This window comes from Clupea harengus, chromosome 23, assembly GCF_900700415.2.
Source record: "Clupea harengus chromosome 23, Ch_v2.0.2, whole genome shotgun sequence".
NCBI classification, from domain to species: Eukaryota; Metazoa; Chordata; class Actinopteri; order Clupeiformes; family Clupeidae; genus Clupea; species Clupea harengus.
The window spans coordinates 6,120,899-6,398,398 of record NC_045174.1 but is presented as its reverse complement, the minus strand read 5'-3'; the positions used below and the strand labels follow the sequence as shown (position 1 = coordinate 6,398,398).

General features: G+C 40.9%; 3 protein-coding genes and 1 long non-coding RNA gene across 15 annotated transcripts in view; all 4 read right to left on the bottom strand.

Moving 5' to 3' along the window:
- Positions 1-12,776: 12,776 nt before the first annotated feature.
- On the bottom strand, positions 12,777-25,801 carry LOC105903312 (urotensin-2 receptor). Its single transcript, XM_012831043.3, has 3 exons — positions 25,261-25,801; positions 22,773-23,879; positions 12,777-17,508 (listed from the first exon to the last, which is right to left on the bottom strand). The coding sequence occupies exon 2, from the start codon at positions 23,863-23,865 to the stop codon at positions 22,774-22,776; it is 1,092 nt and encodes a 363-aa protein (XP_012686497.1). The 5' UTR covers positions 23,866-23,879; positions 25,261-25,801; the 3' UTR covers positions 12,777-17,508; position 22,773.
- Positions 25,802-45,896: 20,095 nt separating this feature from the next.
- Positions 45,897-214,539, bottom strand: cacna1g (calcium channel, voltage-dependent, T type, alpha 1G subunit). Of its 12 annotated transcripts, none has more exons than XM_031560748.2 (39): positions 213,839-214,539; positions 212,941-213,237; positions 151,806-151,917; positions 145,714-145,847; positions 133,337-133,434; positions 126,765-126,924; positions 125,332-125,623; positions 122,335-122,427; positions 121,021-121,780; positions 120,442-120,812; positions 111,208-111,359; positions 110,469-110,654; positions 109,914-110,028; positions 109,636-109,791; positions 106,693-106,740; positions 104,576-104,669; positions 103,999-104,180; positions 103,241-103,750; positions 102,808-102,908; positions 99,043-99,166; positions 96,627-96,695; positions 95,233-95,417; positions 87,268-87,394; positions 86,144-86,269; positions 85,844-85,933; positions 82,965-83,157; positions 80,809-80,850; positions 70,337-70,488; positions 68,539-68,648; positions 67,074-67,207; positions 66,684-66,754; positions 66,251-66,329; positions 64,522-64,643; positions 60,985-61,449; positions 58,990-59,133; positions 58,009-58,131; positions 56,541-56,733; positions 56,121-56,290; positions 45,897-49,963 (listed from the first exon to the last, which is right to left on the bottom strand). In XM_031560748.2, exons 2-39 carry the CDS (start codon positions 213,228-213,230, stop codon positions 49,013-49,015), a joined length of 7,524 nt encoding a protein of 2,507 aa, XP_031416608.1. In that variant the 5' UTR covers positions 213,231-213,237; positions 213,839-214,539; the 3' UTR covers positions 45,897-49,012. The 12 variants fall into 12 exon arrangements, with proteins under 12 accessions (XP_031416608.1, XP_042559139.1, XP_042559140.1 ...); XM_042703205.1 differs by having other exon boundaries at positions 56,541-56,730; XM_042703206.1 differs by having other exon boundaries at positions 58,990-59,094.
- Positions 214,540-248,822: 34,283 nt separating this feature from the next.
- The window catches only part of LOC105903330 (spermatogenesis-associated protein 20), a 29,982-nt gene continuing 1,304 nt past the window's right edge, over positions 248,823-277,500 (bottom strand). Inside the window, exons 2-8 of the mRNA XM_031561528.1 lie at positions 277,341-277,497; positions 276,822-277,014; positions 267,422-267,590; positions 264,118-264,326; positions 260,109-260,308; positions 259,470-259,550; positions 248,823-249,482 (exon numbers count right to left, since the gene is read on the bottom strand). Coding sequence (XP_031417388.1) covers positions 249,312-249,482; positions 259,470-259,550; positions 260,109-260,308; positions 264,118-264,326; positions 267,422-267,590; positions 276,822-277,014; positions 277,341-277,497 — 1,180 coding nt within the window. The 3' untranslated portion in view covers positions 248,823-249,311. The remainder of the gene's footprint in view (positions 249,483-259,469; positions 259,551-260,108; positions 260,309-264,117; positions 264,327-267,421; positions 267,591-276,821; positions 277,015-277,340; positions 277,498-277,500) is intronic.
- Positions 269,336-271,655, bottom strand: LOC122128685. The gene is made up of 2 exons (XR_006151563.1): positions 270,293-271,655; positions 269,336-269,886 (listed from the first exon to the last, which is right to left on the bottom strand). It is a non-coding gene; the product is annotated as an uncharacterized LOC122128685 (long non-coding RNA).

The following is a 277,500-nucleotide window of genomic DNA, read 5'->3' as shown; positions in this document are numbered from 1 at the left end:
TGTGTGTGAGGATACAGTACAAGGGCAAGCAGTGATATACCCTTGTGGTGACAGTGGATCTAATTAAGAAGCTGGAGAGTGAATAATAATACGTATAATTAGTATAATAAAAGTATAAATATAGCTGCAGGCAGCAATGGCGGGTTCCTCCTCAACATTCCAATCATTACAAAATTGACATGACACTGACATGTATTTCATACATGTACACAACATTGGACAGATAATTGGATCAATGGCTGATTTGAAGTCATTTTTTTTAAATTATTCACAAATTGTCACTGTCGAGAAATATCCATGCTGGTGACATTATGGGTTCTTGAGACTTTTTTGTTTCCCATGAGCAATAAGTCATGGGTACCAAGTTTTAGACATTTTGGACTGACAGGGTTAAAATGCCACCCTTTTGAAAGTGACAACTTTGAAGCGTGTTCTGTCAGGCCACCTGTGCTCTGGTCAGGCCCTTAATGCAGAGATCCATTCTTTAAAAGATTTGATTACAACAATAACTGTATGAAAGTGAGGATACACTTCACTAAAGGATGTTTGTAGGTTATGTACTACTACAGCTTGCTCTGCCCACACACTTTCCCCATCCATGCTGTTTCCCTCTTTCCCAGTGCAGGTCACACCAAGGGATAAATGCGGCGGCCGCATGAGGATTAGAAGTAGCCCAAAAATTAAGTCCCACACAATAACACTGTTTTCAAAATTTCCCAAAACTGGTTAAAAATCCATGGTTATAGGAACTCTCCCTGAATTGACATCTCTCTATTCTCAGTCATACACAACTGACAAGAGGCATGCAGTGAACTGGACCAAGGTACAGCTAATGTCCAGCTGTTTGCAAGTGTACCTTGTGATGGTACAGCAGCTTGACAATACTTTATCATGGTCAGACTCTCTCATCCCATTTAACTACACAACATGCACAATCAAGGTGACCAACAGTATTATTAACATGAAAGCTTGTCTCGGGGGTCATGCATCTCACTACAAGCTTTTGATTAAACGTGAGGACCCTGTTAGCAAGTTATTTCTATTCATGTTTTGTTTGTGATTGAATGGTAATGTCAGCTAGCTAAAAACAATGTTAGTTAGCTTGGCTAAAATGTTTTTTATAGCAACAGATAGCAACAAATCAGATCAATGGAACTTTATTCAGAAAGGGGGGGTGGATGGAACATATACAGTAAAGGTGAAATGGTAGGCATTGTTCTGCCTTGAAGCTGCATGCGCATCCTCATTGTTTGTAACCACCAACCCATCTAAATGTAAAGATAATATCCAAGCTAGCAATTTTGCCAAATTTGACTGCAACTTTTTAGCATTGTAGAGCAAACACACTCACTGCAAAGTGTACTAAAACGTGTCACCACAGAGCTGCCAACTTTTCAAAAAACCTTGGAGTGAGAAAATGTTGCCGCGCACGCAGCTACACACGTTGGGTGGCTCAGATATCAGGGAATTGGAATTAATTTGGCGTTGTACCCATGTTGTGCTCTGCATTCTGTTGGTTTTTGAGGCCCAAAGTCTGCCTACTGTGGGGCCTACTGGAGATGGACAACATTGGTTACATTCTGTGAAGCAAAGACATAGCTGAAGGTCCACCCCCAGGACATTTTGGTTTAAGTAGATGTTATTTCCTGCATTCTAGTGGATCTTTGGGTGGTATGCTAAAGATGTTCAATACCTGAACTTATTCTGATTCATGTTCATCTGATCATGACTTGTAGGGCCTTTTAGACTTGAGCTGAACATTCAACCAGAAAACTATTCTTGTGCCTCAATGACTGTCTATGTACCACAATATAGCCTAATTAATAGACCTGTGTTTAAGATTTTACCAAGGTAGGTTGATTGACATTTTGATTACAATGGTATTCAACTAATTCTTAACTGGAACCTAACCTATATTGTTAATAATTGTATTTAATGATTTATGAGCACTTCATTTAAGAGCACTTAACGATTTATGAACAGCAAAAAATGACACAAGATTAGTTAGGGAGAAATATTTTTCACTATTCAAAGCCTCCCACCACACGTTCCATCAAAACAAAAAAGTGCAGACCAAAAAATAAAAGTGCTTAAAACAGTAGCCTTTTAAGCATAAGAATAGATCACACATTGACAAAAATAACTAAAAATGAGGTATCAGGCTGCAGATCAGAACTGGTTAGTCGTTTCTAAGATCTGTGGGCAAGGTTGCTACTGGCCTGTGGCCTTCTTGGAGGCCTTGATGACCTCTGAGTGGGGCTCCCATCTGAAACAGGGCTCCAGGTCAGCCCTCTTTATGGCCATTATTGAAGACAGGGTGCCATCCAATGCCAGGCTATTTTCTGGTCTTAGTTTTGTTCAGTCCCACTGAACACTGAAAACACCCTCTCAGCATCTGCATTCGAATGGGGCAACACCAGGACCAGCTTGGCGACGGCAACAAGCCTCTCAAATTCTTTTGGTTCCTGCCACCTATTGAGAATGAACAAAGAACAAAATGGAAAAACATACCATATTTTGTTTTGATTAATACTGTAAGTACACTGTAACAAAGTTCAGATACAACATGCATAGTTTGCATCATGTATGACACGATATAGGCATGCATCAATAATAGCAACAGATGTAGCCAAGCCACACCTGCCAAAAAGAAAGCCAAAAAAAGTATACCTTATGTTTCCCGTGTTGCCATTCCAGCCCAGAAGCTTTCCATCTCAGTTTCGTCCTGAAGGTAGGTGGTTGGCATGGTCTGATAATTCAGAAACTCCTCACCAGGTGGTCATGCTCCTCTGGCCCATGGTATGGGAGGAGATGGGGAAAACCTATTTATGAAAGTAGAGTTACAGGTTGTTAAGTTATAGGTATATTGTCATCGACCAGCAGCAGTTCATACACATGTCTGAGGAAAAGCCATATAGAATAACTCAGGTGCAGTTTAGGAGTGAACATACCTCATCATTCCTGTCTTTATGTTAAATTCTTTGGAATACATCTTACCTGTTCAAAGTGTTGTTTGGAAAAGTCTTAGAGTGAGTCCTTTTCTTTGGCCTGTTAATAAAAAGATAAATGCTATGTGAGCAGCCTAAATAAACAATGCTATGATGATTTGAGCATGCAGTATACCACGAGGTTAACAAGGTGCTCTCATGCTGCTTGTAATGACAGCTGAGTTTACATTCACCACACAAAATCAAGTTCACACACACAAACACAAACGAATAATTTCTTTCAAGATTTAAAGTTTAAGAGAGTGAGTACTTAATTGAACCACATGTCATTAACATATCTAGTCTCTGCTCAGATTGGAGATGAAGATTTTCTTCAGCGATAGATTCTCTTCGCGAGTTTCTCTTCGAATGTTACGAGATGAGATTACTAAAATGTATTCTGTATGTCTGCTCAGTTTTACAGTGCTTCCTAAGTAAAGGTTTGAAAAGAAAGCTTCAGACTTTCTCTTGGAGAAACAGTTATCTATTTGCCAAGCCAATGTAGCAGGTTGTCATGTTAACCCATTATTAAAACTGAGCATATCGATTGTTACTGCATTTTTAAACTTATAATTTAGAGTGTTTAACAGAACAGCCGTTGTTTGACACTGTCCGGTAACTGACATAGCTATCTGCCACCACCTGCCCCCGCTCGTCAAGCGAAACGTGTCCGATAAAAGTCCACTTTCGTTGGACTGGCCAGCTAGCTTAGCATAACTGTCATGCAGATCCAATGGCATCTAATGCTACCTAGCCTGGTATGCTAATTGTTGGTATACATCGCTAACTCCACCAAATACTCATGTCGCTAGCTTTAATCTGAGAATGGCATGTTAGTAGTACATTTAATATCAGTAAATTATTTAATTACCGCTGATACTTACATTTACGGTCTGTAGCCTCGTGAGCTATTGCTAGCCACCGTAGCCATCTCGTCCGCCATTGTTTTAGAAATGAATTGAAAAACCTGTTAAAATGGCTCCTCCTCTTTCGCGACGTAGCCAAGATGGCGCCCGTATAGGGCGAGTAGTGTCCACATTTTTACACTGCAATATAAATGCTTATATCAATCATTTTTGAAGATATGAAGTTGCCTTTGCACATGGGAACATGTTGTAGTGTCTTCCACGTGCATACCAAGTTTTGGTGTTGATATCTGAAAGATTTGCTGAGATATTACTTCACTTCCTGTTTGATGGCTTTTCTGCCTGAAATTCAGTGGCTGTACCGGACAAACGGTTGTGAGGATCAAAATTCTGTTGGATAAATGTTGTGAGGCTTGGTCTGAAGATCATCTCTGGTGATTTTGAAGAAGATTTGACAAAAATTGTAGGAGTGGAGGCCTTTCAAAGGTTTTCGATAAAACCGGAAATTGCGGAAAATCTATATAACCGGAAATTGACGCCATAGGGTGTGTTGAATTCGTCTTGATCCAAGGAATCCAATGGTACCTCATTTTTGAAAATCGGTCAAACGGTTCAAAAGTTACAGTCTTAACAAAAGTCCAACTTTGACCTGTTGGTGGCGCTAGTGTGGTCTAGTGGGAGACATGAAACTTGGTGTGAGTGGAGAATTGACTGTCCTTAATGAGTGTGCCAAATTTCAGAAAAAGTTACCATACGGTTCTAGGGGCTGCCATTGACTTCAATGGCACAAGAATAATAATAATACCTACAATAACAATAGGTTTCCTCCTGACGGAGGAACCCTAATAATAATAATAATACCTACAATAACAATAGGTTTCCTCCTGACGGAGGAACCCTAATAATAATACCTACAATAACAATAGGTTTCCTCCTGACGGAGGAACCCTAATAATACCTACAATAACAATAGGTTTCCTCCTGACGGAGGAACCCTAATAATAATTCTAATACAACTAGGCAGAGCTTGACCTGTTTGTGTGTGTTTTTTCCCTCCAGCAGCAGTGGCTGGGACAGACCAGGAAGATGAGGATGTACTGGCGTGTGAAAACCGTCACAGTGGAGTGTTTCGTTATTTCATGCTTCAGAGTGATGTTGATTCTTTCCTCTACCCTGGAATCCCACTCGAAACATTCAAAGGCTTTCACTCTTTCAGTGGGCGTAGTAATAAAATTTAAATGAAACCGAGTCATGGGAGACTTAGGTTGGTTTATGTATCACAGAATGTCAAAAAGTAGAGGCATTTCATACTGGATTGCCATTGAAGAAGCCTTACGCCCTCTAATTCTCTGGCTTCCAAAAGAAACCATTAAAGCTACCATGCCGACTGCAAATACTTCCTGTGTCATTGACTGCAGTGAAAACTTTTTGCAGAAGCCCACAAATCTTGCTTCAAGAGGGGAGTCGTACAGTCATTATTACTCACACAACACCATTAATCAGTATCAAGTGGCTGTTGCCTCATGTGGTGTGATCATGTTCATTTTGATCAGGTGCCAGTGGACGTGCCAGTGATACGTGTATCACCATGGACTCAGGGGTCCTAGACTGCTTAATGCCTGGCGATGAAGTCTAGAGAGAGAAAGAAGATTGGCTTTGTGATTAGGGATTTACTTTCTGAGAGAAAGGCGAGAAAGTTGGTTCTACCTTCTTTTACCAGAGGAGGTGCTCAGTTAAAGATTATTTAGAAAAAGGGTATTTATCTATAAACACACTGGTAGAGGTTATTGATACTTGATATATTTATTACTATGTGTATCTTGTATTATCCTTTGTTGGTTTTGTATGCATACTTATTGAGAGATCCGCAGAAGAATTCCAATGCCCTTTTTCATCTGTACCTGAGCAAATGGCAAATAAAGTCTTGAATCTACTCGGTTGAAATACTTTCACTTTCCTTGATTTACAGTGTGGCTGTCCTCCGTCCTGTGCAAAACATCAGTTTTTCATGTAATATCCTCTGCCACCGGTTTTCTGCAGTCGTAGTTCTCCGTCTATTCATTTGAAGTCACTGCATTTTCGAGTAAGCTGGTCTGAGTAGAATGGGTCTTGGGTCTGAAGAACATAGGAGTCGATGACCCCATGCGGAGGGCTGATGGCTGATGGCTCTGTGACGTTCTCATCAGTGCCCAATGTATAAAACACTTTAATCAGAGCCCACAAAGATGTTATACCAATGTCTGCTCAGCCTACTAGTGCATGATGGGCAACTACCGTGCACCACAGTATGATACAGTATGACATGCAGTATGATACTGATGAACTCATAGTGCTAATAAATGAAGATTGTGACCCTTTGTGAAATCAAATGTAATGGTGTGTGCTAACACAGCTGTCTCATCCTTGCTCCTGGTGCCCCCCTCTACTTAAAGCCTTCCGTCTGCGTCTCCTCCAAGCACATGGTTTGAGTGGGTGTCAGGATTATTGTCATGATTGAGTCAAAATGTCCTTGATTGGTTCCATTAGTTGTGTTTAGCTAATCAACAGGCCCACTGATGAGGTGCGTCGGATGCAGAGCAGGGAACGATGGAAAACATGACTAGCAGCCTAACAGGGGGCCCAGGAGCAGGCTTGAAACCCCTGTTTTAATCAAACCACCATTACATCTGAACACAGTCATAGATGTAGTCAGGGTGCTTTTCTTGATTTCTGTGCACTATTACTATGGACCATCACTGAAACGGCTGAGGGAATGAAACCATAGCCTCAGCTCAGGTGGAACCATTTATTTTCTTGTACTACAATGGTATACTGTAGAAAGAGGAATACATTTGAGTTGATGATTAAATCATGATCACAGAAGTTAGTAATATGGTTAGACCCCAGTGAGTGTCATCAGATTGTCATGTGAAATACTCACAGAAATTCTAAGATGAAAGATGCATAGACAGACATAAATATGTACAGAGAAAGACACAAGCACATACGTTGCCCTTGACCATAGGTCTACAGTAATGCACATACAGTATGTGCACAGGAATTCACAATGCATAGCTACAGTTTGGGGTTTTCTTAGGTTGTTTTCTTAGTTTTTTCCTTTCCTTGTTGTGGTGGTTGTCAACACAAATTTCATCTCAATGAAGTACAGAACACAAAAAGGAAGTAATTCATCCCGTCCTCTTCTGAGCACAAATTGAACAGGTCTTTGGTGGCTCCCAGTTCTCCACTGTGTTCAGAGGAGATTACACATCTCTGTCAATGTTCTGGTATGTTATACTGCCAATCTAATCCAGCCCTGTGCTGGAGGTAATGATAGATGCAAGAGTAGCACACTGATCTCCTGCCATATCTGAAATATTTCAGATTCTCAAAAAAAGAAGCACTAGACCATTAGCAGAGCATGTGTCTTTTTCCATGCAGGTTGGCAGTACATGCACTGTGTATCAGTGGTTTCAAACATATACACAACAGGGTTGGGTTCTATGGAGATAGATAACGTTAGAATCTGCAGCAGACAAACTTTTGGACGATGGACCAGGGAGGCGAGTCAAAGGTTTCTCAGAGGGTGATTCAGCATCCAACACAGAAGCAAGAAAGTGACTAAAGTAACATAACAGCAGTGGTCACCAAACTTTTTTGGCCAAAGATCACGACCTCTGCCTTGGTGACAGGCAAGATCTACCTATTGAGGCGTTGAGAGAAAAAGACTGTCCAGACTGTACTTACAACTTAACTTTTTATTTAGCCTAATTGTAATTGAATGAAATGAAACACTTTGGTCCAGCTTTCCAATTGATGTGACCAAGAACACACTAAATCACTTAATTTCAGTGCAACATAAAAAGGAAAGTATTTGTTAACCACACACAATATGAACAAGAAAAAACACATTTGCAATGAGCAGGCTGGATATGAACTGCTTTATTTATCAACTGAAGTTACAACACAACACTGACAATCTTTGTTTTCAGATCATTTGACAGTTGTTTTGAGGCCCCCATGTTGCCACTCTTCAGAGGAGAATCAAGGAGAAGCACATCTTGCAATTGGCTACCTTAGATAGTTTTTCTAATGATTGAATGCACCTTTCTATGGAATTGAAGGTTTAACAAGCTAATCAGACTAATTATGTGTTGCAATTATTCAGTATTGAGTGGTTACAGGTATTCAAATCATGAACATGATTAGGGTGCCTAAATATTTGCACAGCCTATTTTTCACATTTGATTTAATTTCACACAATTAAATACTGCTACACTAAACATCTTTGTCTGGAAAACACCCCAGTACTCAGTGTTAACTAGAAAATGAATAATATACCACTGTGATCTTTTTTTGGTGAAGACAGAGTAAATTATCATGCAGCCTCAGAGGGCCAACACTTTTAATACGAAAGTATGCCTGCATATTAATATTTCGAAAACCAACACAGTAATTGGAATGAAGTGGGAGTGGCCGATAACTAACATAAGCGCAAACGTACTCATGTAACGTGTCACCTTTAATATTAATATTTAAAAACACGTTGCAGTGTTAAACGAGTCGTAGAAGTTAAAATAGACAAATATCTGTCTCGAAAAACGTTCATTTGGATAAGCTAATACATAACGTTAATCTATAAATAGACTTAGGATATCGGTTTATTTAACAAACTGGCCGATAACCAACATAACAACGACATCCAAGAGAGCTCGAGAATGTTATGCACGCGAGTTGAGCCTAGTTGCGAGCTGTCAGACGAACTGTCAGAATGTTGGAAATCTCTCTACATTGGGCAGACATTCTGCAACTTTACCCAATCTGACTGAACATGTTGAACTGTCCAACAGTACCCGACAATGACCAACAAACACCAACTGCTGGCACACACTGACCCAACTGTTGGTGTTTGTTGGAGAATGTTGGCGTTTGTCGGGGCAGTGTGCAAGCTGCTTTAGAAGGGGCATTTAGTGGGAAGGGCTGAATTTGTGAGAAATCGTTGGTGATTACGTTCACAACAACTCTACGGACATCCTCGGATTTATATAGCTGGCGTTCATGAATCAGGCGGAGATCTTTTCTGACGTTGGTCTTCCGAAGTCCGTAAGAAAACATTTCAGAAGACACTTCACTTCACTTCTGTTTTCTTTTTTTCTGTATTTAAAAAAAATTATAATTTGGAGACCGACAGGGAAGGTCTTCGAGATCGACACATCGATCGCGATCGACGGGTTGGCGACCTCTGCATTACAGTGTTCTAGTTGAAAAACCAGTCAGCCATGGAAGGATACAGTGGGGTGATGGGGCAGCCTTGGGTGTGTGTGTGTGTCATGGTGGGGTACAGTGGGGTGATGGGGCATCCTTGGGTGTGTGTGTGTGTCATGGGAGGGTACAGTGGGGGGATAGGGCAGCCTTGGGGGTGTGTTGCAGGTACAGGTGGGAAGAGGGGGACGATGGTGTGGGTTGGTATCTACCTACGGGAGAGCTAGGTCAGAGGGAGGGTTCCCCAAATGGTAGAAATACATGCTCTTTATTCTGCACAGCTGGGGCAGGAAGGGGATGTCTGCTAAGATGCAAGAGAGCATAGTTCCTCTAATCTATTAGCATAGGCCCTGGTGGGGGATTGGTACTAGAGCTGTAACCAGAAGGTCAATACACATGGCACGCACAGATACTCTCTGTCTCTTTCTCTCACACACACACACAGATACTCTCTGTCTCTCTCTCACACACACACAGGAGGACAAATCTTACATTACAGAAACATGAGTCATAATAATACAATAAAATAGTAATGTGTTTAGCTTCTATCACTAACGTATTACTGAATTATAAATGGATATGGATACAGATTGTAATGAGGTATACACTTCTGCACTGTGAATGTAATTAGTTGACTTTACTTGAAGAAAGCATTCAAACCGATAGCATAAGCATAATCCTTAGCATATGTAGCAAAGTTAACTTTGACATGCAATAATTGAACTAAACATTAACCTTACAAAATACTTTCAACACTAACATCTGCCATGTAAAAGTGAAAGTAAGGTTTTCTCTGCTGAAGTAATGAGAACTTTCTTTGCGCTTGTGAGAATGAGAAAACTTGGGCTCCTAATTAAGTCAACTACCTAATTTATTATTTATAAGTTGCAGTTACTATTCGTTTTTATGGCGTGCCAAGCATCAAAGAGTAGGAGTTCAGGTGCACAAATGGACTTGGCAAAAGGTAACAATTGTGTGAAACACTGAAGGCAGAGCGGAGATTGCATTCATAATAGTCTTCCTTTCCTAAGGATGCTATGTTGTTCTGAGGCACCATGAGTCTCTATTGGCCACTGAAGAATCAGGTCCACCACATATCCCTCTTTAGCATGGGATGGCAGCTTCACTTCTAACTTTGGCAGTCTGTCTCTCCTTCATCCCTGCAAAAAAACAACCATTTTTAACCACATTACCACATTTGACCACATTACAGTTTTAGACAGTCTGCCTTTACTGCTCTGAACTCACACACACATGCACACACACACACACACTTTCCACCCTGTTGGCTCTCATGTCTGAGAGAAAGGCATTTGTCTGAGGTGGACCTAGCCTCAGTGTGGTATGGAATTGATTAAGTCACAAACCCTGAGCCAAGAATGAGGTCGCTTTATCCTTCATACCTCCATCACATTGCCTATTACGGTAGTCCTCAACACCTATTGTATCATGCATTGGCAGTATGATAAAAGCCAAACTATTCATATCTTGTGGAAGTTACTATTACAGATGAAATTCAGTTTCTCCACACTTCGTGTAGACACTGTCAGCTTTTTATAAGTAATATTACATTCTAAACCTTAAAATAATTAGTTGTGGACAGTGCAACAGGAAATGCAGGTTCAGGTGTCTTGAAGGCATTATAACTGACTTATGTGCATCATTATTGTGTGGGATGGATAGAGGGTTAGTAAAAATCACACAATTGCAAATACAGTGTCAATTTTAGAACCAGCATAAGATGTGCCTTCCTCTGGGATGTGCCATTCTTGTCAGGTTTGACCACAAAACTGCCATGGCCTGTATCCACTTTCCAGTCTAACAGTATACTTAAATAGATATGTTTTATTACTTAATATGTCATATCAAATATATGTCAGTATGTTTGATACTTTAGATTTTTGTTCTACTTAATCAGCAGAATTATCACTGAATCATGCTGAAGTTTCTGGGCCTGTTGATTCACAGCATTCAGACACTCTAATGTGAAATAGCAAAACCTGTCTTACATATACCTTTTATCTCTGTCATCCCATAGGCCATACCAGTCTGATTACCTTGCAGTGTAAGGCTGCCCTGAACAGTGCTGTCATTGTATAACCTCACGTTGCAGCGCACTGAAAACCAAGCCCAGCCCTTAAACCCATCCAGACCTATGCAAAGATGCTATCTTAACCCTCTATGGGCCTGTGGAGATTATGTGTTTAGACCTAGAATAAATATTTTGAGCTCACTTTCCACATTTGACCTTTGACCTTTATTTTGGGGAACCGTCATTTTTAAATGACTACGGCCCATTAGGGGCCTAATGTAAAATACCATTGATAAAAAGACAGAGGTACAGTGTATATATATATTTTTAATACATTTTATTGAAAAACACTTTCAGAAACCCTCTCAAATCACATCTCAAAATCAGTTGTGAAATTCATAGACAGTTCTTTGGGGGAGTAAAGCAGAGGTGAACTTTGCATTTGCCGCATTTAACTCTGGTTTGACCTCTGCAGTTGTCATCTTTGTTGGTTCTGACTGTGCCAAGGCAGAAGATCTCTCTTTGCCATTTCTATCTCAAGGCCTGTGCTAGTGAACCAGTTGTCATGGTAAATGATTTAGGACAATATTGCTGCTTGCACCCAGGTCAGGCATCCCACTGACTGGCTGAATTTTGCCAACATGCATCTTAAAGTTATATGCAATGCCCTTAGAATCACATAGCACATATACTTTGTATCCCCACGTATGAGGCTTGCTTGGATTGGATTGTTTCAGATGACTCTTTCCTTTGTATTGAATTATCTGCTCACCAACACAGAGATGTTCACTTGGTGGGATGCTTTGCATTCTCTCAAGTGTATAGGTAAGAAAAGGCCTGACCTTAAAAAGTGGGTCATGGCCTGGATCACTAGTATTGTCATTGAAATGCACATTTCCCTTGACTTGTTCCCATCTTCTCATTGTCATCACATCTGCTATTTTGTCTATGCGATAGCGGGCCTGCCAGCTAATGCGTGTTGAGGGCACGCCGTAGATAGACATATGAAAGGCACAGCCGATGAACTGCTCTATTTCATTCTCTGTACACTTCAGAGAATTTCTATCCCCTTATAGGACTTTGTTAGTTTTACATGACATGAACTTTTTCAAGGTTTTACACAAAGATTTTAATATATCTCTACATGAAATTGCAAAAATAATAAGACAGTTTAGGCTACCTAGAAATATTTTTTTTTATATATTGCTTAAAAACTGAACTTACCATCGTGTTCTTTGGGTATGTGACTCACATGTGCTCTCCTCTGCTATACTTCCTTGTCACCAGGATATGTAACAACTTTTGATTTTATTGGTTGAAGGGGATGTCAAGTGACACATTTTTAGGTTAATATTATTGGGCAAAGGTTTAGGTGGTTTTTTTAAAGCAGTTTTTCTTAGCGTCATTTATAAATGACAAGTCCCATAGAGGGTTAAATAACATATAAGTCATTCTTGCATTTGCTAAACCAGTTAGCAAATGAATCATATTCAGTCAAATGCCAAAGTGGCTTTTGCCCCACCTGTCAACCCTTGTGTGTGCATTATATTATAAGAATCATTATTTATAACGTTCACAACATTCTCAATTTGCAGGGACCCTCTCATATACTGTATGTGCAGAATATAATGAAACGTTTGACTCTGAAAGTGGTATCAGATAATTTTTGGTCATTTTTATTTCAAGAACCACATGTAAGAAGCTTACAATAAAAGTAGACATACAGACCATTGGTAAGGATTCTTAAATACTTACACACAATAGTATTAAATACTAAATACAGCAGGATAATGCATTACCCAGAGTACAGGAACCGAACAGAATATGGATATTGAAGCATACTGAGAAGCATACAGAGCAGCCTATAATAGTATGTGTAGTTCTCAAGAGTGGGGATAAAACCCTTGATGATAAGGAGTGTGTGATAACCTTCTCAGTTATGGAAAACATTTAAACGTAATTATTCATACACAACATACCCATTTCACTGTTGTACAACTGATATTGTAATCATATGTAGGCTACCTAAGAATTCTGATCTGTGCGGTTACACAGCAGTGTATGAATGATCGTGACTGATCAGATATCCAAATCCCGTCTGATTTAGTACCCTATATGGATGTGGCACAGATCTGATATGATGATATCTCATTGCCCTTGCCCTGTTTGGACTGGCATTGCACTTATCAGATCTGTGCCACTTGGGAGGAAACAGATCTGAATTGGATCCCATTTATCATGCAGTGGAGACGTAGGCACGTATTTCTCTGCATCATTGTGTCTATCAATTACGAACAGTGAACCACATGTTCACAATCTCTGAGAAATAACATAGACACTCTATAAGCCCTAGATAAGGTCTAACTGGTAACCCTGTGCTATCCATCCATCTAGCTATAGCCTCTTGTGTTTGTTTTTCTTTTCACCTTTGTACTTCAGAACCTCGAGAGTGCATCTTATGTTGGGCTTTGATCAAAAGCCCTCCTTTGCCTGTATTTGGTAGTGCTCTCCTTCAGACGGCTTTGATGTCAGGGGAGGCAAAAAAGATGTATGAATCACTTTATTCCATTCTTATACCTAACTACAATTCTTACCCTGTAAGAGTATAGAGCAGTGTCTGCAATAATCTAACCAATGAGTTATTGCCTTTAGACAGAAAAATCTTGGTAGCACTTTTATCTTTGTCCTTTTAGTCACTTTTTGCACAGTCCTGGCTCTGTAAATTGGAAACAGACGTAGTAACTTGGACTAAGCCATAAACAATTTAAGCCAATCAGCACGTAGCTTCAGGAGCATGGAAGGGAGGGGTAAAATTTGATTGGATGAAATCAGAGCTGAAATATCAAAAACCTTTTTGCCAGAATCACAGGCTCTTTAAGCCTTTGCTTTAAGTCACTGCGGAGAAAGAAAAGGGTATTTTAAATGTCAAGTTCACCCTCCAAGCCCTGGAAGGTGGGTCTCTGGACTGGACCACCAAAGTTATTTGCAGTTACTGTTCATGTGAATTGAGTTACCACCAGAGTACATTCTGGGCCCTAATTTCATTGACGGGCAATGAGCAAAGCAATGAGCAAAGCAATGAGCCAAGTCCGTCACACATGAACTACAGCTACTGTGTGGCGTTTGGGAGCATTGGGCTGAACCACCCATTGCGCTTAGGATCTTGCTCATGGTATTAAATTAGCAAAACAATTTACGAAGTTTATAAATTAACTTGCGCGGCAGACTTTGCTAATTGCATGTTGCTTTGCTCCTTGGCAGTTGCCCGTGAATGAAATGAAGGCCCCTTGACTAAGCAGACAGCTAATGCAGATTGTCTTATTCCCCCCGAACCATCATGTTAAAGCACATATCTATCTATATCTGTACTGGAGACATTTTCTATACTCGGTCTATTGCTAAGTATTGACAATTTATTCGTTGTTGCCATGTGTTGCCTGTTGGGCTTGAGATTTGAGCAAGTAATGGTTTGTTATGATTTTAAAAGTATTTAAAAAGCTATCCAATGAGAGAATTTCTGTAACATACTTGTGACAGTTTCTGACAATCTTTGTCTTTGTCGTTGTTTCTTAATTTTTTGTATGTTATTTGTTAGTATTTCTAACATATAATGAGGAGAGGTAGAAGGGAGGTAGAGAAGAAACAAAGGAGTAAAGCCAAAAGGTTTTTTGTCTGGGCAGCTGCCAGATCTACAGTAATCAAATGTCCTATTAGAGCAGTTGTCGGCAGCTGTGCGACCTTCACCTCCAGAGGGCATACATTAAAGCTCAACATCTGTCTCCCATCTGTTGATAGAACAACTCCTGAGTTACCACTACCACTATGTCTGTAGAATCTCAGCTTCTACTCTTACTCCTTTGTTATAAGAAGCTGGAGGAGAAATGTTCCATCCCTCACAAGTTTGCTTGAAAAACAGATTTCAAATATTTGAAGAAATTCATTAGATTTATGTCTTTTAATCCTTAGATATATAAAAGATCATTTATTTTCTTTTAGATCATGGAACACCAGTAAGAAGAATGGAGAAATCTTTTAAACTGAATCCACAAAGAACAGAGTGGGTGTTTGAAGAGATGCTGTGTAATCCTTCGTTTGAGGTAAGCGATTCTACAACTGCTGTTGAGATATGTGTGTGAGATACAAAACAGTGAGCTGTCAATGTCATGGCTTTGATCTGAAGTCAGTGCCGTTAGACTTGATATTAGACTATTTGACAAGCTTTACCGTGAGGCAGAGCTAATGCCACACTTGGGAGAGACCTGGCACTGTAAATGGAAATGTGTTACAAATATTGTATAAGTGCAGCCGTATATTCTCTAGGCTATGAATAATATAGACGATCAATCATGTTTGCTGTCACATTCTTCTATTCTATACAACATAATATTAAAATGCTGTTTTCCACACATGATAATGACGAGATCCTGATCATGCCATCGCCAAATATCCAAAGCAATGTAGTAACAGATGATAACAGAGAGATGATAACTTTTCACTTTTCTTTCTCAGAATAGTTCATAAAAGGCCAGCTGTTAATACAGCGCGATTCATCAGAAAAGGAGACTCGAAATTCTCAGGGTTCTGTGGAGTGGATATGAGTCATATCTGTGGGTAAACATTTCTCAGGATCTGAAGCAATTTTAAAGGAAGTGGGATTTAGTGACCTTGTTGGAGCTATCAAGACAATCACATCAGCCAATCTGAAGCTAACCAAATCCCACAGGATTGCCATCTTCCCAGTGTTACTATGGGACTGGTCTCACACCATGTGTTATTACAAAACTCCTGTTGTGAAAATTGCAGTGGATTTTTTGAGGGTGATCTCACATTTCCTCCAGAAAGAACACATGCGCACACCCTCAGAATGCCATGCCATAATGATAATACAGGGCCCAGACTCACTTAGAGGATATGTGTAAAATAAATGTATGCTTTGGTCAGCAAAACAAATGAATATCCCAAGAATTTGTCCCATTGTCTATTCCCTCCAATTTGGCGCATGAAACTCAATATACTTAATAATTTAGACATGGCACATAATATTTATGGTACTGACATGCTCATGTCACTGGCAGAAGACTGGTGAAAACCCAAAAGATCTCTTGTTCGCATGTTTCCACAAATTCAGTGAAAACTGGAACTTGGGTGTGTTTACAATGTCACTGCTGAACCACTGTTCGACAAACACTCACATTTGTTCACAAAGTCTACATAGGATTACACAAAAAGCTGTTGATTCTGTGCTCCTGTCACGAAAAGTCTAGATTGTTCCAATGCCGTGTTATCTGGATTAAGTAATAATCGGTATAAGTGCCTTCATTAGATCCCAAATGTGGCTGCTTGTACACGTACTACAACTAGAAAATATGAACACGTCTCCCTACACGGGCCTCTCTACACTGACGCCCAGTGAAATTCATTGAAATTTCAAAGTCCTTACATGCATGCATCCTCACAAACAAGGCTCTAAATTGCTTGGCTCCAAGAATTTAATAGTCTCCTTATGTCCACAAAGAAATCCTTTACTAAAACAATATCTACTAGATGGATGATGATAATTTCCAGAAGTCTAAAAATGATTACTCATCCATTTGTCCATAAAAGAAGACAGCAACCATCATTGAGTATGACTGATGCCCACGTCTGCTCTGAGGGAGCAGGCAGGGGTTCTGCCACCCACTGTGCCCCATCCTGTGGATTGTGTGTTGTGTCCCCAGCCCTGCCCAAGCACACCATTTCCCTGTCTTCTGCTTACGGCATGCTTCAGAGCACTTTAATTACTTCCCCCGCTCCTCTGGGACACGCCATAGTGCTTTCCCAGCCCACCCTCTCCATTCACAATAGACTGTTTACTAGGATGGTGAAGAGACTAAGACTAATGAAGAGGCTTAGGCTATAGGATGAGCTGAGAGACTTGGAGGAAGTCACTGGAAAGAAAGAGGCCGTGCTGCTCTTGCATGAAAATGAAACAAGAAGTTGAAAATATAAGGAGAAAACCCACACCCCTCAGAAAAACGAATATTCCAGCTTCAGATGAAGTCCTCTTGAACATTTCTGGAACACTTATGTTGTAACATGGACATAATAACTTAACTAGAGCATAAGTAAAAAAAAAAAAAAAAAAAAAAATCATGTGCTCTTTAGCAGACGCTTCTATCCAAAGCAGCCACACGTGTAGGGTTACATGGACACTCATGAGAGGGAAGCAATGCATCTTTGTGTTGTCTAAACATCAGTGGTTATCTAAACATCATGAAAAGGCATAGGATGTCCTGGGTGTGTGGGCGTGTGCACAGAGATAAGCACATCCGACTAGGTCTTGCTAGCATGCCAGTTCAAAGGTAGGGTGGTTAGTCGGTTGAAGCATGAACTTGCAAGAGCCCTGGGAGAAGAAGAAAACATTAGTTAGAATAATTAAAAGCCTCTGATTTTTTATTTAAAAAAAATAACTGTCCTGCCAACCATGTCAAAAATGTTCCACATGTACGTGCCAGTTACAGAACCACACATGGATTCAGTCACAGCAAGATGTATCAGGTCAGAGATTGTAAATTATGTTTATCAGCTGCAACTCTTTTGAGGTTTGCCCCATGTCATTGAAAATGGGAGTAAGCACGAGCATGAGTAAGCAGAGTAAGGCGAGACACGCAGAGGAGATGCAGGAATGCAGTGGGAAACATTACATGTTCTTTCCAGGATCACTGGGAAACTATTTACAAGCATCCAACAAAGAAAGAAGCAAGGCTGTAAATGGAGTCCACTGTCTTGATTCAGTCAGGATGGGGTGGGTACTTTGGCCAACAAGCACCTCCAGCACATCTTATAGATACACCACAGACACAGACCTGGAAGCTGTTGGATACAATGCATCATGCATTATGACTGAATCATGGATTATGACTGGATCATGGATTATGTCTGTCTGGCTACAAGGCCATACAGTTGGCTGTCAGTGAGGAACTATGTACTATGATACATTGAATTAAAGTGGGTTGATTTGTACCACATTTGTGATCTGACTGAAAATGAGAAAATATACTAAACCCATGCCGACAACATTCACCTCCAGAAGTAATCCCAGCCATATAGGCATGGATTCTCTAGCCATGGGTTCTGAATGAGAATGAGAATGAGAATGTAATATATTACTGGAAATGTTTTCACAGTCACATGCAGGGGGATCGTGTGAGGTCAATGATGAACCTCAAGCCAGTTAAGGTACTTACTACTGTGTCAATGTAGTACATGTGCGGATATGTTATCATAAATATTGGTGTACCACAGTGTTCATGACTCTGCTGCATGCCAGGGTCTTGTTCGTCCTGTCGGGATTTATTTTCTTATACAGACTGGTGGACAATACATTATCCCGCTTATTATATGGCTACTTGCCAAAACGATAAAAGGCATTCCTCCAAAATACCTCTTTTTAATGATTTTGTGACAAAAAAATAGTTATTCACACAAATAGAACTTTAAAGTTCCAGGTGTTTTGCGTAGCAACATATTACTTTCGGACTTTTCTATTACGAAAGTGAACAGAGTACTTGCAGAATGTTATGAAAGATGTGAATTAGAAGCGCATCAGAAAGAAGCATCAGACCTCTGAACGTTGGGATAGCCCGTGCAATTCAATGGAACTTTTTGCAACATTCTGAGGAGTTGTATAATAATTGGTGATGTGGTGTGTAGTATAAATATTTGAGAAAAGGTGTCCATAGACATAATAGATTGGAACCCTACTTTTAGGTTTGAGTAAATTGTGATCACAAGTATCAAATGCTATTTTTGTTAAAGAGCATAGTCAGTTAGAAAATTGCATAGCCTGTTGAAGTCACTAAATACCTACTAAGTTTGGCATTGAAAGAAAAAAAGGATGTAAACAACTAAACATAGGCATTGAAACACCTGTTCCATACAATAACTATTTTATCATTATTAGTTTTTTTTTTTTCTCTTCTGTTTTCTACTTGTTAGTCTTCTGTTTTATATATATGTTAGTCTTTTTTCAATGACAGTGCTTTTGACCATTAACTTATTGTCTCTGTTTTGGTGGGGTGACCTGGAATACATGCACACAATATTTTCATGTTCTTAAGTTTTAGTCATGTAACTTCATTGACATTGATTATGTCCTGTAGAAAACTGATGGTGACAAATCATTTTTGAAAATGACTAACGGTTTATGAGATTTAAAGTATTTGATGACTTGACATTGACATAGAATGACCCAACAGGACGTAAGACATAGGCAGGAAAAGCATACACCAAAGTCAGTTCAAGTTTAGATACTGTATTTAGCAAATGATTTATCCAAAGCGACAAATAATAATACAATTACAACAAAAACCAATAATACAACAAAAACAAATAATGCATGATTTAATAATAGCGGATACTAATAGAACCAATGATCACAATAGCAACAACAAAAATAATAGCATGACGGTAAACAATAGTGATAATACTTTGGTGACAAACATGCTAAAAAGAGCTTGGCTATGTCAAAGGAAACCCTGTAACTACATAGGAAGATAGAAAGAAGCAGTGTGTCAAAATGAACAAGAACATAGTTGGACATACATTTTTGTGACCTTGAATATATGGAATCAGTGTCATTTTGAATATGATCAGCTGTTGTAAAAAAAAAAAATCAGCTCAACCAAGTATTGGACTATTTCAGCCCATGCCATTTTGTAAAACCAGGGAATTCAGAAAGCTATCACTTAAATGACAAGGATATAACTATAGATTATATATTCTCAATATTTTAGACAATATTCTAAAATTTCTATCAAGATATTCCTCCTGTCATTCCATATATTCAAGTTTCATTCCATATATTAAGACTTTCACTCCATATAATCAGAGTTTTCAGTCATTATATATATAATAATTTCCTAAATGGCATGCCATAATATACATATACACATACAGACACAAAGATTTGATAATGTTTAGTTTTTTGAAGATAGATATACATAAATAAATAAATAAGTTCCTGGGGGTGGCTAAGAAGGAGGCTGGAGTAATTAGTCCTGTTGCCCACATTTAGTTCTGATTCTCACCCTCAGAAGGACCTCACTTGCACAGCTGATTAATAGCATTCATGCGAAATGTTCTGGGTGTTGAAGAAACTGTGTGTGATTGGGATTTCTTCTTTTTGTTTTGTTCTTTGTGAGTATTTATTTTAGAAGCTTTGTCACAGCAACTGTATTAATGTATTTAGCTGAATCCTGTTCTCAAGAAATATGACCCTCTCCCTTATCCTCAGCCAGTCAAATGAGAGTCGTCTGTTTTTTCCCTTTTTTCAGATTTATGTAATGCAGGAAACATAATTCATATAAGACAACTTGGTGAAAAACATGTTGTGCGGGTTACAATCTTGTGTGTGTGTGGTGTGTGTGTGTGTGTGTGTGTGTGTGTGTGTGTGTGTGTGTGCTAGCTTGTGAAATGTGCTCTAAGTGTAATTCATTTTTAGAAATACAGGGACAAATGTGTCTTCCATTGGCATCACACAATAGACACACACTCTCTGACACACCCAGACACACACACACACTCTGACACACACACACACACACACACACATCATGCACGCATGTGTGCACACACAAACTCACGCGCACACACACACGGCGACACAAGCCTGGGAGGAGAGCACTGAATTCTGCTGACCTGTTTCCTCTGGAGCTTGCAGTGGAAAGGACAGGTGATAGGTTGTTTTTGAACACTAATAATAACTGTGGAAATGCTTGACTTTATTGTGTCTGATGGTGCTCTATGATATCAAAAGCTTTCAAATACAGCTTACAACAAAGCTTTTGCCTTTTCTTCAAAAATAGTATTCAAAATAACACTATGATCAACAATTTGTTTAGTCCTTGATAAACCCAAGGTACCTCAAAGGGAAGCAAAGATTCTAATGATCATTATAACAATAATCTGAGGACAATTTGATTTGTATGTAATCATATATTATTACCATTTTTATTATTATATATCCAGCTGAAGACCAAAATCATGTTACTACTATCTGAGAAATCTAGACACGTGGACCCTTTATGAGGAGCCGAGGACTGAACAGAACAATACCCGACCTTCGTCAAGTCGGCTGCTTTGTCATTTCTTTTCCCCAGTTAATTAGATCAGTTTGAAGCAAACAATGGAAAAGCAGGCGAGTCAGATTAACTCTTTAGCTTGTATAATTAAAACTCACTTTTTTCTAACCTTTTCAATATATTTAGTTTCCCATTGATTTCCCATGATTGTTGTACTTGTCTCTGTCAATCAGGCTTTTCTCTTTTTCTGAGTTATCAATTGCTTAAATCTTGCTCCAAAAACAAGCCATGAAAGCGAGCAGAAAGGGTGAAGAAAGAAGACTGGAAATACAACTACACATGTTGTGTGACATGTTGTGACATGGAGGTCTGATTGGCCTGTGTTCTCTGCCAACAGGAACAGAGAGGTGTTTTCAGTGGCTAGTGGCTAACACACTTACTAATCCACATTACAGTGGCTAATATACATTACCCTGACAGTCATATGCTAAATAGTGGACCAGGAAGATGGATGAGAGTGTGTGATACATAAAACATACATAAAATATTATGCCATTCTTGATTAATTAAATATTGATACTCAGTATTTCAGCTTTAATACTGATTTGTTGCTAGAAAGACACTGTAAACTGTAATGAAAATGCCATTTGATGATTGATTTTGGCAGTAACAGACTTCAGTTTGTTATCACAAAACCTAAAATGGGAACAGAAAAACAATCCTTGTAGGCTACTTATGATTTTGACCTGGGACCGATTAAAATAACAGCTTTCAGCATATTCATATCGTAATATATATTGCCGTGATTTGTCATCTTATTTGTGTAAAATGTTATGACAAATGGCTGTTGCAGGACTGTGTGAATCTGCTCTAGGTACAAAGAAGAAAAATATTCATTCACAAAACAATTAGGAAACAAAAGGCTTCAGGGCTCTCTCTCAGATGGGATCATGCACATAATCTATTGAATTCTTCCAAGCATAAGACATTTCTTCTGAAGTAGTTCAAGATTGGATGACATCAAACTATTTACCTTTTCCTCTTTGTTACGGACCTAGTGCTAAGCCACATATGGTAAATCTCAATGTAAATTACAAACATCACGGCCTGTGCATTCATTTATTTTTTAACGTGCACATCTCTCAGTATTGCTTATCATTTGGTTAAGAGGACTATGAATTTCTGAACTACTATTGTTACCTTGCTGAAACCCCTACAACCTCCATTTCCCAAAAGGATCAAAAGTAAATTGTTCTCAACAAACATACAACATAACAGGCCTTGGCAAGAACCTCTATCTCTTTGCCAGAAATGTGCAGGCATCGATGGTTCTGTTCATACTAAGAGGTAAAATCTAGAAAAGGGTTTTGTGGTCTCAAACCATCCAACTTTCAGCCTTATAATCATAATCATTTTAGATTGTGCTAATTATTTTAATTATCTCTTGAAGAAAAGAGGTTATAAAGGAATCGGTAAACATCCATAATGTTTGCTGTGATCACACAGGGTGGGTGCTGTGGGCATGACGGTGTGCCACATCGCTGCTGTCCTTATCTGTGCTGAAGACTCAAATGGTAGGACCTACCTTACAAACTGCTGTTGTTGGTGCTGCGTGAGGTGTGTGTTAGCACAAAGCTCTCTGTGCACTGGTGACTGCTGGAGGACAGGGAGTGGTGTGGGGAGCGCTGAAAGCGGTTGCGGCGGCTGAAGTAGCTACCTGTGGTCCAAGTCCTCTGGCGCTTGTGCAGATAGTCTTTATAGTTCTTCGTTAGCAATGTGTAAAGGAAAGGGTTGATACAGCTGTTGCTATATGTCAGGCAGGTGGTCAGGTAATTGATGATGCGTTTGATCTTTGTGGAAAGTCTCATGGCTGGGTAGAACTGGCCCAAGAGCTGCCAGATCCAGAAGGGAAGGAAGCAAGCCCAGAAGAGCAAGACAATAGTGAAGATTAGGTAGAGAACCTTCTGATTAGGGAGCTTTTTGGTCTGCTTGAAGGTCTCTGTCTGGGAGATCCAGTACGTGCGAGCGAGTCTAATGTACAGGTAGCCGATAATCATCCCAGGAGCCACTATGCTGGTGCAAAACAGAAAGGAGATGTAAATCTTGTAGGAGAGTGGGTCCAGTGTGGACTGACACATGAGCTTGTCACCTACTGCCATGAGCTTAATTCCAATGATCATTGGTAGGGTAAGTATGAGAGAGGCAGCCCACACAAGCATTGCAATAGCCTTGCGGTAGCTTTTGGAGCGCTTGACTGTATCAAGGGGCTTGAGCACAGCGAAGTAGCGCTCGGTGCTCATGACAGTCAAGGTGAAGATGCTTGCATGCATTGTGAGAAAATCCATACTTATGAGGATCTGACAGCCCACATCCCCAAAATACCATCCCTGCAGAAAGTGTGTACACACTACGAACGGGATGGTGAGCAGGTAGAGCAGATCTGCCAATGCAAGGTTGATGATGTAGATGTACATGGAGGCTGCTGTGCGCATCGTATGACACATGACCACCAGGGTGTAGATGTTACCTGACACGCCAACTAGACACATAAAGGAGAGGATGGTGCCGATGGTGAAGGTGGCGGCTGAGTCCTGGGATGAAGCGTTCAGCGGTTGCTCAGTGGTGTTAGGAGACGGCTCCGCCAGGCCCACCATGGGTTCCATGGAGACGGTGGACATCTCTGTGCAGGGATCTACACAACAGCCAAATGAGAACGCAACAGATTTACACAGCAAACCAAGAACAGGATTTGTAGTCTGCATTAGAGATTAGAAGAAACAAACTTAGTAATTATTTAATAATGCAATAATCAGTATTATTTGAAAACACACCACATACAAAGGATATGAGATGCAACAATGTAAAAAAGAATGAAAACAAATGGTCAGAAAAAGAGATGGGCACGATGTCTTGAACTTGTCTTGAACATTAGATATTACGTTCCTTTTTTTCTGAATAGTAACGCTGCCTAATGCACGTTAAGGGAGATGAAAGCAAAGATACTATGCCCACAATGGAAACTGTGACTGGACCTAGAGAGGTGGGGTATATTCAGAAAGGGTCTGACCATCAAATCTTGGAATTATTCAGTGGAATTAAACCTGACAATTTATCTGATGTTATTATCACAGTGATATACTCATCATTTATTTCAAACAACTAGGACAAAACATCATTTCCAGTAGATTAGTTGATGGTTCAAGGAACAGATAGCTCAACCCCTCTCTATTTAATACAGATGTTTCCTTGACAACTGTGAATATTTTTAACAAAGTGAACATATATTTAGTGACATGTCATTAATTAACCTACACTGTGCAGATAAATAAACAATTTGACTCTACACTGATAATGAGCCTCATAAAACACTACACTACTTACTTAATATCTGGTGACACAACTCTGATGCTGTGCATTTCTTTAAATTAATTCCATACTAAGGTAATACCATAGAAAACAATAGTATTATTTTAGTAAGTATCTTTATTCAGTATGGTCTGAAAAGAATACACACCATTTGACCTTATGTAGACATTTGGAATTGTGATACTTCTTAAACATAAAATTTGAAATTTGATACTACAGATAAGTGAGTCTCACAAAAGAGTTTACGACTCTGATCTTTCAAAGCGCATAGGCTCTGACAAAGGCAGCGTAAACAATACATCAATGTTAACAGTGAAAGATAAAAGAGAAAAGGCATTTCATTTAGGGATTATACACCCTGTAATTTGGGCTCTTGGGTACTGATTCCATGTTTGCCCAAAGTCCACATGGCAGAGGAAAAGAAAGAAGGGCAGGTAGAACTAATTCAAGAATGAATCACTGTGTTCAGGTCCATCTACTGTAAAGTGCCATTTTTAGTGTGAATGCAATTTTTTTTTATGACATAAGTCAAATAACAGTACACTTGTTGACATTACAACAATGCAAACAAACTGGATTTTTGAGACAATAATTTACTACCTGAATCTAATAATGTGTCCTCTGTTCTGTTCTCATCTGCACTGATAGAGAAGGGTAGGTTAAGAAGAAGGCAGCAGTGGCTTTTAAAAGAGAGCAAAATGTCCTACCTTGATTTTATATCCACAGACTGATGCGTTTACTGTATGAATGAGAATGAAATGCTCACTATCGTTTTCATAATCCCTCAGAAGTTCACTTATAGAGCAGGTATTAGGTATCCAGCACACTCAGTGATCAAAGGCATCTTGAGGTTGCGTTTAATAGTGTAGAACTCCAGAATTCCGAATGCTGCAAAAAGATCTCCCTTTGGAATTTGTGTTGTCTTCTATCTTCAACATGAATTCACCAGGAGAAAGGTAGACAGATCAGCCTTAGATATGATTCCTCAGTGTGGATGGCAAGTATTTTCCACACAGGATAAAAACCTTCCAATTAAGTCTTGATAAAAGAGTTATTGTTTGATCGAAACAATAAAACATGAACAATTGTTGAGGAAATCATTAACATTCTGCCAACTACAAGCCTCTCTCATTAACAGCTAGATTTGGAAAACTGTTCCACACGCAACAATCGCTGTTGTGTTGAGGAAGGGGTTTGACAGGCTGCAGCCCTTGCAAGTCTAAAGTGGGAGGAGAAAGGAGGGTGGGAAGAAACAAGAGAGGGACAAAAAGAAAGAGAGGCTTGGAGGAAAAGGGGGCAAGGATCAGTGAGAACTATGCAAGAATATTATAGAAGCCTATCTCTCTTGTTTTGAGCAGCTTGTAGTACCCTTTTCATGATGAAATGGATTGCAGCACTTGCTGAAATAGTTTAGCCACAAACCACAATGTGGGCAGAGGGGTTTCCAAAATTCCTATGATCATTTTATCAAACTGTATCTGACTGCATTTTCTTCTTATTAGGCAAAAGAACATAGGAGATTGATGTAACCAACACACTCCTATGTTCCAAAGAAGTATCGCATTACATACTGTACATATAGAGCCTTTAGGTGAATCATGGACAGACTTTTAGAGATTTTTAATGGTTTTTGATTCAGTATTCATTCAGTGTTGTATAATGTCAACATTTCAAGGGACTCTTCTTTAATCTATCTGATATGTAATTCACCCAAGGATAATTAATCCACACCCTTGGTTTTAAAGTATGAGAGACTAGAGCTGGCTAGAGCAGTGTTTTCTTTTGTCAATGACCATCCAATCACTCAAATGAGACATATTTAGCTGGAGCAGATTGTGCTGAGGGAGATCTCATGAGCTATCTAAAGGTCATGGGAGACTCTGAAATACTCACTTACAAATGTGAAATTCTTACTTCACAGAAGCCAATAGGTTCCAGTTCATCCTGCTATATTTCTCAATCCTTCACTCTAACCCCTTTTTAGAGAATGCCTGAGAAATATCTCTCTCTGGCTTATGAGTATACTTTATGTTGTTTATGTATGTTATCATAAACAAATGTTTGTTGGTTGTCTAAAGAATATGAATAATGGTTTTGGTATTGTGAAATATCTATGCAATCATATGTTGTGATATAGCTACAAGTGGTGATCCCTGGGGTCCAAGTAGTGGGTTCAAGTCATGACATACAGCAGAATTTGGAAAGCTTTCAATGATTTCAACAGGAGATAGAAAACAAATAGAATTTTAGGAAATGTTCCTAGCTGTGGCCAAGTAAATCCATACCGAATTTCAGCTTTGTAGGTTTGAGCATTACATTTACATTTACATTTAGTCATTTAGCAGACGCTTTTGTCCAAAGCGACGTACAAGGAAGAGAACAGTCAAGCTAAGAGCAATAAAAAACCTGGTGTAACAATAAATACTACTTTACATTTGATAGGTGAAAATTCACCCTAGTTACCTCAGGACTCCGGAGCTGCATATAAGTATATTTATTAGACAAACAACAATTGCAATCGGGCTCACTCCCAGCACAAGGCTGAAAGTGAAGCAATGATAAACACATCGCACAAGGTTTATATAGACAGAAGTTGAGCGTTCAGCAGGGATAATCACGTGGTGGATTTCTCACGTCCGAGGCAAGGATGGAAGTTTTGCAAGGTCGGAAGAAGCACAGTTCGACCCTTCTTATCACTTCTGGTCTAAACATGCTCTTGTACATATGCAGACTAAGTGGCACCTAATAATCTTAGTTACACACACGCAGAAAAGCCATGTTCCTGCTTTCATAAGCACATGATTCATACAAGGAATATATTAATACAAAGCACTTGATTATTATATTCTTAAGTCATTAACAGTGTTTGGAAATTATCTCCATCAGTCCCTCCTTTTATCCGTTTCAATGGATAATTCAAAATCACCATCAAAATCACAAATCATCTTTCTTAATTCGTCAATTATCAATTTCAATGGATAACCTCAAAATCATCACTCTGAGCTTCATCACATGGATTTTCGGAACAGAGATCATTACTGAGCATTATTTCATCTCATCATAAGTCAATCATCATATTTCACATCACACATTTGTATACTTTGCATTTGTAGGCCAACATAGTGGGTGTCGAGTGTGAGTGTGTGTGTGTGTGTGTGTGTGTGTGTGTGTGTGTCATTAGCTCGCCTAGGCTTCAGATAACATTCAAACAAGGCCTCTTTGCTCTGTCCTTGAAGGCCCTGTTCCCCATCAGGCATTCTGTTGGACAACTTTTTGCATCTTTTGTAGGATCAGATCTAAGTCTTTCCCATCTCGGGTGTTATCAGGGACATATGTGCAACATTGGTCAGTACCAAGCATGACACAAATGCCTCCATTCATGGCAGTGAGAATTTCAAGCACGGTTGTTTTTTGCCGCGTTAACCTGGAGTTGGCGTGTAGTTCTTCTCTGATCTTTTGTAGTCTGTCTGTGGTCAGGTTCTGGAACTTCATCTCAGCGTAGTAAAGGAAGTTAATCCAATCTGTGTGTGCTCCGATGACGCACCAGGGGCAGAGGGTAGATGCCAGGCCATTGGCTGCTGGGTTCAAGGCTTTGTAGTGGTCTGGAATGCCTCAGGGAATGCCCAGGCCATCGGACCAGATCCCGCTGTCATCCCCTGCTTCTCTCCTCCCTCGTACGGAATGCATTGGAACGTTCCTCAGGTACTGGTGAGTCTGGGACCTGGGGGAAATCTGAAAAGGTTGTACCAACATTGTTCTAGCACAAGGCCCAGACCAACCCACAGGTAGTGTAGCTCTTAATTCACCATCCCCACTTATTGAGGCATGTTTTCACCATGGCTCAATATTGCAGCATATCTTTTAATATTGTGAGATCTAATTCTTCAATTGTGTATGTGTCAGATGGTTGTTGTAGTGCGGCCTGGTTAGTGGCCTTGTCTGCTTTGTGGTTTCCCAATGAAACCGGGTCTTTGCATGTGTGCGCAATCAGTTCAATTAGTTCCGCTGCTTGCGCAGATTAGTGTGGAAGTAGTGGCTATGCGTTCAAGGTTTATTAGCTTGAACCATCAACAAACAATAGTTAAATCAGCTTCTGGAAAAGGCATATCTTGTAGGTCAGCTCTGGCTGCCATAGTTTTTATCTGTCCTCTGCCGTAAGTAAAAGTGTAACTGGGTTAAATGTCACGCAGCGCTCAATATTGATATGAGGCTGAGTGAACAAAAAAAAAGTAAGCATGTGGAACTTTCAGTGTAAGTGTCTGTTTAGTACAATAGGAGCAGAGGCCTGCACCGCCAAGGCTGCAACCACTACTGCTTGTAAACATTCAGACATTGCTTGGGCTACTGGATCTAGCCGTGTTGACTAGTATGCCACTGGTATCAACTTTAAGTCCCCACTTATGCATTAACACAGATGTTATATAACCTTTTTTTACAGTCTACAGTTTGTACGAATGGCTTTGTCATGTCATGGATGTGCTAGGACAGCAGAACTGACCAACAGTTGTTTTATCTGTTCAAATGCCTGCTTTCCATCTTCAGGCCTTTTAATAATATCTCCTGCTGACCTGGGCTGAGAATAAAGTAAACTCTGCAACATTTGTGTTTCTAACTCGTGGTTAGGAATCCATTATCGCAGAAGTTAGTCATTCTCAGAAAATACATAATTTATTTCTTTGTCTGTGGCTGAGGTGCTTTTTAAGATAGCTTTACTTTAGTGGACCATAGCTGCTAATGTTGTGGCCTTGTTTCTGCTAAAAATCCTAACAACGCCAGGGTATGTTGTTTACAGGTCTTCTTATCTGGAGGAACAGCACTAGATGTTCAACAACAATTGACTGTCCCTCGAACTGTAGCTAAGTTTGAGCTCATGGCTTGTGAGAATACAGTCTTTTGAGCCAGCACTCAGCCCCCACCCATCCTGTCTTAGTCCAATGTATCAGTCTAGGTTAATGTAGTTAGTGTGACAGGCTTACATTTCTCTTAAAATCTTTTTTGGGCTAAACAGTGTATATTATATACATAATAATATTTTGGGACATCATTGTTTAATTTATTCTAAAACCCATGTATTGTTGGAACAATTCTAATGCCCAACCCACATCACATCTCTTCCTAATAAGTTTGTAGGGCATGTTTTTGAAACATAATCTGTATTTTGAAATATCTCTCCTGTTTCAAACTCTGCTTTTAGATGTCTCTTTCTTCTTACAACCTTACTGTTCTGGGCATCTAATTCTCTGATTACTGCTCAGCAGGCACCAAAGTCACATAAAACAAAACAAAAAATCATTGGCTTTCTTGCCACCATTAACGTTAGCTTTGCTCTGTTTGGTGCAACCAATAATGTAAAAACATTTTCAAATCAGTGTTACAATTTTCTTCTTGTTGTAGACATTTTAAACCACCTCTTATTGCTATTATCATGTGCGTCTTCTGCTTTTGACGCACTTTTTCCCATTTGTAAGTTATTTTATGTATTTCTCTTAATACCTCTAATAATAACTGCTCTTGAAACCTTTTAAATTACCTTTATCTTATTCTTCACACTAGGGTTAGTTATGTTTCTATTTTCAGACTCTCATAGTTTGTTCTTGAGATCGCAATGCTGAGTCAACCCGAGCCCGACCAGAGGTCCTCCGTCTCTCTCGTTTTGTGAGGAGGTTGAGGCCAGGGGATTTCCCTGGGGTGATCAGTCCCCTACTGGTTCCGGGTCAAGGCATCTCAGTAATGCGAAATCAGTCCTTTAATTACATAAATTATGACTATAATTATCTGTGTTTTACCCATTGTAAAAAGTTTGTCTCAATCCCACAGAAAAATAACACAGGAGTATCTCTGACTCTTGCAAATTCTTTATCTCTTAAGCAGACTGGAGATAGCTCTTTTAATTCGTCTCCCTCAGGAATATATCTATTCGTAACGTACTATACCCCTCTAACTGAGCTATAACTGAGTTTCTCAATGTTTGTGTTTTGTCTCTTAAGGAGACCGGAATATACCTCAGCATCCAGGAGTATCTCTAACTCTAGCAAATTCTTTCAGGAATATATCTAAAACAGTTAGTATCAACCCCACAGCAAAACACCAGGTAAAGGGGAATGGATAGACCTCTAAAAGACTTCTCCGGAGTCGTCTAGAAATAGGTCTAGAGAGTTTGAACAGGCTTCCAGTGGCCAAGGGGATATATCTCTCATTTACCCCGAAGAGTTTGTACAGGCTTCCAGTGGCCAAGGGGATATATCTCTCATTTACCCCGAAGAGTTTGCGGAGGACCCCCTACCACGCAGGTTTATCTCTCATTTACAACCGAAGAGTTTGCGGAGGACCCCCTACCACGCAGGTTTATCTCTCATTTACAACCTTTTAACACAGCTAGCAAATTCGTTCAACACACGAGGCAAGCAGGAATATCTCTAACAACTTTGTAACCTTAAAGAATTCCTTCTCTACCCCGCGGAGAACAGGCAACACAGCCCCACTCGAAGACACGTGTACACAAAACCGAAACAAACAATAAACCAAAAATATACTACCGTGCACTTACAACAAACAAACAATATACTCACAAACAGCTCGGAGTCCACACTCTACAGTCCAATTCTTTTCCTTCACTCTCGGCTCTCCCCGCTGGCAGGCCCTGGCCTCCTTCCAATTCAAGTTGGAGGTCTTTAGAAAAACAGAGTCTCATACTCCTCCGTATGGTTGAGGTCCTGATGATTAGCCCAGCGTGGAGAGCCGTTGAGGTTGTTGGAATCCCGGACGAGCCCCCAAATATGATAGGTGAAAATTCACCCTAGTTACCTCAGGACTCCGGAGCTGCATATAAGTATATTTATTAGACAGACAACAATTGCAATCGGGCTCACTCCCAGCACAAGGCTGAAAGTGAAGCAATGATAAACACATCGCACAAGGTTTATATAGACAGAAGTTGAGCGTTCAGCAGGGATAATCACGTGGTGGATTTCTCACGTCCGAGGCAAGGATGGAAGTTTTGCAAGGTCGGAAGAAGCACAGTTCGACCCTTCTTATCACTTCTGGTCTAAACATGCTCTTGTACATATGCAGACTAAGTGGCACCTAATAATCTTAGTTACACACACGCAGAAAAGCCATGTTCCTGCTTTCATAAGCACATGATTCATACAAGGAATATATTAATACAAAGCACTTGATTATTATATTCTTAAGTCATTAACAGTGTTTGGAAATTATCTCCATCAACATTAGAAATAGAAAAATGACCTAGAAGGAAAAAGAAGTGCAGGAATGTAACTGCTGAAGTGCAAGTTAAGCACTAGTCAGGCAGTTTAAAGATATCACAATATGTAAGTTATAGGCCTACTAAGAATCTCATGAAATTTAGTCTAAAGCCTCTGCATGCCAACATGAGCATGCAACAGGTTTCATGATCATTGGTCCTACGCAATGGTACATTTGGGATGTTGAAATCTAATTGGCTGTTGGCAGCAATTTTGTTGAGCAGGGTTAATCGGTTCTTACAGTGCTGACACATGAACCTTCTTGGAAATAATAACATATCAAAGCATATTCAATGGAATAAGTAGACATAAAGCATCAAATACCTAGCCTAATAGCAATGGCAGCTTTAGCCTTATTAGGCCCAATTCCCACTTATACTAAAAAACCTTTTTTAAAAAAAAAAAAAGGTGTTTTGGCGTCAAGAGGCAATAGGGCATTATTAGGGCAAATCAGACTGTTAATCTATCCTCTGGTGACCTAGGATCAATAACCACAAGCCTCAGCCATGGCGAAGTGGGAACTTTGCTGTGATTGATGGCTAGGTGAGAATAGCAACTCGTTATCGGTTACGGGTTGTTTTTAATCTGACATTGCTGCGGATGTCAGATGTGAAAGAGGCTTTAGAGGGGAATGGGTATTTAGAGATTTGGTGCCTAAGGTTTGGGGGCTCTCTGGTTGAGGATCCAATGGGAGGGTGTCAGGTCTTGATAGGTGAGGTAAAGGAGAACTACAGAGGGGAGGGCCAGGTGTAATGGGTCTTTGTGTGGGAGGTACAGATGTCTTGGAGGTGCACAAACCACACACACCTCCCATACTTCAGGGCCCAGGATGGAAACAGCTCACTCTTCCTCTGGAGTGAGAGGAGGGGAGCTGGTGCTCCTGGTCTTCTGGTCTTCTGTCGCCCCCTCCTGAGAGCTGCAGTCTTCTTCTTCTGTCGCACTAGAGCAGTCCCTTGTCCACCTTCCTCTGTCCTCTGAATTAATTTTTGTGTTATTTCCAGGTATTTCTATCCTTCCAAATAAAACGAGCCACCACGTCTCATCTCATTCCGTAATATCAAGGCCATAAATCTTCACACCCTATCCTCCACCATCGCTTCTATGCCGGACCCGGACTACTCCTCCTCCCCTGATGAACTGGTTCTCCACTACAATACCTCGCTCACTTCCATTCTCAACTCCCTCGCTCCTGTTAAAACTCGGTCTGTCTCATTCGCCCATTCTGCCCCTTGGTTCACCCCTGAACTCCGTTCCATCAAGTCCAAAGGACGTCAACTTGAGCGTCTCCACAAAAAGACTGGTCTCACTGTCCACCATGACATGTACAAAAATCATATCTTACAGTATAAGGACTCTATCGCTTCTGCCAAATCCACTTATTATTCCAGTCTTATTTGTTCCAACCATGGCAACTCCAAGGCACTCTTTTCACTCCTCAACAAAATCCTTCAACCCCCAGATCTCCTACCCCCCCACCTGTACTCTTCGGACACATGTGACTCCCTTCTTCAGTTTTTTAATCAGAAAGTTAAAAAAATTCACCAGCACTTGAGCCCCACTCCCTCACTTGCCCCCTCCTCTGATCTCACTACTGGTTCATTTCCCGCACCCCTCAAAACGGCTGCTGTCTCCCCAATCCTCAAAAAACCTGGTTCAGATCCCAACAACTTTAATAACCTCCGCCCCATCTCCAACCTATCTTTCATCTCCAAAATACTTGAGAAAATCGTTGCTTCTCAACTCCATTCCCATCTATCTCAAAACAGTTTATATGAACAGTTCCAATCTGGTTTCCGTCCCCGCCATAGCACTGAAACGGCCCTTCTGAAAATCACTAACGACCTCCTTATTGCAGCTGATTCCGGTTTACTATCCATCCTCATCCTCCTTGACCTGAGTGCGGCCTTCGACACAATCTCCCACACCATCCTCCTCAACAGATTATCCTCCATCGGCATCACTGGCATCCCCCTTGACTGGTTCCACTCCTATCTCTCAGACCGCACTCAGTTCATCCAACTCAAATCCTTCCGTTCCCAACCGTCCCCTGTCTCCTCTGGTGTCCCCCAGGGCTCTGTCCTGGGTCCCCTCCTTTTCATTACTTACCTCCTTCCCCTTGGCCTTATTTTCCGTAAATTCAATATTCTTTTTCATTGCTATGCGGATGACACCCAGCTCTACCTCTCCACCAAGCCCAACTCCATTCTTCCTCCCTCATCCTTGACAGATTGCCTTTCTGCACTTCATACCTGGTTCACCTCAAACTTCCTCAAACTTAACAGTGATAAAACCGAAATCCTTTTAGTCGGTACTAAATCCACTCTACTCAAAGTTGACAGTTTTTCCCTCTCAATTGACAGCTCCATAGTTTCCCCCTCCCCCCAGGTAAAGAGTCTGGGTGTCATCGTCGACGGCTCACTCTCCTTCAAATCTCATATCAACATCACCACCCGCACCGCCTACTTCCATCTCCGTAACATAAATCGCCTCCGTCCCTCCCTCACCCCCCACACCACCTCTATTCTTGTACATAGCCTTGTCACCTCCCGTATCGACTACTGTAATTCTCTCCTCTTTGGTCTCCCCCAGAAATCCCTCCATAAGCTCCAACTGGTCCAGAACTCAGCTGCCCGTATCATCTCCCTCACCCCCTCTTTCCACCACATCACCCCCATCCTACAGCAACTCCACTGGCTTCCAATTCACTTCCGTATCAACTTTAAAATTCTTCTTCATACTTTTAAAGCCATCCACAACCTTGCCCCTCCTTACCTGTCTGACCTCCTTCACACTGCCACCTCCACCCGCTCCCTCAGATCCTCCTCTTCCATCCACCTAACTGTCCCCTCTGCCCGGCTAACCACCAAGGGGAGCAGAGCTTTCAGCCGCTCTGCTCCCAAACTCTGGAACTCACTCCCACCTGACATCCGAAACATTGACTCCCTCCCTCAGTTCAAATCCTCTCTCAAAACCCACCTTTTCAGGATTGCATTTTCACTGTAGTTGCCATGCTGTTTTTACTTGCACTTTTAATTTTAATTGTTTTGTTATTTGTTTGCTCCTGTTTTAAATTGTAAAGCGTCCTTGAGTGACATGAAAGGCGCTGTGAAATAAAATGTATTATTATTATTATTATTACCAACTGGCATGTGTACAGATAACCCCCAGGTGGTGCTCAAGCACCTGCCCTTATGCCCTGGGACTTGATGTGCCCTTTTCGCAGGACAATTTTGACAACTATTTCTAATTTCAGATTTTTTTATTTGGCTCATGGTATTAATTTTCACTTAAAAGAGTGTTGTTACTATGCCCGACAACTGCATTTGAGTTATAATTATAATTATAATTGAGAACTTGCCTAGGCACAGCAACCCCCAACGTGTCTGTGCACGGCCCTGGCCCCCAATGTGCTGTTAAAAGAGGGACCAACAAATAATCCCCCATTCCAAATATTGAGCTACAGTGTGAAGTTTGGAAGACTCTATATACAGTTATTTTTGCATTTAAATAGCTACTTCATTTAAAAAGGTAATAATTCATTAGCTTGTGGTGTTAGAATCATATTATTGTTATTATTATTATTCTAATTACTGGTGGTGGTTTGGGATCCAGCGGACACGTAGTAGGATGGCGACAGGTCAGGTATTGGCACTTCATTCTCAGTGAGAGGGGTGAATGAAGGAAATGATGTGCCATGCTAGGCACAGATTCACAGGTTCAGAAGGAACATCTTTACAGCACAGATTCAGAAGGAACATCTTTACAGCACAAGTTCAGAAGGAACATCTTTACAGCACAGGTTCAGAAGGAACACATCTAAAGCCCTAACAGTATCCACACAGCTAGACACTAAATCCACTTCACCTCACAGCAGGTAAGTGTTCTTAAACGCAAACGCCTTTCCCAGTCTCTCATGCCTTCTTGCAAAGTTCTCCCATGGCCATCTGAAGTGGTAAGAAAAAAGTCTCTCCTCATGCACATGACCGATGAAGAGACGTGATTCATGCTCAATCAACTGTTGTTGTTATTGGTAGTGGTGAAGAGGTCAAGCGGAAAGGGCTGTATCACCACTAGTTGTAATGAAAACAGCGCCACCTATCGTATCGGATATGACATGCTTTCGGCCAATGATTCGATTTATTCACTGCCATGTATATTGGGATAATAGCACCTACCCTCGAAAGAAAGCATAGTCCGACTAAGCAAAGATTCGAATTATACCATCATGTAAACACACTGAGTGAGAAGGGGAAGAAAATTTCACCATCTCACATACCTGTTAGGCTTTTGGTGCCTTGGCCTCAGCGAGGTTGCCCTTAACTTATTGTCTCTAAGACGTTCAGAGAATTGCCTACCGATGACCGACACCTTTTCAGTAAAGAAGGAGGCAAGAGGCAGAGAGGTCTGAGTGGTGTTTTGAAGTGTCTGTGGCACTGTTGATTTTATCATTGGAAAAGGCAGTTTGGGCAGCACTGATGCTGGATGAGCAGGAACATAGGAAGATGATTGATAACCCTTGATGTCAGCAGGGTAACTGGATTCACGCCATTTCCGCTCAGCGGCTCAAAGATCGGTATGCAGCTGCCAGATGATATCAGCCAGCCACGGGTAAGATACACATCTGGGTATCCAGACATGAACTCAGTGACCAGCAGAAATACTCTGTGGCATCACTGACCTCTAGTGAGTTCAGGTCCTTATTCCTTTGAGTTGCCTCTGTCACTCACCCAATATGACCCATTCATAAACTCAGGATTTGAGACCCATTCCCAGTCATTCTCAAATGTTCTAACCCAAACCAATTTTCTGAGACGTGATATTGATGATTGAATATGTGCTTCAAGCAACCTGCTTTAGCCTTATGGAAAAAACCGAAATGAAGTTGAAAATAGGTCTTAGATTCCTGGTGTAGTTCAAGGAGCCCTCTAATGGCTCAGCCCATTTCTACACCGATTCTTGTTAGGTGAATGTGATCACCAAGCCTGACCCTCTCCTGTCCCTCGTGAGGACCATATGCAATACAAAGTTTTACTTTTGGGAACGTTCCAAAGACTAAAGACTTCAGTTCTTTGTGTATATGCTATTATGAACATTTTGCTCTATATCTAGATGATGTGGTATTCTACACATCTACTAGAGTAGGCCATCTCAATGTATTATCCATTGTGTTCCTCTCACCCTCTCTGATTTCAATGACATGTGGCACATAGGTTAATTTTGGCCCAAAAAAGCCAAAATTTGATGTGTCCACTCAATTGGACAAATGAGCTGCAGCCCTGTCCCATTCTGACAAATAAGGTATCATTGGAAAGGAGAAATCAAGGGGAATATTCCATTATATTCTTAAGTTGCTTAGGGTGTGTTCACCTTTTTTGATGTTTTGACTCTGAAATTGACCTTGTGGGACATGTGACCTTTAATGAAAATGAAAGCCTGACATATTATCAACAACATATAAAAATTGGAGAGGTAATGTGTTTAGTTACCGTACTCTATGATATTTATGATTTGACTAATGCTGGGTGAGAATTGGGCCTACGTTGAAAAACCTTCATACACAAAACGTGTAAACAGTCAATACCCAAAGGAAGCAGCAATCTGGGGAAACAGCAAGGTAAAGGCAACAGGTATAAAACAAGAAAAAGCCAAATACACATAGCCTGGATGCCAGACGAACTTAGCCCCGCCCACAAGATTTTAGGTCGGGAAGTTCGGTCTGGTGTCGCTCCGTTGGGGAGAAAATCTGTGAGGAGAAAGATAGACCAATCAAATTGTCAGGGCGGGCTTTATACGATGATGGACAGATGATCAACCGTAACGTAATCAACCACGTCACCAAAGAGCTTTTGGGGTGAATTCGTTTTCAACAAACATGGCTGCCGTTGGAGAGCTGAAATGTGGAGATTCAAGTCTGTTTTAGAAGACATTGACAGCACATTCATTTTCAAAGAGGAACAGAGAAACGCGATCAAGGCATTTGTCGATCGAAAAGATGTTTTTGCCGTCTTTCCTACGGGATCCGGTAAAAGTTTAATGTATCAGCTGGCCCCATGGTCTACGTTATGGTCATACTACGTTGCTCTGATTGGTTCTAGATATATCCAATTGAGCGAAGAGGCATTTTTTTCCCTGGTTCGGTTGAAACACACCCCATAATCACAGCCCAATGGAGCGGTATCAGACTCATATTCTGACTAGAATTATGAGTATGACATCCTCAGGCTAATACATCCACTTATACTGCCTATAAACAAATTCAATATGATGCTGATGTAGACAGATAATAATGCATAGGACTAGCTTACAAGCTAAGTATGTAAGTATCACTTACCAAAAATCTGTGGTCATTGTTGTCTGTTGGTAAAGTTGTCATTGTGCCCAGCATTAGCACTGTTTTAATCAGCCGGGTTTGTGTTTTCTATGTGTGAGAGAGAGAGAGAGAGAGAGAGAGAGAGAGAGAGAGAGAGAGAGAGCGTGTGTGTGTGTGTGTGTGTGTGAGAGAGATAGCGTGTGTTTGTGTTTTCTATGTGTGCTTATTTCCACCTTTAGCATCACCTACTGTCTGCACCTGCCTTTCAGGTTCGGTGAAGCGCTAGTGACCTGGCTACACAGTTCAACACAAACACTCGATCCTCGTTCACCACTCAATAAGGAGTCAATAACATTCACTGTCGTGAGTCACCTCTACTGATGACTGTTGTATTAAAGGAAAAGAATTGCCAGGCACTCGTTCCTCCATGAGTCAATGATGTTGTCATCGCGAGAGGCACTTAAAGGTATGACACCACTGCTCTCATTCGATTGCCCCCTAAAGGCAAAAGAAGCCTGTTGTTCTATCCTCAGCCCAAGACGGAGCTGACTGGGAGTATACCCAGACAAATGCAGTGGAATGCAATTAAGTTGGTAATAAACTTGCAAGTTTATTGCAAATGCAAGTTGTTATTTCCAGACAAGTGATTGAACTCATGTTCGTAGCCTACAGAACATATCGAAACAAAATGAATTTGAGATTGCCCACCCTCAATACATAGAATCAAGCAGATAATCTCCACATACAGTACATCATATTGGCAGTCAATCATATTGGAAGAATATAAATATATATCCAAAAATGAAAAAAAAATAGACCAATAGAAACAATTCTAGTAAATACAAGAAGAGAATGACCCTATTGCTAACAAAAAACACACAAAACTAGACCGAAATCCCATATCACTCAAATACACAAATAGAATAACATGCTTACATAAAGATGAGAACCTAATTATTACACTATTGCACTTCAAACAAAAAATACACACACTAAATTGCACAACTGCTATCTTCACCTTGGTCGTGTGCACTGATTTTAATGATTGACGAGTTCGCACTAACCATAAAAAATGCAACAATATGTCTGTGAAACTATACATTCAAAGCATTCTGAGTGAATCGTGGTTTATTTGGTAGCATTTTTTAGTGTGACTGATTTTACTAATTAAATTTGTACTGTACAAAGAGGTGTGCCCTGTGTCTGCCTCTTGTGCTACCCATTTGCATTCTCACACTACGGGCCTAAGAGTTCCATAATTTTGACCAGTTGAAAAGAGCATATGCCATTTTTGTCATTTATTAAAAAACACATCTTCACATCAATAACTGAACACTGTCTGAAAGCAGAGATAACAGCTGGCGTGTTGAAGGCAGCACAGGTTTAATCCATTCTTCAGTGTGTTCCATTGTGAAGTATGAGCACATTCAGATTGATCAATTTATAGTCAGATTTAATTCATGAGCAACATTAAGCTTTTTAACGCAGCTCTTTGTAAAACCGTTTGTCAGCAGAGGAGCAGCCCAGAGGTCAAGGGAGGAGACTGACCTGGAGAAGTGTGATGCCTGTCAGAGTGGCATCTGGTTCCTGTGGGCTGTTTTGCTGGATGCAGGGAACAGCATGTCCCCAAAAGCGTCTGCTACATATTTATGTCATAATATATGCAGTGAGAGATCACACTGGTGTATTAATGATCTGATTAGTCAACTGATTTGGTTGAAGAACCAAAAAAAGAAGAGGAAAGGTTTTTTATATTATATTTTTTATACAATCTTCAGACACGCATACAATCTTCAGATTTTTTTGCATTATGCTCATAGTTTATCCAATTAAATTCAATTGTATTTATTTACATGGCAAACAGTTGAAGGTCAAGGCGATTTACCAAACCTGAGGCCTGAACCCCCCTAGAGCAGGGGTGTCAAACTCAAATACACAAGAGGGGACAAAATTTAAAACTGGGTCCAAGTCGAGGGCCGGACATATTCAATATTTATTGAAAAAAAAAAAGATATATTATATTATTTCATATTTAAACATGAACTTAAGTTTAACATAGGCCTATTGAATCTTGGACAAGCAGCCTAAAGCTTAGGCCTATTAGTTATTGCCTATAAACACAGAAATCAGATTTCAAAATAAAATAAACATCAGTGGCATTCATTTATTAAGCCTCTCTTTTCTGCACATCTGTGGTCAGTCCCACAAGTTTGTCCCAAGGCAGCCCCATTTCATTTACAGATTTGGATACCTCTTCAAAGAGATCTTCCCCCGTAGTTGTGCCATGCATTGATTTAATGAAGATTGACAGCTGGGCAGTATCAGATGCGTCACTGCTCTTATCCACAGCAAGGGAGTATGCGATGGAATCTTTTCTCTTTCCCATCAGCTGTTGTTGTAGATCGGTGGCAAGGTCACACAAGGTCTGCTTAGGCTCACGTTTAAAAATGCTTGCCTTTTATCAGGGCACACAATGTCGAAAACTTTTATCATGCAGTTCTTGACAAATTCTCCCTCACTAAAGGGTCAGGCTGCTTTAGCGATCTTCGCTACTACAATAAAGCTTGCCTTCACAGCAGCCTCACTTTGTGATTTGGCTTTTACGAGCACAGTCTGCTGTGAAACCAGCCTTCTTTTCAACTCCTCTACCTTCTGGAACTTCTGTTTCATGTCCAGATGTTTGTACTTGTCATGTCCAGGTGTTTCGTTGCATAGTGCCGTCTTAAATTATATTCTTTCATTACAGCCACATCGGCTCCGCATACAAGACAAACAGGTTTGCCCTTTACATCGGTAAACATATATTCTGCATCCCATCTCTCTTGAATACCCTTGTTTTCAATGTCCACCTTTCGTTTGGCCATTTTTTTGGGGGGGGGGGGGAGAAACTTTGACTTCAGGTGATGAGGCTGCAGACAGTGGGGCAAGGGCTCGCGCTTGCAGGCCTAAATTGACATAGGCTACCAACGCGGTGGCAGTGCATTGTGGGACTTGCAGTCATAGCGGTGCGAGCGACATACCGGTAGCCGCGGCAGGCCAGCATTGATAGACATTAGATATTATCTGGTGGGCCAAATAAAATGACACCGCGGGCCGGATCTGGCATGGCATACAAACACTCGCTAAAACATAGAAGACTGATAGTGAGTAAAATGGAGAGAGTAGCCAGCATTGGAAGTGTTGGTTCTCCTTCCCCTTTCCAATGAGTCACAAACCATACTTGTAGATGTGTAGTAACTGCAGATCTGTACATTTTACATTACATGACTATGGGGACTATAATTCTACAGATTGACACTGCAATACTTTTCATAGTCTTTCTGTTAAGAAGCCTTTCTCAACATCTCAATGGAGTTTTAAATGGGTGATTTGCGTTAAGGAAAGCATTCAAGTCTTTTGAGCTGCACAAAAAACATGTTAAATATAACTCATGCAAAAGTACTTCCTCTAACTCACCATCTAGCTCACCCACTAACTCTCACTAGCTCACCCACTAACTCACTCTCTAGCTCACTCACTAAATGGTTTGTTTGACCCTTCTTTAATCGACCAGTGGATTTGTACATGATGTGTTTTGTTCAAACATTTTCTCATTCTTGCAGCTACAAGAAGCACTTTATTTGTGTGATGTTTTTCTCCCCGTAGAGAGCATCTTGGCAGGATTCAAATGACTGCTAATGTCTTTCCACCTGTGTGCATCTCCCCCACAGGAGGGGGACTCTGGGGAGGGAGCAGGGAAGCAGGGGGCTGATTGGAGGAGCAGATGCCACAGAGACAGACTCCAAAAGTGTAAACAGGATTAAGAGATCCTGGTCAATGCAAATCAGGGGGAAATCATTATTCATTCCTAATATGAAATGATTAATCGCTTAAAATTCCCTCATATTTGTTTTTTAGGTTGATCGTTTTAGAGCTGTATGCGTTCCTTTTAGCAACTTTGTTATGCAGCTCACGGTGAGACGACAGATATGTTTAATTAATGCTTTCATACACTGGCAGATGGCAAGGCTGGTTATCTGTGACATGGGACCTTTTCCACAAGAGTGAATGCTATGCTATACCACAGCACGGTTGAATGAGGTTTCAGAGATATGGGTTACTGGGAAGTAAAATGACAGATAACAGAAATCCATAAAATCATACAATAAAAGAAACATCAGTTGACAAAGTGCAGTCTGCCTGAGAACCGTTGATATCTTTACATAAATAATGTTTTTATGAATACAAACTCAGTTTATATGTCTCCTTTTTATAAATTGAACGATGTTCTATGCAATAGGATAGGTTAGGAATATCCATCCAGGTGGCTGAAGTAATCATTTTGACCAGTATGTATGGAAAGATGAGCAGGCGAGCAACATTGCGGGCTTCTCAGTGTGTGGGTATTTATGTAGCGCTTCTTGGTGCTCGACTACTTCTTCATATCAGGTCGAATTCATCTTCAGACTTCAGTTCAGCTGCTCCTCCTGTGTTCATTCAGCATCAGATTTGGCTCCTTCCCATTGTGGTCATTTGGTTTGAATCTGCAGAAGCAGCCACTGGACTGTTTCCATATATGGCTAACAAGATCCCTTTTCATCTAGGCATTCCTATGTACCCAGGGATTATTTTTAAACCACCTTTATTCAACTCTATGCTTTACGGAGTACATGATATTTTGGATTCTAAGAACTCAATTCTAAACACTAGGTCATCTAGGCCTTCTCATTTGTGCATTCAGACATTTTTCTTGAGAGCCTCACCTACCAGCACTACCAGTAAGCATTTCTATGGGAATTTGTCATCTTCCTTGTCAGCAAATTCAGCCTTGCCTGAGACCTAGCTGTTAGCTTATAGCCATAACTTTGAATATTATAAAGGTTTTTGCAAGTGTTTCGGTATGAAATGATATACCTCGACTTGGTGTATGTGATGCACTACACCGCAGGAACTAGCTGCCTTTTTTTGATCTTTGTGCATTTTTCCACTGCAGGGACCACATCTGTAGGCCCAGGGCCATTTTTGGGGGAGAAATTAGTTCCTTCTTTGGCATAGGTACTTTAAGTCCATTGAGTTCTGAAGTGGCAATATAGAGTATTCATCTAGGAGAGTCACACGCTAATGTAGGAGGTTTTCAGTGCAACGTCATCACAGAGATGCATGTGCAACTTTCATGTCTGAGCTGACATCCGCTTAGTATTCTCGAGCAGAGTCTCGTAGTGTTCTGTTCCGCGCCTTTGCGCTTTAGTATTCTCAAACTGAATCTCGTAGCTTTCTGTCCCGCGCCGATGCGCTGAGTATTCTCGAGCTGAGTCTCGTAGCTGGTTAGTTTAGTTTCATCCATTGTTAAGTTTGGCTCCCATGCGCTCTGCCCTTGTCTGTGTTCCCCGCCTTGTTGATTGTCTGCCCCGCCTTAATTGTTTTCACCTGTCCCTCATCATCTTGTGTATATAGTCTGTGCGTTCCTGTTTTCTCGTTGCCAGTTTGTCCAAGTTTCTCCGTGTCTCTAGCGTTCCAGCAATTTCCCTATGTTTATTGATTTCCTAGTGTGGCCGACCTCTGCCTGTCCATCTGATTCCACCCTTGCCTCTTCCCTTCTGGATCATCTGCCTGATCACCGAACGCCTGCCCGTGTACCGAACTTCGACCTGACCCACACCGAACCCTGTCGTTTGCTTGCCTCTGGACTGCCTTCCTGTGTACCGAACTCTGATAGTAAAACGTTTTGGATTATTCTCTACTCCTGTCTATGAGTCTGCTCTTGAGTCCTGTACAAAACACAGTCCTTTACATAAATAAAGCTTACCCCAGAACATCCACCGTAGTCCTGATGTTCCATGACAACAACAATGGGGGGCAGAAAAAAGCACGTCTGAGAGACATTCGGTGATCACTGATCACTGTTTTGGAACATTAAGCCACATTACACTTTTTCACACTCAGCAGTTTAGAATGTCCCCTCCTCACGGCAGATCTATCAGAACCAAGCTCGAGAGCAGACATGACAAGAAGTTGCTGTGCAGTCAACTTAAAAAAAAGATGGAAAATGTTATATTCTGAGGGGATCACATGCATTTGCTAAAGACAGAAGAAGATTATGGATCCAGACTATTGAAAGGGCATATTGAGGTCCCGGTGGTTCTAAAGGCAGTGAGGGTCTGTTCAGCACTCACGTCTGTGTCTGGGGTGTGTCTGTAAGGCAAGTTAGAAAGTTAGTTAGTTAGCTATCAAGTAGTAGTAACTTAAGACTGTGTGTGATTCATACCAATGATGCCTAAATAGTAAATATTGGTTCGGTTCAATCAGCCTAACTAATTGGCCAACTAAATCAGAATGGCTGTCTACTAAACTAATGCTGGCTATTGCTGGTTTAAGTTTAGGTAGGTTTTTTGGTTCAGGCTGAAAATCAGTGTCAGCTGATGTTATATGGATTATACAATTGTCTTAAAATCAGAATTAATGTTAATGCTTGCTTTTGTGCTGTTGGTGTTGCTGTTTTGTCCCCCTAAATGCGTAATGTTTGTAAGCAAGAAACCCATCTATGGAACATGTTGACCTGAATTTCGTGGAAAATAACAATGAAAATTAAAATGAATGGTTTGTGAGTGGTATTACTACCACTTGTCACCAGGTCTGTATGAATACATTCCAGTGAGGAATTACTGCCATTAAACAATCATATACATTTACTTTATATAGATATAGACACTTTCAGGTGTTATTACAGACCACACATACTCAACATCACAAGAGATTGTTGTGTGCAGCAAGATTTAAGACCTGTTTTGTTGATGTCTGTTTGGCTGTTGATATCAGCCCAAATAGTTGGGAAATAGTCTGCAAACAGAAATTTTTTAAGTCAAGAAACAGCTGTCCAGACCTTCAGCGAATGAGTCACACAGCTAAAAAATACATGAGATGAAAATTATTGAACAGAAATTCAAGGCAGAGGAAAAATCAGGAAAGAACAATTTGCTTAATTATTAGTGGTGAAAATACCATAGAGAAGGAAAAAAGGCTTGGAGGAATGTTAATGTCATATTATAATGCACCACACCAATGGGTATGTCAGAGAAAACAGGAAGTAACTAGCGTGCTGACGTGACTGGGAGTAATTATGGACACTGGGGTGCCAGCTGGATTATTGTCCTAATTGTTTGGCTGCCTTCTTTTTTGGGATTGACCTTTCAGTAATTCTTTTCATTTACAGATCCTGACATATTTTTTCTCTCTGACCAGATGCAAGCTGTTACTTGCCGAATATTTGCTGGTTGAATGTAAGGAGAGTTTTGACAGAAACGTGTTCTAGATCATTGAGTAACCTTTCTTTCAGGCTGCTTGTCTCTTAAACTTTACCCAACATAATCTTGGATGGAGCATGCATTGTAGTCCCCATTTACGTACACACTCTCTCTCTTATGCACAAACAGCAGTGTGACAACTTACAGTAGATCCATTGGGTGTTGAACAAGTAGGTTTTTACCATACAGTTCCTTTGTCAGCCTTTGCAAGTCTCCTAGGTGGTAGGAGTGGAATGCCAGATGACATTGCTCTAAGGTTTCAGATTGAATTGATGAGTTGTCAAGTTGAGTTGATCTTTGAAGCCCACTTCTGTGTCCTTTCCCTGTGTATGGTACACAAGAGGAAAACTCTCGAGCTTTGTAGCCATCTTGTGTAAGACCTGATCACTGATCTGTGTTGCAGGTAGTCAGAGAACTTTAGTGTCCTTTCGGACAAAACTGGATGTGCTGTATCATGTGGGTACACTAGGCAGAGAATCACAAAAACATACAGTATATGAGTCAAAATATATACAGTATGAGAAGCATAATATACAACATACAAGATATAGAACAGATTTACCAGGGAAACAATTATACAATGCATAGAGATTCTGAAGTCAAAAAGACTAAGAGTTTTTAGCTTCCAATTGTCTTTACTTCCTGTTTTTTGAAAATAATTTCCATTTTTTTTATTTTTGAAGTATTTCTCAATATAGTTGGTAAATATACACACACTATTGACAGGATGCAATGCAGTTAGATGACTGCGAAAAATAAATGCTCCTTCCGTTGAAAGTTTACCAAAAAAAAAAAAAATCTGTACAGAAGGATGTGTCAACAGGTTAAGACAATTAACATTCAGTTACCGTTGGTCTCTGGTTAATGAACTACGATTAATTCAGTAATGTACAGATTGTATTTGTACAATTAAAAAGAATTGAGGATGACAGAAAGCCAATAATTGGAAAGGGAGAAACTGAAGCACGCTCCCTACAAATGAGTTGTCCAGGCTTTCATCAACGGACAGATGCTAGTGCAGAATCTCAAATGAATCATGTTCCCAATTATATATCCCTGAAAATTAACTTTTGTTTGGTCATACCATGGAATAACTAAACCTGTTCTACAATCAGCTCTTCCCTGGGTGCCACCTCACTCTCCCATAAAAGAAATAATCTGGATAGTTACCTACTTGGATGAATGAATGATCCTCAATCCACAGTATTCAGAAGAGTCCATATAAAGAGCAAGGTTAATTATCTCTTCCAAACATCAATCAAAAATTCACAATAAATGGCTGATTTCCAGTGTAATCTGGTCTTCCCACAGACCCATTGCACAGGTTTGGACAAATAGGAATGGTAAACAAGGGTTCATGTGTGATGGTTTCTGATCATTTGTTGTGTTTCTTCCCGGCTGAAAGAGAACAGAACCCTCTCCAGTTTCACTGGATGACCAAAAAGGGGTTCGTGAACTGGGAATCAGCATGGGTGATATTCTTCCACTTTCGACTTCATGAGTGGATGAGGAGGTCACAAATAACTACTTGTTAAAGGGATCAAGTTCTCATCAACTGTCACCTCACAAAGTGAACCCCAGCGGTGAATGGTCTCAGAGACATGCTGAGATAAGATGAATGTAATCGTCTCCTCTCCACCTTGTATTGATAAACTTGAGGCTTATCTCTCCTTCTAGCTCCAATGCTGTTTTTCCAAATTTGTTGGAAATTAGAGAACTGGAAAAGAGAGGGCCTGTGCTTTGTCCGTTGTTATTGAAAGGTTATTTTTGGTTCAAATGTCAATATCCAAGCGTAAGGACATTTCAAACTGTATTTAATGAAAAACAGGTGCTTGTCTCTGTGGGGGTTTTGACAGAAGACAACTGCTGATAACATGCAAAGCTGCATTGACTGTCAAACTGTATCAGGCACACATACAGCTAAGCCCTAGAAAGACTTAGCTCTGTATGTAGGTAACTTTCATCTAAAAACCCTAAATCCTTTAAGTGCCTTCATAAAGAGAATTAGAATTTAGAAAATTCCATATCCATTGCCAGGACATAATGAATGTATGCGGTATAAAGTTGAGAGATAAGAAAAACAATTTATTGTGCTAATCACAGTGGTTAGATACGGTTGTCATGGACCTCAAGACAAAACCTGCATAGACTCCTGATGAATAGTGATGAAGAAATGTGGAACCTGTCTTACATGTTGGCATCTGTGAATTTTGTGTTAAATGGAAACGTCTGGATTTTTTTAGCCTGGGCCCTATTTTACCATTTTTTTTAGGTCCAAATGTTTTACTAGGAACAAAAACAACCGAAATCAGTCCATCCTGTTTACCTGGATAATGCTAAAAAATGTGTCCCGAAGTTTCCCTTTAACAAGGCTGAAGTACCATAGTATACCATACCACCATAGTGCACCAAGAGATTCTTTTTTAGTTTGTTTTGCTGCTAAAGTTCTCTGAATTATTGCATGTCACAATCACAGCATTAAGTCTATTCACAAAATCAGACTCGTCAAACCAGCATCAATGTAATGTTAGCTGACTTTACCTCAACCTTTTACTCCTGTTTGTTGAGGCTGCTCAGTGTGAATAAAAGGTAGTAGTTTAACTTACCTAATTAGCAAAATCGTAGCTTCACAACCTTACATGACTGTGAGAATGTGTGAAGTCTTTAACTTCTGAGCTTAATTTTTTCAACCAATAACCTAGATACCTTCTGAAAGCCTGGTTATTTAAAAGGTTCAAAGTACTGATTTCCACTGCATATATTTAAAAATCGCAGAGCAGTTTAATGGGCTGTTTTGTATTATATATATATATATATACACACACACACACACATATATATATATATATATATAGATTTTTTTTTAATTCCTACAAATACATGGGTCCCGGCACTTTGAAAAAAGTTTCTTCCTTTTTTGTCCAAACAAGCTAAAAATATCCTATGGTGAAAAAATAAAATAAAATGACAAACCATTTAAACATTTAAAGCAAAATCACAAAACAGTCACAAATAAATTTGAAATGAAATGAAAAATTCTACATCCTGTACAAACACTATGACCAATAATTTAAGAAAATAGTGTCTCTGAAACGTTCATATTGCTTTGTAACTTCACTACTTCCCACAAGAAAAAAGTTCCACAGTTCTTTTCTGTGCATTTTCCAAAACAGCCACAATGGCCTCACCCTTGGCATCAGGTGCTGACATGCTGGGGATGACCTACAAAAAGCAGTAGGTATCTTGGAAGAGAACCATTTTGAATTGTACAGATTTTATATTGTCTTTTCTGTGTGTGTGTGTGTGTGTGTGTGTGTGTGTGTGTGTGTGTGTGTGTGTGTGTGTGTGTGTGTGTGTGTGTATGTACTTGAGTGTCTGATGTATTTGTGTGTTTGCTGGAGTTGGCAGTACAAAACAAAGAGATGGTCACTATCTGAACACTTTATAAAGTTTGTTTTCTCTTTATCATAATTGTAGTTGGTATTATTACTCACTACAGTATTATTACTATGACTATCACCATCACAGATACACAAAGTGCATCATATATTCTTATGAGTGTGATTTCTCAGTTTATGTGTGAGTTGTCTTTGCTCTCTTATGTTCAGTGCTCAGAACTTGACTTCTCAATGGAAAAACTAGGCAGAGTCAGCAGGTTGGTGTTGTGGGCCCCCTCCTGGGGGAGCGCCTCCCCTCCTCCCCCCAGGTCAAAGGAGTCCTTGGAGTCACTGGATGGGGCTCGTCTGCGGAGACAGCTGGTGTCACGGCTGGTCAAAGGGGAGGGCACCATGCCAAGGCCCAGTGCGGGGTGAAATCCCACCCCAGGAGGCTCCTGCAGGCCCTCAGGGGGGTCAACCGAAATACAGGGGGGGCTCATCTTCTTCTTGCGTGGGTGAGGAGAGGTGGGTGTCATGTGCATCTGCTGCTGCAGGCTGTCTGCACGTGACACAAAGCCAGAGGAGATGGAGCTGAGCTGGGGGCTGCTCTCCCCTGAAGAAAACGCCTCCATGGATCGGTGGCGCGGGTCGTCCAGCCAGGAGGAGGGCCGCGGGCGCAGCGGTCCCTGGCAACACTGTGTGTCGGCGCTGTGGTACTTCTTCAGCTGCCGCAGGTAAGGACTGCGGCCCTCACCAAGCTTGATCTGACTGATCCCACTCTGCTCTCCTTGTCCATCTGAGCTGCTACTGGCAGCCAAGCCTTCCTGGATGATATATGACACCTCTTGGTCCACAAAGTCCTCCTGTTGGGCACTGGGGGGCTGGGTGCGTGGTGGGGGCAGGGGAGGTGGGGAGGGTGTGTGTGCAAGGGAAGACCTAGGAGAAAACACTTTGTACTGGTCATGTTGGATGTGCTGTGTGTGGACACTGGAGGGGGATGCTTTAGGCGAGGCTCCAGGAGTAGCGGGAACCAGACAGAGGGAAGGGTGGTGCTGGAGAGGCAGCTGAGGAGAAGAGCTCATTGGGGGGCTTGCCAGTTCATTGAGCCCCATGGCCCCTTCCACAACCTCTTCATGCTCGGGGGACACAGCCTCCTGTGAGTCTGTCCTCACAGCCACCTGTTGGGAGTTAGAGAGGTGGGGTAGAGTGGAGGAGAAGGAGAAGGGAACACCCAGGGGATTAAGACATGAGGTGAGAGGGACACTAGTTAGTATGAAATGTTAAGAGCAATGACACAGCCGGTAAGAAGAGTGAGGAGTCCAAGGTTAGAATAGTGAGAGGGGTTTTCAGTGAGAGGGGGTTCACCAACTCTGTTCTTAGGTGAAACACCAACTGCTAAGTAGAAATGTATTTCAGCAAGAAAATGCAAGTGTGATTGCGCCGCAACAAGCAGACGGCTGTGGTTTCTGTTACTGTATGCAAGTTATGCAGACGTGAACGCTTCAAGCTACGCAATAATGGTCACTGCTACCCTGTGTTGGACGAGGCGCATTGTACTAAAAATGCTTTTACTGTGTTTACAAATGTGTCACAAAATACAAGTGGACCTTGAACTCATCCTATAATTAACATAGATAATAATTATTTTAAAGCATAGCTCTCTGCATACGGCAGAGGGCTATGTCAGAGCCATATAGAAAGAGAGTTGTGTCACTCCTGCTGACATCAATGGAACGATTCTTTACCAGTATGGCAGCCGGTGTTCCAGTTTAACTGTTTTTTATGTTAGCTACTTTGGTCTGTTTACTTTTTGGGTGGTGTTACCTGACTGTTTTTCAATAAAGGCAAACTTGTGTCGTGTCAGTGTTTGAATAGTCAGATTGACTGTTCATGAATGATGCTCTGCAATATAATTAAAATTGAAAATGTATAGTCTACCGGCCGCTGTCTATTGGTTTGAGTCACTGTGCTGTTAGCAATGCGGAACTATTACATTTTATGAGTGTGTACGCATTTTATTGGGTATTGTCTTTTAAATAGATATTTCCTCTTTTGATTCCATTGGCTTTTTTTAAGCCTGTACTGTTAAGTCAGGCCCTGAGCCATGCATAGCAATGTAATGTTTTGATTAGCTTTAGCTCAGCGGTGTTTAAATGAAACAATTTGACTATAATACTTACAATTACATTATATTTTACTTTTCCCTTTCTCGGAACAGTTAGAAGAGCCTGACTGCACGACACTTAAGCCAATCAAGGGGTAGTGGTGGTGAAATAGCTCCACTGAAGACCTTTCCACTAACCTACACCCCTAAGTTAAGAACAGAAACACAAGACAGACCATTTAAATCACGTGTCAGTCAGACACCCCTGCAAGCCAGCTCGTTTGATAGCAATCTTGTACAGCATTAACATTACTTAGCTCTAAAATGCCTTTGGTTGTCCTCATACAAAACACACCACAAATTGGCCTACAAAGCATATTCATTTGTCATAATATGCATTTGAATGTGAACTATGGACTGTAGTTTAAATGTTTCTATATGACAGAAAATCACCAAGTTCAGCGTTCTTCACGAGACATAAGAGACAAAGCATATTGTTTACTTGAATACACTGACATTTGAATTAATTGGTTTTATATGATATTAGATTGACAGTTAGATTATATCATCCCTTCTCAGAAGGGTTAGAAGGGTCTGACTCCATGCCACTTAAAACTGATACATAGGTTTGGTGAATGAGTACCAGGCGCAGCACAGTAAATGTAACTATGACGTCACAGTCCTCTAATATGTTTCCACTAACTAAACGTAATCACTCAAATGAAAACGTTTCCAATCCATCCCTAGGGATGACAGCTAGCAACAAGATAATACAGTCTGACTCTGAAATGTAACATTATTTGTCAAACACTGTTTTTACAGTTGGCTTTCCAGGCTAACGTAAACTTAAAATAGCTTATGCTTACTTGCAAGGGTGCACAGCACTCAGCGTGAGTTGTTTTTAAATGTGCTTTTGACTTGACTTGAAGGGTGAGAGCCAGTTAAAACGCATTATAAAACAATTGGGTTCTATTGAATTATTTTGCTGTTTCTGATTGGACGAGAGACGTTCCATGAGTTGGAATATCCCAGGACATCCCAACTCGGACTTTTCACAGCTAATAATAAATCACTCCGCGATGAAACATTCTATAGCACGTTGATAAGCGATAACCGTTAATTCAAAGTTCTTATAATTCCAAAAGACGTTGACAATGGAACTATTTTTTTGTTGCGGAGAAACAATGGCGAAATAAACATTTTTGAATCAATAACTTCGTGTTTAAATGTTAATTGGTTGACTATAAAATTGTTTTATAAAAGCAATATAGTACTCGTGCGAGTGGGGTAGGTAAGGGATATTCCCACGGGTGTTGTTGCCTGCGCCACTCGGCCTCCGGCCTCGTGGCTACGGCCGAACACCACCCGTGGGAATATCCCTTACCTACCCCACTCGCACTCGTACTATATTGCTTAAATAGCTATCTATCTATCATAATATCTATCTGAGTGTAAATATGTGCTACTTTGGTCCCTTTTTACACTGAGATTATTTTCAGATTAGGAATTTTTGCTTAAAATATTCAGACGATCAAATGATAGGAGTTGTTGTGTTAATGACATTGTATTTGTTTATAAAACAATTGGGTTCTATTGAATTATTTTGCTGTTTCTGATTGGACGAGAGACGTTCCATGAGTTGGAATATCCCAGGACATCCCAACTCGGACTTTTCACAGCTAATAATAAATCACTCCGCGATGAAACATTCTATAGCACGTTGATAAGCGATAACCGTTAATTCAAAGTTCTTATAATTCCAAAAGACGTTGACAATGGAACTATTTTTTTGTTGCGGAGAAACAATGGCGAAATAAACATTTTTGAATCAATAACTTCGTGTTTAAATGTTAATTGGTTGACTATAAAATTGTTTTATAAAAGCAATATAGTACTCGTGCGAGTGGGGTAGGTAAGGGATATTCCCACGGGTGTTGTTGCCTGCGCCACTCGGCCTCCGGCCTCGTGGCTACGGCCGAACACCACCCGTGGGAATATCCCTTACCTACCCCACTCGCACTCGTACTATATTGCTTAAATGACTACTTGACCTGTTTGCCGATTAGAAAACAAAATGACAGCAATACACAAAATTCTATTTCATACCTAGCGTGTGCTGTAATCAATTATGCAGCCTACATTAGCATAGCTGCATAAGCATAGCTTGTGTTGGGTTAACGGCATAGGCGCACGCAGCCGCCCACCTTGTTACTTGTATGAACACAAGCAAAATATCAGCTGAAATATAGGCTTTAATTAATTTACAGATATGCTGATACCTTTTTTCCCGACAATTACAGTTGCAATGAAGTCATTTTGTTGAGTGTCAGCAAGTTTAGAGGAAAATCTGTCGGCTCTGGCTTGGGTTCACCGGTTTGGCATGTAGCTAAGCTAAGTTGCGCAGCTGGGCGAACGACCCCAAATGACACTTGCTTGTGCAATCACACAATCAAAAAAGTAGAACTAATTGGTGCCATGCACGGTGCTTGACATGAGCTGTATTTCCATGAGACATGCTAATTGCATTGCCTCAAAGACTTTTAGCACTTGATTGGTAAAAAACTGTTTGAGGTTTGGAAGAATTGATTTCAGGAAGAATTTGATAAAAACAGGTTTTTTGAAACAATGAGGACATGTATTTTCAAATAAAAATTAAGCCTATTTACGTTTTAAGCAAAAGAGAAAATATATATAATGCAGTAGTCTATTTATACTTCTATTTACATTCCATCATGTATATGTGTATATTTATACACTATACATTTACAATAAACAACGCACATTTGTCAACACCTGGAGAAAGCTGTCTTCCTATCAATTGAAAACTGATATGTCATTGAAGGAATGGACATGTCTTAACCATCCCTAGCCCTACAATACAAAATACATGCATATTGCAAAACTACTATTTTGTAACTACTTTATTCCTGAGTTACCTTATATGCACTGTAGCTATTAAAATCAGTAGTAAACTCGTGTCTTGAGATATCAGTGAATCTAAACATTAGGGGCAACAGGCTGTATATATATGAACACATTTTGAACAAAAGAACATTCACTCTTGTCAGCGGCTGGAGGCACTACTTGGCAGACTTCACTCTAGACCTACTGGGCTACTGGAAAGGACACTGCTCCATGTGTTTATCCCTTGTTGCTCATGACACACTGAACCCAGAGAGGCTCCCGGGTGAAGGCTTCCACCCTACTTCAACTCCTGAGGGAGTGAGGGAGGTAGCCTGATCCTGATGTGTTGCCCAGTGAAGGAGACAAGACTTTAGACATATTTGTGATGTGATGCCCTGCACGTGTGTGTGTGTGTGTGTGTGTGTGTGTGTGTGTGTGTGTGTGTGTATGTGTTAAGGTTAGTACAGTAAGGACAGTAATACACGCCCTAATGAAATATGTGGTCTATTTTCCGAGCTTCTGTAATCTGATCTCTAGGGGCACCTAGTGGACAATGTTGGTTATGTCGAAAAACAATTGGGAGCCATTTGCTCAGATGGCTGAGAGGACCTTGATGAAGTTTGTGAAATAATCATTCTTAGTGTTTATTCATCAAATATGTCTTGATAGAGCCAAACAGCATAGCAGCAACAAAGAATATCTACGTGACACCAGATTACACTGAATGTGTATGTCAACTGACCTGCTGTTTTTTTTCTCATTCTATCTATATTTAACATCTAACAAAAGATTGAGGTTGTCTATGTTGGTTTGAGGCTTTGTTGATTAATATTTTTTTACCTGGATAAGACTGATGCAAGAATGATGCACCTCCAACAAATCTCTACTTTTCGGAAGATTAATTTTTTGGGGGGAAATGCACGTCCTTATGCATCCCCCAAAAAGTCATAGGATAGGCAATTGCAAATCAATTAGTTGTGTGGAATGTTGAGATTGAAGGAAGGGCTATAGCCCTTGAACAGGTTTTATATAGGGTTTTAGAGTCAACTAATACACCAGTGGTTACTTATATAATATGGTCAGGGCCTATCGTTTAGTTTTCTATGTTAGAAGGGATAGTTAGCATAATTATTAATACAACGGACACACGCCTAACATGAAGCGATCTATCCAAAGAAAGGAGCAATACACAGCCAGTCATAAAACTGTATTTGATCCAGATTTAATTCAAGATTTAATTCAAATTTAATAAAGGGCTGTGATCAAAGGAAATAAAACAAATTAACTTGGTGTTGAAGTTTAACCGTTTGATGAAATTAAATTGAAAATGTTTAACTGTACAAATGTAGAAACATTTGTTAATGCTTCTGAAATGCTAAGGAAACAGCTGATGGATATCTGTGTTTTAATTGAGAACAGGTAATATGCTAGTTGAGAGCACTGGGGTGTTGGGGTTTGGGTGTCATGGGCAAAGGGGGTCCTGCCATGAAAAGTTTGGGAACCACTGCAATACAATAAAAAGCCTTTAAGAAATGAAAGTATGCCGGGCCATTTTTTATGAAAAAAAAATGCCTCCTTGTAAACAATACTATTGACATACCAAAGGCAAAACTCATGAGGGGTGTGACTGTCTGTCACTCAGGGAGAATGTCATGGTGATTTCAGGGTGGAAAAATTTAGGTCACAAATAATGCACTTGCGATAAAAGCCAATTTACATTATGTTTTTTTTTTTTTTTTTTCATTTAAGTGGTCCTTTCAAGTAGCTCGTTGTGAGATGCAATACAAATGTTTGGAGGCATGGACAAGTGCCAGAAGATAGAGAGATGGCAAAGGGCTTCTGTAATGGGGTGGAGAGGTGAATGGTGTGGTCATGGTCAGAAACAGGAGTATCTGTGTCTGAGGAGCATTTTAGGATCTGGCTTTTGCTGCACCATGCTGATCTGCGAGGAGTTATATTACAGCACATGAAAGGCAAGAACAGAAAGAAAGAACAAGGACAGAGTGAGGGAACAACTACAGTAGCAAAGAAGAATGCAGACGAGTCAACTTCACACCAGCCACAGGAGAGGATTTCAACACAAGAAAGAGGTTCACGCTATCAGACATATTACGAGGTGGTGACAATATCTCTTCAGATTATTCACTGCATTCCCACGGTGTGGTATTGCCAACTACTCCTTGTCGTAGTCCCTTAGGCTTACCCATACATCTGGTACTTAGGTATACTTGATACAGGGGCTTATGGTGCTTGGAAGTCTGATAACAGTTTGATGAGGGGGTAACTACTTACTGTCAAGGAGGCTACCAAACAGTGGTGTGGCTCACCTGTCTCCGGAGAGGGCGTGTGGGGTTGTGTGTGTGCTGGGGTGGGGGGATACGGGGGATGCCCTCCGCCTCAGACAGGCTGCTGGGGCTTATGGGGCGGAAGAGCTGGGTGGGCACCGCCAGGAGCTGGGCTGCCTCAGTCTGCTGGATCTGGATGGAGCCACTGGAGCCTGCAACCATTGACCAACCAGAGGGCTTCATTTAGTCAATGCAGGTTTGGGACAGAATCATTAATAATCCTATCATGCAAAGAAATTCTATTTATGTTTCATTTTTTGTTCTTAATTATGCGTGGAATTACAAGACTTTCCATGTGTGTGACTTAGTGTGTCTGATGAGTTGGAGATACTGCACCTGAGTGTGGATGAGGTGAGGTTGTGTATGTGACTTAGTGTGTCTGATGAGTTGGAGATACTGCACCTGAGTGTGGATGAGGTGAGGTTGTGTGAGGTGCTGGTCCAGAGGGAGCTGCAGTAACAGCAGGTAGAAGAGGCAGGTACATATAGCTGTCATTCGGCAGAGAGTGTGTGCGCCCCACAGATGTCTTCCGTACAGTCAGCAGGTGCTCCTCTTGCAGGCTCTCAGGCTCTGCAGCCCCCATGCTCTCTGTCTGCTGAAGAAAGACTGAGGTCAGCACCATCCCATGATGAAAGAGCTTTATGAGAAAGCTAGGTGGAACTTCCCATACGTACATGTCATACATAGAGCATCACATAGAAACTGAACAGGCAGTCACACCATGATTGGCTAGAACACCTTTGTCACACTGGTCTGCAATGGGGAGATGGAGGAGCTCAATATTCAGACTTGATTTTGAATGACTTCCACATTGAACCTACTGCACATTTTCAATTACATATTGAAAATATTCAACACACCTTAAAAGATCACATCTTTATAAAATGTGGCATCTCTATGCGTCTCCTGGATCTACACCCAAGACAGTGCTATTCAAAATTCAGAAGACTGCTCCCCAGAGTGCCATTGCATGTTCACTGAGACCTCTACAAAGCCACATTGAGTCAGCGCTGTCCACCTCCCCTTTGCCTAGACCGGTGCCAAGAGCATCTAATAACAGACACAAGCTGCAGGCCCTGGTGCCATGCCCCTTCCTGAAGTAAAGGTGAGCGTAGCACTGAGGTCCAAAATCAAATCATCTCCAAATACAGAAGGACAACAACATAAAATATCGAAAACAGATACAAATACACTGAAAGATATATCCAGACTAAAAATTGGACGGACAGACATTGCATGTACATTGCAGACTGACAACTGAGCAGACAACAAGAGACACACAACAGATATACAACAGGAAGAACGGAGACGGACTCCACACGGAGCTGCATATGGGAGGGAGAAAGCAGAAGTGAGAGATGAGAATGGGATCAGGAGCACTACTCTACTGGACTGGACCTCACACACACCAGGCTGTAAAGGGTGAAATGACGGGCGGAGGAGGGAGAAAGAGCAAGAGAGAGAGAGATGGATGGGTTAGATTACCCTGGGGCTTCCAAGCACTTTGGCACACAGCATCGACCAGTACTTCCACATACTTTAGGCTCATTGCAACTAATACAGTAAAATAGTTCTGAAGCTAAAATAGCTAAAAACTCATTGTTACAGGCTTTGAACAATCATCGCTGCTGTCATTTACCCAACATACTATTAAATATGAGGGCATCAATCAGTATCTCAGTTACATGGGAATGTACATAATGTTATCTCCATGGCAGCAAGGAGCTGGCAGGCAGCTATGTTTAGATAGCATTCCCCGACAGAGATTTTGTGGAGAAAATCAGATAGGCCTGGAAGCCCCTGAGGTGAAAAGTTACAAAATTGCCGCAGAAGAGAATATGGATGTTTTGAGGTCACTGTTGTTAAATACATTATACTCCAGACTGGTTAGTAAGAGGGGGTTAAAATCGTCGGGCACAGAGTCGTCCGTCAGAGCTAAGGACCAGGACTTCTCCGACACCAGAGACAGAGCCTCCATCTCTGCTAGAGGAATCTGAATAGAGAGAGAGGAGCCATGGGTGAGAACAACACATCTTCACTACACCCAAACACATTAGGATTAATACACATCTTCACTACACCCCAACACATTAGGATTAATACACATCTTCACTACACCCCAACACATTAGGATTAATACACAGCTATGCATGGATTTATATTTACAAATATAATCTAAATATGGTGTCGGTTCCACAGGGCTAAAAGCAGTCTGATCAAGAAACTGTGTTAATGTTCTTCTCTGAGAATTAGTTGAGAGAAACTCACTGAAACCAAAGTGACCTCAACCTGATAAGGAATGATTTTGCAAAGATTATTAAATTAAATAAATAACCATAAAATATTAGGGCACTGACATTCAATTGAAATGTTTCCAAAGACTGTTGCAATGCTAATTACAACATGAAGTATTATCTCCCCCAAAGAGGGGAAACAGATGCCTTTCTATAGCACATAGTTCATGTAGCCCGTCACCATGCCCTGTTTGGCCTCATATGAATGGAGCCCGTCACCATGTACAGTTTGGCCTCATATGAATGGACATGAGTGCTCCGCTGCACCCTTTGCACCCTGGGATTGAAATCTCTGGAATATACACATGCTGACATACAAACTGGGGTATTAGGCTGGGTGATCATAGCCCAAAGAAAATCCAAGCATGTGTCCACAAATGCCCACAACTGCTACTAAAGCATTTGATTTTCAGGGAAAGAAAAGTTGGGTAATGAGTTTGATTACAGTGTGAATTAGGAAGCCATTGAATCAAATACATGTAGCAGTATGGGTGTGTATTTATGTCATGTTCTTACTGAACAGGTGGGCATGCACTGTGGTTGTAAAAGACAGAGACCTGTTTGTCAGCGCAGTGCTGGCTAAGCAGCGGGGGCAGGGCGTAGTAGTGGCAGATGGACCCAGACAGGTTGTCCATGAGGTGGAGCTCGCCTTCAAGAGAACCCTGGATCACCAGGGAAACTGAGTCAAACATCAGCCTCCGCTTAGGATCCATATGTCAGAGAGGAAGAGAGACAGACAAATATAGAGAGACAGGAAGAGAAGGCAGACAGCCAGGGGGGAGGTGTGTGTGTGTGTGAGTGTGAGTGTGAGTGTGAGTGTGAGTGTGAGTGTGTGTGTGTGTGGGTGAGGGTGAGGGTGAGGGTGAGGGTGAGTGTGTGTGTGTGTGTGTGTGTGTGTGTGTGTGTGTGTGTGTGTGTGTGTGTGTGTGTGTGTGTGTGTGTGAGTGTGTGTGTGTGTGTGTGTGTGTGTGTGTTGAGAGGGGGGTGAGAAATTAAGAGAGAGAGGGAGGGACAGACAGACATATACATCAACAGACAGACAGACAAACAGAGATAAAGACAAACAGGAAGAAAGACAGTAGTTCAGGGGAGGGGCAGGTGACAGTGTCACAAGGGCACATAAGAAGTAAGGGATTGAGTTTCACCACTAACTTCATCATTATGACTCATTACTATTTCACAATAGCAAATAGCCACTAGCATAAATTCAAGCCCAGATGTTCCTTGCTATGCCATAAAGCTCCAGTAGAGGGCACAGGAGCACCACTGGAAGTTTTCTGTTTTGAACTTTGAGGTAGACTCCAGGGGAGGAGAGTTTTGAAGGGTTGTTTTGGAGAAAGAAAAGGGGATGGACACCAGCCAAGGAATGATATCCTAGCTCATATTTTCACTAAAAAAAGACAAAGAAAAAAGATTGCTTTTCTGGAAATAGCCAACTGGAGTGAAAAACAAGATGAGGAATCAGAGCTTTCCCATGGCACTAGTCTGACCCGGGAGAGGTGGCAAGCTATTTTCAGAAAAAAGTCTTTCATGCCAATCTCATCAACATCACTGACTTTTCAAGATCAAAGATGGCAAACATGCAGTTAGGTACATGTTGTCTTCATTAGGGATTATTAGAATGTATTGCCTAAGTGTCTGTAAAAAACACAGGTCTTCATTGAGAAGGGACAACCCCAACCATGCAAAGGGCAGCTGAACTTCCATAATCTGATACACATGGAGAAAGCTGTCCATGCTGAGCAGTATGGCTCAGGCAGAAACACACTGTGACAGCCATCAATCATCATAGGGGAGGCTGTGTTAATCTTCATATGAAATAAGTCATCCAGTATTGGGTGTTCACAGGAGGAAGGGGCTGACAAACACCTGACAGGTGACAGGGCTCCCTCGGGGGTGATCGAGAGTACGTTTCAGCAGCTGTGAGTATAAAAGCATGCTCTAATTCTTCAACTAATGTACTGCCAATCAGGCCTTTTCTTGTCACACAACAAACTGTTTTTTTTTTTTTTTTAACAATGAAAGTACATGATATTAAGCTGTTCATTTCTGTATAGCCCAGGAGGCTGGGTCAGTGTTTTAATATTCATTGAAACATTAGTTTAAAGCCTCTGTTTGGAGCGTTAAGAGTGAAATATGCCAGGGACAACGAAAAAACCAAACCCAAACATAGGCTATATATAGCATGGCGTGGTGCTTTAGGGGATATTAATACATCATCACATGCGGTTTGAGTTCGATGCTGGCTTATGAGAGACCCATGTTATTGCTGTTGTAAGTTGCCTCTCTGCCTGTTCCAAATCCGTACCCAAATTTCTTCCTTTAGGACCCATCAGTTAGGATCAATTCCCTCCTGTTGGAGCTAAGCCCAGATAACATACACAAGACCATTCACATCAATACTTAAGGGAACCTGCTGTGTGTGCTCTGTATTATCTTGTGTCACCCATATCCTCTTTGGAAGCAGGACAGACAGACAGACAGACAGACGGCACCATACACGCATACTAGCAAATTAAATGACACTAAGTAATTGGGTTTCTGCCACTCACCTCTATAGGTGGTTCCATACAATGAGGAGAGTCAACCCTGATGTGTGCTGTTGAGTCTCGGCGGATGTCCACCATTGTTGGTGGGGGGCTGTCATTGGCCAGGCTGCAGTTCTCTTGTGGATCCCTGTTAAAGATCCAGGGTGGAGGAGGTGTCCTAGGACTGGCTGGCCCACTGGTGTCTTCCTGCATGAAAGAGGAGGAGTGCCCCCCAATCAGGCCTGCACCTCCTGCTTGAGCTGCAGCAGCACTCGCAGCCAACGCCAACGCCTCCAGCTCTAACTCAGCCTCCAGCTCAGCCTCATCTTTGGCCTCCGCATTGCTTTCTTCCAGATGCTTCATTAGCACAGCAATGACCACATTGACCAATACAAACTGTGCAGTCAGGACGAAGGACACAAAGTAGATGGGGGACACCACTGCATTATAGCACGGACCGTTGTCCCCCGCACAGTCTCTCAGGGTATCCTAAGGAAGAGGAAATGATGAATTGTAATCGAGTATAGCTATGCTGCAGATCAACCAAAGAATCGAAGTCACACTTTCAATTCTGATGAGGTACATGCCATATCCATGGACTTGTGACTTTTGTGAATTGTAGCCAAAATGACAATTAAATGGACAGTAGCTAACCTCTTTTCTCATCCACAGAAAACAACAACAATGGATTCATTTGTACAGACATGAGGATGATAACAGAATTTACATATTGAGTCAATTATCTGGAGAGTTTTCTACAAAAATACAGTGTTTCAAAAACACACCCCAGTGGTTCAGTGTTGTAGCATGCAGGAGTTCTGCACGCTCCTGCACAATGACGGCTGGAAGTAGTTCCCATAATGCTTAGCATGAATGCTTAATATGTGATTATCATTCTGGAATTAATGTAATACTGCTTCCCCTCTGTGTCTCATGCTGACGTGCATGACTGTTATTATTTCGTTCATGTGTATTGGATATTTGATGCCTTAGCTTAGCCCCACTTATGTTAGCATATTTGCTCACTGTCAGTGTCTATGTCATTGTCATATATAAGACCTGCTTTTGTTGCCTTGTGGTTCTTTGGTTCTTTGGCAGTGGTTCTCTCTGGGAGGTGTGGTAGATAGAGAAATATGAAACTCTGACAAATCAAGTATGTATGTGTGTTAAACATATGCCTTTGTTAGCTGAAACATGACTTTTCTGTTTCTGTATATGTTTGATTCTTAAGTGCTGATTTTTCTAACTCTGTGTATGTGCTTAAAAGTGTACCTTCTCTCTCTCTCTCTGTGTGTGTGTGTGTGTGTGTGCAAGCAAGGGCTGATAAGAAGAACTGGTAGTCCTTCTTTTCTGCCTTGCTGATGCATTACGTTGCAAAAAGCATAGCAAGATGACCTCGGATGTGGGAGACCCACCACGTGGTTATCTCTAGTGCTTTGGCGTCAGAGAATGCTAACTTCAATCTATATAAACCTTGTGTGATGTGTTTAACTTTGCTTCTCTCCCGTCTGCTGCAGTCTGGGAGTGAGCCCGGGCTCTCTCTCTCTCTCTCTCTCTCTCTCTCTGAGAGTGGGCCCGTGGCTCTCTCTTGTCTGCCAAGACATGAGTGAGCCCGACAAGCTTGTTGTTGTTGAATAAATATACTTATATGCAACTCTGGAGTCCTGAGGTAACTTGAGGGAATTTTCAGGACCTTGTATTTGAGATGTGTGTGTCTGCCTCCATTGTGGGCTAGCTCACCACATCGGTGTCAGAAGTGGGATGGTGCCTCCTAGAGGAGTGGAGGAAAATATCCTGGACCTACACCAAGCCATTGTTGTTAGGAAGACCTGGCCCGGCAGAAAGATGGTGCCCCCTTCTGATGAAGGCCAGCCCTGTTGGTTCCATCGCACAGTGTCCTCGTTGCACACAAGGGACCAGATTGGCCTGTGACTGACTTCCATGCCACCGCATCCTGCTGAGACCTGGAATGCTACTGTGAGGAAGCACCCGTGGTCATGTGGGCCTCTACCAGGTTGGACTGGTTTCTTATCTTCCACCAGGGCTGTTGGGGGCAACCGTGTCTGCTCTATTGTTTTAAGGCATTGTGTTTGTGGTTTCTGGGGACGGCTAACCACGTGGTGGGGCTATGCAACGTGCAGGGGAACAGCATGCTTCTGTGTGCCGATGTCAATGACGAGGCTGGAAGTCGTTCCCATAATGCTATACATAAATGGATAATGTTTGATCATCAATCTGGATTAATGTAATCCTACCTCCATTCTGTATCTCATGTTGACGTGCACGACTTGTTATTATTTTCTTTGTGTGTATATGATGTTTGATGCCTTAGCTTAGCCCAACATGTTAGCGTACCTGCTCACCATCAGTATCTGTGTCATTCCCATATATATGGCCTGATCCTGTTACCTTGTTCTGTGTGGTTCTTTGGGGCTATGTGGTGTATGACCCTGCCTTTAAACCTGAGATCTTTGTGTTCGCCTCCATTCTTCATGGCTAGCTTGCCACAATATGTTTAAGTGTCAATCTCAGAAATGGGTCAGACCTTGTCAACCACTTGTGGTAGGGTTGTTTATTAATACCATCTGCCTGACCCCAGTCTATAAATTCCCTGCTGGAAAAACCTGTCTGGATGTAGCCAGATCCCTGGGCAGAAGTGGAAGATGGGTTCAGAACACAAGTCCAGGGATTCCCTCAATCACAAGCCTACAGCTGAACTTCCATCTGGCCTGAGGGCGGACCTTATCTGCGAGGCCAAACCCAGAAGGCACCAATCCTGCCGCCGACTAAGTGGAAGTCTCAAAACACTTCACATAATTATCTAACCAAGATAGAGTTTCCGAGCTTACAAAGGATGGATAGCCTGCTTGGAAATCTGAACAAATGCAGTTCAGTCCACCAGTAGCTAATACTACTTTTTAAGGTGAGCAGAAACACTACACCCTTCTCTTGAATTCGACAAGGATATGAGGCAATTTAGCCTACAGGTATCTTGTAGGGAGATTATGAAAAAGTGGTACACTGGAAACACTGCATGTGACAATGTGAGCAATATTTACTAGGCTACTTATCATTAGGTCCCCTGTCAATGTCTTTCAGAATTATCCCCAACACTGCTGTCATCTTTGCCTACAACTTCTCCAAATACTGTACATCACACACTTTCTTGCAAAAAAAGAAAATTCATTGTTATGTTCTTCTGTAGCCTACTGTGCCTGCGCTGCATCTTCTTACAATTGGATTCAATCAGCCAATGATTTTAGTAAATTCCTTAAATATTGATATTAGTTTTTAGGCAATATTTGACTAATCTGCAAACATTTCATCTTAACAAACCTGCCTAAAAAGGACCTGAATATCAATAAAATATGTTCCCCTGTGGGTAAAAGTATTTTTTCAGACACCCTGTATATGTCCCATGTTCATGGTTTCAAATAAATTGCCTGTGTTTTAAGCATGTGATGGGAATGATGCATGTGTCTGCATGTTAACAATTAAGTGCATGTAAGCAATGCAGCAGCAGAGAATTTAAAGAAAATTCCAAAATTCCTTTAATCTCACCTTCATAACTCCATTCCAATTGTCCCCAGTTGAGACACGGAACAGCAGGAGGAACGCCATGCCAAAATTCTTGAAGGTTGCGTAGCGGCCCAGTCCCTCACAGGGGTGAGTCTCATCACAGACTACCAATCACAGGAAACATAGTTGTGTGTCAACATGATGCCACTCCTCACAGCACAGCGCTCTTTAAACTCATCGTTAGCATCTTCACAGCATATCACCAAAGTTATTGTAATGAGGGAAAATATTGTATTGTTTCTGGAAATTGATGTGTGTGATTTTCTTCCATTAGGATAGCTATGACAAAAGCTATGACTACCATTAATTAATACATCTTACATCTTACATCTAGTGCTAGTTTGCTAAACAAACTAAATGCATCTGGTGCTCTACTTTCTTGATATTTTGTATTATTCAGCATGAGTTTATTCAGGTTTGTTGATACTTCGTACATCGTACAGAAGAAGAAGTAACTCAAAAAGTAAGATAGAAGAACAAAAACTGCTATAAAATGTGATTGATTTCTGTACAAATTCAGTTTAAAAGGTGAAAAAAAAATTGCATGTAGTTCTGCTTTAGACTCTCCAACATGTCTAAGCTCTGTAAAAAGTTGAGGTGAGTGCTCAATTAATTTGGCATAATACTGAAGGGCTACATGTCTGCACAAAGGCACGTGGAACGGGCATTTGGTGATGCATGACAAAAGGAAGACATAAATAAAAGATTTTGTCTATTTTTGCATCATACTCACTCATCTGCATAGCTATAGTAAGATAATCCATGTGAGTTGATCATTTCACTTTAGGAGGTGGTGTAGTTTGAAAAAAAGAAGGGGACCAAGCACCGAGCCTTGTGGTACCTTTGTGCCACGCTTTTAATGGTCAATCTGTGAGACAGGACTCAAACCAACAGTATACTGTACCAGTAATGTCTAAATCAGAGAGTAGATAGGAGGAATTGGTGGTTCACCATCTCAAAGGCTGATAACAGGTCCAGCAAAACTATAACTTGCGACTGAGCAGCAGTTCTTGCATCCGCCAGAATTTCAGTCACAGAGAGGTTTCAATGGACCATAAGAAAACAGACTAGCTAGGATCCAAAAAGATTATTCCATGGGAGGAATTCAGAGACCTATGTTAAGATTTTCTGAGCACTGGAGTCACCTTTACCTGTTTAAAGCAACAGTAAAGGGATTTGGGTCTAAAAAAATTGTGTTTTGGCAGCTGATGTTAGATGAAAAGAATGATAACAGAGACTGATAAATGCTGAAACAATTCCATTGGAATATCTCGATTTGTGCCATTTTGTCTTGGCTACCCAGGGTACACTTTTTTGAAAGTTTTTCTCAATGACAGTTACCAAACAAACTTATTGTTGCCCAAGATATTGCTTGTTAAAATCTTTAACTTTGAACCTGGTTGCTTAAATGATTAAGGTAATCTGAGATATTCAGGTACCATCTACTACTATTATTATTATTATTTTTGTAACTACTGAAACTACTACCATTATTATTATTTTAAGATCAGATTGAAAGTGTCATTATTTATCACAGGGGTTGTTAGAGTGTGCCGTGCATGCCCTGGTATGATCCATGGCGTTGTAATGATGAATTTAATTCAATTACATTTGATTTATTTATATAGCGCCTAAACAATTGAAATTGTCTCAAGGTGGAAGGTGAAACATAAGGGGAGAAAGGTAAAGGGAGACAGGGAAGTATGCTTACTCTGGTCACCAAACAGCTCCACTCCCAGTGCTGCATAGATAAAGAACAGCAGCATGAACAGAAGACCCAAATTCCCAACCTGTAGTGAGATAGACGATGAGAGAAAAGGCATGGATGAAAGAAGACAGAACAGAGTCATATCAACTAGAAGGAAATATCGGAGAAAGTGCAAGGAAGGAAGTTTGTTATTAAATATCTCTTGGCTTTTTGGGTGCCATTCCATCAGCATAAGTTTATCTCCACTGAATTTTAGTAGTGTTCAAGTTGGAATATCATGTCTGAGAGCTGTGTCAAGTAGCATGCACAAGAAAATCAGGGGACAGAATGACAAGGAGAACTCATATTCCGTATGACTGGTTAGCGGTAGTTATACTTCCTTCTGACATTGTTCCATTACATATTTAGTGTTCCATATACTGAGTAATGGAGATACCTGCGGCAGGGCCTGAATGACGGTGTCCAGCAGGGCTCTCATACCCACGGCCATTTTCAGCAGTTTCAACACTGTAGGACAAAGAATAAGGACATCTTTCAATTATTTCTGTATCCCCACCAAAACAGATCTATGTCTACCTATATGAGGCACAGTGAGAGGGCTTGGTAGTTAGTTAAGCATAGGTGATCAAATTCTTTCTGTATCCCCACCAGAACAGATCTATGTCTACCTATATGAGGCACAGTGAGAGGGCTTGGTAGTTAGTTAAGCATAGGTGATCCTATTCCCTTTCATACTTTTATCCCATTCCCATAACTGCTTCATCTGTGACTTTCTTCATTGTTTGTGAAGGGAATTCACGGCATGCAAACGCGTAAAGGCACTCACCGCGTGCTATTCTCAGCACCCTCATGATCCGTATGATGGTGGGATTGATTGGAAGAGAGGCGTTCACCTCGATCTCCTCCAGGGTGATACCCATGATAGACAGTAACACAATGGCAAGGTCCAGCTGATTCCACCTGCGATGTCATGGGGAAAATAACACTTCAGTCATACTTTAATGGTAAAAAAAAAACTAAAAAAAACCATTGCAAATATGTAAAGCAAAGGGCTGACATTTAGCAGACACTTTTTCCCAAAGTGATGTACAGACCACCTGCAGGAATTGGAAATCGAACCCGGGTCAACCACTTACATAGCATTGACTCTATCCAATGCATCACCACACCCACACAAGTTATAAGTAATATGACTGAACATAAAGTACGACTTCCTCTTTCTCTTCAATCTTCAAACTTCTTCAAAATATTCATATTTCTCACCCAAGCCCTTTTGGTACCTTTTGTAATGATTTCACTCACTCTCATGGCCAGCCAATTCCCTATGGCCTCTGGCCATCCAAGGTGTTTCATATCTTTACACTTTCTCAAATTTATGCATTGAGTTAAGGACCCCTTAAACTTTACATAATTCTCGTTCCAATCCCACAAATTTTAATGTGTGAGATCCAGCCACTCAAAGTTGTTCAATGATGTCATAATTCACGATCAATTTATGTGACCATTCGTCTGAAACAGCACTGTGAACAAAGCCTTCATTTACCGTAGATCTGGATTTCTGGATAATAGACTATTTATTCCCATGGCAATCTGGCCCCAGGGCAGTTAACCCAGAATAAATAGAAATAAATAGCTTGAACAACAAGTGAACAATAGTTTGTGTGTGTGTGTGTGTTTGTGTGCTTTTGTGTGTGGATATGTGAAAATATATATCCAATCCATTTGCTCTTGTTTTTGTCATGCAAACCAACATCATGTCATTTCACATTAAAGCATTATATAGCTATTCGCTTTTTGAATGTTTATAAATGGTATTTCTTAAGCTAATTTCTAATAATGTTGTAGCAGCTTGTTGAAAGCTTGTTGAATGTGCATAATATAAAATAGCTCATTATAAGGGTATCCAATGTTGGGAACATAGACTTATGCAAAATGTCCATAACATTTAAAAACTTATGATGGGAAAATGTATGAAGGGGTTGAAATCAATGACCTGAGCTGTAAAAAAAATCCCACCAATGGTAAATAAACTTTACTTGAGAACCACATTCAAAGCATATGGACCTGGACCTAGTAAGTAGTACCTTTATAATTTCTAATATCTTTTTTGTAGGGTGCAGAGTACATTTATATCAATAGGTTTGGTATAGAAGAAGATAGAAGAAGGTGAAGAAGAAGAAGGAGAAGAAGGAGAAGGAGAAGGAGAAGAAGAAGAAGAAGAAGAAGAAGAAGAAGAAGAAGAAAGGTATCCATCATTGCAAGCCAGTTCAAAAGAAAAGTCTTTCTCTGACCTGTCTTTAAAGAAGCGGCGGAACCCAAACGCAACAAGCTTGAAGACAGACTCCATCACAAAGATAATGGTGAAAATGTAGTTGCAGATCTTGAGTGCTTCATTCAGAACCTTTGGAGCAGACAGAAATACTGGTAATGAACAAAGATGGGGCATCAAAAGGTACTAAAAAATATTGTACACCCAATTACAAAATAAATAGAAACACACACACACACACACTGTATATCTGTGTATTATGAAGTCCTCCAAGTAATCTTCAGAAGGCGAATGCAATAGACAAGCACGCAAAGTAGGTTATTCTTGAACCTTTATGAATTTTATGAAATATATTACAAAGAAAGGACACATAAAACCCTCTTTCCTTCTCTCAGTCTCTCTGTTTCTCTCTACCTCATCCCTGCTGCTTCTCTTTTCTCCCCTCTCCTCTCTCGCTTACTCTCTCAAACACACACACACACACACACACACACACACACACAAATAGTGTGTTTTTAATTTGGGGGAATAGGTCATTCTCCATGGATCAGTTTGTTTACAGGATGTCTGATGCTAACTGAGATGATGGAAAAGGATGATGAGGTACCCTAATTGATTGAATAAACTTCAGGAGACAAAGCCAGTCATTTGTTAGCATTTCCATCATCTGGCGGGGGAACCTCTGCCTCACCCTCCCTGCTCTACCGACACAAAGTAATTAAAGCTGAGAAGGGTCCTAATGCTTCAGTGGGAATAAATTGACTCTGTGGACTGGTCAACTGCAGTGCTGAGGAGAGAGTGCAGCGATGGGGGGTGCTAACGATCATCAGCACAGACAGCAGTCGCGCTGGGCTGTTAATTGAAATAGCCTGGTATTTTTAGCTTGAGGTGAAGCTTAAGACCTCAATTTGTGCAGCTTAAAGGGGCTATACCAATGGAAACAATACCCTTTTTGAGGAACTCTCAGTTAACCCTTTAGGATATGTTTAAAAAAGAGTCAGAACTTAAAGCCGTTGGATCCCTATTGCTGGCTTACCTTTAATATTACCACAATTATGCTTTATTGCTAGACATATGAAATTCACAGTAACCAAAACAATACAAGGAAAGCAATAATCCCACATGTCTCATAGGCATAGTCTTCTAAAGAAAGAAAGAAAGGTGGTATTTTTATTCTGCTTATATCTGGAAGTAAATTTAGCTGTTGACATTGTGCCCGAAATATACAGCACATCACATTCACATATGCAAATGTAACTGCTGAGTAAATCTTACATACCTGTGGATAACAACTACATTTATCAGACATATGCACCCTTTCTCCAGATGAATTGGCATCATATTGGATTGCTTAGATTGGTTATTGTTAGGACAATTATAGCAATGACAACTATTTTCACAACACAACTACAATTAATAGCACACACCCGACAGAGATGCCTCACAAAAACTCTTCCAATATGCATAATCATAACATAACAAACAGAAATGCGATATCAGGACAAACAAATAAATACAAATCCATTGCTAACAGGGGGCCTCATTCTGACATTTGTATAATATTTACATATGTGATTATGCTTTCCTGTGGGACACATGGGAGGGGAGGCCAGAGAACCAGGACCATTATCAAGGCGTCTAGACCTACCCTTGGTTGCTGGTAGTGCTCCATGGACATTATCAAGGTGTCTAGACCTACCCTTGGTTGCTGGTAGTGCTCCATGGACATTGTGATGACATTGTCAAGGTGTCTAGACCTACCCTTGGTTGCTGGTAGTGCTCCATGGACATTGTGATGACATTGAGGCGTCTAGACCTACCCTTGGTTGATGGTAGTGCTCCATGGACATTGTGATGACATTGAGGGCGATGACAACAGTAATGAAGAGGTCCAAATATTGGCTGGTGCACATCTTGTGGATGAACAGACGCGTGGGGGAGTAGTCAGAGTAGTATGGCTTGCTCTGAGCTTCTATGGAGGAAGGGAATGGGTGGCATTGGGGGACAGCATGAGATGGCAGTACACAAAAGGGTTATTTTTGGGGTAAAGTCACTCACACACATTCAGGAGAATTTAAGGAGAGAGAAGCAGTGTAAAGTTCAGAGTATAACATTGCTTTTCAGCAAAGAGGAACATTTGCGGAAGCAAAGAAAGAGAGTAAGAGTGGGTTACAGCTTTGCTGGCACAGTCTGTCCTTAGCATGAGTCACAGACTGAATCACAGGGGGGCTTAAGCTCCACCATGCCTCAAAATCCTCCACATGGGTTTGTCAGCAGCAATCTTACCAGTTCCCACATACTTCCCTTCACAATTATTCAAATAAGTTCTGTCAAGAGACAGAAGATGCTGCCAAATCAGCCAAATTTTATCCTCGAGGAATTTCAGATTATTCTTGTCAGTGTTTATATTTGTAAACGCTGTAGAGGACTGAGGGCAAGGTGTTTAACCATTCTTTCTCTCTTTCCAAGAGACAGAAATACAAACAACATGAAAAAGATCATCTGTACCAAACAACAACTTCACCAAACAATATTATCACCTAAATATATTTGGCTATAAATGGATGACTTGACTAGGAACCAAGACTCCCTTAGTTAGCCCCTGTTGTCTTTTTGTGATCACAGGGTTGGCAGGGCAGCAGGGGTAGCATGGCTTCGTACTTCAGTACACAGGGGCAACTGGGGGCAACAGTCACACTCTCTACTACCTGATGGTTTGCACAGACTGCAGGCCCTTTCTCTAACAAAACCTTTGGCCACTGAAGTGGATTTTAGCAAACAAAATATAGCTAGAACTGCTCTTAGAGCTAACATATATGTAGAAGTAAGTCAACTATATGGTTCTGATCTCATGTGTGGGTAGCCTATATCTCTGTCTTTTACTGAGAAGAAATAGATGTCTTATTTTATGAATGAGAGTGTATAATAGAGCTTGTGCAACTGTGTACATGCATGTGTAAAGTATACTATACTGTTGCATGTACAAACTTGCATGGTTTCAGCATGGCGTGGGTATTCAGGACAGGATGCCAACCAGAACACTCCTGTACTTCATTATCTCAAGACTCCTCAAATGCACATGGCTGGCATTCACTTTAATTGGAGCCATGTTTAATTGGCCTTGTTTCTGAATGTGCTGACATCACATTCACTGCTTTTCATAACTTGCAAGTTATGAATCTCAGATGTCCAGGCTTGGCTTGGATCGGGATGTTTTAAAGCTATGGATGTTTGTGCTCCTGAAACTATTTGGCGCTACAATATCTAAGGCAAGGTTACTGCTTGAAAACAGTGGCTCAGTTCTTTGAGGTTATTGTATGGGACACTTTTTGGGACCCTTGGAGATCTACGTAACTATAACACAAAGCACCTTTTCTTTGATGCTGAGAGTTTGGATGTCTCCTGCTACCACTGCTGCTCTGCCATGAATATGTTCCACTCTGAATAAACACTTTTCTGTATATTAGTTGTGGGGTTATTAATAAGAAAACAACTAAGCAAAGGCAGAGCATTTGCAAAGGTGTTTTACTGACTGTAGCCTTTGGGTACTGCACTGTTTAGTAAGGTGAAAGTGAAGTGGAATTTTCAGTTTGGCTCACACATCAAGTAACCACTTTTACCCAATAAAAAGTGGAACAAGCAAGACTGAGGAGTGTGAAGAGCCAAATTACCCCTCAGCTATTCCAAAGCCTTCAGCTTTCACTCCTCCAAAAGGACAGAATGAGAGGGAAAGAGAAAAATAGGGGAGAGGGAGAAAGTGAAAGAGGGATGGAGAGCGTGAGAGAAAGAGAGGGAGAGAGAGACAGAGAGACAGAGACAGAGAAAGAAACAGAGAGAGGCGGTGGTCTTTTGCACAGGGAAAATTGATTGCATGTTGGGTTTCTACTGGCAGCGGTACTAGTCTGATGTCATGCCATATCAATTCTTCAAGAGAACGTCCACATCACTGGAAGCCAAATTCACTTTAAAAGAATTTCAGGGCAGTGAAAATGGATGGACTCCATTTTCATCCAATAAAAAGGAAGAGTGAAGTAGTGCATCAGTGTACAGAAATGTGCTCTAAATCGTTGGAAAGGCACACTCACACATCATTTCAGAAAGATTTTTGAGGTTTTCATCCAAATAGAATTTACACGGGCTACATTTGAGTAGCAATAGACCACCACAGGAATACACCATAGCTCTATCACAAGCTTCTTTTGTTACCAAAATACCACATTGTAATGTTGCTGCTGAACTACATCTGTCCAGGGAGTTGAATAGATCTAGTGCAATACCCAGTGGGCTACATCTATTAGTCTGGTGATCTCAATCAAGCAGATCGGAGTACCCATGCTTTCTTCTCCATGCAACCTGTTGGGACATACAGAATTATAATGCCAAATAAGAGGCTATGGATCTCCTTATGAGTAAAATACATTATTGCCAATTAATACTCAATGATATCAGTTCCTTTTTGACACCAATTAGAGAGCTTTACTTTGTACAGAAATGATCAGCAAACACTGCAGTGTGAAAATGTTTGACTGTACATAACTGAACCAAGACCAGTTAACTTAACTTCCTGTAAGACTAGCCATATCATTACATTGTGCACTCTGATGCAAATGCAAAGGCCATACACTTATTTTGGCTCTGGATAGATTTAACAGTTTAACAGCTAATTAAAACAGTTAATAGACATTAAATTAGCACAGAAGGTTGTAGAACATTGAGTCATATATTCCTTACCATGTCTTTACCAAGGACTTCATTCCTACTGTCTATTGAGTTCTATTGCTTTTACTGTCAAAAAATGGTTCTATGTGAATGTAATCACAGTTGCAATAGACAATGAAAGCACATTGTTGCAGGAGTTTGTCGACCATGCTATTTTCACTGTGCCATCTACACAGACATTGAAAATGGGCCACAGAGGAACTACTTTTTAAACCTCCTGGCATATGGTACTAGTAAGACACAGGCTTAAGCTACTACTAGCAAGCTGTCTTGAGTAGGGATACAAGGTAAGGTACGGTTCCCTAACATGTTTCTATTCCTCTATATTCAGAAGTTATACAGTAACAATATTAGAGACAAAAACTATAAAATAACACCATAAACTTCCTGAAAAATCTGCAGACTCTTTGAGTCATGCACATCTGTAGTCTAGAAGAATTGTGTGGACTTATATGGAGATAACATACAGCTTAATGTTCTTCAAACATCTGTGCCACTTCAATGGAGTAAAGATATCTTAACAATTGTGACACAAAACACTGCTCATGTTGTTTTGTCTTTCTGAACTATTTGTCAGCATAAAAAAAGTCATGTTTATCAATTTGTAATAATTGTGGAATGATTTACACAACATATTTATTTACTTTTCATCAGTATTCACTTGTATGGATGTAAATGTTTTTGAAATTGTAGTTTGAGAAGGAACTGTGAATGGTAAAACAAACCGAAGGTCAACATGGTGAGGGACAGAGATGGTAAAAGCAACCACATAGCACACCAGTGCTCCATTCTGCATGGCATGGATATAATGTTATCATATAGCAGCTTTCTTTTGTTGTCCTAGTGCCACGTACAGAAAATAAAAAATACCGATATATGAATGTGTGAATTTGTGAAAGATTGGAAACATAACCTCTCGTGTGTAATGCAGTACATCTTTTCCTTCCTCCTTTCTTTGCCATTTCTCTGATGTCTGGCTACCATAACATGTTGTTTTTAATTTGGGTACTAACTTGTCTCACTCTATGGTACGACTTTAATCTGTATACTAACTTGTCTCTCTCTATGGTACGACTTTAATCTGTATACTAACTCACCTGACTATCTCCCTTTCTCCACTCTGCAACCTGTGTGTATGGCTGTTGTACATCTGCCCCACGCCAAAAAGGCGTCTGTCTGAAGTATTTGCATGATTCTATGCATGAATTATCTGCCTGGCTCCTCTCTCATCTCCCTCCCCCAATAGCCCCAAACCAAATGTCAGAACTGGCTTTCCGGAAAATGGCTTTTTAGGCACTATGGGCCTGAACCTGAAACTTCTCAATGTGTTGGCAGCTTCAAGTGGAATCATCGACTTTTTTGGGCAACGGTGTTGGTGGTTAACTAAATGATGGCTTGCATCACAACATATAGACATGGCTGTGATTCTATTTGTCATGAAGCTGCATGGCTCACGGCCATACTGACATTCAGTATGACAGCACCTGATTTTGTAGTTGATGTTGTAGTTTAACTAAGACAGATGAAGATCAGGAGGTTCAAACATGCTACTGTTTGTAACATTTCACATTTAGAATATGTGACTGTACTCTGTCAGGAGTAAAGGACAAGGCAAGATGGCAAAATATTTTGTATGTATGAAACATTTGACGTCATGTTGGCATCAGTAATGAGCTTTGCCAAGATTGCAGCCGATAAAATACAATGGTCTAATGACTGAGCTACGTTTCCAGCAGCTTGTTGAAGAGTAAAAAAACGTTATTATCTGATACCAGTTCCTTTACTTAGTAGGCTAAACACACTACCATTCTATGGTGAAATAGCAGCTTATATTGCTTGTTGTTATTAGTAGTTGGTAAAATAGCACTGTGTTATCTTACCATCATCTGGTCAAACAGTCACTGCCGTTTTGTTCATCCTGGTCACACTAGCAGTCCACCTACACAGTGTGCACTCACTTGCACTAAAGCAGAGTTTGCACCAACCCATGAGTGAGAAGAGTGATTGAGCAGCCTCTCCAAATTGGCATTAGTGCATATCCATATCACCGTGTGTTAGGGAATAGTGCAGGCATGCTCCAAATTCACTCTTTCTATCTATACCCATCCTTGCTCCTTGATGAGAAACACTCAGAGCACTGCTATAAATATAATATATTATATTTTATAGTTATATATCTAATAATTTCCTTATTATATTACAGAATATAACCAATGGTAATCTGGTTCTAAATCTAAAAGTTGGCTGATCTACTAGTAAGATTAGGATTTACACTTCACATCCATTTTGGTGCCTTTGGCATTCACACATGGTTTAAAACCTGTTTTTCAGTTATTATTTGAAAATAGAATTATTTATTAATAATTTAAAAAGTGCAGCCATGTTGTACTGCAGATAATAAATTAACTCAACTCAAAAATGCTGGAATGGAGGTGGAATGAGAGCAAGAAACTAGGGAGAATGGGTCAAATAACACTAACACTGTTCCAAGAAACTCGGGAGAATGGGTCAAATAACACTAACACTGTTCCAAGCAAGCTGTCTGGTGCCTTCCATGGCTGCTTTCACATGACATGTGCAGCCAGTCCAATGGTCCTTTCATCAAATGACAGTATCCCATAGTGGATACAAAAAGTCTTTGAAACTTACAGGTTTAGTATTGCAATCTTTTGATTTGAATATTTTTGGAAGTAATTGGAAATTGAAGTGAAAATGGAAACTCATAGTGTGTTGGATTTGGTCTAATAAGACAATGGGAGGAAAACCAGTTTGTAGACAAATTTGCTATGTTGCCACTAAAATGGCTGAATGGGAAAGGTGACTACTGTCTATCCTTATGCCAAACTGAATTAAAAAATGAAACGTTTCTGTGGCTGACATCCATGAAATGGCAGACAAAGGAGAGAGTAAGTATGCGGTTGTTTCCCCACCACTGTCCAAGACCAATTGTTTGACTTTGAGGTGTCAGTGTGTGCGGGTCAAATAGGGGGTTAATGTCTCAATAGTCACAAAATGCATTGCTATGAATGCCACCACACACTGAATCCGCAGCTGAGAGGAAAATGACAAATGTGTTGATATCCTAAATGCTCTGCAAACCTGTCAAATAATGAGAGGCGACAACACATAAAATACAGAGAACAAAACAGAGCAGAGCAGAGAGGAGAGGAGAGGAGAGGAGGAGCATCTGAGCAAAATGATGAACCCAGACAGAGAGGGAAAATGAAAGAGAATTTCAAACAATGGCAAGAAATAGTATTGAAATATATATAAAGAATGGGTACACCACCCGAGAGAGATGCACACTGGTGGAAACCTGACCAGTAATGGGCACACACACACACACACACACACACAGAAAATGACATAAAGTTGCACACACAGTAGGCCTCGTAGACATAACACACTTCTTTCTGAGTCAGTTGATTGTAATGAGTTGCTTGAAATGAATGGCAGAGGCAGGTGACTGTGGAACTCGGAGTGACATATGGCTATGTAATAATGAAATCAAAATATATACTTATACTTATGCTCAGGAACAGTCCTAACATTCTGTTCAAAGTAATTTTCACTTCTATGTTATGTATGCACAATGAGAAATATATATAATACTATATTTCTAAACATTTTTCCATGGCACTTTACAGTACAGTTCCTTAAAATGGTTACTTAATTTACTTAACTGCAACAAGTCGGTGAGTGTTACCATATTCGTTCTTTCGGGCAGAAATCGGTATTAGGCTAGATGTTGACTACATGCAAAATAACACAATTATTATGTGACCAGCTGCAGGTAAAATAATACACTAATGAAGCAGATAATGGAAAATACACTGAGGACCCAGTGCTGATTCACCATCTGCTAGCAGAATACGGTTATTTGCTGAGACTACTCGACCAAACACAATTCACAGACATCAAGAGTGATTATAATGCAATGTTGGGATCAACTGGGATCAGTAAAACTAAATGTCATGAAGAATTATAATAGTGACGTGTCATAGTTGAGCATAATAGTGTAAGCCTGAATACCTTATTGTCAAAAAATCAGTACTAATTAAGGAGCCTTTATAGTAATAGTAACAGTTCACTAAATAACTTACACATATTAATTTATAAGGAACTAGTATGGTAGCACTTGATTATTTATCGCAACTAACGCATACAATCATTCAAACAAGGAATAGTCTACGTTTACAGTTGCATTCTTCAGAGTTCCTATATCCCAGGCAATGTCTGGAAAAATCATTCTCATAATGACACATCACAACTCACTCTTCACAATTACTGCAAACACCAGAAGCCACTTCAAATGATTGTGAATATTTTATGGTTTCCCTGTTTTCAATTTGATTTTAATATGCTTTTATCTCATGGCTCGTGCACTTAAACTCTGCTTGGTCGGTTTTACTACCTGGCTAGGGGGACACAAGCGGGACAATGTGCAATGACTGCTTTTTGTGAAACTGATCTTACCTTCAAGATCACTTTGCCAAGCTAAGAGTGAAGCACTAACCTCTTCTAACCTCTTGTTTTGAATGCATAAAAAAGCATCCATTTATGTCCTCTTATTTCAAGTTTGAAGCATGGTTTAAATGGTTTAGAGGTTAGAAACAATATTTTGTCAACTACATGTCTAGTTCATAAAAGTTGAAGTCATCTGCTCTTTTCTTTTCCTGAGACGTCACTTTGGTGAAGTTACATAAAGAACACTTGCAGGAGGAGGAGGAGGAGGAGGAGGAGGGGACGTTCCTGAATGTCAGATTACATAAGTAACCACACTATCTTTGAATGCAAAATGCAGAGGTTACTCAGTGCTCTGCAATTGAATTCCAGCCCTTAATCTGTCAGTCTCAGGGCTTCCCGCTGTCTGTCTGGTGAGAAACACACTAATTAACTGGGCATGACCACATTGTCTGATGCAATGTGATGATTATACAGCACCTATGCATTGCACATTATTGAAATTCAAATGTTTAACATTTTGGCCAATTATTTATTTTGTCATCTATATTTAATATATTTGTGTTAGTTAAAGAACAGTATTAGCCACTGAAGAGTGTAATGTATTTATGTTTCAATTAAGTATATTTTCCATTTATATGTTTTATATATTTAAAAATGATTGTCTTAAACTCCAGTGATAAATCAAAGGTTCCGCCAAGGCGTGGATTTCATATATAGGCGTGGCAACATATTTGTCTCTGACAGGGAATATTTGAATGTGCAAATCACAAACCATCACTGCCCAAGTCTGATTTATCTATCTGGTAAAAAATATCACATTCCCTTTATTGGAAGAGTGGAGCAAACCTGTGTTATGGGTTGATGCAATTCATCTATCTTGGATATCCTTGATGTTCAGCCTGCCACATATCCTGGCAGGCCACAAAATGTTGTTAATGTTAATGTTTTAAAGGGTTAAATACCTTCCCATTCTCTGAGAAAGGGTAGTCTAATTTATGCGACTTGAATTAAATGTTCAGTCAGCAGTAAACAAATAATACACAATAATAATATAATAATCTCTTGTTATTTCTATTCACACATGTAGTGTAATCAGAACCAGCACATTTAAAAAAAAAAAAAACTGCCCTTGAGAGAGACTGCATTCATGTTGGTCCAGGTGTACAAATTCAGCTTGCAACCTCCCATATTTTATGCACCCTCCATTCATGTAGGCTACTGGTCACTGCTGCTCTTGTGTTTTACTCATCAGGTTCTTTCCCTGTCTCTGGAATATCCTATATCATCAGTATATCTACACACACAGTCACCAGTAGTCTCGCGTTATGCAAAATAATAAATTTCTATGTCCACTCTATTTCCAATGCTCAGCGAAACAGGCTGCCACTCACCTGTTTAGATCTGCTGAGGTTGTGGAAGCACCAAATAGCCTACAGTTTGTTCCCAGGATAATTGTAGGTAAAAAAGCCATGGAAAGGATTCAATTTCCAATGAACGTAGAATACCATAGTTACCTGAAACGAACCTAATATGCGGTTGCAGTAAAATACTATTCTTTCGCACGACCACACTGTAGCCCACATATCCTTGGGGAAAGGAGTGAAAGTAGCCTACTAAGAAAATCCAGGTTTCCATCTGAAACCTTTCTTTCCACAGAAAACAGAGGTGGCCTCTCCTGCAGAAGTTGCACCGCAGCAAGTGTCAGAATGTCTGCTAAAACACTTCAGCAAATATGTAAGCTATAGATTTTCCGTTTCAGTACCTAGCTTCAAAGTTTCGAATGAGTTATATTAAACAGAGTTACATTATTAAACTGAATATGTATCACATGTTATGCTTGTTTGGACATTTTAAATTCTAGACCTAAATAAATTCTCCAGAATGGAGGTGTTTATGAGATGGGCAGTATTGATCTCAATAAAGCTTTTCGTGGAATCTAAGTGAGCAAAACTCATTCTTTTTTTACAGGCTTAACATCACAGTCAGTATAAAGAGGTGTGGCTTGGGCAGTTTAAAACATATCTGACGAGCTACAACTATGTGTCAACGAATGTAATTGTTTTGAACAACAGAAGAAGCACTGCAGTTCATTCCTTGTAAAAGCGCTAATTTTACCACATGCCATTAGAAGCTACACTACGCTACTACTTCAGGTGTGATGAGTTTGTTTAGAAAATCCCAATTCCCAGTCTCACAAGCCATTTCTTAAATTTGTAAGAGGGATTAAATATTCATGTGTTACCATACAGGGTACTCTGAAGCTGTCAGGAGTTTTAGTTATTGTATCTAGTAGATAAACACATAACAACGCTCCTGTCTATAGCTTTCAACCTATCAAACCTTGGACACAGTTCTTTGTGATGGATATATGTATGAGTGAACATGTGGGTGAGTATGTGTGACGTGTGAACTGTGACCCTAGAGAGAGAGGAACACCTCCTTAAGGGCTTTACTCTTTTCCTCTCCCCCGGAACGTTAAATAAACTAGCAGCTGCGATCCGCTCTCAGTGTTCTTTTGTCCAGGTCTGATCATTTTTAAAGATATTTCTGGTTTGGTTGGGGTAAACAATACAACAATTACAAAGACAGTAACCCATTCAAATCCAAATACGCTACAAGGGAATCATAGACTGACAAACACGGAATGAAGGGAGTTTACGGTCATCTGCTGAAAGAGTCAAACAAGAGTCATCTGAGTGTCGCCTATACACTACAGCCGTCCTTAACAAGGCAACAAACTCATCCTGGCCTAGCACGACTTCATACCCAAAGTATCACACAATCAATGTATATATATAAATTACACCCCCTTCACACCCTACTAATATGTGATGACTGTGAGTCTGAGCTCACCGGCGACTGGCAGAGGTTCTTGTGGGCACGAGAATGATTAGTGGAGCACCAGACGAAGACGACCACAAAGCACAGCACAGAGAAACGTCTCTCACTTTGAGCTGTAAATGAGCGTCTGATGAAGTGAGTCTGAAGAACCGCTCGGAATGATGTGCTATCCCTTCCCATGAGTGTTTTCCCAACATCCAGTTGTTTTGACCCCACATTGACCCCATGGTGAAGAACACACAAACATGCCAAACACACTCAATACCTTTCGCTTTGTTGTCCGAGTTGAAACCCGTCAGCATTATATCTAGAAGAACGAAACCACGATCAAGTTATGATGAGAGGTACTCCGAGAGAATGCACACAGGAGTTTGTGAAAATACCCCCTGTGTGTATTTCCAGTCATTCTGAGTCCAGAGTTCCTTTCTCCCTATAATATCTTTAACAACAACTTTAACAATATGCATGTTTCAGTTTGACCAAGGAGAGAAACTAGACCGAAGGAGCTTCACTCAATATCCTGCACTCAGTTCAAATTACTCTCCATCTCAAGAAGGCGAGGGAAAAAAACTCCAAATCTCCATCATTATGTATGATTTGTGTACGCTGAGGCTTAAAATATCTAAAACCCAAATGCTTTGCAGAGACAGACCAACATTTGTATGACAAGAGCATGGGATTCTCCACAACAAAAAAATACAAAAACAATTCTGATGACAGGAAAAAATGTGTTCAAAAAGATGTATTAAAGAAGAATATAATGTAGCCATGATTAGATTAGAGTTAGATTAAATCCATGGGTAATGATTTTGATAAGATTATATCAAAAATAGTGTTTGACAAGTTGATCCCATTGGAAAAAAGATCTGGTTTCAATACAAATGTCATAGCTCATGGAATATACACAAGGGCGATTAAAAACACCCTTGATTGAAGCTGACACAATATTTCATGTTCGTATTCATGTTCTTGGAACCGGAGTGCACATTGGATTCCACCATAGGGGAAAAATAACATCTGTATTTCTCAAGTTTAATAAACACACACGCATACATTGCCAGTGAAAAGATTCTGAACACCCTAGATTTATGGTCTGATTGAGCTTCATACAATTCACATACACATTTCACTGTACATGCCCTGAATTCAAATTAAGAAGTCTGTGAACTGAAGTTGTACGTGAATATGATTTTTTCCTTAGTCACAGCTTTAATCTGGGTAAATATTGGGTAATGGCCTGGATCTTGATCCATCTGATTCCTACTTAGTATTTGTTGTGAAATGTGGCTTGTATTATCAATAGATATCTGAAAAGTGAAAAGACATTTGGTCATAAATGGGTCTCAAACTTTGGTAAGAGAAAGATAACTACACCAGACATGAAGGCACAGTGAATTAAATTAAACAAAGTGCCTGCGTCATCAGTGCAGACTTTGTGAGGCAAAAAACAGCTAATAAAAAAACTCCCAAAAGTTACAACAGTAGTATCCACCACCCATCCACTTACTGGGCAGAAAGATCTGAGTTGATTTGGGAGGACAAAGATAGAAAGGTCAAGGCTCCACAGCCAACAGTCAACTCCTGTGGGGACCTTCTCTATGCTTGAGCTTTCGCTGGAATAGCTCAACATTTTTGATAACAGTGGAGTGTCTATTTGTGGAGGTGGAGGGTGGAGTGTCTATTTGTCTAATACGTTTCTTTAATCAACAACGATTATGAATCTTTCTTAATTCATATGAAATGCTGAAAGTACTCAAATTACAATGCAACAGAAGACATTCCAAGTGTTCAGAGACTTTTAACTAGCAATGTACATATTTATCTGTCATTCACTGTCAACTACCATTATCTGTTTAAGAAAACACACATCTATTGGAGAATGAGAGCAGTCTGTTTAACCATGAGCTGCCATTAGTTTTCATATGTCACTGAGCATAAATTAATTAATTGGCTGTCAGGAGATTAAACTCCATTATCATTGTAGGGGACAGTGGATTGACACAGTTAAAAATGTAACAGGTCAGGCTGTAGCATTGCTAAAACAGAGCATCTACTGTAAACCTTAGCCTACCTCTAGGGACAGACTACCCTTCATGCAAGAGAGGAAGAGAAAGGGACTTTGTGTCACCTGTTCCTCCTCCTGTCTCTGCCTCATTAAGCAAACTATCATGCAAGCCATGGGGCATGCTCTGGGGACATTCCCAGGCATTCAGCGGGGGTCTAGCGCAAGCTAAGGGACGAAACCCGAAACACACCAACTATAGCGTAACACTGTTGACGGACGAGGGGACAAAAGGCTATTCAAACTCAGCATTAGCAAGGAATTAGCGCAGTACTTCATCAAGAAAACGGAGGGCAGGTTTCAAGCAGGACTCAGAAAGAAGTGGAAAGACTACCGACCAGCAAGCTCCTTCTCCTTACTCCGTCTCTTTTTCTCCATGCGCACAAGACGCTTCTCCTCCCGCAGCTTAGCCTCCTCAGCTTCCTGGAGCCGCCGGCACTTGTGGAAGTTCTCCACCACCACCCCCACAAACATGTTCAGCACAAAGAAGGACACAATCAGTAGGAAGGAGATGAAGTAGAGCAGCATCCAGGGGTTGTAGTTCATTTGGGGCTGTAAGCATGGATATGCAGACACACACACACACATGTAAAGAGAGAGAGAGAGAGAGAGAAGAGAGGGTCAATGCATTTTCTTACATGTCATATTACTTGAGACACTAAATAATACATGACAGACTCTCAACGTTTTAGAATAACCATAGACATGGACTGGCATTATATCTGTGGCACACCATCAGGGCACTTCTCTGAAGGATGAGGAAATAATAATGTATTCATGAATATAACATTTGAGTTCACTGTTAATGATCTCTGCCTGTGTCCGCCTGTTCTGCCAATCACTTCCTTCTCTCATTATTTCCAAGAATGCGCTTTAAGAGCATGGAAACAGAGAGTAAGGGGAGAGAGCAGATTTGAGACGATCATGTCTCGATCTCCGTGAAACGTGAGTCTGACCTCTGCTCTCCAGAGCCTTCACTGCATCCTCAGCAGGTCCAAGGTAGTGACAGTGAATTAAAACAAATCTAATTTTGACTGACAGGCACATAAGTGTGATCAGCAAATCAAACTGTTCTATTTCTATGAGGCAGGTTTGCGGCTCAGCTTGAACTGCAGGTATAGGTTCATAATCATGCTGATTGTTGGCTGTTGTTGACCAATAAACTACTGAAAGGATTTATCTCGAGTTGTAATCCATTGCTTTGACAAAAATCTTGATTGGTTTACGGCTGTTTCGTAAGTAAAACAGGGTAACAAGGCTGCTTTAAAATTACCTTGCTAGCATCAGTAACGTTCCTACATTGCAGTAACCAATGCTTGAAAAGTGGACTTTAAACGTTATAATGGTAATTGTTTTTACTTACACAAAACATAAATCGCCATTGAAGGCCTAACCATAAACCCACGGCCCACTACTGCATTCTCTGCATAAACAAAACATTTCTGATGGGCTGTGTAGCCTCACTGTCAGAACTACATTTTCTACAGTCTTGTGCACAATGCCTTAACCCCTTCCTCTAATCAAAGGAAAATAACAATACACGTGAACTAACTATCTGGATGCGCTTTTGGTTACAGACATTTCTAACAAACAATAAGCAAGTGTAGATGCTAGGTATGAGAGCTAGCGTCACAGGACCTACCAAGATCAAAACAAGACTCAAGGCCAAGGTAATTGTAGATAAGTAATGATATATAATACATCTTGGCTGAGATTGAGGACATCATTAATGATGCTATAAAGGGACAATAAATCGATAGTAATACATCTAAAAGCATTCATAAAAGAATCATTTTAACATTATGGCAAAATGTTTAACTATACAGTAATAACACAGTGATTTTGAGCTGTCAACAGTTTTATTTATTACTATTAGTTGCATTTTATGAGCATCAGCACTGCTGCATTTGTGCTCCCACTGGACCAGTGTGGGGCCTCACGATGAGATCCCCTCCACTACACACACGCTCAAGAGGAGCAGAGGTGGCAGGCACCAACACAGCTTTACGTAGAAGGGGAAACAGACTCAAAAAGAAATAAATAGTTCTAAGACTGTCTGAGACATCTTATGTCAATGGTTATGTCGAGACAAAACCACTGCACTATTTGACAACAAGAAGAGATCAAAACTGTGATTTCGAGACACGAGCGGTTTTGTCATCCATAGATCTGAGAGCTGTCATGACAATTACCAATAACATGACATTGTCAAATCATTGGACATCAGCTGCCATGGTGACTCTGACACTGTAGGACATCTGTCATAACACGCTTATGACATGGCTATGCTATTCTTATGAATCAGGGTTGAAGTCAAGTGTCACCCATCTTTCAGCATAAAACACACGGAATCTTTATTTATGACCAAATGTGTGCTCAAGCGCAATAATTTACATTCTCACACAAAGGGAGGACAAGGGAAGCATACAAGTGCATCGCAAATGCACACACTTGCACGCACACACACAGACACAATCACACTTCATCTAATAATTGTGTAAGGCCACTTAATTTGTATTGTACATTTGCTTTAAAAATTCATTACATATTCTTTTCCTTTTGTAGGTTCATCTGTTTAATATCGCACATGAGCGAATGCTGTCAACCTCTACTGACTAGAGCTGATTGGCGGATCCTTTCTCTTGGACTTTAGGGTAAACACTGGAGGGGCCGACTTCACTGATCCCCTGCCTCTAATGATGCATGCCCACTCTCTGCAGCATGCACTCCAATCTTGGTTCAGATGGAAAACCAAGACACAGTATGGTCACTGTCAGAGGTATGGGGAATATAAACTTGAATTTGAATTCAAATTGAAAATAGACATCTGGGAAGAATAATTAGGGCACTTCAAAGGGAGAGTTAGGCTATCATGTGTGGAATGGACGGTAAGGAGCTTACAGAGGAGCAGATCAACTGAAAGCTGTTTGCTTGAGGCCACAGCAGAAATACTGCTGTACTTTTCTGTGCCTGTACATTTCATGATCCCCATTTTGCGCCCATCATCTGCATGGACTGAGCCATGCCTGGGAGAGGTTTGGGCTTCTGGGGTGTCTGGGAAACAAATACCTCTGTTCATACAAAAATACCAATTGATCCAATTGTATCACTAGATAGTTTACAGAGTTAATGAGGTAAACTATTTGATTTACATTTATTTGTCAGCCAGGATAATTGTCCTGTGCATTAGCCTGAACATCATAATATTCAGAGGTATGGTTTGAGGTTATACAATTACCTGTTGATCCACCCCTACAGCATCCAGTCCATCATACATAATGTCCACCCAGCCATCCTTAGAGGCCAGGACGAACAGAGACATCAAGGCCTGTAAGGGAGGGACAACATTAGGACAGACAAAGACTTACTGAACCAAAGTTAACCAATATGTCACCAAACACACTAACACAAATGGAAATAAAAACATTTTTTCCACCATTTAATTTTTTACATATATATATATATACGTATATTTGATCACAGTTGTATGTACTATTGTAAAAGAAAGATTTTCCATTGGAGTGTCTGAAGCTCCTACCTGTCCCAGGTTGTCAAAGTTGTACTTGTGTCTGACCCACTTGTAGTTGGCCAGGTGGCAGTCAGACCTGTTGGTGATGTTCCTGGTGTCTTCACCATGACACACAAAGAACTTCCCTTTGAATAGCTGTGGATGGAGAAATTCAATTCAATTCAATTCAATTCAATTCAATTCAATTTATATAGCGACAAAACAGTGCAATTGTCTTAAGGCACATTCCAGGGCCCAGAGTGTTCAGGAAGAGATTCAGTAGCAGTTAATGAGAGTCACGGTCAGATGTCTTCAGTTCTACTACGGATCACCTACTCCACTCTCGGAGGCACTGAACGGACTGAAGAAAGCCCTTCAGATGGGGTTGAAATGAATAACTCTAGGATTCCCCCACGGTCTCATGGCATTTGGGCAGTTGTGAAAAATGAGGCATGATTTATCATAAGACATACATAGTGATAGTAGAAGCTTAGGACTGCGGAATGGAACTGCATTCCAGACATTTCTTGAGACTCTAGTATTCCTCTGGTGGTGCTACTCCTGGTCCATTGTAGGGACTGAAATATTTGGGGTTGGCTAATAGATCAAAGGCCAACAGGTACATTCATCTTCTTTCCTCATCATGAACAATATCATCATTAGAAGTGTTATTGAAACTTTCAACACAACAGAAACAGCAACAGCAACTTCATTAATGTGATTCACAAAGCAGTGATGAATCGATGTGCCAATTTATTCAGGGACATATTTCATTTAGAATATATATATTTTACAGAAAAAAGCAAGTGAAGTCATATGCAGTGAAAGGGCCTTGCTATCTGCAATATGTTGAGCACAGATGCAACCATTTCACAGCTAGCCAGAGACAAAGAGACTTTAATAGTGGTGTGTCCAGTTCTGCTCTGGGATCCAGCACTCAAAATACTGACTCCCTCTACCATCTACATGCAGGTCTAAAGCCAAAAGAGAATTGATTCATTGTAATGTCTATCATGTCCAGGTCACACACTCACACTTTTACTGTTAAAGGTGTGCCTTCTGGGTGAAGAGGAGCTAGACAAAAATAGATTTTTCCACAAAGAAATTCCTTTTCCCAAAAGAAGCAAAGGAAATATTGAATGGTATGGTCTCACCTGTACACCCAGGATTCCAAAGATGATGAAGAAGGCACAGCAGATGACCACAATGTTTCCAATGGGCTTAAGGGACGACATCAGTGTCTCCACCACTAACTTGAGGCCTGGAGCACGGCTGATCACTCTGGGCAGGGAGACAACAGAGATTGGACAAAGTTACTTCTGCAAAGGGAGAGGAGACACTGGTGCACAAATGTAGTAATACTGTATGCTGTCCCCAATCAACTTGGGGTGGGCAGCATGAAATCATTTAGCTCGCTAGCAGAGAGCTAGCCAGGCTTACATATACTACCTTTAAAGGAGAGGTCATCCTGCTTTTACATAATCACTCCTACGAATGGCAATCATTACTACTGGAGTCAACTCCAACATCCTTAAATACAGCAAATTCCCATCACTGTCAAATGTGATACTTTAAACACGGTGTGTCACCTACAGTATAATACTGTATTAATATGCATGACTGCTCTGACAACATTCTAGCAGTTTTTAATTCAGCGTTATATGCAAGCTTTGTCAGATGATTGACAGTTCTTTACCAGAAATTGAGGTTTTACTGGATTAGAGTAGATTTGGAAACTCTGTCTCACTGGACAATTAGCAAGCTAATTACAGGGAAATAGACCATTGTAATTAACCCACAGAACCACAGTGCAGTTGGACCAAGATTCTCTCACATAAATTGATTTTCCTCCTCAGAACAGAACACATTATTACATATTTTCAACAATTCCATCAGTCTAACAACAGTTTTCAGTTTGCATAATCCCAAACTTTGATTTTTTTTATAAGGCTTGCCACTGGGTTAAATCATTGTGTTAGGTCTTAAATGTGACTATGGCTGAAGAGTAAGGAGCAGAGGTAGGACAGAGAGAGAGAAACAGAAAAGAGAGAGAGAGATCAACAAGAGTAAGGAGCAGAGGGAGGACAGAGAGAGAGAGAGAGAAACAGAAAAGAGAGAAAGAGATCAACAAGAGTAAGGAGCAGAGGGAGGACAGAGAGAGAGAGAGAGAAACAGAAAAGAGAGAAAGAGATCAACAAGAGTAAGGAGCAGAGGGAGGACAGAGAGAGAGAGAGAAACAGAAAAGCGAGAGAGTGAGATCAACAGACAGAATGATTGGAAGTGAGGCACAGTGGACAGCATGTGCTGCTCTCCATACATCATCTTTATGTCCTTCTCTGATTACCTGAGGGCTCACAATGTGCACATTTGCACAGTGTAGACAACTGGCATGATTGAAATGCACCAGGGACCTGCCTCCATCAGTAGAGTGAACAAAAACCCAATGATTTGACTCCTGAAATGACTATCTCTCTACGCAGACATCTGTTTAGGACTGGGTGGGGGATTCACACTGTGAGTCCATGTTTTAGCCAATAGGGGGCAGTAATACTGAGGGATTGTTGTTTATTTTCTCTTAATGCACTATGTGTGGTCTACATGACAACACATGACATACATTTTTGTATGTGTCTGACTGTCAGAGAGAGAGAGAGAAAGAGTGGGTGGGTTTGAGGGCATACGTGAGTCTTGATCATCGTTTTTTGACATATTAACATAAGGAGGGAATACAAGGAATAAAATGTCTCACACACACATATGCACTCACAAATTGTTACATAGCATGTCTAAAAAGTGAATCACTATCATCTTCAAGTATAGACGCACAGTGTCAGAAGGGCTGCCAACTCTTATTCACACTCAAAAAATGACTCAAAATGGGGTCCAACCTCACACTCACACCCTACACTCTGTTTTCTCAGGGAAGTCCAATATAATGTGCACACAGACAAATCTTTCTGTCTGATGGGAGAAGTTGCAGTATTCAAATTCAAAATGCAATTTCAAAAATAATCAATTTAGCCCTTTGCACTGCACATGTAATTTCCAGGATTTACCCGTCAGAACACACATCACAGGTCATGTTTCCAGTCGTGCACCGTGCACTGGTCAGGTGTGATCTCTGACTAGATTAGTGCACAGCTGGTTTATTTGGGTATAGGGATAAGCATATGACATACAAAGATCTCTGACTAGATTAGTGCAGAGCTGGTTTATTTGGGTATAGGGATAAGCATATGACATGCAAAGATCTCTGACTAGATTAGTGCAGAGCTGGTTTATTTGGGTATAGGGATAAGCATATGACATACACATATCTGGCCATTGAAGCTGCCTTGCCACTCACACGAGGAATATAACATTTTGTCCTTTGTATATCAAATCTTTCACTGCAGTGGTGCCATGGTTGTCAACTTGGCTAGCAAGATTTATTTTCCAACAGAGATATTCCTAACGGAGAGCATCTGAAAGGTGATCAATATAGGGCTGCTCAGGGGAGAATACCCTATAATTAATCACTGGAACGTAAACATTAATTTAAATGGTAGATTAGGAGAGCATTATTCTCATTTATTTTGCCTTGTGTTAACTGTTCTGTAGGTATGGTTACACTGACCACAAGTTCTCAAGGTTTCGACGCATATATCTTCCCTTAGCATAGGTGAACATAATTCCATAAATGATCATGTGTTGTATCTGCAGTTATAGTTAGCTAGCTAGCCCTGGCTGTATGTCATTTTCTATGCAAAAATTGTGTGCAACTAGCCTAATGAAAACCAATTTTGTGTTCACTCCTCCAAAACACTTTATGTCCAGTTTTCTTGTTACTGTCACAGCCATTGCTCGGTTGGAGCATCATGTTAGCAATCAGAATTCCCAGACTTACATTTACATTACATTTAGTCATTTAGCAGACGCTTTTATCCAAAGCAACGTACAGAGGAGAAAACAATCAAGCTACGAGCAATAGAGACCTAGTGTAACAATACATACTACTTTACCAAAAGAATAAAAAGTGCAGGAATGTAAGTGCGAGTTAAGTACTTGTTAGAGTAGATAGCATTAGATCTGCTTTTGACAATATGGCTGTCTGTCAGTCTGCCCCAGGGCAGCTGTGGCTACTGATGTAGCTTACCACCATGTATGAATGACTACTGGACTCTGTAAAGCGACTTCGGGTATTTAGAGAAGCGCTATATAAGATTTAATTGATTGATTGATTGATTGGCTTACTGTCACAAATACCTCAATTCATACATTCTTCAGTAAGCATTGAATGTTCATGCATATCATAAGCAAATTCCCATTTTCCCAATTTACAAATCCAATTCCAAATCTCCTATCAGTTTTCAATATGCGTCTCCTCTTGCAAAAAAACATTCATAAAATATCTAAACTGTGGAATTCAATCAATATACGATTTATCCTTTGTCTCAAAAAACCCTTGGTATTTTGTATACTTGCACACACTTGCTCAGCCTCTGAATTGCTCAATAGCTCAGTGGTAAGTAATTTGTTTCTCTATCCAAACGTTAGGGGTTCAAACCCCGTTTCTGCTAGGGTGAGTCTGCATCACTCTTTGAATCTCAAAGGACCTGCTTTTGCCACTGCGGCCTACAGTCACGAAGGCCTCAGCTCCTAAACTCTTCAATAAGCATAGAAGGTCCCCAAGGTCTTCGTTTGCTTGGACTCCGTTCATTGGTGCTCATAGCTATATTTTAATTTGTGTTTGCTTATAAGATCGGTTTAGTAAATTCAGTTTTACTACATACAATTTGTAATTCTTTACCAATTACATCAATGAATTGTGTCAGATCATTGAATGCATAGTGCTTAATACAATTCTTCTAAACTAGCCCTGTCTTTTCTATACACTAAGCCTTTGCAGGTGAGTAGAAAGAGGTTAGGTGGTGGTGTGTTATTGATTGATAGCTACAACCAGATGCTATTAATTGTCACTAAATGTCATCACCTTCTCAACATCAATTCTACCAGTAACAATAATCCTTACATTTCAACTAGTATGTAGATGTAGGCATAAAATGTATATGCAATCACAGGATCATCTACATTCATGGATGACCTCTCCATATTAATTAGTGTAATACACCATCCTAGAACATTTCAAGGTAATGGACATCCACATGAAAATAGTTTTGAGAGGACCCACACAGTGAAGACCTAAGGATATTTACATCTTCTGTTGCCAAACATGTCAGGAGGTAAACTCTCATTTAACCACTGCCATGGGCCCCACAGCAAACATGAAGGAACATTAATAAGTAAACCGCCAATTATACAACAGTGTGACATCATGACATATGATAGATTGTATGCTGTTTTGTACATTTTTCAAAGTTTTGACTTGGAACTGTGCTATTTACTGGCTCCTGAAAGCACAGCTCAACCTGGGGTCAGTGAGGTGATGAATGGAGTCTTAACACACTCTCTCTCCTTTATAAACTCTATACATCATTCTGTCAGCACATACACAGAAACACACACACATTTATCCTGTTCTTGCATAATGACATGATTAATATCTCTACGCCTATGGGACTTCCACAAACAAACACACACACACGCGCGCGCGCGCACACACACACACACACACACACACACACACACACACACACACACACACACACACACACACACACACACACACACACACACACACACACACACTTAGGTACCTGGCAGGCTTTGGGGTTGGTCCCACAAGACCAGGCCACACATACTAAGATGACAAAGTGGTAAGTGATATAGCAACAGATGCATACGAGAGAGAGAGACAGAGAGAGGAAGAAAGAAAGAGAGAGAGAGAGAGAGAGAGAGAGAGAGAGAAATGCATGCCAATGCGTCCTGTGGGCAGTGCAGGGTGGTGCTGTTAGTGGCACAGATGCCCATTGGTACCCCACCTCGGCAGCACCTACTTTGGCAAGGAACTGGGCGGCAGCTGTCTGGCAGCTTTAGAGCTTTGCATCTGTCTCTTTCTGTAATTCAGTTTGAACAGAACGACCATTTCAAAAATAAAACTCCATCTTTAAAGTTCAAGGTACGCAATGATGTGTAAGTTCTCATGCAGTGTGTTGAATCCCCAGACGCAGGAGAGGTTTCTCTGAGAGCGGTTTCCCTTTGGAGCTGGAGGCAGTCTAACACCAGAGGAGAGGAGAGGAGAGAGGGAGCCAATACTGACTCATGTTTAATTCACAGCGCTTTGCTTCTCCTAGGGTGGTGCTCCTTGCCAGGGATGCGGTGAGCTAAAACAATAGCCCTGACACATAGGGGGCTGAGCCATCAAGCACTGGCGTCGGAGAAGCTACTGTGTCTGAAGCTGCTTATCTTCACAGCACACTGAACCACTGCACTGTCATACTGCTGGATTCTTCTAGATGCATTTGGCTATTTCTGATGACTACGAGAGTAGTTCATTTAATCATTCTGCACTGATCAAATAATATCTAATTTGCCTATTTATACGATACAATGTTGACTAATGTAATCATATTTTACTGACATTGCAATATCTTTTTACGTTATTGGTATGTTGTGATCATCTGTAATACCTAATTACATTATTGGAAATGTATTATAGTTATTTTAGTTTTTCTAAATACATGACTCAAGTATTCTATCTATAATAATTAATAATGTTATACCATAATTCTGAATCCTAATTTTTTTTTTTTACCATTTTGAGATTATAGGGATCCCTCTAGCAACAGTTGTCATTTGAGCCTGACGGCATTTCACGTGGGCATTCAAGTCATTGTTCTACCAATGTTTCAGAGCAAAGGGCCAACATGTTACACGGGTCCAAGAAATAACAGTAGGGTAGAACTAGTGAAAGTAACAGTAACAAAATATTACACAATTATCCTTGATCTGAGGATGAATGCCTCATACTTATAGGTCATGTTTGCCCAGTTTAGGTCCATGCCAAGGCTGCCCCTCACTATTCTTCCGACATCCGATTTTCCCACTTCCCTGGATATTCCAGACAGGTCTAGGTTCACCAGTACTTTCACTGACCTCCTGCCTAGATCTGATATTCATTGATCACGGCAAGTAAGAAAATTACCATTTAATTAACACAATTCACTAGGGCATTCCACAGGCAACTCAGGATAAGGGGAAGGAAGTGATGCGTCCTGTGGGAGGACCAACTCAGACTAGAGTGAGGAGCCACATGAAATACAAAGCCAGTATGAGGTAACGGGAGGGAATGGGAAAGGGACAGCCCCTGGTGATACAAAAAAGGAATAGAGTTGAGAAAACAGGATAGATTACAAACCCTGGTCTCTTTGAAGGCAAAGAAGAAAAGAAGAAGAAGACAAGAAACATAATTCCCTGCATGCACACAGGCCTGGGATACCGTATCATCATCATCTGCCATACTATGGCAACATATTTGAATCAACTGCCTTTCACGGTGGTTCTAAAGTGGCCACCTTCCTTTATGTCTTTAGAAATGGCAACAGTGAAGTCTGATGATGCATGACAATCCCTCATCATACCCGTAATTAGCTTAGCTAGGTTGCTAACAAATTAGACAGGCTGAGTTCCACTTCTGATCCGCCAGAGGACACGTCACTCCATTGTTTATGACTCTCCACCGGCGTCCTGTGGTGGCTAGAGATGGAGGCTTGACCTCTGATTTTTGTCTACAGAGTATCCAGAGTGTCTGCACCAACCAACCTGAGTTCTATTATCTAGCTCTATTCCCTACTTGACTACTAACTCCAGGTGATTGGGAGAAAACCTTCCTGTCTTTATAAATGATTGGAAGATCATCTTTCACATTATATGTGGGACATTCCCTGTCCAATCAACCAGGAGTTCCCACAGGTTATTCTGGTGGAAAATAAATCAATATAATGGAGAAATCTTAAATATTAGAGCCATGGGCGAATCATGAAGGTACAGCATTTAGGTGAAAATTAGAAATGACATTTGACAAATTACAGTGGCTGTAACTTAATAAATAATTCTTCCATGGTATTAATATTTAGGATTCCATCATCATATTGATTCATCTTCCACAACGATTTTTTTTTTTCTTCAAAAAAAAAAATGCAGTGGGGAAATTAAATAAAAAACTGGTTGAATTGAGGGTGTTATTGTTAATGAGTACATGAATACATCAAATTGAAAAGGAGATATGGTATTCATACAATACATACAAAATATTATTGCTGTTGCAAGATCTTCTTGCTTATCTGAAAGTTTACTGTCTGTACATTTTGCTATTTTAATACAACAATAGTACCTATGTGTCTATGCTCACAGACATTAAATGCTACTACCTGTTAATACATACATACATACATATTCATGAATGTTGTATTATTTAACATACTATATGTCCATTATTTAAGAAAGCCTAGGCAGACGCATGTGCACATAACTTTCACTGAGGATTAGAGGACAGGCATACCGGTAATATTCAGCCTCAAAAGCTTTTCAATAGACTTCCAAGTGCATATTTGTTCTGCTGTTTATGAACACAAGGTAACCCTTGGGTTTTCCATTTGTGGATTTCTGCCCAATTTAATGTAATCTACATATTTAGTGATTAGTGAGGAAGAGACATCCATGTCAGGCTTAGAATACATATACTGTAGATGTGAGTGTTTTCTTCATAGCAATGGTAGCTTGTATTCCACAGCCATTATTCATCATTTGAAAGTAAGAAAATGACCCACCTATTTTCAGGACATTTTCATGTCCATACCACTCTGTCATGAGATTAGTTCAAGAGTAAACTAAGGAGGTGATTAATGGTAACATCTTGTTTTTTCATTGGTCCTGCACCAAAGGGTTCATATTGCTAACGTAACACAATATTATTCTATGCACTTGCAAGTGATTCTGCTTATAAGCTTCACTTCATATAATGGGCTTGTGTTTATAGGCAGTGCCACGTGCCATTAAAATATGACCCTTTACACGTAATAGTGCTTAATTAGGCTGCAGGTTTACTTTAGTGTTTGTAGCTTATTACTAATCAGCAAACGTCAGTGTGCATTAGTCTCTCAGGTGATTTTATTTGCATCAATATATTTGTATTTGTACCTTCTACTTATGATGCAGACAGTGTCACTGTGGTATCCTACCTGAGAGGACGGAGAGTCCTTAGCAGCCTCAGGACCCGCAACATCCCCAAGATCTTGGTCCCACTGTTGGACACCAAGGTCACTAGTATGTCAATGGCAGAGATCATCACCAGCAATCCATCCAGAATGTTCCATGTGCTCTTCAGGTAGGTGTTCTGTCCAAAGCACCAGCCCAAGGCAACGACCTACAGATAGACAATAAGGCACATACAAGGCATATATTATGAATCTGCTACTGTCTAAATGGTTGGTTAGCAACAACATTCAACAGGTCACACGGCACTCATAAACACTTCACTATGGTTAGGTAGATGGGTGAAATGTCCAGCCCAGAATATATACTTGAATAAATGATCATATATATTTTGTTGTTTTCTTGTCCTATGTATTTTTCTTTAGGCCTACTTAAGAAATTGGTCATATTTTAAAGCTGATTTTTTAAAGAATATCTGACTAATTTTGTTCCTTTTGGAGCAAAATCGGTTTCTGTAATACATTTTAGATCCGGAACAAATGTTTGAGAGAGACAGGAATAAGGCAGCCATTATTTTGTGCTCTCAGCATGTAGAAAGCCTAATGATGTTTCTACTTGTCTCAAACACATCAAACAACACAAAGGATCAAACCTCAATCAAACCAGGCATGTCATGTCAAGGAAAAGTAAGCCAGACACTCTGTGCCCTTATCGATGTCTTCCAGCCCTGGAACACTTTTTGCCCCTTCATTTTGTCAGTCTTCGTTAATTAACCCCCAGTGTGTATCATTATTCTCAGCCATGATTTCCATTTTCTGAGTAGGTGTGACCTGGCATAAAGCAGGAATTTGATAATAGAAGTCTAAGACCTTCCAGACTAATGTTGGTGAACTTTCCTGGATGCTCATGAGAATCCCTTTGTCCCCATTTCAAAGACCATCTTAGCATTAGCATTCACAAGAGTTTGAACAGACCTCAGATAGCTCTTAGTTCACCGGAAAAAAAGTTTGTTTTTCTGTGAAATAGTCAAGTGTTTCATAGAAACATTGTCACAGAGACCAATATCAATACCAAATACCAATATTAAGAAAGTTCCAGGCAATAAATTAGATTCATTACACTTTCCATTACCTGATACACAAGTAAGAAACTGGTAGCTGGTCGTTCTTTTAATTCACTTCAACGATTTCCAAATGTAATCCGCAATCCGCAAATGTAATTGGCAAGAGCAAACACATGCAAAGCATCATAATTGTTCCATGAAGCAGTTCTCTTTCTTCACATTCTTTTACAAAAACACTTTGCCATGTTGAGGTGGCCCACATTTGAGCCCTGCTCAAGAGATGAACTGAGTCTGTTAACTTGCTGTCAGTATGACCTCATCACACCCACCAGGCCAAATACCACTTCTGTCACATACCTTTATTGTCATCTCGGTCACGAAGATGGCAGTGAATATGTAGTTGGACATCTTGAGGAAAAACCGCTCCTGCAAGGAGAGAGGAAAGAAACAGGAGAATGACTAGCGAGCAAGGGCCAGTCCAAAACCAATCCATAATGGTTGAAGCGTCGGTATACATGCATATGCTCATGTTTGTATTCTGGTTGCGATCTTCCTTAATATTAAAATCCTGTAAGCTCTCTTGCTTTAAATACAAAGATATTAATTAATTCAGACTGTCACAGTCTTCTTAGCATATACTGGCTCATAGATTACAGAGTAATTCTTCTGACAGTAACAAACGTTCTCACAATAAACATTCTCAGGTTCTTGTGTGTTTAGACTTTTATATTCCTAGTCACAGTAACCTTAAATCTCCAGAAACACTGTAATCTTTTTCAGACTCTACTATGCTTGACTGTAATATGTGCACATCTCCATAAGACTTCTGTACGTTTCACCTTTGGTGTTTTCAAGTCTAAAAAAGCATCACCAGAGGAATGCAGACAGACAACAGACAGTCTTCTGCTTATTTGTGCTTCTTCTCTTCCTCCTCTACACTTGTGTCAGCTCCAGGACCCCTGGGTCTGTCTTTCCCATGACCTCTCAAGTCTCACACAGCCAGGGTGCTCTCACTCTCTCAGTCCCTCTCTCTCTCTCTCTCTCTCTCTGACTCGCTCTCTCTCATGGGAACCATTTGAGGAATGGTGACTTCACAGAGAGACCATATGATATTTCAGATGTTGTGGATCACCGGTCTCAGTTCATACTCCATACTCTCAGCTCCATGCACACATAGCACTTGACCCAAACAGCTCTCTTACGGCCAGAACTAAACTGTGCCAATCACCCTCCTTCAAACCTCCACCTCTCCTGCCGTCTGCTCAGCTCCCTTCTGAATCCATCTCTCATTAGCTTTCTGAGCAGGGTCCCTGAGACAGGAGCCCACACATCACTGGGGACTCAGGTGGGAAGTGGAGTGATGTCTGCTGATATCCAAATGAAAATATTTCTATGCATGAAATATTAATACCCCATCTGGGGGCATGTGGTACCCAATGCTTTTTCTTCTTCGGAGAAAAGATAACACTGCCATGAAGCCAGGGGAGATGCTTGAATAATTGTACTTCTTGATCATGTCATTGTCCCAGACGATCTTAACAATTGTACTTCTTGATTACGTCATTGTCCCAGACGATCTTAATAATTGTACTTCTTGAACACTTGGATTACCCCCCAAAGCAACAGGAAGCACAATTCTTCCTCTAAATAACGAAGTACTATCCAGGAAACACATTATGTGAATAAATAAATCATGCTAGTATCAGATGGCAAGAAGAATTCCAAGTGTCACCAAGCACACACACACACACACATACACACACACACACACGCACACACACACAGTTACATCAAAAAGAAACACAATATGTAACAAACAAAACAAACTTGACACATTCAAATGGCAAATGACAAAAGCAAGATCTTTACACTATTTGTTGGAAGTGTAGAACAAACTGTCCACTAAATGGTATGTACGTCTCAGTAATAATATTATGTGAAAGCTTTTGTAAATATTATGTCATGAGGCTTTGATTAACACATTGTGAAAACTTGAAGTGCTTTCACCATGAGGTCTATTATGTCCTCCAGTTTATAATTTGATATTGAATATTCTCTGACGAAGGCCTCCCTCTAAAAACTCAAATTAAAAGCTTAAATTGAAAGAAGATGGATGGACTGTTCTGGACGTATTTTCTCTTCTTGCTGCTAGCATTCTTTGTTTATAAAAAATGAACACCTAGAACATTGTTTATAACGAATGTAACCCATAGCTCCCAGTCCCATATCAACACTACATTAAATATACATGTATCTCATCATTTATAAAGTTCTGGCATAAGGTATTGATACACATGAGGTGTGAACATAAGGCATAAGGTATTGATACACACGAGGTGTGAACACATCCACTTCTGCATTGCAGCATTGCAGCACTGACAGTTCAGTAAGCTGTAGAATTCCTGCAGTATTAAAAAAAAAAAAAAGCAACCCCGCAACTTAAAATGCGAAGGAATAACTTAACTTTACACCACCTACTATGTATCCAAGCATTTTGTCATCATTTATACTATTTGCTAGATGCCATACAGCTCTAAAGAAAAGTCATATTCAAATATTTTCATCTTAATGTCATTCACTTCGGTGTTTTCTTCAGCATTAAATTGAAACCAAAGGTACATCATTAGCTTCAAGCTTTGTAGCTTGGGAGACAACTAAACTGACAAATCTAGCCATATCAATACACTATATAATAATACTAATACATAATGAATAATATAATAATAATAATAATAATAGCCTATGTGTATATGTGCGTGTGTGTTTCACTCACAGCACTGCTGGGATCAATCCTGGGCCTCTCCATGGCAATAGTGATGCAGTTGAGGAAGATGATGAGAAGAACCACATGGTCAAACATTTTGTGGGAGATGATCTTATTGCAAATTACACGGAACCTGTCAGAAAGGAACGTAATGTTAAAGTTATTTTTCACATAAATATGAACACAAAACTACTATTCAACTCACCCTCACATGCACACATAGTCTATATAAATACATTTAAACATATTTTAAATTGATACTTGATACTGTGTGTAATGGTTTCTTATGTTTAGACAAAAGTGTCTGCTGAATGCCTTAAGCATAACCATAACCATAATGATATCTGATATCCATCAGCTATAGCCTGACATATATGTCACTAAACTATCGGTCTAACTATCTGTTGTTAGAACTGAAATAGTGTTTTCAGAGAGTATTGAAATGTATTTGCAATAAATCAGTGCTTATGACAGCTTATACCCTGGTGACGAGAAATACTCTTATCTGATTGGTTGCCTAACACTGTATAGACTGTATAACGGGACACCTATGAAATTAACCCAGTTAAAAGGTATAACCAAGCAAACTATCCAACGTTATCCTTGGTCCGTGACTAATGAAAGTATCACTACGAACTGAACAGGTTGGCTTCTTTTTATATGAAAATATTCTAGGCTACTTGGCAGTGGAAAATCCTTTCCGCTTTGTGTTCTTTGCCTCTTTGGTTACATCAGTAGACAAAGAGACACATATGTATATGTATGTATCAAAATGTTACAAGTCTGTCAAACCTGTATGCATGACTGGCTACTATTAGTCCAAGAGAGAAGTTGTCAAGGCAATGTAGATAGATTAATTCATTTTTTATGCTGAGTAGTTGCTGCTCTAGTTACTCTGGTGCAGTCTCTGAAACAGCCGTATTTTTCAAAGGTTGCCATGCCAACCATCTCTTGTCTGAGTTTTCTCATGCCATCAGCTCTTCTGCATTGGGCTAAGATAGGAGGAGAGAGTGAAGAGCTAAGATAGGAGGAGAGAGTGAGGGTTCCTCCACTTTATTCTTCCTGACTGAGCCCCTAGAGCACACATTCAAGCAATGGGAAATACTTGATGCAGTATACTGGAAGTGTACTACTACTACTTACTAAGTAGGCTTATATTTCATATTTCTACACCCTACCTTTTTCACATAAATAATTTGTATGTACTGTATATATATATATATATATATATATATATATATATACGCTGTTGTTTGGTCATTTGAAGTGTGTAAATGTGAGAAAAATGTAACATCATTTAACGTAAGGTGTCAGAGCATTGAGTACCACTTTACTATCTTCATCAAGGACTAGATTAAGGGGCAGTTTGCACGGAGCCTGGATTGCCTGAAATCCGGAAAGAAATGTTGTCGGATCGGCCTCTCGTTTACACGAACCCGGCGGATTGGGTCACTGAATCCGCAAACTTTTGAATCCGGTCTCCAGAGTGAAAAGATTCGAACCCACCAGCGGATCCGTGTTCGTGTCAACGCCCGATCTGCACACTTTCTAACCCGATGACGTAATCGCCCCACGTGAACGCCTCGCAACCTCAGCCTGAACCCTTATTAACCCCGCTGCGTCACTTCATAACAGCAACAACATAAACTAAATCGATGTTGTTAAGAAGGTTAGGAAAGGGATTATATTAACAAGCCACACTTTAATCTATCACTGTTTAATCTATCACTGCGTTTTCCGTATGTACGCAGATTTTTCTTAAAACGGCTCCGTGTGAACTCGATAAAAAAAGGTACCGGATCCAACAATGTTTCCGGATTCAGGCAATCCAGGCTCCGTGTAAACGTAGCCTAAGACTGTGAGAAAGTGAGAAGCCAAATGACCTGAGACCTGAGACAGAAGACAGTGCTACAAGTACACTGATGCTTCTACTGATATGGAGGGAGGGTTAGAAGCCATATAATTTACAGATTACATCTTTGTGGAGGGTACAACTTTTGGATAACAGTTAAAGTGAATTCTCCATCATAAGAGTGAGGTCACATCGCATATCATAAACTTATCATTTCAGACACCTTATCCAGTCATAACTGTTTTACTTACATAATGCTTATATCAAATTCTCAAAAGCTGTCATAGCATAAGCAATTCTGAAACGTGTGAAGACAATTACCAGTGCTTGTCATGTGGCTATGTTATATCACTGAACACTGTCAGCTACTGACAAAATACACCATCTGCCGTGACACGATGCTGGAATCTCAGCATACCTCAATGACATGAGCTCTTGGTATTCACAGCTCACTGGAATATTAGCATCCATTTCAAAAATCTGAAAATCTGAATCTGAAATCACTGGACCCCGCAAGGGTGTCATGACAGATGACCAGCTTAGCTTCTCTGAGCATGTGGTGTCTGTCTTGAGGCTATGCTGTTTCACTCTCTATCACCCAATATGCTGTACTGAGGCTATGCTGCTTCACTCTCTATCACCCAATATGCTGTCTTGAGGCTATGCTGCTTCACTCTCTATCACCCAATATGCTGTCTTGAGGCTATGCTGCTGATCCAGAATGCATCAGCACGTCTGGTGTTTGATCAGCCAAAGTTGACACGTCACTCCCCTGCTGATTACCCTTCACTAGCACCCTGTATCTGCTCAAATTAAAATGATTAATTCATAAATTAAAGCCTCTTATTCTTGCCTGCTCAAGGGTCAAATTGGAACCCATTATTATTATTATTATTATTATTATTATTATTATTATTATTAACACTAATGTTTCTATATGTACTGTTCATTTGGTAATGTTATGATTATAAATTTGATAAGATTTTGTAAATTGCTTTGTATAAAAGTATCTGCTATGTTTTATGATAGAAGGTTGAAGTAGTGTTACCCCCTTCTGCAACTGTTTTGTTTAATACAGCAAAGCATTTAAGTATGATATATACCCATTGGTAAAACTATAACTTCTTTCAGCTTCTTCTGCCACATACATTTGACACCCTTTACAGTAATGTCCATCAGTAGTAATATTTGAAGTAATTTGACAAACCATTTTTTCAGGGTAAATTCTAGGACCCTAAACATGATCCTGACCAGTTTAAAGCCCCTCTGAATGCATGTGACGCTGCACGGATTTGGTTCAACCAGTGACAGCTGAAAGGGATTGTTTACCACATTCAGGAATCCTCTTTAGATGTCACTAAGCCTGTTGCAATACTAGACATCAGAAAGTATTATTAGTCTTTTATTCAATTGAACCATTGTGAAAATAAATTCATTAATTAAACAAATATCCCATGGCTGGGAGGGAATGTTTGAAAGGGCATCTCCAGCAGAGATTCCTATGTGTGGTGGTGGTGTGGAGGGGAGGATGATCCCTGCTTTGATGTTTAATTAGTAAAGGGCTGTGACGCTGCCTCTCTCACCCCCTCCCTGTCACTTCTTCCTCCTGTAATAAGCGTGTTCACTCACTAGCTGTGATGTGAAGAGACAAGCACTTCAAAGAGCAGGAGGGAGGATGAAACAAGACGGGGGAGAGGGGGGAGGTGGGAGGTGGGGGGTGCGGGTGCCAGGGAAAGCCACATCCACGTGGCTGGGAGAAGAAAGTCCCACACCATGCAACTTGCAAGATACAGAGAGCATTTGGAATGAACAAGAAGTCGCAGGAAGTCTCCTCCAATTTTTCCAGTTTGTGAGTCGAAAAACATGGAGATCGAGAGCAGCGTTTAAAAAAAGAAATGATGAGGGGTGAGAAGAAGGCCAACCTGTTTTCAGGTGGAAACAGGTAGAGGGCCCAGCTGCTCCTCTGGCGACACCATTCAGGCTGTTTCTGTGACAACCACTGGATCAGACGCAGCCGCCGACTCTGCAGCACAAACAGGGGCAGAATGGAGCTCCTGTTTATAAACTGTGCATGAACTCTTGACTGGGATATTTTTAACGGTGGACATAAACTGATGCTGTTGTACTTCTACATGAAAGCTGTTAGATGTAGGTTAAACACATGTAGGTTAAACGCGTGTAGGTTGTGCACTCGTCTAAAAGGGCTTAAACTTCTGTTAAGTAGCTGACTAAACAAAGCAGTTCCATTCAGACATATACATTACTCATTGGTACAAAAAGCAGATTATTAATTTTGTTTCAATGTCCTGTATGACCACTAACTTCACAGTTTTCAGAAATGTAAAGCACATTCACCATATTGCCCTCCTCCTCCACATTCTCGTCCTCGCTGTGGTGTTCATCTAAGGAAAGCTGGTTAGTAGCGGCTGAGGGGGAGCTCTTCCCATTGCAGTCCTGAGCTGCAGTGTGTTGGGGGAGTGGGGGCCATGCGCTGTGTATACTGGCAGAGCGGTGTAGGTAGGGGACCTGCAGCGTGTCAGGGGGCAAGTCCAAAGAGCTGCGCGTCTCCACAGACTCCATGCGGCGGTGTTGCGCCTGCTGGCCAAAAGAGTCTGTCCGGCTCAGAGAGGCGTCGTCACACTCAGACATCCTCTCTCCACCTCCGGCTCCATCGGCTCCACTGACCTCCTCCTCCTCAGAACTGGACTGGCCGTCGGCCGACAGGAGTGAGCGGCGTTCACCGCTCTGTCGCTTCTGGCGCTTAAGGCTAGGTGCGCGGCCGAGGCTGTTCCAGCTGGAGCGGCGGCTGTTCCAGCTGCTGGCTGAGGTCCAGGGCACATGAGGAGGTGAGCTGCGGACACTTGTCTGCATTGGATACCAAGACACAGATGGAGATGGAGAAAGAGGAGAGCATTTTAGTTCAATGCACCTGGGCTACAAGCAGCTAGCCACCCCATGTGGCCTTTATTCTGTCTTTGGCAATGACAGTTTGTTTTCACATTAATGTTTGACTCAAATCCAACCATTACAATCTCAGAAACTATTATGACTTTTATGGTCTGAGTTCAAACTTAAGCTTTACAAATTCCTTAACCCCAAAAAACGACACTGACTGGAGATTTGTTGTAGAAGCTGGGGTCCACAGGGATATTGCTGCCCCTGCGGGGCTCAAAGGTTAAGGCAGGATCACCTCCTCCTGCAATTTTGGGTATGGGCATGGGTGTGGCAGCAGTGTGGGTGATGACAGGAGGGGTGAGGCTCGTCTTCAGGTCCACATGTCCATTGATGGGCACCACTATGAAGACAGTGGCGTAGTACGGCATGAGAAAGGCACAAACACACTGTTTTAGAGCATGACAAGAGCTTCAAAAATAAAGGTGATACCATTTCCAGCTTTATAAATGTTTTACAATGAACCTAGTTATCAGCAATCGAAATAAAAACCTTGCACATTGAAAACTACTGTTGACGTACCGAAAAGTTAAGTAGAGTGGAGAGTTAAACATTGTATGCTTGTTTATATATTGTATATACATGTTTGGACTATAGGACCTAAAGGACTTCTTCTGTACCGAGCATAGAAATGGTGTGGGTATAATTACAGTAGTTGTAATGAATCATACATACATTTGGATCCTTGGGTTAAGATTATATTAACTATGCTCTGTCATTGATCCTTACTAGTCTTACCAGTGGAGGCAGTCATATCTCTCTTGCTAATGGTTACGTCTTCCATACTTCGAGTGTGGATGTCCATATCTGAATCAGATTTGGAGTCATCTCCCTTCACACAGAGAGAAAACGGTAGAGGTGAGATAAAGCTAAAAGGGAAGGTCCAAGCATAAAGTGTGTCTTTACATGTATGCGATGAGTTGTGTTAGTGTTGCTGGTGGTGTTTGTATGTGTGTATGTCTATTAGCAGACAGGTATGTTCAGGCCTGAACAGAGGTGGGTTCCGCCTGCTCCTACTCTTACTTTGGAGGTGAAAGTTCTCCTCAGGCAATGTTATACATTGTACGTTTTGCAAGGGCACAAACAGTGTCCATAAGCACAGTAATACAACTACTAATAACACTAACAATAATAATAATGATGATTATTATTATCATAATAATAATGTGTTTATGTCTGATTTTTTTAATAGGGTTGGATTTACATATTCTGTAGACTAGCAGAAATGGAAATATAAAGTGAAGAGGAAAACCTTGGACTCATCAACACATACAGACCAATGGAATCATAGCATATTTCAATTACAAAAGTGTTACAAAGGTTAATAACATGTAATATTAATGGGGAGGTGTTATCCAATGAAGTTATACATCACTACAAAGAAAATCCGATAAATTAATGATGACACAAAACAACTCCAATGTAAGGAAACTGTGGAACACAAGCTGTTCTAAAAGATGGGGGGTAAACACCTGTCCCCATGTGGAACACAAAACAACTACAGAACTGAAATACATAAACAGCTGTGCTAGGTGGAGTAAGCAGAGAATCTCATTATGGATGCCTAGTCATTATTGTCTTTCATGAATGACATCATTCATAAAATAATTTGCCTCAGTCACTTATTTTGGGCACTGCCCAAGCCCAAGCCTGAAGACACCATATACAGTACTACCTAACATTCCTGTAGGTATAGGTTTCCTATTAATGTACTGATAAATAAACTTGCTCCACTTGTCTCTTCTTTCCTATTTCCTCCTCTTTCCAAAGACGACCCAAGACAGAGGCTGTTGGTATAGAAAACCTCAGGGTCTGCCTTAGCTGTCAGTTGGTATAGAAAACCTCAGGGTCTGCCTTAGCTGTCAGTTGGTATAGAAACCTCAGGGTCTGCCTTAGCTGTCAGTTGGTATAGAAAACCTCAGGGTCTGCCTTAGCTGTCAGTTGGTATAGAAACCTCAGGGTCTGCCTTAGCTGTCAGTTGGTATAGAAACCTCAGGGTCTGCCTTAGCTGTCAGTTGGTATAGAAACCTCGGCTCATCTAAGGAAGGAGAAAGAGTGGACTGGTGCAGCCAATTCATTAAAATGTGATCAAATAAAAGCTTGATTGGATTGAAGTTACATGGACTCTAAATCCAAGTAAATACTAGAGCTCATAATAGAATGGACCAGGCATGTTCACAATTGGATTTAATTGAAAGACACAGACCAGGTTATATGGGAACCGCAAGTCAAATGGAGATTTGAAAAACAGTGTTACTGGTTGGTTGTAAGGGTATTGTCCGCTATTAGAAGTGGGAAGTTCTCCTACTGACCTTGCGAGTTCTCTCTTCTCTAACTGTATCACCTAGCACAGCTGTGTGGATGTGAACAAGTACACAGTGATGTGTCTAAAGAGATGTGATAGACAGTGCTACATGGTCAGAAGCAGACTCTCCTGAAATACCCTCATCCTTTATCTAAACAACCAGTGCCTGCTTTTATTCATCAGTGTGACACATTGATGTGTGTGTGTGTGTGTGTGTGTGTGTGTGTGTGTGTGTGTTTGTGTGTGTGAGTGTGGTTTATTTTTTTAATCATACTGCATTGGACTAAATAGTGTTATTAGAAAATGGTTCATTTCAATACTTGAATGATTGCAGGAATTCATACTTACTAATGTGTGGTTAATTATGTGCTCCTTTACTAGTTACAACATTCTCTCAACATTCTATCGTTGTTAGCGAGGCAGAGAGCCTCAGTAGGGGCTTTGAGTTGAGTCTGCTTCTTCAAAAACAACACAAGTCACACTGCTGACAAATGCTGGGGATCCTCCTGGTTAGTCTCACTGGGGACACATCATGCAAAGAACTACATACCCCTGATTCTATCGGCAGCTGAATACAGCTCAACTGCACATCCTCTTTCTTGGTCACACCACAGTGAATAAAAGGACAAGCAGATAAGTGAAGAAAATACAAACAGAGATATGAAGCAGGTATCTTGCTGTTGCACTAGTATGTTTTAGTTGTACTTAAACACATACTGCTTTGAATAACCATAAAAGAGACTTTAATTTGATGTTTTTCGTGAGTACTTTGCATTCAGAGTTTTACTGTCAGCACTCTTTTCCACTGGTAATTCAATAAGCCTTGTAACATACTTTTCATATTCTTCTAGTACGTCTGGGTCAAATATTTGACATACCAAACCTGAGCATGCAAGCTGCAATGAGATATGCCTTCTAAGAAAACTCAAAATGAATTAGTGAGTAGAAAAGGACAGTGTAGGAACAGTTTAGGGCATACTTTCTTAAAAGAAAATAAGAAAAAAGACATTAGTAGAAAACATGTGTCTAGTATACTGAAGAAACAATAGATGCTCAGCTAAAAGGGTCTCGGTAAACCCCCCAGGAATGATCCTGGGAAACACTTCCATTAACACTTGATCATCAAGCCTATGGTAATCCAGTGTATGTATGCTCATATACAAATAAAATGTATGGTCCTTAAAAGACTTGAAATATCTTTTGGCAATACCAGAACCGAGAGAGTATACATTATGTATACTGATGGAAACATGGACAGGACGGACTACTGAATTGCTGCTGGGCCCCATACAAAAATCTATCCATTAAGTACACTGTTCACATACTTCAGTTGACCGTGATGATGTTTTCATGACCTACAATTTCTAAAGAAACTGGTTAAAAACTGTTAGTTGTATGCTGTTGAGGCAGGAAGATGTAGCTTATTGTGCCAAAGACATGAGAGTTCAAAATGCCTCTCATATGCTTATCAATTTCCCTTTCTTACTTCTTGACCAGACCTATATCTGGCTGCTGTTGCCAAGAGCTAGTGAACCTGTTCCAGACTATGTGACAAAGATGATGAATACAGCCCACAGTGCAGGTCATTTTCTTCTCTTTTGTCCTCCAGCTCCTGCTTCTAGTGACACTAAGACCAACGGTAATGGACATGATAGAGGAAACACTGAGTAGCTGCCTGCTGGCTCTGCTGTCTCTGCTCTCTCTTGCTTTGTGCTGTTCCCTTCTATGCAGGGGACTCTGCTCTCTCTTGCTTTGTGCTGTTCCCTTCTATGCAGGGGACTCTGCTGCGCTATTCATTACCTTGTCTCTACTCCAGGGATCTTAGGGGTTCTCCCTGCTAATCTTGTGTTACACCTGCTTGCTTCTCACCTCCTCTCCTCTCCTCTCACCCCCTCTCCTCTCCTCTCCTCTTCTCTCACCCCCTCTCCTCTCCTTTCCTCTCCTCTCCATCCACTTGAGTTGCTGTATGTCAGCTTCCCCTCTAACACCACTATCCAGTAGTAAGTGTGGAAGCTGAAATGACTCCTGGGATCATATATAAATCTGCTCATGGCTTGATATTGTGTTGAAATAAATAAAGTAGGGAATGTGCAACTTTTCCATCTTTAGTTTTCTTACCAGGCTGGTCAAGGGCCTTGTGGCTATAGTTATAACCATAACATATCTGATCCATCTCCAGCCATAACATACAGTCTTTATTATTTATTATTGGGATGGCAGTGGTCTAGACAATATCTAGCTAGCCTCTGTGGGCCTATGCGTAGGTCAGTATGGTATCGCATGAGGGAAAACACTTCATGATGAAGCAGTGAAATAAGGTGGAACATACAAGCAGGAACTGCTGCTCCCACCTGAAGACACAGAGGGTTTAAAGGAACGGAATTAGCCTGTCAGGTCAGCGGGGTCTCAATGTGCTTGGAACATTTTGACAATTATTGATGAAAATGATTGATTTTCTCCTGCAGTCTATGCTCAGGGTGTGACAGAGAGAATATGGATTCATCTCCTCCATTCTTGCCAGCTTCCATCACATCAAAATAGTGAGAAGTTCTGTCTAAGATGAGAGGCTTGAAGTAGTATGCAAACAGTACATCAGCAGTTGCGGAGATACTTCTGTATCTCATTACTGGAGGTAGATTTGATTTTGCCACTGCAATACACACATGGTGCTGAGGTTTATACGCTTAAGCACTTACATTTTCAAATTCTTACCATTTATTCTTTATAGTTATATCATAAATCTTGTATTTTCATCAGATTCTTGATATTACATTGAAGGCAAAACATATCTTAACAGAAATCTAAGGGCGTTTTTGTTTCCTGTGTTAGCCTGCACGCATTAATGTTAATGATAAGGAGCTTTCCTATTGGTGAAGACAGAGGTATAGTCGGCCTATCCCTCACAACTGCAGAATTCTACAAGGTCATAAGGATTACTAAAAAAATGAATGCTTCACAATTTTGACACAGCTATTGTCTATGAAGAAAATACTATTGCCCAGCAACGGAATATTGTACGACAGTGTAACTTTAATACCACTACTTCTTCTCAGGGCTGCATCATTTTTCAGCAAAGTATCCTCTGGCAGTATTCCAACAAAAGGTGTTGTTTTAAAAAGCTACAGAACACAACTATAATCTGTTGTGTCTCCACCTGCCAAAGCAATACCTGAAAAGAACCTTTGGCAATTTTAAAGAAATCAAAAACCAGTAGTGAATGTTTTGATGAAGGTTTCATAGTTTCTTTCATTAGTTCATAGTTATTTCATTTCTTGTACTTCACAAATCACAACTGCTAATGTTTGGTTAATAATGAAGTGGATTGCCAAAAACATGTTGCAACATTGTTTTGTAATACACCAAAATGAAAAGGAAAAAAATCTCAAATGCAAGAGAAATGTATGAGGCGTAGCAGCCATTTTTTTTTTAAAGTGTCTGATCTTAAGTAAATCCATACTTAATTGCTATAATCTATATGGAGTCTCAGCTTTACCTCAGTCTGGAAGCCCTCCACTAAGATGGCCACCAACAAGTTGAAGAGAACATAGTTCCCAAAGGTCATAAGCGCGATGAAGTAGAGTGCTGCCCAAGAGGAGGTGGAGGCCATGCCATTGTAAAGCACTTTATTCCAGTCTTCCTGAGTTAGAATCTGATGGTACATGACCAGCACAAAACAAAACAATATAATCTCAGACATACACGTGGGTACAGGCAATAGGGATGCTACATCAATGGGAAATAAAGTAAAGAGTGATTCCTTGAGAAACCTACCTGGAACACAGTCACAATTGCCCAAAGTAGAGAGTCAAAGTTCTTGCGATCAGGTACAGTGTCACCCTCGTTCTCCGAACCAAATTTGCAACCGAACAAGTGCATTCCCAGAATACTTCATAAAAGACAAAGAGTATAAGCATAATGAGAATAAAATGTATATCGTTATTCCAGCCACGATATATAATAATGCTCTCAAGATGATATTGTACAAGGAATGCAACTGAGGGTGTTTTCACACTTGGCTGGTTTGTGAGCACCCACAGGTTCACCCACAGGTTCACCCACAGGTTCAACTGTCCAATGGGTGGAGGGGTTAAGGGTATTGGGATATAAAATCAAAAGGTCATCTTAAAAAAAACATGAACACATTTTTTGTTTTGTGACCATAGGGCCAAAATCTCAAAATAACTTTTGAGGAAGGACATACACAAGATATGTGTTACATTGTGCTAGTTATCCTAAAACTAAGTAAGTTGTGCTAAGGTTGGGTGAGGTCCCTTGATCACAAACAAATCTCTGTAAACATTCTGCAAACTCCTTTCTAGATCTCACCTGAAGATGAAGATGAACAGCATCAGTAGCATGCAGAAAGTGGCTACATTGTCCATGGTCTTCATCAGGACCACCAGCTGCCTCTGCAGAGCCGGCATGAACCGCACCAACTTCAGTACACGCATGAGCCTGAAGGTCCGCAGCACCGACAGGCCACCACCTTGCTGGCCTACAATCTCCCACACGCTGGGATAAATGAGTAGAACATTTAAACCCCTTGCAGTGAGGTCGTAATAGGCTTCAAAGTACTAAATTATATCTACGAGCCATTTGCTGACATTTTATTTCACCTTGGTTTACTGCCACTGTAAGGTAAGGCAGCTCAGTAGGTCATAAATGTGGCGTTTGTAAGCAAATCATGCCTCTATTCTAATATCTTTATTGCTTTGCCTGCGTTGAGGTTATAACAAGACATTTAAATATAAATACATATGAAATACATTAAGTTAAGGCATAATCATTTTACACTGAAATATTAGATGATATTACAATGAATATGAAATATGTGTCCAAGGCTTAGGTCTTTGATTTGGTACAACATTTTCACTAATACGATGCATCATTGGCAGTCATTGTGAGGGAAACAGAAAAGTGTGACAACATGCCCCGCTCTCCCTTACCCTCCAGAACAACTTCAGCTCTGTAACTTTTGACTCATGCACTTTAAGACTCTTAAAGTGTATAAAGGTTAAAAATACTGGATATGTAGACATACGACAACAAGAACCACGAGAGCTACCTGATGACCACAATGATGCCATCAAAGATGTTGTATGGGTTCTTGATGTATCCGAAGGGGCCATAGACTAGGACTTTCAACAGCATCTCCAGGGCAAATAGGCTTGTAAAGACGATGTTACTTATTTCCAGGGCATTGGTGAATTCCTCCGGCTGGGCAAAGGGAGTGGGGGGTGAGTAGAGGGTGAGTAGAGGGGGACAGAAGAGATACAGTTGTTTGAATGCAACCAACATGTAGCGTTAGCAGTTGAGGCAATCATGCATATAATTACATATTAACAAAACTAATAACAATTTAACAGATGGCAGATTCAACTACTGAGAAGTCTGATCAAAGCAGAAGCAAATTGCTGTCACCACTGTAGTGTATCTGTGCAAATTCAGGGATTGAGTGAGAACACAAGGGTCAGGAGAGGGAGGGGGAGGGGGAGGCAAGAGAGGGAGAGAGGGAACAGACACACAAGGAGATTCTTATCTCTTATTATTATCCCTTATTCTAAAGTTGTGAAGAGAACTGAGTATTTATAGACTTTATCATGGGGGAAATCAAGAATTCATGGCCGACAAAAAATGATGTAAAAGAGACAAAATTTGTGTCTGTTAGGGTATTGCAAACCTTGTCGCTTACATCTAAAATAGGACGCAGATGTTGAGAGTTTTTGTCGCTAACTTTGATTGGATGAGAAGAGATTTGATGGACATTTTGTCTTGTTGATATGAATACGGCTCTATGGCTAGTTAATGTTTCTAGCATCCTTGGTAACTAGCAGTGTCAGCTGTTAATTTCATATCTGATCACACGTTGACTGGAGATATCTCTATGTTAATGATAGGGTCACAAAATGTAAAGAGAAATGTGCTACTCAGGATTGTTCTAGCTGTCTTCCGTGGTCAATACAATTTGAACGTATTCAATTCAATACAATTTTATTTATATAGTGCCAAAACATTAAAATTATTTACAGAGCCCAGGGCCTAGAAATGTAGTTAGCTAGGTAGCTGAGTTGCCATAGAAATGACACAATATGCTGTGAGGTAATTGGTCATTAGTGACAGACTATGAAAGCCAACAGGTGTGATACGCTGTCAGCAGACCCTCTTCATATTTGTTGAGTGACACTTGTTGCCTGGACTGTAAATTCACCTGAACACTTACTAACACATACAACAGACATTTAAATGAAACAGAGTTTGTTACATTTAGTCTTTTTCTACCCTCTGGGACCCCTGCTTCCTGAGGTAAGAACCCCAAACATACACACAACAGCAGGAGCAAAAGAAAGTGCAGGTATATACAGAGTGCTGAAGGCAAGAAAGGGACACAGGGATATGAGCGTCGATGAATAAGCCTCAAAGAAATGTAGAAAAGTAAACGTTTGAACAGAGGTAATTCCCTGTGCTTACTTCTTGAAATTTCTAACATGAAAACCATAAATAATAGAGGGTGAAAAATTTAAGGCAGGACTAAACCAGAGCTCTGGTCGTGGAAATCAACTGCATCCAAATAAAATCAGTTGCATGTTACTGACATATTTATAGTATCAAAAGTGTCAATGGTCAAACTGTTTATGAATGATCTACTGTCACGGCTCTTTTGAGATTATCCAGTGTATCCTGTTTAGTACTCGTGGTCACTCTCTCTGTATATTTACATTTTTTTTTACTTTTAACAGGGCCCTTTGGGTGATGATGCAATAAGGCTATTCCATCTGAAACATGTCTGGACCTTCTTCCACACGTGCAATGCTTATGTCCTGATAAACCAACAACCATGATCACCTACACGCTTGACACATTTTCACACTCTAACCCCTATGATTAAAAACATCCTGCTGTTTGGCTCTTGATCTGCACCTTCTTCAGATAGCTAACACTTGAGTTCAGAGAGACTGAAGAGTAGATTTATGGGGTTTCTTCTTGATCAGCTATTTGCAAGTCCCTCACTTGCAAGCCACTTTACACAGTGTCTAAATGTAAATGATAACCATCTTGCACAACAACTTAGTGCAAGGACTAATCAATGTGGGGAGTTTGCACAGTGCAGAAAATGGGATGTCCATGTCAACAAGTTTGTGCACGAAGTTTGTTTTTAGTAATATTGCAGGTAAGTAATGTGACTATCAACTGTTTTACTGAATGCCCAGTTGACTAATGCAATACCTCTCGATAATGGCATTGATGACATGTTTGCCTTAGGTCAAATGCTCTTTCTGGACCCATATGTAACCACATACAAGCTTTTATAATAATATATGTGATACTTCAAGCTTTTATAATAATATATGTGATACTTCAAGCTGTATGGGCCTATACTGCAACATCATTATGCGTTATGAGTGCAGTCATGACAATTGATATTGAGTCGCTGTGATGCATTATGAATACTCGAAACATTTATGAATGTGTTTATAATGCTTTATGGCTACTGGGTTCAACTAAAGTGTTACGGGAAAGTTAAACATTTTTAACATTTATAACATTAGGCTTTACATGCTGAATAAATATCAATGATTAAATATTTATGTATGAATTTGATACTCTTATGTAAATCAATGTATGAATGATATATGTTCCTCTTTCCTCTCTTTCGTAATGTTGTAAAATTGGTACAAAATGATACTGCACACATAGGCATGAAACCATTTCACTTGAATTTTATCTAAGGCCATCCAAAACTAACCAAAAATGATCACACTTTTCCAGCATTCTGACACATTATGTAAATGATCATATCTTTGGTCATATCATTTGAAGTCTGCACATGAAAGCTCCTCAAAGCATCCCTCAGAAAGACACAGACAAGTAGATGGTCAAAGATAAAATGCGGTTCTATATACTTTAGGCTCAACATCAAATAATTTCACTTGAATTTGATGGATGTCAAAATCTCTATTGCAAAATAAAAGCCTTTGTGAGTTGAGTCTTTGTCTTCTGCAGTCTTTGCATGTGAAAAAGCATCTAACTTTGGTGTCTTTCCCCAGGCTCTGCCATATTGTCATTCTGTCTAAAGCTTTGATTTGGGTCAGCATCTGTGTGCACTCATACTAAATGACATATGCTAACATATGCAGAAGCTAGCTCAAAGATGCATTTGCTTTCATGGAAAGCGAAGTCTTCAGGGGAGTTGTGAGAGATGAGATGGGCTGAGGGCAAGGAGCACAGTCTTGATTAGCATCCATAATTGGCCTGCACTCTCCAGTTCCCAATCACACATAGACAAAGTGGAGACTCTGTAATCAGGTTACATTTCTTGCCTTTAAAAACTGTTACTTCCCTCGGAATGCTCTCCTGGTGAGTAGAAGGGTTGGGGTGGATGTGGCCCTTCTCCAAGCAATGAGTAACGCATTCCCTGTATAATGACTGGGAGCTTTCATTTCCACACAGAACATGGGTCAAGACATTATTTGTTTGTGTTAGCTTCATATCTGCTGGGAAAAACTGTGATCCGCTTTGAGTAAATAACTACAATGTAGAGCTACTGACGATGGACAGGGTACATGCCTTGCTTGACCGGGTGTCTTCCAGGTGTGTAATGTACAGCATAAAGTGTGTGTCTGGTTCAAATGTCATCCCTTTTGCTGATAACAAATCTTGTTGGTCACACACAGAGGAACTCAGCATCCCCCTATCCCTCCATCTGTGTTCCGGACCAAGCTTATCAGAGCACCCAATACCTGAGCCAAATAGCAAGCCCTACCAGCAGGACCCAACATGGGGCTCAGAGCCAGCCACAGTACCCCCTCCACCACTGTCTCACAGGCCTCAGCTACCAGCAGTAGGACTGTTGATGCAAGCCAGACATCTACCCATTAGTAACAGAAACAATAACCACAGCAGCCTCTGATGAGAGGGCAGCATGAGTAAGATTTCATGGTTAATAGTTTGGCAGCGTGGGTCTGAGGTCAATATAAAATTAGAAGAAGCAGGGAAGTTCACATAAAGTTTCTGTTTTTCACTATTTCTGAGAGAATAAACCCACAAACTGCCACCTGAATAACATTGTTCATGTTACAACAGCTTTCATCAAGAGACTGTCCGGTCATGGTGGTATATACCTTGTGGGATAACTGTGTAGGTAACCCATAGCAATTTTCTCTTTCCCTAATCCAGCCACCACCACTGACACAGTAAAGTACAAGCGTGAGGTGGAGTGAGACACAGGAAGCTTATTAGGCCTCAAGTCATTCCATCATGCAGATCTTATATTGAAAATAGCAAAACGTCAAAACCAACAAACAAACACTCACTGACACAGTGTTGCATTTTCATAATAATTATAGTCATTAATCTGAAATACCTCATAATTACAAGCAGCCCAGGCATACTTGATTAAAGAACAATTGTGCAAATAATTAGACATTATATAAGCATTCTTTGGGTCAGTGCTGCTGAGAGGAGGATCATGCGTGTGAGCCACAGTGAGGCCTGCTAATGAACCACTAGCAGGTGGATGAAAACTGAACAAGTGCTTTGTCTTGTAGTGCCCAAACTATTGGGTCTCAGAGCTTGGTTGTTATTCAAATAAATCTTTGCCTTATCTCAAAGAGAAACATTCTTTAGACCTCTGAAATCTGTAGCACATTTTTAGAGTATAAATATGCAGTGAGATGGAGTGGCATGTTTGTGTACTTCCCAAAGAACACTGGTGTTTAGAACAGGCATGCAACTGGGAGAGCCTGCAGGCTTGAATGTACAGCTTGTCTGATGTTATATCTATCGTGTATGCTTTATAATCTTGCTTTTCTAAAGTCACCTCTACTCCTCTAGTATGACTATTATGTTTATCAGCCACCATACAAAGAAAACAAAAGTGATGGGGACCTGATTGAATGGCCTGACAATTCATCCTTCAAAACTGATGTCAACACAATACCCCTCAGACAACATGAAGATAAACTAATGTCAATGCAATACCCCTCAAACAACATGAAGAGCAAAACTAATGTCAACACAATCAATGAATCAATTAATTAATTAATTAAATCCAGTTTAAAATATTTGTGGGACCATCCTGTGCTTTTGAAACATACAGCCAACATCGTAAGCAGCTCACATAAAGTGGCCACAAACATTTTAGCACCCTTATTAGGCCACACACATATCATATACACTCTTCCCTTGTACTGCTATGGATAAAGATAATGATTCCTCTGCAACAACATGGATGGGCCGGGTATGGTACTGTCCCATAGTATTAGTTTGGAGGGAGGGGGCAAGAAGAGAAGTGCACTGTTCACATTTGACTCTCAGTAAAGGGTAACCTATTGACCACTTGCTATAGGCTGCTTCAGTGAATATGAGAGTGTGACACCGCCTCCAGGCATGTGTTGCGATAGACTTAGTGAAACTACAGCTGATGATGAATTTGCTGATATTATAAGAACACAGGTGTTGCACATTAGCAGGGACTCGGTCTCAACCATCTTTGTAATTAGCTCCTTTCCTCCGCAGTGATGTCCTTTAGTGATGGCACTCAATTCACTCTCTTTGGTCTATCCATACAGTTTCAATCCCATGCAGAGGAAATGATTTCTGCATTCATACTTTAGCCCTGTATTCCCTCTCCCTCACATGGACATGTCACATGGACCTGGCATGCTCTCTCAGATTAAGGATTTTCGAATTAAAGTCTAGACTTGTCTGCTAAACAAATTATATTTAGAGATTTAGTAGAGGCTAGTAGTCTCTTGAACTTTCCTTGATTGATGATTTCCTGGTGTTGATTTGATCAGATATGTTTTTAAAGACCAATTTCATGTCAAGTTCCCCTTGACTTCAGTGAAACTGCTAACCTCATGTAAACTGCTAACCTCTGGCTTTCCCACTTTGGCTTTCGGGGTTGTCTTACTTCTCCCACTGGTGCTCATTTGTATCACATCTGTTTGATATGATGATCATTATTTCATCATTTGTGTTGATGATTGATATATTTCATTCTGGAAACCTGCACAAATTGATTGTGATCATTGTGTGAGATTGTGGATGCCTTTTCAAAAGATTACACTTTTGTACAACTGGGCTGGGGTAGGTGCAGCAGTGAAGGCACTGTTAAAGCAGACAGAAAGAAAGAAAGGCTTAGAGACAGCATAGAAACCTACAGGAATTTTACAGAGAACAGACGCAATTAGGCAGGTTGGCATCAGATTTTATTAGTTCAGGGACGAGGTCAAGGAACCTAAGTAACCTTGTAAATCCAAATTCTTCCTTTTTACCCCCTTTCCCCTCTCTCCCCAGATGGTTCTCCTCAATAAAAGCCAGTGCATACTGCCAGATTTCTCATAGATGGACTTTTCTTTCCTCTAGGAATTTTAAAATACTTTTAACTGTGAAAACGGTTTCTGTGAGAGTGTGAGTAGGTGGACTACATTATCCCTGTGACACAAGCATTAATTAAACATTAAATCAACATTAAAATCAACTAAAAGAGTCAAATATTTTGATAAGTGTTGCGCAAGAGTTACCGTTGTACATGGCCCTGGCCAAAGAACCATCAAGTCTATTGTTCTGTGCTGTCCCTTTCATTTCACTGTTGCTGAAGGAACTAAAGACGGGTTAAACCTGGTTGTTCTTATTTTCCTTTACGTATCCTTCCTTTGCGCCGATAACTCAGTAGGAACCTGAGAGGGTGAGTAGGGTCACTGAGGATGCACTCAAGCTTACTCAGAATGAGCTCTTTCCACAACTGAGCAGCTGACATCTGGTCACACACAATGAATCTACTTCCAATCTTGATCATGCCCTGCAACATGTCTTATCTTATCTTATCTTATCTTGAAGCCAGGGTTAACTCATCAAACACACAGGAGGAGACACTCAAATCCAACTGATATGAGCTAAACAATAGGAAAACATTTTGAATTCATAACAAAACCATAAAAATTCATTATCTGACTGCAAAATCTGTATTAAAGCAACAGAGGTCTAAACATTGTTCACCTGTGCACCTGTTCTTTCTCTCTCTCGCTCTCTCTCTTACACACACACACACACACACACACACACACACACACACACACACACACACACACACACACACACACACACACACACAAACACACACAAATCCCACCCTCCTACACCCACACATACCAATACAAATGACTGCTACTACAAATGATTGTATATTACACTTTGTATCCACTTCTGTATCTACGGGAGACCCTTCCTAATATGCCCTCCTGCATGCCTTGCAGTGTAAACACAGCTCAATGGCTCACAGATGTTTGTTGATTGTTCATCAGTTCATTAGGTCAGCTTTCACACTCTCACGCTCCCTACAGCTCCCATTCCAGCAGCCACATCATGATTACCCGCACACACACACATCGATTGAGGGTAACGGGACAAAACACATCGCCCCAAGTTGTATCTATTCTTTGGCATGAAATGTTGTTATGATAATGTATCCTCTAACCAGCAGCCGGTGACTGTAAAACACAGCAAACTTGTAAAGCCACTGAATCTCTGTTGTTTTGTGAGGCCTCCTTGAAAGTACAGAAGGACAGAAGGGTGCTATTCCCCCGCAGTCTGCGTAGGGTAGGAAGTCACTATTAGTTCCATCTCAGAGAAGGAATGAATCATGATCACAGACATGAGATTTTCAGGTTCAGAGGGTTGGGCTTGGTGTTATTATGAGTTATGAGCTGCTGTACTGTTCAATAGCAGTCATACATTATAATGGCATGGCTATTGTTGTTCCACTTCAGAAGCAACTGACACCCACACCAGGAAGCTCATCATCCTCTGTCAGTGTCGCAGCTCATTAACTCATGAGAGATGGACTACCTCCGTCTATCAGATTCATCCACAGACTCCACACAGAGGATGGCTGCAGGCCTTCCATCAGAGGGGGGAGGGGGGGCAAAGAGTACAGATAACCCAAGGCCCGGGGGGGGGGGGGGGGGGGCACGCAAAGGTCTATGATTGAATAGTGTGTGGGAGAGGAGATCTGTTCTGCCGTGTGCAAATGGAACATGCGTTGTGAGTGTGTGTGTGTGTGTGTGTGTGTGTGTGTGTGTGTGTGTGCGTGCGTTATGCCCAGTCAGCAATCTTTGCCCTGTTGGAGTGGAGGGTGGGGGCTTGTCCCTGGGCCTGAGCAAGACACACGGCGGGCCTGGATGGCTGGGCTTTCTCCTTGGCTAAAATAGATTTCCATTCTAGTTTAATGAGAAGTATTCATTTTCCCTGACAGTCTTACATTAGTAATGACTATAGTGTGCATACACATAAGAACACACCACCAACACAGACAGAATGCCCAGGCACACAGTGCACACCAGCCTGCCAGCTGGAGATGATCAACTCTCAACTCTCCCTCTCAAGTTGGCTTTTGGAAATGTATGAGCAGGAGCACAAATTGAATTGACTTTCCCTTTTTTCCTTTCAGATTTGTTTTCATTGTTTAAAGTATCATTCTTTGTAATGTCATGATCTGTTGTAACTGTAACGCACCTGCTAATCTCTTAGCATTAACCAGATATTTCAAGACCTTTCTGTTCCTGACTGCTCTCCCTCTTTCTGTTCTACAGTGCCAAACACCGCAGTCTTTACATGCATATGTCCATGTTTTGAAGCCCAGATACAAACTCACAGATTATATTCATCCTTTTATTTCAGGCCCGATAAAAATGTTAATTCAACTCAATCACAGTGTCATACAATTATGGTTTCACCAACAGCAATGTTGTGTACGTGTGCATGGAAATCTGAATATTCAAATCTCTCATTAATGTAGCATACCTCCATAGAAGAAACGCATGAACTGACTAATAAGACTGAGTAATAAAATAAAAAAAGAAACATATGGAAGGACAGCCTGGTACATCAGAGCCATGAGTAATTAGATTACTGATGTTGCAGCCAATATTAAAATACCCACAACCGCGTATACCTACATGCCTTTGCTGAACAGAATACATCTGCTTTGAATATGAACTACAGGTTGAATGTATCAATGGCATGAAGCCCACAGAAAAGCAGAGACTTTCACATCAGCAGGGTGCCACAGCTTTGCAGCGCTGACCGAATGAATACCAAGAGAAACGTCATGCATTTTCACACTGCCTGCCTTTACAACACTGAGATTTCTGGGAGAGTCAATAAAAGGCCTGGTCACGGGTTTAAGGGATTTGGATCCATTTCATCCTCAAATCAGTAATGCCCCTGGTGTGAAGCCTTGGTCCCTTGTTCTCATTGTTAGGGTAGGGTGTCATAGAAGAGGTAAATGGCTTCTTACCTGTTCATGATATTCGATGCCCATGCTGAGGGTGTTGATAAGGATGGCAATCATGATACCTCGGCCAAAGTACTTGCTGTCAACAATCTTGCGAAACGTATCACACACAACCCTCCAGTAGCCAATCACCTTCGCTGTCCGAGCGCAGAGACTCATTTGGTTTTTCTTGGTGGGATCCCTGCGATCGCGGTAGTGGGCATCCTGAGTGAACTCATACACTCCCTCACTGTCGGAGTCAGCCGCCTCATTCCCCTCAGTCCCCTCGGAATCAGCAGCCTTCATGCAGTAAGGACATGTCTTGGGGTCAAAGGCTAGGGAAGCGTCTAGATTAGTACTGCTGCAGTTGATGGTAGATGACCTGCTGAGCATGGCTGAAACACAAATGTGCAAATGTACAAATGTGCAAATATGCATAAATAACCTCTTGTAGCAGTAATGAAACATGCATTTGTGTATCTTTTTATTCCCTGATGACACTTTAAAATACAATACATCAACTGAATTCAATTAAATTACGTCCACTATCAACTGCTCCAACCATTAGTCAGTTCCTTTCAGTGAGTTAGTAGGTTCACTCACCTGGGGTGATACGTGTCTCCACCAGGCCCTGCGACGTGTTTCTGGGAGGCGGAGGAATGTTAAGGTTGGTGAAGACGCTGTCAGTGCAGCTTTCACCCTCTCCAGGTGAATTCTGGCAAAACGACCTCTGCCTTCGCTGCTCCAGGAGAAAAGAGCTCTGTAGGGTGGGATAGTTTGTGTGTGTTGGCCCAGCAAAGGGCACTGAATTTCTCTTATAAGAGGTGGAGGGGGTGCAGTGAAGCAACACATCTGTCCCACCAGCAGCAGCAATACTGGCAGACACAGAGGTATCAGGCAGCATGAGAGAACCCATGCGTGAGCGTCGACTGCCTGCCCCTGTTTCAGGGTCTCTGTCAGTGCTGCTGCTGCGCAGGACACTGCCATTACCCAGGTGGTAGTGGTGGTGGTGGTGGTGCATCAGGTGGTGAATTGACCCGCGTTTCTGTTGTTGCTTTTGGCGGCGGCGCTTTTGGGAAGTCTGCTCCAAGACTGGTGAGGCGCAGACGCTCAGGCCGGCCTGGCGCGCTGCGACACGAATCAAGTGGCACAGCTGCCGGCCGGTCTTGCGAACCACGTGCACCAAGAACTTGAGCAGCTCATCGTAGCAGCTGCCGGGCTCAGAGAAGCTGGCCAGTGTGCTGGCGTTGGACAGGAAGCGCACGCGCTGCTCCTTCATCAGCTGACTCTCACGCTGCTTGGTCTCAGAGAACTGGGTGGCAATGACCACCAAGCACAGATTTATCATGAAGAATGAGCCCACCTGAAAAATAGGTATCAAAATAAGTCAATAAAAAGATATGTCGGTGTTTCATTTGAAGTATCTACAGACCTCTTTGACATAATAGCCTCAAATTGGACCAAATCAAGCTAAAATAATTAAAGGAAGGTAATAAGGTATTTCTTATATGCAACAAAGAACTTGAGAATAAAGAACACACCTAACATAGGCTTACACACAATACAATGCAAATATGTTTTAAGCTGCAGAATCATGCTTAAGGAGGCATCTTCTGTCTGCCTAAAGCCAGAAGTGGGAGAGTATGCTGCCTCAAGATCACAATGTTTGTTTTTTCTTTCAGACAAAATAGCTAGGTCTAATTGCAGGATCATACTGACCAAAATAAAATAGTCTATTCTTAGTCTAAGAGTAGAACTGTCTTTAAACACAATAACAAATTCACTGTCTCATTTTTGCACATCTGAATGAATGCAAAAGACCGTTTACATATAAGGGATTTCAGAGAGTCAAACCCGTACCACAAGACTCACAAACATTTGGGACCCAAAGTATGTGGAGTTCCAAGGGTAACTTACAATGATGAGGAGGATGAAGTAGATGAAGTTGTAGAATGAGTGGGAATCCATCACGAAGTACATTATGTCCACCCATCCCTCCAGAGTGATAACCTGCAATCAGATAGAAGAATACATTTCCAGCCTCTGAGACCAGAGGGACACACTTCTAGGTTTGAACTCCAGAAGAGTTCAGTTAATGAAATATCTGTACATATCTGTATCAACAATCTCAACAATCCATTCTTTCTGCTCTAGTATACCGTAGTGCTAGACAGAAATGTTAAAGGTGTATAGTGCCCTAGAAAGCCTAAATCATCAACACAGCAGCATTTTCTGTCAAAACAAAATATTTGGTGGTATTTACAAACCAACACCATTTTTGGCACAGTAAATTAAATAATGTGCATTATAATGCTGTAAACACTGTTATATTGTTGCAGATTGCGACTGAGATTTCACATCCAATAGATGGCCACATTTGATGCATTAGACTCCCTTAAATGCATATTCAATACAAAAACTGATATGTGTGCTGTCCTTGAAACACTGCATGCATCTCTTGAAACACTGCTTAGCAAATTACTTCACTTTATGGGCAGCAAATTATTTCATCAATATGTTACAAACAATGATTTAGTTTTAATTAAAACTGAACCTTACACCAGTATTGGAATTAACTGAACGTTACTGCTTATCCATACTTAGATATAAAATCTAATCGAATCTAATCTAAGGATTGTGGATAAGCAGTAAGATGCCGTATACAGTGTTATAGTTTTATTATAGAGTATACTTGTATTGATATATAAAATGGCAGAATACAGAATACAGTATTATATTATATATACGTATGATAGTGTACTTCAGCGCAAGCAAACTAATTTGTATTTGAGATATCCAGATAATTCACATTTCAATCAGGTAAACACTTTCATGACTTGATTATGTTGAAGTAAAAGGACAAAGCCAAATCATGTTCATATTTTGTACGAAACAGAGACTTTTGTTTTGATATTTATCTTCATGAACCTGAATAACCACTGGATGTCATATTACTGACATTAAATAAAAGGATACTCTAGGGTTAAACATTCATGAATGTTGTTATGATGTTATATGGTGTCAGGTGTTCTAAAATGGCTGCGTAGACTGTTTAAATAATGTGTTAGAGAACAAATAATTACACGATTTTACAACAAATGTGATTAATATTTCATATGGGCCAGTTAACTGCTGTTGAAAAATATAAAACCCCAACATTTTCTTCTGTTACTGTGTTGTTAACAAACATATCATTAGCCTTGTCTTTGCTACACATAGGCTACTTTATTGGCATATTTTGGGCTGTTGATAATATCAAATTCAGTATCTGCTCTAAATCATCCCCTCAACCCAATGCTGGAATCTTACTCTCCAGGTCTTACTCATTCCTTGGTCAGAGTGCTATCCTCATTTACCCACACCCCTTTGCCAGTTGCTGACTTTATTTATCTCATCACCTACAAAAAGCACCCAGTCCCACAGGACTCTTGCCTACCCATCACTGTTACTCAGTGCTTCCTTAGCAGCCCTACGCAACATGCTTTGTTTACCCGTACATTACTTTGGACTGTTAATGTGAAACCCCGGCTCCAAATACTAACCCTCGGTTCACATAAGTTTTTAGCCTACAGATTTTGACCCATGACACTATCCACTATTCAATGTCAACATGCAGGAATCTGGGAGAGATTTTCCAGTTCATCTACACAAATAATAGTCTGTCTGCACTTGGCCTTTAAACTGCCTGTCGTTTGTCCTGAGGCCTCCAAAAATATATAACTTTTAACTTCTCAGACCTTAACCAAGCTCAGGATGTAGTAGTTAATGGAAGCATGTTTAGGTCAAGTTCTGTTTAGGGGTGCTTCAGCTCAGTCTTTGTAGTAATTGATCAAGATCAGAGCTGGTTCCCTGCATACAGACGATCTCTGTCTCTGCACATTCTCTGGATGCTGTTTCATGATCCTGGCCTGAGACCACTCCGTGCATAAAATACTGAAACGCATTCTTTAAACATCAGCCATGACGAGGATTATGGCTTCTGTTTGGGTGTTATTCTGGGATGTGTCAGGGCTTCATTGAATAATGATACATGATCTAGACATACTAGGAAAAAATGGAAGATAATGGAAAAATCTCAAAGTGGAACCATTGCAGGAGCTCCAGCCTGTTGAAATCATTCTAATTGAAAGCACTGGACGGGTCAAAGACACACTCTCCCCCATGCAGAGTAGGGGCTTAGTGTTTCACAGATTTATGACATTGTCTTTAACCATCAATATGAAAAAGACCCTTGTGGGGTGATCTTAATCTTGTAATTGAATTTCAAATGAATTGTAGAAGAACACAGTGTGTGCTTTTGAATTACAATGTCATCCATCTAAGAAAAAACAGTGCAATAAACATGAAACTGGTATCTCATAACAGACCTATTTGGAATCTGATTATTCTACACTTGGTCAGTTTATGTAAATAAAATAATGAATTGCAGAAGTTCCCCACTAACAGCACTCTCTGCTAATGGCACTAACTTCATTTGACATCTCGCATGCCTCCTCTGCCACCCTGCTGGCTCTTTTGGAAAAGAATGGACTCCTGCTGGTGATAAAGCCTTTACAGGGTGCACTTCAGCCAGATTAATGGGAAACCTTCCATAAGCACCTTTATAAACCTAAGCTGTATTTCATCAACCAGGACAGCAAGATAAACAACAGTGTCATTGCCACGAAAAGACAAGGACATGGCCTATTCAACTTGGTAATAGAGAAAAAAAGAAGACATTATGGGCAATTGCTTATACTACACAGTATAATGATAGTACATTTGATACTGTTAAATAACAGAAATGTAGCCATCAGTACATACTGTATTTACACGAGATGAAACATGCAGATATGGGGTTCATCCTGACATACTGTCTGTTTTTGTTGAAGCCTGTTTTCAGGACATCAAGTCTAACCTGACAAACCAACTCACCTGAAAGATTGCAATCCATGCATAGCCAATGTTGTCAAAGTTGATGGCATCCTTAAATGGGTTGTTCTCGCCAGCAGAGCAGTTGGTGTAGTACTGGTTCCAGTTGACACAGGTGGTGTTGTCGGTGGCGTTGTATGCTGCCATGTCCAGGGTACACTGGAGGCCTTCCTCATGTAGAGTGGGGATAAGGTTGCACAGACGCATGCCATTCTCCCGTGGCTGGGAGCAGATAAATGGACTCTCATCATCGTTTTCGGTTCGATAGTAGTTATGCAGGCCCAGGCTCTGTGGTCTATATTTGGGGAGACAGCAACGTTTTAAATTGAGTCTAAAGAATTTCACATGCATCCATGCTCTAATTTGATGCTGGAGTCAGATTTGTATGTGGTAATCTCAGGACATATTCATATCACCTACTTCATTCCAACTACACACAAAGTGATTTGCTGGCCATGCCCAGATAGTGGTTGACTCTGGAATGAATCCGTTCCTGGTTTAGCACTGATTCAAGCAAGGACCACTCTCTCAGAGTATGCCCCTATCTGTAGTAGCAATCCAGCAGCATAATCACGTGTTAGCTTATAGGATAAGGACCTTTCCACGGCTCATTTACAATCATGTTTTGACTCAAAAATGTGACTGTTTAAATCTTCAGTCATTAAGTGGGGATACATTTGGTGATGCATCTTTAATGGACCAGAAACCCTGTTGGAATATTAATAGTACATATAGCAGAAATGGAGGCTATGTGCCCCTCATACAATATTTAAAAACTATTTGGACTCCCTTGTACCTAAAACCTCACTGAAGAGAAAACTCACATTTCCACACTGGTCAGCTTATTATTATTTGAAGGTTTGATGTTACAGGCTTGCAGATTTGTCAACATAAATCAATCTCAGGACATAGGTGAAATGTAACTCTGCTGCAAAAAGGACCTGGCTGGGATTGTGTGGTTCTCATCTTCTCTTCTCTTTTTTATGTCATATTCAAACATTACTCCATCATCAATGACAGTCATTTGTGTTGGATTCATAACTCATTGTGTGAGCTAAGAAATCCTACTTCAAGTATAGTGTAAATCAACATGGAATTTCTCTTCATGAGTCGTACATGATCATGTTCTCATCCTCAAAGATGCTTATAATGTACTCCAAATTATGTTTTAGTGTGTACACAGTACTACACACTGTATTTTCCTAAAGAACACATAGCTGAGATGTAAGTAAATTATCTGCCATCTGACATTAGCATAAGGCACATCCGGTCTAGAATTCAGTCACATAATGAGGACACATATTTCTCTTCAACTGCCCCGACAATCCATCATGGTATCCTGCTTCCACTGTGTGTTGGTCATTGACTCAAGCCCACTCAGGTTTGTCTTATTGCTATGTACAGATGCTTTGGCTTTATGTCCAGGCAGTACTCACAAGCTGAAGTTCTCAGGCAGGAAACAGCGGTTGCGTAGAAGTCCAGCCCAGAGCTGTACTCCCACAATGCCAAAGATGAAGAAGACAAAGAAGCAGAGCAGGAGAACGTTCCCCAACATAGGGAGAGTGTCCAAGAGTAGAGTCACCAGGATCCTCATGCCTGAGAAAAACACATCACAGTATTAGAACACAGGGAGAGTCTCCAAGAGTAGAGTCTGCCTGAGGAACACACATCACAGTAGTATTAGCAATAGAACATTGGAGCATAATACACACACATGAACAAACATTAAAGGCATAGTCTGTGAGTCTGGTGAAATCGATTACTTCTGATGTAAAAACCCAATGTGGATGGCAGCATTTTTGCTCAAATTCATGCTCAAAACAGCTCCTCCAATTCCCAGGTACCCCCAAACAAATTACACCCCTCCTTTCCATTTTCCGCACATGAAGCAATACACTCACCGGCCACTTTATAAGGTACACCTTGATAGTACTAGGTTGGACCCCCTTTTTCCTCCAGAACTGACTTAATTCTTACATTCAACAAGGTGCTGGAAACATTTCTCAGAGATTTTGGTCCATACTGACATGATAGCATCATGCAGTTGCTGCAGATTTGTCGGCTGCACATCCAGGATGTGAATCTCCCATTCCACCACATCCCAAAGGTGCTCTATTGGATTAAGATCTTGAGATTGTGGAGGCCACTGGAGTACAGTGAACTCATTGTCATGTTCAAGAAACCAGTTTGAGATGATTTGAGCTTTGTGACATGGCGTGTTATCCTGCTGGAAGTAGCCATCAGAAGATGGGTACACTGTGGTCATAGTGGGATTGACATTGTCAGCAACAATGCTCAGGTAAGTCGTGGCATTTAAACGATGCTCAATTGGTACTAAGGGGCCCAAAGCGTGCCAAGAAAATATTCCCCACACCATTAGACCACCACCACCAGCCTGAACCGTCGATACAAGGCAGGATGGATCATGTTCATGTTGTTTACACCAAATTCTGACCCTACCATCTGAATGACGCAGCAGAAATCGAGACTAATCAGACCAGGCAACATTTTTCAAATCTTCTATTGTCCAATTTTGGTGAGCCCATGGGAATTGTAGTCTCAGTTTCCTGTTCTTAGCTGACAGGAGGGGTACCCGGTGTGGTCTTCTGCTGCTGTAGCCCATCTGCTTCAAGGTCCGACGTGTTGTGTATTCAGAGATGCTCTTCTGCATACCTTGGTTGAAACGAGTGGTTATTTGAGTTACTGTTGTCTTCATATCATCTTGAACCGGTCTGGCCATTCTCCTACATATACTGTATATTACTCAGACCAGCCATTAGGTTGGGTTATGTTTGATTTTTTAGATAGAGTGATAATTCTCACCCAGCACTGCTTGTCTCTTTTCCGAGGTTATAATTGCCATGAAGCATCACTTGGGCTATGTTCCCACAGGGTTGTACACGGAGTTACTACTTTTCTGTAATTGGTATTCACCTTATATCTTCTTGAATATATCTTTGACTCACGTCAAAATATTTATTTTTCCAATGAAAACATTCCCAGTGGGTCACAGGGTGGAGCAGTGTAATACACATAGTCATGCCCCTTCTAATGAGAAAATGAAATTGGTTGCCATATGCACATTTGAAATGAGAAATGGAGAAGAGTGATAAGAATGAGGCATTGCCAGCCATCCAAAATATAGCAACGACATTCAGAAATTAAAGAAATAATAAATGAATTGACTGAGGTACTTAGCAAACACCTCTCCCATTGGGTACCAGCCAAACATATCCACTCAACAGCAAAGCTGAATTGATTGCTTTTAAACATGACAATGGCTACATCCCAAGACTTAATATGTTAATTTGCTTATTATGTTCAGGCATGGCATCTACATGGATCTATTGTTCATTTATTGTGGTTGTATACTGTGGTTGTGCTCTCTCCCTGTCCTTGTGTTCGCCTTTGATCCTGTCTCTCACCTGTCAGCAGGTCTTTGGTCTACTGGCACCAGGTTAGCTCGTTTGGCGTTCTCTTTCACTATCGGTGTGGGAAACCAGGTCGGGGATGAGAACTTAATTCCCTCTCCTGTTTCATTTCTGATGACTGTAGAGAGTTGGCCACTTGTGCTTCTACTCTACTTGCTGTAAACTGTCTTGCTATGCTTCTGCAGTATATTTCCAAAGGCTAAATAAGTAATTTGTCTACACATTTTTAATTTTAATTAAAAACTAAAATACGCATACGTATTCAACCCCTATACATTAATACTTGGTAGAGTAGCCTTAAGTCTTCTGAAGTGAGATGGTACCAGCTTTGCATGTTGTTCTGTTGTTTCCCCCATTCTTTATGGTAGATTGTACGTAGATATATATATAGGGTGATGTGATGGTGGGCCTAGACTGCCATATCTCCCGATTGGGATGGTGTTTCTTGAGGCACTGGCAGTGTTAGATTTATGCCACAGTTTTGCACTTTGAGCACTGGCCAAAAAGCTCTATTTTGGTCTCATATGACCATAAAAACCTTTCCCCATATCTTAGGTAACCTCCAAACATGCTTCAATGTGGATCCTCCAAAATATCTTTCTCAGATGCTTGGTTTGGGGGACAGGGTTTTCTTCAAAACCTCTGGGTGGTGTGATGCAACTTCCACTGTTTTCTTATGGATCCAATGGTGGTCCATTGGACATCAAAACACTTGGATACATGGAGTCTTTTCCTCACTCAAGCATTTTAATCACCTTGTCTCTTTAGTGTTCATTCCATCTGTTACCTCACCTCCTGGCTGATGACCCTTAGACAGAGTGGTTTCCATATCCAGAAGGAGATCTCTACTCTAACCACTCAGGTAGTACCTAATTATGGTCAGTTATGGTCAAAATAAGTGCCACCTCTGTATCTGTCTCTGGTTTGTTTATATTTCATTTTCTAATTTATTTTTTAAATGTTAGCAGACAAATCACTTATTTTGCCTTTTTCTTTTGTAATTGTAATATTGTCTATTATAAAAACCACAACCTTGAGACGTATTACCTTCAGATATTCTTTCTTTTATGAATGATCTCCTTTCGCCAATGTTGACAAAAAGCATGAGATTGCTCTTTAGACAGAGGAGTCTAAAGTCTCCAGTAAATCTAGGTGGCCTCTCAAGGGACTCCCTTTGGAACCTTGCTCACACACACCAATATCCTCTGGAGTCATTTCAGCTTCTCACCTTTGATCCAGGCTCATTATCTCAGGTTCTCGTTGTCACCTTGGTTGTTATGAGTGAAAAGTGGATAATGATTCCAGCAGTTTCAGGGAAATGTGTCTGTGCTCAGTTGTGCTAAAGCAGGTTTTTAATATCTCTTAGACAGAACTATTTTCAGCTTGAAAAGCTAACTTAACTCTCTGCTCTGGCTACATACTGTAGCATTAATAAACAAAGCAGTTTATCATGCAAGGCACTGGCCTCCTCACTCATCACTGCATTCTCCATAATATAAAATAGCAATTACGATGAAATGCTCAATCTTCCACTAATTCAATATTATTGAAAAGGGCTCTGATGAACAATGGAACAAAGCCGAGCTTATTAGGCAGAGTTGGTCAAATGTGAGTCCATATACTTCTATAATAAACACGTATTGATCCACAGGCTTTCACTACTCAGGGCTCTCTATCAATCTAATTTCTTTCAGATGGACTGACCATGCTCCTTTCATGTTTCATTCTCTTCTGCTAAACTGTGTGGGCTCCTTGACTTCACCAACGCATGAACCATCCGCCCCTTTTCACTCTCTCACTTTTACTCGTTCATGGTTTGCCATTCTCTCAGCTTTTTAAGCACTTTCTATTCTTATTGCCTTTCTCTTCCCCCCCATCTACTTACCCTTGCCCCAACTCTGTGATGCTGTGCACTAATCATGCTTCCCCCAAACCATGATTCCTCTCTGCAAAGGCCACTCCAATTACTTCAGGGGCTCGCAAGAGCACAATCATTCCATCACCCTTGGTTTTCAGTGACCATGACATCACTTCATCATTTGAAACAACAAGGTAATCAAGCAGGGGGGCAAAGAACAGTTCAATTAACCTCCAGCTGTCCTACAAGGTAGCATCTTCGAACACTGTCCACGTGTCAAGATTCAGGAGGTGAGCATTGGTGTAATAGTATTTCTCCAGTGGTAATACAGTACTACAGGGTGATCCAGCACTATCTGAGTGTGTTTTTATTAATAATTAATCATTTATAATTTAGTTACAATTGTGGTAACCATCAACACATTAGTTGTGATGTCCAGAACAGAGCAAATAAACACTAAAAAACTCAGAACGCAGAGCTTATGTTCACTATGTTCACTTGTTCACTTGATGGAAGTGTAGTGTGTTTTACTGGAAATGTGATCTCTGGTAATCAAGTCAAATGTAGGGCCAAGTAGTGTCTAGGGAGGTGATGTCAAATTGCCCTTCAAGCACATACAGAGAGTAACTGCAGATGAACAAAAGTCACATAATGGCTCTCATCAAAATCCCACCTAAATTAAATCACAAAGTCTCAGCTCAAACACAATGCTTTATACTTTAAAACGAATCATTAAGTTCATGTGGTGGGCACCCATAACAGACACAGTGCCATTACGAGCTGTGGGCAAAGGAGAGAAATGTGCTTGGCAGAGAGGGTAATTTAACAGTAAATAAAAAGGGTTCTTCCTCTCTGCTTGACGGTCTGTGAGTGTGTGTGTGTGTGTGTGTGTGTGTGTGTGGCTCTCTTTATGACGCGCGTTCCCCTGGCCCAGTGCTCTATATACCTCTGGACTGGAGCAGGGGAAGTACTGAGGAGGAAAATGATGAGCACATCTGTGCCACTTTAAAGCAGGAGGACTACTAGAGGAGTAGCGGAGATTAGAGGAGTAGGGGAGCAAGAGGAGTAGGAGAGACTAGAGGAGTAGGGGAGATTAGAGGAGAGTGCCTATTAGTTCACTGGAAATACAAACACATATTAAGACCTTTTGTTAGTCTTTATTAGTCCAATTACACAGATTTTATTCATTTGTTTTCATAACAAATACTATACTATACCAACCTAAGCGCAACTCCTATGTTTAATCAATATTTAGGAAGGAACTCTTCTAACCATGTTATGCTTTGGTGAATCATTAATAAATGTCACATCTGTTGACATGAAAGTGCACTGACTGTAGTTTTCGCTGGAATGTATAACAAATGTAATAACTAAGAATTTATACCCCACTCTTGGTGGCTGCTAGTCTCTGATTTTATTACTACAACACACATCGAGACACAACTTGCTGACATTAGCAGAATCCACAGCTATGCCCATAGGTTTATGACCAGTCTTGACAAGAGCTGCATTGTACTTTCATTTTTTAATCATCACCCCTATACACGTATATTAATGTGTGTGTGTGTGTGTGTGTGTGTGTGTGTGTGTGTGTGTGTGTGTGTGTGTGTGTGTGTGTGAGAGTGTGTGTGTGTGTGTGTGTGTGTGTGTGTGTGTGTGTGTGAGAGTGTGTGTGTGTGTGTGTGTGTGTGTGTGTGTGTGTGTGTGTGTGTGTGTGTGTGTGTGTGTGTGTGTGTGTGTGTGTGTGTGTGTGTGTGTGTGAGAGTGTGTGTGTGTGTGTGTGTGTGTGTGTGTGTGTGTGACCTGTGTGTGTGCAGTCCATTCAGTCATTATGGCCTTCTGTCCTCAGGGGTTTTCTCCCAAGATGATTGTTAAATGTTATTTTTTCTTGGTTCAATTCTTGGTGACTACACTGTTAGCATTTCATACCTGTCAATTTTCACGTTTTACGTTTTATCCGTAAGATAAATCATGTACGTGACTCTGAATCCTATGGATTTTTATAAATCTCACGGATTTTCACACTCAACAGCATAGAATAATAATAATTACAAGTGCAGTAGACTACAGTGCGAGTGACAGACTGCCGTACTGCCGTAGACTGCTCCATCTGCATAGCAGTTATACTAGTCAACAATGTTTCAATATAGCAGGTCAGAACCTTAATCACTAATCAACTTATCTCTACGGGCCGAACATAGACCTGTTAACAAAATGCTGCACAAATGTAATAAAATGCTTTACGTGTTGTCTTTTGTGTTTGTGTGGGCAGTGGGGATGGCTCATGTTAACTTGACAGGTATGGCATTTTTGTTCTTCTTTAGCCATCCATGTGTAACATAAACAGCTAACCTATGATCACTTAGTCAGTATTTTGTCCTTTAAATCGTTGAGAATTTTAAGTACTTTGCAAATTCATGATGGGTCTTTAAAGTTCTATAACATTCAGGTTCCCACCAGTCTGTTATGTAATTTGTAATGTTTGTCTTGTCAACTTTTCATGTCCTTATGAAGTTGTTGTTAGCCTTTGCATTTTGTGTAAGGGGCTTGTTAATGATTAAATGTAATTGTCAGACTTCCCTCGAAGTAACAATATTCTTTGAGGACTTGCAGCATCAAGTCAGACATTTATCAAATTCGATGGAATATTTCATGAAGAAACAAGAGAATGCACTTGTGATGTAAATGAGTGATGTGTTTATTACTGGACCATACTCACTGGGCACTCGGTTGATGGCTCGAAGTGGCCGCAGGACCCGAACTGTACGCACCGCGGAGAAGCTGACATTCTGCAAGTTAAGGGAGTACTCTAGCATCCTGCAATAAACATGAGCATGAGCAATATCAGTACAACTGCTGGATATGTCAACATGATTATACATGAAATGTCCTTACAAGTTGTTCTAAGATGATATACTAAATATATAGTAAATTAGTTTCTTGGTTCCTCATAAAGAATGAGAAGGTTAGGTTTGAAAAGATGAAGTGACAGGGTACCATTTTCAATGAACGAAATGGCAATCAGCATTTATGAAAAAGGTTCAAAAGGATTTGTAAAATATGCACCAATTGAAAAGTTGCAAAGTTTGAAATAGCTGCTGGATTTAACTGGCCTGGTTAACACCAGGTTATGTATTCATCTCAGACAAAGTTCCAGTATTTGCCTTTCCACATTTGCATCCCAGAGTTGCAACATGGTTGACAGCAGGGCGTAAGTGTTCAAGGAATTGGGGCATTTAAACATGAAAGGGGAAACCTGTGATCAAAGTAAATAGCAATTTTTTCTCACTTGAGCATTTTCAGTTTAATAAGAAATTACTATTTCAGAAGAGGGGCAATGGATCTGCTGTATCTGTAAAACACAGCTTGATTACAATTGGCACATTTGACATACGTGTCAATGTGAACCGAGTGCTTACACTTCCAGAAGTTATGTGTCATGGAAGACTTAGCAGACAGTTGCACAGGCCTTTGCTGAGGTAAGGGGTGTTATGCTTTACTTCAAATATTCAGCTACTAGCTTAGATGTCGGCAGCCCAAATGACAAGGATAAGCCGTTTTGTTCCATTTCAACAACAGGCACCATGGAAGTCATCATATTTTTGTGGAATGCCTTGTATTTGATCAGCAGGACATTTTCACAGGTTTAATATGTGTAATGATCAAATGCAGTATTATTTTTCTACATTAGGACTCATCTGCAGTCCATCACAGAGAACTGAAAAAGGTTTGAAGTTCACAAAATGGAGATTAAAGATACAGGTTTTCACTCATGCTAGATTGCTGTCTACATTTGAGTTAAGCAGGAAAATCAGCAATGTACCACTAACCACAACACTCCTTCAGAGGAATCTCTCAGAAACAAACACATATGTGCATTTGTGCGTGGGCGCATACACACACACACACACACACACACACACACACACACACACACACACACACACACACACACTTTAACACATACATGCACAGCTGCTAGACACATGTGCAGTTTGGATGGGAGCGCGAGGAGGAATTCCCACTTTTCAGCAACTCTAAGAATGTAGCCATACTATGTCAAGGCCTATTGTTTTGTTTTTGAGCTTTTGTCAGCAGCTGTCAGCTAAGTTGCCATAACAGGATCAATCAAACACAACTGTAAGATTTTTAAGCTTTTCATGAGGACATCCTGTTGAATACAGACAGGATCCACTTGTCATTTTGGTCACATTACCCATTACTTTCTCATGCAAACCAGATTAATAATTACTGATAGCACTCTGCTGCATTAAATCACTGCTGCATTATCCATTAGACTGCTATATGCACCAATGCAGTGCATTTTGTATAATAAATATGAGTAGAGAGAAAAACGTGAGAAATCTAAGAATTGTACACATGCAGGGGTGATGTATGATGTCTGATCTCCGACAGATAAAAGCCAGATATTTTTTGTTGAGTATCTGTTCTGTATTCCAGAAATAAAAAGAACGTCTGCAGGGGCAGATAAGCAGAGGGCAAGAAGAGGTCATAATCAGGAACATACACACAAGCACACATTTTGGTGAGATATGAATCTTACATGTCTGTGCCCTCTACAGCATACCACTTCCACAAATCCACCTCAAGTAACTTTCAGGAAACCAAACCCCAAATTACACCATATCATGTCCTTGATCAGCTATGAATACTATATTTAGTGATTCACTGATTAGTTATTCTTGGTTATGTTTTAGGATGTGCAACATAACAACATAAAAATATTTCTGGAAATGAAGAATTTATTCTGTTTCCTACATCATTGTTCCCTCCCTGTCTTGAAAGGCCTTGGCTAGGGAACTGTGGTTAGGGATCTTGCTTTTCATCAGCTGGAAACAACCCTGACGAGTTTGTAATATGAGCCGCAGCCTGAAGTGAGTTGAGAGAAACGATAGAGAGAGGACCAGTTTTTATTTTTTATTCAGAGACTAGACTTGAAGAAATGGCAGCAGCTTCAGCAACACCTGATCTCATTGACAAAGAAATGGCCTCAGCTTTAGCAACACCTGAACTCATTTGCAAACACCTGAACTCATTGACAAAGACGAGACCCGAAGTGGAATATGGAGAGATTCTGGCTATAAAGTGGACAAAAAAGTCAAGCCCCTAAACACAGCAGCACCGCTGTGCAAGCCCTGTTTTAAAGTGTGTCTTAGAAAGCGAGGCAAAACATCACACCTGGCCAAACATCTGTCAGACAAACACCCCAACCTTCTCAAGGAATTCAGAGACCGACAGGTGATACTTGACTAGTTCATTCCCCTGGTAGCCTATGACCATGAAAGAATTAAAAGGGATTGAAAAGCCTCTTTGCAGTAGAAATATAGATATTCATACATTGCCTACATATTTGCGTAGTGCTGAAAGTGTCATCTATTAACGTTACCCCATTCCCACTCACACTGAGAGCTGTTATTTATTGCTACTATGCTATAACACTGGCATTGAAACACTTATTGAAATGAACTTTGGGCACTGAGAAGATGTTTTGATGATTTTTTGTTTAAGCGGATGTGCACTTTCAATGACAATCTTTTCTATGTTTCTTCATGTCAGCTTTTTCAGTGCTGGATTTTTTTTATGTCAGTACCTTTCGGTGTTAAGTTACTGTCTCTGTTTTGGTGTGGAAGGGTTGGGGTTTGATGGAAGGGGCACGAAATACATGTTTTGCATAGATCCTGTGGGGCAACGCATCTCTGAAAAAGGGGCCTGGTCTGATGTATGGGGGAAAGAATACAAAATCCCACAGAAGCCATAGCCATGCAGTTCAATGGGACTTCTCATCCACAAAGAACCTGCATCGATAATATAACACCTGATGAGAAACTACCATACCTATCTAAACCGGACACTTTAAGGACAGATTGGAGTCCCGACAATGTGTACACCTGGTGAAATATTGCTCATAATTGTATGCTTAATGCCCTTTACTCTTCTATCTCGCATTAGCTAATTTTAGCTTGTTAAGGACTAGCTAACGTTATGAGGTAAAGCCTTAACTGGAGTACATTTCTTGCATCGCACTTGGTCACGTTGAAAAAACAATGATAACAACATATTATTTAGCGATAGAACTTTAAATTTACAATGGCTAGAGCGATATAACTACGTAATTTAGTCAACATCTTTATTAGCTAGCTAGCTAACTATTTGCTAAGCTAGGTATCGTCAGTTAGTTTGTTAACAGTAACCAGGAAAGAAAAAACATTCTTTTAACCAACAGTGTTATAGACGTTGGCTAAAAGACGGTAAAAAACCAAGTCATTTCTATGGACTTGACGCACTGTAAAAGGCTGATGAAGAAACAAAGAAAAGATTGTCATTGAAAAAGCATACCAGAATAAACAAAAAAACATCAAAACATCTTTTCAGTGCCTAAAGTAAATTTTTTTTTTCCAATGCCATGGCAAGAGTATCCTACTACTATTTGTATTGAAGCACCATGTCTTTGACAGGCTAAGTAATACAATTGTAGGAAGACAGGCCAACGCATCGATATTCCTATTAGTATTTTTGCTGTCAACAGTACAATCAAAACTATACAATCCAGAGTAGTTAAGAAGAATTTTCAGTGGCTGATAAAGGGAGACGAAATCCTGATGTTTCTGGTCTCAGGTAGCAGTCTGAACTCCCTTTGATGTCATTTAGTTGAGCTACTAATAGCAATACGTGCTTTTTAGATCCTTTACATCCTTTACATCCTTTAATGTTATTGGTAAAGTATTTCATTTTGTGATACAGCAATTTCATCCTTTCTATCACTACTCCAGCTTCACGCTGGTCTATTGTTTGTAAAGTCATTGGAGGAGGGTGGCAGCACAGACTTGTTTCACTGGCAGTACGGCCTCAGCCTATTCTGACAAAAGGCATGTTTTGCCCTAATCCACCCTCAGCCGATTTTCCTCTTGTAGTTGTTGACTGTTCACAGCAGACACAGAACATGGGTAGCGCAATTTTTACTGAACTCTGGGTTGTAACCTTCTGGGTCAGTTCTAATAAATACTTGTATTCATTTTGTTACAAGCAGTAAGGGAGAAAGGCCCAATATGTTTCAAGCTGAATAATATTGATTGTGTCCAGACGTGTTATCTACGCTACATTGCACACTGCAATGAAGCAGCAACCAGAGTTGCAGTGGCCATTTAAACTTCAGAAGTTCAGATCAGATTACATACTATTCTATTCTATTCTAATCTATTTTGCCCTGATTACCTGGCCTGTGTCCCTTACTTCCATTTTAACATTTTAAATCATTACCAGCTATAATGTGAAACGCTCAGTATTCACATATTCAAGAAGGTTTTTACTGAAGAAGTCTCCTGACTTGTAAACAGCAGCTGTCCAACTACCTATCCTCTGGGTGCCATCCCCTTCAACCCCCTTCAAGCCATTTCACACACTCTGGCTGTGATCACATACATCATCAGTTCATCTCCTCCACCTGCCATGAATTTAAGCAAGCCCAAAACCCAATGACCATATCTTATTGGGAACTACAGGTCAGTCTCCTCTCTGACAGCATACACACTTCCTCACTCTGACAATTTCCAATTCCATAAGGGTGGATACATCCAACATCCTCAGATCCGAAGGGGGTGGGAGGTTGGTGAGGGTGTGTAAAGGAGAAGGCTCAGTGCTCTGTTGATTTCATACATTTTCATGGACCAGTGATATGTTGTCTGCTATCTTCACACGTTTCCTTTAGTTTGCCATTGTCAACAAACAAAAAAAAACACATAAAGGAGCATTGGTTAACTGCAAAGGAAAACTTGAAAATAGCCACCACAAGTTCACAAGTAATAGTGCACTTGAAAGGATGTTACTATATACATCCTAAATGCATATACCATGTACCTGACAAACCATCCATTCAATCATGCTTTCAGCCATCTCAAGATATTTGCAATGGGTCCTTAAGTGCACTGACTATTATCTCTCTGATTCATTGCACAGGACAGTGGACACGCTGCCCCTGGCTGAGCATCTAGCTCTGCAAAAAAGTTTCAGTTTTATCCCACTTCTTAAAGGAAGCCTACAAATCTCATCCACGAGATTAAACATTCTGCAAAGTTATCTACAGACAAAAGAGGAGTGGCAATACCTTTAGTTTATATCTCTTTCCATCTTTTAGGCGGTCCTCTCTCTACCTCCCTCTTGCCTCCTCTCTCACTCTTTATCCATCTAACATGTCTATCTTCACTTATGCTGTTTGTCTTTGGTGGCAGATATTACAATCCTAATTGAAAGAAAAGTAGGTGGGTAGGGCACGCACTGCACTTCTGCACTTCCATCCGTGGCAAAGATATACGAAGCCTTTTACCGGGCTCTCTGCTCTCTGTACACTGCTACTGATGGTTTTTCCTCATCAGAGAATTGTCCTTGTCGACGTCCTTCACAATGTCTTTTGCATCTACACACACGTAACATCTGCCATAAATAGCTCTCAGTAAGACAGAGAAAATAAATCAAATGGACAAGGAAAGCAATTCAGATTTCTATGTTTGGGCATTTTCATTCTTCAACATTTCTAGACCTCATGTATGCTGGATAATTGACAGGTGTTGTTATATGAGGGATGCACTCTACCCACTATTGCCACTATTGATATGCTTTTCTGTATTGACTACTGTTACCCTTCATCAATACAAGTCATCAATACTAGTGACTATAATCAACTATTATATTGACTAGCTTGGAGAGTTAAATATGAGCAATACTGTCTCAGTCAATACTGATTTTGTTGTGTTTTTGCATCATTTGTCATAAACTGCATTGGGCTGTGTGTAAGGACATGCCATGGTAGGGGTCTCAGTACCTCATCAGATCCAAGTGGGGCTCCAACATCACAGGTAGTTACTTAAAGGATGCGTTATGTAAAAACAGAATCTCCATCTGAATGCAAGATGAAAACTAACATTGCACGACTGTGGCACTACTTACTGTATATACATTTCAAATCAGTTCACAGAATAATACATTCATTTTGACCCCAGCAGCAAAGCAGTTCAGCGGTTGACTTCAAAAAGGTGAAATACTTTTCCCACTTGGAGAAGAATTATTGTGACTTTTCCCCATTCCACACAAGCAGTTCTCCATGAACAACAACATAATATTGTTAATTAAACAAAATATCCTAAAATAGTTTTTCATATAAAAATATGCATTTTATATAACAATATGCAATAATAGGCATGTTTGATTTGGTAGCTGATCTAGGATGCCTATAGTGGAGAATACATTTCTGATATGGAGTAATGGGATCTTAGAGCCACTAGTGAAATGGATGGGTATGGGGGAGGGGTGATGCCTAGCTCTACATGAAGTAGCACATAGGTAAAGAAGGTTTATCTCTTCGAATGCAGAAGTGAGGTAAATGAAAGCTGTCAATCATCCCCATGGGTTCCTCCCAAAATATCATCAATAGTCTGAATCATATCCACATAAGATGAAATCAAATTTGTATTGAAATAGCCTCAGGCTCAGCAGATGGCTGGGATATGCTACCTATGCAACAAGAGGTATGAAACTAATGTCAGGGCTTAGGCCAGAGCAACCATCCATGTAAAACTAGCTTGGGTTAGAAGACTCAATGTGTGGCGGAAAGAAGTAGTTATACAAACAAGTCTGCTGTAGGGATAAAACGTGGAAATTATATCCACAAATTAACATAGCACAAGAGTGGCAACCTTGGTATAAGTGGGATAATTGACTTCACAGTATTTGCGTAGCAGAGAATGATACACCTTTGAGGTGTAATAGAACTGTTCATGTAGACTCTGGATGGTCTCCAATTGGCACAATCCCCATGTGGAGAAGCTTTTTAAAAAGATGAGTGAGTATGCCTACTACTAAAGATTGCACACAAATAAACGCAGGGCACCCCTTCCTTGCTTGGAAAGATATCTTAGGCCACTTCAACACTGTCAGCAGCAGCCTTGTCCTTCAGCTCCACGTTCAGTGAACACTACTGATAGCTGCGGCAGGGTACAAAACATTGATTGGATTGTGTGATGTGTTCAGGGTTCCTGCCATATTAGATATTGCACTAACAGCTGTTCTGAGAACAAGTTGGGACCCCATATGTCTAGAATGTTCCTAATTCCGGTATGTATTAAAAATAGCAGGAATCAAGTGCATTCAGCTTATGGGGTAAACCAGTATAATCTGTTACCTGCATCAGGCTGCCCCAGGGGCTCCTGTCATCTCTACAAAGCTAGCTCTACTTAATATTTGATCCCTAGCCAGCACATCACTTTTGGGTAATAACATATAAGATCCTCCAATTTAGACTTTCTGTTTCTTACCAAGACGAAGGCAGCAGTGCTACTGTTTTCAACAAGACAGTACTAATGAATTTCAGCTTTACGAATACGTGCTGAAGTTGTTTCTAAAGTTCTTGACATTTATTATGTTATGGTTAAGGACCTGGCCCTTTCTGATCATTTCTGATCACTTCTTTGACTTACTGATGACTCCAGATGTTCAAATTAAAGCTCTCTTTCTGTTAAGAAAAGGTACATCAACAAGAGTACTAGTGCTCAGTTTATGGAGGCCGTAGCCGTGTCCCCAACCATGAATGCAGAGAGTTTATGTACTCCTTGATAACTTTACTATTACAACCTGGCTCGTATGCTGCGTGGTAAACTGAGTTTACAAAAATAAGGGTTTTAGTTCAATAAATAAATAATGTAGCTTAAAATCTACAGGAAGTATATCAAAGCAGCACAAAGGTGAGCTCAAGCATGGTGAGAATCTGAGGCCACGTCCACACGGAACCTGGATTGCCTGAATCCAGAATCTTTTTTGGATCCGGTACTTTTTTTTATCGCGTCCACACGGGGCCGTGTCAAGAAAAATCTGCGTCCTACCAATATTCCGATTGCTGAACGACTTCTCTACCACCTGAAATCACTGTCATAACAGCGCTCAAACAGGACTAGTTGGAATCGCGCACTTCGCCATAACCCTCATTTGTGTTAAGTTACCGTTTTGAAACTTCCGTCTATAATAAAAATCTTTTCACGGCAGATTTGCCCTTATAGGCTATTGCTGACACTTTTAAAAACTGGTTTTGAACAATGGTCTTATGCAAATAGATTAAACAGTGATAGATTAAAGTGTGGTTTGTTAATGTCATCCCTTTCCTAACCAGCTTCTTAACAACATCGATTTAGTTTATGTTGTTGCTGTTATGAAGTGACGCCGCGGGGTTCATAAGTGTTCAGGCTGAGGTTGCGAGGCAGGGCGTGGGACATTCACGTAGGGCACTTACGTCATCGGGTTAGAAAATGTGCGGATCGGGCGTCCACACGAACATGGGTTGGAATCTTTCCACTCTGGAGAACGGATTCAAAAGGTTGCGGATGCAGGGACCCAATCCGTCGGGTTCGTGTGGATAGAAGGCAGATACGACAACATTTCTTTCTGGCAATTCAGGTTCCGTGTGGACGGGTCCTGAGCCTCCCCCTGGAGACAGGCTCCATGCCTTTAATCAACAGCTTTTCAGGGGTCGACAATTAGGAAACTTAAGACCATGACACACCAGGCAAACAACTATCAGCCAATGTCTAGTTTTTGAGATGTGTCTTGCACCATTGACAGTAATCAGACCCCTGTCAGCAGCTTTTCAACCGATTGAGCATGTTGAATCAGCGGTGGAGCCCGTCGATAAGAGAGATCACTCTGATTGGCAGTTCAACGAGTATGATGAGGAAATATTGTAGAAATATCATATTATATCCCTCAGACGAAGACATTTGCTGTTTGTAAGCATTTTGTTCATAGTTTGTCAATGTTAAAAAGTACACTATGCAAGAACATGAGTTGTTAACAACACATGATACAGAACATCTCAAAAACAAATAGCCTTAGTTCTGTGTCAGTTTACAGTGTTCATGATGTTCCCGTTTGTGAATGCAATGGTCAAAGTCTGTCACACTCCCATGTGAAGTAACTCCCATGTGAAAAGAAGTAACTCTGCGCTGAAACTGAGCTGAAAATAAATATCGCAGAATGTATGTACAAGTTGGCCGTTGACTGTAGTCTTTGTGGAGTGCAACTTTTTGGCCAGATACAGTCAGCCTTCGTCATTGCTAGTTCATTAATGTTGGTTTGGTGTCTCATGAACCATCCAAAGACTCTGCCACTGCAAGGCCAGTGGGGGTAGCAGAGGAGCGTAACACATTGAACATTTTGAATGTTGTGGATGTTGTTGCACCGTTAAAAATCAGGAACACTTTGGCAGCACCATGAACACCACCAACAGAAAGCACCAAGGAGAAACACCATGATGGTAAAAGCTTTATAAAAGATAATACAGGAAGGCTGAACGCAAATGGAGAAAAAACAAACTCCAAATCCACTACGACCTATTAACTATGAGTTATGCAGGGCTAGACGGCTACAGCTCTCTAAGATGATTAACAGGAACATCTACAACACCCGCACTCTCTTTGGCATGGTTGACAAGCTTACAAACCCCCCAAAACAGACTTCCTTTCCACAGAGAAATGGAATGAGTTGTTTGCTTTCAAACCAATCAAACAGACCATCAACACCACACAGTCAAACAATGAAACTATGCCATCTCTACGACCACGTAGAAATAATTTGATGACTATGACACAATTTAATACAACTCTAGAGGAAACAGATCGGTATCTTAAAACATCAACATGTTATCTCGAAAAAACTGCCATCTGACTTTTATAAAACTATTTTTAAACCTGAAAAACAGATTTGCTGTAAATAGTTAATAGCTCACTGTTATCAGGCACTTTCCCAAGACACTAATAACAGCTGCCATTGAGCCACTGTTAAAAAAGAGAACTCTGCCTCTGTGTTAAACAACTATAGACCTGTCCCAGATCATCCTTTTATAGCTAAGGTCATTGAGAATTTGTTTTTAATCAACTCTGCAAATTTCTTAACTCAAGTGATCCTTTTGACTAATTTCAATCAGGCTTCCAACCTCCCCACAGTACTGAAACAGCTCCTAAAAAAGGGGGTTACGATATACGATATGCATCGGGTAAATTACTGATTCAGGTTAAATATCAGTTTTTATTTTTTTTTACACTGTAGATCATAGAATAATGCTGGACTGGTTGGAAAATTGGGTAGGAGCAGTCCCTAATTGGTTCAGGTCTTATTTAGAAGGCCAGAGTTACTTTGTCACCACTGGCAGTTATGAATCTGATAGAGTGGCTTTGACATGTGGAGAATCCCCCAGGGATCAGTTCTTGGACCTCTTCTGTTCACTCTCTATATGCTGCATTTAGGCCAAATTCCACAGAATAATGTTGATAACCATAGTTACACAGATGATACACAGATACATCTGATTCTCCCACCAGATGACTACAGCCCAATAAACTGTGACAATGTTTAGAGCAAATACATAATTGGATGTGCGAAAATGGTGTTCAATTAAATAAGGACAAGACAGAGATTATTGTGTTTGACTGTGATATTGTGCAAGAAAAAGAAGAGAAGTAGCCGTAGTAAACAGCTTTGCTCTTAGGCTCTAGAAACCAAAGACCAGCTTTAATAGATACAGATCTTACTTTCACCAGCCATAACAAAGCAATCACCAAAACAGCTTTATATCATCTTAAAACTATAGCCAGAATCAAGGCTTCATGTCCTAAAAAGACCAAGAGAAGCTCATCCATGTTTCTATTTCCAGTATGGTGGACTACTGTAATGGACTCTTAACTGATCTTCCCAAAAAGACCATTAAACAGCTGCAGCTCATTCAAAATGCTGCTGCTACAGTTTCATCCAGGACCAAGAGAACAGAGCATTTTTAAATTCTGCTACTACTCTATAAATCACTGAATGTTTTGGGCCCAGAAAACATCTCTGACATGTTTAAAGGATATTAACCGAGTAGGGCTCTTAAATCCATCGACTTCTAATTATTTATTGTTTTTTACATTTTTATCTTTCATTGTTTTGCACTTTAAAACATTTTGTCTTATCTTTCCTTTGGACATAACTTTTGTTTATGTAAAGCACACTGAATTGCTTCTGTGTATGACCTGGGCTGTATAAATAAACTTGCCTTTCCTTGCCTTACGTAGGTGAGTGAGTTAACCGGCCAGCTGCTTCCATTTCATATCTTACATCAAATAAAAATAGCACAAGAGAGATGAGATGAGAGATAAAACATAGCATATCCAGGCTTTCCTACTGGTTTTCTCAGTGTAGTGACCATCAAATATTCCAAGTCCAACTAAGATAAATTGTAAAATGATTTACTGTACATCAGCTTCATTGTTATCTTTGTTATTATTGTCTTCTTCAGGTTTTGTGCACAGGGTGGCTTTGAAAACATCCATAAAACACCTTTTCACCTGAACACCTACACTAATCCCAGCATCAGTTGAGCAACACAAATGCACAGTGGCAGAGAACAACTTACGTAACATATGCTCAGGAAAAGTCATCAATCCCTTTCAAAACTTTCAAAAATGCAGAATTGTTCTATCTGGAATATATTCCAATCTGCTATAATAAAAAGACCTAAAAAAAAAGCTGATTTAATCAAACTGCCAATTGAGCTTGCCAGTTTGATGTCACTCTTTAATCATCTTATACATACAGATTGGCAGACGTCTGTGTTGTATTTACCCATATGGCCCATATGTTGAGACCATTTCCAGAAATTGATAATGTTTACCAACACAGCAGGCCTGTGGTGTGTGTAGTATATAGATGACTTGTTGTAATGCCAGGGATACTAAGCCAAAAAACAAAGCCAGTGTGGTTAACACACTGTCAAACAGTGTGAAGTCTGCTGATTGCTTCTCTATCATCTGGTATTACATTTCCTCAAAGGAATATAGCCCTGTCCTTTGCTGGAGAATGTTTTCTGTTATTGGTGTTTTGAGACTTTGTGCTAAGCCATGATAGCAGATAATGACCCTGTAACTTCATCATTTCAGTAAACATGGCTTATGGACAGAATTAATCACACTTAAATAGATATGGAGCTTGTGTAGCTGCAAATATGTAGACATTATTTGCTTGATTTAAAAACGTTTAAAGAAAACATACAGAGAGGACACTTACCCTGCTAAAATGATAAAGAAGTCTAGTCTGTTCCATGTGTCGCCAAGGTAACATTTTTTCCCAAAAATTCCCAAGGCCACCATCTTTATCACCATCTCCACGGCAAAAAATGCAAAGATGAAGTCATCAAAATCCTACACACAGGAGGGAAAGAGATTACATTCACAGTTATTTAGAATCAGACTGTATCATCCTGATACATAATTAGCAGAGCCCTTTGTAGATTAAAGTTGGGCTAAAATCACACAGACTCAGGCAGACCACATCACAGATACATTAATACATCGACAAATGAAATAAATATATTTGCAAGTCAAAAAAAGAAATAAAAAAAGCTTCCTCTCTTGGTTTATCATGGCATGTCATCCAAATTGCTGTGGTTATTCAGTAGACATCATCAGTACTCTCTCTCTCACACACACAAACACACACACACACACACAAACACACACACACTCACACACACACACACACACACACACACACACACACACAAAACCAGGACTTAAATGTAAAAATGATGTCAAATAGAATGAATAGATTATGCTGAAACTGATGCTTTCAAATATGAGACAAACCCAAATACAAAAAGAAACATTTTCTACTAGGACTGGACACTGCAGTGAATAGATGAGTGACTTGGCTATCTCTGCTTTGTATAGGTAGAGGATTTCTACTTGTTTATTCATCAGCACTTAGGGCAGCTGGTGCCTGTGCGTGATGCCCCCCCTTGATGTAGGCTGAAGGTATACAGCAGGCAGGGAGACCAGTCCCTCAAGGTCAGATTTCATTGTCTAGGTAACACACCTTGTGGGATGCCTCACCAGCTGGTACAACATTTGGTGAGAATGGCTTATAGAGGGGGAACCCCTTCCTGTTCAGATACTGGAGAAATGATCAGTGCCAGCTGGAAGTCGCTGTAACTATGCAAAATGGCGTAGGAGGAGGCAGGGGACTGCGAGAGATGAAAACCAAGGAGAGAGGAGAGAATAAGCAAGCTGTTGCCTGCACCATGAAAAGAACGTCAGACAACAGCCATGTGTTATATTGTATGTATGTGTGTGTGTGTGTGTGTGTGTGTGTGTGTGTGTGTGTGTGTGTATGTATATGTCTGTGTGTGTGAAAGAGCTACTGTGCGTGTGATGGAAAGGTAATCTACTGTGTGTTGCTAAGCCTGAGTGACTGTGCCACTGTGTCTGTGTGTGTGTGTGTGTGTGTGTGTGTGTGTGTGTGTGTGTGTCTGTGTGTGTGGGTGTGAGTGCATATGCTACTGTGTGTGAGCCGTTGTATGTCTCTGTGCTTCAGCTGTGCTCTCTCAAGAGAACTAATCCAAACAATGGGTTTCCGTCAATGCAGTAGTCTCCCCACAACAACACTAGACACTAATCATCCTCTCTCTGACTGCAGTGGAAAGGATCATGAGTGCACAAAATATGGCGAAGGGAATCCAACGTAAAGTGCTCATTCAGATGGTAACATATCAGAGAACATTCAGACGAGGTGGTGGTTGAACACTGCTGATACCTTGGGAATTACAATCAGTCTCAACATTTTTTAATATATCTCATATTAGACAGGTAAGCATAAGCATTTTGTCATCCATTTTAGATGTTTTGTCATTTGCTATGTGTAACCTGCTCAGTGTGTGATTGTCCTTTTCCTTCTACATGTGAGAGCCAAAACTGTTGGATGTTATCATCAATGTCCATGTCTCCTTTTAAATGTTAAGATTCCCAGCGCATTGTGTTCAGTTAGGATGTTATTATATGATGATGAGGCACTTCAGGCACATGAGGTCAATTCCTTCTGTAAAACGGAAGCATGTAAAACATGTATCACACTCAGCTTTTCTCAGTCAGATTTCTCTCGCTCTCTCTGTCTCCCACTGTGTCTCTCTAATACATATCAAAATGCAGACACTTTAAGTACCTCTGGAATGCTTAATAAAGGCAGATATATGTACTGTGGTACAGGTAAATCTGGACAAATTACGTAACCAGTGGTACGGCATTTTATGCCTTGTGAGACCCAGAACTGACAGCAGAATGGGTAATGACATGAAAGCATTTGTTGTGCTTGCTTATCTGTCTCTGAAAATATGCCATTAGAAAAGAAGTCTACACTAAGTATGTAAAAAACAGAAAGACACACTGTGTTCTCAGACTTGACACATTTACCATGAGAAGTTTCCTTTGTGATAAAAAAGAAAAAAGACCCTCCCCCAAAAATAAAATAAATAAATAAATAATATGGACTGCCTCGTCTGCTGGACAGGATAGATCATAGAAACCATATGCTTTAAAAGCACCATGCCCACAGAGCTATGACATTATAAAGTTGGATGAGCTGCTTGCAACACAGACATTCAGTTCAAGATGAAAAACACATATGTGCACAAGGCAACATCTTGACATTTCATTGTAGTGTATCTGTTTCAGGCACAAAGACAGCACACAAGACAAATGGTGTGCTCAGCAATCTCATCACAGCCATGGAAGGAGTTTAGATAACCCACTGAAGATCTCTTCTGCATTGTGCTTCGTGATCTCAGTTGAGAACCTCTCTCAGAGATGCCAAACACATTCTCCTTTGCATATCTTACCCAGCAACTAGCTGCTCCTCCCAAAACCTCAGCTACCTCAGCTTTAGCACCAACAGGAAGCAGCTCATCTTCTACAGTCAGCACAGAGAAAGCCTCAGGACATCTCCTATTTTTCCACCAATAATTAGCATGCACTCTGCACAATTTAAAGCTTATTTTAAAGATACTCCTGACTGCAATATAGAACAATATTTACTGAAACCTATTATTACAATAGCTGTGATGAGAAGCAGAACAAAACAGAGAATATAAGAAGTCTTGACCTATGAGTTTCTAGGACCAAGAACAAAATGCAGTTGTTCAAATATTTCTCACAGATGACATGATCAAATTGCACTGATCCAAAGGAGGCTGCTTGGGAAAATAATGATTACCATGCAATACAAAACTATATACACCACCCCATCTCCTGTCCACATTAAAGTATTAAGCATTAAGCAAAGTATTAAGCTGTACTGGTGACTTATTGTACACTAATTAACATTATGTAAATGTATTACTGTGGCTATTATGAACGCTATATTTACAGAGCATTCTGCCACCAATTCAGAATGTTCCATATGTCTCAAAGCCATCTATTCCTTCGTATACCTCGAGAGGCTGAATCCATGTTTCTGGAATTTACTTTTGTCATTCCTGGAGGTTTGAGCATGCAAGAGCTGAACATGATAGGCATGACTCAGATTGGAGCATGAACAGAATAAACACAATGAATAGCTAAGAGTGGTCCAGAGCAACCTCAAGAAAGGATCTCTTAGAGAAGGTCATTCTCGGAAACACCTTGAAATGCTAAGGTCAATCTTAGTGTTAAGAAGGCACTGTTTATATTTGTAGATGCATATGGAGTTGTAGTATACTTGGTCTTGGCAAACTAGAAATGCTTTAAGATTCGTCTGTGTGCTGCTACTCCACAGACAGACAGGAACTAAAGACCCTCCAGCAGAAAATAAGGATCAAGACAAAAAAGCCTTGAGGCCAAATGGTTGAAAAGTTTGAGCTGTGGTACCTGGTCTCTAAATATATAAACGTATAGTTAATCAAGGCATACTGAGAACGATCAGTCTTTTCCTGAACTCTCATCACTCACATCCGCCTAGATTAGTACCATCCAAAGAGGACACATAGTTCCTACTCCATACTGCAGAGGGGAGTGAGTGAAGAGTACGAGCTGATGATGTGTGCTGTTGTTTGTGTGGGCTGGGGAGTGGGGGTGGATCAGAAGTAGGGACCCTGGCACACTCAGCCTTTTATTACACTGCCTCAGATACCATTACTCCACCAAAGGCATTATTTCTGGCTCAGCGAGAGGTTAACCAGTCATGCCAGCCCCCTGGGACCCATCATCCAGACAGTGATGGGAGAGGATTGCATGTGTTTGTGGACTGCCTGTCGGAGGAGTCTCCCTTCTGCTCTCCCTCTCTTGACTTCACTAAAGTACTCGTGCCAATTTCCATATGATAAGAGGGAAGTGATTTGATCACCCATCAGAGGAGAAAATCGCTGTAAACCTCCAGGAGCCCCAGGCAAAGAGGAAAAGACCTCCACACGTCCACTCCAGAGAGGAATAAAGTGGTGTGCTGCACTATGCTGTGTTAACTGCAGTAAAACTCTACACATTGACCTTCAAGCCAAGTTGAAAGAATACTTTAAAAACTTTAAAAATATTAATCTATCTGGTATGTAACTACCATTGCCTGAAGATTAGCATAACACAATAGCATGCTAGCTTCAATGGGCTCACTATCTCAAAACACAAATCATTTAATTTTAGGGCTGATGTTGAGTATGACACATGTTGATAAGAACACAAATCATTTAATTTTAGGGCTGATGTTGAGTAAGACACATGTTGATAAGAACACAAATCATTTCATTTTAGGGCTGATGTTGAGTATGACACATGTTGATAAGATGTCACAGCATCAGACATTTTGAGAGCTGTCAAAATAAATATCTATCTGTAAATATCTGGTAATATGGCACTTTGGGCCCACATTATATTGGAGTTTAAAGTCTGTTGCAAATCATCCCGCAAGGAAAAATCATTTTCATAACTGCTCATTTTATAGCACACGCAATACCTTAAGCAACTGCACTGGTGGACTGACACCTGGGGGTATCTGGGTGTATCAAAAACATGGGAGTTCCATGTAAATTATGTTGCAGATGGCCCAGTTTGATAGTTTCATTACGTAAATGTACATCTTTGCTCTAGCTCTATATGCTTTAACCCTGTGAGAATCATGTCTAATCTCTGTGAGGTTAAAATCCAAAAACATTTTAAACTTAAACTCCAATTTGTCCAACTATGTCAGAAATCTTTTTCTGGAAAATTGCAGAGGCAAAAATAAAGGTTACCAATAATCCCCACAGCATCTGGTATTAATCATTCAGAATTGGCAGCCTAACCGAATATTTTACATATTTTCTCTCTGCAATTAAGCACACACTATACCTACGTACAATTAAGGCTGCAGAAATAATCAATCATCAAATCTCAAACCGTTGGTGTGGCACAATAAAAAGTAAGAGTTTTATTGCATAGCCATAACCACTATAGTGGTATGGACTGGGCTTATCTGCTTTCATTCCAAGAGAAAACATTCAATTAATTCACAATGAAAATGTAACAATTTAATATTTTCATAATATATATGGTTGTATGTCACGCTTGCTGTTGTATGCGCGCATGCGTAATGTTCATGGCTATTTCAAATTAAGGCCATTTATATAATTGGACTCCAACATCCATGATGTCTAATGACAGGACGTGGAATCTGCCACTACAAAATTGAGATATTTTCATATTAGCCAAATAATGGAAGGTTCAGGAATTGCATTAATCTCATTTGAGCATTCAACACAAACAATTTACAGTAAGGAATCAAGTTATGCAGCACATCATGCATTATGAGTTGTACATAATGAGTTGTAAATAATAGAGGGAAACTTTGTACAACATTTGGGTAGATAAAAAGTGAACTAATAGCCATGGTTTAACAGGCATTTTTTTTATAAAAAACAATCTGGGTGATAAAATTAAAGTAAATCAATTAAATTGATTATGCGGGCAAAATAAATTCCTCATAGAATTCTATTTGAATTCTATTCCCGTAATGAAACAGTATGTAGTCTATCAATGTCACTCAACTGATGGCTGAAGTGAAGATGTGGCAAATGTGCTCACTTCCATGGTTGAAAGCGTTAGGTGAGCAGTCTGATTCAGATGAATGGACAGATGTCTGTGTTATGAATAGTGGAACTCAGAGCACTGAGCGTATAGGACACACACAAAGGCAACGCAAATGGTCCCATTTAATGTTTCATTCCATCAGTCACAACTCTCAAGCATCAGAAAGGCAAAACCAACCATGAGGTGTGATATGATTTGAGTGTAAGGGGTATGTGAAACAGAAAGAGTGTTCTTTCACTCACAGATACATCTAGGATAACAGCGGTATTGTACAGGTATATCTAGGGAAACACTCACCTGAAGGATTTTGCACCGTTCCGAATTGCAATCGATGTCTTCACAAGGCTGGAACATCCCCAGGGTGACACAGTTCAGCAGAATGACCAGCATGCTCGCTCTCTCGAACCACGTGGGGAACAGGAGTTAAGGAAAGTTTGCTGACAAAGTCATTCTACAACTACTTCCTAAGTACTGTGTACAACTACTGTGGAGGAGTGTTTTTGTTGTTGTTTTAAATCTACGCTGCCAAAGGATGTTGGAACAGTCTGAATAAGCTGCTATCATGAGAAGTAAACACAACAGTAAACACACTAAATACAGTCAATAGTATGAGCACACTAAAAATGATGTTTCCATATCCAGCGCAAACATCTCTTGATTTTGTAGGCATATGAACATGTTACAAATGACATGGATTGGTACTCAGCAGGTCGTTTCAAGGTTGGCCTGAAAAAATGAATTAAAGGGAAGAAAGACATTTTCATAATTCTGTTTATCATTGTGACCTTTGATTTCCTTTGCTGAGAACAGATCACCTGCTGCACATTTATGTCTTTACATGTGACTCAGTAATAAATCAAAAGATGCAGATAGTGACCTTTGTCAAGCAGCCAAAACTTGTCACCATGCTAATTGAATTAACAAAAGCTAATGCCCTGGTAGGGTGCTGTCTGAACACACTGGAACCAGACAAAGAACAGCTCATTTCTCTCAATTACTGGCAACCACATTACCATGTTATTACAGGACACAGTTTAAAAGGCAGTTGAAAGAGGTGAATGCATCATTAAAAATGTTCTCAAGGCAAAAGTCATTCTGGAAACCACAAACACAAAGTGGGTCATGTAGAAAAATGAAATGCAATGCACGTATACCAGTGACATTCAGAAAGATTCAGTGGTTTGGCTGTAAAAAAAAAAGTAATAGCCAATTATTTGTAAATCAGTTGATGCCTTCATTGCTAGAACATACAACTATAATAATAACAATAATTTGCATGAGCAGAGAAACACCGCCCTTACTGTATTCTGTATTATTCAATCCATTTTAGGCTTTTTTGATCATGTTGACTTTCTCGTCAGTGTTTGCTGGTAGCACACAATGCTATTATATCTGTCATAAACCCACAAATGGGGCTGAGGAAACAAGATGGTGAGGTAATGAGCTCATTCAGAGAAGAATGTCAAAGAAAACTGAGGGGAAATGTAGTGCCTGTGCACCACTTACGGCCAAAGAAATGCAACCAGCCTCAGTGCAATTTGCTATAAATCATGTATATAGATGGATAGCAAATGTGAATGTTAAAGTCAGCCAAGATTTAGTCTAGCAGGGTCAGACATGGCACAACCTGACGAGGGTTCCACATCTAGGGGCCACTCGTCTAAAGTTTGGCATTGAATTATGGCAGAAGCTGATGCAAACAAGGCTGTTTTTAGTCCTAAATCCTGCCCAAAACATTACACAAACCTTTTTTTAAGATTGAATCTTTTTGAATCAGCTCTGGCTTCATGAGGCATTGGATTGGTTTAGAAAGGTTGAACGTATGAAACCTGCTAATCTTTCCAACCCACATTTATGCCAAATTCTCCATATATACGCCGTAGCTAAGTGAGATTACCAAGGATTAGATGATTACCTATTTGTAAATTAAAACTTTATAGAGTTCTGGAAGTCAATGCACAAACACACAAAGCACTGGACTCCACAGCTACACCTTAAATCATATCTCCAAACAGAGCTCTGGGCTATAGATGTGTCTAGATAGCAAAATTATGAATGCATTGGTACAACACAACATTGCATGTGAAAGACTGATCAAATCATCAGCATGAGATCTTCAATAAACAATTTTGTTTTGCCTCACATCCGTAGTCCAATGCAATAAAATCAATGTGGTAAATTTGATCCAAAGTTGTGATGTTAAAATTCATAATATCCATGACTACATTGAAAAATCTATCTTCAACACCAAGTGTGCCAATATATAAGCTCAGAGCCTCTCTGGTTCTAAATTAGGACATATTAACCCATGGCCGTGAAACAATCCTTATCTTATTTTTTACCCAAAGCACAGAGATGCACAGGAGAGGGGAACTCATTTTCCAGAGACCGTGGTCTCACTTAAAACATCGTCACAGAAAGGGGGTTCATCATGCATACAAAAAGTACTTTGACAAAATCCCTCCCTGCATCCATTCTTCCAGCAAACATGCACTCTCACGTGTACGCCCCACATGGCTCCTCCAGCATTGTGAGGGAGTGTAGGTGGGACTCGCTTGCAGGCGACAGCAGGATCAAACCCTCATCAACACCTCCTAGTTTATTTATGTGCAGGCAAACTCCCTTATGGGGTCTTTTCATGCACTGGAGCCTTTCTTGCTTCTCGAAGCCGGCAAGAAAGACTTTTCTGTCGTGTTTCTGCTGCTTAGCTACAGTCTCAAGTATTTTCTTTGTGTTCAGCATAGAATGATTCTGCAAACTCCTGACATTGACTTCCAGACACAAAGATAGGTATCCAAGGGTGTGTTAAAAGACTTAAAGAAATGTAATATTACAAAATACTTTCATTTAAGCCTTTGCTAAGACCTTGACATTTGCTTCATCGTCTGATTTCAGCTGTCTCATGGATAGGATTAGTTGTAACATGGAATTAGTAGTTTCTCTGTGGATAACTCTTACATAAATCAGTCAACCAAACAGACATGGAAAAGCGAGGGTTAATTTTCTAAAATGGTGTGGTGTATTTTCACAGTTGAGTCAACCAAACAGACATTGAAAAGTGAGGGTTCATTTTCTAAAATGGTGTGGTGTATTTTCACAGTTGAGTCAACCAAACAGACTTTGAAAAGTGAGGGTTAATTTTCTAAAATGGTGTGGTGTATTTTCACAGTTGAATCAACCAAACAGACATTGAAAAGCGAGGGTTAATTTTCTAAAATGGTGTGGTGTATTTTCACAGTTGAGTTGCACCATGTGTGACATTGTGATGTGCAGTATAACTTTTACCAACTAGTCCAGCTGCCAACCACTCAAATTACTCTTGAATTTGATGGATTTGTTGTGGATATCATGACATTCTAGACCGCATTTGCGGTAGGAAACTGTGTAAAATTTCCAGAAGAAATTTGAAGGAATTAACAGCAACACAAAAATGACATAGATAATTGCAAATATAAGACCTTCAGCACTTAAGTTAAACCATACAGAAATGTGCATTGTGTTTTGAGTGCCTTGTTAAAATGATTAAAAGAGCTTTGATTTGACTTGATTGACTCTATGCTGTACGTTGCTGTGTTTCTCAAGATTGACTTTCGTAGGTTTGCATAGTCATGAATAATGACACAGAACCTCCGTACTCAGCATGCATCTTCAGGGTGTCCCCTGTGTATTGGAATGTATTCAAATATGGGCTCCCTTTCTTTATTTTCTTGTGCCAGTTTCACATTGCTGAGAAAAATGGGACTGTAATGTTTACCTCTGCAAAGCCCACCTACCCCAGTCGAGCAGAAGTTGATTAGCTGATGAGGCGATTCATTCTTTCTGGATGTCAGCTACCAATAGCAAGTGGCTTGGCTAGGCCTAGTCTATCTGTGCACGTGTTTATGCCTGCAGCTTCATATTTCACAGCTATAATTATTCTGATTCTGCATTGTAGTTCCTTGTGTGCAGTGATGAGGGTGTTGTTTGTGTTGTCTTATGTGTTGATCGTGCAATCTTACACATCAACATACTCAGAGAGAGCGGGTGTACTTACATCACAGGACAGTGATGTAATGACTCATATTAGCCTCATCAAATAAAAAAAGAAAAGAAAAAAAGGCGATTCCTCAACAGTATGCCGTTTTATCTGAACTACAGATGAACTCAGGGTATGCCTAGTTCCCTCTGCAGCAGTGGTCACATGGGGATTAGTCTTGCTCTCGTTAAGCCTGAATAAACTCAATCCATCATATTGCTGTCCATATTGGTGCAGAGAGCACTTGGTTTTTGTGGTTGCAGTGGTGATCGATGGGTAACGTAAGCACAAGCATGAAGGAAGACTCCAGGGTGTGTGTGTGTCAGTGAGAGAAAGGAGACAGGACATTGTGAAACAGTTAAACATGAAAAGGTGAATATGACGTTGAATGTATTCTCTGAGCCTGAGCACAGTATGGGAAAGTTCTCTCGATTGATACAAATAAAATATCAAAAGAGCCCTAGAGATCTATTATATGCACTAGCAAAGACAAATATAATTTGCATCTTATTTCTTCCTACTTGTGAAATATAATGAGCTTGTCAGTTTGGTGAGAACATAGACAATTCTCACAAATGAGCCACCTCTAGCATCATTGCATCTAATGTAAATACAGTTTGAATAACATAGTACAGTAATACAGTTTCAAATGAATAATATTCATTTGTATGATCATAAAAGGTTTTTTTATCAATGCATAAATTGAGGTATTGATTAATACCATGAAAAAACATACTACCCACCTATAAGATTACCCAGTAGTCTTTTGTTGCATTCAACTGACAGAGAGATATTTGACACAACAGGGGCTTGACTAAAGACTTGGTCTTTATTCACTGTTATACTTTCATTTTTCATTTCTTCCTCTCAAATGAGTGCTTTTCTGTCAGTCTTTTCAAAGACTTGTGATGAAAAGACAAAAACAACCCAGCGAAAAAGACCACGAGCTCTGCCGGGTTTCCAGGGGAAAGAAGGGGGCTCTGCAGAATTCTAATTCCTTTGCCATCTCGGTGTATGTTCTAACGTTCTAAAATATGCCATGCCGGTGTATGTTCTAAAGTTCTGATAAGTATCCATACAATTCAATCTTTTACAGCCCAGGAAAAGGTTTGCTTAGAAATGTTCTTAGACAACTCATTTCAATCATGGCAATCTCACTTTTTTCTGAGCAACCTAGTACCACTTTAATTTGCATTGGTTGTCATAGTGACAAAGAGAAGGAAAATATAAAAGGAAAACTTGCAACTGACGTATCACTACTGCAGAGTGGTGACAAAAAAAACACTAAACTGAATGTTAACACTTTAACTCTCCCCTAATCTTCATTTCTGAATTGCTGATTCGGCTTAAGAAATAGCAGTGGCTGAGTGGGGAGAGTAACTGTTATTGAGTGTTGATGCTTAATGGAGTCTGGCTCTTCTAGACCTCTTATTGATGTGCCACTAAGACAAATACAATGTTACAGTGGACCTTTGGGATTAGTATTAGAGGTTTTTCTTCTGCACAAATCTAACACTGTTGTAAAAGCCATTCTAACATGCTAACAACATGCATTAATTAACACATTGGAGACTAACATCTGAGGATAAATGCAAGCTCATAAGCTGATAAGCACACAAAAGGCAGGAGAATGCTAAAGTCATCCCAATCACATCACAGAATGTACCAAACAAAGGCACCAAATGAATCAGTAATCCAACTGAGGCACAGTATGAGAATTCTCAGCTCATTTCTAATTAAGTGTACAAGGTAGGCCAAGCACAGCACTGTGCTCAGTTTGGGGAACAAAATTAATCTTGCAGAAAAGCAATGCAGTACTGTTTCATTACAGCTCATCTGTGTGGAATTGTGCTGGAACTTCACCCAAACAGGGTTTGTGTTAATCACCAAAACATTTGTTTCATCACAAGAAAAAAGATTGTTTACAATTCAGACAATTCTATAATCTATCTGAAAAAATCTACAGTAGTTCATAAGGCATTAGAGATGCCAGTGAAATTAGGTGGCACAGTTACAATAACCATCATTTTACGGTAATCTTGATTCAACATTTAGCACTACAAAGGAAAAACAAATGCTAAACTGATTTTGTAATCAACTATTTTACTATCTGTTGGTCCTCTAAATGGTTGGTTCCTGCAACTGCAACTCTGAACCTCTTATAAACTGACATCAATATGATCAAACCCTTATCATTATCTGACTTATTACATGGCTGCATTAGGTCTCCAGAATGGTCCCAAACAAGAGCTTTGATCAGCTTTGACCATACGGATGCAATTCAGGGACCGCACGTTTCTCTGCCATCTTCACCATGTAGCCTGAGCACAGACACACGCAACAGCACAACCTGGCCAAGCACTTACAGAAACAAACTGAATGCAAGAGGGAGTAAAAACCATAGTGTATATTGTATAGAATAGTATACACGTAACGCTAGAGAACGTTAGCCTATACTCACACTGACTGATGATTTTATAACGGTTTAAAAAACTGACTTCAAAGTTCTAAAGATTAATTCACTGTTACGATTCATAACTGAGATTAAGCGCAAAGCGGTTAATGTCAACATCCCTACTCAGGATTAAACGGAGAGTGAAGCAGACCACCCTGCGACTGATTTTACTGCATGTACCTGCAACATTCAGTCCTGCAATATAAATCATGAGTGTTGAAGCATATACTCTTTGTTAAGGGGTGAGCAGAGACAGAGTTTTTTTCATGAGGTATGGCGAGCAAAGCATTTTATAAACACATTGGAACTCCCAGTCATACACACTTAGGCCAAGAACCATGAATGCACTTATTCCCCTCAGTCTAACCGCAACAATAATTGAGATACTATTTTGCTGAACTGCGATTCTTCCTCACAAAAGCCAATGTTGCTAAGCAACAGACATTTCTGAGCTCAGAGGGACAAGGGTGTTTCCTGGCGCAAGTAAGATTGCTGCAAGCAATGTGTGTGTGTGAGAGAGAGACTGTGAGTGTGTGAGTGTGTGTGTGAGAGAGAGACTGTGAGTGTGCCTGTGTGTGTGTGTGTGTGTGTGCATGTGTGTGTGTGTGTGTGTGCGTGTGTGCGTGCGTGCGTGCGTGCGTGCGTGTGTGTGTGAGAGAGAGAGAGAGACTGTGAGTGTGTGAGTGCGCCTGTGGGTGTGCATGCACTGGACTTCTGAGTATGTGCCAGTATGTGCATAGGTGTGCGTCTATGTGTGTCTGTTTGCATTTGAGTATAAATGACCTGAGTCTGACAGTAATGTGATTACATGCAAATCATAAAGATGGAGGTAATTGCCAACACTTGTTACTTTTTATTTAATTTAGAGCTGGTAAAATTATCTTTGTCTTATCCCTTTGGAAAAACAAATGCCGTTTCCCTTCTATGGTTACTAACTTGCTTTTGATTGAAGAAAAAAGATAAATCATGGAAGAAAAAGGCTATGAAGGCAATAGAACCACACTCACTCTTTTTCTATTTCTCTCTCTCCAGGCCATCACAAAACAAACTTTGATGCTATCGCTATGCAAGGTAAACTACTGTACGCCTGTAGAATGGTACCAATGATAACCAGAACAATGAACACCTAGCTATAACATAGGAATGTTATGGGATGCTAATGGACAAAGAACAGCTACCCAACCTGGCAAAAGTTAGATTGGATAGAGAGTAAAATGGCACAACATCAAGACAGAAGCCTCAGTGAAAGTAAGGTGGTCACATGCATTATGCAGCTCTGGTTGGAGTCAATAATGAAGTTAGACACTGATATTTCGGATAGCAACACTAACTGGGAATACCAACCGCTCTGTGTTCGAGAGATTGTGCTGATAGTGACAATTCTACATCCAGACAAAAAAAAAATGTTGAGCATCATCCACATAGAAATGGTATAACAATCCATGGGAAGAATAATCTCATGTAGGGAAGTGGTCTATATGGAAAAGAGGAGGGAACCAAGTACCGAGCCCTGAGGCACGGACAGGTGGTGAAATGTAGACCCTGCAAAGACACATTCAATAATTGTCCTTTAAGATAAGATTCAAACCAATTTTGTAACCAAAATGCCCAGAAATCCTTTTGTCTAAGTACTATCTCATTGTGGCAGCTGTGCCGGTAGATGAAAAGGTGAAGACCAGATACCAGTAGTAACTGAGATCATTGGTATTTCTGGATTTATGCCATTTTCTCTCACCACCCCTACGATCCTTTTCTATCTAATAAGTACTATCTATAAGCCATTGATGAGATGGATGACATTGAGCAGGTCTGGTCAATAGAGGGAAGAGACTATAAAGATAAGATCATTGTTGGCAACTGGAATTTATTGAGCTATCTGTCTAGCTATCACCGATAATAGTCTTAACCTTTAAATGATAGCAAATTATTAGATGTATACTAACATACCCTGAATTGCTTCCTCTACCAAGGAGGTTATGTTTTCAGTGCTGTTTGTCTGTTTTTCAGCAGGACTACGCAAAAACTACCTGGCCAATTTATTGAAACTTAATATTTAACTTTAATGAGACTTAACTTTAATGAACCCAACACATTTTAGAGTGGATCTGAATTACAGACTGCCTTCACTAATTTGGTAATTAATTATCTTTCGTTAACATTGCGATATAGGGCATTTGGCCTTTGGCGGAGGTCTGCACTCTCCAAGTGCCAAGTTGTTATTATTTTTGGTGTTCTGTGACATGTCTGCGATAACCTGTCTACCTGTATGAATCGGCTCCAATATTTACAGCACATGCTATGTCAGCCTATAAGAGGCATTTGCGAATTTGGTGACGATTATCAAACAGGGAATACTGAGAATGTGCTAAGACTTAAACCTTTGTCCCTTTGTCCTTCCATGTAAAGTCCTAACAATTTTTTGGTAAATGTTTTTCAGTGTAATAGTCAATCATCTTTTTGGTATCAGCCCTTGTGTGCGGAGTCCTTTCTTTCACCATATCTACTTCCTTGGATTTAACACACAAGCCGAAACATCGATGGATAATACATGCAGAAAATAACCATAGTGGCGACACTAAAACTATTCTGTAGCCTATATGAAGTTCACCATTCTAAAATACTCTAAACATATGTGCACTGTAACACTTCGGAGGGAATACAAAACTTTAGTCTAACTCTATCTTGTGTATATCAATCACATGAATTGATGAGCTACCTAGCCTAGCCTAGCCTGTCTATGGGCTAATCAACAGCATAGCACCAGCCACAGTCAAAACTAGTTAACAAATCACTCTTACTAGTCATAAACTGAATCCTCAACTGGATCCTCCTCACTGTATCTTCCTCCCACCTAACATTTTCATCTGATGTGAAGTTACAACCAGTGCAATGCTTTTGTTTATAGGAGTTACACTGGCCATTTTTATGTGTGATCTAGCCCGCCATGACCCAATAACGCCTGCCGATATACCATACTGTTCATATGAAAAGCTCTCTTTGGGTGGATCATCAAGAGCTGTTGTTCGGTTTAATATCCTCACAAAGCTCTAAAAATATAATATATATTTAGTTTCTACCTCTATATATCTGGGGAAGGGTATTTTCATGTTTCTAGGACAAAAACGTTAGGCAAAATGTATTTTATCCACTGGTGGATTTCGCAACCCCTTAGTGTTACAACTATTAACACATGGAATATTAACCTTCATGGAAAAAAGGTGTGATTTCTTCATTGTGAATAATCTGTGATTGACTCTTTTGAATTGATATTTCAATTTTATATTTAATTGTGATTAATTATGTTAATCAGTTGACTCCTACAAAATGCCTATGTACATTTTTGGCAGAGATATTCCTGTTCCAGTGCTCATGGCCCTTCCAACTAAAGGTTTCAAAGGAAGTTCCAGCATAAGCAGTAGGCTAGGCTAGGAGGAAGACTGTGAGGTTGTGAATTCCCTAGGATCCTGAGGCTTGTTTCTGGGGTAGCCTTTTGCTCTGTGATCTTGTCAGGAATTCATTAAGGGGAGGTTATTTTTGATTTGTTTTACCTCCATTCTACCTGACCATGGCTCTTGACACTCACCTAGCTATAAGAAAAAGAAGCACCTAAACCCCTTCAACCTCTCAGAGATGAACACATACACTTACACACACATACTCTCTCTCTCTCTCACACACACACACACACACACACACACACACAAATCCCATATTGCTCCCAGACTGCTATAAGGCATGAGAGAGAACCAGGGAGTGAGAGTGACTAAAATAACCTACCAATCTCCTGGCAGCTCATATTCCATTATATTCAGTAAATAAAGCAGACCACCACTTACCTAAGCACCAAACATAAGCCACGTGAGAGCAGAGCTACTGCTTTGGCTGAGTATATGGACTGGACTGAAAAAGGACACAAAATACAGAAGTGGAAAGGGAATATGAAGAACACTACATTTTCAGTACAATTAATTCCCCTAAAAAATACTTAAGACACAAAAAAGAACTTAAGACACAGTGACACAAAGCTGAACGATATCATGACAACGATATCATGTTCTTATGTTCTTTCTTTCTTCCGTTCACTCACACAAAAATACTTTTAAAGTTAATCAAATTCCAAAAAATAGGAAAATCATGTAAACACACAGAGTCTCACCGTGGAGTCATGGTGCTTTTAACGATTTGTTTAGAAAGCTTGATCTATTTTTATTTTCCACTCTGGAGGTTTCTGTTTCTATGGTAATTGTCATGCTTATACCAATCTTTCTCTCTAGATTGAAGGCCACATAGTTTCAGACACACTTTAGGAAGATGGTAGGAAGTAGGAGTGTGGGATTAAAATAGTGGGATAAATTACATACATGAAAAAATGTTAAATCAGTAATGAATAATGTGTAATAAGTGAAATAATCAGTATCTCATATTAGTTCATTTAAGAAGCTGAAAAGGATGCTGCACCAGGTGGGCAGCTTTCCAGGAAAAAGAAGTTCCATTAAGTGTCAGTAAAATGGCCCCTGGAAAGTAGAAAGACATCATCCCCTCATGGGTGTTATTTACTGCATGGGATTTAAAAAATTGTCTGCAACCTGAAAAGAGCAGCTATATGTTCAAGATATATAGCTGCTTATAAATATTTTATTATAAAATTTCATTTTGACTTGATGCGAACAGTCCATCAGGGAAATTATTTTCATCCGAAGTATATCACAGAGATAGACACAGCTACTTGGTTTAGTCATCAACCACCCATATGGTTTGACATGAAATTTAAAACATGATAACAGGGTGTGCTGTTAACACTGGCTAGTTTAGGTTACAGATGTCTACACTTGTAGCCTCAAATGTCCATTTTGAAATGTTTTTAATCTGAGCAACACACTTGAAAGTTTGCATTCTTTGAGAGGGAGGTAGCCTCCTCCTTGTCCATAGAACTTGTTGGAACAAACTGGCACCCACGCCCTCAGAGACAAACTGTCATGCTTCCTTTCCACCAACAACAGAGAACTATAATTTCGTATTAAAAACACAAAAGTATTCTATGTGAAGATTAGTATTTCAAATAAACTTCTATAGTGTGGCGTTATTTTAGGTAGAAATTGTTTAACCATAATAAGTAAAGAAATGAAAGTACTGAATAACAACATAACATACTTCAGAGAGCTTGAGCATGGCCGCTGTGAAACAGAAGTGTGCTCTCTCTCTCTCTCTCTGTCTTCTCTCTGTGTCCCTCTCATTCTATCTGTGCATCAGCACCATCTGTCTCCTTTCAGGGCAGCCTAGGGTGCCAGCAGAGATGGGGAATCAGCGAGAGCAAAGTGAAACGAGCAGGATTTGGATGCAGGCGTGTCAGTCCTGACTCAAACTAACAATAATGGCAGTCAGGAGCAGTCAGGTTGAAAACTGAACTCTGTTGAATATTATCACTGAAAGGCACATTTTCATGAATAATCCTACTGAACTGCATATCCATAGACCTCTGTCTGTATCAAACCTGCCACATTTGTCTCTCTCCCCCCCCCCTCGTAAAAGGTGGTGAACACTAAAGGTGTTAATCCTGCATATATAACCTACGGGATTTAAATATAATGTGAAAGTGAAATGTACTCTTAAACTGACCCCCAATCACATGAAGGAGGAGATGTATGTTTCATAAAACTGTTATGAGTCTACTGTCTATTTGTATTCTCTCATACATCGAGTAGCCATAATATAACAAGTGATTAGGTTACTTTAGATAGATACAGTATTTTGAAACTAAAGGTCAAGGCTTCCATGGACTCTAAATTGTGAAGTTTGGCTATGCTAGTTTGGCTAGTTGCTGGCTGACATGAACTCCAAAGCTTTGTCACATTGCACCTTTGTTGGCAATCATTTTCAGCAGCTGTGGGTTGATCTCGGTAATGTCACCTGGTCTTAACCAATATAAATCTAATTTAGGCGCATTAATGTAAAATGACTATCCTGATAGCAATTCAAATATTTTTCAACATCGACACGGCAAAAAGGTTGGTTAATGGTCATGTTCTAGCTAATCCTATCAAACAACAAAAACAGAAAACAGGCAACTTCAAATGTGTGGCTTGTCCCGATTCTTCTTTGCCAATGAGGATTCATGCTCCCTTGCTTTGTCTTGTGCTAAATAATAATGATGAAGTATGATCCTCCATGAGTCAAAATGTGGGTTCTCAAACCAAATTGAAACTGCCACTTCAATGTAATGCAACGCATGCATGACAGTCCAACATGGCAGCCTCCATGCATGACGACCCGCTCCTACGTAGATATGAAGGGCTCATTCTCAGAGAATGAAAACACAATGATTCAAACAGGTGATTACACACTAATAAAAACATAATTATGAATACTATATTCCATGTATGCTAATATATCCCCCTGAATCCTACCCACCGTACTATTGTAGATAAAGTATTGCACATGTATGGTACACAGCAGACAAAACCAATCTCCCAAATTCTATTGGTTTCTAAGAACAACTAGCCTGACGATGTCATACTCATAATTCTAGTCAGAATATGAGTCTGATACCGCTCCGTTGAACTGTGATTATGGGGCGTGTTTCAACCGAACCAGGAAAAAAAATGCCTCTTCGCTCAATTGCATATATCTAGAACCAATCAGAGCAACGTAGTATGACCATAACGTAGACCATGGGGCCAGCTGATACATTAAACTTTTACCGGATCCCGTAGGAAGGACGGCAAAAACATATTTTCGATCGACAAATGCCTTGATCGCGTTTCTCTGTTCCTCTTTCAAAATGAATGTGCTGTCAATGTCTTCTAAAACAGACTCGAATTTCCACATTTCAGCTCTCCAACGGCAGCCATGTTTGTTGAAAACGAATTCACCCCAAAAGCTCTTTGGTGACGTGGTTGATTACGTTAGGGTTGATCATCTGTCCATCATCGTATAAAGCCCGCCCTGACAATTTGATTGGTCTATCTATCTCCTCACAGATTTTTGTGAGGAGATAATTTCTCCCCAACGGAGCGACACCAGACCGAACTTCCCGACCAAAAAATTTGTGGCCGTGGCTAAGTTCGTCTGGCATCCAGGCTAAAGAACAACTAACATCAACAAACTTATGAAAACCTTTGGCAACACTAATAGCTAAGCTTGATTATTTCAACGTTCTTGCAAAAGGCTTCAACAAGGAGGTGGTGTCAGCAAGGTTGTCCAGAGACCCTGGCCTATGTGATTATTTGCCTTCCTGGTTGTGAACTTATTTTATTGCTTTACTATCATCTTACATGATTCAATGGGATAAATTAAATGCTGTGTCAAAATACATTAGTTCAATGTAATAGCATCATGTCTTAAAGAGTTTTTAGTACACTTGACCATATTTTCTTTTCCCTTTTCAGTGTATACTTGTTGGGACAAATAACAGTGCTTCTCAAATCCTTAAATCAACTTACGTAGGATATACCCAAATATCAAATATTACATTTGTGTTAAATATTGTACATAAACTGTGATGTGTTACAAGTTAAACTATTTTCTGTGTTGCCTACGAAACCTCTTCTATAGGTACTCTATAGTATGTAACCCTTATATGGTCTGTGTAATATAGATGTTATGTAACTATTATAATGTAATGCGACTGCAGTAAATTATTTGAAGACGTTTTGATTTAGATGTTTACATTTAAATGTAAATAAAACTAACCCTAGTCACCTTCTGTCACCTGTTTCTGTTATAACCACTATCCAGTTTGTTTGCTTTAGGACAGCAGCCAGGGATATTGGCCATTTTTGTAGTGCATTTTAGGGTGGGAAAAGCATAAAATGAATACTCTGCTGTTGACCTCTAGCCTTAGGGCATAAAGCATTACATCAATTATTGCTGTCGGATGGTATGATGGAGGGCTATAGCTGTTTAGAGGATTGCACTTTAGTAAACCCTGAATGATGAAGGTACAGCGTGACAGATTATGTGTATTAGAGGAGGGATATACAGCATCATATGGGATTAAGAATTACCAACAGCTAGCATACATATTGGTTGAGTTTTCAAGGAAAAAATGAACTGCTGGGTCAGCTAACTGTTATTGAGCTGTTTATCCCATATATACATAGGCACATACCAGTAGAGATGCATTTTCACCAGAACATGTGAAGTGTGATTGCGTCGCAATTTATTCAAGCCTGAACTGTCAGGGTGTAAAAGAAATTTCCACTTTACGTATATAATCTTGATGGAAATTGATATTGCCATTAATTTATAGACTTACATTGCATTGCAGGCATGTTCTCCTGTGTTTGTGTGTGTGTGTGTGCCATGTCTATTGATAGTCTTAGTACACCTTTGTTTAAAGGCCCCAGCAGACATCCCCCTGCCCCAGGTGGAGGAATACACATTGTCCACCATTTTGGGCCTGTGTGTGTTCCTCCATAAGAAAATCCCCTCCCACTCACCTCCCCTTCCCAACCTTGACCTGTAGAACCTTCCCCAATGTTGACCTATCACCCCCAAGGTATCCTCCCATGATTGACTGGTATTTAACCTGTAACACTGTGGTGCATCTTTAGTCTTTGCCTGCCTCTACTTGATGTTGGTTTTGACTCCCTGCAGGAGCACCTTGAAATACACCTCCAGAAACCTTTGATTCACCTCGTGGTCTTTGTCTAGAAGAGTGTCGGCCTAAGAAACCCCATCACATGGTCCTTCGAGAGCCGAATAGATATTACATCTATCCGAATACAGCAAGAGAATCCGAGCCGACGCTTCATACATTGTGAACGGGACAGGTAAGCTATTTACGCTCATTCTATGTGCAGAATTGTTTTGACCAGAGTACATAAGGGTGTAGGCTGTGAACAAACGTTGGATAATTACTTGAGGTCCAGCGCACATACTTCCAGCGTTGAATTTTTACAGGGTGAAAGACGTTTTCAAATTCGCAATATTAGCTGACCGAGCCATCGTGCCGGTGCAGGCATTTGCTTATCAGAGCGAGGCGGTTTGATTCGACATCCGAGTAAACTGTAATAATTGCAATGGGTTGGGTTGAGGTGCGTGGTAAGGGTAATCTTGATTATAGCGTGGGGTTTTTAAAATTGCCGTCAAAGGCATTTAAACTCGTAGTTCAAGCTGGCCGCAGTTTAGAGAGCTCAGTTGAAAACTTTCTGCACATAGAATAGTCCCGTTCACTACAATTGACTTTATTGTTCATTAAAGGGACCAGGAAGAGTCAGTTTCTGAGGTTTGTTTCGGCGTGATATGTGTTTGTCTGTTCTGTGTTTTATGTTCATTGTGTAAGCCTATGTGCGTCGATCTGTGTTGTCCTGTGTTCTTAAATGGGCAACTTTGACTATCAGTAGCGACTGCGCATGCTCAAACAGCACTATCTGGCCCATGGCTGAAATGATCAAACTTTAGCCAGTTAGCAGGAGTGAAGACTTATAAGATGGGCCTACATGATTTATTACTCCGAGATAAGATCATTGTATGTTGTGTTACAATTACGAGTAATTGTAAGCATATTAATGGAACAAAGTCTTCGTCCTGGGTGTATAAGTTTAAGGTACATGGAAATAAGATGCCTTTTCGGAGAAACGTAAAAGAAATGATTCACATTAGCTGGGCCCACGATAGGTTGGGAAGCCCCTTTTAAATAAAAAGCATCCCAATGCTCATTGTTCAAGTGACCAGCCGCTGTCTGATAGTCAAATCACACCATTGAATAGTGAGGAGGCAGACATCTGCTAACTCTTTGTGTTGTGTGTTGCATACGTGTGTAACCTAAATTCATTTATCTTGTCTTTGTTTCCCCTCGAGTCAGTCAACGCGTGTCCTGAGCGAACGAGTGCGTGTATGTGTGTATTGGCTGGGCAGCCGTTGTATGAATGGACTTAACACGACTCAATTCCACTCACCGACTGAGTGAGAATATACCAGGACATACTTTTGACCACTGACCTTGTTTTGTTTATTGTCTGGTATGATTTAAGTCTGACAATGCCTTGCTTTACCCTGTATATACTTTTCAATGGTGATAGCATCCAAGCTATCATATAGGGGGAGTTGAAGGCTCTTTGTAACTTATCTACTGACAGTGCTTACACTATTGTATGTTAACCTTTTATTTTGTTGAAGTTTGTGCCTTTAGTGCTTACACAATTTTATGTTATTTTGTCGAAGTTGTGCCTTTTGTCTTTGTTTGTTCCACCCTTATCCCTGTAAGTTTGCCCAAGCCGTGTGCCTTGATTGTTGTCAAGTACTCTCGCACATTCCTGTTACCAAACATCCCCCTCCCCCAGTCAAATGCTTTAATGCTTGAATGTTCTCCCCCTCATACTGTTGTTGGTTTCTCATGTGAGATTTGATAAGTACCCGCAGCCAAGAATTCAGACCCTGAGATCACCCAACACTTCACGTCCATTCAGAGGAGAAGATTACCCCTCCCCTGACCAACGGGAGTGATGGGAAACCGCATAAGCTGCCACCAACACACCGCATCTAACACCTCCCTGTCTGTGTGTGTCCTGGGGCTTTTTGGCCTCCTGGAGCAGTGGGCTCAGGCTGAGGTGATGGACTGTCCACCTTTCCCCCAGAGATACACACACTCACCCTAAACTAAAGGACTATTGACAACCCTATGACCACAATGGACACCTGTACTCTTCAACCGGCCATCCACATGCTTGGTGTTCCTGATTCAGCACTTCTTGTCATGGTAGCGACTACCCACCCAGAATACTCACATACATGGCAGAAGGACTCTGCATATGGGTTCTGGGTGCTTACATGATAATTCTTGTGTGAGCATAGAAATGCTCATATAGGGGACTGATGGAACCGCATATTGATGTTTTCCTGGCCTGATTTGTTGTTGCATGGTGGTTCTTGTGTGAGCATATAAATGCTCATATAGGGGACTGGTGGAACTGCAAAATAGCTATTCTACTGTTGTTCTGTATCATTTGTATCTGTAACATATATTGATGTTTCCTGCTCTGATTGGCTGTTGCATGGTGGTTATTGTGTGAGCATATACATGCTCATATAGGGGGCTGATGGAACTGGAAATATTGCTATTCTGTTGTTGTAAGACATTAACTCCATATGTTGTATCTGCAACTCATTTTGGATGTGTACTGTACAAGTGGCTTCCCCCCCCAGATAGGCTCCTTCCTGCTAAGACCCTTTGTGTTCATGGTATCACCCCCTCCCCCCATAGGTGACCCCCTCACCCCACTGTCTCCCCCTTCCGCTCACCTAAAGGGTGTGGTCATCCCCTCTGCTATTGTATTCTACCTGACTGAAACGTATAAATGCCTACACATTCTGCTATCAGGTAGGCCTTGCTCTGAGCACCAAGCTGAGAGGGGGTCTCCACGGCGAAAATAAACTCCAGAAACCTGACTTCAACTCTCCCGTCCCTTCTTCAACTTAAGCGTGCTTACAGAGATTCCATCAATCTTATTGCTCATTAAAGGAAAACATTTTTTTGAAATAATTATTATCTCGGTTAACTACAGGCACAGTTCATGGTAAACTCAGGCTCTGAGCTACGCATTGCAACGGAATGTTTTTATTGGCTCAGCGTTGTTCTGCTTAATGAAATAGCAACAAAGTATGCTTGAATAAACTGATGTTGTAACTAAATGATTATATATGATATAACATTGATGATGAAATTACAGTATATTATGTTTTTGTCACCTGCATAGCTTGAAATGAAAATGGAAATCAATCTGATATTTTCCTTGGTAAACACAGACATGAATAGAAAATTAATGTTTTGCAGGTAACTTGTAGTAACTGCTGCTAACTGTGTTATAAAAGTAATAGTACCTGTTACGACCCACTGCGCCTCTACAGACCATGCAATGGCCAATCATGGCCTGTAGGACGGTTGGGATGACTGATGACCGATTACCCACACCTGACGAGGTGTAAGAAATAAAAGGATCAATGGACACCTGACTCTCTCGCTAAGGATATCGACGTCTAAACCCCCTAGACACGTTGCCTTTGCATTAAGATTGTAGTGGACTGAATAAAAACGCGCACTTTTGTAGTAAACCTTTTCGTTGTCTGCCTCTGTTGTTATGTTGCGGTCACGAGCCGGCCGCAACAGTACCCCAGGCAAGTGATATAGGAAAGATATTCAACTGATGTGGGGTCTGAAAATGGATGGAGCCTAGGTGGAATATTTCTCCCCCCCGAATTACCAAACATTTCAACTGTCATTATTTCAGCCTCTTAGATGGGATTTTAGCGATTAAAAACAATATTCCTGACAGTGTGGGCTTATGCCTGTGACGGCACCCTTCTTTTGCTTTGGTATTTTTTCTACAGTGACTCTTGAGGTACAAAGTGGTATTATGAGAAAGGACGGAACGGCTCTAGCTGGTTAGCATGCTCACTTTAGCAGATATCTGAGCAACCCAGCACATAAGGATTATTGACATTACGTTAAAACGGCTATTTCTTCACATTCTGCTGTTATTTCTAATTCATTTTTGAATGTTGCACACTGAAATTCTTACATATAGCACTCCGCTTCACATCATGCTAACAACTCCCATAGCAGTTCAAGGTTTTCCTTGTACCACTGCCTCTTGTGTACTTTTGCTTACATGTGCTAGTATTCCAACTAGCTGGTATTCCTATCAGCTGTTTTATGAGAAATTATGAGTTGGCCAGAGCTAGATAGTGGTTAAGTTGATGGAAGGCATTCCACCATATGAACACTTGCAATGGGAAAACTCACTCTGAAAGAATGACAATGACAATAAAAGTTCTTGACATGTCAACAATAGATATCATGTAATAGAGGCTCTCACTCTTTTGTTTTTCTTTGTGGACGGGTTTTCTCTGTTTTATAAAAGTACATCACACTGCTGAATAACATCAGTCAGTGAAATGATCCCAGATAGCAAATTCCCTTGGACCTTACTGTTTAAAATTCCTGTTTCCTTTGTTGCTCTGAGCTTATCGGCTGATTCATATTGGCACATTACACAGCGCAGTTCAGATGTGCTTCATGCACAAAATGTGATTAACAGGCCACCCCATTCATTGTCTATGTGATTAGTAACAGTCTTTGTGAACTGGGCTCTACTTTAAAGCAGATTGCGCTCCCAAGTTATGGCCTCATCCCTATGCCTGCTCACACACACACATCTGGCTCTTTGTGGCTTTGTTTAGAAGCTGTAGACAGTCACCAATAGGTCAGATTAAGACATACTTTTTTACAACTGCATGGACAAAGTCTGTAAGTCATTCAAACTAACAAATGAATCTAAAAATATAACTAAGTATTCCCAGCCATTTTGATTTACTATAATTTGCCTTGTGATTTTTGAGTTTTATCAATTAGGAATGTGCATTCAATATTAGTCTTTTTCCTTTCCTGTATTACTTAAAGACCTTTTCAATATGAGTGTAACCGATCATTTTGACCTTTCTGATGAAGGTACATAAAAATAAAGATTCTCAGATTATTTATCTGTGTGTGTGTGTGTGTGTGTGATTGTCAAGGATGCAGTTTCTGGTCTGGTCACAAGGCACAGCCCATTCCAGCTCATCTTTATTTATAAACTGAATGGTCGGGCTTGATCGATGCCAGCCCTGTACTAACAGCTCCTCTAAATGTCAGTCAGTTCTCTCAGGATGTCTGTCTCAGTCAACACAAGACACAGCCCACCACCCTCAGACTCAGATGCGCGCACACACACACACACACACACACACACACACACACACACACACACACACACACACACACACACACACACACACACACACACACACACACACACACACACTTTCAGTTCTTTACTTCCAACTTTGGATCCTTTCAATTTCTGTATCAAAGTTTGGAATATGGAGCCTTCAGAATTCAGGCATGCAGGTTGATGATTTCAGCAGTTCGGTTCATCCAACAGATCAAATGCCTCAGCCACTTATTCATGTACTTGAGGCTGTGACTGTCTGTCACTGACATCCAAAGCCTGACATTTTTGCATCTCATCCTACAATACAGGATTTAGCTTTCCTTTTCCGTATGATCCTTCATATACCAATCACACATTTTGGGTGCTACATTTCCCCCGTTTCTCTATGAACTGAGATCACCTGAGATTAAATTAGAGCCCTGTTAAAAACTGCCACTGCACAATTTCACCATTCCCTGAACGTACATGCCATATATGCTTGAGGCCCACACGAGTGGCTTGCTACTTAACCCATGATCTCAGGTCACTGCAGTGTAGTCTAAGATTTGCTAGATTTGTAATGCTGTCAATCACTACCATTGTTATATTAATTTGCTTTTATACTATAAATGTATTATTATGATTTTAAAAAGACTACTCAATTGTTTGCACTACTGCCAATCCAGACAACGCAACAAACTAAGGTGATCTTTGGGTTGACATCACTGGTAGACAGTGAGAGATCTGCAAACGTGGGCTGTAATAATGCAGCACACTTGCAGACAGAAATAAAGCACATCAATGCGCAGAGATGCATCCCTGGCAAACACGTAGTTCCCCTGCCCACATGAAACATACAAACACAGACTATCTCTATCCAGGCCAGCCATCTAAAGGGAACACAGTAGTGGTAATCAATTCCTATTTGCATCTGGCCCAGTGTTCTCACTGGGGGAGCAGTCCAAAGCGCTCTCAACAGGGATGTTCTGTCTCTTATTCAGACGCAAAGTACTTCCCCCGTAGCTAGGGCTTTTTATCGTTTAAGCTGGGTAAACACAATGCACAATGCACAACATTTGGTAACATCTTTTGAGATTTGGGGGATTGGTGGTGTTTTGCAGAGTGTAAAATGCATGCACACATACACATCCTCTCTCTCTCCTTCTTTCTCTCATACGTGCACTCGCTCGCTCGCACAATCTGCACCAAACTCAGCCAACTCCAGTGTCAGTGCCTGAATGTGTCCATCAGCACCATTGTCTTTGAGGCAGGGGGTGGAGGGGCAGCATTTGGAGGGTTTGATAAATTCCCACATCACCGTCAGTGGGCCACACTGAGCGGAGAGGAACATCTTCTGAAAACAGGCCATGTCTGCTATGTCTGCACAGATATACTGTATATGATATATTTACTGAACTGTTACATAGAAGTATCCACACATGAGTCATACAGCATATAGTTAATTATTTAACTAAAATTAGTTTTACTGAGGTGGAGGCAAAACCTGGAGAAGGCTAGTGCTCCCATTTTAAGATCAAAACTCAGACACGAACAGTGAAAGAACTACATCATAGAAAATTGATCTAGTAGAAACATTGGCTCTGCTTGATGCTTTTCTTTTCTTCAGAAAACTGCCTGTAATTGTCATGCCTTTCTCATTTTTTTAGGTGCCATATAGCTTTTGTCACCAATATGGTATTATAGCATCATCTTATGAGCACTACCATGTCATTTATCAGTAACTGGTAACACTGGTATATCGCTAGGTTAGGTTCACGATGGAGATTGGAGTAAAGCGTAAAGTGATCTACAACCTGAAGGTTTTAACACAGGGAAGATTCCATGTCAAAGTTTACTCAATAAGGCTGGGGAAAACATAGAATATCCACAATCCCCCACTGATATTTCTTCTTTGTGTTTCTCATAGTTTTCACAGGATCTCATACTAAACATTTTGTTACTATTCCTGAAAACATAAATGACTGGCTTTTTTAACTAGGGAAGTGAGAATCCTATCTTTAAGCAATATGACACTCAACACCAAGAATACTGTCACTGCAGCCAAGTTGAGTCAGAAAGCCTATTTGGGGACATTCATTTGTACTCTCGCCTGTCTTCACATTACATGAACGTTCATGGAATGCCTCTTGTCCAATCAGAAATTAATAAATTGTTCCACCGGGCGTAACTGTTGTATAATAAAAAAAATGTCTGCCATGTCAGCGCCATACCCCTGTATGTTATCAGCATGATGAAGGAGGGACAGCAGGGGAGGGTGTGGGCAGACATGCAGTGAGTCTGGAGCTGCTCCTGCGTCTAAAGTGGAGCACTCTGGCAGGCCCACCCACAGACAGCTGCTTAATCTTCTCTGAAGATGACTCTCCTGTCTACAGTAATGTGTTTTGGGGAGCTCACAGTCACCCAAGGCCTTTATTTTTACTTGAATGAAATTCATTATCACAACTCACACGCACCTTTCCTCCACAGCAGAGGAATTATAACTGAGAAAGACGAAGACCTGGAATCATATATAGCAAACTCACAATGCTTGAAGAGAAGTGCAGTACATTCATCTTACAGAGACAATAATAGGCACTTCCTAACATGGAAGGGGGTAGACTGACACTATCTTTTATCCATGCCCCCAGTGCAGGCACTTATTAAGGACCCTATAACAGAGAATCCCCTATATCCATGCCCTGCGGATGGCCACATGGCTCCGAGCCAAACCCATCTCATCATCCCCTTCCTCTCCCTCCTATATAAGTTGGTGGAGTCGTGCAGCCACTCTCCAGCCTCCCAACACTGTGGGAGTTATTCCTGTCTTTAGACTTAGACTCAAGCAGGATTAATACTTGGGACAGAGGAGCAGAGATTATTCCATGCACAAAAATATCCATTCCACAAGCACCAACCCTGACCCTATGCTCTGAAGAGGAAGATTTTATGGTATGAATCAAATATTTATGAGTGGCCTAGTGTTACATTTACACACCTGGTAATGAAATGATGTTCCAAAAGGATCCTGAGATACATGCATGAAATAATAATAACGCTTCACTTGAACCTTCTGTTGAACATAAGCATCTCGTCATCAAGTCATGGCAGTTGGTACATCCTGCCGTAAGTTCTTATGATATTCAGTGGCTACTGACATACCACTGATTATCAGTAACTGGCATGTCAGTTCTCAAAATGTCCGATGCTATGGCAGCCTAATAGTATGGGCTTTTATGGCATCATAAATCCTGAATTAAGGGTGTCAACACAGAATATAATGAATTAGGATAGAGTCTAATCAAGATAAATAGAAGTATTTTAGGGACTTCTCTTTTCTCCATCTATACAATCTTGCTGTCCTACCATCAAAGAATGTACGATGAAACACATGTATGAAATACCATTACTGATGCTGATCCGAGTTCAAACATGCAGAAATGTGAACAAGTACATCTATAACTAGTTTGATCAACATTATGATAGCCAAAGAAAACTGTCACAGGCCAGTGCCCCAAAGTGTTGCATGCTATCAGGTCAACACTGTCCAAGGTCCTGAAACATAACACCACAAGACCTGCTGATATTTCACACTATATTTGAAATAGCATTAATATATACATATCACTAAGAAACATACAGCTCATAAATGATTCAGTAGCCTATCATAAGATTGAAGTACACTGTGGACTCCGCTGTCACTAAAATAGAAACGGACCGCTATCTGTCTGGACCAGACATCCTCCAGAGACAGAACCCCTGATTAGGCCTAATGATTTCACAATATTATGCATTGATTTTTATGCTCTCTATTGAAGCATTTGCCAGAGAAACAGATATATGAAATCTCTGAGTGGGCTCAGAAGCTGGTTATGTTTTCTCCACTGCAAGTTAAGTTAAAGAAGCTTGTGTGATTACCCAAATAAAGACAGTAAATGGCCAACCCTCTCTCCTTGATGTATCAGGAAATAATCAAGGGACTACAAAACTGTGACATGAATGTCTAACCTCAAGCATACACCCTGATCATCAGAAGCTTCAAGACACCATTGTACTGGAGCTAATCTGGCAGACATGACAGAATCATTCTGAGCGAATGATCCTGAGATTACAGGCTCACAGTTTCCCAGCCTCAATAGCAGTGCTAGCAAAATACACTCAGAAGACTTACTTACAATCAGTTCACACACTTTCTCACTTAAAGTTTTTCCTGTGGTGCCTAATCTAATAATTACTATACCAGTACCAGTGCAAAACCAAACCCTGCACTATTCAAACTCATTTTAATGGCTTTAGATTCACCCTTGTGCGAACAATTACCCTGTTCTCTACATGGAGTAGGTGACCCCATGTTGAACATCAGACCAGCAGGGGTGGAGAACTGAAAAGGCCAACTTGCCTTTCCTCTTTTGTTAGGAGGGAAACACAACCATGTAGTGCAGGCCTCACTTGACAGCGTTTGTTGCAGCCCAGAAAGTGCACAACTAAAATCTGTCAAATTAGAGATATCAGAGGCTTCCAGCAAGGAGAGAAAATCAATGCGCGTACACAATTAGAACGGGAGGAGATACACCAAATGAACTGGCCATTTTTGCTTGCAAAGACGAAAATTTACTTAAAACTATTTACGTGTCACCGTTGCATGATTCAGAGGGGGGGATTATAAAATATACATGATTGAATGTAATTATAGCAGTGCACATTTCTTGAGATCCGCAGTCTGCAGCCCTGATGAGCCTCAGAACTCCTCACTACTGCAGTCAGATCGCCCCAAGCCACTGCACACAATACTCCACAAACAAACCTGATGAGACAGGAAACATTTACATACACTGCCTGGAAGAAAAGGTCCTTGCTGCAGAATGTTGGAGCTATGGAACAGTAAGTGATCCATCATCTCAAGTCAGCAGGGGAATCATGGGAAGGTGCTGTGACCTAATGAATGTACACAAAGATAAGTGTGGTAAATACAGGTTGTGGCAGATGACGGAGATGGATGGATCCCTGTTTCTCTTTACCTTCCTCACGTCTACACATATTCACACCCAAACACAGCAATGGGGTGCAGCTGGACCATTTTTCTACAGATGCACCAATACACTTTTTTTCAGTTTCGATCCCATTTTGATACCAGAATATGGATATCTGCTGATACCGATACCGATATAGAGCTCTTTTTTCTTTAATATTATTATTATTATCATTATTGTTGTTGGTGGTGGTATTATGTGTAAGGCTACCTGAGGCTGTAGTATAACACACAGCCCTTTTTATTAAAAGAGTAAAAAATATATACAAATGCATTTGTTGTTTACTATTCCTGGCCTTAATTCACAGATAACTCACACTAATAACCTTTCAATATGCATGAACTCAAGAAGGAACTTTGGTTTACAGATCAGTAAAAAGTGGGTAGTACTAGGGCTGAACGATTAATTTAATTTGCGGTTTAATCGCGATATGATAAAACGCGATTATCTAACCACAACGTTCGCGATTAAAAACGTGGTCTAAAAAATATATAAATAAATAATAATCTTTTTTTTCTTTTTCTTAAGATGGTACATTTTGAACACAGTGTTTAAAAAGTGTATGCCTTGTGTTTATTCTTACAATTACTTTGTTTAAATTACTTAAATGCACAGTGGCAAAGCCACCGATTGGTTGTTCTTGATTCTATAATGAGCAGTTAAATAAAAATGTAAAATGTGGGAAATAACATTTTACACTAAATGTGTCTAATATTGTGTTGGTCATATTTAAATCATTCATTACGATTTGTTGGGAATGAGGATAAATAAAAAAATCGCAATCGCAATATTGGGGAAAAAAATCGCAATTAGATTATTTTCCCAAATCGTTCAGCCCTAGGTAGTACCATGGTAATGATAACAACTAAAACAACCCACAAAATACTTACTACTTAAAAAGCGGTTTTCTAAACAGTAATCTATAATTTATTGTGGTAACAAGTCTGAAACATAATGGTAATATCTTGGAGTTTTCTTCTTTTTTTATCATTCTTATTATTATTCTTCTTATCATTATTATTACTTTAATTTGTATTATCTAAATGTGAACATTTGAAGGACTTTTGGCAAGCACATCTTTTTTCTTGCACACATAGAGGAAGTAGCCTATAGAATTGAAGCTTAATGTTCAACAAATATTAAATATGAAACAACTTTGGTTCAATGATCAAACATTTAGCCCCAGATTGAGAGGGTGAACAACAATTTGTTTTTGTGGATATTTGTTGTACTTGTATCTGTTCTCTTTGTGTTTTATGGAGTAGTGAGTCTAGTATAGTATAGTATAGTAGTTAGTCTGTCTAGCATGGATAAATGTTAGCTGTGAAAATTGGCGTGTATTAGCGTACATCTAGCATTTACGTTAATTGTCTGTAATGTTAGTGTCAAATTATTATGGCTTCATTTTTTTTTTGTCAAGCTCTTAACATATCTCATGTCATTGCAATAAACTGATTTAACCTGAAGTTTGAATTAAGCATCAGTTGTTGGACCATAATCAAAGTTATATAACCACTGCAGAGAAATTAAATAGAAACAATTCAGTATTTTGCAGCCATAATACCGTGTAACTTCAATGAAAGTAAGTCAAATCCATCTTACCATTTCATTACCACATTTAAAACCTCACCATTAAATCTTACCATTACTAATACAATACCGTTACAGACTTATTACCACAGTAAATTATGGATTATTGTTTAGAAACAACTTTGAAACTATAAAGCAATTTGTAGGTTGCTATGAGTTGTTGCCATGATTTTACCCACTTATTACCGATCTGTAAAGTGCTCCCAACACGAACACTATTTACAATTTCACAAATGAATACAAGGCAGAATAACATAATGTGCGATTAGTTCTTTTAACTTTCAGTGAGATAACAACTTCACTGCAGTAGTAAATCCATCTGATCATGCACCTGGCACCAAACGAAAGGGTCATGAAGCAGTGGCAGTGAGTATTACAGACTGGTCATAACTTTATACCACCATCAGGAGGCCTGAAGCAGTGGCAGTGAGTATTACAGACTGGTCATAACTTTATACCACCATCAGGAGGCCTGAAGCAGTGGCAGTGAGTATTACAGACTGGTCATAACTTTATACCACCATCAGGAGGCCTGAAAAACTGGAGCTGCTGAGTTGCAAATCTTGTATCAAGATTTCAAAATGTCCAAATAACAGATATGTCTGTTTTCAGCCAGCTAACAAACTCTGTTTCATCTTCTCGATTCTCCAGTTTACGTGCTCATAAAACAGAAAAAACTCTACACTCCGTCAAGAAAAAGTAGCCAATGGGCTGCAGTAGAGCCTAATAGACCCTAGTGGAGGTGTTCAGACACCAACTTTGATCAAATTACGTTGTAGATGAAGATTTACATAATCAAGTAGTCACAATTTTATAATTACTAAGTAACTGTATCAGACGTGGATCGGTGAAATCTAACCGATACCCGATCAATTTCACGATGTCAGTATCAGCACCAATACCGATCCATGGATGACATTGGTGCGTCCCTACATTATTTGTTTTGATGCTGGTATTTTTCTGTCTTAACTGTTTAATATCACTGAAACTGCTCTAGAATAAGCTACTCTACAAAAAACGCAACATCTTAACTCGTTTTCTCTCATAGAACTCCATTCACATAAAATGGACCTACAGTTTCAAGATATCTTTCCATCAGCTTGGGCTTATGGATGACCTGTAACCCATTGTGTTTCATGAAGCATAATGAGAAGGAAAGACCTAAATAACCCTGCTGTGTCTGAATGGGTCAAGGTCTGCTTCTCATCAGGTTCCTGATAGCCATGTTGTGTTTATTTAGCTGTAATGACCAGCAGGCTGCATATCATCCCCTCGGTTAATCCTCAAGGCAATGCAGTCCATATGATGGAGAAAATATTTACACACAAATGCACATTTAATACTGAGTACAACCATACAGTGCTTGGAATGCCTCACGTCTTTGTCTTAAATATTAAGTATTGATGATTGCAAGGCATATGAAAGCATAACCCATTTCTTCATGAGAAGTGATATAACACTGGCATGGCCACACAAGACTGTTATAAAACCTCATGCTTCTTGTTTTACTCCAGAAGCTGAAAAAGGAAAAACACAAAAGGATGGTGACGGAGAATGATAATGAGGCAATCCTTCCCTTAGCTAAGATGCATTCAAGATTGCTTCTTTTGCAAAAACTAAAACTAAAACAGTAATTAGCCTGCTCTTAATGCACTTGTGAGCAGTGCTCATTAGAGGGATTTATCACAAGGTCCTCTGGTTGCTTTGAGAACTGAATGTCTGATTAAAGATAGAGACACTAAAGACGCTTGCCTTGATTAATATTTCAACCAGTGAGGAGGTTTTACAGGAGCATCAGCACAGCACAGGATCCTATCCTCTTAGAAAAACTGCAAGCTCCTGCTTTTCTGAGGCCCACACTCACAAAGCGGCTTTAATGCCTGGCGCACGCTGGCTGCATCTGGTTTGTGTTACTGTACAGTCAGTGGGGAAGTGCACAAATACTTTGCCTTCATTGGTTGGCTGCTGGAAGCTCCACGCTGTGATTGGTAGTTCAGATGGAGCAGAACCCTCCCTCTGGCAGAGGAGAGCACATTCTGGAACATCATAGCAGCAGCCAAAAATTTAAAGTTCACCTAATTGGGGGGACATTTTCTCCTTGTTCCCTTCACAAATAAAGCTCACTTCCCCTAACATGTGATTCTCCACAAGTACCAAAGCTATTAATACCCTCAGGTAGAGGAGGGGGAGAGGGGCCCCCTATTGGAAAAGCCACAGCTTGCCATAGCTGTACGAAGTTGAAATGGGAATATTTTGCAGGTTACCTCAGGCTCCCATATACAGCTGCTGTTCCCCAGCAGTCCTACTGCGCTTACTCAGCCAGATGGGGGGCACATGGAGCATGTTGCCAGAGGTCACGTGGGGAGGAAGCCACAGTGCAGTGACTCAGTGAGCGAGGAGTCCACCTCACAGAACACCAGTCTAACTCACTGGATACTGCAGCATTACACCAGTCTAACTCACTGCAGCATTACACCAGTCTAACTCACTGGGCACTGCAGCATTTCAGGTGTGGTATGTTGTATGTGATGTGTGGGTGATTAGCAGAAGTAGAGTCAGATTTGGACTTTCAGTAACGTATCAAGCTCATCAAAAACTGCTATTGACATGGCTTGTATTACAGGATGTAGAATGTTTGTTCATGCTTTAACATCTTTGTGACTAAACAAGCAGTCTATGTGTATTTGTACTATTCACTTCCACTGTTGTTAAAAGGTACGGTGTGTAGTTTTTAGTGACATCTTTTAGTAGAAATGGATCATAGTAATAATAATTGTGTTTTCATTAGTTCGTTAATTACCTGTAACTATGAATCGTTTTGTTTTTGTTAGCTTAGAAAGGGAACGGGTCCTCTTTCACGGAGTCCACTATGCTGCACCGCCATGTTTCTACAGTAGCCAAGAGTGGACAAACCAAAACAATGGCTTGAGATAGAGCTTTACACGTTGTTATGGCATTTGATGGCCACCGTAAGTACTCAGACTGATTGCAATTCAGCAACCTCACCACTAGATGCCACTAAAAACTACACACTGTACCTTTAAAGTAATATCTTAGAGTGATGTTTTGGTTTTTGTCTGTTTCAGCTGCAAAGCAAAGGTATGACATTCTGCCAGTCCTTTGCTTTTCTAGATGATGTATCATTCAGATGGAGCGAAAATACCAGGTCATTAAATCAACATTACATTACCGGTAATTCAAATTATAACCAAACAAGCTTTAAAGAGAACTTTGTGCTAACTGCACTAGTACCACAGGAATCATGGATTATAGTTAGAATGAGACCTTGCTGTGAGAGGGTAGAAAGATATGGGTAAAGTAAAGCGTAGTAATTGAGAAAAAAAAACAGAAATAGTTGCAATGCATATGAACCTCCTCTTAGTTGAATAGCTGGGCAGCAAAACCACCAAGGATCAAAGATCTATTGTTCCCTACCCTTGAGGGTAAAGAAAGCCTTTGAATATTGATTAAGGGTCTCACCCCAACTGACCCTCCAAACAGATTCCTAATCATGACCTTTTTATCTATTATGCAAAGCTGCATATTCCTGTCTCATATGGACTGTAATTTGAAAGCACATGGTGCATATGGACAGCAGCACAACAGCAGCACAGGTTGGGGTTGAGCAGAACTGCTCTTTGGCATTTATACACTCATGTCTTTGGCCACATCCAAATGATGTTGGTCCACCCTTGAAGGCACACAAAATGACTTAAATTAGTGTTCAGTCCTAACAGGCAGACTTGCAGTGTTGCAATGCACATTGGGGCTCCGGAAAACAGGCAATGTGAAAGAACTTGACTATTTTTGACACTAACCTTCAGTACACACACTACCCTGCTCCTATTTCCTCCACCAAGTAGGCTTTTCATCGAGTCTTTGCTTACTACGCCTTGCAACCAGCGAACCCAACTGACACTGTTAAAGGATGGCACATTCAAAACTAAGGGCATTCAGACATCAGAATAACCTTAGGGCCCTTTCAGGGGCCTCTAGTGCACACGAGGAGCCAGAGTAAAAGCCATGCAGTGTGTTCAGAGGGCCTTGGCCTGTTCAACTATTGCATGCATTCTGTCCTAGACCCACTTCAGCAACTGTACACACACACACAATTCTGTCCCAGTGCCACAGGAGATCAGGTACCCAACAAATCCATTTATGTTTAAAGGATGCAGTGAAATTAAAGGCACACACACACACACACACACACACACACACACACTGGCAAGCATACCTGCAGCATCATGGCTGATCATTTCCAAAAGGCCATTCAGACGATTCATTCTAGGACCATATATAGTTCAAATGACTATGATTTTTTTATGCTTTCAATTGAATAAATGATCCATGGTCTATACATCTTCTGAACAACACAAGCTCATGAATAATTGTTTCAATGCAAACTGATTCTCAAATTCAGACAAATCAAATACAAAGAGCACACATTCCACATGTTATGCTGATATTTTCTGAATCAAATTACTTCCCAGAGAACAACACACGCCCATGCAGTAAAATGTCACAGGCCAATAACAAGCAAGACAAATCAAATACACTCAGAGCTCAAAATCAGTACAAATGAGCCTATAATGTCATGCAATTATTCTGAAAGAACACACAATCAACAAATGTACCTATCACACCTTGGAGCAGGCAAACATCTATTAGGTTTTAGAGGGAGAAGAGAAACATCATAATAATATGATTATTTAGGTACTCTACTTGTCTGTAACCATTTGCATTTTGAAATAAATATGTGGTAGAATTGTGTTTTGCTTGTGAAATGAAAACGATCTGTGAATGATCTTTCACAGCAACCTTCCAGCACTATGGAAATAACACATAACACCCAATTCACTTTCCCACTTTCACATTTAATCACCATCTAGACAATCGTGTCAGTAAACTGCAACAACAATTGGCTGCTTTTACAGAAACAAATCCAGCTTCCCTACTAATAGAAAAAAAGATTGTTGAAGCAATTTTCATGTTGGTGTTGGTCTATGGAGATGTAATTTCTAGAAATGCTGCCTTTTCCTCCCTTAAACCCTGACAGTCTATCATTCCGCCCTCAGATTTATTACTGGTGATAGCGATGGTACTCACCATTGTGTCCTTCAAGATAAAGGGGGTTGGTCATCTCTAGCAGAGAGGAAGAATAAACATTGGTTCCATTGTCGGAAAGCTACCACCTTATATCTCAATGATGCTGGACTGGAATTCTGGACCCTGTCAAACACACTCAAATGACTGGCTTATGCTTAAGGTACACTGTGTACACTCTGAACTGGTAAAGTCAGCCTTTTGTTTTAATGCCCGAATTTCCTGGAATGATCTTAAACACTCAATTCCCTATTTTCAAATTTATGATCACAAACCTCCCCGCCTCAATTTGTAACTGTTTTAACAGATTTTTGCTTTTATATTGTTTTTGTTTGTTTATTAAGATTAATTGTGTTATTTATTATGCTTTATTTGTATTTGTAATGTCAGCATCATTGCTGAGGATGAAGTAAAGGTTGAATGAATGTATATGTATATAGGTACTGTTATCTGTTATTGATAGCACAGTAGCATATGTGTAGCTTCTTATTCAAAGGACTGCACATGTGTCTTGCAGGGCTATTTCTGAATAAGCATGGTATGAATGACTTCACTGGGTGTCTGGCAGACTTGTAGCTGAATATCTGAATGACTTCAGAAAGGTGATCACCCACACATACGATACACAGTTTTCCAGACCAACCCACGGAGATGACATCACTCAGAGCGTGGGGGTGTTTCACCTCCTGCAGCAATCCTACCATATCATTCATTCCTCTTCACTCTTTACCAGTTCAGCTGGATGGAGCTCCCAAACCAAAACATATACACAACTATCAACTTTACTGTAAAATGATCAGCTCTTGTGACAAGGTGGACACGCTGCCATCACTGCCACCTCTGCCCTTCCTTCACACTCTGCACATTGTTGTTTGACTCCAGTAACAGCCCCATCCTAAAGTAGTATGGACAATACTTTCCCTCATCTTCCTATATCTTCACTTGGAGCTGTTCTCGCCCTCCTCCTTCTCTTCTTTTCCTATATCATCCCTTTGAGCTGTTCTCTCCCTCTTCCTTCTCTTCTTTTCCTCATCTTCCTATATCATCCCTTTGAGCTGTTCTCTCGCTCTTCTTTCCTTCTCTATCTGCCCTACTTTTCTATGCTGCTCAAATTCGTTTTCCCCATTCTCTTCTGTCTCTTCTTCTTCCAAGTTATAGACTTCCTTTCAATATTTATGAGTAGAGGTCTAGGGACAAGAGGAATGTCTTTTATTTGACTATTCATCTTTCTGAGAGAAATAGAGCTATTTCCGGCAACTGTGAGGAGGCGACCGACCACAGCTGACACTTAGGGTAAATGATGTTCTGAAAATCTACTGTAATACAGTGCAGAGGCACTTCTCCCCTATACTCGTCAGAAAATCTGCTTGCCTAAAAACATGACAAATGCCATACTTATTACACATTACATTATGCATAACACATACATATTCTAAACATAGCCCAGTAAATATCAGCGCTCCATCAAATGGGAGATAGAAAACCATCCTCTCTCCAGGACCTAAACTTCATTTGGAAGTTTGACCAACAAATATATTGAGTCAGCACAAATGTATGACAACGTTGACAGTTCAGACAAATAAAAGCTGCAGCCAGATATCCATTGTGATATCTTCCCATGCGTGGTTAAGTTTGTAAATGTTAAAAATCAGTCCTAAATAATTCAAGTTTTTGAAGAAACACCAGCAGCTGCCGTGACTATGATAACATTCTTGAAATAAAGTTTTCCTGAATCTCTCACGTTGCATCTGAGACCTTGGCAGTGGAGAGAAATCTGAATAAAATGCCATTTCATTCTAAACAGTGAAAACAAACTCCACCATGCAGTCTGGTCAAAAGTTTAAAAGAGAAAGAGCCATATCTTCTCAATCACTCACGTCCTTGGTTAAACAAAATACACACACTCTCTCTCTGTCTCTCTTACACCCACACACACGCACGCACGCACAAAGAAAAACTGCAGCAAAGATATGGACACTATGTGCTTCCATTCTTTTAAGGCAGTATTTTTACTAATGGTAAAACCATTGTTGTAACTGGTCAAAAAAAACAAGTAAACATGTTTACTGGTAGGTTGCAGACCCTGTCTGACTATCATGGTCTCACGAGTTGCAGGGAAGTTTTAAAAAATAGATGCAGGTATGATTTAATCCTATTTTGCACATCATAGCTCAAAGTTATGATGAATATAAATATCTGTATTACAAGTAAGTTTACTGTGTTCCATAATATAATAATCACATAACAATAAATCTGAATTCTTACATACTTTGGAAAAGTAATGAGAATAAGGCACTTTAGACCGTTCGTAAGTTGTGCAGCTTTTCATTTCTACAAGGCCAGAGGCCTATCCCTTGAAGCACAAGTGAAACGTAAAAAAAAAAACATCTTAAATCGCCCAGTCACAGAGAGTACCAGTGAGGAACACATCAGGTGGCCATGGTGTTAAGATACTAATGACTCTCACTTCACTGGCTGCACCTGCACACCTTTGCTGCAAGGCAGACAACAAATTATCCTTGCCTTGCAATGAAGACAAACACAGTGAAGATGGAACCATGAAGTACAAACACAACCTAAGGGGTATCTCCAAAACATTCATCCATTTTGTGGGAAACAGTTACGTATCTGGTTTGAAAGTGTTTCAGTTTGAAATGAGCCACTCCACATTGAGTCAAACGCTTTCCAAAAGCATTACATTAAGATCACCTGTAGCATGTCCAGAACCAAATCTCAGCCATAAAAGGTCTGAAAGAGGCTGTTAATGAAACTACTTCTAGCAGCTGATACTTAACCCACTTGTCTACAAGTGCATAAAATGGATGGAAATATCAGCAGATTCATTGACACTAAAATAGGAACAGTTCTGGAAGAAATATAACAGCGTCCTGGATGCTTGGATGTGGAAACTGTGACCCTGTGGATGGAGGCAGGTGCTTGAGATCACTTATCATAAGTCATCCTGAACACTGTTAACCAAATGCAATGTCTCATACAAGCTTGGGACTGGAAGGTTCTCCCTTCGCTTTCTCAGCAAATAGAACCTTTTGGATTTAAGTTTGGCATTATAATAACTACATTTATATTCACATTTACATTTGTTTTCTTTTGGCAGATATTTGTATCCAAAGTGACTTAAACGTACAGTAGACCCAAGCATCATTAGGTTAACATTAGGTTTACAGTAGGTTCATTCACATTATTTATATTATGCAAATTGGAGTAAAGTATGTAATAAACATTGTCTTCAGTGTTTTCAATAATCTAAAAGGTTATACAAATGTATTTAGTAATGTAACTTAACTAATGTTCATTTTTACTTGAATTTCAACTAAAACTATAGTGCTGTAGAGCAGCTGATAAAGTATTCTTCTACTGGCAGCCATTTAAAGAGTACCTCAACTGTACTATTACATGTTACTGGTCAAACACAAGATGAGATACCAGCACATGGTCAAAGAAAAATTACAAATGTTGCCTGCAGTGATAGTATATTTCACATAGCCTTTTTAAAAATCCTACATGTTCTGGGTATCAGTGCACGTCCACCCTCACTAAACAACTTCCAACAGCAGGTTGAAAGGGCTCATATCATTAGCAAGTGACATATTTCTGTGTGAAAACGTATTTGACCTATGTCACATTTCAGCTTATGGGGGGAAAGTATGTAATGGACTGTCATATAGAGCTTGGGCAGTGTTGCTTCCATGTCTATAGGACAGCTCAGCCCAAACACATTGGCCTTCAGAAGGGAAAGATGAAAAGAAATGGCAAAGAAGTAGCCAAGGCTGCTGCAGAGCTTTATAATTTATTACTGAACATATTAACATAAGCCCCAGCACATCCACAAACACACATGCATGGACACCAACACACCCAAACCCACAGACTGGTGTTTGCACTGAATGTGTGTGTGTGTTGTTATCACCGCCTGCCACTCTTGAGCCTGCTATCTGTGGAGGAGTCGAGCCCATGTCCTCAATCACACATTCCAGATCCCCCTACAGCCACGAGCAACACACAGCTCAAAGGGAGAGGAGGGAGTGCATCCCTTTCAGCTCTGACAGTGTGTTCTCTTAGAAACTCCCCACTTTAAAGAGAAGGGAGTTGACTCTTAGCTGGGAAGAGATAGCCTTCAGACGGTAATTTCTCTCTAGTTATTTTCAGTGGATGGGCATTCATCCTCCCTGTCTAATGAGCCTTTGTCAGGGTCTATTAGTGGAGTCACTGAGTGATAGCACAAAGGCCTGAGCAACGATGACAGCGTAGTCATTATATGGGTTTAGTGATGACACTGGCTCAGTGCGACAGTTCAGTTATGACATCACGTTGTCAATTAGTGACTGAACTAGCAGAAAGATATAGCAACCCAATACAACTAATGCAGGCTACTGATGACTTTCAAATAAAATGTGTACTATCTACACGTAGACAGGCTTGTGGGTAAAGTGGGCTTCAAAAGGGAGAGGTGACTAATACATTCTGACCTGCACACTACATTTACAAGAAAGCAAATACCACAATTCCACAGGGAAGAGGGACTATTATTATTACATTTATAAATTGTTAGCTACTAGGGACTACAAAGTGATCCCCACCCCTGAAAAGTGCTGGAAACTCTTAATGTCACATACTGACCGGCGGACTGCACATTATCCTTTACATATAATTGTATGACTTTGAACAGGTCATTATACTGTGCCATAGCATATGTCATGGTGTTGTCATGCTGTGGTGAGAGCTATTAAATATCAAAGTAACATCTAATAAAACATCACCCAAGTATACTTCCAATGATGTGGACAGTCATGGCTGATTTAAACAGCTCTTTTGCAATGGCTTGCCTATCCACAAACAAACATTGATGCTTTGTTTTGTGTTGTGTTGATGAAAAACCCTAAACCAAGGTGCATGAAAAAGGCAGGTCATCAGTGCATGTATTGTTAAAATGGGATGGACGAGCAGAGGAAGAGAGCCAAGGGAATGTCAGAAAGATACAGTGGAGGAAGGAGGGGGCCAAGGCAGCTCTTTGTCAGCAATGGAGAGGGAACATGGACCTGAACATGAGCCTCATGATATATATATATATGTGTGTGTGTGTGTGTGGATAGTCCAGGATAAGACTGCAGACATTCATAACTGAAAGGAACAGAGCCCATTATATGGCCTTGAGCCATCTAGCAATCTTCTCCACTACCACATTTATCAGCCAAGACGGTTTTTGTTGTGAGAAATTCCTTAAGGCAGGATGCTGCTGCTGCTGCTGCTTCTGATGATAATGATAATGATGATGATGATGATGATGGTGATGATGATGATGGTGATGATGATGATGACCATGATACACAGCTACAGTATTATTTAGTTTCATGTTGGTAAGTACGGCTAAAGATGAAGTCTTACAGAATAGCACAATGCTCTATGATCTAAGACTACAGTGATTTTGTAGCCAGTGATACATTTACAAATTCATGGTATTTTTCACATTGTTATTAATGTGACACAATCTGTTTATGAACACATACTAAAGTAATTTGCTCCAATACACACTAACTACGCACATACCACAGTAATAAAAAATAGTATTTGGCTGGCAACTGGCCATTTTTTTATTTTATTTATATGGCTAAATGTTTTATCACTGGTCTAGATCAATATTGTATACGTATAATGGCAACCACAAAAACTATTTAATACACCAGTTGGTCAATATTATGTGAAGATATGGCATAACTACAAAATTAAACAAGTACCAAACATGCATTTTAGGATTCAAATGTGAAAATGATGTACATGGCCACCATGGCGTAAGAAGGATCATTTCCTGTAGAGAGTAATGGTGAATGAAAACAACTCAAACTGTCTCAGTGGAGGAAACATGTTGATTTATCAGCCTGCGCCTGCCCCATTATCGGGGGGAAAAACAACAGTTCCTTAATAGCCTACCCCAGCTAGAGTATTAAGTTACTGTGCTCATGTTATAAGGGCTCATCCACAACAGCAAGAACTATTCCTTTCTACTCGTTTTAGTCATAGGATTGTGTAGCTTTGTGTATTGGTTGTATGCAGAATTTCTTAGGTAAGAACTTCAGTGTTAAGGAGAACACAGACCCCGGTTAACATCAGACAATTTCATTGCCACAGTGAAGAGCAAAATTTGACCCTTTCCTTTCTCTATGAGACAAACAAATACCATCGCTGCTCTCTGAGCACCAAGTGCAGTTTGTCCTGGAAGCATTTTCATCGATTAGAAAATTGGCGTACTTGAAAAGTCTTTCACACTGATGCCTAATGAAGTCAGGTCTACTTGAGTTATGAAGCCGACACTCAGTGAGAGTGTGCTCCACATGTGCTCTGTGTAGGAGTATAAAAAGCCCTGCAGATAAGCCTGAGCCTGGGTTGATAAAACACTCAAGAAAAACAGACCAATGTAGGGGAGAGAGAGTGTGGCAGAGAGAGGGAGAGTAAGGCAGACTGCATAAAGATATGCAGATATGTTCATGACATGAGAGTGGGAAAAGGAGAAGGAGGTCTTTTTTCAGATCTACAAAAATATTTGATTGGCTTGGGGGTCCTGGGACTGTGTTGGCAATGTTATGATGTTTGAGTAAATTCTAAGGGGCTGGCCAAAGCCTGAGTGTTTCATTGGTCCCATTCAGTATTCTCCTGAGAACCCTTGAAATAGTCACCTCTGACCTTCCGAGGAAGTTACTGTACCAGATGATGGAGACTAAGCAGCCGTGACGTCAGCCTGTGAACAACTGTTTTCTCAGCTGAGGATTGCGAGGACAAGGACGCAAATCCTGCTGTACTGAACATGAGAGCATGCATACAATTTCAAATGTAAAGAGAGCACATCCACATCTTATCTCTAATCTGTAGTTGTCTCTTTAACTTCTTATTAAGATTTACATAACAAATGAATGGACACAAAAATCAGACACATGGTAGACCCAACAACAACAACAGAAAAGACAGAGATAGCCAGAGCAAACCAAAAGGCATCACCAACAGGGGCCAAATACCAGGGCAGCCCCCCTGGGGTAGTATAGTGGCATCATTAAATTGCTCTCTGTCTCTCTCTGTCTCTCTTTAGCTCTCTCAAGGATATTTCTAAAGACGTCCATCATGTGAAACTCTTAGAGCTCTTATTCGTGGTGAAAAGGATAGAATGATTTCAGCTTGTGCAAGTTTTCACTCAGCTGTTTTCGTACTCTCACAGAGGATGCCCTTTTCAAACAGACACATGGGTTAAGCTAAGGCTTGCGGGTAAACTAAGAAGGGAAAACTGACCATGTTCTCACAGGCTTTTCCTGATCATTCATCACAGCACGCTTCTCTCAGGCCAATTGGGGCAGCGGTTTCTATCTATACCAGCAAATGGAAGCAAACAATAACTCACAGAGCCCTCTCTGATTCTCATGTTTTCATTGGTGTAGGTCGGTAACCAAGTATAAAGAAAGAGATAGACCAAATGTAGGAGACAGAGAGAGAGAGAGAGAGAGAGAGAGTGTGTGAGAGAGAGAGAGAGAGAGTCTTAGCTATTGGAAAAGTTGGGTGAGAAGAAGCACATTGATCCCTACATCAATAGGATAGCCAGAATGGACAGTATTAACATGCATCCATGGGGCCTGACAATCCCCTCTGACTGAGTGTTGGAGAAATTGATTAGTGAGTGAAAAGTAAGGATGACACTCTGACACACCTGACACATACTGAGTCTCTATGCAGCCAGAGAGAACCAAGACTGACATCAAGGGTTCATCTCAGCGTTCATCTCAGTGTATTTCTATTTCATTGTGTGTGGCAGTTTTACTAATGACAAAAGTGAATATAATATATAACAACCAAACGCACAGAATGTCATTGTCAAACCTTTCTGACAATGACAAGAACTACTTGACAGAGAAGACCTCCAGCAGAGCCAACCCCAAAGGAAGTATGTGCCAGATCTTAACAAATGCAGGGAATACAACACTTGGTCTGGGAGAAATGCCACTTAAAATATGCTCAATAACTCAAAATAAAGGTTCTTAAGATACCATTTAGCATCCGTAGCATTTGCCACTCTCCCTTGGTTCACAGAGGAAGCATAAGCACACACTCTCTAGTACATCCATTCTGGACTGCTAGAGGGCCAAATGGCTGAAACTAAAGTAGCAATTGCTGTAAAGAGAATTAAAATAGGCCAATTATGTCCTCTGCCTGTATGTGCTTTAACCATTCAAACTTGCCAAGGAAACACCTAAACGATTTGTTATTCTTGCATCTTGGCCAAAAACTGTTCGCTTCCATTTATTTAAACAACCCTGACTCAATGTCTCAGCATGACTCAACCAGCTGTTTTAGGAATGTTCAGTCACTAAATTGGCTGAGGGTGCTTCCTAATATCTATGTTGAATCTCCAGGCCTCTTGGCTTAAATGGTAAATGATTGATTGTAAGGTTTAAGGAAAGAGCACAAACACCAACTAAACTGTTCATCAAATAAATGTTTGATATTGATCCAAAGCTCCAATCGCTTCTCACCCTAAAACAGCATCCTTCGGGTTGGATTGCCTCTGCTTATGTTTAATCTGCATATTGATCAATATATTGAACTGTAATAGCCAGACAGACGGGTCACTACTGAAACAATTAGGCATAACACTGATCCCAAACAACTGTGCTTTCATGATAGCAAGAAAAAGGTAATGGGAGCTGTCTATAGAGATGGATGTGTAATTTAACTACAAACCAGAGGCTATTTTTCATCTGAGACACTCGCACTATCCTTACAAAGTTTACAAATCTCTGTGTGTGTGTGTGTGTGTGTGTGTGTGTGTGTGTGTGTGTGTGTGTGTTTTGGGTGAATAAGAGGCACAAACACAGGCCTGTGCATTCTGATTCAGACCTTGTCAATTCTGATTTGCACTTCCCTAGTTTATTGGACTCTGCAGGTCAGAGGCCAGATGACCTCCCGTCACAAACATAGAGCCTGTTTCAAAGCCCACCTGTGTCTTTGGAATTCTTTCTTTCTCTTGGAAACTACAGAATGAGGAGGTGGTCATCTCAAATTCTTTTTAGAAAGAGCAAAATATAGGATCTCAATGAGTCACAATAATCACATAACATCTTTCAGGTCAAGTCATTTCACAACCTAAACAGCTTTGTCAAATGACTGTGTTTTAGTCACCTCCCATATGATTGAAATAAGGTACACAGAATAGAAGGTCCAGAACCACGTCTGTAATATGTTTTTGGGCTTAAAGTATACTTCCTTGTGCCACAGTGGAATGGCTGCAGGCTTTTAAAGCAATGCTTAAAACACTTGACTGACAGTATGAGGTTTAAGGGAACAAATATCTCTCCACAACATTTAGGGCAATTACAACTGATATAGAGAACGGTGAATCTTTCACTGCAGAACAGGCATGTGGTCAACCACTAATAACCTTTACTTCACACTGACCTAGCAGCTAAAATCGAGATGCTTACAAACTAGGGCTGAACGATTAATTGCATTTGCGATTTAATTGCGATATGATAGAACGCAATTTTCTAACCGCAACGTTCGCGATTAAAAAACGTGGTCACAAAAAAAATAAAAAATAAATAAATCAATTATTATTATTATTATTTTTTTTTTAATATGGTACATTTTGCACACAGTGTTTAAAAAGTGCATGCCTAGTGTTTATACTTAAAATTACTTTTTTTAAATGACTTAAATGCACAGTGGCAAAGCAACTGATTTGTTGTTGTTTCTGTAATGAGCAGTTAAATAAAAATGTAAAATGTGGGAAAGAATATTTTACACTAAATGTATCTAATATTGAGTTGGTCATATTTAAATCATTCATTACGTTTTGTTCGGAAAAAAAAAGAAGATAAAAAAAAAATCGCATATCGAATCGCAATCGCAATATTTTGGTAAAAAATCGCAATTAGATTATTTTCACAAATCGTTCAGCCCTATTAAAAACCTTACACTGCAGAACCCCATGTAGAGGGCCTATGAGCATAGTAGGTAACAAATACAAAATACATGCAAAAAACAGTATATGGCCACTTTGTATGGGGAAACTGGCAACACAATTGTGAAAGCCCAAGCCATGATGGGGCTGCAACAATAACCGCATCATCGCGTCGCCATACTATACCACGGTGCAGAGCCCAACCCCCACATTGGCGTACAGCTTCTTCCTTATCTGCGAGTGCTGCCATCCTGTAGCTTGTGGCTTATTCTCTGGACTTGTCTAGACATATCCGTATTTTGTCCACAGGACGTGCGTGGTTTTCTGCAACCCTCTGGGGATGCGGTATTACTGCAAACCGCAAGGTGGCATTCTTCAAATGAACCGCTCCAGAATGTCTATACCGCTGCACCCCACTGCACCCTGACAATAACAACTTTCAGCAATACTTGGGGGGAAATAAAGTTCATTTGAAATGTACATATGTTTATCTTGTTTATCTCAAACTAATTTGGTTGCATTTGTCAAGCAAATTAGTCATTTACATAGTAATGTAATACTTAGATTAGAGAGCCTAAGATCACTGAGCCTAAGATAAAAGTGTAAGTGAAACATTTCTTCTTCCAATGATACTAAGGCCTTTGGTTCCATAACGTTGGACTCATTCTCCTCAATATAAGTCCTGGGGCCACATCTCTAAAATCTTACAAAGGCCCCAAAATGAATTTCATCTGAGACCCTCTCTCAAACGTAGAGGTGTGATGCAGACAGATGCACATGGAAAATTTTGTTCCCAAATATTCAAGAGAACAATTTTATGTCCATGTTTGTCTCCAGGTGCAAAGTGTTGAGAATTATCGACTTCATTTGTAAAGTCCTTATTTGTCAAGTACTTGTAGGAGTTGTTTCCATGTTAGCCTTCCATATCTCACTACCCTATGCAGCAATATACCGTTCCACAGTGGCAGATACAGATACTCTCGCTCCAAATCCTTTGAGACCTAGCAGCCCGGTCCTGGGTAATCCAAAACAACCCAGTGGCACAAGAGGAAGATCAAGAGATAGATGGAGAGTGAAGGAGAGAGAGTGTGTGTCTGTGTGTGTATTAAGGGGGAGGGAGAATAGGTGTGAAAAAAGAGAAGAAAGGATGTTGTCCTACTTTCCTAAGCCCTTGATGGATAGCCCTGTCTGCACACTTTTGCTGAATCCAGAGATTCCCCCACATCTGTGTGAAGCTATGGTTTAGTCAGTGAGAGCCAGACACACCAGCTAAGTCATATGTCTTTGCTAACTGCTGTGGGGACTTCAGCCCCTGATGAAAACAAAGAAGCTGAAAATCACCACACAAATTCCCATAGTGTCAGGGGCAGCACAGAGGTACATTAGGCCCTGGGGGAAAACTCATGACCTTACTTCCCATGCCCCCTCCCCAATATGCATACCCAGTGCACAGAATTGTATGCACAAAACATAATGGCACACACAAAACCAGCATAACCTTAGTGACAAGGACTTGTTCCTAGGCCTAACCAGAAAAGAATGCTCAATAATGCAACACCTAGGGAAAGGCTCTGAATCATTTCAGTATGTACATGAGAAAATAAAACAGAGCCAGTTAGTTGATCTGAATATACGAACCTAGACTTCAGCACAGCAGCCTGATCAAACCAAAGCATTGTGAAAACTGGTCATTAATGTCATTAAAACAAAAACCCTGTCACCATGGCCTTGTAATACAACATGTACACCAGTTCATGAATATAAAAATGTTTTTTCCTCACAACAGATTGACAGGTATTTAAAGAAGCCTTTTCTTCCATGATCTTTGATCTAATAGGTCTAAACTTTCTTACCAAACAATAGGCCTCCCTGGTCCAACAGCTCCCTATAGCCTAGCTAGGTTGTTGTGGATGTGCTTAGCTAGCTGATGGATCATCTGTAAGAGCAGTAGCAGGAAGAAGGGCCCAAAGAGCCCAGACCCCCGGGGCTTCACCCCAACCAGTCCTGCTTGATGCTTTGACAGTGTAAAGGGAAGCACTTTCTTAAGAGCACCAAGAGCCCCTGAATCTATAATCCATTATATGGCAAAGAAATGGCTCATGTCAGATGGACTGCAGATTTCCTCCTGAGTAAAATAAATCATTACCAGCAACGAGGAACCAAACGACTGTACCGAGCAAAAACTAATGACTGTAACCCAAAATATGCCATTCTTCTCCTCCAGTCCTGTAATGGGGGCACAGAGAAGTGAGTACATGCAGCACTGCACCACATTAGCACCACTAGCACTACAAATCTTAATGTTTAGTGCAACATCTTTCATTTGGGATTTGGGAACTAGGTTAAGCTGTGTGCTGTGCTATGGATGTGCAAAAGTAAATGCAGTGTCAGTATAGGTGTACCTCTGTATTACAACTAGCCAAATACCTACACGCATGGTCTCATGTTCAAACAGTAGGACCATGACCCAACACAGTGTCCTAATCTGAAAATATTTAAGAGGGACTCCACCTACAATATGGACACAGTGTGGACAGTGTAAAAATACTTTCCTAAATGAGGCATCCCCTAAACATGCCTTAGTTTACAGAATAAAGTTAACCACAGTATTTGCTCAACTAAAAAGTATTTGTTATGATTTGATGATATAATTGCAACAAACCACTAGTACTGTGTCTTATTTACCTATTTCCTTGACACAGGGCAGTAACACATAGATACAGGTTGTGTTTATGTGTATACACAATATCATCAAGTATCCAGCATTAACTTAAGTAATATAAGGTAATCAAACAACACATTAAATGGGTCCTGGTTAACCCTGTTAAGTGGAATGATACAAACAGTAAGGCATTGTAGTGCTATTATACTAAACCAAAGCACTTAACATCTGTTGTCTAATCTAGTTACTTTGATTGGACAAAACTGTTGTATAATCATTCAAATCAGATTCTAGGCACTGAAAAGTATCTTTTTATCCAAGTGAAACGTTGCACTCACAACCCAAGGTAATTACTGGAGATATGCGCAATGTTTAATTCCTGAGCTCTGATGCATTCTCATGTAGAAACTGATGTTTGTGCTAATTGTGCTAAGAAACATAAATACACACAACACCCACACAGATACTGGTTGCTATGTGCTTTACCAGACCAGACAGACTGTTTGTCAGACAGTATCCGTGAGTTTCACATACGGGCCATGGTATTGTCCTAAACTGTCAACTTCCCTGTGTTCTCAAAGGTCACATTGGCACTGTCATGGCAAAAAGTGACCGGGCGCAAAAAAGAGCCCGGGTGATGTAATATTGGCTTTCGAACAACTCTTGAGTGACAGTTGCTATAGCAACTCTAGCATTACGTCACCCGGGCTCTTTTTGGATTTACCCCAGAGCATCTCGCATTATACTTCGCTACCTGAGACCAATTGCCTGTATTTTACCTGAAATAAACCAAGCAAACAACCATGTGCTTGATGTTTGACAGTGTTAGGAAAGTTGTTGACTCACTAGTTTGTTATAGTGTCAAAGTAAGCACTTCGGTCAGCGTGAGCTGTTTTTAAATGTGCTATATAAATTAATATGACTTGACATTTCAACAGGTTTCGCCGCTAGCATCTCGTTAGCGATTAGCAATTCCTCCGTTGGCTGCTTTAAGAAGGTCCTTAATGTATTGTGAAATGCCCCCTTCCTTCCTTCCTTCCTATTAAGAGAGCAGGGACTGTTCGAAATGTCTTAAACCTTCTCTTCCGCTTTAATAAGATACCTTGAAATACGTCACATAACGGTCATTTTTCAAGAGAGCATATGAGCTGCCTTGATGTTTTATGGCGGCAGTTATTACCCATAACTCTCTGCGCCATTCCCTAACCAGAGACAAATTTAAAAAAAGATGGCGGATGAAATCATCGAAGTTCCACAAAAGTATTCACCAATTTTTTTTTTAAAGTTACCGAGAAATAAACTGTGTACTATGTACTTATGTCATGATTGATTAACAAAAGTCTGATTTCGTTAGCGATGTATCCGTTAGCCAGGTCGCTAACAGTAGCTGCTAGCTAGCAAATAAGCACACACAGCATGATGACACAGCGTCATGTTGCCGTACATGCTATCTTAATAGACTGTTCGAAAAAATCAAAGGTTTTTGAGATACCTTCCCCCGAAAGGACCTGTCTCATCAGACACCTGTCCAACAAGAGATCAAGGATTAAGACAGCTATCTAAGAATCCGAACATAGCCAGGGACTGACTGATAGCCAAAAAGTGCCGGGGTTAGGTAGGGTCCGGGTGACGTAATGCTAGCGTTGGTATAGCAACTGTCACTCAAGAGCCGTTCAGAAGCCAATATTACGTCACCCGGGCTCTTTTTTGCACCCGGTCACTTTTTGCCATGACAGCACCTCTCACCCCTAAACGTATCACTTCACACATTCAGAATAGTCTATGCAAGATCACAGAAACAATTTGATACAAAAGTCAATTTGAATGTAATAAAAAATATGTGTGTTGCGTTTAACAATGTTTGCCAGTGTTGTGTTAGACTAAACGAAGAAATTCTTACATTTCTAGTTTTTGCTAGATCAATTATATAAAACATTTTATAGTTTGAAAATTTGAAAGTTTGGGCCTTGTTGAGGGTATTCGACTGCTTAAAGCAACACCCAAAGGAAAGTAACTTAAATCAAAATGAGGGGCATCGACTCCATGTAACATTATCACAATATTGTGTAATTACATTAACAATGAAATGTCATCTCTTCCACATGAATAACATGTTTATTCTCATTCCCAAACTCCAGCCCTCCTTCGTTTCCTAAACAAGTTATGGCATGTCCACTACAGGGTCACTGGTGGCCAGTCAGTTGTGAGCTAATGCGGTCAGTGGGAGAGGATACATGTCTGTTCACACTAGCAGTGAGTTCAGTGCTCTGCAGAGAGATACAGTGTGTGGATTTATGGGATTGTCCACACTTCATTGGGCGACCCAGACCAAAAGTCAAGGCATAAATAACCTAGAAACAGCTATGTTTCTCCACAGCCGTGGACTTCATGTGGTTTGTTTTCCTCAGAAGCATAAGTGAAGAAACCCTCTCCTTAAAATGATTACTGGTGACTATGGTGTTGTGTTAGCCTGTACACTTGTGCCAACTAAACAAATAAAAGTGTGTTACAATACACGTTTCAGCTTCAGAACATGAGATCATATTGAGTTTAACTTACATTTCAATATGGCAATATGGGGGTTATCAGATTATTAAATGATTTTCCAAAAATATCATCATTCCACCACCATGTAGCTGATATTAACCAAACAAAATTGATGCTTCTTCGATGAAGGATTAAAGTGCCGTACATTTGTTGAGGAAAAATTATGTCTGTGAAACTCTAATGCAGTCCGCACACACACACGCACACACACTTATGCACACAGTGTCTGGGTTTAACTATGCTAAAAAAAAACAATGTGAGTCTGAGCAACACTCTCAAGATATGAGATTTCAGCACCAGGACCAGACACCAGAGGCTCTCTGTGTTGATGCCAACTTATTTTTTGTTTTGTTTGTACAAAGCTCTCCACATTACCTGTTTTATGAAATATGCCAGACAAAATGAACTTGTCTTGCCTTATACATACAACCCTCACATTACAGAATAAATAATAAATTGTCTATTTGTATTGAAGCTAATGCAACATAGCAGCACAAAATCCAGGCTGTAGGCAATGCATTCTTAATTTTCCTTAATACTGTGAAAGTAAATGTAACTAATGAAGGAATATTGAGAGTATTTAGTTATATTTCTTCCATTTACTGTACTGAAGAACTGGAAGAAACTGGAGCAAACAACAAGCGTGGTCTTTGAAGTTCCCTGTTGGCAATCTGCCAAACTCGCCAAGGATATCTGCACACTGTGAGACCAGAATAATTATTATACAGGTTGCCTCAATGTATAAACAGCAATACTGCATAGGTGGAATATGAACAACTATAAGCTATAGTTCAAAATATGATATACACAGTGTAGCAATAACCATTGTTATACTACCAGTGCAATGTGAACTGTTATGGCATCCAATGATTAAATCTCTTTTAACATCCCCACCATTAGAAACTGTAATTAAAACAAATGGAGTGAGCTGAGACCTCTCTGATTCTCTACCATGTAACGTGACACCAGACACACCACACAGGCCCAGGTCAAACCCGGAGACAGAAATGTGAGCTCAGTGTTACAGAGGTATCTCTGCGCACTTGACAGATGGGAGACAAACTAAATTAAGTCAACATAATCTTATCTGTCGTATTTGCGCAGTCTCACTTGTAGTCTCCAAGGTAAAAACTTTAGGGATGGAAAGGGATCTTAAAGAGCCGAGACAAACACCTCTCCAGTGAACTATAGAAGTTAAGTTGACTGATTGAGATCAGCATGACTGGCAGAATGAAGACAGGATATGATAAAGGCTGATTGCAATGCCTTGATGATAGTCTATGAAAGAAACCATAGCAACAATAGGGGAGAAATGCCTAGGGTAAAAGAGAAAAATAAGTGAGAGGGAAAGGAAAATTGGAGATGAGAAGCAGCTTTGCTTAAAAAATGATCACCATGACAACCCTGGCTAGGGAAGGTAGGAGCAAGCATACCAGAAAAAAAACCTGCTAACTTGTCTACTGAGGAGGAGGCTGTAAGGAGGACTGCAGGGATTTTAAAGGTTCACTGGATATACTGCTGGAAAGACGCATACACACCCATCTTGAGGGCACAGACAAACCTTCCTGACACCCATACACTATTCTACAGTACACACACAGAAATACTTAACAACAAAGAACAGTCCCAACCTATTTATTTACCTATTTACTCACATACGAGAAATTTGAAATCCTTTCCCTTGCAGACTGAACTATATCTCTGCACAACTTCACAGGTCCTCAGTGTAATTATGTACTGACATGATATATTCACAAAAGGGCAGAGCTTCAGAACAAAAACAAAGCAGACTGAAAAGACCAGACAATAACAATCTCTCTTTTTATGTTAACAAAACAGTTAACTTCACAGTGATCTAAATCAAAGGGGGGTCAAATACAGAAATGAGATCTAATGAGTGCTTACAGCCAAAGGTGTTCCTGGGAATATTTAACAAATAAGGAGTGGGAGTTCATCAGGCTGATTTCATGGTGGAATGTAATTATTTAGAGGAAATAATATAAGGGAACTGAGATGTGTGGTCTGGTCACTTTGAAGTTCTGCAGCCTTATTTCTACTGTACGTCTCTACATCCAATATTCACACACACTGTGTGTCAGATTATACTAGCCCTGGTCTACATAGTGTCTGCTCAATTATTCATGCATACTTCAACTTTAGGATGCAAACACATAATCTCACGTTACAGATGACTACTGCACACTGGTGCTGCTTTTATCTTTGCCACCACCACAGCATTTTCTTCTGTCTTCTCTCTCTCTCTCTCTCTCTCGCTCTCTCTCTCTCTCTCTCTCTCTCTCTCTCTCTGTCATTTCTGGGCGTATACTGACAGCAAATATTGCAAGCTCTTCTTATGGCTGCTTGATTTTCATGCAAACGCTGACAATAATGATTAAAGAGAATAACACGTCATCTAAAAGCAGCAAGAATTTACACTGATATTCCTTTTTTAGGCTCTTCAGACATGCTTCTCAACATTACATCGAAGCTATTCCAGTGCCACTCATATTCCTTTATAAGCTCCTCAGATGATACAAGAATTTGAGGCCAGACTTTGTGCTAATTAAATCAATGATCACTAGGCTTATCCAGCAACTGTCAATTTGGTTAGAAATAGAACAATCGATGAAAAATGTTCTTTTCCACTCAGAAAACTCATCCAAATGACAATCTCTTATGTTCTCATATTTTATAATCTCCCATTCCAAGAGCCAAATGAAAATGCATTAGAAACAAGGAGTGATTTTGTGGAGGAGGGTTTCTGAAGCCTGATTTGATATGTTTGAACAAAACTATATTTTTAGGGTATGTACACACTATAATAGTACTTGAGCTTTGTTTTCAGGCAACACTGTCAATCGATTTCTATTTTCTTTATTGATTTACAAAGAATGCTCATTACAAATCAATAAATCAAATCAAGTGAACCATTAATGAAAAATGTCGGGTAAGAGAGAACTTCCTCTTCCACTTCCTCCTCGCTGGCTTAACAGATGCCAGCTCTGCTCGGACACTTAAACCTACATGTACTCTATAGAGACATATAAAGGTTTGTTTAACATACAATGTTTGATTCAGCATTACTCAAATGAGGTGAGTTCGATTTAAGAACGTCTGATCAAGCACACCCTGACATGCACATCTGAATTAGTTTCAGCATGTATTTCTACTGGGCCTTACTGGGATAGCACACTTGCTACAGAGAACAGGAACACTGAGGGAAGTTAGGACCTGGAGGAACCACATCAGTGTACTTCAACTTTCTTGTAAATGAAAAGCAGACTTCTACTTCTGTGTTTTTTTTTCTCCTTTTCGTATTCAGAGAGGGAGGGAGTAGGCAGGATTGAAGGAAGGGGGTCTGGAACTGTTTTTGAAGCCACATCTTGTAGGAAATCCTGAACAGAAAATGTTTACGAGAGACATGAAATCCACAAGTGCTGCCTCTCCCCTCCTCCCTGTGCTTACGACATATACACACAAACAAAGAGAGGGACACATGTGGCAGAACCTAAATGCATCTACACAGAGAAAACACATACAATTTACTCCAGATAAACATAGCACTTATTTTAGCACCTGGTGGAAAACCTGAAGCTTACATCCAGTCTGAAAACACTACAGGTTAATACTGGGCCCAAGTGAAACTGGGTGGGTTTTAGAGGGGGAAGGGTGCCTGAAAAATGAAACCATATAAAATCAGAATGTGTTCTGTGGAAGCATCAATGCAGGACTTAATAAGGGCCAGATCAGCAAGGCGGGTACGTAAATTCGCTGTGAAACTAAATCGCGTTTGGGTTTCACAAAAGTGAAAAAAAGTATACAGGCTTTCTGTTACAGCGCTGCATGTTAAACAGGCTTGCATTTCCTCCATGGATCCTGTGACACTTGCAGACCTTTTCCTAATCCTTAGGTAGTCAGTGAATTACCAATTCATCTTTTGCTGTGTGTGTATTCCTGTTTACCAAAAACAGCACATGCTCAGAGACATTGAAACTGTTCCTCTTGCTTCCTCGAATGACAAGGTTGTTATGCATACACCTATTGGCAATGAGCAGCTGTTAGCCTTAATGGCCCTGGACAATATCACTGTGGCTCTTCAGCAACAAGATTCAAACAGTGGAAACAAAATGAAAGATCTCTCCCAAGTGATGTTGTCTCATAGTCAGATTCAGTATACAAACAAAATCCTATGTCAGTGTAATCCATTTGTGATACTTATTGCCATGTCAACCTCCTGACTGACACAGCCCATACCCCTAACACATACAGTACCTTCACACCCACCACAAGGCTCTCTGCATGTGCCACACGGAAGCCATCTTTTAATTAAAGGTGCCGCGGGGGACAACCCAGGACAAGGTCTGAACAGTAATTATGCAGCATGATGTCATTTTTCAATGACATAACACAGAGGGGACACAATGTGGCCCTTAAAAGTGAGTGTCATACATAGACTGACAGATATTGAGGCAGTAGATTCTTTAACAGCTGAAGATATTTGTCAAAACACAACAGTATGTCGAAGACACAAAACTCTTGTACCTAATTTTACACTATGTGAGTACAAGATCACTTTGACACTGGTGAAAGTTCAAGAAAGGGATTTCCCTTTTTTAACAGGCACCGAATATTTGTTTTGAAAATAGCCACAAGAAAAGACTAAATCCATGAACATGGCTAGATTACCACAGCTTGTACACTTAATCTACCTTTAGAAGTACTCTTATACGTCTTATACTTGGAGTTTCTATCTTGAATTGCCGATCTGTCTCTTATCTCTCCCACATATTTCCTCCTCCCAGACACACTGTCCAGGGTGGGGAATACTGATAAGCAATTAGCATGGCATGTGTCTGTCCCTGACAAATCTCCAAAAGCTATTGAGAGAGAAAGAGAGAGGGAGAGAGGAGCACAGGGGGGCAGGTGGGGAAATAGGATAAGAGGGAAAGACAACCGATAAGAGCCTTGGTCGCTTCTGGGGACCATCACTGCCACCTGGGACTCCAGGCAGTCAGACATGCCCTAAAATGGGGATTACTAGCCAACAGGGTGTGCATGCATGGGTAGGAGAGAGGGGTGAGGGTTGGAAGCAAACAGACATGATAGAAAGGTACCAAAAGAACGTCTAAAAAGTCTCATGACAAGTGTTGCTAAACAATGTATTACCTCTACAACTATCTCATACTGTGTTTTTTATTAACAGCCGTTAATGTTTCCTCATCTTCTTTCTCTACTCTTCCCTTCCCTTCTTATCTTCTTTCACACCTCCTTCAAAAACGAAAAATAACAAAAGGAAACGACACAACAGGAAGCTCTCCTATTAAGATTCAGCGGACTGGACTGGACTGGACAAGCAGAAACTGTGTCACCATTACCATGAGCAGACTGGGAAGGGAAGGTCTGTCTGGGAAAGCGGCCAGGAGTGTGCACTTGGATTGGAAGATGAGTTTTTGTGGTCGAAAGAGAGGGGGGAGAGAAAGTGACAATGAGGATGTAGACGCTGTTCTAAAGTAGGTGGTAAATAAAGAAGTGACACAGAGGAGACATGGAATTATGAACCGTGAGAGGTAAACTCTGAGGCAGTGATGGGTTTCATTTAGGCTGGCTACATACATTCAAGCGCCTCCTTTTCCCTCCATCCCTCTCTCTCTCTTCCTTCTATTTCATGCCATTTCCCCTCAGCCCCAACCTCCTCCAGTACTCTAATGAGAAAAAGCTGGTAGGAAAATCCTGGCTTGATTCCTACATAAACTTACAGACATCTCACGGAACAGCCCACAGAGAATGAGAGACGGCAAGAGAGAGAGGGGGTTGGGGGGGCACGATTGAGGAAAAAAAAGGACTCAAAGCAAGGGGAATGCCAAAAGAACATTTGAATACTAAAAGAAAAATGGCAAAATATGTCAAAGATCTTTCACTTCTACCGAAATATAGTTTAACCCTGATGTTTGAAAAGCCTCTGATCTTGTTTACCTTTGCTATACCCTCACAAACACTGACACCAAACATATTCAAGCTGATGAGGTGGAACAAAGACAAATAAAGTGTGTGGATGTATTGATTTAAAATGCTGCCTCCTCCAAGCACACAAACACACACACCGCCAACAGGACTCATGGCCAGTGGGAGTCACCACTGTGAATTTTACTGGATTCCAATTAATTTGCTAACTAGCTCACTTAAGTAATTATGAGAGGAATCCCGTTCATAACAACAAGAAACGGAAATAACAAACAAAGGGCAATATACATACTCTCTCTCTCTTTTCTACTGTTAACACATAAACACACACAGAGACGCACATCTGGGTCTTCGCATACAAAGACATGAGCAAACAAAACAACCAACCATCCTTAATAGTTGAGTAAGATCTGACATCTTTGTGACTAAACAAAACAATTCTTAAAGGGCTAGGCCACGATGCTGGCAAAATGTTGTTGACATTTCAGCTCAACAGCCAATCAAATTTCAATCCCCCTTCCATGCTCCTGAAGCAACATGTTGATTGGCTGGAATTGTTTATGGCTCAGTTGAAGTCACTATGTTTGTTTCTTATTGACGGAGCCTGGACTGTGTACGAACACCAACGTTTTTTTGAGCGCATACACAGAACAGACAGCTAGAGGACCATGTGGAGCAATTAGCTCAAATTGACCAAAAGTATATTGGTCTACAATCGCAGACCGAACCTCGCTCAAAGGAGTGAACCCATGGCTGCTGTAGGCCTGGAAGCTAGGATACGCTTAAGGAAGCATCTTCTTCTGGTCCTTCTCACCATTCAAGTTTGATACCTGATTCTGCCAACCCTCTGGGCTGGTGCACTTCTACTGAAGCATCAGTTGCTTCAGTCTGTGGCCTAGAGCTCACAAGTCAGCAGAGGAAACCGGTCCATGGAGCTAGTCTTTGATGCATTTGACAATCATAACTGCATGAATGTAGAGTATCTTGGAGCATCGGCATGCTAAGTAGCATGCCGATCCATCATTAACCTTAATTTGGTCAAGTGCAGTGAAAGGTTGTGCTATACACAAACACAAACACAAACACCCACTTGTCACAACCAATTACATGTTTCTACCTTATCTAGTCTTTATCATTCATTCAAGGCAAAGGCACCATGATGAACATCACATGACCTGAACCCCATTCAGGTAAAGGTAACTCAAGCTGGTAATCTTTTTTTCTTCTTTCATATTTAATTAACAGAATTGTTAATATATTATTGTTGGTATCACTTAATAATAAATAAATAAAAAATTAAAATATAAGAAATAATTTATGACTAAATGACTAAATACCTAGGAATTTGGCCACTTTACAGAAGTTGAGGGAATATGGTATAACACCTCAGTGCAACACACACAAGCTCACATCCTGACGCAGATTAGAATAGATGTTTGAAATACATTATGCAGTGCCTTATTTAAGGACAACATCAGACAACCACCATTAGCTTTTATTACAACATCCCATTCTGTTTAAATGACTGGCATGGAGATACTTAAATGTAACAGGCCATTAGAATGAGTCCATGGGCATTCATTTAATGCCTTGACATATATGAGAACTCCCTCAAAATATGGCATAAAGGAAATGAAAAAAAGTCCCAAGAAATGATAGGATTATAAAATATTGAACACTGCATAATGACCATTTCCTGACTGGTGAGGCAGAATTCACAATTTCATGCTCCAGCTGGGTCTTTGTTTGTGGTCAGATTCTATGGGACTGCTGGTGGTAGTGTGACTATACTGTGATTAACTGACACATATTTATATCATTGTGGTCTCAAGAGGAACAATACATCTTCATGAACCAACAGCAGATGCCAAACAAACTGTCAATTAGTCAACTTGTGCTTGAGTATCAATGTGTGAAATACTGAAAGATGTCAAATCAAAGCACACATGATCCTATCTAAGCGGAGCTAAAATAGCACAAGGAGCAGGAGAAGATTGAACAGGAGGTCTGTGGAAATGCCCTAATGACTATTACAATTGCTTTACATGTCCTTGGAATTCAGGAGCAAAAACAACTTAGGCGGCTTTAGTACAAATTATGAATTAATTCTACTGACATAACGACCGAAAAATAATATCCAGTCAACCATTTTTCTCCATCCTGAGTTAAAGTGCACACATATACCGGTGGATAACCCGATTCTGTTTTATTTTCAGTGCTTCCAAACAACACTTGTCATTATAAACTGCATGGAAATGCAATATTAGCACACCTGAAAATGCAGACAAATTTGTATTTCTATATTTTAATTATAAAATAGCAATAATGTTGTATTAATTAATTAATTTAGCATATTGTCAGATTGCTTAAAACTGTGATGCGTTGTGATGTTTTGTTGTTTCAAGTAAACGTCAAATGTAAATGTCAGCGATGTGGTATAAGTAATTGTTTACTGTACTTTCCAGCCAAAGGTGTGCCAACCACATATACTTCTGAATAAAACCATTCCCAATGCATCAGCACTCATTTCTAACCTGTCCACTGCCAGACTACAGAATATAGTGTCACTGATGCAAGGTCCCACTCTTCAGAAGCAACCATTGTGCTTTCCCAGCTAACAATTTCCAAAGTCTTAACATAGGCCTATATATTTTTCATATCTTTACTCTGTTGTTCAGTAATACGCCACAGTATTAAAACATGGACTGCATGTCAATTAACATTTTGGTTTCCATATTTTTCTTTTCTGATTAGACCACCTTTCAGACTGTAACTGCTGTGTAAAAGCAGAACACTTAAGGCAGATATGTCAACATGATAATACATATCTAGTCTTTTGGATATGCAAATATTCATACTGCTTGATGAAATATGACAGGATTTGAAAAATATGCATGATATACTGCACATAACACCTAATATTACATTGCTGTATAGATACACATGCAAACTTTAAGCATCCTGCTAGTGTACTAATACTCAACAATGAAGAGAATATTAAGCTTACAAATGGGCTATGAGAGTTGGCATATTACCAGCCAAATCCAAGAGGTTCAAATTACATATAACTATTGCGAAGTCAGACACAACACAAGAAACTACCCTCCCTGTCCTACTGGCCACCCTATAAAAGTACTTCAGAACAGGGTGTTCCTCTGCAGGAAGCTCTGAAGAGCTGTCAACTAGAATGCCACTATCGCTACAAGCACCCCGCTCTCAACTGTTTTGTCTAGCTCCCATCCAACAATCCCCACAACTACATAATATCCACAAACAATTAAGAGATTTAGTCAAATAAGCATTCTTACAAGGGAGAAAAAAACATGTTACCATGGAAACTGGGGCCCTGCTGGCAGATGTTTTGTATAGCATACATTTATTTTCTATTCTATACTGTACATAATAGACTTCTTCATCTTTTTAAACTATCCTTGCAAACACATAATATTGACAAACAACCCATTTCAAACTTTTCTGCCATGGACACATCATGTCATGTTTATGCCAAGTTGGCACTCTGAATGAAGAGTGCGTTACAAATTAAATGAATTATTATTATTCTTATTATTCTTCTTCTTCTTCTTCTTATTATTATTATTATTATTATTATTAAGTTCATAGAAATAGTAAACTGTGATTAGTTTACATCAGTGTTGTGTTTAGTTACATCATCAGCACCAGTGATGTCACTGATGACTGAGCTGACCATGAGCCTTGCCTAACTGAATGAGTACGTGTTGCAAGCCAGACCCAGGAGCTTATCTAAGCATCTTGAGAACATCAATCATGAATCTGTTGTTTTCATTTTCTCTGTTATTGTTGTTATTTTCTGACAGAATCATAAATTCACTGTGAAGTTATAATTAGGAGAGTGATCATTGAGTCCTCTGTTGTAGAACACATTCGACGGGCCTCAGTAAGACTGCTTTTATGGACAAGCGAAAAATAAATAACCTGAGGATATTAATAAGCACCACGATGACTGACGGGATAATTCAGATGTAAGATGATAAGAGGAAAGATGAGAAGAAGAGGGGGATAATCACCTATACACTCATAATATTTCACCAGGCACTAAAAGCTGAATAAGTGCCAGAAAGCCACACAAAATTAATACGGTTTACATTAGTCTTGGTTACTCCAATTACCTGACTCACTTTAAGTTTATTACAATTACCCTTGTGAAGTTTACTCTTGTCAAAACCTTTCCACGGTTTACAAAAAGTAAGTTATTGAATCTTTCAGATTTACTGAACCCGACTAAACATGCAAGTAAACAAGGCAAAAATACACATACAGTATCGTAAGGACTTTTTACGTGGGGCACCATGTAAGGAACCCTTGTTGTTAGTTCACTTGTTTCAGGTGGCCTAAACAATTGAAAAACATTTATAAAGATGTTTCCCTCTGAGTCCATGTTTATATACAGTATGTTTATACCATTGACAATTTTTTTGCAATTCAGAAAAGTAAATTGCCAGACAAGTAATAAACCTGTGCTACTTGACCAAATGACAAATGGCTCAAAGTTCATGCTTTAAGTTCTCCTTCCTGTGCTATTCTGGTAGATCTGACTCGGATTGTGAGTGTGAAAAACATGCGAAAGAAACTTCTCTACTAGAGCCTCTCTACTAATGTGATTTTATATGTGAATCCCTATCAAAAGAATGATGTATAACTGTGGCTGTGGGGGTGCAGGAGGTTTCAGAATGGAAAAATTGTGTTACGTGGTGATTTAATATGGAATGTTATTGTGTTTCTTTATTACAAGTCAGTACACAACCCCACCAGTACTGTATGTGGCTTATGTAATGACAAACAGCATAGCAATGTCATAGGAGGCTATGTTAGAGATACAAGGGAGATGAAGATGTAAGGCACTTTTCTACTATGGGGTCAAACCCTGATGTCTGGGGGAAAGTCTCAGACCTTCTGTGTCTCTCATCATCTGAGGCTGGACTGGGGCCATGACCCTGAAGGCCTTAGTTTGACCCTGATGTTATCGGGGCTGAAGGAGGGACTTCTAAACTGGAATACGAGAATAATACGATGCTCCAACAAAATAGATGAAATTTGGAGTGACACATAGCGTTAGCTTACATTACCCTGGCAACAGAAATAATACAAATTTAGTGGTTAATAAAATGTTTCCAAAAGAGTCACACTCACAGTTTCTTGCAATGTAATTGTGAAGCTGTTTAAGATTGCATTATTGTTAGCTCGTACATACTTGTGTGACCATTTCTGGGTAATGTTTACTTTAATGCTTGATCTTTGCAGATGTATCCAATGTTAGATCTTAGAAATATTAGAACAACTAAGGCTTCTCACTGGCACTACAACACAAGAGAGGCCTCAGACTGACTCTGGTCTTAAGTGAAAAAGGCCTATGGAGTCTTCTTAGCTACATATATGGGTTTTTTAACATAATTCCAACATCCAACAGGCCAATGCTTCAAAGTATGGTGTCATGATCATGTTAGAAGTAAGACTTGATCTTTATAGAAATGCCCTCTAAAAACCTCACAGAGCATTTTGGCTTGTTATTGTATGGGTTATTCAATATAAGCAAATCACTGACCTTTCTGTAATGGCTACAGAGATACGGTGAATGTCACAAATAGTCCCTACATGTTTCAGCAAAAGACGTTCTCCTAATGAGTATGCATGTACAAACAATAGGCCTTAACAATACATTAACCTCTATATAAGGAGACTTTAATTGTGTAAAACACTGTACCTTCAAAAAGACTGATAAAAGCCTATTTGAATTAACTACAAATATGCACACTATTACATAGAATGCCAGTTAAACTGATTTGGTTATGCCTGGTATCTCCTCAGGTGAGGAAATGAACAGATGAAAGACGAGATAATTGATAAGGTAGAGCACTTAATGGTCATCAATATTCTTTAGTAGATCCACTTAATCCTGACAGGTCTCTTATGCAAACACCTAATATTATCCACATTCTGATTTTTTTCAAGTCAAGTAAAAAATCAAGTCAAATTCATTAAATCAGCTGAAGTCAAAGTCATTGAGATCCACACAACTCAGCAAGCTTCGGGAGGTGCAGATTGTGCTCAGGTCTACATGTCTCATGCTAAAACATAATACTTCAAATAAACATCTACCATAGTATTTCCTCCAGGCAAATTCAACTCAAAAAAGTGAAAGCTGGGTGACTGCTTGTATCCGTGCCTATGCCTGTATTTTGATGGACAGACATGACAGAAAAGAAAAGTAGAGGTTTTTGAATGCACATAATTTTGACTCTGGAAAGTTCACGCGAGAGATTACACTATAACACTGATTTACAGGGAGAAAATGAAATTCGAGATGAGTTTTTATCCAACGATGACATTCTGTTTTCTGAACAAGACTCCTTGGGACATTTAGAGCTATGTAAATGAAGAGATTTACAAGGGCTTAGAAGGTTCAGATATTTCTATGATAGATCAAATGGCTAAGGCTAATACAGTAAAGGGGGGAAGTAAAAAAAAATGCATTATCAAAGACGTATGGTGTGTGTGTGTGTTTGAGTATGTGTGTAAGGGCGGGGGTGGGGTAAGTGTGTCTGTTTCACTGGGCAGCTATTCAGCCCCACAAGACTCATTATATTTCCCTTAGAAAAAAAAACAACAAAGAATCTGCACCCAGACATCACAACTAGGTCCAGCCAATTCGGTCCTCCAAAACGGCATTCTTTCCTTAAGGGAAGCTGAAGCAGGTCCAGCACGTCTCCAGAACAGTCAGAAAGGTCCATTACTAATGCCTATTTTCCACTACACTTTTGAACTCCGCCAACCCAGAACTATGGGTGACCAAGATCTGGGCCTATAGAGGGGGTGCAGTTCCACACGTGTTTCTACAGAATAGAAAGAGCATCAAATGCCAGATAAAAGTGTTTAGATAGTGGCTAGAACATGGATATTGTGGCATGAGATACTGATCCATTATATCAGAACTAGCTCAACTTTTGCTCTAGGGAAATTCTTCTTCTTGTATGCAGAGTGAAAAGGTTTTTCAGTTACTTAAAATAAATGGCACCTTGAATTCCTATCTTCTATTGCCATGATTGGTAAGCATTAAGTAAACAGAGAGTTGAAACTATATGGTGAAAGAAAGACGTCACCACGATGGCTCTACTCACAACCAGGACCAAAGAGTAGGCTAGCTTGGGAATGGCAAACTGTGAAGCTTAAAAACACAACCAGACACATCACAGTGTAGTACAGTATAGCACAATTGAGTTTTGGACAACATTGCCATATAAGGGAGAATGAGAGAGAAGCTCTTCTGTCCATTTATACAGTCACCAAGACCTGCTGTTGTCAAATCTGAACAACAGATTAGTTCTGGTCCTGGACCATTTGATCCTCAGTAGCACTCCGATTTCCATTATAAACAACTAAAAAGAGAATCAACATACAGTTAACATTCTGTTACTGCCCCTTGCTCATTTCCCTTTGCTTTCCAACATTATTTATGGGAGCTATGCAACACTTTTTATTACCCAACAAACATACCAGAAAATAACCAAATTAAATCTTAGATGTGTCTTTCACAAATGAGAAGGTGGACCCAAACCAGATGAAAATAAAGACTGGATGCCTGAACTGTACACAATGGGAAACCACACAGCACAGGTGCCATCAGCTCGCCGTCACTGTCCATCAGCCATGGGCAAAATATCTGGCCATTGGCATCATCTTCAGAGAAGTAACAAGCACTTAGATTGGCTAGATCAGACCACTTAATGGATTCTAAAGAAAACCAAACTTGAGGAAGCCTATCACTGACCACTGGAATGCAATCTCATGAGAGCAGTCCTATTTGCATCGAGCTATACACTGTGTACACAAACTCACTCCCAGACTATGAGCAAATCCTGAATGTCTTGACATCTAAACATAACTTGATTTTACCTAATCATGTCTTCCAGCATTCATCCGTGAATTCTGATGTTGGAATTAATATTGATTTGCATATTGCATATATGGGGCAGGAAAGATCAAAATGAATGTAAATGCATCCTTTTTCTATGAAAACTCAGCCAACAAGGAGACCCAAAGTAGAATTATAGCAAATTATCCTGTCTGATGCAACACAATATTATGTAGAATATAGCATGATGTTTCACAAAGTTAGTACAGCACCAGGACACCCTAAAAACATGCTTTGGTCCATCATACACCTGCAAAACTGCATTTCAACTCTATTATATATTTGGCTGCGTATAGTCTCATGCAGCTGCTCATGTATTTGATAACAGTTTGGATTGCAACCTGGCCATTGATTATTTATGTAGTCATGTGCCTAGCACTTCTTAACTTATGTTGTATGTTAAGACGTGCGGAATGGCGCGCATTCTCACCACCCCAATGTAAGGACGGTTGAAACGTCAACATATTAAAACAAAGGATATGGATTACAGACCATTTTTAAGCACCAACTCCTTGGACGGGTGGTTTGGTTCATGTAGAAAAACACGACAGGCGCCAGGGTTGGATAGGGCAGAGCTTCCTCACCGCTGGCTGAAGCCTCTTCCACCCCGGTGGTACTGTCTTTCACATCGGTCTCCACCACCTCCTCGCTGCGGTCCCAACCACCGGACAGGTCGTTGAGTCGAATAAAAGTCCTGGGTAGAGAGGACGCAACCTCCGTCTCCCTCTCCCCATGGTCCTCGGAGAGATTTCCTCCATCTTCTTCCATCATTCACCCCCTTCAAGAATCATAATATACCCGTTAATAGAGACAAAACACTCACCTTGTCTATGCGCTTTAAAAGAACACTTCCAGGGCGCAGTTATTTTAACGGTTGAGTGAAAAATGTTGTCTACGTTACTTACTGACGGCTGAACTTAACTGGATGTTTTGTTATACATGAACACACAAGCCTGCGTGTCAGCTTAAAACAATTAAACACACATAGATGATAACGATTCGTAAGTATCCGTGTCTCTGCAAACGCATTATCATAGTTACAGACAGATTTCGTGTTATTTTCTTCTCTTAACGCTCATGAGCACTGCGCTCTATTCCTTGTCTTTTCAACTGGGGGTTTCCTCAAGAGAATCAATTCTGTTGATGAGAAAGGTGAATAACGGTTAACACCGTGTAGATTAGCAGTGACATTCTAAATAGGCCTACCTGAGCAAAACAAGCTACTTTGCTATCCCCTTTGGTAGGATTTATCTTAACATAACCATGGAATTAAACAAGTGGCCGCCAACACACGCGCTGCAGTTTTTCAAATGCTAAAATTTGGGGTGGAAGTGTTACCGTTATAGGCTGCATTGTATCACTCAAATAGGCATAATTACCTGTGATCAACTCTATGGATGTGTCCAAAGCGAGCTCAGTCATCGCATGACCATTTCTCTTGACAAAGTGCCCCCAAAACAGTGTAGAAAGGAGAAAGAGGTAAAGTAGAGCTCCCGGGGTTGACTTTCAGGGCTGTTCTCACAGTAAAAGCAATTTCAGGCACACCGCGCGCCACACATGCTGTTGAAGTCCAAATTCACAGACTCCCGTTTAGGTTTTAAATAACTGATTTAACACACAACCAAAATCAAATTCTTGCCATCCACAATAACACGACGATGAAAATCTAAAATGTCCAACGAATTTCATCAAACTTATTCGGTACTTTATCTTTTAGGACGATATTAGGCTACAGTTTTTCTCGGGAATCGCGAAGAAGCAAATTTCTTTCACTATAGTCAGTGATTGCCGCTGCATGGAAGAGCTCCGAGAAAGTACAATTATTTTCCGTATAAGTAAGCTAACAGCTTTCCAAAAATGTTTAATAATGCTTGGCTGCAATTTATCTATTGCACTTCGAATGATGCTTCTATATGAAGGTGTTGTCCATAATTTCAAACCAGCACGTCGTTTCTCGCATAGTCGCTGAGGCTGTCTTCTGTAGGCATCCTTGCACCCAAACGAATTCACAGCTGGATTCAGTCTTAACTTCCAGCCCCTACCCCCTTTAACGCCCAGAACTCAATCTATGTGATTATTGGCCAGATCACACGCCAGTTCTGATTCGAGACCTTACAAGGGGAGGGGAAACAGCTGGAATATTATCCAATGACAGACAGTGGGAAGCTTGAAACTGTTGAGATTAAGACCAATCCAAAGCAATGACTGGACTATATCCTATTTACATTGATGTGGTTGCTTTTCAGTTGCTTCTATCATTGTTCATTATGTATTAGTTTGTGTATCCTGCACATAACTCTCAATTTTCAACATTTATATTCTGCATTCAAGATAGAATTGACCAGTAATTTGAATGGTCCTACGCTATCATATTTGACTCTGAGGTAGATGCTAATTGTAGCAGCCCTGAAAAATGATAAAGACTTTTCCCCATGATGACGAGAGTCATGTCATGTCATGTTATTGTTTTCATTATTACAGCATTTAGAAACCAAAGCCTGGATCGCCTGGATCATGAAGCTGGAGTGGAAGCTTGACAGGGGCAGTTAACCGAGCCAGTCACAGTTTTCCATCAAATTGGCCTTCCTTAGAAAGATGCTGGTGACATTTTTGGTGATACACGACTTGCCTTACATGAACTATTACTTGAAGTAATATATACACAACTTGCTTTATGTGTACAATTACTTGTATAACACTGCTGTAGTTAATTGGAATGGTATTTCACAGAGAAGTGATTTCACATCAATTAGCCGAGCATTTTTTCACTGTCACACATACAAAGTAGAGACAGATCCTTACCTAATGGTTGGTTAGAATACAAGTTGGTTGTCTAAGTGCTAAAGCAAAACTAGCTGATTCTGTGGAATAAACTGCATTTCATAGTTCTGTCATATTGTCTTGAATGACTGGGAATCAAGTTGGAACAACTTCTGTTGTTTTTAAATGTGCTCTACAACTTGAGTTGATCATATTTGATTAGTCAAATCTGGTCATTTCAGGTAGACAAAACCTTTTTGAGGTCATAGAGGGTCAAAGTAATTTATATTTGTGATGAGTTTTAATCATACCCATTTGTCATGATTGTACAGGATTGTCAGAGAATTAAAGTAAAAAACATGTTGAAGCATTTGGTCATGTTAGTTGGATGCTACCATAAAGGTTATATTCAGGTGCCTGAACGAGGCAGATTGTCCAAGTTAATAAATTATAGTCAATATTAAATGTTATGGAACATTTTTTGGCAGGAAAATGGAGAATAATTTCAGAATAAAAATGGACCAGCATTGTATGTCATCCTCAGAGTGGTGAGGCAGGTGACAGAGCAGGGATGCCTTTCTTTCAGTCAGACTGCCAGAGCCCACTAGTCTGTCATGGGTGGCAGATTTGAACAGGGTGAATGTCATGGTTTTTGACAACTTGACAGAGATCCTCATGTGCACAACTTTGGTCCACAGGATCTATAGAATATGGATGAAGCTATGGTTTGCTTGGAGAGGATAGAAGCAAGTTGGAAAGCTGACATTATCTGGGAGGGAAACCTAAGTTACTATGGTTGAGCTTTCTCTGCAACAAGAAACAATATCTTACTATACTGAATCTGTCCCAGGGTAAATAACCAAGAGCATTTCCTTCCAAATGGGCCAACAGGGAGCACAAAGCAACGTGGCTGTCTAAATGAGGAACACTTTTGGAAGCATGTTACTCTTCACACAAAGTGCTCCAAAAAGACACCATCTCAGTTTCTCATGGATGGTTCACACCTGTTTGTGGAGGGTCTTGACTATACAAGACAACATGGAGCATGGGTGCCATTATTCCCATGTTACTGCTCACATAAAATCAGGAACATACCTTCCAGACCACCACAAGAGATATCATTATAACAATAATATGAATAGGATGTTTTGGCCAAGTCCACTTCAGGTGTTTATGTTTATTAAAACGACCATCATTTCTATTCAGTTTACCAAGCTGAGAGACTGAGCAGAGAGAGGCTAACATAACTCAGTCCTCTTTACATGTACTGCAACAGAACTTTGTTCTGTTTTTTTTTTCATTACTGTTGTAAACTGTCCAACTTTGGTGCCATCTTTTCATCTCCTCCCAACTGCCACCGGCTGCCGACCAGCAAGGTAATGCACAGCTGAACTCAAATCCGCCTATATCTCTCCTCGCACTCATCACAACATTGTACTCTACCAGGTAAACAGAAGTATTGTTTTTTTATTTAATTCTTAGAAATACAAAAAAACAATAATAAATAATAATAATTATAATAATAATAAATAAAGACGGATACAATTTTCAGCAAACATCAGTTTAAAAAGTTACAACTTGAGGTGGGTGATCATAGATTTTAATTGTCCATAGGAAAGTAGAGAATTGATTTTTAAAATGTGTTGAAAATCATTCCAGGAAGTTGGGGCATTAAAACAAAAGGCTGACTTTCCCAATTCAGATGGAACACGTAAGACCTTACGCATTTCAGTAGGTTTGATAGGGTCCAGAATTCCAGTCCAGCATCATTGAGGTATAAGGTGGTAGCTTTCCGACAATGGCCTTATAGATGAACACATTTTTTTTTGTTATATACAGGAAAAGATGTTAAATTCCTTTTGCTACAACTTACCACAACGGCCAATCCTCTAACTGTCACATGCAAGTACTCATACCCAACAACCTAACCTGACCAATATAACAACTGCCCATGACAACAACAAACAACTGGCTGGTGACAGCCACAACACGTGTGGCATGTTGTGCCTGGGATCCGTAAACGCTCTCCTTCACAGTACAGCATTCGGTGTCTGTAACCCACAACTGCCAAACACAACAACATGACTGCCCAACCATAGAACCTGAGGAGCACGATACAACAACAACAACAACAACAGCGAAGCTGCCTGCATGAGCATTTCACTGAGGTTTTCAAGCAGGCACCTTCCTTCCTCAGTGCTTCATTTGATTAGGCCCACAACACCTCCAGAAGACAGTGGTGTCTGGCAACACCTCAAACCCATCCCCCTCCACACTCATGATGGGTTAGGACACATGCCATTACCAGACACAACAACAGATACACCAAGATACACCAACAAGATTATCATAAGATTACCATAGCTATCACCAGCAATAAATCTGAGGGCAGAACGATAGACCATGCCCAGTAGTCAAAGGCATTTTTAGAAAATCTCCATTGTCGAACACAGTCATGGATAACTGCTTCAACAATCCTTTTTCTACTATTCATAGGGAAGCTAGATATGTGTATATGGTAATTAAACGTAAATCAAGCCAGATACCAAGATATTTATATTCAGTGACTCTCCCAATGTTAGATCAATTTGCAGTGGATGTATGCAAACTGTTATAATCAATACTTTTTAGCTCAAGTAACAGCATGAATTCTGTTTTATTTGCATTAAGTACTAGTTTAAGATTAATAAGAGCTTCCTGAAGAGCATTAAAGGAAAGTTGCAGGTTCTCATTGGCAGTCAGCAAAACTGTAGTAAGTGCAGAGAAAAGCCTATCTGTACTACTCCCCTAGGGGGAGCTAACGTTGGGGTGAGGGGTTAAGACACGGTGTAAGAGCAACAATAGGCTGCAAAGAAGTTGAGCCCTGGGCTATGTCATGTTGGTGTGCAGTGTATGAATAAAGAAACGTTTAAAGGACCCATCGTATGCCCATTTTACCACAAGTTGATATGGTTCCTTGGGGTCTTAATGAAATGTCTGTAACATATTTTGGTCAAAATACCACAAGGATCATTATTAATGGCATCCTTTTTACCCTGCCAAACACAGCCATTCTGTCAGCGTTTTGAGCGCTTATGCTAATGAGCCAGCTAACCCCTCCCCCCGCCCTCCTCCCCCCTCCTCTACGGTTTTGGGCTAATCATTCTAACCTTTTAGTTTTTAGCTACTCATTCTTACCAAGTTTAGTTTTGTAAAATATGGCGACTGGATACGAGATTGTTCAGACCCTGAACAAGAAGAGGCTCCCAAACAAGTTCGAGAATTTAGGGTACAACAGGACGTTTCTGAATGGTAAGTACACTTTGTCACTTCACTTGTTTTTACTTTGGCTAAGGTCATACGGTCTAGTCGGTGACGAGAACATCGCAATGCTAGATAATAGTGTGTGCATGTACGAGTATGTCACAAATACAGTGTGTTTATGTAAGTTACTGTTTGTGAAAAGTGTTTATGTAAATGCAAGTAACGGGAACGCCATTATGCCTGCTACACGAGTAAAGCTCCAGCTGTAAAGTAAAATGTTATCTGACAACAGTAATGGACCAAGCAGGTTGTAGTGGCTAAAGTTCCCTTCTTGTTATCAGGAATTCATTTTCAACATATTCATTCACTTAACCACTCTAGACGGAAAGAACGAGTCTCTACGCGTGTTTAGTGCGTTTAACAACGGTAGAAAACAGTGTTTTCGCTCCGTCCTTACTGAATTCTGAACAATGAAATAAATGGCAGTTCTTATACATTCCATCAATGCGCGAGCAGACTACCTCGTAGCTCACTACCACGCGCACTCCAAAGCAACTCTTATGTCCCATGCATATCTGGTTATTCTAAGCATTGCATGTACACTAAACATATATTAAACTGAAATGCAAAACTATAAAATACAATTATGCAATCATTATAATGAGCAATCACTAAATATGAATCTAAACAAAATAATATCTTAATCTGAGTCTAAATTACAATGTGGAAAATGGCACTAACACAGATGTAGAACATAACGTAACGTGTTTACCTCCATTTATTAGCGTTCAAACATTGTTTTCTCATTATATCATTGTATTTGTCAACTTGTGTCTGTAATTGTAACACAACATTCAAATACACTTCACCTGCAATGTTGTCACTTTTTAAAACCCTTTATCTATACAGGCGTAATTGTGCCAAGTGTGAGCAAATGCCTACAGAGCCTGAGAATGGATGCTGCAGGGAGATGCCACAGGTAAAATTATTTGTGAATGACATGGTAATTATGCAGTCATCTTGTTTTATATTCCATGATACTTACACTTTCAATATTCAAGGTAACAAGAAGACTACTGCAGCTTCCAAACCAACCAACATGCATCATCCGGGACTTTTAGCTGTGTGATTGAATGTGTTCTCACTACAGAATGCATTCAACATCTATAGAGCAGACTATGGGCCTTATGTCTAAGGGGAATATAGCAGTAAGTTGTTTTGTTTTTTATGCATATGAGTCATCAGTGATTTCTGCAATACAAATATAACTGGGGAAGAAAATACAATAAATTCATCTTCCCTCTGTCTTACTTTGCTTACTGCTCATCTTGCATGTGTCAACTGTTGACATGTTACATACCAAAACGGTTTCTATAGACTTGCTTCAAAGAATGCCACAGAGCTTTTTAAACATAGTTATTAAATGTACTGGCTAGTACATGGGTAATAAATACAAAAAAGACCAATTATAATAAAAACATTGATTACAAAATCACAATTTGTGTCATCAGTAGCCATACTGTTAACAAAGGAAGACTCAATAGATGTGTGTCACCATTTATTCTCTAAATACAATGTAAACTTTGCTCAGACGTTACAGGTATTTGGTGTACAGAAGCTTTGTTAGCTGGTCTTGGGGCTTTCTGGGAAGTAGAATCTGGGTGGTCCTGCTCTTCTGCTCCAGATGGTGCTTTGGAGGATCTGTCTGACAGGCCACATGATGTAGCCTAGGACACTGTTCAGATGTTCTTCCTTAACCACAAGAGCAGCAATGTTATTCATGTTTTTTCCTGAATGTAATAAAAGGAAAATACTCCATACTGTAAATAAAATGTCATCTCACTGACCATTATCCTTGCACTGCAATGCATGAAACATGAACTAAAAGCCAATACATCTCTAGCATTTGAAGACATTTTGTATTCCATTACACCTAATATCAGTTTCACAACACAGAAAAGTAGGTACAATAACATTGGCATACTACCAACCCGGCATTTTTCTCATAAATCATTATGAAATAATCATACAGTGAACAGTATTTTTAACTTGTGCTGTACTATACACAAAACCCTCAAATGCCCCACATTGACAAACTGTTTTGGTAACTGCAGGTGAGTCTAAGCTGCTTATCAAGTCCTTTATGAATGATGCCTTTTTGGTGCGAGAATTCTCTAACCTTAACAACGGGAATCATACATTTTAGCGATACATTATTATCCGTTGGTTATCAACTGCTATTATTAGCTATGATACTGCCTTGAGCAATCTACAGCACTAATAGCTAGCGAGCTGTTTACGGCCACAACCCACACAAAGTTCTAAATGACCGTGATATGTTGTGCTGTTGGACGTGACAACAGACGCCAAAGAAACCTCGATGTACAATTGATACAATCGTGAATAATTGCTGTGTCTTCTCTCTGCAGCTAAACTCTCCTGAGCAAGCTAGAGTGCTAATAGCTAGCGAGCTGTATAGCTCTTTTCTATGGGCTTTAGCTACAACTCGTTAGCCCATATTGACACTCTTGCTTGCTCAGGAGATAAGACACAGCACTTATTCACGATTGTATCAATTAACCACCACTAAAATAACACGGTTCATAAATCGCTGTTTGAATTAGTCCCCCTACAACATGCTAACGTCGTTAACCACCACACTGAATGGGCAAGTAACAGAATTATTTTTAAAAATACTTACATTTCCCTCGCCTGAAGTTCATTCGGGGACATTGCCTTCAAATATGAAGTCAATCCTTTTCGCTCGTGTCTTCTGAGGCTGGAACGTGATGTAGAGATCTGTGCAGCCCACCACAGCGCATCTTGAGTACTTAGTTTGCTTCATGCTGCTAGCTAGCTAGCTATTCAAAGTATATCCGAGCTTTGCAATAATGGCTTGCGCTCTGGCAAATATGTAATGAGTGTGTGGGGGGAGGGGCTGGGGATGAGGTGGGGGGTGGGCCAAGGCCATGTAGGGAACCTCCCAATGTGTTGTGACAGGCCAATAAAACGGGAATCTCATTCGCAGACTCAATCATGACGTTTCTGACCATAACAAAGATCCAGGAACCATAACAAAGATCGCCAATGGTTTTTTTCCAGCGTTTTTGGGTTGGTAGACACGCCAGATACCCAAATGAACGTGTAGAAGCACTAAAAAAGTGGAATTTTCATAATATGGCACCTTTAAGCAAATCATAGTGTGGTCGTGAGGATATTACAAATACAATACAAAATAGTGTCATCAGCATAAAGATGGATTTGACAACCACTCAATAAAGAGACAATATCATTAATATAAATGGTGAAGAGGACAGGATCCAAAACTGATCCTTGTGGAACACCCTTTGTTACCTGAATTTTTGATTAGTTTGATTGCTTTGATTAGTTCTAAATCCAGATTTGCACAAACTTAATATTGATTGACTTGATAGAAATTACTTGAGTTGGTTGCTAACCACGTGGGTAACATGTCCAGACACTAGGAAATATGCCCCTTGAGATAGAAAGATTAAAAATATGTGTTAATTGCTCTGTGATGATTGGAGCGGACAGTCTCAGGAAAAAGAGATCTAATTTATCCTCTCCAGTTGAACCCTGGCATCATTGCCTTGCAATGCCTCAAATAGATCATAAGGAGAGAAGGGCTGAAAGGTAAACTCAGCAACATGGTTCATGGTGCACACGTAACCATCAACGCTAAGAGGGGTCCCTTTGTGTTCCTTTTCAAATAAATGCCCAGCTTCAGCAATGTGTTTATTGAAGGCAAGGCTAACCTCATTCTGTTCACAAATCAAACAGTCACCATATGAGTAGGAAGGGAATTAAGTGGTTTTGCGTTCCAAAATTTGAGGGTTTGAGTAGGAGTTAGTGATTAGGTCTAAGTAATAATTAGATTTGGCTTTTCTCATAGATGATGTGCATTTATTTCTAAGCTGTCTAAATGTTGACAAGTGTGATGGATCCCCAGAGTGTCTGGCTAGTGACCAGGCTCTGTTCCATTCCTTAAGTAAAGCAGATCATTCGGATGAAAACCAAGCAGTAAGCTTTTTGAATGGTGCGTGTTTGTTAATAGCTGAGGGAAAGCTTTGTGTGAAAAACTCCACTGCCATTTCAACGTCTGGGATGTCAGAAATATAGTACTATGGAAATGTCAGTTAAAAAGGCTTGGTCTTTGGCAATAGGTCTTCTTTAACCATATATTTCTCAGACATGGAAGTAATTTTTTACAGTTTCTTGACAGTTATTGCGGTGAACAGACACAGGTCTATCTCTGTAGGGAATCTTCCCATGTAGTCAGACACTTATAATTACATTATGAGCCTGTCAGTGGTGGGAAAAAGCATTGATGTGGATGCATGCCCCACAGGATTAGGCCAGTTATAGCGTTCTAAGTCAACACTGGACAGATTTTGATCGATTTTGTCCCTGGTAAATATTTTGACGCAAAAAGATGGGCAAATAGGGCCCAGTAAAGTGGAGAAAAAAAGTACTGAAAACAATGGGTATACAGCGAGTAAACCTAATTAAACTATTGCATACACAAATGGAACATTTTAGGATTTATTACTCAAGAAATTTGCTTCCAGTCAGAAACATCCCTTCCAGGAAAAATTCCGTTGGGACCATTCTTTGTAAATCAGGAAGGTAAAACTGGAGCATTAAGCAAGTTATATGATCAATGTCGCCCAACTGATTGAATGGTTTGGTGTCAGATGGTGAAAATTGGGAGAGGTTATTAGAGAATCTACGTGCTCTCTCTGATCTTCAATAACTAAGGTACTGCACAGAAGTACAGTTGAGGCTTACTTGAATGTGAGAAAACTATTTTCCAGCAGGTCTATTTTGCGCTGTCTGTGAAGGCAGTGTTCTTGTCAGGTGGAGACCTGTGCATAGTGGGCCTTCTGGCTCTCATTTGGGCAGCCACAGCTGAGCCTCTCTATCAGACCATGGCATTCCTGTCACCAGGAGAATAGAACAGGGGTGCAAAGGTCTGAATACACACAATGCAACTCTGCCTCACTATAATTACTGATGAAGGTGGCACCAACTTTCCTCAGTCCAACAACTAACAAGGGATGAACCCCTCTTTGAGGTGGACTCATTTATCAAGTCAGAAAAAGGCAGGAAACCTTGACATTGTGTCATGTTGTCACGTATCAGATAATAGTATAAAATAAATATTGTCATTATAATAATCCCTGCAGCTATCTTACCCAGCCATTTGTTAGATTGCATTTAATTCAGTAAGTGATTTTTATCTAATGTCTTTCAGAGGAGACAATTATGCCACCTGCCTAGATAGGTGTATGTTTGAGACAGATGAGACAGATTTAAAAAGAGAAGTACTGTTATCCAATTTTTATATAATTGAGGCGGATCAAATAACTGAGTATGCCACAAAAACATGTGTCACATACCATGACCCGTGAAATGTGTACACATATATGTGAGTCAGGTTTACTACAGGAGATTTAGGGACCAAATAAATATTTTTTTATGTTTGTATTCTACTAAATGACTACTACCATAGATGTCAGCAAACATGATGTCCTGCCATGTTTCATCATTGTAGCAGTGCTGCACTGACAGACATGTATCTCTGTGCATGGTAGGTCCTCTGACCTACAGGTATCTTGTGCCACAGTCAGAACCCATCAATGTCACCATCACCATCTACTCTCTATCTGTAGAACAGGACAGTTCATCAAATATATGCGATTAAGTCCATCTGGGTCTGCACTTTATTCTCTTCTTTTTGACTGCAAACTACTCTAATAAGTAACATTAGAGGCCTTCAGTCTCAATCAGTAAAAGCTGTTTAATCAATCTATTCCCATGGAGACGCACTCTTTCTCCCCACCCACACATATTCTCATGCAGCCATGGTCTAGCCTGCAGATGATAATCAAACAGAGAATCTTTTTCCATTTGTCACACAATGTTACTCTGTAAGCCTTCATTCACACTAGAGCAGAGGTCACTTGTTGTCGGTCACTAGTAGGCACTCTTGGCTTATGGTTTCTACAGTGAAATATAGTGTGCAAGGGATTGTATTGTATTCACTATTCACACAATTGTAGTCACTGTGTTGTGCTATTTGCTTGAGATAGAACTCTGAGCTACTTTGTCATGTTACGAGCTGTGCCTACTTTGTTTTCCATCCTCTTGTCGTAATAAATCGCTAACTCAATAGTTGAATGAGTGTTGAATGAAAATGAATGGCAACCAGTTTGTCTCTCTCTCCATGGGACTTTGAAAGTGGCATCTTAACCTATTCCTGGTACATAGACACTATGGCTGGGCAATAAGGACCAAAACTCATAACCTAGTATTTATACAGAATATCGACACACAATAGGTATCAGTATTTTCTACAAAGTGGGCAAAATGATCAGTTGTATCTCAAAGCCACTGTGGTGACAATGGGCCTCATTCCCGAACATTTTCTTAAATGTTTTCTTAAATATCTTCTTCCGAACGTAAGAAAAGATCTCCGCCGGATTCATGAAAGCCTGGAAATGGGTTCTTACACAGCCAAAGTGTTCTCAGCTCTGCGCCCCCAAATGAGGATTCTTAAATTGTATGCGCGTTCTCGTAGACCTGGATTTGCACACATACACGCCCCGCCAGATCCTTATAACCGCACGCAACCGTAGTGACGTGTGCAGTCAGATTCGTCAGAATCCACGCGAAAGCAACTCGAGAGCAACACAATCGACAGTCATGTCAAAGCGGAAAGCAAACGCCGGTGGTGCACAGGTCAGTAAATGAAGACCTAACTTCACCGGTGAAGAAGTGGAGGTACTGTCGCAGAATGTAGATGTGTCCATTCTATTCCACTATGGCTATTTAGTGTTTAATAAATTCTGGTCTAAGTTCAGGCATAGTTACATCAGTATTTTTGGCAATGTAACTTGGTTATTCAGCCTATTTAGATTGACATAAATATGTCTATGGGCCCCGGCTACGGGCCCCCTAGACCCAGGGGCCGACTGCACCTGCTGCACCCCCTATAGTTACGCCCCTGGGTGCATGTGACCTATACCTACTGTATTTTAAAGGCGTAGTTATGACCTATAAGTATTGTATTTTAAAGGCCTGACTGAGTTCTAATTATTATTGGTACCATTTTAACTTTGAATAATGTGTATTTCTTTGACGCATGACTTTACCCCTGTGTTGTGTGCCTGTGGTGGTATGGGCCAATTAGGGAGAGTTCAGCTACCTGATAAAACGGTTGGCATAGTAGTTGTTGGGAAACCTCTGTGCTGAGGGCTTCTTTGATGAGAGTTTGGTTTGTGAGCTATATTGGTGAGCTATATCTGTAAGGTCTGTGTTCTGTCCGTGTCTAATTTCTGTGTTTGTCTCCCTTGTGTGGTCGCATGTTTGTTCCCGTGTCTAGTCCTCGTGCTTCCTTGTTCCCGCCATGTGCTTTCCCTGTGTTTGTTTGTCTGTGCCATGTGCCCTCTTGTTGTTGTCCGTGTCTCCACCCCTCACCTGTTCCCAATCTCCCGGGTTGTGTGTATCATTGGTTTCACCTGTGTCCTGTTGGTTCCCCTTGTTTAGTCCACCTGTGTCTTTGTCTGCCCCGCCTTGATTGTTCTCACCTGTCCCTCGTTATCTGTTGCCTGTGTGTGTATATATAGTCCTTGTTTTCTTGTTCCTCGTTGTGTCGTCGTAGATTGTGTTACATGGTATGTTCCTTGTTTTTCCACTGCTCCTTGTGTGTTCCTAGCGTTTAGCGCTTCCGCCTTGTTCAAGTGATTACTCGTGCTTCTGACCTCTGCCTGCCCTACAACTATTCTCCTGCCTTTTCCCTGTTTGGATTTGTTTGCCTACTTTTGGACTGCCTACCTGTGTACCGAACCCTGCTAGTAAACGTTTATTCTTCTGAATCTACCCCTGTGCTGAGTCGTGCGATTGAGTCCTGCACAACACCCACCATTCGTAACAGTACGAAGACACCAAGGATGGACTCAGCCGACTCAGACTCAGTGCTCAGATGCAGTTTGAGCAAACAAGCCTCCTCTCTCTGCCTCGTGACAAGGGAAATAGAGGAGCAAGGGAGAAGTTCCCTGAAGTTCCTGAACCTGCTGTTGGGACAATTCGAGCAGCTCCTGGATCGTTGGGATTCCCTCGCTGCACCTCCCTCTCCAGCTCCGGTTCCATGCCGCCTGGATTCCGGCTCCAGGGTTTCAGCTTCACTCACCAATACTGCTCTGGCTTCAGCTCCGACTCCACGTCTCCTGCCTCCCGCCTTCAGGACAGCCGCAGCCGCCCTAGGAAGAGCTTCTGACGCTGTCAACCTCGAAGCAGCCTCTACCAATGCCACCATCAGAGCGGTCTCTGACGCCGTCAACGCAGCCTTTGGAGCTTCCACCCTTGAAGCAATCTCCGCCGCCCTCGAAGCTGCCTTTGCAGCATTGGAAAGATTTTCTGTCACACCCAAAGAAGCCTCTGGCGCTGCCTTGCTCGATGCAGCTTCTGCTGCCATCGATGCAGCCTCTGCCACCCTCGAAGCAGCCTCTGATGCTGCCGCCTCCGAGGTCGTCTCTGCTGCCCCAGAGGTAGCCTCCGTCGCTACCACTCCCAAAGCAGCCTCTGCCTCCCCTGAAGCAGCCTCTGACGCTGCCGCCCCAGAAGCAGCCTCTGACGCTGCCGCCCCTGAAGTAGCCTCCGTTGCTACCGCCCCAGAAGCAGCCTCTGACGCTGCCGCCTCCGAGGTCGTCGCTGCTGCCCCAGATGTAGCCTCCGTCGCTACCACTCCCAAAGCAGCCTCTGCCTCCCCCGAAGCAGCCTCTGACGCTGCCGCCCCAGAAGCAGCCTCTGACGCTGCCGCCCCTGAAGTAGCCTCCGTTGCTACCGCCCCAGAAGCAGCCTCTGACGCTGCCGCCTCCAAGGTCGTCTCTGCTGCCCCAGATGTAGCCTCCGTCGCTACCACTCCCAAAGCAGCCTCTGCCTCTCCCGAAGCAGCTTCTGATGCTGCCACCCCCGAAGCAGCCTCTGACGCTGCCGCCCCCGACGTAGCCTCTGTCGCTACCACCCCAGAAGCAGTCTTTGATGCCACTGACGTAGCCTCCGTCGCTACCGCTCTCGAAGCACCCACTGCTGCCCCCGACGTAGCCTCTGACGCTGCCGCCCCAGAAGCAGCCTCTGACGCTGCCGCCCCCGACATAGCCTCTGTCGCTACCACCCCAGAAGCAGCCTCTGATGCCACTGACGTAGCCTCCGTCGCTACCGCTCCCGAAGCACCCACTGCTGCCCCCGACGTAGCCTCTGTTGCTAGCAACCCCGAAGCAGCCTCTGTCGCTGCTGTCCTTGAAGCAGCCTCTGATGAAATTACTGATGGTGACGCCACTGAGGTCTACGCCACAGCAGAACCAGCCGCCGCTCTCCCTGCAGACCGAGCCGTCGCTCACCCTGCAGACCGAGCCGTCGCTCACCCTGCAGACCCAGCCGTCGCTGACCCAGCAGACCCAGCCGACGCTCACCCAGCTTGTGCATACCCTACAGCCAGCGCTGCCGACCTGGACCCCGCAGCCACCGCTGCCGACCCGGACCCCGCAGCCACCGCTGCCGACCCGGACCCCGCAGCCACCGCTGCCGACCCACACCCCGCAGCTGACCCGGACCCTGCTGCCACAGCTGCCAACCAAGATCCTCCAGCATCCGTTTCCGATGCAGGCCCAGCAGCACCCTCTGCCGAGACCGGTCCAGCAGCACCTTCTGATGGCGTCGCTGCTGAGGGCTCTGCTGTTCCAAGCGCCCCTGGCCGGAGTGCCCCTGTCCCGAGCGCCCCTGTCCCGAGCGTCCCAGGCGCCCCTGTCCCGAGCGTCCCAGGCGCCCCTGTCCCGAGCGTCCCAGGCGCCCCTGTCCCGAGCGTCCCAGGCGCCCCTGTCCCGAGCGTCCCTGTCCCCAGCGTCCCAGGCGCCCCTGTCCCGAGCGTCTCAGGCTCCCCTGTCCCGAGCGTCTCAGGCTCCCCTGTCCCGAGCGTCTCAGGCTCCCTGTCCCGAGCGTCTCAGGCTCCCCTGTCCCGAGCGTTTCAGGAGTCCCTGTCCAAAGCATCCAAGGTGTCCCTGCGCCGGTCCCAGGCGTCCATGCGCTGGCCCCAGGCGCTCCGACCCCTGTCTCCAGTGTTCCTGGGTTCCCTGTCCCAGCTGCAGCAGACCCAGGGCTCGGTGCCGCCAGCCCTAATGAACCAGCGAGTCCAGGTGCCACGTCTACCCCAGCCACTGGCCCTGCAACCCCAAACACCAATCGATATCGCTGGCATCTATTTGTTGTTAGGGTTGTTGTTGTGTTTATTGTTGGTCTGTTTGGCCGGTCGCCAAAGACTCTGCCCCTGTTTGGCCACCCACCCGGCCGGTCGCCAAAGACTCTGCCTCTGTTTGGTCATCCACCCGGTCGGCCGCCAAAGACTCTGCCCCTGTTTGGCCACCCACACGGCCAGCCACCAGACATTCTGCCCTTGCTTGGCCGTCCACCCGGTCAGCCACCAGACCCTTCTTTCCAGCCTTCTGTCTGGCCCGGCCTGCCCGCCTGCCTTGCTCTGGACCCCCTCCACCCACCCTAGGTAGATTTGATCTGTTTGTTTGTGTGTTTTTGGGCTGTCTGGTCCGGTCTGCCCGCCTGCCTTGCTCTGGACCCCCTCCACCCACCCTAGGTGGATTTGATCTGTTTGTGTGTTTTTGGGCTGTCTGGTCCGGTCTGCCCGCCTGCCTTGCTCTGGACCCCCTCCACCCACCCTAGGTGGATTTGATCTGTTTGTGTGTTTTTGGGCTGTCTGGTCCGGTCTGCCCGCCTGCCTTGCTCTGGACCCCCTCCACCCACCCTAGGTGGATTTGATCTGTTTGTGTTTAGGGCCGTCTGGAATCCGGCCCTTAGAGGGGGGGTACTGTAAGGTCTGTGTTCTGTCCGTGTCTAATTTCTGTGTTTGTCTCCCTTGTGTGGTCGCATGTTTGTTCCCGTGTCTAGTCCTCGTGCTTCCTTGTTCCCGCCATGTGCTTTCCCTGTGTTTGTTTGTCTGTGCCATGTGCCCTCTTGTTGTTGTCCGTGTCTCCACCCCTCACCTGTTCCCAATCTCCCGGGTTGTGTGTATCATTGGTTTCACCTGTGTCCTGTTGGTTCCCCTTGTTTAGTCCACCTGTGTCTTTGTCTGCCCCGCCTTGATTGTTCTCACCTGTCCCTCGTTATCTGTTGCCTGTGTGTGTATATATAGTCCTTGTTTTCTTGTTCCTCGTTGTGTCGTCGTAGATTGTGTTACATGGTATGTTCCTTGTTTTTCCACTGCTCCTTGTGTGTTCCTAGCGTTTAGCGCTTCCGCCTTGTTCAAGTGATTACTCGTGCTTCTGACCTCTGCCTGCCCTACAACTATTCTCCTGCCTTTTCCCTGTTTGGATTTGTTTGCCTACTTTTGGACTGCCTACCTGTGTACCGAACCCTGCTAGTAAACGTTTATTCTTCTGAATCTACCCCTGTGCTGAGTCGTGCGATTGAGTCCTGCACAACACCCACCATTCGTAACAGTACGAAGACACCAAGGATGGACTCAGCCGACTCAGACTCAGTGCTCAGATGCAGTTTGAGCAAACAAGCCTCCTCTCTCTGCCTCGTGACAAGGGAAATAGAGGAGCAAGGGAGAAGTTCCCTGAAGTTCCTGAACCTGCTGTTGGGACAATTCGAGCAGCTCCTGGATCGTTGGGATTCCCTCGCTGCACCTCCCTCTCCAGCTCCGGTTCCATGCCGCCTGGATTCCGGCTCCAGGGTTTCAGCTTCACTCACCAATACTGCTCTGGCTTCAGCTCCGACTCCACGTCTCCTGCCTCCCGCCTTCAGGACAGCCGCAGCCGCCCTAGGAAGAGCTTCTGACGCTGTCAACCTCGAAGCAGCCTCTACCAATGCCACCATCAGAGCGGTCTCTGACGCCGTCAACGCAGCCTTTGGAGCTTCCACCCTTGAAGCAATCTCCGCCGCCCTCGAAGCTGCCTTTGCAGCATTGGAAAGATTTTCTGTCACACCCAAAGAAGCCTCTGGCGCTGCCTTGCTCGATGCAGCTTCTGCTGCCATCGATGCAGCCTCTGCCACCCTCGAAGCAGCCTCTGATGCTGCCGCCTCCGAGGTCGTCTCTGCTGCCCCAGAGGTAGCCTCCGTCGCTACCACTCCCAAAGCAGCCTCTGCCTCCCCTGAAGCAGCCTCTGACGCTGCCGCCCCAGAAGCAGCCTCTGACGCTGCCGCCCCTGAAGTAGCCTCCGTTGCTACCGCCCCAGAAGCAGCCTCTGACGCTGCCGCCTCCGAGGTCGTCGCTGCTGCCCCAGATGTAGCCTCCGTCGCTACCACTCCCAAAGCAGCCTCTGCCTCCCCCGAAGCAGCCTCTGACGCTGCCGCCCCAGAAGCAGCCTCTGACGCTGCCGCCCCTGAAGTAGCCTCCGTTGCTACCGCCCCAGAAGCAGCCTCTGACGCTGCCGCCTCCAAGGTCGTCTCTGCTGCCCCAGATGTAGCCTCCGTCGCTACCACTCCCAAAGCAGCCTCTGCCTCTCCCGAAGCAGCTTCTGATGCTGCCACCCCCGAAGCAGCCTCTGACGCTGCCGCCCCCGACGTAGCCTCTGTCGCTACCACCCCAGAAGCAGTCTTTGATGCCACTGACGTAGCCTCCGTCGCTACCGCTCTCGAAGCACCCACTGCTGCCCCCGACGTAGCCTCTGACGCTGCCGCCCCAGAAGCAGCCTCTGACGCTGCCGCCCCCGACATAGCCTCTGTCGCTACCACCCCAGAAGCAGCCTCTGATGCCACTGACGTAGCCTCCGTCGCTACCGCTCCCGAAGCACCCACTGCTGCCCCCGACGTAGCCTCTGTTGCTAGCAACCCCGAAGCAGCCTCTGTCGCTGCTGTCCTTGAAGCAGCCTCTGATGAAATTACTGATGGTGACGCCACTGAGGTCTACGCCACAGCAGAACCAGCCGCCGCTCTCCCTGCAGACCGAGCCGTCGCTCACCCTGCAGACCGAGCCGTCGCTCACCCTGCAGACCCAGCCGTCGCTGACCCAGCAGACCCAGCCGACGCTCACCCAGCTTGTGCATACCCTACAGCCAGCGCTGCCGACCTGGACCCCGCAGCCACCGCTGCCGACCCGGACCCCGCAGCCACCGCTGCCGACCCGGACCCCGCAGCCACCGCTGCCGACCCACACCCCGCAGCTGACCCGGACCCTGCTGCCACAGCTGCCAACCAAGATCCTCCAGCATCCGTTTCCGATGCAGGCCCAGCAGCACCCTCTGCCGAGACCGGTCCAGCAGCACCTTCTGATGGCGTCGCTGCTGAGGGCTCTGCTGTTCCAAGCGCCCCTGGCCGGAGTGCCCCTGTCCCGAGCGCCCCTGTCCCGAGCGTCCCAGGCGCCCCTGTCCCGAGCGTCCCAGGCGCCCCTGTCCCGAGCGTCCCAGGCGCCCCTGTCCCGAGCGTCCCTGTCCCCAGCGTCCCAGGCGCCCCTGTCCCGAGCGTCTCAGGCTCCCCTGTCCCGAGCGTCTCAGGCTCCCCTGTCCCGAGCGTCTCAGGCTCCCCTGTCCCGAGCGTCTCAGGCTCCCCTGTCCCGAGCGTCTCAGGCTCCCCTGTCCCGAGCGTTTCAGGAGTCCCTGTCCAAAGCATCCAAGGTGTCCCTGCGCCGGTCCCAGGCGTCCATGCGCTGGCCCCAGGCGCTCCGACCCCTGTCTCCAGTGTTCCTGGGTTCCCTGTCCCAGCTGCAGCAGACCCAGGGCTCGGTGCCGCCAGCCCTAATGAACCAGCGAGTCCAGGTGCCACGTCTACCCCAGCCACTGGCCCTGCAACCCCAAACACCAATCGATATCGCTGGCATCTATTTGTTGTTAGGGTTGTTGTTGTGTTTATTGTTGGTCTGTTTGGCCGGTCGCCAAAGACTCTGCCCCTGTTTGGCCACCCACCCGGCCGGTCGCCAAAGACTCTGCCTCTGTTTGGTCATCCACCCGGTCGGCCGCCAAAGACTCTGCCCCTGTTTGGCCACCCACACGGCCAGCCACCAGACATTCTGCCCTTGCTTGGCCGTCCACCCGGTCAGCCACCAGACCCTTCTTTCCAGCCTTCTGTCTGGCCCGGCCTGCCCGCCTGCCTTGCTCTGGACCCCCTCCACCCACCCTAGGTAGATTTGATCTGTTTGTTTGTGTGTTTTTGGGCTGTCTGGTCCGGTCTGCCCGCCTGCCTTGCTCTGGACCCCCTCCACCCACCCTAGGTGGATTTGATCTGTTTGTGTGTTTTTGGGCTGTCTGGTCCGGTCTGCCCGCCTGCCTTGCTCTGGACCCCCTCCACCCACCCTAGGTGGATTTGATCTGTTTGTGTGTTTTTGGGCTGTCTGGTCCGGTCTGCCCGCCTGCCTTGCTCTGGACCCCCTCCACCCACCCTAGGTGGATTTGATCTGTTTGTGTTTAGGGCCGTCTGGAATCCGGCCCTTAGAGGGGGGGTACTGTAAGGTCTGTGTTCTGTCCGTGTCTAATTTCTGTGTTTGTCTCCCTTGTGTGGTCGCATGTTTGTTCCCGTGTCTAGTCCTCGTGCTTCCTTGTTCCCGCCATGTGCTTTCCCTGTGTTTGTTTGTCTGTGCCATGTGCCCTCTTGTTGTTGTCCGTGTCTCCACCCCTCACCTGTTCCCAATCTCCCGGGTTGTGTGTATCATTGGTTTCACCTGTGTCCTGTTGGTTCCCCTTGTTTAGTCCACCTGTGTCTTTGTCTGCCCCGCCTTGATTGTTCTCACCTGTCCCTCGTTATCTGTTGCCTGTGTGTGTGTATATATAGTCCTTGTTTTCTTGTTCCTCGTTGTGTCGTCGTAGATTGTGTTACATGGTATGTTCCTTGTTTTTCCACTGCTCCTTGTGTGTTCCTAGCGTTTAGCGCTTCCGCCTTGTTCAAGTGATTACTCGTGCTTCTGACCTCTGCCTGCCCTACAACTATTCTCCTGCCTTTTCCCTGTTTGGATTTGTTTGCCTACTTTTGGACTGCCTACCTGTGTACCGAACCCTGCTAGTAAACGTTTATTCTTCTGAATCTACCCCTGTGCTGAGTCGTGCGATTGAGTCCTGCACAACACCCACCATTCGTAACAATATCTATGCTTTTCGCTATCTTCCTCAGAAGTGTGAGGCTGATATATGTGTGCCATCTAGATTTTGGGACATTTGTACTAAACTGTACTGTTGACTGTACATTTACAGCTGTTTGTAAATATTTTTTGATTCAATTTATATAATTACTCTTTTTGTTTATTTTTTCACATTCTGGGATTATGCACCTGGTAGAGGACAAATACATTTCCAGAGTTTTTTTGTCTCCAAAGATACAAATTATAAGCAAATTAGTTCACAGATGTGGCTGAACAAACTCCTTATACTGTTAGCTGGCAAACTTTAATAAGCAACTAGTTAGTCTAAACCCAAGCTTACTGATATATAATAACAATAAAAACAGAAAGTTTGTAGCCTCCTAACACACTATCTGAATATGTTACTTACAGGGACAGAACAATTGTAGAAAGGTATTCCTTCTGACAAACGTTTCATTGCTCAATGCAGTGGCACAGCAGGTCCACTTCATGATCATTGTACTCACCCAGGCAGCAAGCGGAGACTGGGAGGCAGGGCCCCTGTTCTACACTGGAAACATGCTCGAGCAATGAGCGCACTTCAATAACTGATACCTACATATAATCAGACTGAAGTGATGAAAATGGCCAGACAAATTCATCCTTAATAAACTGTAAATATCTAATTATTCCTTTAAAACAGTGTCCTTGTTCTAAAGTGAAGGATGATAGTTTTTTAATGACTATGTAAAAAGGATTAAATCCTTGTGAGTTGGAAATATTTAGAATTTACAACATACAACATGTGTCCAAAGTACCCTACCACACCCCTCCAAAGTAACCATCTTGGTGTTTCAAACAAGGCTGCAATGTCTTGCACGTTTTGACAAGATTTGGCATCCTTATGTTCAAGTCTTTTCACATGTAATGTTATCAGTTAGCATGCAACATAAGCTAATGAAGGAGCACAAGAGACTGAACAATCGACCACATACAGTGAGGAATGCATATGAAGTCAACAATGAAACCATAATTCTGCATTATATTCCAGGAATTTACGGTCAAATTTTGTTGATGGCAGAGCATATCTGTGAAGCAGTTGCTGGAGCAAGCTGGTGGTCTTGTGTGCGTGCTGGGAAGTCTACAAGTGTACAAGTACAAGTCTACATTTAAACACATATTGGGGATGAAAGGGGCCTCAGGAGTTGGGGGATCATTACATGCAACTGATTGATGGGCTGACACCTGGATGAAGACTGTGAGGTCCTGAGAAGAGGATAGGGGAGGGTTGACTTCTGGGTTGATAATGATGCTCAACTTGCTTTTGTGAAATTGGCAAACAAGACAGTCACCCCAGTGACCTCATGTGCTGCTGTCAGCCCTGGTGGGGGAAGTGAGACGCTACTCAATATGGCAGAAGAAGAGGATGGTGCTCCTCACCCCAAGATTGTTAGTGAGTACAGTACTCATATGGGAGGTGTAGACCTGGCAGATACACTGATTGCCCTCTACTGCACTCCGGCAGTCCCACAGGTGGCAGCTCTACATATGTTTGCAGGTGATTGACATTGCTGTCAATGCAGCAATACTCAGTGTCAAACAGCTGAACCTGAAGAGCTTTAGACTGGATGTAGCCAAGAGTCACATCTATCCTGTCAAGGAACTAAGGGTTCGGGCCTTCCAAAGAAAGTGGAGGTAGCACACCGCCAAGCCAGGCTATGAGCACTTCTCAGTTTGAGCAGAGAATGGGCGGTACAGAATTTTTTCACGTAGCTAATCACAGAAGAGATTGTATCTTTGACGTTGGTGTGTTTGGAGGTGGACCTGGCACAGTTTGGCCCTGCTCAGGAGAGGATCCAAAAAGAGCATGGCGCAGTTTGGTGCAGTTTGGTGGAGTTACCCCTCAAAAGTAACCATCTTGTGTTTCCACAAGACTGAGACCTTTTCCAAAGCCTTTAGCCTCCATCAGGCTCTGAAAGATGCCTGTCTTGTCCGACTACAAGATGGACTTGTTGGTAAAGTTTAGTTTGCAGGTAAGAATACCTATTCTACAACTATTCTGCCACAATAAGTGATGTATTCAGACAGTATATTAAAAGGATATAAACCTTCTGTTTTGATCATTGCTATATATCAGTAACCTTAGGTTAAGAGCTACTAGTTGATTATTAAGGGTGTACCAATACATTACCTATTTGATGAGAATAAGAGATTGGTGAATACTGGCCTAATAAATGATTAATGATGCTTAATGCACACCTTATTGGGCCCTAATACAAACACCAAGTAGTTATGTGTTAATGGCTAACATTTATTCCCTAAAGCAAAGTGTTACCCAAATACTCCTAACGGCTGTTTTAATAAAAGCCAACTGTTCCTCAGCCAACTCCAGTTCATATCGGGTCGCTGATTCTATGAGCTAATGAAAGTCAGTGATGAGTTTTATAATTAGGCATTTCAGTGGAAATAGGATTAAATTCTGGCCATTGTCTTGTGCATTCTTGTGAAATTGGTGATTATTCTCATTGATTGTAGACTCATTAAGAGTTTAAATATACTGACTGCATTGGCCACTGCCTATGGAAAACAAAGCCCCATTTTCAGTAACCATTACTGTAGTATAGTATCCCTAAACCATTACTGTAGTATAGTATCCTTAAACTTCCTTATGTTCCTTCCTCCTATGTTTAAATCCAAATCTTTTTGTTGAAGACATCATTGCAAAAAGCAGATACATTTACTTTTCTTGGGTTGCAAGGTTTTCTTGGGTGGCGAAAAACAAGCGGTTTACTTTATAGCAGACACATGCCCCATGGGATTACATTGCATAGCCATTTTGTGGTGGCCATTCATAGCTTTCCAACTCAATACTGAACCTATTTCGATCATTAATTGTTCTTAATAAATGTTTGGACCCAAAAAGATCTAAAAATAGGGCCCAGGTTGAATAATCCTGAAGTTCCCCTTTAATGACATGGGCAGTACAATTTCTTTTGTGTGAGTGGGCAGAGAAGTGGAAACCAGGCATGTATAAAGAGTACTGTCAAATGGGGTATTGTTGTGACTTCTATGAGACCAGACATGGTGTTGTATTCTGAGGGCAAGCACACTGTTTACTTTACCAAGTTAACAATTCCCTTTGAAGATGTAATTGAGGAAGCCTTTGAAAGGAAGACATTCAAATATGTGGAATTTAGCAGGAACAAGGTTGGCAAGTGCAGACAAAACCAGTGGAGATACAGCATTCTTGGGTTCAAACAAATAGTCATAGGGGACTCTGATTTTTGTGTGTGTGTAAAAGAACACTCATTTTAAATGTGTCATCTGATTTCACAAATTCTGAGAACTTTCACAACCATACTTCATCCATACTAGAATGTTATTGAAATTAAGTTTAAATAAAAATGTTATGCCTTGGTTTGAACCTTTGAACTTTATTCCAAAGTCACAGGTCCTTTTTTATTTTCAGAACAGTAATCATGAAGAATCTCAAAATGTGTTGACCATTCCTGGCCTTAATTCGGCAATATCCCACTCACTCAAATGACCCTTCCATTTTAGCCAGTATCCTTTTAGAAATTGTACTTTTGTATTTTTTCCAATAAATATTTCACTTTATTTCCATTGACGCTGTTTTGTGTGTTTTTGCCATTGATATGTTTAACACCTTAACGTCTGAGGTCATTTTTGGAGACTTTGCTGCAGGAGTGTCTACTAATGGTATGTCCCTGAGTAACGGACCATTTATATATGTTGATAAAGTATAGATAGTGACCGCTTTAGATCAAGCACTACAAAAAACTTTACGAATGATTAGTAAATGGTTTCTATTAGGGATGCACCGATACCACTTTTTTACAAACCGATACGAGTACGAGTATTTTTATTTGTGTACTTGCCGATACCGAGTACCGATACCGATACGTCTTAGATTTGGTCTCCATGAAAGTGCAATTAATTTGGAGGCAGATTTTATTTTATCCTCTGCAGATTATGTCAAGCCTATAGTACAAAATTAACAGAAGGCTATCCCAAGCCAAAAATAAACAGAGCTTTCTGGTTTTAACACACAAAAAAAGCCTTCAAACAGACAATATCATCACATTAGACAAAATGCAAATATAACCAGATAAAGGCAATTAAATTTGCTGCATAGTTAACAACACAGTCTGCTTAACAAAAAGTGAACAGAACTATTACTGGATTAGCACAAGAGCACATTTCAGTTACAAAAGGATCAGAATAATCTCCTGCTCAAGTACACAAACAATCACTTAACTTATGTGGCACGTCTACGTCTTTCTCTCTACCTCTCTCTCTCTCTGTGCATGCGCGTTTTTTCTTTTGAAAGACGTCAGTTAAGATTGGTTGCTTCGTCTTGCGCCACTAGCATCAGTGAACTCTGTGTACTTAGCACTATGGTGCGTCTTCAGATGTTTAATCAAATTGCTTGTGTTAAACGAAGTACTTTCCTTTCCGCCCCTCGACACCGTAGCAGTGCAGCTCTTACACTGTGCCTTACTCCTGTCGTCGTCATTTATCTTAAAATGAGCCCAAATCGCAGTTAAGGCAGCACAACAGAATTGCTAATCGCTAACGAGATTCTAGCAGCTAAATTTAGCGAAACCTGTATACTGAAATACTTTGACACTATGACAAACTTTCCTAACACAGTCAAACATCAAGCAAATGCAACACAAGACGGCAAATAAGCTACTTACTAGTCTGGCAGAGAGTGGTAGGACAGGTAGGACAATAAATCACATTTTGTGTCAGCATAGCCCGGCCAGTTTGATGCAGTGAAATACTGATGAGTGGTATCGGTGCTTGGTATCGGCAATTCAAAAACGAGTATGAGTACGAGTATTTTAACGAAGTATCGGCACCGATACCGATACTGGTATCGGTATCGGTGCATCCCTAGTTTCTATAGTATGTCCCTCAGTAACGGGCCATTTATAAATGTTTATAAAGTATAGATAGTGCCCGCTTTAGATCAAGCACTGCAAAACACTTTACTAATGATTAATAAATGGTTTCTAAAGACCTTTGTTAAGCGTCAACTAAGGTATTGCTACAATTATGAATTCACTCATGATTTAGACAATAGCTAATGCATGATAAAGGTTATTCATAATGACCCATAAATGGTGAGTAGACCATTATCACATACTTTATACATTATCTTACAAATCATTAGTACCTAATTTATAACTGATTGATTTGTCATTTCTAAAGGATTTATTAAATGTCAGCAGACCATTATCATATACCTAATAAACGATCTTATAAATCATTAGAAAATCATTTGAAATATGTTCATAAATACATTACTACTCATTTATAAATAGCGAACTAACGTTTATAAATGTTGTAATAATGATTTGTAAATGATGAACAGACTATGAACAAATGCTTCATAAACGGTTTATTAACAAAGGTTATTCTAAAGCAGGGGCGAATCTAGGTTCCCACTTTTGGGGGGGCTAAGCCCCTAGATAAAACCTATTATTTTTCCTGTGACCCAGCAAAACTAGGGGTCTGGGGGCATGGTCCCCCATAAGAAAGTTTTGAAAATATCCTTTTAAATAGTGTCCTCTAGTGGGCTCCAGCCCCCCCAAAACAGGGCTAGATACGCTCCTGTTCTAAAGCGTTACCCCTACCAAGCTAACCTCACCACGGTCATCAACTGATCCAACACCAAACACCAAATGAGTGTGACATTAATCAGCGGCAGTGGTTGAGACAGACTGTACATAACCTGATACCACCATCAGGAGACCAGAAGAAGCAAAATAAGTTGCAATTTGACATCAAGGCTTACTTTCTGCATTTGATGCACAATTTATGCAGTAAATTAGAAAATATGCAGCATCACAGAACAATGCAGTAAATTGCTGATTTTGCATTTAAAAGGCTGCAATATAACAAAATGTAAAAAAAGTGAAAGTCTGAATACTTTCTGAATGCACTGTAGGTGTGTCTTTGTAGCTCAATCAACCACTTGGTTTCTGTTGGATTTAAATTGTCAAGGATGGTCACTTAAAGGAGCTTTAAAGGAGCTAGGCAGTGGTTATGGCTGAGGTGTTCTCTTAGGAGCATATGATCTAACCTGTATTGCCTGAAGAAGCGTGTCATTGTAAGATGACTTAAGTATAGTGACTTGAGGATATAAGTATACTTAGAGCCTGCTTCAACGGGGCATCGGTATAGCTAAAGAGGGCATTCTTACAGCTACCACAATCTATGGGACATAAGTATGGCTGAAGATGGCATATAGAACCACCAGCAACTGGGCCTAAGTATAGCTGAAGAACTGTGGATTGGGCATTTGTTCTAGATTGTTGTGTGACTCTCAGTAATGCTTGTGGTGCATATAGAACCTATAAAATAGAGATGTTGTTGTGTGACTCTCAGTAATGCTTGTGGTGCATATAGAACCTATAAAATAGAGATGTTGTTGTGTGACTCTCAGTAATGCTTGTGGTGCATATAGAACCTATAAAATAGAGATGTTGTTAGCAGACATGATGGAAAAGCATCATGATCATGAACAAAGATTTAATGCAAAGCTGAGTCACATTTTAGGCGCATGCACGCATATGATTTTATCTTGTGGGTTATCCAAGTTTACATTGTAAAAACATGGTGTATATACCTGTTCAGCCCTTGGCCAAAAATGAAACACCTAAAATAGCAACAGGGTGAACACTGGAAGTGCACAAAGAATTGTCTCTGTTGTGCCATTTACAATGTCACACAACTTTAATATATACCCCCTTTGTTGTTAAAAGATTTGTCTTCGTGTTTTCTGGTCATGTCGTGATTAGTGTATGAAGTTGGAAGTTTAATGTCTGTTGGTCTGTAGTTTATTCTTAGTCAGAACACATAGTGTGAAGCTACTGTATGTCCCTTATGACAGTGATTATTTGACCCTAAGGATGCGCCCAGGGCAGATGGTGATGCTTCTGGACATTTTTTGCATCTGTATTCTCTCCTAGTTCTGATAAAGCTGTAATGCCTTCTGTTTGTATATGCCCTGAAATGTCAACAAATGTCAAGGAAATGTCAAGGTTACCAAGCAGCACTGCTGCTGAAAAGGCCTGGTCTGAGTTGTGTGAGTTTGGACTTTGATAAGATGTCCACTAACATTCAAATGATATTTGATAAATAATAGAAAATAAACTCAAACCTGTCAAGATGCCCTATTAATGTCTGGCTGTAGACAACATTCAGAAGACGACTGAAAAAGACGCTGGGAAAACTTTCATTCTGGCTTCATGGGGACGTTTTTTGAATGTCAGACATAGATGCTAAATGGACATTTCATGGATATGCTTTTGTTTGCTGGATACGATATCCTGTGAATGCTAATAATTGTGTTCAGGTGGCAAACATGCCCCTGTAAGTCCCAAATAAATCCTGCTCGAGCTCACACTGCATTATTGCTTGAGAACCCATAGCACCTTTGATATGCTGGCCATTGTTGTATGACTGTGGGCCAAATGATTTGGGCAAACCCTTAGACATATCTTTTGGGTCAGCTCATTTGGGCCCTCTGCACATTTCATTTGTGTGTGCGACTGTGTTACACAATGCTAGGTCCTTAGCAGGGTTGGGAAAGTTATTTTTGAAATGTAATAGGTTACAGATTACTGGTCACCATGTTAAAAAATGTAATTTATAATGTCATTATTTTAATCACTTCATCAAAGTAATGTTATTCATTACATTGTATTACTTTTTTAATTAGCAGATGAGAGGCAATGCAAATTCAAACAAGAGACAATAGTCAACATTTGAAAGCATACTGAAAAATTAATGTAGCCTGTCTAGACAGCAAAAAGATGCAAAGCAACATAATTCATGGTATTCTACGTATAAGCTTTAAAGCTCTTTACTGAAAAAAAAAATATTCAGATGTAAACCCTTTGTAATCACTAACATTTTGATTAGTAACTGTACTTTAATTACATGTTTTTTTCCCCGCAATAACTCTAACAGATTACAATTCAATGTATTTAGTAATTGAATACATTTAAACTCTGTTACATGTAGTGAGCTACCCCCAACCCTGGTCATTAGCACCTTTTCCCATATAGGCATCATGCATGTTAACCCACAGAGATTCCACAAGGGCCCACTGGTGGACATGCTCATGATTGGCCCTAGTATCTTTTTCCAATATTGGCCACTAAAGACTGATTGTGGGAAACCCCACAGTCCTCCAGAAATTCCATATGGGCCCTATGTGACTTTGCCTATGATGGGCCCGCAGCTACAGGACTACCCCAGAGTGTGGGTCAGTGTAGACTTCAAACTATGCCCACATTTATAAAGTGAGCTTGAGAAAATCAACTAACTTTCAATGCTATTATTAATCTATTTTAAGACGACAGGCTTTGCGCACATGCGACCGTGCTGTCAGAATAGGTGGGGATACCTACATTTGCTTATTTCACTGACACAAAGCAAGGCACCATAAAGCATAAATGGGTTGAGTAATTATGACGCAATTAAGTCATTCTTTATCAGCCAAACACAATGATTCAACCATACCTTATTAAAGTTCCACAGAGCATTGTTTTAGAATAGAAAAAACAGAGGAGACAATGGTTCTTGTGGGGTAAGTCTGCCTGACTCACAGGAAAAGATGTTGCTTGCTTTGAAGGAACTCATTTAGGAACAAGGAATTATCAAGTCTGTGTGCAGACACACCCCAGCATTGCGCTGACCCTCCTGTGTTCGCACTTAGAATCGTACTCATGTTATGAAATTAGCTACATGATTTTCCCAGTTTATTAAATTAGCTTTAGGTCATGCGTGGCAGACTTTGCGTGTTGCCAGCTGCGTTGCCAGTCAAAGAAATTAGGGCAGAGTCTCCAATAATGGCTGGGTAAAATGCTCTCAAATAAACTCTGGTCTCTATAGTTTACAGTTAATTTAGTTCAGGTATTTAGCAAACGCTGTTGTCTAAAGTGACTTACAAAACACATCAAAATAGAGAAAAAACAACAATGTGGAAATCAGCAAAATGCAACAAAATGCATTTAACAATATTAAGTATCATACTAAAGTAAAACCATTAATTAATATTATTACGGTGCATGCAATGCAAGCACACTATTGATCCTCTTAAGTTTTCTTTATTAGTGTGATTGCTCAAGCACATAACATTGATCTATTATTTTTAAAAGGTTTTATTAAAGTATTATGTCATGTGTGATTGCAGTAATAGAATCACATATTCTTCTCTTTAAGTTGTATTATTATTAGTATCATTATTATTATTATTATTATTATTATTATTATTATTTCACTCATTTTTAGCATTGTTTCTCATCCGACAGTTTCCACGACTCTGAGACCATTCTAGAGCTGATAAGTCTGTTCTAATGCCATGTAGTGCTGTTCGTCACAGCTTATTGGTAGGCCCTCTCATTAGAACAAGCCATTAATAACAATCTATATTTCACCCTATGTCAGTGTTGGTGTCACGCCAGCGCTAAACCCTGCTCCCGCCACGCCCCCTCCTGATTCAACACACCTGCCTCAGTCACATTCCCAGTCCCCTGATTGTCTAATCACGCACACCTGTCACTCCCTCCACCACACTGTGTTTGTCTCCTCACTCTCTTCACTTATGGTCTGGCTTGTTTAGTATGGACTCAACTCCATGTCTGTCCCTGTTCCTCCATCAAGCTCCGGACTATTCCCTCCCTGTGTTTGTGCCTGCTCCTTTGTAAGCCACGGTTTAGTTAGTTCTGATTTTCCTAAGTTTAATTCCTACCATGGACTGTTTGAGTCAGAAAGATAAATAGATTTGTCTCAAAGATATTAATTTGAAACATTTTGGTAATAATTTGTATCACTAAGGTTTAATATTTCTTTGAAAAAAAATTAAATAAAGGAATTTGAACATGAGATTCAGTTGTCTGCTTCTTGTTCTTCTTGACATTTTTGAGAAGTAATTTCATTTCCGCTCTGGATCTGTAGAGAAAGATCTATGTAGGTACATCTAGAATGGCATAACTGTTTAACTGGAATCATAGGCTATGGCTGATGCCTAATGCCTAATAGGCTATGGCTGATTATTTGTGTTGTTAAACACAAAACAAAGCCTACTATTAGGATGACCTCTCTCTACAGGGCTTGTAGCCTTGTAGCCCATTTGCCTCTCTCTCTCTCTCTCTCTCTCTCTCTCTCTCTCGGGTGTTGGTGATGGTGTTTCAGTAGGATGAGTGGAGTTGTTTGGCCTTATTTAGGCCATATGGGTTGGTTTGGTCTATGTGAGAGAGGTGTTTGGGCCTGATTTAGGCTCCTATGGGTTGGTTTTGACCAGTGAGGCCATGCATGGAAAGTGAAAGAAAAGGGAATAATACAGACCGTATTATCCAGTAAGCAGTATCATAATTATATAATGTGATGGAACATTATAGCATACATGTTAAAGATGTCTCATAAATCTTCAGGAAAAGGCTCCAAGTAGGAAGCTCACATTATGACACTGCCTTAGGGGAGAGGCTGATTTATCTCCAAAGCCACTCCCCAGTAATGTAACTAGGGTAACATGATGAACTAGTGCCCCCATTATTCTGGTTAGTAATTATACCACATGTGATGTGAGCACACTCCACACTATACATTTTAAACATCTTTGACATTCATATAACTGCTTCGTGTTCAGAATTCCAATATAGACTATACAAATATCTTAGTACTTGTCTATTGAAAGTCATGTATGTTAGATGGATATTTTTGCCTGAGGTAGGAGATGGAGCACAATTTACATATTTTTCATATTTAGTACAGCTTGGTACCATGTAGACACAGATGTAACAGTTCTACAGAAGAGCACGATGTTGTGCATTGATTTCTTCTTTAATCTTTCAAGTGTTATAGCCTGTTTGACTGTGTGTTTCCTCTGCCTGTGTTAAAAGTTGCAGTAAATTTGAATACAAAGGTTAGGCTTCAGGTACTCTTACTAGGTAACATAATTTATGTCTGAACAATTGACGCCAGGAAACGGTCACATTCACAAAAGGTGTAGGGTTTCTTAGAATACTTGTTACCACTGGAAATGTGATGTGGTAATTATGCCTCCATTATTGGAACAATATTACTGAATAGATGGAGGAGATGTCATTGATGGAAAAGAGAAATAACCAGTCCAACAACATGAACAGCACCTTGTTAACAAAACATTCTGCAATTCCAGTTTGAAGATGAAATGTGAAAAGTTAAACTGAGAAAATCATGTTGCATGTTAAAATGGGACCCAGGGAGGGAGACTAAATGATGTCTGCTGTGTGCAGCAGCGCATGGCCGACAGCACAAGTCTGTACCAAAAATCAGTCCAACTGTCTGCTTTCATCCCATCATATCCAACAGTTACGGCCAGATGACAGGCGAACTGAGAGAGCTGTGAATAAAATGCGTTGGGTGCTTCATGCATTCATTGAAATGGCACCCAGGAGTGGGTTTACTGCCTCAGCAGAACCCATGACCTTCTCCACTGATGGATATAACCTACAGAGGCCCACACCCAACACACACGCACAGCTAGGGAGGTAATGAAGGGTAAAAGTATGTTAATCATCGGACATCTAGGCCGTTTGATCTCATGGCCAGCTCCACCTGCCCGGCCTCCTGATACAAAGTGACTTGGAGGCAACTGGGGAAGAGACATTTAGTTAACAATATAAAATGTAAAAGTTGTTGTGCAGGGGGATGTCTGTGACTACTACAGGATCCATTTTTAAAACAGGATGACACAGAACCGCTGGCAGGAAGCCCCTGTCACATCAAAGAATGATCTGGAGGTTAGCTAATTAAGTCCCAAGGGATGAACAGCAGACCTGGAATTAGAAGCGTGTACTCTGAGAAACAGCTTTTGATGAACCTACAAAATAAATAAATGAATGAATAAGTAACACTGTACCTAAATAAATACACTAGTGGCACTAGCTGAAGTGAAGAAGATGCCGCGTGTTCTCCCCGTAGCTCAGTTTCCTCTTGGATTATTGTCTGGAAAGGAATGAGGCTGGACTGTTTGCCATGGTGATGTTCAATTCAATTCAATTCAATTCAATTCAATTTTATTTATATAGCGCCATAACAATACAATTGTCTCTAGGCGCTTTACAGAGCCCAGAGCCTGAAACCCCCTTAGTGCAAGCACAATGGCAACACGGGCAAGAAAAAACTCCCTGTTAGTCAGGAAGGAACCTTAAGCAGAACCACGGCACATAAGGGGGAACCCATCTGCTTGAGGTCGGCCGGGTGGAGATAGGAAGGGGGGAAGGGGGGAGGGTTGTGTGGTAGAAGGGGAAGGGAAACAACAGGTGTTGTACATAGCCTGCATTTGGTAGATGTACATAATATATATACAGACATCCAGTGGTAAATACATGATACAGACAAGACCAGTTTAGTGGATATACACTGTGCTGATAGGGTTACTATTACAGGGGTAAGGGGAGTAGGAACAGAGAAACATGTCGATGGTGGCAATAATATATAGTGTATATAAATGCTAGCATAGGGTATGAGGTAGAGTAAGTGTACGGCAGTGCGGTGGCGGTGGGTGCAATTGGTCGAGGGTTTCTGCAGGTAGACCGGGTGGAGAGACTACAGCAGCGTCCCATGGCGAAGATAGTCTAGATGTTCAGGGTCCACCAACCAGGTGGAGAGGCTCAGGTGATGAAGTCCAAGAGAACAATAGTCAAAGGCAAATCTAATCACCTCAAATGTAATCATTTTAGACCTCTGCATTTTTTTCTGCACAATGTGGCATTTAATGACAGCATGGAGGGCCAGCCATAAAGTCATGTAAGATGTAAAACTAACTAACAGAGTTGAAGTGAACATTGTTCAAACAGTATAAGTGTAAGGATTCATCATGGCATGACAGCGCAATGCAGACATGGGGTGGAATGTATCATACAAGTGGGACTGTTGAAAGATCAACTCTAACCTGTATAAGCAACAACTAGCTAAGAATGAGCAACGAAGATTCCTATGTCTGTTTTCATATCTTTGACTCTTACATACGGATGAGATGCATGGCCTGCAAAACTTTTTTTCAGAGATATTTAGCCTTTCTTTCTCGCAGGCACTGACCGAGGCACTGACCTAAGCACTGACTGAGTTTGTCACTGTGTATGCAAATGCTGCATCAGTGTTGGTGTTGAGTAGGCAACATAGTACAAACAGTTCTATTCTCTTTAGCCAATAAAGCATATTTTTTTTTTGCCTGTTTCATTTTCACTGTTTAAAATGTCGAAAAACAGGGGAAGGAGGATTCATCACAACTGCAGGTCCCGCCTCTTTCACCATTGCAGTGCTTTTCTGCTTCATAAACTTGTGAAAGCGGTGACCTCGGTTGGATTGTCAGGAACATGACATAGGACTTAAGCATTGGTGACACAAATAGCGATATAACTATTGCATAGTCAGTTGCATAGTCAGTACCCTAGACCATGAATGTAGGTCTAAATTTGGCTGTGTGAAGTTTCATTTGTCTTGTTTACGTCATCTTTGGATTTTTCTTTTTGTTGAGGATTAGTTTAGATTTAGAAGTGTTATACACATTTCCAATGTAATATTGTTTTTGTAAATTATTTCATTTGAATATCTAGCAAATGTACAGTGTTAATGCATCAAGGATGAATCTATTGATTTCATTTCAGTTTCACTTTTGTTGAAAATATATTGAAATGATCAAACCAGAGACCAGCATTGTGAGCTGAGTCTATCACTACTCCCCTCTCAGCTACTATCTGATCCCATTCTAAAAACGATATTAAAGTGCCTCTACTCAAAAAGGTGCAATCCCATTTAACACTGAGGCTCTGTTTCAATCATCAGTGTTATTCAGCCACTCTTTTAACAAGAAGAGTTTAATTCAGTTACATTTCATTAATTCATACAGCACCATTAACAAAGGTCATTGTCTTAAGGCACTTTGCAGAGCCCAAGGCCCAAAACCCCTATCGCAAACACAGGTGACACTGGTAAGGAAATCCCATTCAACAGGGAGAAACCTTCAGCAGCGCACAACTCCAAATGGGAGGACCCATGTGCTTGGGGGCAGCCTGAGGGAGAGATAAGAAGAGAGGGGGGGTAGGAGGGAGGAGAGAAGCAATGAAAGTCAGAAGCGAGCAGATCATTCATCGAAACGCATATGTGCAGTACGCTCATGCATTTATAAAGAACTACCTATAAAGATGGGGAAGAGTAGTGGGCTGTAATCACCACCCTGTATTTCAGCTTGTGTTTATCCAGTGCCAGTAGCCTCAACACGTTAAGTTAGTGAGCTATGATTTATTTAGCTCTATTAACTATGTAACCCCTGGTGAATCTTACTGGGTTGCTGCCATCTAAAACCGCCTAAAGGTGCCTGCCCCCCTAAAACGGTCTGCAAATTCCTGCAGTGGAAAAGCACCTATAGATTTATTTGGGTGGTGTTTATTTTGGAGGTAATTTTCACTTAATCCTCAATATCAATACTCCCTACAAAATCTCTTCAAATTGAGATAATGAGTTTTATGTTTGTTCGTCGGTCCTCAGCGCCACATCTTCTTTGTCCTACACACGCTGTCTTTCCCCTCTGTCCTCCACACCACCATCTTTTCCCTCTGTCCTCCACACACTGTCTTTCCCCTCTGTCCTCCACACACTGTCTTTTCCCTCTGTCCTCCACACGCTGTCTTTTCCCTCTGTCTTCCACACCATGGTGAGTTCTCTCTTTCTTTTCTTTAGCACATGTGTTGTTCCTCTACTATCTCTTTCTCTGTTAATCTCCCACCCTTTTATCCTCTCCTCCTGCCCACCTCTGCTCTTCACAGAGGGCTGGTGGGCCGCTCCAGCTGTGGGCTGCTAAGCCTCTCTAGTGACCTTATTACAGAGGGAGAGGGGACAGGGAGCAAGCATGAGAACAGACATGCAGACCTTTACTGTAAGCTGTAATGACCTCCTGGGGGACCAGGAATATCCCAGACCTTCAGTTCTCAGGGGGAACCTGTGGATGAGACAGGCCGTGAGGACCAAGTTCTTCTTCAACAGACTAGAGGTCTGGCACAACCAAGCTGTTCTTGAAAAAAGCACCTCTATTTCAGTCTGAATGCTGTGACAAAGCGGGAATGGAGTCACTGTTATCCTACATGGCTCACATGTTCATTTGAATAAAATTAATTATTACCATTGCCATTCTTTTTCATTACCAATACATGTGCAAGGCAAGCCTTTAGACCACAAAATAAAAAGCAACACACAAAAAGTAACTAATCAAGACATCTTTATTTCAGCTTAAGTTGTCCATACAGTTTACTATATTTCACATTTTATTTCATTCAAGATCAAGCGGACTTATCAATTTCTTGTTCACAGTCTAAAGCGGTTATTGTAGACATTGTGAGACACATCCTACCTACATGTCCAAGCTGGTCCCATGTGGCTTATGTCCTCAGTGGCTTAGGACTAGAACATGACTAATGCATGACTGAGACTAATGTTACTCTGAAAGAATTAGTTGGGTTCAGATGGCCCTACCTTACCTTACTGCAATGCCTGGCACTAACAGTTATTCAGCCATTGTCTCCAGTGTCAATTCAACTTTCTCTGTGAAACAATCCAAAAGTATCTCAAGATGACTATGCTGGTTACATTTTAATTAGATAACTCCCTAAATGACCCAAGAGGTCCTTTTGACAGCATTAGCAGGTACTCAGGCTTGTGCGTATCCAACTCTGCATACGTGGGGGTCAGTCTCATTCCAGCAGCAGCCTACGGAGCTCCTGTGGGCAGGTGACAGGCAGGGCACAGGAGAAGTTCTGGCAGACGAAGGCTGTGGCTCTACCTTCAAGCGGACGCAGTGAAGAGAGGACGGGGAGTCGCAGGTGAAGGAATCCATCTGTGTCACTATCTACCACTAACAGCACCTGTGGGGTTCACAGAAAAGGGAGGATAGAGGAAGGAAAGATAGAGAGAAGAGTAAAAATAGGTAGGAAAGTGCAAGTGGAAGACAGGGAGGGATTAGCCAAGGATAAGACACAGAGAGAGAATCACTGAAGCAGTGCTAATTGCACACAAATAAACACTGCAGTGTGTTTTGGGGAAATGGAACATATAAAACAGCTGTGCATGACGTCTATGACTACACAAGCCTACGCACTACAGTAACACACAGCAGGTATTCAAAGCCATCAATCTAAGTTCAAGTTCAAAGCTGACGTTCCCCTGCTAAATAAATCATAATGAATAGTTTTGGGGCATTTTATTACCCTGTCCAATTTAATCAAAAATTAAACCAATGGCGTTTGTTGTTTTCCAACCACATCTCGTTTAACCAAGCATCAACCATCTCTTTAAACGCCTCTCTCATAAAGCCTTGGCGGTCTCTGTCACAGTATGAGAAATATTGGTCACACACACAAACACACACACACACACACACACACACACACACACACACACACACACACACACACACACACAAGAAAGACCTTTATGAACCGTGAAAAGAAGGAGTCTCAGATAGAAAGGATTTTACAGATGTTTCATCATCCATGTTTCATTATTGATGGGAACACTCACATTTTCTATATAATGCTAAAAGTGACGGTCGGAACATATTTGTCTGGTTTCAGAATCCCCTTATTGACTGTGACAGAGGAAGACTGCAGACTTCTGCATCACTGCATGACTCTTGCCACCTGAGGCTACGACCTCTCAGATATGAGGGCATCACTCTGCTCTACTTAGAGAGCGCCGACACACAGACGACCACGAGCAGCAGGCTGACTGGGGTCACAGAGGTCAGGTTCCTCCTCGCTGGTCTCAAAGGACCTAACAGAACAAAACATGCTGCTTCAATCAGCAGGAGCTGGAATCCCTCTCCTTCCACTGACAAGCTCACACTCTGTGTCTGTGTTGTCACTTGTATCTATCTAAACCATAGGACTTCACAATTCCCATGAGTCTGTCTCTCTCTGACTCTCTCTGGCACACACACACACACACACACACACACACACACACACACAGACACCCTGCTCAGTCTATTTTCACACTTTCACACATGATTGTAAGCAGACATACAGACAACTCCCAAAATACACAAATTTGATTAGTCCAGGGAATTTTAAGTGACTCGCTCACTCACTGCGTTGAAGAAAACTTCCAGCAGAGAACATTAGGTTGTCAGCACACTCAGGAAGAGCACAGCGCCATTACTCATTCAATTATCTGGGCTGAGTTTATTTGGGTGTGTGTGTGTGAGGAATGGGACATGTCAACATCATTGTGTTCCATATCAGTATTAACTTTGGATTAGATATGATGGATGCTAACGTAGGGTCACGTGCAGCCAAACAGCTCATTCACTCATACGTCAATTATTCATGCATGAAATTACAACTCTATTCCCAGTTGGAAACATACTAGTCTGGTTAACACTAGATCTGCCACTGCAGCCTGGAGCAGAAGGCAGCACACTGTCTTACAGCCCCAATACAACTGCCCTCAAACAGGACCGAGTCCCAATATAGTGTGTGGTATATAATACATAAAATATGAGCGCTAGGTTATGAATACATAGTGAAAACTGAAGTCAGACATCAAACTAAACCACAGCAGGGGCAGATGGAGAGGGGAATAATCACACTCGTGTTCGGACCGACTGTGAAAACAGCCTAACATTACTTCAATAAGATTGAGCAGAGTTTTACTCTCAGGCCATATTTTACTTAGGCAATTAGCAGCGACCATCAGAATCTCCAAAAAGAATTCTCAGAATCTCATGGTGGAGCAGAGTATTTCCACACAGCTCCTGTTACTCTCCAGCTCACTGACTCACACCTACGAGCACAATTGGAGAGTTATTTGCTAAATTCATGTATGTATTGTTTGATTTTAAGGATCACAGGCTGTAAAATAAATGAATAAATAAATGAATGTGCATGAGATTGAATTAAAATCCAAAGCAAATTCGTGCACAGCTCATTCCCCACAATTAAACCAAGAGCCCCCTAACATAGAAACAGATGATACTGTAATTGGATGCAAATTAGAAAACATTTGGTTGTCTCTGTGTTTAATGAAGCATGGAGAATAGATACTCTGCTTCGTTCACCCTTGTTCCTTTTTGCACATTCACATAAACTGCCTTCAGAAAAAGAACTCTGGGATGATTAGTATAATTCCTAATTTCTCATGATTTCACATGCAGGGGTCTATATGAACACATCTATATGTGAGAGAGGGAATTCTCCCAATCTGGCTCATACCTATAATAGTACTTTTAGGACCGAAACATGTAGTGACTGACCACACGTCAAGTGCCCCCTTGGCAAAACTATACCACCAAAAAAAAGCTTTTTCATTATTGGATTCAATTTAGGATTTTCTAGATCATTTCAATAAAATTCGACTGTTGGTGTACGTGTATTCATCAAAGATAAAGAAATGTAAAAAAATTCCCTTCACACATATTCTGACTAATATGGGAGAGAATTAACATTTCAAAGACAGAAACTACACTCACCAAATGAAATTGGGATATTGTTATATTTCTTATCATGTCATGAGTCGCTAATGGGAATTTCCCTGTCACCTCTGTGGTGTAGAAAGCATGGACATGCATAGACAAGCAGACATGCATGGTTTTACTGTCCATATAGAAAAGCAGACATGCATGGTTTTACTGTCCATATAGAAAAGCAGACATGCATGTTTTTCGTAACTACATAGGGAGCAGGTCCTCTTCCACAGAGTCCGCTATGTTTTTACTGTAGCCCAGAACAGACAAACCAAAACACTGGCACTTAAGAGTTTCACATTTTTATTAGGGCTGGGCAGTATATCGACTTCATAAGGTATACGATATGTTTTAATGTGAAATATAGGAAGAGATTATACCGGTTCTACCCATATAGTTTGATGTTGATGTTTCTTCCGTAAAGCCGTGCCAGTGTTTGCTCCTCTCTCTCACCTCTCTCTCTCCTCTCTCTCTCTCTCTCTCTCCACTCAACCCTGCCCCCTGCGTCTGCACAAGTCCCTCTAGACCCCATAGTGGCCAGCAACAGCACTTTATATTTTTTACTGTAGCAGCTGCAGAGGGCCAGAATGTTTTATGAGTGTAAGAGTTGTAAATGGTATTGATTAATACTTATTCATCTACTACTTCAGACCCTTGTCTTTAAAGTATGTAGACAATACATATATGTGACTTTACAACTATTATGATACATTTTCATGTTTTTACACAGTACCGGTGTTACCTCTGTCAGTCACCTATATGAGCAGAGTGGAGGCTTCATTTGGTGTTAAACAGTCCATGTTTAGATAGCCAGCTAGTCAAGCCCTATCTGTGCACCATTCGGCTACAATTTGTATCTTTTGATACGTTTTTCTTACCGCAAAACAGTGCGTCAACTATCCCAAAACTACCTGCATAGAAGCGGCCACAGTTGACGTCAAGAAAGGCTCTGATGATGTGCACTCAATCGATATTGAAAATTTCACTTGTATTTTCCATGTCAGATGGCACAGACACTAACATAACGTTAACCTTATAGTAAAATACAGCAAAGAAATGTGTCAACTAAGGCACCAGCAACAAGTCTAATTAGCTAACTGTTAGCTAGTGAAGCTAACATAGTTTGTCAGCCAACTTCAAGGAGCTGAATCTTTCTAAAACTTCTTTAAAAAGAACAGACGACAATTACCCTACTTGCTAAGATATCTTAATGATTGTGAAATAAATCTGTGATTTCATCCAATGGACTTGTGGTGTTGGTGTTGGTGTAAGTAGAGTTTATTGTGAGCAATACAGGTTAGCGGTATCATAATATCTGCAGACAAAATTAAAGCAATCTCGCAATTGTCATTTCAGCTGTCTGAGAAGCAAAATGATTCTCTGCCTCTTTTCCCTCCATATTCAATCACATTCTCTACTGTCCCTTTCCATGGATTTGCTGTTTTTTCACAAAATCATTAGTCAGTAATGTCCACACTTCCCTGGAAAGGGAATATGCCACCTCCTATGAGACTTCCTTTCAGGAGCGACATTGCACCTCAAAGATGAATAAACCAAAAGGTTCTGGAAATATCTCTTGGTTAAAAGTGTATAGATAGACAGAGAGATAAATGCATGGGTAGAGAACTGCTGGCACATGGGCAGATACTAACCAGAAAGCTATTAAGTGTTTTTTTCATCCATAATTCCCCATGGCCATCATACAAAATCCCAACACGGCGTGAGCTAGGTTCCCATAAGGTTTCTAATTCAACAGACCTCTAGGGAAGAGCTATTCGCTGAGTGGCCTTCCCTCTCTCTATATATATACTTGGCTCACTAGTGTCTCATTCTTGCATCGCAGATGTCTGCTGCATGTCTGCTGCATGTCTGCCTATGTCTGCTGCATGTCTGCTGCATGTCTGCTGCATGTCTGCCTATGTCTGCTGCATGTCTGCCTATGTCTCCTGCATGTACTTCATGATAGAAGAGGTAGATATCAAGGGCAAGATGGAAGAATTCTCTAAGCCTAAGCTCTGGCTAGTCTTCGCAGTGCGAAACAAATCTCTGGAAGAAAGTAGGTGCAAGGCATTCCCTTGGCTCTTCTGCTTGTGAGTGTGCATAGCATATAAATATAAATATAAGAAGCGCTTGTAAAGCGATGACGCACCACCGCAGCACAAACAGTGACTTATCCACTCCGCAGAATGCACACGTTGGATTTTTTTTATTTTTCTCTTGTTAAATCTGCGTCTGATCACTAAATCAAAGGATGTCAAATAAATCACTGCCCTCTAACCACAATTTGCAGCGCCCTTTATAAAAGCATAAAGGCATGGACGAACCATCATGGAACTGCTGTCCGACAGAAAACAAAGTTTAGCGATAGATAAAGATATAGTGATAGATACTTACTAATGATGGGTTAGCAAACATAGAGATATTACAGGCCGTAATTCTACATCCACTAAACAAAAATACTATTTGGGCAACTATAACAAATAAAATCGATACTGTAGCAGCTACACAAAGGGAAGTGGATGAAGTGAAAAAGATGGAAACAAAAGGAAAGGTTGTTTTTAACAGGGCACAAGTGAGCAAAAACACTGATTGGATTTTCCTGGATGTATGCATCAAACACATTACCTAGATTACACCTGTTTTTAATAGACAGGAAAAATTCACTGCAAAACAGACGTGCACTCTCCCCTCCAGTTTTCATACATACAACGGAATTTGTAATCAGTCGCACATCTCCTCCCATGGTTTTACCCCAAACTCCCACTTTCCCCTCGATCCTCCCATGAATGCATACGCAGAAGTAGGAAAATCACAGCTTGGCATTGTGTGCTTCTGCAGCTCCAGCCATGTGCTGTTGGGACCTACATACCATGTGCTGTTGGGTCCTACATACCATGTGCTGCTGGGTCCTACATACCATGTGCTGCTGGGTCCTACATACCATGTGCTGTTGGGACCTACATACCATGCCATGTTTTTCTGCACAGGTTGCACAGAAAACAGGTGTTATTACATCCACCCTTAAGTCTCCGGTCAATCCCAATGGTTTCAACAAAATCAATTATTACTGTTTCTCACACTTAGATACTGATTAGATGTATGCTTTTGAGCCATAGCTGCAAAATAAAGGTATTTGATTGGTACAATAACGTATTTTCACAAAAATGCTGTGCTTATCCAGGCATGACATGATGATGATATGGCACTGGCTCAAAATAACGTCCAAAGAGGAATGACAACAAAACAAAAATGAACACACACACAAAAAAAGTTACAGCTTTTTTGTGACATACATATTTTTTGTGAGGAGATTTGCAAAATGTTGCAAATGTCTGACATTCTCTAGTAAAAAGGCTTTGTCTTCAGATGGGGAGGGGGAAGCAGTTGTGGTTGTGTGAGCAGTCCCTTTTGCATAATCAGTGTGAGAAGGCCATTAGCCCTTCTACTATTGCCTTTTGATACTACAACAGGGACATAAATGTTAGATAGCCATTAAATAAGCCATATGAATGGAGTACCTGAAACCTTTTGTGTTTATAGCATCCCCAAGGCAATAGAGAATCCCCATTAATAACCAAAGCAGTTTGTCACTATGATTCATACATTTTGGCCCAAGTTCAAAACTATTTTTTGATGGTTGATCACCTAAATATTATTGCAGCTGAACTTTGTTGAACTGTGTTTTGGAACCATTTTTTGTGTTTGTGAGAGTAGCAGCTCCCCTGAGAGCCGGGAGAAAAAGAGTGATCTGCTCCTCTTAGAGTGGAGAGAGAAAAAGAAAGTTCTGTAGGTAACTTGGGGTCTTGTCCACCAGGTCAGGGGGTGTAGTTCAAGAGACATCAGGCTACAGTTAGAGTGATTGATTGGAGGAGAGGTACTGACCATTTATGCAAGTGTGAGAAGGTGAAATCCATCCCCCTTCGCACCAAAGGGAGAGAACCTTGGACTCCCCTACCCCAATGGTTGGGTCCGGGTTCCCCCACATCAGTGGAGGAATCCAATTGACATTGATCGGACCAATTTAGCCCAATGGGCAGCCTTATATAAGGTATGCCTCACTGTCTAGTGAGGGGAGACACAGATTGAACATGCTGGGAGAAGGCTGCGGCAAGGTACTTGTGAGATTCGTGACCACAGATTTGTAGTTGTTTATTTTTGGCTTTAGTTTTGTTCAGTTGGTAAATGTCTGTTTTGGGGTGGATGTCGCATCCCCCCGTGTAAATAAATAGCTATTTTTAATGAGCAAGCCACCGTCTCCTGCGCCGTGTGTGTTTCCCATCTGCAACCCCATTCCAACCAATCATACATCCCACATCATGGGGGTGGCCAATTTAGGCCATCTTCACATTAACCTTTAAACATGCACTTAAGACATACCTCTTTGATCTCGCTTATCACTCACTGTAAAATGTATTTATTTAACATTTATGGAACATTTATACATTTATTTATTTATCTCTGTCTCTTTTCAAGTGTTTGTACACCCCCCCCCCCCCCCCCCCCCCAGCAGCTGTCTCTTAGTCTGACGATAATTGTGCTGAGCAGTCCTTTACGGTGCCAGTGCGGTTAGTACGTAATTTCCTGTTTATTTATCTCTGGCAAAATCTGTGTCTCTTTATAAGTGTTTTGTAATCTGTAAAAATTATTTATTTAACATTTATGTAACATTTATTTATTCACTTATCTGTGTCTCTTTACAAGTGTTTGTAACCCCCCCCCCAGCAGCTGTCTCTTAGTTTGATGATGACCGTGCTGAGTAGTCCTTTACGGTGCCAGTGCGGTTAGTACGTTATTTCCTGTTTATTTATCTCTGGCAAAATCTGTGTCTCTTATGAGTGCTTGGTAACCCTACCCCATCCCCCCCCCCCTGAACCCAGCAGCTGTCTCTTAGTTTGACGAAAACCGTGCTGAGCAGTCCTTTACGGTGGCAGTATGGTTAGTACTAGGGATGCACCGATACCGATACCAGTATCGGGTATCGGGCCGATACTTCGTTAAAATACTCGTACTCGTTTTTGAATTGCCGATACCAAGCACCGATACCACTCAACAGTATTGCATCAAACTGGTCGGGCTATGCAGACACAAAATGTGATTTGTTGTCCTACCTGTCCTACCACTCTCTGCCGGACTAGTAAGTAGCTTATTTGCCGTCTTTTTGTGTCTTGTGTTGCACTTGCTTGATGCTTGACTGTGTTAGGAAAGTTTGTCATAGTTTCAAAGTATTTCAGTATACAGGTTTCGCTAAATTTAGCCGCTAGCATCTCATTAGCGATTAGCAATTCTGTTGTGCTGCCTTAACGGCGATTTGGGCTCATTTTAAGATAAATGACGACGACAGGAGTAAGGCACAGTGTAAGATCTGCACTGCTACGGTGTGGAGGGGCGGAAAGGAAAGTACTTTGTTTAACACAAGCAATTTGATTAAACATCTGAAGACGCACCATAGTGCTAAGTACACAGAGTTCACTGATGCTAGTGGCGCAAGACCGAAGCAACCAATCTTAACTGATGTCTTGCAAAAGAAAAAAACGCGCACGCACACACAGAGAGAGAGAGAGGTAGAGAGAAAGACTTATAGTGCCACATAGGTTAAGTGATTGTTTGTGTACTTGAGCAGGAGACTCTTTTGATCCTTTTGTAACTGAAATGTGCTCTTGTGCTAATCCAGTAACAGTTCTGTTCACTTTTTGTTAAGCAGACTGTGTTGTTAATTATGCAGCAAATTGAATTGCCTTTATTTGGTTATATTTGCATTTTGTCTAATGTGGTGATATTGTCTGTTTGAAGGCTTTTTTTTGTTAAAACCAGAAAGCTCTGTTTATTTTTGGCTTGGGATAGCCTTCTGTTAATTTTGTACTATAGGCTTGACAATCTGCAGAGGATAGAATAAAATCTGCCTCCAAATTAATTGCACTTTCATGGAGACCAAATCTAAGAAGTATCGGTACTCGGTAACGGCAAGTACACAAATAAAAATACTCATACTCGTATCGGTTTGTAAAAAAGTGGTATTGGTGCATCCCTAGGTAGTACGTCATTGCCTGTTTATTTATCTCTGGAAAATCTGTGTTTTTTACAATTGTTTGTAAACCCCCCCTTTCTCTCCTACTGTGAGGCGCATTGTGTTACCTCCTTGTATGAAATGCGCCGTACAAATAAAGTTTGATTTGATTAAATCACACGTATGTTCCTGATTAAATCAATGAATTCCAGGTGTACCAACACGTTTCTATTGAATGTCAGATCTTCCTGGCATTATGTGGTTTTAAATGTACACAGTTCCGAAATGACTTCAGAGGTGGGGTTTGCTAATAATTACACTAAAATCCCTGAATTTGCCATCCGTTGACAACACGACTCTTATAGTTTCGGAATGAGGTTTGTATCTGCTGGTCACTCATTTTAGCTTTAACTACACTATGCAAGTAGGTTAATCATCATAAGGTTAATGTACATTTCAATCTATGTTCCCAGCACCTTACAAACCAAAATGCATGCATGTTAGCCTAGGCTAACTTATTTGAGTATTGGTTATGCAAGAAATATGACTTCAACACGACCTAGTAGTAAACCATGCATTTCTGAGATCCTTTTAATCCCAGACTTAAAACGCTTGAAAGGTGCCAGTTCAAACACAGTAATGGTCAAAATGTTCACCCCTGGAACCCCAAATCATTTTCTTGCCACTTAATAAATAAATACATTTTTTCTAGGCTATGTAGTAGTGTAGGCCAAACATTTAGGCTATACTGATCTCTGCTATCACTGGGTTGTGAGTCAATGTTTCCCCATGATACAATATCCAACAAAAACAGCAAAAGTTTAGCTTCTTTTCATGTCTATGGTTCCTGAGCAGAACAATTTAACTATTGATTGCATGAAGTTAGAAATAAATAGTTTCCATCACAAAATAGATCATGTTGCAAACTGGCAATTGTAGCCGACAACTGAATCAGATGGGTACATGTTTGACGTCACCACTGCTAGTCTCAAATCCTGTTGAGGCAATCAATACGATGTCGTTCGTCTTTTTTTCAACTTTAGCATAGTGGTAGCAACATCTTTAGACAAGTGGACAACAACTGTAGACAAGATTGATTGGTTACAAAAGACAGACTGATAACTCCATTTTAACTGACCAAATGGTTTGCCTAGGTTTTCTACTGGTGTTTTTTTGCTCAGACCTCTCTTTCACTGATTTTGCGAAGAACCCATTAATTTCTCCATAGGGATTTGTCTTTGGAACCAGGAAGTGTTAAAATGCTAAAAACTACAAACTTCCGGTCGACTGGCATGCACCATAAGTACGCTGCTGTTGGTGGCATCCAAGGCCTTCCTCTGAATTCTGTTCTTACCTTAAAAACTGAAAAGACTTGAGCAGACTTACTTTATGAGGCAGGAACAGGGAGTGGACACAGGCAATCAGGTTGGCCGTGTCCTCTGCATCAGGCTGGCCACAGATAACGATCTGTTGATAAAAAAGGAGTGGGTGAGTGTTGGAAAAAGGAGAGAGAGAGAGGGAAAGGGAAAGAGAGGGGCAGAAGAGGAGGTCAAGGCTGCCTGTGTTCTGTGGTAATGAGGTGAGCAGGTGTGCTTTGGAAGCATCTGCCCTCCGTCTGGACCTCAGCTTGTTATTCCCTCCTCCTACACGTACGCGCTACCTCTGCAGGTGAACACTGATGTGTCATGACAGGACTTTCTCTTGTTATTCCCTCTTATTAACTCCACACTAGTTCTGGGGTGAAAGGGAAATAAAGTTTGGAAAAGTAGTATTCTTATCACTGAAACTTGATTTGAACTTCTGTCGATAGTCACCCACTCGTAATTCCATGACGCATAAATTCGAGCTTGACTCCACACTGGCTATTTGGGCTGATTTTAAATCTAAAACATGACAATGTATAATATTCACAAATAATTTGTTAAAATGAGTATTTGTACTTTCAGTTACATTGCAATAGTAAGTCCAGACACAAATCAGTCAACTCAATTTTCAAAGGAGAGAGGCCATAGGCAAGCCACATACCTGCTTCAGGGAGTAGTGCAGAGCCATAAGGCCCCGAACCATGTCTGGCAAGGCAATAGGCACTCTGACCAGCCTATCAGAGAAGGCCGCCAACAGTCTCTGGCAGCGTTCCATCCAATCCTGCTTGCCCGTGAGCTGAGAGAGGCGGAGCAGATTCAGGGCTGACACAGAGTTGGCACTGGGCTCTGCTCCATCCTGATCTGGAAACAGCACATAGAGACATACTCTCATTCAGAGCTGACACAGAGTCGGCTCTGGGCTCTGCTCCATCCTGATCTGGAAACAGCACATAGAAACATACTCTCATTCAGAGCAACACATGGCACAAACTACTACTAAGACGGATTAGACCAAAATGTCTTACTTATGCAAGAGTGAGTTCCCCACATTTAAAGAATTTAGGAGCTGCCTTGAAATCAACTTGACAAGAATTGTGGTTTGAAATGGGCTCATGATGGTTGACTGTGGCTTTATGTACAGTCCAGTGAGAGATTGAGCTGAATGCTGTGTACCTGATGACTTCATATTACATGAAAAGTGGGAGGTGTGGGTGATCCTTAGGCAACTAGGCAAACATACAGAGAAGAGGGGCTATTAAGCTGGGGTGGATTCTTGGAATATTCTCATGAAAGATTCTGTATTGATGCTAAAATTAACATTGTATTTTGGATTTGTGGATACAGAATTTGTGGATAAACATTCTGAATCTTACTGGCGCAGTAAGATCATTCATACATTTCACATGGAACTAATGAGCGCACCAGAACCCCAGCAGCGTTGCATCATTGTCAGCTAAGTGTCAGGCGAAAGCCAATTATAAATCAACATGTTAGTATGGTTACACGTATTTAAGGCACACACCAATTGCAGGTCTGCTTTGGTGCCAGTGTCCTGATACTCCATCAAACAGACCAACACACAGCCTGTTCAACCTTTACAAAACTGTTACTACTACTGCCACAATTATCTTTCTCTGATGTGTTTCCCTCTTCCATTGGTTTTTACTGTTATTGTAGCGTGCTGGGAGGTAGCACGCTTCCATGTGTGTAATAGTTTGCCCCATAATGCTTTGGGGTAATGCCTGAGATCTCTGTCCATCTCTGTCCATTCTTCTGGGCTAGCTCGCCACATTGGTGTCAAAAGTGCGATGGCACCCCCTTGACGAATGGAGGGAGAGATCATGGACCGACACCGAGCCATTGAGCACAACCGCTGTCACAACGAGGGCCGGTGTCACGGGCTTGTGCCGATTGTCAGGTTTGTGCTGGGGGCGACTGTTATTATTATTATTATTATTATTGTTATTGTTATTATTCCATCCGTGTATCACTGATGTTTCATGCCTTAGTGTAGCCCCTCTTCTGGTGCAGTCTGTCATGCCCGTCTGCTGTGCTGAGGTCTGGTGTGTGTTCTTTGGCACTCCTGGGGCCGTGCTAATGGATGGGGCACAGGAGTTGCACTAATGATCTAACACGGTATCTCCTGGGGTCGTGTGGTGCATGGGGTAGGGGACTTGCCTTTAAACCTGGATCTCTGTGTCTGTCTCCATCTTTATGGGCTAGCTCGCCTATATATATATATAAACTCGGAAAGAAAAATTGTGTTTGGTCAATTATTTCTCTATTGTTACAATGCTAATTGGCATTGTATTTTATATCGTTGGAAAGCCTGTTTATTTACATTTACAATAATGTCCAACTTGTAAGGATCATGCATTTGTGGAATGAGCAGCACAGCTGATTATGTGGGTAGCGCCCAAGTAAAATTTGCATTGGTATTGACTCTTGTTTTGAGTTGTTAAGGTTTTTGTGGCTTTTTGGCCAACCCTCAAAGTGCTGTTTGTGGCGTAAATCTAACAATGCAAATGCCTCAAGAAATTCCACCTATCCCATTCTAGTGTCCTGTGATGTTGCGGTTGGGCCATTTGCGTCAAATGTGTAATGCCCAGCTCATTGATCTTTCAAATGTAAACCCTTTTTATGTCTGTGAGGTATTTTGTTGTCATAATACCCTCCCACAACCCCAAATATCTGTAGAAGAATTTCTTCACTGGACTAGGAGTCACATATTACATCAGATAAGGGAACTGACTCCGAACATTGCCAAGCATAACTCTTTTCCATAAAACTGCTTTAGTGGGTTTCTAATTCTTTTGTCCTTCACAAAACATTTTGTATTTGACATTTCTATTTATTTAATTTTAGTATGCTCCTGCACAGTATAGATGCTCACCTCTCCAACTTCAAACTATACGCATTATACACATTACTTCAACAAACACACAGACACCAAGACAAAAACAAGGAGATTTCATTCTAGGCTGGGGACACACTAAACAAAGCCCTCATACACTTCATTTTCAGAGTACAAACACACACACACACACACACACACACACACACACACACACACACACACACACACACACACACACACACACACACACACACACACACACACACACACACACACACACACACACACACACACACACACACACACACACACACCAGAAAGCCGTTTATCTCCTTCTTGTGGATGCCATGTTGTGAGAGCATGGCAGATGGAGGTTAAACACTGCCGGCTCCAGGGACAGAGTGTGAAATCAGGGATGTGTGGCGCTGTGGAGGTTATTTGTCTTTCCGTGACAGGACAGAGCTGGCCTCTGGTCTCTGCCTCTGTGTGGTGGCAGCAGTGCGGCGTCTGATCCAAGTCTACACTCTCATGCCCAGACCATACCAGACTATATAATGTCCCAGTCACTTTCCCAGGATGAGAAATCTTTCTTCTGTCAATTTTAGTTTGTCAAAAAACAGCAGCGATGGTTTGCTTCTTCATTCTCTACCTCACATATCAATCATGTCAGTGCCGTCTGTCTTAGAGGTCAGCGCGGTGTGCTGGGATTGGGTGAGCTTGAGCACCTGAACCAATTTGCAGGGAAAAGATATAATACCAGTTCTGTCATGACTTTAGATCTGGGTTTTTATGTTTTAAGCTAGCATGTTTTTTTCAAGTACTTTTCATGACTGTAAAATACATAAAAGAAAAAGAAATCTCCGTATAGGTTTAAAGCATAGATACTGGCAGTCGACCTCCCTCTGTGGAAATAAAGGTGGTAAAAGATGCTCACCCTATGGACTAATCCCATTGTTATCTTGTAACCACTATGAACGTGAGCAAGTCAACACTCACAGTCTAAGCAGGATAGATCACAAAAAAGCAGGAGACAAATACATACATCATAACTACTGTTGGTACACTTGGAATTCGTTCTCATAGGCTAGTTCTTTGTCTGATATCACATGTATGTTCACACATGCACTCACATCTGAGACCGAACAAAGAAACACACACTCAAATTCTTCCTGGCGTACACAACACACACACACACACACACACACACACACAGAGTCTCCTACTCCTTCATGCACACACACTTCCTTTAAGTTCATTAGTCAGGTACATCTAGTTAGATTACATATTGTGTGTTTTACTTCTGATCATTTTGTAAATATATGTTTTTGATTGTATATGCTGGTCTATTTAATGTTGCACAAGAGAGAATACTGCCAACCTCTTCTATTTAGAACTTCTAAGACCTTCAAGCTTTACTAGCTATTGATGAAGTCATTTTGGCTGTAGTTAGTAATTTAATTAGTTCAAAATTGATAGAATAGTATATATTATTAGGTTGATTTTTATTTTGACCACAATGGTAGACCCCACACTTTTTGTGGTGCCGCCATGTGTTCAATTTAATTGATCTTCTGTTGTGTTGAATTATGTTGGTGGCCCCCATTAGAAGTATTAATATTTATGCACAATTGCACCCACGTTTACTTGGCACCCGTCCACAAGGTAAGTATTACATTATTCTGGTGCCCGTGTGAGGCTGGTACCTATTGTACATACACTACCTACTGTTTCATTCAAAGGGACTTGATATTCCTTCCACAGGGACACTGCATGAAAACATACATAATGACAGCAATTTGAGATGGACATTTACCCTGCTTGAGCTTCAGAAGCACAGTGGGGTCACTCGGGTCACTGCAGAAGTAGCCACCGCCTTGATCGTCCCAGAACAATTGGTCCTGCTTCAGCTGGAGTTCTTCAGCCCATTGGAGCCATTCCACTGCCTGTGTGGCCTCGAACAGATCCAGCAGCCCAGCCACCACATAGGCATAATCATCCAGGAAGCCTGCAATTGGTGATTCTCTAGTGGAAAAAAAGGTGTGGGTTAAAAAAAGAACACCTTTAATATTTCTTGAGATATCTGCATCAACAAAGTTTTTTTTTTGTGCATTAAATTAATTACATTATACTAAACCATTCTAAATCTAAATATTGTTGTGACCTTACAAAGTCACAAGGCTGCTGCTCACATGTGATTGCATTGCTACAAAGTTGGGTCAAATTATTTTTTCCAACTTATGACTAATCGTTGATTCATGGGAACATGGAGATACCTCTTCAGAGACCCCTTCATCCTAAGATTCCCCAGCCCTGGTTTGCAGAGTGCCCCTGGAGTCCACTGAGTGTGGTGGGACAGAGGGTGACAGAACTAGAGATAGGGCAGTGTTGGAGGCAGTCTAATGGAGGACAAGGTGGCAAGGTCAGGAACCCTGAAGCTATGACCTCAACCATCACTCCTCCCACTCCCTCCTTCTGGACCAAATGCCAGCCCATTGGAGTCTTGAAATCTGGGCAGCTTGGTGCCACCGCATCCTTCTAGTGTTTAATAGCCAACAGGGAGATCCGTTACCCTGGTCTCATTTCATCTGCAATAGGTGTTGCCGTTGTTTGAATACCAGAATGGATGAGAAGCAAGGCTCATTTTTAAGCATTTGCTCCTTTGTTGAGACTAGTTTGTATATAATATATAACCTTTCATAACCTAATATCATAGTGTCAATAACAGAATCCTAAACTACAGGGATTTGACATTGACTCTTGTTGAAATACAGAACATTATGAAAGAGAGAAAGAGGGAAAATTAGTCACGGCAAAGAGGGCAAGGCACCTTGTTTTATGAGCCTGAGCCTAACAAATTATGAAGTTTACTGTGCATTATCCTCGCAGAGAAACAAGTGGATTCATAGTTTAGCAACAGTATCATTATTATACATATTACAATATTACATACTACAGTAACCACTCATTTTCACAAGCAGCGTTATCAAAACGAACCCATAACTCAACCTTTTATTATACACCTGATGTTATAAAAGACTTGATTAACTATGAAATGGTATACAATTAAAACTACATATGTTTAACAAAAGTGAGATCTACACATGAAATGTTTTTGCTTTCCTTCCATTGTAATGTCTAGTCTAGTCCAGGGTATAGAAGTGTTGACAACAAATGGTTAAGCTTGGTTACCAAGAATGTTAGTGAATTTATTATTCAAGACAAGGAAGACAAACTGCATGTCTGCCACCCCTTTAGCCCTGAGGCCTCAGCATAATTAGGATGGTGATTTAGACGTGCAGAAAAAAAAGATAATTATCTCTGCATATACAGTATATGGAAAAGGCTACGGTAAGCGTTCGGATATAACTGCTGCTGGTGCAAACAGGGTCAATAAATGAGAAAGGCTCTCAAAAATGAGGCCACGCTGACTATGGGCAATACTTTGTGGGATTGCATGCTACAACCACTCATTACTGTTGTAACACAGCAAGGAGCGTTCATGCCCAGCTCATTACCTGAAGTCTGAGGTTAGCTAAAAGTGCACAACCAAAGTGCATGTTTGATATCAGTCCAGAAGACAAGCCTTCTCTGCACTCTATGTTTTATCACTGGGCTTAGGTGTTTGTTTTTTTACCCTGTTTGTAAATGGTCAAACATTTCATGTTTATACTTATTACGAAGCTATCCATCATCATCTCCACACTGCACCTACACCCAGCCCTTTGAATGATGAATGAAAACTTTTTTGTTGCACCAACACGCTGAGATCGCATCTGTGCCATAGGCTTAAAAAACAGTGCCTGTGGATTTAACCGTTGAATGAATGTTTCGTAGGTTTGATGTTTGTACGTGTCTATGACTCCTAAGGAACAGTGCTGAAATCTGTTTATCCCACAGCAGTACTGAAAAAAGAACAAGAGCTGATTGTGCACATTAGATAGGTGTGCTACTTTCTGGGCAGAATGTGCAATGGGGAGTGGGAACCTTTCTAGAGCACGGTAGGTCGTAAGCAGCATGATAAATGGCTAAGAGAGCCAGATCATTTTTCATCAACAGTTGTCACACGTGTTTGCACCTCTGTGGAGAGTATTCCCTGGATGATTTTAGTCTCACTCTAAGCACTTGTTTCAGCAGTATCTATTCACTGCATGTAGTGTGGAACCTGTGGGGATTTCTTCAATATAAGTGAAGTGTCAGCTCTGAAGGCAGTGACAGAGACACGATACACTTATTTCACTTCACTTCACGTCACGTCACTTATTTCAGTGGAAAGTTTTCACCAAACACATCAAAACACTCAACACTGTCAACCCTGTAGTACTACCAAGTACTGGACCAAAAGCTATATGATGTTCTGTTGCATAGAACAAATTGGATCAGATTTAGTTCATGCTGTCCTATTATTAACCATGTTATACATGTTATAAACCCAGGTAAAACTTCACTTGAGCCCTGCATAAAAAGTCATAAACATGATCTCGCAGATACGATGACATGTTATTAGTCATTATGATTGTCATTTTCCTTGACAAGTCATTGTCATATTATTGTTATTAGTAATTGTCATGGCATTGCAATCATGGGCAATAATAGGCTGTTTCACATGCAGTCATACCGTCAGATAATCTGAGAGCTATTTTATCAATAGTACCATGGTACTGTTATATCACAGGGCATTGACTGCCTTGACAATTTATGTGAAGATATGGCATATAAGTGTTCTGTGTTTCTTCAATAATGAACCTGTCCATAAACCAATGTGCACTCCGACATTTCTGCTAATCTTGGCTGTCTATTTTGCTTTTTACTATCATAGAGAAACCATTGTTATCTTCTACAGTCAGTCATGGCCAGATTAATGAAATCACTCAACTTTAACATTCTAAGACATTTTCTAAGACAAATCTTACTATCCAATTAAATTAAGTAAAGACTTTGTGAAGGACATATTCAGGCAGGCCAAGGTTTGTTTCTGAACCAGCATACTAACTTTTAGTAGAAATTCTAAGACAGAGAATGAAGCAGCATACTAACTTAAAGGACACTTCTAAGACAGAGAATGAAGCAGCATACTAACTTTAAGGACACTTCTAAGACAGAGAATGCTGCAGGCTTACATCTGTTCCACCTCCATCTCCTCGCCACGGTAACAGGAGTGCAGCATCCTTCGGTCCCCCTCATCCCAAAGGTGCCTCTTCAGGAAGTGAGCTGCCTCTTCAGCTCTCTTCAGCAGGGCCTTATCCCCCAGTGCAGCTCCCACACGCGCAAACCCAGACAACATCAAACCTGGGGTGAGGGAGACAGAGAAGAAAATATTAGTTTGCATTAGTGTAACATGTAAGAAATGTATGTGAGAACTATTAAAATATTAGATATTAAAATCGAACCATGGAAGATTACCTACAGGAGAAGCACTCAAAATTTCGTTGTATAAATACAATGACAATAAAGGCTTTTCTATCTATCTATCTATTCTACCTACAGTTTAAAGCTTTCTTTCTACCATGATTTGATTTGAATGATTTGTGATTTTTCTACGAACACTTTTATGACCCTACAGAGATTAACAAAATCATATCGAATAGAGCAATAGAGCATTCCCAAACTGGGGTACTCGTACCCCCAGGGGTACGCAAAGTGGTTCAGGGTGTATGCGGGGAGACATTTTTATATGCGTTTTCAAAGTGAAAAAGCCCATTACATTTTCAAACAGAGCTATAAATAGACATGAAATCTTAAATAGTCTGAATAGCCAAGTCGCATTGCCAGAAATACTCATGTATACCCATATTCAGCGAAATAATTACACTGGCAAAAATAGCTACAGGTAGGTTAGACGTGACCTACCCTGACAGTTTGAAGTGTTATAGGCTGAATATGTGCGCGGGGGAGGGGGCGTGGCAGCGCCGGTTAGTGACCTACCCTGACAATTTAAAAGTTTCAAGTGTTATATGCTGAATATGTGTGCGGGGGGAGGGGGCATGGTACGTAGCTGGAGATTGAATGTCTGAAGGGGTACGGGACTGTAAAAAGTTTGGGAACCACTGGAATAGAGTATGTATTCATAATATTAAAAAATGTCCCATTTTGCGTCATTTTGAAAATTTTAACATCCATAATCCATTCATAAAGGACTTGCTCATTGTCATACCCAGTTACATGAGTCATGTGTCTCAGGCTTTTAGACAGAAAATGAAAAGAGCTGGCAGGTCACATGTGCAATGTCATAAAGACATAAAACTGACTGAAACAGAACAATTTATGAGCTGGAGGTACGGTGTCAGCACAACCATTAAGATAGTTACATACTCTCTTTCCAAGCCTCAGATGTGTCCTTGAATCTGTCCACCAAGAACACCTCTCAGACTGAATTATATTAGTATAACCATGCAAAAGGTAATCACAGACTAGGTACTGTATATGACTGGGATAGATAGAATGCTCTTCAGCGCAGAAGCCTTACCGTATTTTCCCGACTATTACCTGCAGTTTATACATTGATTTTGTTAAATGTTTACAGCCCTGTGGTTAATCCCCAGGTTCAGGGGCGTATGGGAGGGGGGTTAGTATGTTTGCGGTCAAACGGTGCGGTTAATAAAATGCATTTATTCAGTATTTTGTATTGTTTTGCTTGCTTGAATGTCCCTCGAAAGAGAAAATATACGTATATTGCAGGGAAATACAACAAGTATCTCAACTGGATACAAATTCACTCAACTCAAAAGTATGAAAGATTAGTGTCATAACAGGGCCATTATTGTTTTCCTTTTGCAGGTCATGAAAAGAATGAGTCAAGTTCCTTACCGCATATCATGCATGACTGACCATCCTGGCCTAAATATATATTCATTGCAAAATGCGATGAATGTTTATAGAGTTGACCATGGCTGACACAATCTGACATAAATAATGCAAATACATGCAGTGCTGGTACATCCATACTACATTATGAGTTCAGCACAGTGCCACAGGCTTACAGTCTGATCTAAGTTAGAAATGAAGGGACTTGTAATAATGATGAACATACTGACTGATGTGACACCTTTATTATGCCTTAGCATCATACAGACATTACCCAATAATACACTCGGAACCAAAGAAATACTAAAACAATCAATATGTGCTTTCCTCCTCTTCCTCTCTCTGCAGGCGATGAAAACATTTGGCCTACAGGTGGTTTGTCAGCTGGTGCTGGGGTTTCGTTGAACGAAGTGTATGTGTTGTCATCCCATCATGATGATCCTGCGAAGGGAGTTTCCTGATGCTGCAGGACAGTGCATCCGCTGGACGGCATCCACATAAGGGAGGGGGTCAAGGGCAACCTCATCAAAGACATGCGCCATCAAGTTGAGACCATAGTCTTTGACCATAGTGTGGAAAGGTCTTTCTATTAATTTGCACCTTTGATTTGTTCCTTTATACATTTGGAGTATTGTTTGTTGGATCTGTCTTAACTGGTTTGACAGAGTGTCCTCCCTCTTTGGCTTTTGGAAAAAGAAGCTTGTATACAAGTTTCCCTTTCGGTGTTGTCATTTGTGGACGGTCAGCGTTCTGATTGAAGTGAGTTGCTGCCAGGTACAACCTAAACCACAAAACAAATAACCAGGAAAAAGGTTCATATTGCCATTGTGAATAAGTCACATTTGTATTTATACACCCAAAGAAAAGTAGGTAAATGATCAAAAATGGAATAATAGTGATAACATAAAGCTATATCATATTCTCAGTACGCTGTGCTCTTCTAAAGACTGCATTGCCTGTGTTGTTACAAGTGCCCTCAGTTAGAACAGCCCCTAAGTGATTTGCATTAGATGCTCGGCTACTGACCATGATATATTGTTCGGCTACTGACCATGAACATATATTGATTCATGATTCACACCTTCACAGACAAAAACAGAATCCTTTGGTGTGCCCTCTTTCATGTACACCTTTTTACTGAGTGTTATATTCTGACATATGCTCAAGTTGTCAGGGAGAAGACATACCTGTATAGCATTCCAGTGAAGGGGAAGACCACACGTTTGCGTGCAAAGGGCAAGATGGCGCTGTGAAATGACTCCACGATTGACGTCTGGTAGTGTGGGCTCAGCTTCTCCACATCAGAAAGGGCTTTCTTGGTCATCAGGACCTTATGTAACTTGTTCAGTCCTGTCGAACCTTGGGGAAAAATCAATATAATGTTAGTGACAGAACACATGAATATTGGATTTACGTAAGATGCCCGGTCAATGTTAATCACTGTTTTAGTAAATAACACATTTAGATTATGCACCTGGTTGAAACGACTTGAACAGGCCTTAGGCACTCAGAATGTTAGTGAATGTTTGTGGTTCATGAGAGATGCCCATTTGGCTACCTTCTTTGGTTCTGAATCAGAGCTTGTAGCAGACCAATACAGATGGTTTGTGATATTTCTATGCCACTTCTCCATGAAATTGCAGTCATTTTCATAGCCAATTCTGTCCAACTTCTTTGGCAACCCTAATGAAGTAAGATTACGTGATGCAAAGTGGCATGCAAAGGTTTGGGCACCCCTGGTCAAAATGTTCTGTTACTGTGAATAGTTAAGTGAGATGAACTGATCTCCAAAAAGGAAAAAAGTTAAAGATGGAACATTCTTTTCAACATTTTAAGTAAGATTAGTGTGTTATTTTTGTTTTATACACTTTTAGAGTGAAAAAATGAAAGCAGCACCATGCAAAAGTTTGGGCACCCCAACAGATTTGAGCGCTCAGACCTTAATTAGCTTGTTAGGGCTATGGCTTGTTCACAATCACCATTAGGAAAGGCCAGGTGATGCAAATTTCAAAGCTTTATGAATATCCTGACTCCTCAAACCTTGTCCTAGCAGCAGCCATGGGCTCCTCTAAGCAACTGCATAGAACTCTGAAAGATTAAAATAATTGATGCCCACAAAGCAGGGGAAGGTTGTAAGGTGGTAAGGTTCAGGTTCGTAAGGTGCAGGCAGCCATGTCCTCAGTTCCTAATGTAATTAACAAATGGCAGTTAAGAGGAATGGTGGAGGTCATGTTGAGGTCTGAAAGACCAAGGCCAAAACTTTGAGATAGAACTGCTCATAGGATCGCTAGTTTAACATACGATGCTGTCTGACTGCAGAAGACCTTCAGGAAAAAGTAATTAGAAGAAAACCTGTCCTGTGTCCTCACCACAGAATTCAGCATCAGAAGGAATATTTAAACAAATTTGCATTTTGGAAACAAGTGCGGCGGACTGATGACATTTTAAGTAGAACTTTTTGGCAGCAATGAGTAAAGGTATGTTTAGAGAAAAAAGGGTGCAGAATTTCATGAAAAGAACACCTCTACAATAGTATGGGGGGTGGTGTTGTGTTGCTACCAGTACAATTCTGGAAGCAAACATCACAGCGTCTGTAAAAAAGCTGAGGATGAAAAGAGGATGGCTTCTACAACAGGATAATGATCCTGTACACACCTTGACATCCACAGTGGACTACCTCAACAGGATAATGATCCTGTACACACCTTGACATCCACAGTGGACTACCTCAAGAGGATAATGATCCTGTACACACCTTGACATCCACAGTGGACTACCTCAAGAGGATAATGATCCTGTACACACCTTGACATCCACAGTGGACTACCTCAAGAGGATAATGATCCTGTACACACCTTGACATCCACAGTGGACTACCTCAACAGGATAATGATCCTGTACACACCTTGACATCCACAGTGGACTACCTCAAGAGGATAATGATCCTGTACACACCTTGACATCCACAGTGGACTACCTCAAGAGGATAATGATCCTAAACACACCTTGAAATCCACAGTGGACTACCTCAAGAGGATAATGATCCTGTACACACCTTGACATCCACAGTGGACTACCTCAAGAGGATAATGATCCTGTACACACCTTGAAATCCACAGTGGACTACCTCAAGAGGATAATGATCCTGTACACACCTTGAAATCCACAGTGGACTACCTCAAGAGGATAATGATCCTGTACACACCTTGAAATCCACAGTGGACTACCTCAAGAGGATAATGATCCTGTACACACCTTGAAATCCACAGTGGACTACCTCAAGAGGATAATGATCCTGTACACACCTTGAAATCCACAGTGGACTACCTCAAGAGGTGCAAGCTGAAGGTTTGGCCATGATCCTCACAGCACCCTGACCTAAACATCTATGGATAGACCTAAAAGGAGCCGCACATGCCATAGGGCCTAAGAGGAGTATAACTATGAGCCCCTTGCCAGGAAGAATGGGTTGAAAACTACGTACTGACCATGCAGCTTTGCTTAAAATATAAAAAATATAATAATATAAAATAATATAAATATCTTTAACTTTATGCCTTATGGAAATCAGGTAATCTTTTACTCAATTAGCCATTCAGAGAAACAGAATTTTTGACCAGGGGTGCCTTTGTATGCCACTGTATCACAGATAAAAAATCATTTTCTGAGAGCATTTCTGCAAGCATTACCTTTCTCTGTGTGCCATATATCATACTTGCAGTTAATTTTACAATCTTTTAGCAACCTTTGGATCTGAGGGTGATATTCAGTGACAATGCAGTTCAACTTCACTTACCTCCAGAAGATCCAAGCTTCTTCTAAGTCCCTCCCTCTCCGTGTGGTAGCTTCCCCCTACCTCATTCATCTGTGTAGAAACACATGAACATTTACAATGCATATATAATAACTACATAAATAACATATTTCTTATGAAGAGGTTATGAAAAACAGACATCTCTACCACTCTATGTAAAAATTGGTGACTGTTATGTAAGCTGTCTGTGACAAATTTGTTACGAATTTGATAAATTGGGTCACTGCTGATGTGGCATTTAAAAAGTAATATACTGATAATTTTTCAACAGTTTCAACATCAACAATATGTTACCATAGTCTGAAGTGATTATCCACATACCTGCACCAGCTGTATGTCTATGATGGTGTTGCTCTGCAAGTGCATCATGGCGCAGCTCCCATACTTCGCAGAATGTCCTGCAATTCAGCCAATGACAACACTTGGAACAAACATATGAGCGAAGCCTGCTCAATATTGTCCAAGGTTTGAGGAACTGTCTGGAGTGAAATGTGCATTGCAAATGAACAACTTTGAATTAAAGTTGTCCGGGATCCGGTTAAAGATGAACGTCAGCCATGCCTGTTCACAGTTCAGTTCGGCTGCCATTTTCCTTGTTATTGCTCCATTGTTGTTGTTTTGTTCTTCACAGAACCTGCAGAACTGCTGAAGATTCGGCTTTGCAGGTCCATGGTAATACTGCCTGGGCTAGAACATGGGCTGGTGTATGTACATTTAATAGGAATGAGTCACAGCTGGAACAAAACAGTTTAGGTTTAGATTTTGGCAATGTCCCATTTTACCGTCCTATTTGAGGTTCACAGCATGTCAGTTCCATGTTCCATGTACCGAACTCTCATTATTTGACTATGCCAACGTAAATAGTCACCATATTTCACACACATAAAATCATTATCAAGGACACACATGTATTGCATTACTTCTAAAAACATAACACTCTCATTTTTGATCTCACCAGCATTGTGAGAAGCATAATTCCGAACTGGACTTGAATCATGAGTCTTTGTATCTGTCTCTTCACCATCTGTTATACTATTTACTCCTCATGTAACAGTAGTGTTAACCCTTGGTCTTGTAGCTAACTAACAACAACAACTATGCCTTATGTATGTGTAACACACTAATGCTGATTACAACCAACGCTGTGGCCTAACGAAGGACTTCTAGGGGCAACGTGATGGCCATCCTTTAAATAAAGGCTTTTTAACATTACAGCACACATTAGTGCTTTGCACGTCTTGCACTCAGCGCTCTTTGGATAAATGAGGCCCAACAATAGTGTCATTTATTATTGTAGCAGAGCCTTATAACTGCTGACCCATTGCTTTGTCAAACCTCTGGATATCTTCCTACACCACAAGCAGGCTATCAATTTTGATTTATCCAGAAAGTGAAGGGAAGTAACTATAGATAAGGATATCAAATGGCTTTGAATTAGCAAGGGGGAATGGAGTGATGGTGTGCATAAAGACTTTAATTAAACAATGCCATTTAGTCCAGGCTTCTAATTCATTAGTCACTATTGTCCTCCAGGGCATTATTCACCCAATCCTTCAAATGGCTCTAAGGAACTCCTGAAGACTGTGAAAAGGTTCATGTTAAAAATAGTGACAGTTGAGCAACCTGAGAAGAACCTGAAAAAGTACAAGAGATGAATGGCCCTCATTCTCGAACATTTTCTGAAGTTTCTTCTGAAATGTTTCTTACGGGCTTCGGAAAAACAACGTAAGCAAAAGACATCCGCCAAATTCATGCACGCTTGAAAATGCGGTCCTACGCAGCAGAAGTTTTCTGGGCTGTGCTCCCCCGGAAGAGTTTTCTTAAATTGAAAGCGCGTTCTCGTGCTCCTGAATTTGCATACATACACGCCCTGCCAGCTCCTTATAAGGGCACGCAACCGTAGTGACGTGTGCAGTCGGAATCGACCGAATCTACACGAAAGCAACTCGTAAACGAGTCATGTCAAAGCGGTTTCGTGTACATTACATTTAGTCATTTAGCAGACACTTTTGTCCAAAGCGACGTACAAGGGATAGAACAGTCAAGCTACGAGCAATAGAGACCTAGTGTAACAATAAATACTACTTTACATAAGAAATAGAAAAACGAAATAGGAAATAAAAACGAAGTGCAGGAATGTAACTGCTATAAGTGCAAGTTAAGCACTAGTCGAAGTGCCAGTTAGGAAGGGAGGTGCTCTCTGAAGAGTTGGGTCTTCAAAAGCTTCTTAAAGGTAGAGAGGGACGCGCCTGCTCTGGTAGTGCTAGGCAGTTCGTTCCACCAACGTGGAACTACTTGAAAATTCTGGATTGCCGTACTTGCACAGACGGCAGTGCCAAACGACGCTCACTAGACGAGCGCAGCATTCCGGTGTAGTCCTTTTATTTATTTTATGACATCACGGTGCCTCGTAGAATCATGACTATAGGCCTACATGTGAAACGTAAATTGTTAATGATACTTTAATCCGAGGATCTGTAGAGTTGATGTGAACGCAATCACCAACGATTTCTCACAAATTCATTAACACGGAGAGTTTTCTTAAATGCGATTCCTCAAAAAACCACAAGATGGCCCACGGGGCCATCTTGTGGTTTTTTAAGGAATCGCATTTGAGAAAACTCTGGCCGAGTTACGACTGCTATTTCGAGTTCGGAAAGTCTTCTGAAGTTCAGAGCAAATCCCAGATGAGAAAACTTTCATGAATGCCGAATGTTGTCCTAAATCCAATTCCTCTTAAATTCCTCTTAAATTCTTCTTAACTGCGTTCGAGAATGAGGCCCAATGTTTTTTTACCATCCTTTCACTGATGAATATAACACTCAACTAGACGTAGCGCATATATGACCGGAGCACAGAGTGAGCGAGTGAGCATTGATAGATTATCAAGGGGGCCCTGGACACTAAGGCTTCTTGGGCCTTCCAACCCCCAGGCGTGCACAGCGCACACAGCAAGAAGCATTTATTTCAAATTGGGTCCATTTGAAATATGCTGTTATGAGTGAGACTATACATTTTCAAGTTTGTACCTTTACATCACAGGCATGTATCAGCTACTGAATTCTGATTGACCTTTGGCAATCATTTTGTGATCCAAAGAATGTGGTTACGATGCAGGGTGTGAAATTTCGTGAAGTTTGAATCTTAACATCACAGGATATTAGCTAGTGAAATGCTAGGTTTTGCTTTGAACATTATGCACTAGGTGGCGCTATTTCACAAATGAGTCTTAATGAGCTAGGATCATGCAACTCCTATTGGCGCTGCAGTGGTGGTCATAATAAGAGAAACAACTATTCTTCATCACAATCACAAGTTCATGTACATAACTTAACTGATTAACTGTTAACAGGAAATATGATTTGCATATGGTATGCATATTTTCTGTATCAAATACAATGAATTATTTTGTAAAGGTCTACTTCTTTATCAAGTACTGCCAAAGAACTGTATAGGAATAAATGGTATCACTTTGCTTGAAACCTGTGTCATGAGACTATAATAAACATTGGCACAAGCTTGGCTTGGCATAAACCCTGTCCTGTTATTAGTCATCACTCTGGTTCACGAAAATCTCTGTCATGTTACCATTACAGACAATTGTCGCTCTAAGCTCTTATCATTTTTCATGCCAGAACAGCTTATGTCACAGGCTAGTTAGCTGTCATAGCATTTCACTGATGATTAGTTTTAACGCGCTATCAGTAAACCTTGGAGGCGAAGTATATCTACACGTCTAACCAGTATGTGTGACTGAATTTTTCTTCATTAACTGAATTTTTCAGATTTCTTATCCTGACATGGCCTAATCCTGTGGGAATTCTAAAAAGGCACATGAGCTGTGAATGGCCAGTCATTGAAAATGAGCCCTCTGGTATTTTTCCAGAGTCTTGAACCCCTACCGTTCCAAGAGGCCAGCATCTTGGAGTCCAGGTGGGGTGGGGGTCGTGCTCTTCTCACTTCAGCCAGCTTGGTCCTGCTGCTGGCCAGGATCTCAGTAACCCTCTCCAAATCCAGGCCAAACTGGGCTGCTGTGAGCTCCACAGAGTAGCGGACAATAAGCACATTCTGACCCAGCAACTCCCCATGTGGATCCTGCCCTCCAAGACAGTAAAAAGCTGGTAAACTTCTGTTCATAATGCATAAATCCACATATATATATATATATATATCCATATATTCAATATGCTCAGTAGCTTTTCACGTTGGTAGGATGCAAACCTTTGCCAGTTGCATTGTGCCTGAATATTGTCTAACGTTCACACACACACACCCCCACACCCCCACACACCCACACACACAGACACACAGACACACAGACACACAGACACACAGACACACAGACACACACACACACACACACAGACACACAGACACACAGACACACAGACACACACACACACACACCCACACACACACACCTGCTCAGGCTCCACGTTGCCTTGCTCTTTGACACCATAGTGGTGCATGAAGATGTCTGCCTGTGTGGCTCCACCAGTGGCCCCTTCTACGATCTCAGACAGTAGCTGTCTAATCTCTGCAGCCGTCCACACACAGAAAGCCCCCTCTTTCTTCTCACTG

Coding starts and splice junctions, on each gene's coding strand:
- cacna1g (XM_031560748.2), bottom strand. CDS start 213,230: ATGATGGAAGAAGATGGAGGAAATCTCTCCGAGGACCATGGGGAGAGG. Junction 102,909..103,240: donor TGGAGGAGGAGGGCAATATG/GTGAATGTGCTT, acceptor TTTGTGCTGCAG/AGTCGGCGGCTGCGTCTGAT. Junction 66,330..66,683: donor TCATTCAGGCCCTGCCGCAG/GTATCTCCATTA, acceptor ATCTCACTACAG/GTTGGGAATTTGGGTCTTCT.
- LOC105903312 (XM_012831043.3), bottom strand. CDS start 23,865: ATGTCCACCGTCTCCATGGAACCCATGGTGGGCCTGGCGGAGCCGTCT.